Source organism: Coffea arabica, chromosome 1c (genome assembly GCF_036785885.1).
Source record: "Coffea arabica cultivar ET-39 chromosome 1c, Coffea Arabica ET-39 HiFi, whole genome shotgun sequence".
Classification (NCBI taxonomy): domain Eukaryota; kingdom Viridiplantae; phylum Streptophyta; class Magnoliopsida; order Gentianales; family Rubiaceae; genus Coffea; species Coffea arabica.
The window spans coordinates 290199-539728 of record NC_092310.1 but is presented as its reverse complement, the minus strand read 5'-3'; the positions used below and the strand labels follow the sequence as shown (position 1 = coordinate 539728).

At 36.6% G+C, this 249530-nt stretch overlaps 18 protein-coding genes, 6 long non-coding RNA genes, 1 other non-coding gene and 1 pseudogene across 46 annotated transcripts; 15 read left to right on the top strand and 11 right to left on the bottom strand.

Moving 5' to 3' along the window:
* Positions 1-15029: 15029 nt before the first annotated feature.
* Positions 15030-58333, bottom strand: LOC113743241 (uncharacterized). Its single transcript, XR_011820241.1, has 5 exons — positions 58244-58333; positions 17686-17976; positions 17369-17495; positions 15822-15936; positions 15030-15377 (listed from the first exon to the last, which is right to left on the bottom strand). It is a non-coding gene; the product is annotated as an uncharacterized lncRNA (long non-coding RNA).
* Positions 27175-31547, bottom strand: LOC113720008 (uncharacterized). Of its 2 annotated transcripts, XR_011817262.1 has the most exons (5): positions 30801-31547; positions 30645-30712; positions 29169-30466; positions 27768-27835; positions 27175-27395 (listed from the first exon to the last, which is right to left on the bottom strand). It is a non-coding gene; the product is annotated as an uncharacterized lncRNA (long non-coding RNA). The 2 variants fall into 2 exon arrangements; XR_011817254.1 differs by lacking the exons at positions 30645-30712; positions 30801-31547 and having other exon boundaries at positions 29169-30623.
* On the top strand, positions 31756-49119 carry LOC113733027 (uncharacterized). Its single transcript, XR_011817408.1, has 2 exons — positions 31756-31897; positions 48816-49119. It is a non-coding gene; the product is annotated as an uncharacterized lncRNA (long non-coding RNA).
* Positions 45436-45542, top strand: LOC140006761 (small nucleolar RNA R71). Its single transcript, XR_011814595.1, has one exon. It is a non-coding gene; the product is annotated as a small nucleolar RNA R71 (small nucleolar RNA).
* Positions 57060-58183, bottom strand: LOC113743081 (uncharacterized). Its single transcript, XR_011813657.1, has 3 exons — positions 57551-58183; positions 57220-57312; positions 57060-57126 (listed from the first exon to the last, which is right to left on the bottom strand). It is a non-coding gene; the product is annotated as an uncharacterized lncRNA (long non-coding RNA).
* A 2112-nt stretch (positions 58334-60445) lies between the features above and the next one.
* On the top strand, positions 60446-62110 carry LOC140009659 (uncharacterized). Its single transcript, XR_011817224.1, has 2 exons — positions 60446-60658; positions 61423-62110. It is a non-coding gene; the product is annotated as an uncharacterized lncRNA (long non-coding RNA).
* A 448-nt stretch (positions 62111-62558) lies between these two features.
* Positions 62559-73133, bottom strand: LOC113742604 (putative disease resistance protein At3g14460). Its single transcript, XM_072054609.1, has 5 exons — positions 71240-73133; positions 63834-64260; positions 63318-63350; positions 63053-63166; positions 62559-62881 (listed from the first exon to the last, which is right to left on the bottom strand). Exons 1-2 carry the CDS (start codon positions 72989-72991, stop codon positions 64129-64131), a joined length of 1884 nt encoding a protein of 627 aa, XP_071910710.1. The 5' UTR covers positions 72992-73133; the 3' UTR covers positions 62559-62881; positions 63053-63166; positions 63318-63350; positions 63834-64128.
* On the bottom strand, positions 72940-75436 carry LOC140009449 (putative disease resistance protein RGA1). 2 transcript variants are annotated; one of them, XM_072055201.1, is made up of 2 exons: positions 74999-75436; positions 72940-74900 (listed from the first exon to the last, which is right to left on the bottom strand). In XM_072055201.1, exon 2 carries the CDS (start codon positions 74833-74835, stop codon positions 73027-73029), a length of 1809 nt encoding a protein of 602 aa, XP_071911302.1. In that variant the 5' UTR covers positions 74836-74900; positions 74999-75436; the 3' UTR covers positions 72940-73026. The 2 variants fall into 2 exon arrangements, with proteins under 2 accessions (XP_071911302.1, XP_071911585.1); XM_072055484.1 differs by having other exon boundaries at positions 75007-75436.
* Positions 75437-79948: 4512 nt separating this feature from the next.
* On the top strand, positions 79949-80669 carry LOC113732815 (putative F-box/LRR-repeat protein At5g02930). The gene is made up of 3 exons (XM_027258838.1): positions 79949-80182; positions 80312-80362; positions 80478-80669. Exons 1-3 carry the CDS (start codon positions 79949-79951, stop codon positions 80667-80669), a joined length of 477 nt encoding a protein of 158 aa, XP_027114639.1.
* Positions 80670-80920: 251 nt separating this feature from the next.
* LOC113742935 (uncharacterized) lies at positions 80921-89055 on the bottom strand. Of its 2 annotated transcripts, XR_011816648.1 has the most exons (12): positions 88563-89055; positions 87285-87315; positions 87169-87182; positions 87009-87059; positions 85913-85982; positions 84868-84934; positions 84712-84779; positions 84410-84533; positions 83237-83276; positions 81837-81904; positions 81353-81455; positions 80921-81212 (listed from the first exon to the last, which is right to left on the bottom strand). XR_011816648.1 is itself a non-coding variant. In XM_027270995.2 (11 exons), exons 1-11 carry the CDS (start codon positions 88836-88838, stop codon positions 81449-81451), a joined length of 816 nt encoding a protein of 271 aa, XP_027126796.2. In that variant the 5' UTR covers positions 88839-89054; the 3' UTR covers positions 80921-81448. The 2 variants fall into 2 exon arrangements, 1 of the variants encoding a protein (XP_027126796.2); XM_027270995.2 differs by having other exon boundaries at positions 80921-81455; positions 88563-89054.
* A 713-nt stretch (positions 89056-89768) lies between these two features.
* LOC113742529 (mediator of RNA polymerase II transcription subunit 13-like) lies at positions 89769-110210 on the top strand. Of its 3 annotated transcripts, none has more exons than XM_072053329.1 (23): positions 89769-89939; positions 90323-90424; positions 91645-91718; positions 91806-91945; positions 92060-92146; positions 92526-92613; positions 92792-92875; positions 93592-93669; positions 93768-93847; positions 94458-94536; positions 94670-94987; positions 95319-95378; positions 95488-95731; positions 97408-97656; positions 98423-99790; positions 100542-100740; positions 100857-100989; positions 101618-101705; positions 101880-101958; positions 102114-102409; positions 103264-104365; positions 106812-107174; positions 109287-110210. In XM_072053329.1, exons 2-23 carry the CDS (start codon positions 90401-90403, stop codon positions 109895-109897), a joined length of 5844 nt encoding a protein of 1947 aa, XP_071909430.1. In that variant the 5' UTR covers positions 89769-89939; positions 90323-90400; the 3' UTR covers positions 109898-110210. The 3 variants fall into 3 exon arrangements, with proteins under 3 accessions (XP_071909430.1, XP_071909149.1, XP_071909703.1); XM_072053048.1 differs by having other exon boundaries at positions 89791-89939; positions 103261-104365; XM_072053602.1 differs by having other exon boundaries at positions 89793-89939; positions 95491-95731.
* A 4055-nt stretch (positions 110211-114265) lies between these two features.
* LOC113742438 (benzyl alcohol O-benzoyltransferase-like) lies at positions 114266-116657 on the top strand. The gene is made up of 3 exons (XM_072052548.1): positions 114266-114365; positions 114478-115000; positions 115491-116657. The coding sequence occupies exons 1-3, from the start codon at positions 114304-114306 to the stop codon at positions 116424-116426; spliced, it is 1521 nt and encodes a 506-aa protein (XP_071908649.1). The 5' UTR covers positions 114266-114303; the 3' UTR covers positions 116427-116657.
* A 9818-nt stretch (positions 116658-126475) lies between these two features.
* Positions 126476-138051, top strand: LOC140007613 (replication protein A 70 kDa DNA-binding subunit B-like). 5 transcript variants are annotated; one of them, XM_072050952.1, is made up of 16 exons: positions 126477-126619; positions 127053-127101; positions 133651-133796; positions 133889-134159; positions 134240-134345; positions 134441-134565; positions 134662-134740; positions 134837-134966; positions 135048-135199; positions 135304-135424; positions 135501-135729; positions 135814-136791; positions 136894-137011; positions 137104-137395; positions 137477-137601; positions 137709-138051. In XM_072050952.1, exons 3-12 carry the CDS (start codon positions 133749-133751, stop codon positions 135939-135941), a joined length of 1389 nt encoding a protein of 462 aa, XP_071907053.1. In that variant the 5' UTR covers positions 126477-126619; positions 127053-127101; positions 133651-133748; the 3' UTR covers positions 135942-136791; positions 136894-137011; positions 137104-137395; positions 137477-137601; positions 137709-138051. The 5 variants fall into 5 exon arrangements, with proteins under 5 accessions (XP_071907979.1, XP_071907053.1, XP_071906681.1 ...); XM_072051878.1 differs by having other exon boundaries at positions 126476-126619; positions 133990-134159; positions 135814-137011; XM_072050580.1 differs by having other exon boundaries at positions 135814-137011.
* Positions 127510-133536, top strand: LOC140038128 (uncharacterized). Its single transcript, XM_072083245.1, has 6 exons — positions 127510-127903; positions 128048-128707; positions 128814-129002; positions 129117-130028; positions 130119-132744; positions 132825-133536. The coding sequence occupies exons 1-6, from the start codon at positions 127510-127512 to the stop codon at positions 133534-133536; spliced, it is 5493 nt and encodes a 1830-aa protein (XP_071939346.1).
* Positions 138052-139114: 1063 nt separating the features above from the next.
* LOC113742192 (benzyl alcohol O-benzoyltransferase-like) lies at positions 139115-141901 on the top strand. The gene is made up of 3 exons (XM_027269987.2): positions 139115-139380; positions 139495-140017; positions 140837-141901. Exons 1-3 carry the CDS (start codon positions 139241-139243, stop codon positions 141770-141772), a joined length of 1599 nt encoding a protein of 532 aa, XP_027125788.2. The 5' UTR covers positions 139115-139240; the 3' UTR covers positions 141773-141901.
* Positions 141902-143283: 1382 nt separating this feature from the next.
* LOC140006066 (uncharacterized) lies at positions 143284-145823 on the bottom strand. The gene is made up of 3 exons (XR_011813652.1): positions 145662-145823; positions 144221-144298; positions 143284-143483 (listed from the first exon to the last, which is right to left on the bottom strand). It is a non-coding gene; the product is annotated as an uncharacterized lncRNA (long non-coding RNA).
* Positions 145824-149261: 3438 nt separating this feature from the next.
* On the top strand, positions 149262-152958 carry LOC113732529 (benzyl alcohol O-benzoyltransferase-like). The gene is made up of 2 exons (XM_072047693.1): positions 149262-149745; positions 151853-152958. Exons 1-2 carry the CDS (start codon positions 149299-149301, stop codon positions 152786-152788), a joined length of 1383 nt encoding a protein of 460 aa, XP_071903794.1. The 5' UTR covers positions 149262-149298; the 3' UTR covers positions 152789-152958.
* A 12136-nt stretch (positions 152959-165094) lies between these two features.
* Positions 165095-166371, bottom strand: LOC113742264 (G-type lectin S-receptor-like serine/threonine-protein kinase SD2-5). Its single transcript, XM_072047692.1, has one exon. It carries the CDS (start codon positions 166268-166270, stop codon positions 165110-165112), a length of 1161 nt encoding a protein of 386 aa, XP_071903793.1. The 5' UTR covers positions 166271-166371; the 3' UTR covers positions 165095-165109.
* Positions 166372-169551: 3180 nt separating this feature from the next.
* On the top strand, positions 169552-172414 carry LOC113732466 (benzyl alcohol O-benzoyltransferase-like). The gene is made up of 2 exons (XM_072050067.1): positions 169552-170150; positions 171285-172414. Exons 1-2 carry the CDS (start codon positions 169716-169718, stop codon positions 172218-172220), a joined length of 1371 nt encoding a protein of 456 aa, XP_071906168.1. The 5' UTR covers positions 169552-169715; the 3' UTR covers positions 172221-172414.
* Positions 172415-179063: 6649 nt separating this feature from the next.
* Positions 179064-179710, bottom strand: LOC113742115 (uncharacterized). Its single transcript, XM_027269867.2, has one exon. It carries the CDS (start codon positions 179577-179579, stop codon positions 179391-179393), a length of 189 nt encoding a protein of 62 aa, XP_027125668.1. The 5' UTR covers positions 179580-179710; the 3' UTR covers positions 179064-179390.
* A 6737-nt stretch (positions 179711-186447) lies between these two features.
* Positions 186448-188965, top strand: LOC140003899 (uncharacterized). 5 transcript variants are annotated; one of them, XM_072048393.1, is made up of 6 exons: positions 186448-186599; positions 186672-186767; positions 186928-187262; positions 187903-188188; positions 188323-188400; positions 188517-188795. In XM_072048393.1, exons 3-6 carry the CDS (start codon positions 187024-187026, stop codon positions 188565-188567), a joined length of 654 nt encoding a protein of 217 aa, XP_071904494.1. In that variant the 5' UTR covers positions 186448-186599; positions 186672-186767; positions 186928-187023; the 3' UTR covers positions 188568-188795. The 5 variants fall into 5 exon arrangements, with proteins under 5 accessions (XP_071904494.1, XP_071904850.1, XP_071904199.1 ...); XM_072048749.1 differs by having other exon boundaries at positions 186463-186599; positions 186695-186767; positions 188517-188965; XM_072048098.1 differs by having other exon boundaries at positions 186464-186599; positions 186707-186767.
* A 633-nt stretch (positions 188966-189598) lies between these two features.
* On the bottom strand, positions 189599-209348 carry LOC113732400 (calpain-type cysteine protease DEK1-like). 2 transcript variants are annotated; one of them, XM_072047605.1, is made up of 33 exons: positions 209114-209251; positions 208929-209012; positions 208619-208776; positions 206085-206335; positions 204179-204361; positions 203941-204076; positions 203551-203681; positions 203283-203397; positions 202214-203195; positions 201987-202097; positions 201586-201644; positions 199674-199836; positions 198543-198816; positions 198279-198429; positions 198029-198140; positions 197763-197928; positions 197581-197651; positions 197322-197413; positions 197034-197196; positions 196849-196920; positions 195064-195441; positions 194857-194972; positions 194412-194709; positions 193827-194146; positions 193278-193629; positions 192798-193118; positions 192610-192714; positions 192341-192469; positions 191731-192111; positions 191502-191639; positions 191130-191366; positions 190589-191033; positions 189599-190016 (listed from the first exon to the last, which is right to left on the bottom strand). In XM_072047605.1, exons 3-32 carry the CDS (start codon positions 208735-208737, stop codon positions 190728-190730), a joined length of 6432 nt encoding a protein of 2143 aa, XP_071903706.1. In that variant the 5' UTR covers positions 208738-208776; positions 208929-209012; positions 209114-209251; the 3' UTR covers positions 189599-190016; positions 190589-190727. The 2 variants fall into 2 exon arrangements, with proteins under 2 accessions (XP_071903706.1, XP_071903420.1); XM_072047319.1 differs by lacking the exon at positions 208929-209012 and having other exon boundaries at positions 209114-209348.
* Positions 209349-212603: 3255 nt separating this feature from the next.
* On the bottom strand, positions 212604-216441 carry LOC113742031 (protein neprosin-like). Its single transcript, XM_027269755.2, has 6 exons — positions 215770-216441; positions 214758-215105; positions 214403-214567; positions 214190-214243; positions 213938-214084; positions 212604-213456 (listed from the first exon to the last, which is right to left on the bottom strand). Exons 1-6 carry the CDS (start codon positions 216010-216012, stop codon positions 213079-213081), a joined length of 1335 nt encoding a protein of 444 aa, XP_027125556.1. The 5' UTR covers positions 216013-216441; the 3' UTR covers positions 212604-213078.
* Positions 216442-234560: 18119 nt separating this feature from the next.
* Positions 234561-242923, top strand: LOC113741860 (pentatricopeptide repeat-containing protein At1g56690, mitochondrial-like). Of its 8 annotated transcripts, none has more exons than XR_011812659.1 (6): positions 234561-235700; positions 237845-237918; positions 238379-241003; positions 241740-241883; positions 242098-242160; positions 242427-242923. XR_011812659.1 is itself a non-coding variant. In XM_072045020.1 (3 exons), exon 3 carries the CDS (start codon positions 238473-238475, stop codon positions 240588-240590), a length of 2118 nt encoding a protein of 705 aa, XP_071901121.1. In that variant the 5' UTR covers positions 234734-235700; positions 237845-237918; positions 238382-238472; the 3' UTR covers positions 240591-240638. The 8 variants fall into 8 exon arrangements, 4 of the variants coding, with proteins under 4 accessions (XP_071901121.1, XP_071901377.1, XP_071901774.1 ...); XR_011842453.1 differs by lacking the exon at positions 234561-235700 and adding an exon at positions 237233-237372 and having other exon boundaries at positions 238363-241003; XR_011812694.1 differs by lacking the exons at positions 234561-235700; positions 242427-242923 and adding an exon at positions 237233-237372 and having other exon boundaries at positions 238382-240963; positions 242098-242334.
* Positions 235766-237214, top strand: LOC140005383 (uncharacterized). Its single transcript, XM_072046443.1, has one exon. The coding sequence runs from the start codon at positions 235766-235768 to the stop codon at positions 237212-237214; it is 1449 nt and encodes a 482-aa protein (XP_071902544.1).
* A 6206-nt stretch (positions 242924-249129) lies between the features above and the next one.
* The window catches only part of LOC113741776 (lysine--tRNA ligase, chloroplastic/mitochondrial-like), a 12526-nt pseudogene continuing 12125 nt past the window's right edge, over positions 249130-249530 (top strand).

The window sequence follows — 249530 nt, the reverse complement described above, 5'->3', positions numbered from 1 at the left end:
CAAAAACACACATCTTTTTTGCAGACTATCTATTTTGCTTCTTTGTTCAAAATAGAGACACACAGTGAAGTCAAGTTGATTGAAATTTTATTTTTTGAAGGAGATAATAATCAATGAAATCTTGAAACTTCTATTAATTAACTTTATTTAATTTGTAATATCATTGAGAATCGAGACCTTAAAAAAAATTCTAGTATGTTTAAAAAAAATTGTGATGAATAAACGTTGGCTAAGAATAGCTTGAACAATGCATTTTTTTTAATCTGATCACAAAAGGGAATTAATACAAATTCCTTGTTTCTGTCGCATCGTTTGACCAATGAAGCTGAAATGGAGTAACTTGAACGGATTTAAAAGGTCTCAATTATTATTTGGCCGAATTGCTTGAGACTATTTATGGTAAAAATTAACCTTGACATCCATTACAACACGAGCTCATGCTGAAATTGTACAATGATTGTATCGAAAGTGTACATGAATTACCCCATGCATGACTCACAATCCGCGCATTTCACTTTAATATTCTTGGTCCTGGGTTTTTTATATATCGATAAATTTAAATGCATGCTGTATTATCTCAATTTGAATTTTAGAACTAAATTTTTGTCTATATGATATGTATCTAAATCAGTTAGTACATATATCGTCAGTGCATGAAAATCTTAAATCTCTCTGTTCTTTTTTCACTTCTTAAATCTTATACTTCTCTTGCTTGGCAAAAAACCAAAAACTTTACCTAAAACATAAATGGTTAATTACACTAAACCAAAATAAAGTAAAGAGCTAATAAGATAAACTTCCACTCCACAAAGACAAGCTTCTACCCAAAAATGTTTCCTATAATACTGTATCCTATAACATTGAATTGTCTATGTACCTTCTTTTAGATGAAATAAGTCTAGCAATGTGCAAGGTGCCGTAGGGATTAGATTTGTTAATTGCATAAGTGATTTCCAAATTAGTACTTGCAAAAATTGGCCAATAAAACTAAGATTTTTTTTAACGGGTGTCCAATGGGCACTCATTAATACACCTAAATTTCACCTATCTACCTTGTACATAAGTACACTAATAATTATTACCCTCGCTTGTATTTATATACTATTCCTAATTAATCTTATCTTTCTAAAAATTTAATACCGATATTACATCTTTGGTTAGATAGACCCTAAAACTAATAAGTAATAATCATTTGCAATACAAAAAATATTAAAATGTTCATCTTAGTAATTAGATCATCTATGTCTACTCAAAATTTTAAATGTTTGAGGTATATTACCGAATTTTTTGCCCACCTCGTAATCCAGTAATTAATTTTTGTATAACAAAGTCATATTTTTCTGTTTCATTTCAAAGTTAATCATAAGATATAAAACAAAAGAAATTTCCTAAATATTAATACAAATCTCCATCACAATTAAAAATAGTTGTTTGACCTTTACAATTTTAGATTTATAGACTTGTTGCCAATGTTTTATTGAAAATTGCAACTTAGTTTTTGTTTATGTTACATAAGATTTATTATTAGAGTTAAAACTTAGGCTTTTTTTTATTCATATTTGATGTAGAAATTTGCTAAGACTCGTTATTTTGATTTATTTTTTCCCATTTCTATTTGGACTCCCACATTAGTTGTGCAAGAGACGGGTGTTAGATTATAAGGGTGAGAAAAAGTACAGGTGCAAGTGAAAATACTATGCTTGAGTACTCGTCAAGCCTAATCAAATCTTACAAATTATTTAATTTTTTTTTGTAAATATTTTACTTATTATTCAATTTTTATTTTTAAATATTATACTTATTATTTAATATTTATTTTGAAATTTTCAAAATGATGGGTAACTGAAAATTTTTTGTTAGATTTTAGGAAAAAAAAAAGATCATTGATATCAATGAGTTTGTTTGGATAAATGATTTTATCTGTTACATTTGGCTTTAAAGAAGTTATCTTGAATAGTGTTTGGATGTGAATACATGATCTGTAATTCGTATCACGAGTTAAATCCCCGTTTACCATTCATTTTTTAAGGGCCAACCCACTTTATTTAGATTCCTTACCTGTTCCACTAACAAATGCACCGGTAACTGTTAACGTTTTATGAGAATGAAAAGCAAAAAAGCGCTATGGAGACAATGGTGATTAATTGATCGCAAATATTGGCCATAAGAAAATACATTTGCTTATGGAGACACTATTTATGAGACATTCAGTGGGTTCTAGCCCTCAATAATTTTTAGAAGATTGCAACACATGAATACTTTGAAAAGGCAACACAATATGTCGAAACTATTCATAGTTTCCTAATAGAGCTTAATCAAGCCATTTATTCTTTGAGGCTCTGATTTTGCATCTATAAATGAATGCAACAACTAGCAGGATGAAAATTATGATGTATTTGCTAGTTTTATTGAAATAAAAAATACATAGGATAGAAAAAAAAAAAAAGAAAATTGGAGTTATCTTTTACATGGAGTTCATGTTGTTTTACCACGCATTTAAAAATCTTATTTGAAATCTTGAAACTTGTGTTTACTTTGTTTAATTTGTAATATCATTGAGAGTTGAGAGTTGAGACCTTAAACTTTAATTACGCTTTACTTGTCGGTTCGTTGTTTGAGGCTCCAATTTCGCATTTATAAATTAACCAACAACTGGCAAGACGAAAGCTTTTTGGTTGTTTTCCCTAGAACAGTGCTTACCATCTCATCAAGCAACCAACTTCGTGTTGGAGAAACCTACATTCTGGGAGCAGTGACACTTATAATAACCATTGGAATCGCTAAACATTCCCAACAACATCAAAGCTTCTGTTTGGAGGGCATACAAAGACATTCTACCAACAAATTCCAATCTTAAAAGTTGTGGTTTCTCTGTTTATCCCATGTGTTCATTTTGTGTAGCACCTGAAGATAATATGAATCATATTTTCTTGAACTGTATTATTGCGATCTAGGTTTGGACACTGTCTTGTTTGGATTGCATTTTCTTGGATTTTTTGTAAAAAAATTACTGTAGCGATTTGATGTATGTGAGGAAAAAAGGTAATAGAAAAATAGGCTCACGAAAAACGATGCAATTTTTCAGCAAAAAATGACTGTCCAAAATCCCGGTTAATTGTGATGAATATGACTCTTTGGAACAATCGAAATTGTGTGGTCTTTGAGAGTTCTTTTAAGGACCCTATTAGTCTTGCTACCCAGCCCTCTAAAGTACTTCAGCAATTTCAGGAAGCTTTCTCAATCTCTACAAACTTAGCACCTTCATCAACAAGGTTGTCAAAATCACCTAGTGGCAAAAACGTCCATAGAATTTCTGTGAGACAAATTTTGATGGGGCAATTTCCTTGCAAAATCATTGTTCTGGGATAGGTGTGGCACCATGGAATGATCATGGTCAATTTATTGCTGGTTTTTCACATAAGAATATTGGGGTTTTGACAACTGATGTTTTTGCACCGAGTTGTAATTGAAGGTGATGTGCTGAAGATAACCAACAGCTTTGGAGTCTTAATTGATACTCCCTCCTTTTTTTTATAACTGACGTTTAAGGTTTTGCACACCAATTAAGAAAAGTTTTTCATTGTTTAAATCTATACATTACTTTCCTTTTATACCCTCATTAATTGTCCAATTCACCCATATTTTCTCTCACTAGAGTATTAAATGGTGCTGTTTTACTAGGCCAAAAGCATGCAAACTAACTCCCACCAAATTAAGAACCCTGTATTGGAAAAGAGAGATAAAAGGGTAAAATTGTGAAAAAATAATTAATGCTGCATGGGAATAATACAACGACAGATAAAAGTACTTAAGAGTAAGTTTCTTAAACGTCAGTTGTAAAAAAAGCTATGTTTTCAGAACCGGACCGGATAGCGACTCGGCCGAGGTCAGGGGTCAGGGGTCAATGGGTTCGACCGGGGGTCGATAGGGGTCGAACCGGATGACGTCATAAATAAAAATTATTTAAAAATTAAAATATTATATATATAATATCTAATAATATATTGATATTAATAAAGGTATATTCATATATATTTGATGTTTCAAATATATTTAACAAAAAAATACAAAGAAATTAGAACAATCAAGTAGCAATTTATATTATTTAATAAATATTAACAAGTTTAGAATTAAAATTATGAATTTAATTGAAAAATAACATCAAATTTTAGGACAATATTTATAAAGTATCAAATATTTGAGGTATATCAATAAGTTTTAACAATTTAGGGGGTCAAAACATAATATTAAAAAGTTTGAATTTTTTTTTTAAAAAAATTACTGTTGAACCGGAAAAACCGGTTTTTACCCGGTCAAACCCGGTTTTTGACCGGCTTTGACCGGGTTTTTAATTTTCCGGTTTTTAAATTTGACTCGGACCGGCTACCTGGCCGGTTCCCGGTTCAACCGGTTCGACCGGCCGGTCCGGTCCGAGTTTCAAAACAGAGAAAAAAAGGGAGGGAGTAATATTTTGACTCTTAAACGAGGTTTTACAAATTGGAATGTTTGCTGGATTCCTAGACGTCTTACTTTGGCTGCTCATCTCCTTGCTAAAAGTACTATGTCACTTGAATATGATTCAAGTACATGGTTTAGTGTACCCCCAAGTTTTAGGGACAACGGGATAATTTCACAAACCTTCCTTGAGGTTTTTGACAATTATAGAGAGCTCCCCTTACATTTTAAAAATTATATATATGTCCTCTCCTTTTAATGTTTTGTAACAATGCAGGTCCAACAAGATAGATTTTCTCACAAAAATCCTAAATGACCCTTTTGTACAAAACTAAGAAAGAAAAATATAGTATACTCAATTATTTTCTTCCACACTTTGCGTAAATTAATAAGTCTAATCCCTAACAATCATTCAAACATAATTTCTAAAACCAAATAGCCATCCAAAAAATTTTAAATTGCATATATAGTATCAATGCTTGCCACAAAAAAAGAAGAAGAAGAAGAAAACACACACACAAACACCATTGACAACCAATTGCATACCAAAGTTAAATATCAATGCTCAAATATCTTTTTAATACAAGTTAGTCTGACCTAGAACAGCCATTGTAACTCTCCTATGGTCTTAAAAAGGGAGAACTGCACAAATAGTCCCTCACATATTGCAAATGTGAAAATTTAGTCCCTCAGATCGAAAATGATTGATTTTAGTCCTTAATAAATAAAAAAGGATCAATTTAACTCCCTTTTCACTATTCCGAGCAAATTTTGCTCAGAATGTCTCACGCGCACATCACGTGCCTTACTTTTAAAGGGTAAAAATGCCAAACCACTTATCTGTTGACCAAAATGGAAGGGACTAAAGTTGCAATGTTGAGTGCAAACCTCCATTTGCAAGCGTTATCTTCCTTCTGCGATTCCTCTCAACCCAAGATCTGCAATTTAAATATATCTTCAGGGATTTCTCCTGACAAAAAGTTATCACTTAGATCAAGCGGTATTAAACTTTTTAGCCCGAAAATGGATTTGGGAATTGGTCCAGTGAGTTTATTGAGGTAGAGAAAGAGGTATTGAAGATTGATGAGGTTACCCAAAGATGATGGAATTTCACCTGTGAGATTGCTGTTGACAAGATCCAGATGATGTAAAAAGGTTAATTCACCAAATTTTGTTGGAATTCCACCAGAGAAATTGTTGTACCCCAAATACATCCATGTCAAATTCTCCATGAGGCCTAATTCTGGTGGAATTTCCCCAACCAATTGGTTAGAGGCCAAGGTCAAGACTTGACAGCTTGTCAAATTTGTGATGGACTTTGGAATTCTTTCTTCCGAAACATTCCCACCAAAATCAAGTTCTCTTATCTTGATAGAAGTCCGATGTTTTCTGGGATTGCCCGTGAACGCATATTGTTTGATAGATCGTAGGTCTCAAGAAACGGAATTGAGCCTTTGGGAAGTGGCCCTGTAAAGTTATTGTTGCTTAAATTGAGATGTTTAAGCGACAAACAAGAAGACAAATTGCCTGGAATTGAACCAGAGAACTGATTATTTGAAAGATTGATGGTTTCAACATGTTGCAACTGGAAAACAGCCTTTGGAACACTTCCAGATAAATTCTTCCCTGAGAGCTCTATTTTGTTGATGCGAGACAAGCTATCGCAAGAAACTCCATGCCGTTGACAAAAGGATAGAGAAGAATTCCAATTGGAGAAAGACCTTAGTGGATCCTTGAACCATGCTTTGATGGTGTGAAGCAGCTGAAGCTCAGAACTTTGGCATGTCCACCATAGAACCTCTTTCCTAGATTTTCAGTTGTCCACGATGTCTTCATTCTCTCCGGTGCACCGCAATTACAGGTTGGTGGTTCCGCCATGGAGATGAAGCTTAGATTTTGGGTTTGGTTGAAATGAAGGAGAAGAAGAATTTTGGGAACCCTTGTCTCTTACATTTTGGTTAACAGATAAGTGATTTGGCCTTTTTACCCTTTAAAAGTTGGGCACGTAATGTGCGCGTGAGACATTCCGGGCAAAATTTGCTCGGAACAGTGAAAAGGGATTTAAATTGATCTTTTTTTATTTATTAAGGACTAAAATCGATCATTTTCGATCTGAGGGACTAAATTTTCACATTTGCAATATGTGAGGGACTATTTATGTAGTTCTCCCTCTTAAAAAAATTAATATTTCAAAAATAGAGAATAAACTCTATCTTTATACTAAAAATATAATAAAAAATTTCTAATCCAATGAAAGAAACCTTATGTAATTATTGGCATTTTATAAAAGATTTTCTTGACAACAAACAAAATATGACAAATTTACATCTTTAGTTCTTCTAATTTCATCAATTTCATTATTTATTTTTGTATCACTACGAGTCTCTTTATCTCCTTCTAATTTGACACATACTCTGCTCTCTCTCTCTCTCTCTCTCTCTGTGATTTTGTGATTTCAATTTGCTAATATCCATAAAATTGAAGATAATAAAAAGCGGTTATATTAATTAGAAAAAAGAGGAGCGAAAATAGATAAGAGATAGAAAAATGGATTTTTTAAAATTTATTGCCTTAAATTTAAAATTGTCTACCAAGTGGAGGGCATCAATGATATTTGACTATGCCAAGAGGGGTAAGTATAATTTTTAAACCTGAGAAGAGTCGAGTGAAATTGTCAGAAACCTCAAGGAAAGATTCGAAAATTATCCCCAAGTTTTATTCTGCCTACTCTCAGAAAGATTTATATTTACTTTAGTAACTTCATTTACATTTTCTATTTAAAAAAGAAAAAAAAAGTTCTTTTGTGTAATAATTGGAGTTATTGTATCCCAATTGTGATATTAATTAAGTAAATGATTCATTTCCCATCAATTCAATAATCTCGGTAATAAAAATGAAAAACTCCCATATTTAAGCCTGCCGCATTTAAATTCAATATATCTATAACGAATATGCCATTCATAAGATTAATAGGGAAGAAAACCCTCATTGGTTAGGCTTTGTGTTGCATTATATTCAATCAAAACATTAATAACAATAATAAATACTGCAAAGAAAGAACCATATCATTTTCACCAACGAATTTTGAATTGTTGAAAATAAATAGCTAGCCAGAAATAAAAAATGTGTTGGATCTTTAGAAGAAAATAACACTCAAAAGAATGCAACAAGTTCATATAAATTTAGAGCTGTAAACGAACTAAATTGAGTCGAAATTTTGGTGTTCAAACTTGGCTCATTAAATAATCGAGCTAAGCTAGGTTCGACTTAGCTCGTGTATGTAATGGGCCAAATTTTGTGTTCAAACTCAGCTCATTAGAATTATTCCAAATTCGAACTTGAGTCTAAACTTGAACTTGACTTATATGACATAAATGAGTAACTTCAAACTAAAAAAATTTTAAATGTGTTTAAATATCATATACAACTTTGCAATTCAAAAAATATAACCAATTTCATTTGCCTATTGAATAAAAAATTTTCACCAAATATAAGAAGATTCCCAATATTTAAATAAAACCAAATCTTAAAAAATCATGGCAAGGCAAATCTACATAATTACTAAGAAAAATTAGTAATACTAGCTTGAATAAATTTGCAAACGAGCCTAGACGAACTTAAACGACCTATTTAAAAAATGAGTTTGGATTGGCTTATTTAAAAAACGTGTCTAATTTGATGTTTGAGGTCAACTCATTTAATTGAACAAATGAACTGAACTCGAGCTTGTATCAGTATGATCCGAGCTGAACTAGGCTCACAAGCCGCCCATTCGTTTTACAGCTCTATATACATTGTATATATATTTATTCAAGCTAGAAATACATACAGCTCACTTCACATGGAACAACTGCATAAACACTAACAAATTCAATTCAAATAACATGAAAAATCATAGTGATCTACCATGCAAAGAACATCTATTCAAAGCATTAGGTTTGTATTTGGGATGAAAGTTGAAGACATCTAAGTCCAAAGAAACAGAACGCTGTTGACATACTTTGTTAGGAAATAGTCCACCCATTCTCATTGTACGATTACAATTTGTTTGTTGTAGCAAAAATGGAAAAACAAAAAAGAAAATGGGGGTATCAATATTGTAATTACCATACAAAAAATTGATATACGAAAGTGTTTAGTATTTTGTACAAAATTTGTTGTTCAATTGTTAAAATTCAATGATTTCACTGGGATCTATCATGAATATGAATTTCAATTTGAAGAAGACACATTTGGACTCGTGGCTAATAATTCCGGGGCACACGGGAGCATGGCGAATGCCCAGAAAATAAGTCACCAAGAATGGAAGAAATAGAAAAACTAGTTCTATTAGACAACTCATCGTAATTCTATTTCGAATAATAAGCTCTTTTATTAGTTAAATCTTCTTACTTATGACCATCATTAGTTGAAAAGCTTGTAATCCACGTTCAATAACTTCCAAGAATTTATGACCATAAATTGTGACACTAATTACAGAAGTGAATTATATAACTTTGAATTTCATCACATGTAAATTCTTTTTACCATTGATTAGTTAGTAATTAATCCGTGGTCATCAATTCTGGATTGTCTCTTAGCATTAGTTAAATCCTACTAATTTTGCTTCTCTATTAATAGACTTTAACTTCACTCAAGCTAATTAAGTTTCCTTTGTGAGTTCATCTCAGCATTTCGCAGACGTCTTTTATTGAACTTTCTTAATAACGTAACTTCCAAGCTTAATGATTATTAGGCACAAAAGAGATTATTACCTTTTTATGTGCTATTTTCTACTTTTTATGTGCTATCAATTTCCCATATATTTTATTTACTTTCATTTCCCTAATAACCAATATAAGTGTAGTTAATTAGTACTTATTAGAATGGTATTCACTTCTTGCTAAAAAATTCTTTTGTTTATTTCATTCTTATAACTTAATGTAAGAACCTTCTTAACGACTTAGCGTATCAGTTACAAAATAGGAGTACTCTTCGAGAGAGCTAGAGCAGCAGGCATTAGTTAAAATTTGAGCCTTGAATCCTCCATAAGGACTCGAATATGAAAATGACAAAATTTTTGTATCTAATAAAGATAAATGGAAATTTTAAATTGACTGACCTGAAAAGAAAACGATAATCTTGCTATGAGATGAGGGTAATAGCTATAATTCTGGTGCCATAGCTTTGACTTAAGCCCTTAAGTTGATGTAAAGTGAACTAGCATTCTCGTTATATAATTTACATGGTAACGGAACTCATTGAGAGACCTAATGAGACAAATGCCTCAAATTTATCTAGTCTTAATTTACTTAGTAACATAACTCATAGTTTCAGTACTTAATTTATACTTTTCATATTACTAGTTAGTATTATTTCTCATTGCCAATTAATTCTTAAAATTTTTTTTGGCTTCCTTTATGACTAATTATGTTACGGTTACATTACTTTTATTGTAAATTCTGGAAGACCTATCTTAAATAATGCACAAAAATTCTATGGTGCCGAACCTGTGCAATAATAAATACCTGCTCAAACAAAAATATAATTTCTGTAGATAGTGATAAGCAGGGTCGAATCCACAGGGACTAGGGATAATTTATTTCTTTTAGAGTCCGAAGTATGGAGGGTTTTTGGAGAATATAAATAACTAATTAACTAACTAATAAAACAACTAATAGAAATTAATTAATAACCAATATGACTCTAGCCAAAGGTACAACTTTTCAGACACGATCCATGCAACTGATCATCGATGCAAGAATAATTCAATTATTCATTAATAGATTGGTTATAGTTGTCATGCACGCGATGAACAACCAGTCTTTCCTTAATTTCTCGATAGTTAAGGTACGACCGTTAACTATTTCCCTAACCAAGAAATAACCCTAGGTACGACCATAGAAGTTCAATTCCCTAATTGCATGAATAATTAGAAGAGGCTAATTCTAACCAATCAACACGCTACGAGGGTCTCTTTAAGTTAGCCTGCCTATCTCCCTGACACAAACCCAATCATGCCAGTTGCCACCAGTTTAGAATAATTAAACAATTACGGATTTAACTACCCTAATTGGCTTCAGGTTATTGAATTAATCTAGAATCCGGGCCCTGGATAATCGAATAATAAAACAACCATATGAACATAAAGCAGAAGATAGACGAATACCAGTGAATAATGGAAATAAATAAAAACTAATTCGATCTCACAAATTTAGTAGAACCAAGTCCTCCGTTGTTCCTCGACTAGACGAAGGGATTTAATTCATCTTCATGGAGGAAATCCCATGCAAAAGTGCAGAAGTAATTATTGAAAACAAGCTATGTCTTCGTCCTCCTCCTAGAAGAGACGGCAAAGAAGAAAAAAAAGACAAACTAAACTATGCTAAAAAGCTAACTCCCTAAAACTAGTGATAAGAGCTTCTGTGTACGTTTGTTGCTCTTTTAAAGCCAAATGACTAATTCCTTCCCTATTCTCCGTGGTCCCCGCCGCATAAGTCAACAAAGGGTACCAAAGGGCAAGGCCCTACTCAATGTTTCCTCTCTTCCCATTTGCTATTGCTAGTAGAGCCCTTAGTACCAATTAATTCTTCATCAGCCATTCCGTTTCTTCCTCTCCTTGTGGGCCAGGTCTATTGAGCTTTTAGGAGTCTCAATTTTCTACAAAAAAGTCTCTCATTTTTTATAGTTTTCTGCTTCACTTCCTGAAATTGGGTCCAATACCAAATATGAGTAAATATTAATAATTAAAATAATATTTGACAAGAATAAAAGGGAAATTAACAAGTGTCAATTTAACAGAAGAGGAGTCCACATAATAGAACTTATCCCAGGGCATTTTTGAAACAAGGGAGATGCAAGTCCTTTTTGGTAATTTGCGGAGGACAACAAAAGAAAAAGAACGAAGGGCTAGTCTTCGTGGGTCTCTTCAGGCTGGATGCCGCTGCAAAGTAGTAATGTAGTATTAGATAGGAATTGGAATTGCGGAGGATTAGGACTACTTAGCTTAGTTTTCTTTGACTTTTCCATCTTCGTCATCTAGTGGGGACTTTTCCTTCTTAGCTTTTGATAGTGGAGTTCTCCTGCCGATGTCAGGAGCCTTACGAGGAATTGAATCATTGTTTGTAGTTGCTGGTTTCTCCTTATTCAATCGAACAAATTGAGTTCTCACGAACGAGGCCAATGGCCGCTAATGTTGCTTTAATTTCTCGTGGATTTTGTTCATCAAACATGAGCTAATTTTCTCACTCTAGTCAAGGGACAACGGAGGCTTTAGTTTATCTAAAAATTGTGAGATCGATTTAATTTTATTTTTTTCTGTTATTTATTGGTATTCGCATATTTCCTGGCTACAGAGTTTATAATTGTTCAATTAATTGATTATCTTGGATCCGGATAATTAGTTAATTTGGTAATCGATTGTCAATTAGGGTATTTAAATCCGTAATTGTTTAATTGCCTTGAAATAGTGACAACTGGCACGATTATGTTCGTGTCAGGGGGATACGCAGGCTAATCTAAAATAACATGGTAGTGTGTTATTTGGTTAGAATAGGGCTCCTCTAATATGTAAGGCAATTGGGGAATTAAATCTTACGGATTTACCGAAGATTATTTCTCAATTAGAGTAGTGGTTAACAGACGTACCTTAATCACCGACACAGTAAGGAGGGTTGACTGTCATCGCTTGTTTGGCAGTTATGACCTATTTATTAGTAAATAATTGGAATTGGCTTTGTATCGATGATCAATTAGGTGAACCATTGCTGAAGTTATTTCTTGACTAGATCCTTAATTATCACTCATTTGATTTTAGTAAATTGTTATTTAATTTTTAGTTGGCTATTTAATTTTTACTATTTTACTTTTAGTTGAATTGCTTTAATTGTCACCCCTTGATACAAAAACACCCCCCGTATTACTGTGAATTTGAAAAGAAACAGTTACACCCAGTCCATGTGGATTTGACCCTGCTCACCACTATCTACAGAAATTACTTTTAGTTTGAATAGGTTTTATTATTGCACAACCTTGACAACCTGTCAACTTATAACTATGATGATCAATTTATTCTTCTTTCTGGTTTTGTGTGATAGGAAATGCTAATCACTTGTTAAAATGTAAAAATGAATTCCTGGCCATGGAATTTTTCTTACATTCAAATTTTACCTCTTCAATTATGAGGGCCAATATGGATTAAACTATGAACTTTTCCTCTAAATGCTTTGAATTTGAACTCAATGTCAAAACAATAAACTCAGTGCTTTACCCAATTTTTAAATTGTATTTTAATGTAGGGATTTAGTTTCAAATTTCTATTTACATATGAAATCTGCTTTAATAATATTTTGATAATAAATATTTTTGTTTATATGAGATTCAGGATGAATATGGCTATAATGTAATTGTTTTTACTAAAATTCTTTTAGAATAAATTACATTTACCCCTTGTGGTTTACCTCTTTTCCACATAATTTTCCTATGGTTTAAAAAATTTTACATAATCCCCTTATAATTTGGATTAAAGTGTCCAAGTGGTAGAAATAGTCCTCTGTAATGGAATCCATGAAAGTATTGAGATTATCCTTGTCTAGAAATTAACATGACTAAAGTGACTAAAATGTAAATATAATATGCATGACACTTTAACCTCTTATTGTTTTAGTGATTTATTACATAACTTCCTTATGGTTTTCAATAAATAAATAAATAAATATATATATATATATATAACTCCCCTATAATTAATAATTAGTTTTCAACTTTACATAAGGGTACTTTTGACATTTTAGTCAACTCTATTTATGGAATGCAAAGTTATATATAACTTTTGTAATCATTAGAGGGTTATATAGAAAAGTATTAAACCATAGAAGGGTAAAATGTAATTTAAGAATTTTTTTTATTTTTTATTGGTACCAGATGAGATGCTGATTGTATGTAGGCATGTTTAGAATTGAAACATTTCATAATAGTAAAATTAATTAGATTCATCTTATGCTGGCAAAGGTAAATTAATAAGGTTTCATTTTTATTTTTAACATGTTCTTAACAAATGACACGCTCCTGAACTTTTTACCTTTTGCTTTTCATGTAAATTCTTTAACTGTTTCCTTCATAATATAAACTCGTCATGTGCACGGGTCAAGGAAATATTATACTATACTATAAGAATTATCAAAACTCAGTGGGTTTCGTTTCAAATTAAGAAGAAAGCAACGCTTTTGAGATTAGGGAAATCCTGATTAAAATTGAATTATATTGTCCTAGTAATCCTTGACGTTTAAGCAACGTTCCATAATCCTCCGTTTGCAGATAATAATGTTGCAAATGAGCAAGTTTTGAGTTATATGATGTTTAATAAGTATATATTTTACCTGTTTTAAATGTGTTTTATTTACTTTTATAGCTGATGAATTAAGTTTCTAGTGAAAATATGCCTTTTTAAGGTTTAAGTGGTAAAAATTGCATTTCTATAGATTTTAATGGTAAAAACTTGATATTTTTATAGGTTTAAAAATTCAATTATCAAATGGCATGAATTAAGAAGATATTTGGATGTTTAATGATGATTTGAAGTGATTTAAAATAGACATGAAGTGCAAAATACTTAAAGAGAAAAATGCAAGTGAAAATAGCTTTGACACCTTATGGTATTTTGGCAATATCTTGAGTTACAAGCAACGGATTAAGGTGATCTGTATATCATTTTGAAGCTAAGATATATATATATATATATATATATATATATATATATATATATAATTGATATGAGAATCGAAGTCCAGTTCAGTTGTTTTACTAGTCAAAAAGTCTAAATATAGAAGTGCATTTTCATGGTTGAAATCTGAAATAGAGGTCTGACCAGTCCAAGATATTTTGGTCATTTATTGGTCCACAGAACTCCATATTGGATGATTCTTGAGGTATTGGAAAACTAACTCGAAGGGCTACAACTGTTATATTTTCTACAAGAGCTAGTTCGGCCTCTATCATTATAAAAATATCAGTTGAATTGGTACTAAATACACAGAAGTGAAAATGCGAGCTGTGAATACGTGACCGTAAGTCGTGTATTCCCGAGGTTATGTATTCTCTTCTGTTTTCTACAACTTGCTCTGCAACTTCTTCTAGTTTCACACTACTTTCCAACTCTATGGTAGATAAGAATTTCGGCCACAGCTATAAAAGAGATGCAAGGAACTTGTGGGAACATTATTTGGGAATTTCAAGGAACATTTCACATCGACTTTAACAACACTTTTTGACCTTGAATTCGTCTATAAATAGTATCCTTTGGAAATGTTTTTACAACTTTGAAAGGTTAGAGAAACTCTACAAAAAATGTAATCTTCAATAGAATTTCCTTAGTTTATTAGTTAGAGTAGTATAATATAGGTAGTATAGTTTATCCACAAAAGCTTTTTATTTTCTTATTCATTTTCACTTTTTTAAAATTATTTTTCACCCTCCCAACCACTCCCCACATCCTGCCTACCCCTTACAAATAAAGGGACAAGCTCTTTTCATTTTCTCAAGTATCTGTTGCAATGTTCTTTCTCTCGGTAACCCAAGCTAAAGTAATACATGCACTCTAGCCAGCCATGTGTACGACACTTTTAATATAGTTAAACTGAAGTTTTGGGATACGGTACTATAGAGCAAAACTTTAGTATAGCAACAAATAATAGAAATGTGAATTGAAGGACTTTTTCACGCCTACAATCCAGCAACTAGCTTCCAATGTTCTTGCCTTCTCATCCTCTCACTTTCAATGCTTCCAATGATATGAGATCTATGTTCATGCGATTGACAAGTAGAGGAATCCAGAGAGCTTATAATGGAATGGAACCGAGATCAACCAAATTGGCTACTAGTCTCAGCGGCAAATTGGTTCCTTGATATGCTTTCCTCTGTCTGAAGCAAATCAAATTAGAAGAAACCTGCAAAATACATGAAAACTTCTCAGGCACTTCCATGTGTATGTGAAAGACATGCCAACTTCAAGAGAAGCAAGCTTTTAATCAATCGAAACTACATTCATACACTACAGCTCGGAAACTGTTGCATTGTACGTGTTCCAACATAGCCTGTTAGACACTGATTGCCTTAAATATTGACATAGATATCCGATTAACAGTTCACAATAAGCAAAGATCTCTCTATAAGCAACTAGTAGCGGAAAGATGAAGTCTGCTTCCCAAACAGATTCAGGAAAAAAAAAATCACCATGTTACATTGCAGTAATATTAAGGGTAAAATTAGGCATGTCAAACCTTCAATACTTATGAAGAATGTATTACAAAAATTCCTAAACAGCAAAAATGCATCGATTAAGACATCAAAAACACAAAGTAGTAGACCTTTAATCCACTGAGACTACATACCTCTTCATTTACTCCGTCGCACATTGCTTTCTAGAAGACTGATCATCACTCCTTAAGTGAGCAATTGCCTACCACATCACCATCCATTACATTTTTGCTTGGAAGCCACTGCTTCCTACATGTTACAACATAGCCCATAAGACATTTCTTGAAAATGCTCAAATGGATATTTCTATAAATATTTTACCACGAGCCAAAAAAGTCCTTATGCAAGTTGGAATGGAAAAATCACCCGTCTACTAGACAACCAAAAATGAAGGGCTAAAAAGCGAAAAAAAAAAGTAATGGTAGCAAAAGTCAATCAAATTTGCATAAATTGTCCTTGTGATTCTTTCTGAAAAGAAAGTCATGATCAAAGCAAAATGTTTAACTAAAAGTTAAAGGAGGAGTAAGATGATAATCTTTCCTCTCTTTCTAAAATGATAACCCAAACTAGCTAGTTTGGCAAAATAATCAGAAGAAAGAATACAGAATTTATATTTATGTACTAGCATTCATAAATTCTCTGATTAACTTCTTTTGGCCGACTGATTTCACCCAACAGACTAAACTCTTTGGGCCAAACAAAAATAAAAAATGGATAACTATTATCAGAAAGAAGCAGGAAATGGATGTCAATATCCTTTCAGTATTGGTCAGTAATTTCCTTCTTCTTTCAATTCTTAAGAGTTACTTATCACCTTCCATTGAATGAGCGTGCTGAAACATGCTCATCTAGCCTAACAAGCAGATGCTTGAGGCAGAGTACCTCCAATTAGGTGAAACCATATTGGAGAACTTCATGTGAAACATTTATCATTGATCCCCCACCGTCATTAGTCTTCTGAAATGTTACATATTCCAAGGGAGTTTCTTAATAATTATAATTTATTTTTAGGTTTGCTAGTCTTTCTTAGCTAAAACATAACAAATAGAATGCTACAATAACAAAACCTGTTTATTGGTCATTCAAACTGCAATTTTTTGGATTGTGACTATTTATCTTGAAGTAGACATGTCAAAATAATTAAGTTAGTTAAGAACCACGAAGGTATTCATTTTACTAAAACAAATTCAATGCTGGGCTTGATACCTGGAATGACTAACTGTTGGCACAGTTGTACCATGAGTCCCTTTAAATGAGGTTCTTGCACCAAATCCTTTAACTGTTTCCACCCAAATGAATGATTGACACTGCAATCACATGCTTCATTTATGTCGTCCAAATGATCGTCAATGTTGTCTACAATGTCTAACTTCTTTCCATCAAATCTTCTCACCTCTGGAACTAAGTATCAGTAAGTCCAGTTTTCTTCAAGCAAGTCTTGCACGTTGATAGCTCTCCAGTACTTTCTACAAGCCTGTCACAAGCCACTCTGTTTTCAGCATGCTACAAGGAGAAAAGGTTCAATATTTGATTTATTTTGTTAAATACTTCCAGAAAATAGATATATAAAAAAAAAAGCCATTGAAATAGGCCAACAGACATGCAGTCAGCATTTTTTACCTTCATTTCCACATTCTGAGCAATTTATGGCATTTTGGTGGGCAAACTCACAGATAACTACCTTCCATCTTCAAAACCTGACTGATAAGCGAAAATAACTCCTCCCTCTTGACATTCTCATAAGAACAACATGGGAACGTTGGTGTTCTTTGTCCAAAAAAACATGTACTCTGCTTCCTAAACAAATTCTGGAAAAAAAATAACAATATTACATCACAGTTCTGCTTCAGTTATGACATTAAGTAGAAATATGAGCCATAGAAAGGTTTGGTCAGGTAACTCGTGCAACAATTTATCACTCAAAATCCTAAAGAGCAAAAATCAAGTTATATTCCATTGATTAAGCCATAAAGAACACTTACTAGCGCAGATACCAACCTGCATTTAGGCACAATTCCATGTCTCAAACATACTTGCAAACTTGGACCAATTCCCTTGTACTACAAGTAAGTTGGGTGGAGAAATTTCCAAACCACATACCTCCTCATCTTTCTTCAAAAATGATTGGAAACCACAGCCTTAGATGCTTTAGATGTTGCAGTTGGAGAATGCGAAAAGTGCAATAAGATGCTCTAGAGGTTCCAGGCTGACTCTGCCTTAAGCACACTTTTGAGCCTTTCACAATGTTTCGGCACTATCACTGCTTGCTGCTTCACTGACACTTGTGGCCTACAACGAGATAATATTATCAATCCAATTCACAAAACAGAAAAGTAGCAGCCTAGTTCCTCTGCAAACAATTTCAACTTGATCGACATTGATCTAATTTAATGGCAATCATAATGCGGAGTCTTACAGAGAGATAACAGTGAATATTAAGAACATATCCATCTATTAAATACCAGCGGTAAAAACAAAAATTGTAACGTTTTCCCCAAATTGCTATTTCATTGGTTTTAATGTTGTTTGGAAATATCTATGACAAAAATATAAGAACATACCCATTGAAGCTGAATGTTTACGCTTGCAATGTTAGTGAATTTTGTGGGCAAACAGTCAGCAAGTTCACATGTAGTAGTGAATTTTACCTTGCTCATTAATCCTTTTGATGATTCAGAAAAGCAGATGAAATCCATAATTTTATTGTCTTTCAATTTGCTTGTAACTCTAATTTGTTAATGACAAGAATTAGTTTACAAATTGAAAGAGAAAGTAATATTCACCATAAGAAATAGAGAAACAGATATATATATATATATATATATATATATATAGAGAAAAAGAGTGAGGGACAAATGTGGATAAAATAAGATGGTGAAGAACAACGATATCCAATGAGAAGCAGTTAATTAAAATTTTGAGGTGAATTCTTACAGATAATCCAATAATACCAGATAATATCTTAAGAATTCTTACAACGATATCCAATAATACCAGATAATATCTTAATTTGTGATCCTAATTGATGCTAATATTACACTAACATAGGAAATTATTTTACAGGAGAAAGTGTTATATAAACGGTACTACAAGGTTATGTAAGTACAAAATTGATGATTCCTTAAGAAGAAAAAAAAAATCTGGGCTTTGTTCTAACATTGTCATAGAGAGTCAACAAGAAGAAGAAGACGGTGTCATGCTTATGCTTTCTGACAGGTGCCGAACCTGTGCAATAATAAATACCTACTCGAGAAAAATACAGATTTTTGTATATAGCGGTGAGTAGGGTCGAATCCACAGGGACTGGGGATAATTCGTTTCTTCTAGAGTTCAGAGTATGTGGGTTTTTGATGGGAGGAAAATAAAAATAAAAATAAAACAAACAAAATTCAAAACTAACTCACAAAGCACAATTTACTAAAAATAGCAATTAATAAAAGTTCTACCCAAATGATCAACTGTTCAGACACGGTCCAATTAAATGATCATCGATGCACAGATATTTCATCCATTCGTCACTAGGTTGGTTATAGTTATCAATAAGCTCTGACAACCAGTTCTTCCTTACCTTTTCGACAGTCAAGGTACGACCATTGACTGCTTCCCTAACCAGATAACAACCCTAGGTACGACCGTAGGAATTTAATTATCCAATTGCATTAAAGCTAGAAGAACCCAACCCTAACCAATAAACACGCTAAAAGTGTTTATTTAAATTAGATCTTGCATTTCCCCATCATAAAGCCAATTATGGTGGTCGCCACGGGGTGTCAACTAAATGAACAATTACGGATTCTATTTAATTAACGTGGCAGTAGGCTATTAAATTAAATCAAATACCCGGCCGTTGATATTCAATTAATCAAATACCCATGAACAATTAATTCAGGAAACGCACGAATAGCAATAACTTGGAAGAAATAATGAAGATTCGATTAGATCTCACAGATTTTATGGACCGCGCCCTCGCGTCGACCTTTGGGTAGAGGACTAAATTAGCCGCTCCTCATCGTGTCAATTTTGCGTGGGTTGGTTGATTTCATCCGCACAGTCATCAGCGAAATTGGAACGATGGAGTAATGACGAAAGAAAGAAAAGAAAACGTCTTCCTTGTCTCTGCGTTAATGTTCGTACTGAAGCCGAAGTACAATGCAAAGGCCAACGAAAATTGTACAGAGCCAAAGCCAAAGCAAAAGAATAAAAAACGTGAAAGCCAAAAAGCAAAAGCAGAGTCTACAACGTCTGACGGCTAGGGAAAAAGAAAACTAAAGCTATCTAATTCCTAATTTAAAAACGTGAATCCCCTTTTCTTTTGGTCTCTTTCGCCTTTTGTAGCTGCCGGTAGTCTTCAAAGGGTTAGGAGGCCCACAACTTTTGTTTCAAGGTTCCAATCCCGTGCTTCGGGTTCACATGGACCATGGTCCGTCTTTCGGTTTCGTCCACCTTCTAAGGCGTGGCCACGCCCTGAAATGAGAAGTCTTCTGGAAATTCACCTCAAGATATCATTTTTAATGCTAACCACCTACAATTCACACAAATATCAAATATGAGTGAAATTTCCTTTCTTAGCACCATGAATAGCCAAAATTAGAACAAGACGCCAATGCAAAATGTGCCAAATAACTGCTCTATCAAATCCCCCCACACCTAGACAATGCTTGCCCTCAAGCATTTCGGAGCTCAGAAGTACAACCAAGAGAGCAGAGGTTATGGAGTTGTCTATACTAACACAAGCATCTAAGGTCCCTGACAATGTCACCAAGATTAGAACATACTGGATAGGTAGGAGTCCAAAAAGAATATGATCAGTAATACTCGTTACCTCCAAGAAAGTGTATGAATACTAGAAACGCTCAAATCAATATCATGGAATGACATTACTATAAGTTTGCACATTTATCACATCTCCACCACTCGAAAGTGAACTAAATACACAAATCAAAGGGACTTTAATAGGGTTGTAATGAGATTTAGGTAAAAGGCGGGATAAGAAGGTAAAAATAGGGTGTAATGTGTCAAGAGAATGTCCGATATCCACTACATAACCACAATGCTTTATCGGGGTAGGTTCTCAAGTAGGGCGTTTCCATTTGCTGTTTTCATTGTGCAAGTGTCGAAACTCGTTCCTCTTTTTCCTTCTCCTTTTTTTTTTTTTTTTTTTTTTGGAGAGGACGTCTAGCAAGGCGTGGGCACGCCCTGGAAGACAGAGTCTTCTGCTCACCAGCTTTTTGCCGATTTCTCTCCTTTTTTTTTCCTTCTTTTCTTTCTTTTCTTTTTTTTTCTTGGCTTTTCTTTCGATCTCAGATATACAGAAACAGCACCATCCAGCATCTTTTTTACAACACTTGCCACCACAGATTTATTTACCTTGCACAAGTAATGAATTTCAGACATCGCTTAATGACACAAGGTTGGACAAAAGAGTCTAAAAAGGGTCATGGATTATCCAATACGGCTAACAAACAAAGAGAGAGATAAAAGCTCAAATTGGTTCACTATTGGGAGATAAGATGAGGGCTTGGTTTTTTAGATAGCTAAAGAGGATTAAATCCTAAATGCCCTTATCATTTCAAATGCATCCAATTCAACAAAAATGTGGTCTCGACATGTATAAATTAGCAAGTTCTAGAATGCCAATACCATGTGTGATACCCACTCAATCAAACAAAAATAGAGCAAACAAGAATAATGTGCTCATATAAGGCTCAAAAGCTCCCAAAAGTTTCAAAAATGGGTCAAGTCCAGCGTATTCAACACTCAACAACACTGCCAAGGGAAAACGAAATGCATAGCTAGTATATTTACCCACATACCCACGCATCTTGATTGTGTCATTTATCACAGCAACATGCTCCAATATTAACAAGCATAGAAATAAACAAAAAGCCGACTAACTACAATGTTTTCTTTTCATTTTTTCCATTTTGTTTCATTTTTTTTTCATTTTTTTTTGAGTAACAAAGCAAAAAGAAATAATGGAAGCCACTCCCCCACGCCTAAAACCTACATTGTCCTCAATGTAGAAAAGACAAATGAAGTATTAGGAGAAAAGAAAAGAAACTTCCCTGACCACTGGGGAGGGAAAGTGAGACACTAAGGCGGAGGAGGGGAGACGGCTGCGTGCACAATGTGGAGTGGCGGCGATGGACGCAACACCAACAGGAAGGAGAAGACTGAAGTTTCGTTTTCGGAAGGGTTGGAAGGCGTGGGCATGCCTTGGAAGCTAGAGTCTTCTGACCATCAATTCCAAAGCTTCATTCCTTAGGCATGATCAACTAGAGTGGGTATGTCCAACTGCCAGCTTCCTGCCACAAAACAACAATCCACTAAATGACACTAACACTTAATAAAAATTCCAAAAATATAAGAAAACTAAAACAAAAGAATCCTTGGGTTGCCTCCCAAGCAGCGCCTTTCTTTAATGTCTTTGGCTAGACATCGTCATGTTTATTCACGGAGGATAAAATCGTGTAGCTCGTTTCAGTGCTTCATCTCCTATGTAATCCTGATAGCCCTCGTAGATAGAGTAATTCTTGACTCCACGAGCTACGGTCTTCCATGGATTAGTAGTTGGCGCCAAACAAATAAGTGATGACCTTAAATCTTCACTCATTCCTCCATCACGAGCACTTATTGGTTCGAGATATTTTGCCATCGTGACTCTTAACTCATTCCTGTCATGAAACTCAAAATTTTCTGATATAATAAAATCAATCTCACTAACAGGAATTAAAGAATAAGAGTCAGGAGAATATTGATTAAGGAATGGGGGAGGTGTCACCGCATTTGGAGATTGTTCACTGGATTCATCCACTTGAACAATTTGATATTGGGGTTCCTTTTCTTGTATTTGAATTCCCTTTTCAACTGCATCTTTAGATTTTTCTTCATGAGACTCTTGCAGTTCCATGTCATTTGTCAGGATAATTATACTCTCATCTTCTTCATGGTCGATAATAATCGCTGAGGGCAATTCTTCACAAAATGGAGAAATCAATTTGCTCATTGTAGATGCCGATTCACGCCTTCCATCTTCCATCTCTTTAATCAACCTTTGTGTCTCCTGTTGAAATTGACGTGTCTCCCGTTGAATTTGATTTGTCTCCTGTTGAATTTGATATGTCTCCTGTTGAATTTGATATGTGTTAGTAGCTATTAATTCAACTATTTCTTCAAGAGACATACCTGACATGGATGACGGTCCTTGAGACTCTAGCTGTTGAAAATCTATTGGCCTTTGTTCATAATTAAAAGTGGAATCATCCCACCATCCTTGCTCATACCCGTTTGAATAAGGGTCATACCACGTTTGATATTGAGGTGGAAAATCTCCAAAAGTATCGATTGGAGTACTTCGACCATCTTGAAATGCAGGGCATATGTTGGGTGAATAATTCGAAGCAAAATAAGCTCCACAATTTGCAACAGCCCATTGATCATTAGAAAAAGTATGAGTCTCATAACCCCTTGTAAAATTAAAATCCAGTCTATCACCAAAATACGGAATGTTAGCAGCCATAAAATATATACAAAAAAAAAATAAGAGAAAAATAAAAAAAATGAACTCAAAAAGAAACAAATTAATCAGGCACCAGTCCCCGGCAGCGGCGCCAAAAATTGACAGGTGCCGAACCTGTACAATAATAAATACCTACTCGAGAAAAATACAGATTTTTGTATATAGCGGTGAGTAGGGTCGAATCCACAGGGACTGGGGATAATTCGTTTCTTCTAGAGTTCAGAGTATGTGGGGTTTTTGATGGGAGGAAAATAAAAATAAAAATAAAACAAACAAAATTCAAAACTAACTCACAAAGCACAATTTACTAAAAATAGCAATTAATAAAAGTTCTACCCAAATGATCAACTGTTCAGACACGGTCCAATTAAATGATCATCGATGCACAGATATTTCATCCATTCGTCACTAGGTTGGTTATAGTTATCAATAAGCTCTGACAACCAGTTCTTCCTTACCTTTTCGACAGTCAAGGTACGACCATTGACTGCTTCCCTAACCAGATAACAACCCTAGGTACGACCGTAGGAATTTAATTATCCAATTGCATTAAAGCTAGAAGAACCCAACCCTAACCAATAAACACGCTAAGAGTGTTTATTTAAATTTGATCTTGCATTTTCCCATCATAAAGCCAATTATGGTGGTCGCCACGGGGTGTCAACTAAATGAACAATTACGGATTCTATTTAATTAACGTGGCAGTAGGCTATTAAATTAAATCAAATACCCGACCGTTGATATTCAATTAATCAAATACCCATGAACAATTAATTCAGGAAACGCACGAATAGCAATAACTTGGAAGAAATAATGAAGATTCGATTAGATCTCACAGATTTTATGGACCGCGCCCTCGCGTCGACCTTTGGGTAGAGGACTAAATTAGCCGCTCCTCATCGTGTCAATTTTGCGTGGGTTGGTTAATTTCATCCGCACAGTCATCAGCGAAATTGGAACGATGGAGTAATGACGAAAGAAAGAAAAGAAAACGTCTTCCTTGTCTCTGCGTTAATGTTCGTACTGAAGCCGAAGTACAACGCAAAGGCCAACGAAAATTGTACAGAGCCAAAGCCAAAGCAAAAGAATAAAAAACGTGAAAGCCAAAAAGCAAAAGCAGAGTCTACAACGTCTGACGGCTAGGGAAAAAGAAAACTAAAGCTATCTAATTCCTAATTTAAAAATGTGAATCCCCTTTTCTTTTGGTCTCTTTCGCCTTTTGTAGCCGCCAGTAGTCTTCAAAGGGTTAGGAGGCCCACAACTTTTGTTTCAAGGTTCCAATCCCGTGCTTCGGGTTCACATGGATCATGGTCCGTCTTTCGGTTTCGTCCACCTTCTAAGGCGTGGCCACGCCCTAAAATGAGAAGTCTTCTGGAAATTCACCTCAAGATATCATTTTTAATGCTAACCACCTACAATTCACACAAATATCAAATATGAGTGAAATTTCCTTTCTTAGCACCATGAATAGCCAAAATTAGAACAAGATGACAATGCAAAATGTGCCAAATAACTGCTGTATCACTTTCCATGTTGTCCATTCATGGGGCGAAAGACCAAGAACAAGAAGCAGCAGGAAACTGACAAAGCCGGTGGTGGTGGCTGCTGTGGACAGGGATGTGATTGTATTTGTGATTGCAGTTGCTGTTTTGGTTATGACTGTTTTGGTACTGGTTACTGTTGTGACACTGGGTGTTGCTGAGGACGTTGTGATTGTGACTTTTGCCACTGCTGTTGTTCTGATTAAACCCTTAAGTTTTAAACAATTAGTCTAAATATTAACGCAGAGCTTTTCAATCCATTTTTGTTAATCACCAAGAAATTGCTTATTGAGGGAATTGGTAGCTCGGGGTGACATTCTGTGTTCTTTTTTCTTTTTCTTTTTCTTTGACGAAGATATTCTGTTCTTTATCTTTTTCGTGTCTCAGTAGATTTCTCCTTTTCTAAGGCTTCTCCACGTCTATAATTAGTACTACAAGTCTACAACGTAACTGTTGTTGTTAAAGTACAATTCTAGAGACGCATGCATCTGTAATCCTGGGAAAAACCGAAAGGCTAATTAAGTGTGCCATGCATCAGGTAAATTACTATTAACGAAGCAAATCTCCATTTCCTCAGATGGAAGATAAAGGGATTCCAAGAGATCTAGTAAAGATTTTGGAAGAAAAATAGTAGTAGTAGCATTTATGATTGGCATCTCAGTTCTCAACTAAACTCAACGCAACCGGCTAATTCATCAAAGGCATTTCACTCAGTTCCCACATTATTGTCTGTATAAGAGAGTTGGTTGAGAGTCCGAAGACAATCAAGAATGGTTGATAGGATTAGTGGTCTTCCTGATGCTGTTCTCTGCCACATTTTGTCATATCGCCCCACAAAATTAGCGGCCACCTCAGTTCTATCCACCAGATGGCGGTACATTTTTGCTTCAGTTCCTAATATCGACCTTCAGTACCGGGGATCTTTACCCGCGTTTCACGATGAATGTGACCAAGAGTACTCCGACGCTTCTCTTGAACATGTGCGCTTCACCAAGTTTATAAACTTTGGCCTGAGAGTTATTCTCCTCAGAGTCAGAAATGGGGAATTCTCGACTCGACGCTTCTCTCTTTCTTGGAGTGTTTGGGTTGGAAATTGAGTCGTTGATAATTGCAGGACTTGAATGTGGAGTCCAGAAGCTTGACATTTCTCTCATGGGCGCAGTTGGTAACCGTTTTTCTCCCCAAAGAATAAGAATATTCTCTTCCAACACCATAGTTGATCTCAAAGTTAACCGGCCGCTTCGATCTGGACTTGAATCTTCCAACTTTGGATTATTCCTTGCCAAAACTCAAAGGTGCTACGCTTGATGGGATGGAGATTAGGAGACAACGGCAATTATTTTGTCCTGCTTTGTAGATTAGGAGACGACAGAAACACTTGGCATGTTTGCTAGTAGTATGGTAGCTTTAGATTAGTCCAACTGGTAATTATTTTATCCTGCTTTGTAAGGAAGTTAAATAAAAAACTGAACAATTTCACCGGAAAATTTAGTGTAAACTAAAACTTGCTGTACTAATGCCATCTTGAGCTATATATTATTGTGTTCATGCAGAATGTCTATTTCCACGGATACAAACTTCTTTATTTGGATAAGATTTTGTCTAGTGGGATCCCATTCTTCTTCATAAAATAAAATGGGGATTACTCGATATTATTGCTGGCTTATTCCCATTGTATAGTATAGGACCATATTTCCATCTAAAGCCAAAAGATAACAGGCTTTCCGCGACCTTCTCTTTCAGAGGTCAAGTAATATGTTTTACTAAAAAAAAATGCAACATTAGCGAGGTTTGTCAAATCTGCGGCACATGCATGTACCGTCAACACCATCATACCGTCAACAACATCATCTAAAAGATGGCAAAATAAAGTATATGTATGTCGAAATGCTGCACTATACTATACATGCATTTTTTTTTTCGACACGGGGGTGTCCTGGAATCTCCCAATCCGATCTTAAAACCTTTGAGCTCTTGAAGAGGAGAAATGGGATAATGCTGAATGTTTCCTAGTCTTCTACAAGCTTGGTCTTCATCTCTTTTTTTAACTTTAAAGTACTGTTTTGCTAATGGAGTTAAGAGCTTCTCTGGTCTCAGATGATGTGGCCTATCATGTACTTTATTCTTTTTTCCCCCTGAAATAGTCTGTGAATGATGGAAGGAAATTAACTGTCTGAAGAGGTTGGTTGTGGATTTATATCATCTGCCACATTTAAGACCTCGTTTATCATCTGCAATTGTTATTTGCAGTAGAGCAGCACATTGAAGATGGTAGTCCATGGGGCATGGTTGTCCCTGTCCTGAATGGCCTGTCCAATTTTGCAGCTACCCTTAGGCCTTGGTAGATGGGTTACATTACAAGTAGATGCTTCCTTTTCTATTCTTGTCACTGCTGAATTCTTTTCCCAAAACCACTGGGCAAATATATGCAAAATGTGGGATTCTCATAAATATGCAAAATGTAAAACATTCTCACTGAAAAGAAATATTGCATATGCAGTAACCCCGAAATGAACACTTGTTTCTCATCAACCCATTCATAACCTATAGTGACAAAATTTGGACTAATCCTATATAATGAGTGTCTGCAGAAAAGGTACATCCTGAACGATAAACTCCAGAGCATTCAAAAGGGCCCAGATTAAGCCCTGCGAAACAACACGAAAATGTGCTGTCAGACGTACATTTTGGATATTTGCAAAGTCAAAATTCTGTAATGCACAAAATAAAAGACACCACACGATATTAAGATCCTGAAATAGAATGGATTAACATATAGCCACAAAAAGCAGGAAAAATGAAACCAATGAGGCAGCTTGAGTTGGAAAGCATCTGAATTGAACCCAATCTATTAGGTATTTACCAAAAGGTGACAAGAATAGAGATGTCAACGTGCACTAAGCTTAACAGGAAATAAGAAATTCCTAAAACCATGTATTGGGATGCCAAGACGACCAGGAAATGTAGCGAATGACGTATGTTTCAATTTCTCATGGAAAAGAATCACACATTACACTCACCTGCTTATGAAAGAATTGTCGGCAGTATTGATAATTATCTTCTCCCCAGCTAACACGTAAGATGGTACCTACAGAAACGGGGGTACATAAAAAGAGTAAGAAAACAATCTATTCATTTACTTTGACAGTGCCACCACATGCTAAGTTTTATCAAAACAATTCTGGGTTGCAAGTGGCAACATAAAAAATATGAACAATTACGGAAATCCTTGTCAAATTTATTTGTGTAGAACACTAAGAAAATAATACAATGCTTCCCCTTCACCAATCCCTAGAATATGCCAAGTCACGGACAAGATTCTTCTTATAAATCAGCCCAATTACATGTATTAGGCAAAACTCCAAGTAAACCAACACCAAGTGTCAGTATTACCAAAACAAACAATGCAATAAGCATGCGATAACTGAGTAAAAATGCAGAGGAAAAAAAACAGGAACTGCTTGAAGCAACTCTGTACTTTTCCTTTTGCTAGGGCGGCTTTTTGCCTTCACATCTCCTCCAAAAGAGCATAGAGTTTCCAAGATCTTGGCCCCAGAGTTCTTGCCCACCCCTTTTCTACTATAACTGTTTTAGCTATGACTATCTCAGTAGTTCCTTACCAAATGTAATCCTAGGATCCTAAGGACGACCCCCAGAAGTTTCTTTCACGAGTACATCCTTTCTCTCTTCTTTTCACAGGTATTGTCAATCAGGTTTAAACATAAATAAATTTGAGGAGACTAAACTCTTCCTTGCCAAACACAAGTCTCTCTAGGATATTTCGTCTTTTAGGCAGAACACTCCAGTAAAACAATAGCACAATTACGTTCCAAATATTTCATTCTAAGCAAGTATTCTACATATTTTCTCTCACTTGTTACCTCCTCCCCAAAACCAAAAAAGGGACCATCTATAGTGGACATGATTATATGCAAACCTTCACTATACCTTTTTAAGGATGCAATCTATAAGAAAAGCTCTAAATACCAACTTCAATTACTTTCCATCAATTTTTCAACATTGTCCAAAATGCTTGCTTGGTTCCATTATTGGGCCGAAGTCATGACGAATGTGGTGTCCATCACATTCACACGAATGTAGTCACTCACAAGTAAAAAGCCAAGATCCACAGATTATTACTTGTCAACACATTTCTTCACCTCATTCTTTCACATGGTTTCCCCGGTTCTGGTCCAGTAATCTCATTCAGAAATTGTTTAACAGGAAAATCGGTCTCAAATTGCAATTTACAACAGTGCATCCATCCATTTAAACATCACAAGACAAATTTGTTTATTGTTGGTTCTGCATCACGTTTGCTAGGTTAACATAATGGCAATTTATCACATCTGGTAGCGGCTACAGAGTAATAATGTCTAGAAAAGAATCATGAATCATAGGTGAGAACACGATCAACTCACCTGAACTGTGAGACCATTGTCCAGCTTAACCTTCTTATACCTGTAAAAGTGAAAAATTATGAGAAACTAGGAACTCAGAATTAGAGAAGGAAGAAGCAGAACTAGGAGATTAGCAAGCTTGACTTTCTGAACAAATCTCATAGTGCCAAAGACTTAGTTGTTGGTCTAAAACTTTCATTCCTTTGGTAGTACTTAAAAGAAGATTTATATCCACCAAAGTCATTTCATATTCAGAGGACATATTAGTCACTGCAACCAATTCAACAAAAGAGACTCTCCCTGACTGTATCTCTTGCTCTCATGTGTTACTGATTTTGCTGATTCAACATACCAGCGCCGTACCCTCTCAGCAACAAAATCACAAATTTAGTTTCATAAATAATAAACATACCAATTGCATGTAAACCAACCGGCCATCTCCTATAAGTAATACATGGTCTTAACAAGAGGAACCCTTTCCAATTATGCAAAGCCTTTACCAGACTATACAGGTAGAAATTTCTTTTCCAGTTCTCAACTTACGCCCTTTTCATTTCCTAATTTTAGCATTTAAGAGAAATCCAAAGATATTGATACCTCACACTCTTAGAAGTCGTCTTTACTGATACAAAACATGCTGGCATTAAACCACTGGAAGATCAATTGTAGTCCGACAAACATGAACACACTATGGACGGGAGCATATTCATGCAACAGAAAATTTTGCTGAAGTACAGAAATGCAAAGAAACACCAGCAAAATTTTGCTTTTGGCTGAAAAATTGTGTGAGAAATTTTAAACTATGCAAGAGCTATACATTTGTTTAAATATGTACACCAACTTCAAACACGAAAAACTTGAGGTAAACTAAAATTCTTGAGGGATACTAGATTTTGTGTCAAAGCATTCAGAAGTCTTACAGATGAGACAAAATCCTTACAAGTATCAAGCAAGCACAACCACTTGAAGACACAGCTGCAAGCTATTTAAGTTGCAATGCAATGACAGAAAAATGACAACCAAAGGAGGACCAGAGATATTGCATAGCAACTTAATCTGAACAAGATAGATGAGATGTAAAGAGCATTAGAGCAGGAGCACCTATACAAACTATGCCTGGTTAGGTTCTGGACAAATATGAATACTACATGTTGAGGTTCTTTTCGGCCTACAATCTAAAAAGTGATAAACATATTGAGGAGTTGCTGTAGACCCGTTTATTGGAACTTGTGCCTCAGCAACAGTACATGTCACTTTCGGAGGAATTGACACAGACATCGGCTTCTCATCGTAAAGTTGCAGCTTAACTTTCATATCATCTGCATTCCATGAGGTCCATGAAGTGTATTTTCTAATCATTAAGCATGTCAATCAAATAAGTTAGCTGCCATTTCATCCAAAATTTAAACATTCCTTTGGCACACACAAATTTCTACAATATCTGCAATGTAGAACAGGAAAAAGGAACTAAATAAATAAAACATGTGACATTTTTACCCTGGAGGTATGGAAGAGATTCACCAAACAAGTGCTTTGGAACATTAATTTGTGCATATGTCTCAGGCCTGCATAATTACAAATAATCATCAAGCCTTCGAATAAATTCAGAAGATGATCAACAGCTCAGAATCAAGACCATAAGTTAGGACTTACTCCTTAAGAACAACAATGTCATCCTCATTATAAAGGTAACTGAAAGATTTTTCTTCGACATAAACTTCTGCAAACACAAGCTATTAATTTAAAACTTCTCATACAAATGAATATTAAAAAGCAATTAACTTTAGCAATTTCCACATCAGGCCCATAGCCTGGGAATTTGAAGATCTTGTACATAATTTCGCATATGGCAGATAAATGTAGTACATTTTCTGAACATTTCTTATACAACAATAGGCTCTAGCCATAAAAAACACACATGTGGTGAAAAAGAAGACAGCAGTTGTAACAAATGAATACATAGAACCTCTGCTTTGTTCATGCTGCATCGTCTCACTCTGCTGTTCCATATCTTTAAGATTTGAAACAATTAATTTGACTATTCTTACAAAGAAAAAGAGCAGTAAAACTAAGGAGAATGGCAAGCATGTTTATTTATTGGACATGTAAACAGGAACAAGCTTCATTGGATTATCAGATTACCAAAATAGTCAAATCGTATAAAATACTGGAGCAAACTTTCTAATAATATTAGGAAAGTATATCCACACGGGCAAATGTTATAATCAAAATAAATTTCAATTTAGACAGTGTCAGTCTCTTAAAAAGACAAATTGAAGAAGACACAGTTTTTCTTCGTTTGGAATTGCACTCTCTTTAATCCTCAAATCCAAAAGTAGTATGAATAATTGTTTTATTAGGATTAGTTAAGAGATTTTAAATACATGCAGTCGCTTTCATTCTGTATGGAGCTGTTGTTCCATTGTCCATAGGCACTATTGAGTAGGCTTACAGGCTCTCATATGTTATACAAGATTCATTTTGAGCTTTCATTTTTTTTTTTTGGGTAAATATTTGGCTTGATCCTTGCTAATGATTCTTCCCCAAACTCTCTGTTTTGTCAGTTCAAAATGTGGCTGCTCTTTTTTTTTTTTCTGGACTGTTACGCATGTCTTTTGTGCTTCCATCAAGGAACTTTTTTGGGAACTTATGCATCACTTATTCATGTCATCCTGAAATTCTGAGCAGGGTTTGAGTGCTGGGTTGCTTAGACAAGCCACATACACAAATGCCAGACTTGGATCTTTCAGGTGAGTATTGTTGTGAAGAGGGATCATTTTATCTTTGATGAATGATTTTTTAAAGACCAAACTTGGTCAATGTCGATTTTATTCTTATTATGTTGCGTGTATTCAATTTTTTGTTCCGGCTTTTGATGGCTTTAGTACTTGCTTGCTTTGAGTGCGTTTGTACTGGCCTCTTTCTTTGTCCATGTCATTTATCATTTATTGTGGTTGCAATGTCAAGTACGTAAATCAGGATTCTTGACAGGTGCCGAACCTGTGCAATAATAATTACTAAAAAGTTCTAATTACCACCTCAATTAAATAATTATAGAACAAATCCAATTACTGGAGCAGGGACCCTAGGTGTGCAATGGGTTACTTGATTCATCCTGTTCCCGAAGAGTTTGCTTAATCCGATATACCGGATTTGTCTATAAAAATATTAATTTCGCGTACAATGGCAAGTAGGGTCGATTCTACAGGGAGCGGGTAGGAAATTATTTCTTTCCAAATTAGTAGAACAAAATTGGGGGATTTTCAATGGGAGATAAATAAATAAAATAAAAGTAAAATAAAAAAAATAAAGCGAACTAAATTCAGAACTAACTCACAAAGCACAATTCACTAAAAATAGCAATTAATAAGATTCCACCCAAAGGATCAACTGCTCAGGCACGGTCCAATTAAATGATCATCGATGCAAAGATATTTCACCCATTCATCACTAGGTTGGTTATAGTTATCAATAATCTCTGACAACCAGTTCTTCCTTACCTTTTCGACAGTCAAGGTACGACCATTGATTGCTTCCCTAACCAGATAACAACCCTAGGTACGACCATAGGAATTTAATTACCCAATTGCATTAAAGCTAGAAGAACCCAACCCTAACCAATAACACACGCTAAGAGGGTTTATTTAAGCTAGATCCTGCGTTTCCCCATCATAAAACCAATTATGGTGGTTGCCACGGGGTGTTAACTAAATGAACAATTACGGATTCTATTTAATTAACGTGGCAGTAGGCTATTAAATTAAATCAAATACCCGGCCGTTGATATTCGATTAATCAAATACCCATGAACAATTAATTCAGAAAACGCACGAATAATAACGAATTGGAAGAAATAATGAAAGCTTGATTAGATCTCACAGATATTATGGACCGCGCCCTCACGTCACCCTTTGGGTAGAGGAGAAAATTAGCTGCTCCTCATCATGCCAAGCTCACGCGATTTAATTGATTTCATCCACGCAAACATCCAAACAATTAATTCCAAGGAGCGGAGCGATGTGAATTAACTAAGGAACAAATGGGAAATTCCCTTGGTTCATTTCCTTATATTCCGTCGCTCCTGGAGCAGAGTCAAGAAAAAGGATAAAAGCGATGGAAAATTGTAGCAAATCAAAAGCGAACGTCAAAGGCGTCTACAGCAAAAGATTGAAAAGGTGAACTCCTAAACTAGTCTAAGTTGCGGCTGAAGAATGCCAAAAGCCCCCAGTCAAAAGCGGCTGACTGCTGACAAACCTAGGAAAAGAAAACTAAGCCTCAAAAATAGATGCCCCTTGAATCTTCCTTGTTTCGCTTTTTATATCCGCCGCACAAGAGACGTAGAAAAGAAAAAGACGTCTGGAACAAAGGCCTGGAGCAAAGCTTTGTCTCCAGAGTTCTGATCCCACGCTTCGGGTTCACGTGGACCGCAGTCCGGCTTTCGGTTTCATCCTCCTTTTAAGGCGTGGCCACGCTCTGAAATGAAAAGTCTTCTGAAAATTTACCCCGCGATATCATTTTAATGCTAACCACCTACAATTCACACAAATATCAAATATGAGTGAAATTCCCTTTCTTAGCACCATGAATAGCCAAAATTAGAACAAGATGACAATGCAAAACGTGCCAAATAACGGCTCTATCAAATCCCCCCACACCTAGACAATGCTTGCCCTCAAGCATTTCGGAGCTCAGAAGTACAACCAAGAGAGCAGAGGTCATGTAGTAGTCTATACTAACACAAGCATCTAGGGTCCCTGACAATATCACCAAAGGTAGAACACACCGGACATGTTGTAATTCAAAGAATATATATGAATACTAGGAACGCTCAATTCAACATCACGGAATGCCATTACCATAGGCTTGCACATTTATCACATCTCCACCACTTAAAAGTGAACTAAACACATAAATCAAAGGGACTTTAATAGGGTTGTAATGGGGCTCAAGTGAAAGGCGAGTTAAGAAGGTATAGATAGGGGGTAAAGTGTCAAGAGAATGTCCGAAACCCACCCATAACCACAGTGCTTTACCGGGGAAATTTCACAAGCAGGGCAGTTTCCATTTGCTGTACACCCTGTACAAGTGCCCCAAATTTTTTGTTTTTTTGTTTTTTTTTTTTGCGGCTGCTCGCAAGGCGTGGGCACGCCTTGTAGCCCATAGTCCTCTGGTCATGAGGTCTCTTCAGGTTTTTTTTTTTTTCCTTTTTTTTTTAAGGGGCAAAAGTCCTGTAAAGCGTGGGCACGCCTCGTGATCCAAAGTCCTCTGGTCAGTGGCCTTTTTCCAATTTCCCCTCCTTTATACAAGGATAGCATCATATAGCTCCGAATCTAATAGTACTTGCAACCCCAATTTTGTTTGCTTTGCTGATAGGGTGTTAATTGTTGGTTATTTTATTGCTAATTTTCCCCTTTATCCTTGCCAAATATTGTTTTAATTATTAATATTTACTTATATTTGGTATTGGACTCAATTTCAGGGAATAGAGCAGAAAACTACAAAAAAGGAGGTACTTTTTGGAGAATATGGAGACTTCTAAATACTCCACAGACTTGGCCCACATTGCTAAGAAGGACCGGGTTTCCATTTACCTTTTTGCTGACTAGGAGTCCTACCAAGAGTAAACATGATACAAGGAATGGCGCAGGACCTTCTTTGGAGCATTTGGACTCTCAATTTTGGTGGGACCAGCGAGATAAGAAGCCTTAGTCATTAGGAACGTACAGAGGCTTAAAATCAAGAAGCAATTCGGATGGGCCCCACCTTGTGGAAGAGTTTCCTTTTTGGACTTTAACTCTCAATTCGTGCGGGGACCACGGAAAAGGGGGAAAGCATTAGACTTTCTTTTGGCTTTAAAAAGGGAGAAACGTGCAGAAGGTTGGGGGATTGAATAGTTTTTTAGTTTAGGTTTTTAGTATAGTTTTAGTTTTCTTTTCTTAGCTCTTTCGCATGGTTGTTCTCCATTAATGGAGAACTAACCTCTTAATTCAAGTCAAGGGGACAACTGAAGATTTGGTTCAACAATTACTATGAGATCTAATTTATTTTAATTGCTTCCTTAATTTATTGGTATTTATATGTTTCCTGCTTTTAATTGCTATAGCTCGTGTGAGTGATTGAATAGATGCGCAATATTTAATTATTCACATAGGCTATTTTGCTAAATAGGGATAATTGAATCCGTAATTGTTCGTTATCTTTATCTCAGTAGCAACTGGCGTAATTGGGTTTATGTCAGGAGAGCATATGATCTAACTTAAACAAACCCTCGTAGCGTGTTTGTTAGTTAGAATTGGGCCTTTCTAATTATTAATGCAATCTAGAAATTAAATCCTACGGTCGTACCTAGGGTTGTTTTTTTGTTAGAGAAATAGTTAACGGTCGTACCTTAACTATCGAGAAATTAAGGAAAGGTTGGTTGTTTATCGCGTGCATGACAACTATAACTGGTCTATTAATAAATGTGGAATTATCTGTGAATCAATGATCAGTGCCTGAACCACTTCTGAAGTGTACCCTTGGCTAGAGTTTTCCCTTAATTATTTCTCTTAATCAATTATTTTCTGCAGTTAATTTATTTAGTTAGCATTTAATCCAAAACCCCCCATACCTTGGACTCTAGAAGAAACGAATTATCCCCAGTCCCTGTGGATTCGACCCTGCTCACCGCTATATACAAAATCTATATTTTTCTCGAGTAGGTATTTATTATTGCACAGGTTCGGCACCTGTCAATTTTTGGCGCCGTTGCCGGGGACTGGTGCCAGATTAATTTGTTTCTTTTTAAGTTCATTTTTTTAAATTTTTTTAATTTATTTTTCTCTTATTTTTTTTATATATAGTTTATGGCTTCTAACACTCCGTATTTTGGTGATAGACTGGATTTTGTTTCCGGGGAAGGCGATGAAACTAGTTTTTTTTCTAAGTTTGCACATGCAGAGGCAGTAAACTCTATTAGAAAAAGAATGGCTGCTGCAACCTGTAAAATTTGTTATGCCAGGGATCATTCAACCAGTATGTGCCCCGAATATCAAGATAATCTGAGTGTCCCACTCAATAATTATGGAGATTTTTCACCCTGGTCTCAAACGTGGTATAACCCTAATCCATACGGGTATGATCAAGGAGGGTGGGATAACTCCAATTATAATTATACAACGGGGCCAATGAATTTTCAGCAGTATGAGTCTCAAGAATCGTCATCTATGTCAGGTATGTCTCTTGAAGAGATAGTTGAACCAATAACTACTAATACATACCAATTCCAACAGGAGACACAAATGAGGAATGGGATGATGAAGGATGCAATGAATTATCTGGCAGATCAACTATGTCTATTGACATCCAGAATAAATCGATTGGTTTCTCAAAGTGAAGAATTGCCCTCACAAACTATTATCGACCATGAGGAAGATGAGAGTGCAATTATCCTGACGAATGACATGGTGCTGCGAGAATCTCAAAAAGAAGGATCTAAAATTACAGTTGAAAAGGAAGTTGAAGTGCAAGACATGAGACCCCAACATCAAATGGTTCAAGTGAATGAATCCAGTGAACAATCTCCAAATGCGGTGACATCTCCTCCATTTCTTGATCAATATTTTCCTGACTCATATTCTTTAATTCCTGTTAGTGAGATTGATTTTATCATACCAGACGATTTTGAGTTTCATGACAGGAATAAGTTAAGAGCTACGATGGTCAAATATCTTGAACCGATAAAGGCGTGTGATGGAGGAGAGAGTGGAGAATGCAAATTATCGTTGACTTGTTTGGCGCCATTTACTAGTCCATAGAAGCCCGTATCTCGTGTGCTCAAGAATTACTCTATTTACGAGGGCTATCAGGATTATATAGAGGATGAAGCACTGAAACGAGTCACAAGATTTTATTCTCCGTGAATAAATATGGCAATGTCTAGCCAAAGACATTAAAGAAAGGCGCTGCTTGGGAGGCAACCCAAGACTCTTTATTTTAGTTTTCTTATGCTTTTTGGAATTTTTGTTAAGTGTTAGTTGCATTTAGTGATTTGTTGCTTTTGTGGCAGGAAGCTAACAGTTAGACGTGCCCTCGCCAGGTGGTCACGCCTGAGGGGAAGAAATTTTCGTGCAGGTTCTGCGGACTCTATAGCAGTTAGACCTGCCCACGCCAGGTAGTCACGCCTGAGGGAAAGGAATTTTTGTTCAGGATCTGCGGACTCTATAGCAGTTAGACGCGCCCACACCAGGTGGTCACGCTTGAGGGAAAGGAATTTTCATTCAGGATCTATGGACTCTATAGCAGTTAGACGTGCCCACGCCTAGGCCAGAGGCTCCTTATTCTAAAAAAAAAAAAAAAAAAAAGAGAAAAAATTTTTTTTACAAAAGCAATTTCAATTTTTGGAGAATTTCAGTAAGACTAGTTAAAAAAAAAAACATTTTATTTTCTTTTTCTTCTTTTCTTCTTTCTTTTCTTTTCTTTCTTTCTTTCTTTCTTCTTTTTCTTTCTTCCTTCTTCCTCGCTGCTTTCCCTTTCCCCCTGTCCTTTTCTACTTCAGCCGCAGCCTCCATGCTCCATGCCATCAGATCGCACGCCATCAGCTCGCGGCCAAGCCGCGTCTCTCCTCCACTCTCACCTTCCAGGAGCGCCGCCCCCTCAGCTTAGCTCGCCGCACCCCACCCACGGCCTGCTCCATCACCGTGCGCCTCCTCCAGCTTCGTCCGCCGCACGCCGCGGCTCCCTTCCCCATCACGCGCAGCTCCTCCTGAGCTCGCGCGCCTCCACCGCCACCAGGAGCTCGCTGCGCCTCTCTTCACTGACCAGCTGCGCCTCACCACCAGCTCTTCAGCCCTTCACCTGCGCGAGAAGCCGCCGCCTCAGCTCGCCACTCTGCCGCTGCCATCGCGACAGCCCACGAGCCCCGCCTATTTCTCCCTCTCTCTGCCGCACGTCACCTCAACCCCAGCTCATCCGCCTCACGTGCACCTCCTCCGTCGCGCCCCAGCTTCAACCCGCGCCGCCCTCCAGCCAGCTCCACCTCTGCACCTCCAAGCTCCACCGCCAGTCCACACAGCGCAAGCCACCTGTCAAATTTCTTTGACAGGTGGAGGTATTGAATTCTTCCCCAAATTAGTTTCACTCTCTGAAAGTTGTGGTAGAATTTCTTGATGGATAAACGAAGGTGATAATTTGGGCATTTTCTAGGGTAAATTTTGAACAGAGTTGGGTTTAATTGCTGACATAGTAGGGATATTTTCTGCTATTATTTGAATTTTTGGCCGGTTGATTAATTTTTCCCTGTGACTCACCAGTGGTACTGGTTGATTAATTTTAAAGTTTAAGTTCTTGCGGTTGTGTTACTGCCATTGAATTTAATTCTTTCCTGTCTGTGCACCAGTGGTACTGGTTGCAGTGTTGCTTTCCATTTCTTAATCCTCTGTGCTGGACTGCCTATTCGATTCTTGAGTTTTGGTGCCTGAACTGTCTCTCGATTCTTACCATTAGTTGCTGGAATTGCTGGTTTCTTGGGTCATTTGCTAATTTTGGTGGGTTTAACTGGGTATTTAACTGTCCAATTGGAGACAGTTGTTGAGATTTTGGGTGGGTTTGTGTCCAATTGCTGAAATTTGTTGCGTTGTTTAGTCACTCGCACTGCTCCTAGTTGGTTCGAGTAAAACTGGTTGGACGTCCCTAGCCCGTAGAGTTTAACTGTTACATTGTTTGGGGTGATTTTCTGGTATTGATCGAATTGTTGGGCATTATTTGGGGGTTTTGGCTGCTTGAGACCTCTATTGCACCCTTAGTTGAGTAATTTTCTGGGTTGGTTTGTTGAATTAGTATTGCCATTGGTTGACTCTAAGTACCTTGTTTGGGGAGTATTCAGTTTTGTGATTTCAATTGCTAAGCTCATTGGAGCACTTGCCGAGATTTTGAGTTGCGTGATTTCTGCATTGACTAATATTCGGACCACCATTGCTTATTGTTTGTAATAGCTGCTTTGTTGAGATTTTCGCCTAGTCCTTAGGTGCCTGAAGTTTCCATTTTCTTGATTGGGGTGGCCGTTTATGTTGCTTCATTATCTGAGGGATGCACCAGTGGTACTGGTTGGGGTATTATAACTACATTTGTTGCCACTTGGTTCTAGTTGGTGGGCTACTTGATCGAAAACTGCCAAACATTTTGATTTAGTTGTAGTCCAAAATTTGAACTACTATTGCTGGTTTTGATGGTTTCTTGGCTCATTTGCTAATTTCGGTTGGTTGAATTGTGTAATTTCTTATCCAATTGGAGCCATTTGGACAGATTTTGGGTGGGCAAGTTTTGTCGCTCTCTGTTGATCTTTGGGAGGCATTTCTGACCGTATTCTACGTATTCAAATTGGTTGAATTCACTGCTTTGTCGAGGTTATTTTTGGTATCACTTGAGTTCTACTTTGCTGATTTCTGTCTTGCGTCCCTTGAAGTGCCTTTGGTTGGGTATTTTCTTCATTTGTTTGTTGAATTGGAAGGCTACTGTGCCACTTCCATTGCTTATTGCTGTTGGTGGCGTCTAATTGACTTGCTGGGAGTATTTTACCTATTGATTTCAATTGCTAAATCTTTAGAGCATTTGTTGCGAGTTTGGACTACATTGTTCCTGCATTTGACCCAACTGGGGCCACCAGTGAGTATTGATTGAAATTGCTGTATTGTTGGGATATTTGTATAGTCTCTAGGTGCCTGGGTTGTGCATTTTGTTGATTGGGTTGTCTACGAGGGAGGCACCACTGGCTATTAAATTGTTATTGTTTTGAATTTGCTAAGTGGCCTCTCCCACCGATGGCTGCTGATGCCCAGTGGATGAGCGAGTAATGCATATCGCCAACCAGGTGGCTCCAATCCCTAAGAACCTGGCCGCGTATTTCCACCTGAACCGCCCCTATTTTGATGACTTCAGGGAAGTACCGTTGCCCCTCTCCTTCCTTCTGCTTTTACATTATCACATTGAGGGCAATGTGTCATTTAGGTGTGGGGGGGGAGATCAGTTGGGATGCTAGTATTTTTTTGTTTGTAGTTTCTAGGGGCTTGTCCTTTATTTTTAGTTAGTTTTTGCCTATCTTTCATTTATTTTCTTTTCTTTTTCTTTCTAGTGGTCAGTTCTTATTTGAATACCAAGTTTGATGTTGGATCGTTGTTTCTAATTCTGCTATTGCCAAGTTTATTGATAAAAAGGTATTGAGTTAAGGTGGTTGAGTTCAGGAACATCTTTTTGGTGAATATCAATAATTACTTGACTTTTCTAATTTTTAGTTAACTTTTCTAGGTATAGGGAATGATTATTGGCATTTTTCTTGTGAATTGGTCCAATTATTAATTCTAGTTCTTCATGTTTGGAAATTTGAGACTGGCTGCTGTTATTCATGTGTTGTTTTTAGATATTGTGTTATTTGGTTATAAATAAGAGTTGACTGTACTCCGCTAGTAGTTACTACTGAGTAACCGGGGATCTTCACCTAAAAGTGTTGATTCTCGCGTCAAAAAGTAGTAATTGCTATGAGTACGTGGTCACGTGGCGATAGAAGCTGAGTAACCGGGCTCCTTCATCTGGCCAATGTTGGAGTTCGCGTCAAAAAGCTCAAATGGCTAGCGACTAAGTCTTTTGCTACAAAAAAAAAATGAAAAAAAGGGAAGGTTGTGTTAGTGTGTAATAAAAGTCAGCTTGCCGAATTATGGACTTAATGTTGAGATTTTGGTTAATAGTTGGACCATTTACTGATAAATGTGAGCAACCATTCCTTTTTCTTAGATTAGTTTGCTTTAAATTGGAGGAGTTGGTGGTTGAGAAGCTAACCGGAGTGGTTTTTCTTGGATCTTAACTGTGATGCTTGATATATGTTTTTCTGGGTATCTTGGCAATATGATAGTTAGAGCAATAGCCATAGTCAAATTTTGGTGTTCAATTGCTATTCTTATGCTTGAGGACAAGCATGATTTAGGTGTGGGGGGAATTGATAGGGTGTTAATTGTTGGTTATTTTATTGCTAATTTTCCCCTTTATCCTTGCCAAATATTGTTTTAATTATTAATATTTACTTATATTTGGTATTGGACTCAATTTCAGGGAATAGAGCAGAAAACTACAAAAAAGAAGGTACTTTTTGGAGAATATGGAGACTTCTAAATACTCCACAGACTTGGCCCACATTGCTAAGAAGGACCGGATTTCCATTTACCTTTTTGCTGACTAGGAGTCCTACCAAGAGTAAACATGATACAAGGAATGGCGCAGGACCTTCTTTGGAGCATTTGGACTCTCAATTTTGGTGGGACCAGCGAGATAAGAAGCCTTAGTCATTAGGAACGTACAGAGGCTTAAAATCAAGAAGCAATTCGGATGGGTCCCACCTTGTGGAAGAGTTTCCTTCTTGGACTTTAACTCTCAATTCGTGCGGGGACCACGGAAAAGGAGGAAAGCATTAGACTTTCTTTTGGCTTTAAAAAGGGAGAAACGTGCAGAAGGTTGGGGGATTGAATAGTTTTTTAGTTTAGGTTTTTAGCATAGTTTTAGTTTTCTTTTCTTAGCTCTTTCGCATGGTTGTTCTCCATTAATGGAGAACTAACCTCTTAATTCAAGTCAAGGGGACAACTGAAGATTTGGTTCAACAATTACTGTGAGATCTAATTTATTTTAATTGCTTCCTTAATTTATTGGTATTTATATGTTTCCTGCTTTTAATTGCTATAGCTCGTGTGAGTGATTGAATAGATGCGCAATATTTAATTATTCACATAGGCTATTTTGCTAAATAGGGATAATTGAATCCGTAATTGTTCGTTATCTTTATCTCAGTAGCAACTGGCGTAATTGGGTTTATGTCAGGGGAGCATACGATCTAACTTAAACAAACCCTCGTAGCGAGTTTGTTAGTTAGGATTGGGCCTTTCTAATTATTAATGCAATCTAGAAATTAAATCCTACGGTCGTACCTAGGGTTGTTTTTGGGTTAGAGAAATAGTTAACGGTCGTACCTTAACTATCGAGAAATTAAGGAAAGGTTGGTTGTTTATCGCGTGCATGACAACTATAACTGGTCTATTAATAAATGTGGAATTATCTGTGAATCAATGATCAGTGCCTGAACCACTTCTGAAGTGTACCCTTGGCTAGAGTTTTCCCTTAATTATTTCTCTTAATCAATTATTTTCTGCAGTTAATTTATTTAGTTAGCATTTAATCCAAAACCCCCCATACCTTGGACTCTAGAAGAAACGAATTATCCCCAGTCCCTGTGGATTCGACCCTGCTCACCGCTATATACAAAATCTATATTTTTCTCGAGTAGGTATTTATTATTGCACAGGTTCGGCACCTGTCATTTGCACAAATGATGGAATTCAGGCATCTCTTGACAACACAGGGGTAAACAAGAAAGTTTAAAGAGGTTTTGGGTTAATAAACACGGATATCAACCAGAAACGAAGGACTAAATCTCAAATTGGTTCACTATTGGGAGATAAGATGAGGGTTTGATTTTTTTTTTAGATAGCTAAAGAGGGTTAAATCCTAAATGCCCTTATCATTTCAAATGCATCTAATTCAACAAAAATGTGGCCTTGACATGTATAAACTAGCAAGTTCTAGAATGCCAATACCATGTGTGATACCCACTCAATCAAACAAAAATAGAGCAAACAAGAATAATGTGCTCATATAAGGCTCAAAAGCTCCCCCAAAAGTTACAAGAATGGGTCAATTCCAGCATATTCAACATTCAACGACACTGCCAAGGGAAACAAAATGCACAGCTAGTATATTCGACCACATACCCACTCACTTTGATTGTGTCATTCATCACAGCAACATGCCCTAATACTAACAAGCATAGAAATAGCCAAAAAGCCGCCTAACTACATTGTTTTCATTCATTTTTTTTTTCATTTTTTTTTGTTTTTTTTGTTTTTGTTTTTTGTTTTTTTTTTGTTTGAGTAACAAAGAAAAAGGAAATAATGGAAGCCACTAATCCCCCCACACCTAAAACCTACATTGTCCTCAATGTAGAAAAGACAAATGAAATATTAGGGGAAAGAAAAGAAACTTCCCTGATCACCGGGGAGAGAAAGTGAGACACTAAGGCGGAGGAGGTAAGACGGCTGCGTGCACAAGGTGGTGTGGTGGCGACGGACGCAACACCAACAGGAAGGAGAAGACTGAAGTTTCTTTTTCGGATGGATTGGAAGGCGTGGGCACGCCTTAGAAGTTATAGTCGTCTGACCGTCAATTCGAAAACTCCATTCCTTAGGTGTGATGACCTAGCGTGGGCATGCCTAGCTGCCAACTTCCTGTCACAAAATAACAACCCACTAAATGACACTAACACTTAACAAAAACTTCAAAAATATAAGAAAACTAAAACAAAAGAAGCCTTGGGTTGCCTCCCAAGCAGCGCCTTTCTTTAATGTCTTTGGCTAGACATAGCACCACTCTTTAGTCTGGATGTAATTGAATTTTCCTTGTAATTGGTGGCCCTCCTCCAGGATCCACATGGCCATTGAGTGCAATTTTTTTCCTAAATTTTCTCTCCATTTTTACCTCATGAATTGCTTTCATCCTATAGGACTTGTTCGCAGCAACCTTGAATTTACCCCTACAAGCAAACTTAGAGAATTCTTGCACAGAGGGATCAGTGGTATATATAGCAAACACAGAATGAGAGTTAACAGGATGTTTCATTGTATCAAAAATATTAAAATGGACTATTTCTCCATCAAATTCCATCGTGAGAGTACCCTTACTAATATCAATTTTAGTCTGGGCAGTACTCAAAAATGGTCTTCCTAATATAATGGGTGATGGATTTGGGGCACTTCTATCATCCATGTAAAGCACATAAAAATCAGTAGGAAAAATTAATCCATCTACTTGCACTAAAACATCCTCAACTATCCCATCCGGATAAGCACATGTACGATCAGCCAATTGAATTATTATCCCCGTTTCTTTTAAAGGTCCTAAATTTAGGGAATCATAGATTGACTTAGGCATCACATTAATAGAAGCCCCTAAATCTATCATGGCATTTTTGATACTAGAATGACCAATCTTACAGGGGATAGCAAACATACCTGGATCTCCGCATTTGGGTGGGAGTTTCCTTTGAAGTACAGCTGATACATTCTCTCCTACCATCACTCTTTCATCACCCCTTAGCTTTCTTTTGTTAACGCACAAGTCTTTCAAGAACTTTGCGTACTTGGGTACCTGCTTGATCGCGTCCAATAGGGGGATGTTTACTTGAACTTTGCGGAACACATCCAGGATTTCTTTTTCCTTTTCTGCCCTCTTTGTCTTTTCCAACCTGCAAGGAAAAGGAGCTATATTAGATTTAATAGGGATCGAAGGAATAGATGTTACCTTAGGCTCTTCGCGAATGCGCCCTTCCTCTTCAATTCCCTTTTCTATCTGCTCCTCACTTTTGCTTTTCGAAATCGTCAACTTAGATCCCTCCACCTTCTTGCCACTCCTTAATGTCATGGCACTTACATTTCTGGGGTTTAGCTCAGGTTGCGATGGCAATTTCCCAAAGACGTGGGACTCCAGGCGATTAATGGCAGTTGCCATTTGACTCATGCGAGTCTCCATATCTTTCATGCCTGCTTTGGTGTCCTGTTGAAACTGAGTAGTACTTGCAACTAAGGACCTAGTCTCCTGCTGGAGCCGAGTGGTGGTCGTGACGAGTTGAGTGGTAGTCGTGGCCAAACTCTTGACAATTTCTTCCAAAGAACTCCCTGAGCTTGAGGACGAGGGTTGAGAATTATGTTGCCAAGGTTGCTGAAATCCTGGAAGCCGATTGGAGAATGCATTTTGTGGCCTACTACCATAGCTGAGATTGGGGTGATCTCTCCAACCCGGATTGTACGTGTTGGAGTATGGATCGTACTGCCTACGAGGCGCGGGCACGCCTCCAGCCATGTTCACTTGTTCGGCCCCATCCTCTTGCAACATAGGGCATGAGTCAGTATGGTGACCCATATTTGTGCAGATTCCACAGGCCTTTACTTGGGGCATATTTCCCACCACTAATTGTCGAACAACGGATGTTAGTTCCGACAATTGTTGCTGAATAGATGACGTCTCCACCTCGTTGACCCTACGGGTAGGGTTAGTCTCACGGAAGCCAAACTGTTGAGAATTCTCCGCCATCGACTCAATGAGCAGCCATGCTTCCCTCGGGGTCTTATTTGCCAACGCTCCCCCGCTTGCAGCATCTATGATACTCCTATCAGTTGATTTGAGTCCTTCATAGAAGTATTGGATTAACAGTTGTTCACTAATTTGATGCTGCGGGCATCTAGTGCACAACTTGTTAAACCTTTCCCAATAGTCATACAAGGATTCCCCGGGATACTGTTTAATGTTACAGATTTCCTTCCTCAAACTCGCAGCCCGGGATGCAGGGAAGAATTTTTCCAAAAAGCTTCTTTTTCAACTGCGCCCATGTGGTAATACTACCTGCTGGAAGGTAGTACAGCCAATCTTTAGCTGCATCCTTGAGAGAGAAGGGGAAAGCTCTAAGTCTTATCTGCTCTTCAGTGACCCCAGGAGGTTTCATGCTAGAGCAAACTACCTCGAACTCCTTGACATGTTTGTGGGGTTCTTCGCCAGAGAGACCATGGAAAGAAGGTAGGAGGTGAATCAACCCTGACTTCAGTTCGAAAGCAGTATTCTCAGCCAAAATAGGGAATGTGATGCATAAGGGCTGGTGAGTCAGCTCCGGGGCGGCCAGCTCCCTCAATGTTTGGGTGTTGGCCATGCTTACTTCGTCTTCCGATGACTCGTTTGCAGCAAGTAAGTGCCCTTCTTTTTGCCTCTTGGTCTCTTGCCTCCGCCTACGCGCTGCCTTCTCAACCTCAGGGTCGTATACTAGTTCACCTGTGCGAGAAGAACGGGGCATAAACTAGCAAAAATACCAAGAAGAATAGAATAAAATAAAAATAAAACAAAAACTGAATTTGAAAAGAAACAAATAATCCAAACGCCAGCTCCCCGGCAACGGCGCCAAAAATTGACAGGTGCCGAACCTGTGCAATAATAATTACTAAAAAGTCCTAATTACCATCCCAATTAAATAATTATAGAACAAATCCAAATACTGGAGCAGGGACCCTAGGTGTGCAATGGGTTACTTGATTCACCCTGTTCCCGAAGAGTTTGCTTAATCCGATATACCGGATTTGTCTATAAAAATATTAATTTCGCGTACAATGGCAAGTAGGGTCGATTCCACAGGGAGCGGGTAGGAAATTATTTCTTTCTAAATTAGTAGAACAAAATTGGGGGATTTTCAATGGGAGATAAATAAATAAAATAAAAGTAAAATAAAAAAAAATAAAGCGAGCTAAATTCAGAACTAACTCACAAAGCACAATTCACTAAAAATAGCAATTAATAAGATTCCACCCAAAGGATCAACTGCTCAGGCACGGTCCAATTAACTGATCATCGATGCAAAGATATTTCACCCATTCATCACTAGGTTGGTTATAGTTATCAATAAGCTCTGACAACCAGTTCTTCCTTACCTTTTCGACAGTTAAGGTACGACCATTGACTGTTTCCCTAACCAAATAACAACCCTAGGTACGACCATAGGAATTTAATTACCCAATTGCATTAAAACTAGAAGAACCCAACCCTAACCAATAAACACGCTAAGAGGGTTTATTTAAGCTAGATCCTGCGTTTCCCCATCATAAAACCAATTATGGTGGTTGCCACGGGGTGTTAACTAAATGAACAATTACGGATTCTATTTAATTAACGTGGCAGTAGGCTATTAAATTAAATCAAATACCCGGCCGTTGATATTCGATTAATCAAATACCCATGAACAATTAATTCAGAAAACGCACGAATAATAACGAATTGGAAGAAATAATGAAAGCTTGATTAGATCTCACAGATATTATGGACCGCGCCCTCGCGTCACCCTTTGGGTAGAGGAGAAAATTAGCCGCTCCTCATCATGCCAAGCTCACGCGATTTAATTGATTTCATCCACGCAAACATCCAAACAATTAATTCCAAGGAGCGGAGCGATGTGAATTAACTAAGGAACAAATGGGAAATTCCCTTGGTTCATTTCCTTATATTCCGTCGCTCCTGGAGCAGAGTCAAGAAAAAGGATAAAAGAGATGGAAAATTGTAGCAAATCAAAAGCGAACGTCAAAGGCGTCTACAGCAAAAGATTGAAAAGGTGAACTCCTAAACTAGTCTAAGTTGCGGCTGAAGAATGCCAAAAGCCCCCAGTCAAAAGCGGCTGACTGCTGACAAACCTAGGAAAAGAAAACTAAGCCTCAAAAATAGATGCCCCTTGAATCTTCCTTGTTTCGCTTTTTATATCTGCCGCACAAGAGACGTAGAAAAGAAAAAGACGTCTGGAACAAAGGCCTGGAGCAAAGCTTTGTCTCCAGAGTTCTGATCCCACGCTTCGGGTTCACGTGGACCGCAGTTCGGTTTTGGTTTCGTCCTCCTTTTAAGGCGTGGCCACGCTCTGAAATGAAAAGTCTTCTGAAAATTTACCCCGCGATATCATTTTAATGCTAACCACCTACAATTCACACAAATATCAAATATGAGTGAAATTTCCTTTCTTAGCACCATGAATAGCCAAAATTAGAACAAGATGACAATGCAAAACGTGCCAAATAACGGCTCTATCAATGCTTCCTTGAGATTAAAGAGGTCTGATAAACATCACAGAATATTGAATTTTCTGGCCTTGTAACTGTTTTTTAACCACATTTTGTTATCATTTTATTGTTAATCCTAAAATTTTCCTGCATCAGTTATGCGTTAGTGAATGCTACTATTCTTGTTTGAGCGGCTGTTTTGGTACATGTTAATGGAAGAGGAAAAGATAGCATTATTAGTGAAATTTTAATAAGAACATTCTCTTTTTACCTATACCCTTTAGCTTTCTGGGTTATTTTATACTAAATATATTTTGATCACTTGCTATTAACTCGGTTAAAAGTGCTGGGATAGCTTCCCGGAAGAAGTTTCCATTCAAAACGAATGAGCATGTTGGTGGGTGGGGGAATTGGATATTAGGGTCCAGGCAGCACTTACAGTTTGCAGTAATGATAATTGTGATGGCTTGAAACCTCAACAATGCCACTTCCTCTGTCCTATTGTTAAACATCCTTTCCTTTTTCTGTTCACTTGTAATGACCTAAAGTAGCAGAAAAAACTGTTATTCATTTCTTTCCCATGCCCTTGTGTAAAAAGTCGGCCTCGTTTTTCACAGGGATGATGTAAACACAAATATTTTAGTGTGTGGCTGAAGTCATGCAGTCACGGACCTGCATTGCATTCTAGGGTCGTAGCCCATGCATTGTCTTAGTTTCTATGTAATCAGGGCTGAATTTGGATTTTGCAGTTTTGCCTGTCAATTTCTTTCTCTGTTGTTAATTGCATTCCTGATATGTAACTGAAATTCTGGGATGAAGAAGCACTTTCTTGTCTTTCTTCAGTTTATTTGCTATTTTCACTATTGCATGGTTTGGATGGGGAACTTGGAAACTGAAAACTAAGCTATGCCCTTACATTTTGCTTCAGAACAAGATTCTTTTGGATAGGTGATGCGTTAATGCTTGGAAAGCTTACTTGATTTGCAATGCTTATTTGTCACCCTTTCCTTTTATATAACAGGATTTTGACTAACAAAGCACTTGAGGCAAATGATGGCAAGCCTTTACCTCTTTATCAGAAAGCTTTGTGCGGACAGCCGGAGCAATTGGAGCATGTGTTGGCAGTCCTGCAGACTTGTCACTCATTCGTATGCAAGCTGACGCTACGTTGCCTGCAGCCCAGAGGCGCAATTACAAAAATGCATTTCATGCACTTTATCGTATTACTGCCGATGAAGGAGTTTTGGCACTCTGGAAAGGTGCTGGCCCTACTGTTGTGAGGACTATGGCACTTAACATGGGAATGCTTGCCTCGTACGATCAAAGTGTTGAGTTCTTTAGGGATTCCCTTGGTTTTGGCGAGGCTGCTACTGTTGTAGGTATGAAATGATCCATATGAATTTTGATGTGCCCCGGCTTTGTCATTAGATTCCTTAAACTTTAAACCTAGTGATGCTGTATAATTTACTGTCAGCTGACCATGGGAAACATAAGTGTTTATAGAACAGGGGCGGATTTAAAGGGGGGCACTGGGGGCACGGGCCCCTACTGCCCCCCTTAAATTCCTATAATAGTTCTATAATTTTGATATAATTTTAAAAGTGCTCCCAGAAATTTTTTTAGAAAAAATGTGAAAGAATGGGTTACAAAATTTATATCATTTACTTTCTTTTTCTGGTCCCCATTTTCCCCCTAATAGGGCCAAGTACCAATTTTATCGGTCATTACTTTTGGTCCCCACTCCTCAAGTTCCATTTACTCCTCTGGTCCCCCATTTCCTTTCACAACCGATGACCCCTCTTCTTTCACACCCCAACTAACAACTCTTTTTATTTATCACTTCATCCAATCATCATTAATCATTTACTTCCTTTGTTCCCACTCCCTAATTTCTTTTTCCTCCTCTGGCTCTTGGTTGTCCCCACTCGCCAACATACGAGAGCCACTTTTTCTTCCACAACCAAAGCTTGTTACTCTTTCTCTTGATCACTTCACTGATTTAGAGATTGCACCAGAATCAAGAAACTATTTTTGAAAAGCAGCAGACTGACATAATTGTTGTACCAAGCTGGATCACAAACTTTAGAATTAGGCATTTGATGATGATGGGGTTTCAAACATCTTGCTCAGCGCATATATATTGAGGTTCACTTTATTTGAGATGCTGGAAATATTGTTTCAAATAATCCATGTACTATGACTAAAGACTGCCACATCATAACCGGCTTCTTTTTGCTCTTGCTTAAATTTTTGCAAGTTCATCTTCTTCAGTGCGCTTGGGGTTGTTTTCTTTTTCTTTTGCACTGCAATTATTTATCATGTGAAAGATGAAAGCAGGCCTGTTTATTGGATCAGAACTAGCAATTGCAGTTGGGATTAACCAAGAAAGCAAGGAGGCATGGCACGGTGTTTTTATTTTTTTGGAACAGGAAAGGGATGCCTGCCCCTTCTGACATGGCTTGGGATCATCATATGATTCTTTCAGCTCAAATCTCATTTGTATGGAAAAAGTTTAGAAACAGCGTGGACTATGGTTCACGGTCAGATCCCTTGGATAGATGGTTATAAGTAATTTTTTTTTTCGACAGTCGGCAAAAGTTTACCCTACACCTACTTCTACCTTTATTTTAAGTGAGGTTCAATTGAGTCAATGAGGGGAACTGACAGGTGATGATCCACCATTGAATCAGACGTGTATACTACACATCCGTCTAAATTTTTTAAAGAGTCACGTAATGTGACAATTGGTGGGAGAGGCAAAGTTTGAATCCTTATCTCCCACCCTACCAAGCCTTAAGGGCTTCTGGTGGTTGGATGGTTATAAGTAACATGATTGAGCAGTAATGCTTCATTTGGATTTTGTTGCCCCTTTCACGAAGCAGTAATGCTCGGAAAATAAACATAATCAAGGAATTATTTGGTGAAGTTATAATTGCTTTATGGCATGATTAGGTAGTCTGAACAAGGAGAAATAGGGGTGGCAAATTTTAATGATTAATCTATCATGTTTTATGGTATACCACAAGAAGATGAAACTAAATATTACCGAAAAGTTAGAAAATTGGATATTAGAATCATAACACTTGTATATGCCCATTGATTCAAGAGAGGTATGAATTGCTATGGCAAAATGATGATGTAATTCAGACTACCTCTGCAAAGTCCCTGAAAACAAAATAAGAAAACAGAGTGAAAACAGGAGGAGGAAGAATTTGCCAGCTGCATATCTTCACCTCAATTAACATCCCCAGAAGGCAGAACAAGAATTTACCCACACAATCAGTGAGAAGGAAGAGCTAAGTAAGAATCAGATGATGATGACGATAAATGGAGGATGCTGATGATTTCCCCAACTACAACAACGCTCAAAAAACTTTGGCTTCTCTGAAATCAAACTTCACAACTTGGATCATCAGGGCATTTGCCCAAGTGGGTAAATGTTTGAATTCTTTACCGCAAAAGTCCCTTTCAGCCCTTCTTTAATCCAGCTACCTTTCTTTATACTGGCACTTAGTTCATCTGGAATTTCTTGATCAAAGATCGCTGTTGTAATAGTATTAAACTTACAACTTCAATTTGAATGGTTCCTCACCAGACTTACTTAAGGGTTGTCCCGTTCTTGAAGAACTAGAGCTAGATTCTGTCCATAGGACCTGTTTTACGCGCGTAACACTAATATCTCTGAAACTAGACTTGCCAGACGTGCATTTATTAGTCTCCGGTTCAGTTTGTTTAGCAAATCTTTGAGGTACTGCATTTTATAGGACTCAGGTTAGCAGATAATGGCTCCTTTGCCTGACTTATTAATGGTTGTCCTGTTCTTGAAGAACTAGAGCTAGATTGCGCTTTTGGAGGTTTGTGACAGTTTGAACCCTGATGGTAGGAGCATGCAGATTGAAATTGTTGAAGTTTTAATCCTTGCATGAAAAAACAGGTACTGAAGTTTTTCGGAATTCTGGGTACCAATGTTCTTCTGGAGTCCAACAAGCTGGAGAGTTGGACTATCAAGTTTGGAGAGGTGACAAAAATCATCAAGTTACTACAAATGCCACAAACCTTAAACATCTGGTTTGTTGCTGCCATGCCCCAAACCTTAAACTTTAATCAGGAGTTGGAATCTCTTGTAGCCGAAATATTAAGTGGCTCGGTCCATCCAGCATCAAAAAGTCGGGATTTTTTCGAGCTTTTGGATAGGGTGCGCAGAGTGGAATGGCCCTGTGTAAAAGAACCGATGTTGGAGGTACTTTTTCTTTTTCCAACTTTGGCTAGAATAAATGGACATTCAAATACTCAAATACAAGTAGTACATTATTCTGATTACTACGTTCTCATGTGCCTGGAGGCTCTGTATAATTCCAGCTGTTCTTTGCCAACTTTCAACAATTTGATCATCTTGGACTGAAAGCCGTCAGCAATAGGAACATTGACCGCATCCAATCCTGGAAAGTGATGCCAAGATTCATTGAGAGCATGGTTAGCCATCTTGGCCGAGTCACCGGAACGGAAGAGACTGGTATGGTACTGATTCCAGAATCGTGGATAATTTCATATTCGCAGCGACTCGCTCTGACTCGGCTGATTCAAATCTGCAATGCATGGAATCAGCCAAATTATCGGAGTCTTGTCTCAACTCTAACCTCAAAATATCCCCGAACCATATTTGAGAGTGCCCCTAACCTCAAAAAGCTTGTCTTAACTCTAGTGAATTATGCTGATGAATAGTTTTATCGTTAGAATTCCTTAAATTATATCTGTCAGCTTAATTTTCCTTCAACGACAGCTGTGTTGGCATGACGTCCTTCAACAACAGCTGTGTTGTCTAGGAAACATAACTCGTAGAATTTGATTAGAAGGCATATGAATGTACGCTTGTTGAGTATCTTCTGCAGAATAGAGGAGCATTAAAGAAGATGAAGCTTTGACAAAGCCTTCAACTTGCAAAGAGAATAATGTCATATAAAAGAAGCTATGCGGATTGCAAAATTCTGGTAGAAGAATGCTGTTCTGATTAGATGCTCATAAATTCATCCACCTGGAATTGCAATCTCTTTCAGCATCCCAGAAGCAGTTGCTACATTAAAGATCAGAATATACTCATGCTTAAATTTGCATTCAAACAGATTCCATCATAATTAATGTTGTTCTCACCTTTTTGCTGATTGAATTGATTTTTGATTGTTATTTCTTCCCCAAAAAAAAAAAAAGTTTGCTCCGTCCATCCTGAGTATATGTATGAGTTCTCAAATCTGCATTTTTACTTGCTGTTGAGAAGAAATTGTCAAGTTGGAGAGGGACCTTTGCCTTTCGTCTAGGTTATTTTTATCTGTTTGAAGGTCTCACAGTTATTAGGAGCAAGTAGGGCTGAAGATGTTACTGGGACTTCATTTTGATGCCTAATCAACTAATATACATTTTCATCTCTTTCTTACTTGGCCTTCTTGATTTACGTGGCTTCCTTTTACCATTGGTTTTATTTTACCAATAAATGATGCGGCTACAGTTCTGCTATATATGCACACAACAACAAAAAGCCAAAAAGGTTTCTTGGCATGCTCTGTCCTGCAAGAATAACTGTACTAGATTTGAGACAAAGATGGTGCATATGGAAATTGAGTTTAACTTATTTTGTACACTATTAGAAGCCAATCATGCTTAAATTGAAGCATAAGAACATGAATTATCCGCAGCTCTGATGTTTTCTATCTGCTTATAGTTAAAAACAATCTAGATGTTATTTTTATCTTTTCTTTTAGTCATACTAGTAATAGTTCACGTGCTTTACACGTGATTGTAATATTTTAAAATATATTATTCTTTGGATACTAAACATTTTTTTATAAAATTTTGATCATCAACGTCATAATATAATATTTTTGTGTTATTTTTTTTAAACTAGTTACTTTTAAAAATTTTATTAAATGAAAAGAGATAGAAAACATTTCAATGTAGTTGACATGTCCCTTAGGATTGAATTTGGAATTATGAAGCAAACACTTTTTGATTTATAGCTTGAATTCTAACATATCAAATATTGATAATATTATGTTTTATCAAAATTATTGTATATTCATGGTTCTATTGCATATAAACCACAATCATCACAATTTTTTATATACAAAGAATATAATTAAGTTAGAAAAATAAACATACATGTAATTTGAATTTTTTGTATTATGTTAGTTCTATTTTTGTCAAAAATGGAGTATAAATGATCTACCATGTAAAGTTTTTTTTGTTTGTACGCTCTGACAATTAAAATTTTATAGATAGAGATAGTTGGAGCTTTTCTACTTTCTTTTCTTTTATTCATATTTTTAGCAAAACATCCAATGCGAAGCAAGAGCAAAAAGTCTACTTTTTTCATATGAGCACAATAGTTTTGGTTCTAGTATCAGTTTTTTTGATGATCATGGAATTGGAATGAGAATTGTGGCTAATTAACAATTTTAATATTAGTTTTTTTTGGTATATTGTAGTGTTTTATTTTTTAATTGCCAATATTTAATCCATAACCGCTATCATTATTATCAATTATTGGAATGCACTAAATCTGTCTAATTACAATTGTCACCATAAATGAAATTTACTTAATTTTAAATCTTTTTATTTCATAATAGTGGTTTGTATGGTGCTCTTTCAGATTTCTTTTTTCTAGTTTAATACTGCTATTTCAGTTGTAAAGATATCGTCATTTTTTGTATATTGAAATTCCATTGGGTGCAACATGAAAAATTCTTCATATTGTTAAAAAGTGCATAATTGTAAATACTCGTGATATTTGTATGAAGATATACATATGAATAGGGGTTCTCTTCTCCTTGTATATTTCTCTATTTTTAAGAGAGTATCTATTTTTTTAAATTGGTTTTTTTTAACAATCTCAACTACTTACTAATGAGAAATTTTTCGTGCTCCAATTAAGAAATTTTGATACGTATAATAATTGGAGATGGAGTCCAAGAATAGGTAAATAGTTTTTAATGGGCAATTTTTAATTATAATTATCAATACTATTAAGATGTAATCAATTGAAGTGTTTTATTTCTTTTAATTAATGCCACATTAAAATGCAATAATTCTAATTAAAAGGCATAAGGGTAATTTAGAGATAACAAAAACTAAAATTAAAAAGTATTTACACTTACACTCCCTAATATTAAGATTCATACTTTATATACAATAATGATATTTGTTATAGACTATCAGTAGCACTAACATTTAGTAGTGGTAATATTGCTAAACTGAGGGTGAGTGGCATTGAAGTTAAACTATTAGTATTAGTAATAGAAGCAGTACTAGTAAATTGAACTGTTGGATTCAAGTAATTAAACATACTTTCACCCATGAGGGGAGTGGTGTAGGGTGACGGAACCAGAGCATAGAAAAATTGTCTTGCTGCCATTTCTAGGGTACTCTGGTGCATGCAAGTGAAATATCATGTTACACATTTTAATGTGTTGACACGCATCTTTTTTAAACTATCACAATAACAATCCTAATTAAATTTAACTCTTGAGTTACCTCTCTTTTATATAGATATAGATATAGATATATATATATATATATATATATATATATACACATATAAAAAGCGCAAAGATTTCATTAATTGAAGCAGTCTGCCATTAAGGCAGGATACAAAAAATGAGAAGGAAAATTCCAATTAGAATTTCCTACCAATCTAGCTTGTTTTATTAAAAACATGACTTGATTGATTGCAAGTTCTATGTATCAACAGCAATTTCAATTCTTGAAATTGAATAATCAGTAATCTAACTTCGTCCAAAATCACACTAGTAGAAGAAAGGTCCTTGGAATCAGATTATACTCAGATAATACTGCTTGAATAATTGAGCTACAGTCACCTCCAAAAGGTACTCGAGAACTCCTAATACCAACAACAAATGAAAAGGCTTCTTCACATGCAAGTGCCTTTGCGATAACTGGAAGAACCCGCAAGAAATACACCCAAGTGATCATGAATGACAATATCCAAACCTACAGCATTCAACTCTTTGAAAACTGCTCCATCAAAATTAACTTTGATGAAGCCCTCTGAAGGAGGTTGCCAATGTGCTAGAAAACTACGAGTATGGGATTCTTGAGTTAACCTAATCAGTCATAGCTAAAAGGAAACACCGTTTCTCCTCCTCTTCACATATCAAGTTCTTAAGAACAGCATAAAGGAAGGCAATGGCTTTCTATTGAGAATAGCAGTCCAAGTGGAGTCAAACTCGTCAAGTAAGGCCATAAGAAAACAAAATAACGCAATGAGAATCACGGTAGGTATAGAATTTTTTTGCTTTATTGGGGTAGTTCCAGCAGGGTTCTGATTCAGCAATCTCATCCCTAAAACAGATCATGTCGGAGTAGAAATTCTAAACAGATTGACTAAACTGTTGTTTCATGGCATGCAATCGAAGGAAAAGTTGGTACTGTCAAGAGAGATCGATAGCAGTGTAACGATCAGTTAAGAAGTCCCAAACTCCCTTTGCAATATCAAATCGCTTAAAAAGACAATTAATGGCAGGCACAGAGGTATTGGTAAGTCAAATTTATCACTGTCCCATTCTTTGAAACGAGTGTTAAATTTTTCAGAAGATTCTCCTTCAACAGCAACAAGGATAGTGATAAAATTTTGGAATGCTTGGACCCAATGAGAATAGTTAGTGCCATCAAGAATAATATAAATAGGTTTGAGAAACATCATCTTGAGCCATTGGAGATGACAAATAACCAAAAATATACACAAAGGAGTGGACAAATAACAGTATAGTACTGATGAACTAGATAAAGCGAACTAGATTTGGTCAAATGACGATGCCGTCAAGCACTATACTGATTAGAGAACTAAATTGACTTCAAAAGCAAAACATGAACATGCTTGGCATATGATAGAGATTGACAGACTGTGCATGCAAGATTGAAAAACCGACTAGAAATTGACTAATTGAAACACCAACAGAAATTTTTTTTTTGAGGGAATGAGAAACGAAGAACTATGGAGAGTTTAAGCAAAAGACTCTTGATATCTTGTTGGAAGAAATATTTGGCAGAGAAAAGTTTCCATAATTTCTACAACAATATAGTGCCTATCTATATAGGCATACAGAAAAGTTTGTTTTCCAATTTCGTGGACAATATTCAATGAGATTGTTACATAGTCATATTGCGGCTTTGACTTGGGGTGGCTCCCATGAATATTAACTAATGTGTGTGATACCTAAGCTTTTGGAAGCTTAGTATGTCAGAACTATTGTACAAGTTTAGCCAAATCATTACCTTCATTTCTGCATTCCGAGCACTACAGAACCATAACACTTTCAGTTTTTCTGCATGATGTTTGAGAGGCCTCCATCAATGCTAGTGCAAATTAATGAGCAAAATAACTATAATTGATGACCATCTTCATCTGCGAAACTTGCCTGCCGAGTGACAGTAATTTCTTCCTTTTGACATTCTCACAAAAACGACAGGGAACCATGTTGTTCTTTTTCCAACGAGATGATGTCTGCTTCCTAAATAGATTCAGGAAAAAAACACCACCATGTTAGCCACGTTGAACCATCAAAACTTATGAAGAATGTATTACAAAAATTTCTAAAGAGCAAATATTAAGCAGAATTACATCGGTTCAGCCATAAAAAACGCATACTAAATTCAGAGCATAGCTTTTGTATGTGATTCATTTGAAGTTAAGGCAACAGCAACAGAAACATCGTAGGCCTTCAAATTTAATTCATTGAGACTACATACCTCTTCATCTACTCTGTCACCTATTGCTTCCTAGAAGATTGATCTTCACTCCTTAAGAGAACAATTGTCTACCACATCACCATCCATACATTTTTGCTTGGAAATCACTGCTTTGTACATGTGCCAACATAGCCCATGAGACATTTGTCTAAAATGCTAAAATAGATATTTCTATAAATATTTTATCATGAGCAAGTCCTTATGCAAATAGGATGGAAAAATCACCAATCTACTAGATAACCAAAAATGAAAGGCTAAAAAACAGAGCATTAACAAACCCAGAAGGAAGTAATGGTAGCAAAAGTCAATCGAATTTGCATAAATTGTCCTTGTGATTCTTTCTGAAAATAAAGTGATTATCAAAGCTAAATGTTTAACCAAATGTTAAAGGAAGAGTAAGATGATACTCTTTCGTCTCTTTATACAATGATGTTCTAAACTAGAGTTTGGCAAACTAATCTGAAGAAAAAAATACAAAATTTATATTCATGTACTAGCATTCATAAATTCTCTTATTAACTTCTTTTAGCCGACTGATTTCTCCTGACTGACTAAAATCTTTGGACCAAACAAAAATCAGAAAAGGATAACCGTTTGTAGAAAGAAATAGGTAATGGATGTCAATAGCTTTTCAGTGTTATAGTATCTGAATTTTAAAAATTTTAAAAGATGATAAGAATTTATAGTTTTAACAGCAGCCTAGTTCCTCTGCAAACAATTTCAACTGAATGGACATTGAGCTAATTTTACGGCAATCATAATTCAGAGTCTTACAGAGAGATAACAGTGAATATTAAGAACATATCCACCCGTTAAATGCTAGCGGTAAAAATCACATGGTTTTTAAAGATATCAATTCGACATCCAAATTCTATGGGCTTTCAACGAATCAATTCAACTTTTGAATGTGTTTCTTTCCGACACTACTTTGGTTCGGCCGAAACCTCAGAAGTACATATTGGCTATTTCAGAAAAGATTTGTTAATTTATTTGTATGAATTTCTTTATTTATTTGTAATTGCTAATGATTTTAGTTCTAATTTATGATTTTTTTCTAGATTTAGAATAGAGTATATTAGTCATGTGATTTGCAAATTTATTTTACATATTCTTAACAATATAAGTAGTTGTATCAGATTGATAATTATTTGTTGTATGTATAATGTTAGTTGTTTTTATCTAAGTTTTAATTTAGAAAGTATGTTACAATTATTTGGATAAGTTAATGTATGTTAAAATGAATTTTAGGAATATAATTGAAAATAAGCGAAAAAAGAAAATTAACTGTTGAAATTTAGGTATAACAGCAAAACACTACTACTTCTTTCGTGTATTGGGATTCTTACTGTGTTATATGATGGTTTTGATCTTATACTTAAGTTTTAATGTCAATAAAATAGGAATGGAAGGTATACTCGATGCTAAAATCATTTACTATCAATGCTACAGGTGTATGGTTATAGCAGCATTACTGTATTTAAATAATTAGTGACTATATATGATTACGGACAATGCTACAGTGCCTATAGTTATGATAACGATATTAGGGAAACCTACTATTATAGGTTTCTATTACCTTTAGTGACAGATTAAGTTTTTTAGCGACTCTTTAAATATTATAGGGCAAATTACATTTTACCCCCTTGTGGTTTTCGCAAAAACCACATAACCCCCCTATGATTGTAAAAGCTATACATAAACCCTCTATGATTTGGGTTAAAGTGTCAAATAGACGGAAAACATCCATCGTGACGATTCGTGTCTTACACGCGCTTGTACTACTGGTAACAGTAAGAAACGTTCCCATATTACCCTTGATCACTTTAACAGATCCAATAAAGCCTAGATCTGTGCTCCTTATCTCTTTCAATGACGGCAATGGATATGGCTCTGTAGATGGTAATGGTGGTGGTTATGGGGCTGGAAGCGGAGGCAGCAGTGACGGCAGTAGATTTGGCTCTGTAGGTGGTAATGGTGGTGGGTCGGATAGGGTGGAGGTGGTGGTCCAGGCGGTAAATATGGTCCAGATGGCGGCAGTAATGGTGATGGATGGAATGGTGGTAGCTATGGTCCTGGTGCAAGCAGCAGGCAAGGGAGTTGGGGCAGCAGCTATGGCTACGGTAGGGGCTGGTGCAGGGGCCCTGGCTTAAGATATGGCAGCAGTAGTACTGGTCATGGCAGCGGAGGTAACAATGGAGAAAGGCAGTATGGAATCACTGGTGGGGGCCTAGACAGGGACAATCAGCAGCTCCCATACAGCATGAAACCATGACTAGAGCTCTGGTTTCAGAAATCGTTTTTTTTGGTAGTTGACCAACGAAAAAGCATGGGAGAAAGAAAGATGCGGAAACCGGAATCCTATCTCTTGAAGAGAGGTGCAGAAAGCTCTGCCTTTGACTCTGGTGGGCCTTCCACCACTTTGACTGTTGCGGACGCGAAGAAAGAAGTAATGAAAGGAAAGGAAAGCCCAGGCCGTGTTCGTTGTTGCCTTTTTTGTATTTATATTAGGGTAATTTAGACATTTCGCCCACAAATCGTCACGATAGGTAGTTTCCGTCTATTTGACACTTTAACCCAAATCATAGAGGGTTTATGTATAGCTTTTACAATCATAGGGGGGTTATGTGGCTTTTGCGAAAACCACGGGAGGGTAAAATGTAATTTACCCAATATTATATTAAACTAATTAATATTAACTTTAGTAAGTTTTTAATTAAAACTAGTAAGTATGTGCCTAAAAGATAAGTTTTAGTCAGAAATACAAATTTACACTTTGAGTAATTTAATTTACTTATTATTTGACAAAATTTACTTTTGTTTAAATTAAACTTACTAATACTAAAAGTAAAAAATTTCCATACTTAAGTAAAAAACACCGATTTCTGAAACGGTTTTGCCTCTCCAAAGTTGGTTGCCTTCTTTTTATTTTCTCACCTCAGGACATGATGGAATAGAAATTTTTTCCTTGCAAAATTTTTCAGTCCACACTTTCCATCTCTATTTCCTGATCGATCGGGCATATGCAGACCCAGCAAAAAGGTTGAGAATTTTATTAAGGTTGGGTGGTGGTATCAAGCAAGAGAGCGGATAAAAAATAACCGCCAAAAGGTTAGACTATCATGTTTCTTGAAAATCGCTTCATTATATTGCTTTAATTTGTTTATCTTTCATTTGATTTGATTGTCAACTTGAAAAATGTATGGGAAATGACTTAGACCCTGTATGTGAAACATAGTAGGGTGTCGGCATTTATGGGAAAAGCAGTTAATTCTGGAATGCATATAAGCTGTTTGCTAAAATGTCAAAAAGAAATTTGTATTATATGATTGATGCCTGTACGGGGTTAAAAGCACAAAGCAACAAGCCTTTTAACTTCCAAATCCACCAAATCCATTCAACTGAATGCTTTATTGAATTCAAATCCACCGACCCAAATAGAGTAATTTATTTGTCAAATGCAACAAGCCTTTTAACTTCTAACTATGTAGTGTTTCATTAGGCATACAAAAGTTCGATCTTATGCATAATTTAAGAGGACAAGTTGACTGCACAAATTTGTTCGGTAATTTCTATTTCTTCAAGACTAAAAGAAAAATCAGATGAAAAAACTATTAAATAAATCATTTAAATCCGTGGTTTATTAATTTTAAACTTTTACATATGAAACAGGGATGCAATTTGAGATAACTTTCAGCAATCTTTGGGTATGGGTTGCGTAGGATTGCAATCTTTAGGTATGATCAGCTTGAGTATGGATTGCGTAGGAGTCCAAAGTTGCAATATTTCATATGTACTACAAAGAATTTAAGTTAAAATCTCAGAAAGCATACAGCAACACATATGTTGACATGATAGCTTTTTTGATATGATAGCTTCTAGCATCATGCTGAAAATGGAAGAAATGACAGTTCATGTAGATGAGCTAGTACAGTTATCTAACAAATCGCCCAAGCATGGTGGTGGTATAAGTTGGAGAACCATTATTGATCGGCTTGACAAATTATCTTCTGATGAAATTCAACTATTATGCATACAAGAAGACACTCGATCTGAATTCCATAGCAATAAGCTTTCGGGATACACTTTCGGTCAAATGGGGATACAATGTGTTCGGCTAATAAATGCAGTGTCTGTTCTAGATGCTTCTTTGGTGAAGTTGTAGTTAAGAAAGCCTTAATGGGACGCTTTTAAGCATATATGTATATATATATATATATATATATATTTATATATATATATATATATCCTGGTTTCAGAAAAAGTCAAAGCATGTGGCTTTGTATTACTGGTGATCAATATACGTTCAAAGAAGGCTTCCTAAGTCTTCAAAAGTCAGAGCGTACTCTTCCAAGCAGATGCCAAACAAACTGATCTACTTAGTCGAGCTTGTTTTGGCCGCCCGGTAGTCACAGCTGAGAAGGATAAGCAGTGGTTCCAATTAGGTCTGGAGGAAGCTTTTTACCTCTTCTATGTCCTAAAATGCATCAAAATTGTCAACGAAAATAATTGTGAAATTGATAGTGAAGAGTTGTGGATGTACATGATGTCCAAAAAGGAAAATGTTACGAATTTATTCAAATCTTATTCTCATCTTCCACTACAACAAAAATGGCTTTTAACGACATTTAAAAATGTCAGTATAGATAATTTAACTTGACACTTTATCTATCCTCACACCTAGGGCGAGTGTTGTCCCTTCCAATGTGGGGATAGACTCATACTATTCAACATGTCAAGAAAACTATGCTGTTATAACATTCCATCTGCCAACAAAAATCCCTTTTCTTGATAATTGAAAGTGTCAGGATAGGTATAATACAATATTAAAATATCGAATTCTATGCTGACACTTTTAATTGTCAGGAGTTTTTTTTTTTTTTTTAAGATAGAAGCAACCTGCAGGTAGTGCTCCCTGCTATACATTCTGTCAATCAGAAACCCAAAGGACTTTTAAAATTATCCCAAAGAACAGAATGCATATAAGATAATATGCTATGATGCAAAAATCTAGAAACATCAAACTTGAGCAGTATCGTGATTATGAGAACTGAAAATGCCAACTCCCATAAGCAAGAGGAGATTTGTCATCATGTTTCATACATCAAAAGCAAAATGCAAATGAGACTAAATGATATACAAGCCAACACACAGTGGAAAATCTCAGAATAAATGCAAGCGCACTTTGTTTATAGCAATAACAATTCGCACTCCAGCTGCTTTGGCATGAGCAATGGCCTCTTCTGTTTGAGGTCGAATTCCATCATCAGTAGCAACTACAATAACAGCAATGTTTGTTACTCTGGCTCCACAAGCTCTCATTGCTCCAAATGCCTATCCAACCATTTTTACAGTTATGTTAGATAATTCATCTTGACAAAGGCCTTTTAAGATATGTCTGCAAAATCTCCAAGAAGAGCATTTGACATAAAAATTTTAAAAAAAGAAAAAAACTTGCATGAATAAGCAGTTAAAAGTTAGAACCAGTGCTACATCATTAATTACCTCATGTCCAGGGGTGTCAAGGAAAACACCAGTCTGTGGCTTGCCATCAAAAGGTACTTGTACCTTGTATGCCCCCATGCCTTGAGTAATTCCACCTGCTTCAGATGCTGTCACCTACAGTAGGTTGTCTAAGATTTAGTTCCCAGCTATTCAAGTATCATAACATAAGACAGAATAAGGTACTTCTTCTAAAGTCATCAAATGATAATGGCATTACAAATAATGTACCTCAACGTGAACATCAATAAAAATAATCGATTCATACCTTGCTTTTCCTGATGTAATCCAAAAGTGTGGTCTGCCAACCCAAAAGAAAACCAGTAATATATTAGCTAAAGATTGTTATGGGACAATAAATCTAGAATGACTCTCCTAAAGATCAATTAACTGGAAGCACACAAAATGTTCATAGGCAACAATCAAATAACAAAGAAAGGTAAAATTATTTCATGCGATGAGATCATAATGACTTCAAAAAAGGTCCATTAACTGGCCATTCTAGTTGACGATTTGCAATAAATCATTATTCATGTTCTTTAAGGTACAAATATCACTTTCCGTTCCTTGAAATTAATGGCATTGTAGCTGTGGATGATAACCGTGTGGGGCCACTTTACAAGCATATTTTTCCTCCAGCTTTAACGCCATGGCTTTCATTCGTTGGGTTGCCGTGGAAGGTCTTTTGTAAATATTCCATGTTCTCAGTTTATGAACTGTTCTGGTTGATAATGCATTTAATTGATAAAAGCGATTTTTTTTCCCTTTGACTGCTAGGTTGTACCTTTCCCCTTGTTTGAATTTCAGAGCAAGTGGATAGCTAGTACTCTGTGTGGTCGGCTTTCACTTCCTTCTCCCAAGGAGATGATGGCTGATATTCAAGCTTTCTACTCATCAATGGAAGCATCTGGCACTCCAAAGCGGTATACTCATAACATGGCTGGTTATCAAGTAGAAAATGCTCACCTCCTGCTGATTTGATTTCGCTGCAGCTCTTCATTGTCATCTTTCACCAGTGTGACCCTCTTTGCACTTGCTTTTCCATGGACCTAGTCTAGAGTTTTTAATTTCTGCCCAACTCAACTGATGCGTTGTTTTATATCGCCAGTTCGAATATGACGATTGGTTGGCTGCTCAGTGTGGTTGTCTGCCGACTGAATAATGGAGAAAGCAGATGTATGTTGAAACTTCCATGAGAAAGAGGTCTCAGCCTGAGACATACAGAGACCAGTGGGAAGATGAACACTTGGTCAGACAGGCACAAGCTGATTTTTCACAGTACTTTTCAAAAGTTCCCAGTAGCTAGATATCAAAATCACCCTTCTAATTGGTTGATTTGTTGATGGGGTTTGTTTATTGTTTAATCCTTGATTTTCTCAAAATCATATAGACTGGTGAATAGTGGCAACGCAGTGTCATGAGTCTGTAATTCTCATGAACGTAACACTTGCAACCCAATAAGCTGAATAAGAGGACTAGATGTTACATTTTTTGTCCAGCTAATGAGAATAATACTTTGAACTTTATTTATATTTTCATCTTAAACTCATTAGCTAAATGGGATATATTGTAAAGAACAGTATCAGTTAAAAGACTACAAAAAGATTAGCATCAGTTAAAGGAAGAAAAAGCCATCTACCACAGCTTGTTCTTGCACCACAGAACAAGATATTGTCCACAGAATGCTGCTTTTGGTAGCTAGGCTTAAACCGGTAATGTACTGTACAAAAAGGTGTGCACCAGCCATAAGTAATCGTCAACTACATGATCACTGACCCATAAGTAATTTACCAAAATCACAATGCCGAACAAAATAAGAATGACTTAGCACAAAGCCCCATTATACAACTATTAGAACTCAAAGCATCATACACCATTTTTTATTTTCGCCACACAACAGAAACCTCAAACTATAAAACAGGAAAAAAAATCAAATTTAATTCATAAATCAGCTCTTTAAAAAATCCAAATAGCAAATTTTAACTGACACCCAACTAGATTTTCAACAAAGATTATCGAGGCATTTCATCAAACATGTCGAAGGCTATTACTAATTCTACACAAACAACTCCATTTCCTCTTTCCCTGTCCTCTTTTAGCTTATAAACTTCTGAAGCGCTATAATTTATAACCATCACATGCCTATAATAGCACAAACTTGGTCAAAATTTTGAGCCAAAAATAACTATAAAACAACGTTCCGCGTACAATTTCAACAAATAGGGGGAAAAACACACACACACACACAAAGATGCACTGCATATCTGTGCAACTACAGGAACGCAAAAACCACGAATTTGAAGTAGTAAGTGGGCTTTTGGCTTACCTAGACACCTTCGGAAGCTGTAGAGACGGGGGAAGAGGTGAAATCGGAGTCAAGGGTAAGAAAAAGGAAAATGGCGAGACCGAAAAACGAGATTGCCATTAGTAAAAGTAAGCCAATGAACCAGGAAGTTTGCCAAAAGGGCAAATTGAGATTGGACTTGAAAGACAATTCTCGATAAACTATTCAAGTCGGGGGAGAAATTTGTTGAGCCGAATTTGAAGAAGAAGATGATGATGACCTGAAAGTGGGTTTCCTTCGAGAGAGATTTTGTTGCTGATGCTGCTGTTAGCTGCCTGAGGGAGCCACGGTTGAAGCTTTATGGAAACTGCTGCTTGGCTGCTACCCATTTTTCCCACCAACTACATCGGAATCTGACAACAGAGAGATAGAGAGACAGAGAGAGGGGGGCTGGAAATGGTGAAGCTGGAAAATGAAAATTTTGAGCAAGTGTTTTGAGTAAGTGTTTTGGCCGGCAGAATGAAAATTTTGAGTGTTTTAGAGCGAATGAATCTTCCGCCAAAATCAAACGATGCCGTTTAGTGTCTTTCTTTTTTTTTGGTATATCTCACATTTTCTCAAGTGTCATGTTAGATAGTCTAAAGGCACATTATTATTTTTATATCTAATAAAATAAAAAAAATTAGACTATATATTATTGAATTGCTAATAAGTGTCATGATAGGAGTGTTATAATGACACAAACCAACAAGTGTCCTTACAGATATGTCAGGAAAAGCCATTTTTGTTGTAGTGGATGAAGAATTGGGTGGTTAGATCATGATCACAGTATGGTGTGGACTTTATCGCCTACCAGCATCATCCATCTTTGGTGCATTCAGAGTATGCTGTGATTGTTTTGTCTGATAACAATGGTGAAACAAATGGGCGTTTGATGGTTTGGTCTGATTATCATTGCACACTTGACTTTGTGGCAGTGTTGCAAAGACATTGTTGCTTGTTAATATTGATAAATGTGGAGAGAATGTAACATTGTTACATTGTTGAAGAAAGGACAATCACTAGGTGGAGCCCACAACAATGCCGTGAGAACCAAACAATTGCAACTGGGGAATCTTGACACCAAGAATTTGCGGCAGCAGTTGTCAACAAGGATTAATGACAAATCAGACCATGGAATATTTTGATGAATTGTAATGCAGGCTTTGATGGTTTTAGAAGGGATTGTCCCTTCTGTACAATTTAGAAAGATTCAAGTCCCTGTGGATTGTTTAAGCTCAAAATGTAATTGATATCAACGTTGCATGTTCCTGTTAAAAAAAAAAAAAGTCTTCAGCCTTTCCAGTTTAAAATGGAAATGCAGAATCAAACTTCAATACCCTCTGGTTTTCGAGCTACTCATTTATTAATCCTGAAGGTTATCATTTACTCATTTGTTCCACTTCAGATGACTTCATGAAATTAATAAATGATAACTAAACAAATGAAATATGAGCTCAATTGATCGTGTTCAAACTATATATTCTATTAATGGTTAGTATATATGAAATTGTATTTTTCATATGTAGCATTTTATATCTACTAACAAATAAATTACTAATGTTTTGAACAAATCAAACCTAAACTCATGGTGTGATATGTATATTGTTGTTTACATTTATACTTATGCCATCGTCATTTCTTCCCATTTGCTTTTTAAGAGTGCAAATTTCTTTTGATTGTATTGGTAAAAAAAATAACATGTTTTACAAACTATTCCAATTTATTTAGAAAATGTTACTAATTTCATTAGAAATTATGAAATGTAATCATGGTATATTAATTTTTTACTAAACATAAATATTGCATATAAAAAGAAATAGATTTTTTATTTTGTTTTACTTTGAATAGAAAAACTTGTGGTAGTAATAACGAAATAGTGACAAGGGTACAACTTTCAAATCAACAACCAACGTGCACTTAATTAAGTTAATATTTTTTAATTGATCAGACTGATATATGCCATAAAGTAGTATGATTTACTCATTTATAAATTGACAATTTTAGCAGTTTATAGACCATTCACCTATAAATTTATGATTATTATAAAATGACATTTTATAATAATTTACATACTATTTGCGAATTAAAAATAATTTTGATAAAAATGTGCATATAAATCCATATTGTAAATGATACAAAATATATTTGAAACTCACAAAACTTAATATATGGGTAAATTTACTATAATTTTCAAAGATTATGCTACATTAGTACAACTTTAACTTTTATACTTGTGACCTAGAAAATAAATTTATTAAAACACATAACATTTATAAATGATACATACATTTATTAAAATGCTTAAAACACATAACATTTATGAATGATACATACAATCATGTATTATACATTTACGTTACCAACAATTACTAACTATAATATTAAGTTTCAATTATTAATAAAAAAATCTTAGCATTATTTTAAATAAACTTCCTAATACTTGTTTCATATAAGTTTCTTTAAGTAAAATAGTAAATTTATGCCACAAACTAGTAAGTTTTGATGATTAACCAAATTTACTATTCTATCAACAAGATTTACTATTAATCTATAAAAACTTACTATTACTTGAACTAAACTTACTCTCTAAAAAATAAGTTTCGAATATAGAGTAGTAATTTATTTTTTAAACAAAGTAACTTTCATTTTTATTTCGATTTACTTTTTGAGACGTAAATAGGATAACACTTATATGACCATTTTCGATTTATTTTGATTTACTTTTAGCGACCATTTGATTATTTGATAGACCTATCACCTAAATAGGATAACACTTAAAAATAAAAAAGTAAGTTTCCCATCTGAAATAGTAAGTTAACAGTAATAAATTGGTAACTTTTATACTACAAAAGGTAAATTGGAATAAATATTAAACTTACTTTTTAAATAAATAAATTACTATTTTATATCCCAAAGTTACTTTTTAGAGAGTAAGTTTAATTCAAGTAATAGTAAGTTTTTATACATAAATAGTAATTCTTACTGATAACATGGTAAAATTGATTAATAATCAAAACTTACTGATTTATGGGACACATGTACTATTTTACTTTAAAACATATTTCAAACTAGTATTAGAAAATTTATTTGAAATAACGATAAGATGTTTTATTAATGATTAATTCTTAGTGCCTTAGTTAGTAAGTACTCATAATATACCTGTATAATACATGATTATAGGTATAATTTTAAAAAAATTTATTTATATATTTTAAAATACTATGAAAAATAGTTTGACTTTTCACATAATCTTGTAAAATATGTAATAAAATTTTGTCGTATTATAAGTTTTTAATCATTTTCAATTTTTGAAAAGTTTGAAAGTTTGGATAACAATAACAACAAATCTTCCTAGTTATATATAGAATATTACTTGTTTATATATCAAAATTTTTATAATTTAACACCTATGACTATAATAAGATGATAAAATTTTAATAAATTTACATCTAAGACATAAGAAATAATAAGAGTAAGAGTCTAAACAAAATGAGAAATAATATAATAATAATAATGACAAAATTAGTATAACAATTAATATAAGGAAATCAGTATGATCTGCATTTTTTTTTCCTTTGGAGATTGTTCATAAGAATAGGATCCAATAATTATAAATGAAAATCACATGCATATATAATCTATTGTATAATTTAAACTAAATTTAGTTCACGTATAAAATGGTCCTAAAATAATTAGTACACTATGATATAATGTTATTTTAAGAACAAATTTTTTTTTCCTAAAAGTCTGAAATATCCATGACATACGTATGAGGGATATTTTACCATATTTGTATCTCACATCTAATCATGAAAGTTAATTTGAGAAAAAATATTTTTGACAATAGAATTATTTTGAATTTAGTCAACAAGTTGAGATTTTTTAAACAATAAAAGTGAAATATTTTGGGAACTTAGTTGTTTATTTTCCCATAATTAAAAATTGCTATATTTTAGCAATTGTTGCCATTGACTTTTCATTCTGTAGACTAATTTTTATCAATGCAAAATTAGTTTTATTAACAATAATTGAAGTTCCATTGATCCAAGGATTGGCATTTTATTGCTATTATTTTATATGTAAATATTTAATCTAAGTAATAAAATAAATAATAGCTACTTAAAAAAAAAAGAAAAATTGGTGCTCAATTGATTGTGGTGTAAAATATTAGTATACAATTAACTAGAGTTTGAAATGGAATTAAATTTATTTAGTATTTTATTGCTAACAACTTTGGCCCCATTTAATAGTTAAAGAAAAAAAAATAAAAGAGACGTAGAGATTGGGATTGGTTCCTTAGTGTGAAAAAGGAAAGTTCTTCTAAACTAATGCTGCGTGAAATTCTAGATGCACATGAAATTAGAAATGTGATAACTTTGTAATTCATTCTTGTTCATGATGAATTTCTTCGATTCTATATAGAATCGCAATTTTTTTTGTTCAGCATGAAAACATTCTTTTTTTGTCATATTGATGGCTTTTGCTTTTAAGATTATCTACATATCGGTGGTTAGTATTATTGACAAGGTTAGAGGTCATGGAAAATGTTACTAATTTTAGGAGAAATTATGTATTGTAAAAATGTTTTTATAATTTTCTATTAAACATAACTACTGCAAACAATAGGAAAAGATGTTTTATTTTATTTTGCTTTGATTAGAATAACTTGTACTAGTAATAAAGGAAATTTCAATTCAACAATCAACGTGCACATGATTACAGTAATTTTTTAGTCTTTTAGACTAATATATGCCATAAAGTAGTCAGATTTAGTCGTTCATGAATTCATAATTTTAACAGTTTACATAAAATTCATCTATAGAAAATATGGTGATGTACAGATAAGTGCAATTCTATATATAACTCGAAAGATTTGTTGTTACTGTCATCCAATCTTTCTAACTTTTCACAAATTCAAAAATAATTCAAAATTTATAATATGACAAATTATTCTTACATATTTTATAAGGTCATATGCAAAAAAAAAAAAAAAGTTTTCATAGTATATTTAAAAAGCTTAAAACATATAACATTTATAAATGATACATATAATTGTGTATCATATATTTACATTACGAGTAATTACTAACTATAATACTAAGTTTCAATTATTAATAAAAAAATCTTAGCATTATTTCAAATAAACTTCCTAATACTTGTTTCATATAAGTTTCTTTAAGTAAAATAGTAAATTTCTGTCACAAACTAGTAAGTTTTGATGATTAACCAAATTTACTATTCTATCAATAATATTTACTATTAATCTATAAAAACTTACTATTACTTGAACTAAACTTACTCTCCAAAAGCTAATTTTCAGATATAGAGTAGTAATTTACTTTAAAAAAAAGTAAGTTCCATATTTATTCAAATTTACTTTTTGAGGCATAAAAGTTACTAATTTATTGAGTTAACTTACTATTTTTTATGTAAAACTTACTAACCAAAATTTGAGGTACTATTTTATTTAAATGACCAGTACAACAGGTAATCAAATGGTCGCTAAAAGTATTTTTATCTGTTATATCAGGTAAAAACAGTTTCGTTACCATAACTATCGTTACTTCAGACTTTTCCATATGATTACAGGTGTAGGTATTCAACAATACTAATTCCACAATACTAATGTATGGTTATGGTGTTTTCCTATTTTTAGTAATTTTTCAAATTTTTTGGAAACTCTTATATGCATGTTATAATGACATGAATTAGCTTAAAAATTGAAAGAGAGAGTAATCTTTTGCCAGAAGAAGTAGAGGAATAGATATTTACAGAGAAAAAGAGTGAGGGACAAATACGGGTAGAATAAGATGATCCAATAAGAATGAGAAGCAATTAATTAAAATTTTGAGATGAGATCTTACCGGAACAATAATATCACGCTCCGGAATATTAGAGATCTTGGGCCACTCGGAGCCGCTTTCAGGAGTGCATCTTTGGGCTAATAGAGGACAAAGACTAATTTCCAGACGTCTTAATTTGAGGCGTTCCATGGCATCTACGGAGGGTAAATATTCAAGCTTTTTGCAACCCCACAGGCGTAGGACTTCAAGAGACGCAAGGTTCCCAAGCCAATCTGGTAAGGCTTCGATTGCTCTGAAGTCATTTAGAGACAGTGATGTGATGGTAGTCAAGTCTTGAAGCTGATGTGGCAGAGATTTCGTGTCAGGCATTCCATTCAAAGACACGTGTTGGAGTGATGATGAAGATGCTAATCCAGCCCAATCAAATTCGATTACTGAGTCATCTGAGAAGGGACCAATCTTCACTTCCCTTAAGCTGGTAAGATAGCCAAATCCACTAGGCATCTCAGCAATCAAGTTGGGACAGTCGAATAATTTGAAGCTCTCGAGAGAAGGGGTTCGTCGCAAATCAAGGGGAAAGGAGACCAGACTGCGGCAATCGGACAACTTCAGCTTTCGGAGAGACGTACACGACTCGAACATCTCCGCTGGTAACCTTGTCAATGCATCGCACTCAACGACAGTAAATCGCTCAAGAGACTTAAGGAGGCCTTTCTGTCCAAATGAATTTTTAGGATTTGGATATCCAAATGAATCAATTCTCGAGCAACCCCGTATCTCCAAGTGCTCTAAAGCTTGAAATTGATAAAGAGCTTCTGGCAACTCCCGTAAATTCTTACAAGCATAGACTGCCAATCTCTCAAGACAAGCGGCGCAACTCATTCCTCTTAATGTTGTTATATTATTGGCAGACACCAATTCTACACGCTGAAGAGTTGGAAAAAGACAGAGTCGCTCAAGCGTGTCAGTGAGTAGACTGTTACAGCCATCAATACTCAAGCTGCTCTCTGGTCGTCTCACTAATTCTAGAGACTCTATGGGTTGACTAAGACCACCCCTTAATTGAAGGGACGAGAGATTGGCTATATTGCTCAAAACCTTTTCTGCCAGCAAAACGTGGCAATTCCCTCTGATTTCCAATACATCAAGACTTGGGAAACAACTTGGAGTTAGCTGGGGGCAATCACTAATAGACAACGTTTCCAGCACGGGAAACACATCCATGACATTTACTTCACCTGCGGTTGACATCATTTCGTGTGCGTCCTTCCACTCTTCCAAATTTTTCATGCTTTCAAGGGAGAGATTTTTTAGGAATGACAGCTGTCCTAGTGCTGGGAGCTTTCTGCATCTTGTGCAATCCTCCACCCGCAACTCCACCAGTGATGTCAATGTCAAATTCATGAACCATTGTGGAAACTGATCACCCATGAACTTCAAAATTTGTAACTCTTTTAAATTTGGGTGAGGTTGGAGGCCTTCCAACACATCTTCATCACAATTATCACTTTCTCGATCCCTATTGCCCCACTCAAATACCAACCGATGCAGATTTGGCTTTTTAGATAGGTTCGCCAGTTCAGCATCATCTTTGCCATTTACTAATTCAAGATTTCTGATCTCCAAGGAGCCTTTAAGATCTTCCAAGGTTCCAAGCTCTTGGATACCACGACCTTCCTCTTGACGACCGGTGTTAAAGAACTCCAGCGTTTGAAGACAAGTCCATCGTCTAATCCCGGATGGCATTTGGATTTCGCGTCTTGTATAATAATCATCACAGTGAAGATGTCTCATGCTAATCAAACTGCTCATCTCCTTTGGAAAACCATCTTCAAGCCTGTCAATTCTTAGTGTTTGCAAGCTATAAAGTTTGCAAAGAGATTCTGGCAAAGTTCTAATCCAAGAACCTGAAATGTCAAGTGTAAATGTATTAGTTTGCCAATGGAGGTCGGCAACTCTTTGACATCTGCTCCAAACAATTTTAGGACATGCAAGTATTTGAACTTAGATAACTTTTCATCAGCTATGCCACCCTCCAGAAATAATGTGCGAAGTGATGCTGATTTGTTTTCGTTCATGTTTTCTAACATTCTTTCAGATGCCGCAAGGTAACGCTCCTGATTGCTGCTGTTATGATTCAAAATTGATTTTGCAAAATCGTGCACAAGGTCATGCATTTTATACCAGGTTCCCCTCCAATCTCTTACTTCTTCCAATAAGGAAGTTTGCAGCAAAATTCTCAAATACTCACATCCTATTTTCTCCATCATTCTTTCATTTTGGGAATCCGGTTGAAGAAAGCCTTCAGCCATCCAAAGCTCAACTAGTAGATCTTGTTCCAATTCAGTATCTTGATCAAATATTGAGCAATATGCAAAACATTTCTTAACCGGTGCAGGTGACAGATGATCAAAACTCACCTTAATTATTTGCTCAGTCCCACCCTTCAAGAGACTCTCCTTCAAAATAGATAGCCACTCCTCTTTTGTCTTTTTATTATATAACAAACCTCCGATTAACTTTGCTGCTAGAGGTAGACCGTCACATCTTCCTAAAACTTGCTCCCTTATGTCTTCCAATCCTCTTGGTACTTCTTCCCCTACATTTGCCCAATTTTTCACGATAGACCAGCAAACATCATCGCATAGCCTTCCCAGCTCATGGCGAGTAAAATTGATCTGCGGATGTCTAGACAGAATAGTTTCCACTTCTTGCAGCCGAGAAGTAACAAGACACCAGCTCCCTTTCTTCGCATTGAGTCCCGCCAAAGTGTTGAAAAAGTCATCCAACAATCCATCTTGATTATTATTCCACAAATCATCAAGGACAAGCAAATATCTTTTCTCCTTGAGTTCATCTTGAATTTTTTGAACTATTACTTGCCTATTATCCCCTTCAACCTTTCCTCCTGTTAACGATTCAAGAATCATTTTGAAGACCTTCTCGATTCTATCTACTTCTTCAGCCACACAAACCCAAATTTTTTTGTCAAAATCATTATCAAATTGTGGAGTGTTGAAAACGGCTTTAGCTAGAGTTGTTTTGCCTAAACCACCCATGCCAGTTATGGAAATAACTGAAACACGATCACTTTCAGATTCGGTCAACAACTTCTCAACTATTTCTGATTCATTCTCGTCTCTTCCTAGGACATCTCTTCGAACAATAGTAGCGTCGGTCTGTCGGTTTGTTGTGGCTTCAACTTGGAGCTTGGAGGGCAGTCTCAAACGTTCGGCATCCCGATGGATCCTTTCAAGGTTCGCGTTGACCCCCCTGATCATTGAGCCCAACCTCCAACGAAAACCAATTTTATTAAAGAATGAAAAGCAGAAGAGTACCTTCTTTTTCATGGGTTGATCTTGATACTTCACCTGCCGACGAAGATTTTCATAGTTGAGCTCGTCCAGCACATTGTCAGCTTTGAAAACCTCTTCTTCCAGCTGCTCGAGCCACTTTTGCACCCCAAGAAGCCTCGGATCATGGCTATGTTTTACCTCGTCAGCACCGGCCAAGAAGCCTCGGATCATTTCAGCAGATTTGTTGAGTCTCTCCAGCTCCGTTGGGAATTCACGAGCCAGATTAACATGATCAGCAGCAAGGGAAACAACCGCCTGCAATGCGACCTTAATAGTAGCACTAACAGCGGCATCAGCCATTTTTTTCTCGCTTGGGATTGGAATTAGGATGAAAGTGTTCTGCAATGGTGATGGGGGGATGCTTTCTGCGATGAGACAAGGAAGGATATGGTTCAACTTTGGCAACTAAGGGCAGCAAAATCTGTGGAGGCTAAAACTTGCGGGAATGAAAATTTTCTTTTACCGCTTTACCGTGACTTCCTGGAAGTTGCCGACAATTCGTAGCCACACCTTCTTGCCGACAAGTCGTCGCATCTGCAGCATATAGCCAACCTTCAACTTGCAGCTAAAACTCATCATCTCTTTCTTACTGGCTTAACGATGGCTAATTACTTAGAATATAGGTAAGAAAAAAAAAATTCGGACACTTATTGATCTGACAGATGGTGGATATAAATCTATTGTTGCCGGGCTGACAAAGCCCGGCACCTGACACCAAATTTTTTTTTTTAAAAAGATGTCAGGTGCCGGGCTGACATAGCCCGTCACCTGACCCAATTTTTTTTTAAAACATGGCAGGTACCGGGCTGTGTCGGCCCGGCACTTGACACCAATTTTTTTTTTTAAAAAGATGTCAGGTGCTAGGCTGACACACCATCACCTGACCGATTGAAGAAACAGTTCCATGCATTTGTACTAAAGCATGTATAGAAGGTAAGTTCTAGGCCTAATCTCCAAAATGCGTCTATTGAGCTAAAGACACCGAATTAAAGAGCAAGAGAACTAGGAAACATCCTTTAATTGAACAGTAGTATGAGAATGGCTGGAAAGAAGAAATCAAATCCTGCATGTAGATCTAATAATTAATCTAATTAAATATTAGTTAAGATATATTTCAGATATCATATTTTTTAAAATATAAGATTATTTAGAAAAGGTAAATAAATACAAGAGAAAGTATGTAAGATTAAATAGAAAAAATATATAAATGCAAGAGAAGCTAATAATTATTAGTATGTATATATATACATGGCAAATGTGTAACATTGAATTCATCCCTCTCCCGCGGTATCTTTCTTAGTATTTAAGTACACTCAAAACATTTTTGGGGAATCTACACATTGTTCGGCACATGCATTGCAAAAGTGGTCTTTCCTTAATATTTGGTCCAAATAATACATCAATTATAAAATACTTGGTAAAATAAAGCAACACTAACCAATCCGTTTGGATTAGCTGTTTTTGGGGTTGTTTTTCAAAAACAACATTGTAGCATTTTATTTTTGAAATACAAGTCCGTTTTGATTAGTTGTTTTTGGGGTTGTTTTTCAAAAACTATATGAAAAACTTTTACTGTAGATGTTTTTTGGATTATTTTTAGAAGTATCTTTAAAACATATTTTTGAGTATTTTTATAATTCATAATTTTTATATTTTTATATTTTTATATATTTATGCATTTATAATACATTTATAAATAAATATATTTATATATTTATATAAAAATATATAAATGTATTATAAATGTATTATATTATATATATACATAATGTATATACAAATGTATAAATGTATATTATTATAAATGTATAAATTATAAATGAATATTATACAAATGCATAAATTATAAATTATAAAATTTATATTTTTATATAAATATACATTTAAGCATTTGTAATACATTTATAAATAAATATATTTATATATTTATATAAAAATATATAAATGTATTATATATAATATATAAATATTTAATATATATAATATACATTAATATTAATTATAAATATTATAATATTATAAATATGGTGTTTATATAATATTTCAATTTGTAATATTTATTGTATATTTCATTATATAAATATTTATATAATATATAAATATATAATTTTCAATTTGTATATTTTAATTTGTATATTTCAATTTGTATTAATATAATATATATAATATACATAATTGAAATATACAAATTGAAATATACATATGGAGTTGTTTTTTATATAATGTTTGGAAATGGTGTTTTTGGAGTTGTTTTGGAAATACACATTTACTGTAGCATTTGGAATGTGAAAAACAGTTTTTCAAAACAGAAGCAAAAATAAGGAATCCAAACGGACCTGACTCCAATAAAACACCTAGAAATTAAATAGGAATCTGCTTTATTTATCCACTCAAAAAGTTGAGATACTGCGTTAAGCCACCGCTAATGTTCTTTAATTACATCTCCCCAAATTCTTGATGCTGATTTTCAAACCATTGGGGAAAGCACACGTAAGTGCACTCGGCGGCATCTTCCACTTTCCAAGATGTGCCATGTAATGGTTTGTAAAGATCAAAGGATAATTAAACTATCTGGACGAGATGCCATATATTTTTGCAAAACATTTCTCCATTACTTTGCCAGATCCTAGTTTTTTTCTAATTAGCAAAAAAAAAAAAAAAATTCCATAATAGTTGTTACAAGGTCTGACACGGGCAGGAATTCTTGGCTTTAGGAATTATGTAGCTCTGCCAGCTTTTTTAATAAGGTCAAAAATTTGGTCCCGGCACCTGCCATGTTTTAAAAAAAAAAATTCGGTCAGGTGATGGGCTGTGTCAGCCCAGCACCTGACATCTTTTTTAAAAAAAATTTGGTATAGGTGCCGGGCTGTGTCAGCCCGGTAACAATAGATTTATACCTGATTTCTGTCAGATCAATAAGTGTCCGACTCTTTTTTTTCTGACCTATATTCTAAGTAATTAGCCCTTAAGGATATTGTAAGCTGACTCAGAGGCCCACTTTTTTTTTTAAAATCAGCCTGTCCCCAGCCGTGCTGACTGGGCACGGCTGGGGACAGACGGTAAACAAAAAAAGAGGGAACTAAGCATGAATTACAAGAAGATAACCTGACAGTACAAATATTTAGAAAGTTTAATCAAATGAAAATTTTCAACTAGTCCATGACAATAGAGATGCCGTTTTTGAAGGATAATGGATACCGTTTATGACATAAGTTATTTAAAACATTGTTTTGTATTAAGAAGATATAACATTCTCTTTTAATAATTGTATTGTCCACTACTATAATTTTATAATTTTTTTGGAGTTCTAATCAGATTTTTCCTTTTTCATCTTTGGTGTCTAACTTGTAGTAATTTTTATGTAGATTTCGCTTAGGAGAAGCATCAATGGAAGCTAATTTGGATTACGTTTCTTTTTCCTTTTTCTATTCTGAAATCATTCGCCTTTTTGGTTTCCGAGACTTATTTGGCATAGTCTCTTTGCTTACTAATAAGGTGTGACCTTCAAAGAATCTTTTGAATGAATGTTCATATTTCATTATTTACCTTTCGATGACAAAGGAAAATATAACGCAAACTTGAAATTTGAAATTAAAATCATATGCGATATTGTAAGATGATTTAGTTTGAACAATTAAATTTATATTTTTGTAATAAACTTTTAACTTTTTCAGGTTAAATTGATGAAGTTGTGAAGGTGGTGCCGTTGCTTTGTGATGCTAATGATGGAAGTTTGTTATTCAAATTGTTTGTCTTTGGACTCTTTTATGGACTTTTTTAAAATTGTGAAAGAATGTCAACATTTATTTTATTTATTTTTGTGTTTTTGTTTGTGATAATTGGTGAATATTTGGACTATATCTATTTATGTTTGTAATGAATTTATGAAAACTTGCGGTAAATTATGATATTTTAGTTATGTTTATCATTTTAGGTTTCATGTATAACTTTTAGGCAATTTATTATTATCTCAACTTAAATTTAGTTTTAATTATGTTAATGAATGCATTTTAGGGACTTAAAGTTATCAATAACCATGTTAGATTGTGCTCAGCCACCAAGTTCAAATGTAGAGTGAAGACTTGTGAAGTACTTAACACTAAAATTGCAAAAAAGAAAAAAAAGAAAAGAAAAAAAGAAAAAAAAACAGAGAACAGGTGAATCGGCTGATAGGACCGGTCAAACTGTGAATCGACCCCTTTTTCGATTCACTGGCCGGTCCGAGTTTAAAAACATTGATGTAGGCATACAGAATAAATCTAGATTAATATTATACAAGGTAAGCCCCTAATTGAGATCCTAATTGATCCTAATTATCATCCCAATTGATGATTCTAATTGATACTAATAATACCAGATAATATCTTAATTTGTGATCCTAATTGATGCTAATATTACATTAACATAGGAAATTATTTTACAGGAGAAAGTGTTATATAAACGGTACTACAAGGTTTTGTAAGTACAAAATTGATGATTCCTTAAGAAGAAAAAAAAAATCTGGGCTTTGTTCTAACATTGTCATAGTGAGTCAACAAGAAGAAGAAGATGGTGTCATGCTTATGCTTTCCATGTTGTCCATTCATGCGGCGAAAGACCAAGAACAAGAAGCAGCAGCAGCAGCAGGAAACTGACAAAGCCGGTGGTGGTGGCTTCTGTGGACAGGGATGTGATTGGATTTGTGATTGCAGTTGCTGTGTTTGGTTGTGATTGTTTTGGTACTGGTTACTGTTGTGACACTGGGTGTTGCTGAGGACGTTGTGAATGTGACTTTTGCCACTGCTGTTGTTATGATTAAACACTCAAGTTTTAAACAATTAGTCTAAGCTGTTGTTCTGATTAAACCCTTAAGTTTTAAACAATTAGTCTAAATATTAACGCAGAGCTTTTCAATCCATTTTTGTTAATCACCAAGAAATTGGTTATTGAAGGAATTGGTAACTAGGGTGACATTCTGTGTTCTTTTTTCTTTTTCTTTTTCTTTGACGAAGATATTCTGTTCTTTATCTTTTTCGTGTCTCAGTAGATTTCTCCTTTTCTAAGGCTTCTCCACGTCTATAATTAGTACTACAAGTCTACAACGTAACTGTTGTTGTTAAAGTACAATTCTAGAGACGCGTGCATCTGTAATCCTGGGAAAAACCGAAAGGCTAATTAAGAAGTGTGCCATGCATCAGGTAAATTACTGGTAATTAACGAAGCAAATCTCCACTTCCTCAGATGGAAGATGAAGGGATTCCAAGAGATCTAGTCAAGATTTTGGAAGAAAAATAGTACATATAACATATATGATTGGCTTCTCAGTTCTCAACTAAACTCCACCGAACCGGCTAATTCATCAAAGGCATTTCTTTCAGTCCCCACATTATTGTCTATATAAAAGAGTTGGTTGAAAGTCCGAAGACATTCAAGAATGGTTGATAGGATTAGTGGTCTTCCTGATGCTGTTCTCTGCCACATTTTGTCGCATCTCCCCACAAAATTAGCAGCGGCCACCTCAGTTCTACTTATATCCACCAGATGGCGGTACATTTTCGCTTCAGTTCCTAATATCGACCTTCAGTACCGGGGATCCTTACCCGCGTTTCACGATGAATGTGACCAAGAGTACTTCGACGCTTCTCTTGAACATGTTCGCTTCACCAAGGTTATAAGCTTGGCCGAAGAGTTATTCTCCTCAGACTCAGAAATGAGGCTCCAACCAGGAGTTCTCGACTCGACGTCTCTCTCTTTCTTGGAGGGTTTGGGTTGGAAATTGAGTCCTTGATAATTGCAGGACTTGAACGTGGAGTCCAGAAGCTTGACATTTCTCTCATGGGCGCAGCTGGTAACCGTTTTTCTCCCCAAAGAATATTAATATTCTCTTCCAACACCATAGTTGATCCCATTATACATTAGATCGAACGACAAGTCCCCTAATAATCTTCAGTACGTGTTAACAGTTCAATTTTGAGAGGGAAGATCATGAGAAATTCGAGCCTCTCTTCCCGGACGCTCTTCCTATGTGCTTCGCCCTACATCTTGAGTTCAAAAACTTTGATGACACAGAATACGAGTACCAGCTAATAGAGCAATTTCTGCGATGTGGAAGAGCCTTACAGAGGCTGACTGACCATCCGTGGAGTTTTTGGTAGTGGGGAATATCCATCAGAAAGCCGCAGCAGAATTTTGTCATTCAATAAATGCTCTGAGAAGTGCCAAGTTTTGTTCAAACGTTATGACAGAAGTGCTGTTGAGTTGATTATGAGTTCTGTAGGATGGTTTTAAGACCATGGTAGCTTTAGATTAGTCCAACTGGTAATTATTTTGTCCTGCTTTGTAAGGAAGTCAAATCAAAAGCTGAACAATTTCACCCAGTAAACTAAAACTTGCTAGATTGGCATCATGCATGGTGATTCACGTTGATTCTTTATTGAAAAAAGATAAACGTTTTATGTACAAGATTAGGTAAGAAGCACAAATCAATTGAAGAGATCAATAATACCCGTGATAATACAACACCAATGATTTGTGGGAAGTCATTTTTGCACATTGCTGGGGCATTTGGCTTCCATGCAATGCTGCTGATCCAAATATGAATACCTGTGTCAAAAATCCATTCTAATGGTCCCATCTCCATCCATGAGTTCTTTTCCAAAACCACTGGACAAAGCTGTAGCCTCATCACCTCCCTCCCACTGGGGGAATATACGGATCGACAAGTCGAAAAGTGGGATTCTCATAAATATGCAAAATGTAAAACATTCTCATTGAAAAGAAATACTGCATACGCAATAACCCCGAAATGAACACTTGTTTCTCATCAACCCATCATTACCTACAGTGACAAAATTTGAAGTAATCCTATATAACGAGTGCCTGCAGAAAAGGTCCATCCTGAACGATAACTCCAGAGCATTCAAAAGGGCCCAGATTAAGCCCTGCGAAACAACGCGAAAATGTGCTGTCAGACGTACATAGGAAATATGCAAAGTGGCACGTAAAATACTTTGGATATCCAAAGTCAACAGTCTGTAATGCGCAAAATAAAAGACACCACACGATATTAAGATCCTGAAATATAATGGATTAACATATCAGCCACAAAAAGCAGGAAAAATGAATGGAAAACATCTGAATTGAACCTAATCTATTAGGTATTTATCAAAAGGTGACAAGAATAGAGATGTCAAAGTGCACTAAGCTTAACAGGAAATAAGAAATTCCTAAAACTATGTATTGGGATGCCAAGACGACCAGGAAATGTAGCAAATGACGTATGTTTCAATTTCTCATGGAAAAGAATCACACATTACACTCACCTGCTTATGAAAGAATTATCGGCAGTATTGATAATTATCTTCTCGCCAGCTAACACGTAAGATGGTACCTACAGAAACGGGGGTACATAAAAAGAGTAAGAAAACAATCTATTCATTTACTTTGACAGTGCCACCACATGCTAAGTTTTATCAAAACAATTCTGGGTTGCAAGTGGCAACATAACAAAATATGAACAATTACGGAAATCCTTGTCAAATTTATTTGTGTAGAACACTAAGAAAATAATACAATGCTTCCCCTTCACCAATCCCTAGAATAGGCCAAGTCACGGACAAGATTCTTCTTATAAATCAGCCCAATTACATGTATTAGGCAAAACTCCAAGTAAACCAACACCAAGTGTCAGTATTACCAAAACAAAGCATGCAATAAGCATGCGATAACTGAGAAAAAATGCAGAGCAAAAAAAAAACAGGAACTGCTTGAAGCAACTCTGTACTTTTCCTTTTGCTAGGGCGGCTTTTTGCCTTCACATCTCCTCCAAAAGAGCATAGAGTTTCCAAGATCTTGGCCCCAGAGTTCTTGCCCACCCCTTTTCTACTATAACTGTTTTAGCTATGACTATCTCAGTAGTTCCTTACCAAATGTAATCCTAGGATCCTAAGGACGACCCCCAGAAGTTTCACGAGCACATCCTTTCTCTCTTCTTTTCACAGGTATTGTCAATCAGGTTTAAACATAAATAAATTTCAGGAGACTAAACTCTTCCTTGCCAAACACAAGTCTCTCTAGGATATTTCATCTTTTAGGCAGAACACTCCAGTAAAACAATAGCACAATTACGTTCCAAATATTTCATTCTAAGCAAGTATTCTACATATTTTCTCTCACTTGTTACCTCCTCCCCAAAACCAAAAAAGGGACCATCTATAGTGGACATGATTATATGCAAACCTTCACTATACCTTTTTAAGTATGCAATCTATAAGAAAAGCTCTAAATACCAACTTCAATTACTTTCCATCAATTTTTCAACATTGTCCAAAATGCTTGCTTGGTTCCATTATTGGGCCGAAGTCATGACGAATGTGGTGTCCATCACATTCACACAAATGTAGTCACTCACAAGTAAAAAGCCAAGATCCACAGATTATTATTTGTCAACACATTTCTTCACCTCATTCTTTCACATGGTTTCCCCATTTCTGGTCCAGTAATCTCATTCAGAAATTGGTTAACAGGAAAATCGGTCTCAAATTGCAATTTACAACAGTGCATCCATCCATTTAAACATCACAAGACAAATTTGTTTATTGTTGGTTCTGCATCACGTTTGCTAGGTTAACATAGTGGCAATTTATCACATCTGGTAGCGGCTACAGAGTAATAATGTCCAGAAAAGAATCATGAATCATAGGTGAGAACACGATCAACTCACCTGAACTGTGAGACCATTGTCCAGCTTAACCTTCTTATACCTGTAAAAGTGAAAAATTATGAGAAACTAGGAACTCAGAATTAGAGAAGGAAGAAGCAGAACTAGGAGATTAGCAAGCTTGACTTTCTCAACAAATCTCATAGTGCCAAAGACTTACTTGTTGGTCTAAAACTTTCATTCCTTTGGTAGTACTTAAAAGAAGATTTATATCCACCAAAGTCATTTCATATTCAGAGGACATATTAGTCACTGCTACCAATTCAACAAAAGAGACTCTCCCTGACTGTATCTCTTGCTCTCATGTGTTACTGATTTTGCTGATTCAACATACCAGCGCCGTACCCTCTCAGCAACAAAATCACAAATTTAGTTTCATAAATAATAAACATACCAATTGCATGTAAACCAACCGGCCATCTCCTGTAAGTAATACATGGTCTTAACAAGAGGAACCCTTTCCAATTATGCAAAGCCTTTACCAGACTATACAGGTAGAAATTTCTTTTCCAGTTCTCAACTTACGCCCTTTTCATTTCCTAATTTTAGCATTTAAGAGAAATCCAAAGATATGGATACCTCACACTCTTAGAAGTCGTCTTTACTGATACAAAACATGCCAGCATTAAACCACTGGAAGATCAATTGTAGTCCGACAAACATGAACACACTATGGACGGGAGCATATTCATGCAACACAAAAATTTGCTGAAGTACAGAAATGCAAAGAAACACCAGCAAAATTTTGCTTTTGGCTGAAAAATTGTGTGAGAAATTTTAAACTATGCAAGAGCTATACATTTGTTTAAATATGTACACCAACTTCAAACACGAAAAACTTGAGGTAAACTAAATTCTTGAGGGATACTAGATTTTGTGTCAAAGCATTCAGAAGTCTTACAGATGAGACAAAATCCTTACAAGTATCAAGCAAGCACAACCACTTGAAGACACAGCTGCAAGCTATTTAAGTTGCAATGCAATGACAGAAAAATGACAACCAAAGGAGGACCAGAGATATTGCATAGCAACTTAATCTGAACAAGATAGATGAGATGTAAAGAGCATCAGAGCAGGAGCATCTATATAAACTATGCCTGGTTAGGTTCTGGACAAATATGAATACTACATGTTGAGGTTCTTTTCGGCCTACAATCTAAAAAGTGATAAACATACTGAGGAGTTGCTGTAGACCCCTTTATTGGAACTTGTGCCTCAGCAACAGTACATGTCACTTTCGGAGGAATTGACACAGACATCGGCTTCTCATCGTAAAGTTGCAGCTTAACTTTCATATCATCTGCATTCCATGAGGTCCATGAAGTGTATTTTCTAATCATTAAGCATGTCAATCAAATAAGTTAGCTGCCATTTCATCCAAAATTTAAACATTCCTTTGGCACACACAAATTTCTACAATATCTGCAATGTAGAACAGGAAAAGGGAACTAAATAAATAAAACATGTGACATTTTTACCTTGGAGGTATGGAAGAGATTCACCAAACAAGTGCTTTGGAACATTAATTTGTGCATATGTCTCAGGCCTGCATAATTACAAATAATCATCAAGCCTTCGAATAAATTCAGAAGATGATCAACAGCTCAAAATCAAGACCATAAGTTAGGACTTACTCCATAAGAACAACAATGTCATCCTCATTATAAAGGTAACTGAAAGATTTTTCTTCAACATAAACTTCTGCAAACACAAGCTATTAATTTAAAACTTCTCATACAAATGAATATTAAAAAGCAATAAACTTTAGCAATTTCCACATCAGACCCATAGCCTGGGAATTTGAAGATCTTGTACATAATTGATTTCGCATATGGCAGATAAATGTAGTACATTTTCTGAACATTTCTTAGACAACAATAGGCTCTAGCCATAAAAAACACACATGTGGTGAAAAAGAAGACAGCAGTTGTAACAAATGAATACATAGAACCTCTGCTTTGTTCATGCTGCATGGTCTCACTCTGCTGTTCCATATCTTTAAGATTTGAAACAATTAATTTGACTATTCTTACAAAGAAAAAGAGCAGTAAAACTAAGGAGAATGGCAAGCATGTTTATTTATTGGACATGTAAACAGGAACAAGCTTCATTGGATTATCAGATCACCAAAATAATCAAATCGTATAAAATACTGGAGCAAACTTTCTAATAATATTAGGAAAGTATATCCACACGGGCAAATGTTATAATCAAAATAAATTTCAAATTAGACAGTGTCAGTCTCTTAAAAAGACAAATTGAAGAAGACACAGTTTTTAGTCACAAACCGTAGAATGACTGGAAGTCAAAAGGATCACTAGCTCTTGTTATTGTATTACTTCAACTCTTGCCCATGCACCATCTACTTTGTGCTTGTAAAGGACGCATCCAACACTTTTATATTTAACTTCAATAAACGATTTAGCCACTAACATGTAGGTCAATTATAAGGGAAAAACATTTTTCCTCCCCTCATAAAACTGATGGACAATATTTTTATGGTACACAGGAAAGTAGAACGACTGAATATTGCCACCCATGATGAAACAATAATGTAGGACTGGGCTTCAGTCCACTACATACGAGTAAGCTTAAGACTTCAAAGTATTACAAGCATTCAACACGAAAATCTCAAGCATGAGTTTAAAGCAACAAGAATCAAGTAGTTGAAATTCATACTTTCAATAGACTCGTCAGTACGGAACCTTTCATTTACTTTACTTCCACTATCAACATCACGCAGTTCCACCTGTAATATTCTCAAAAAAAAAAAAAGGAAAAGGCATGAGTACAACTGACAGATATTTAATAATATTCAAGAGTGAAGACAAGATCATATACATTGCAGCAGTTCAGGGAAATGATAAACAAATAAGCTGCTCTAAGAAGATAGTACCTTAAAATCTGCAGATTATATCTTTTACAATGCTAAATCCAATTAAGCTGTTCGTAGAATATTTGTAAGCTGAAAAGGCTGTTTCTTCGACACAATGTCGAGGCGCCACTCACAACAATTTTTGGCTTTTCAAAAATTTTCAAGCAATAATTTTCAATATTGTCAAACAGCGTTTTCAACAGTCAATAAACTTAAATTACAGGAACAAGTTAGAACTAAACAAGAACAGAGCCATATCCTATGTCAACCATCCAAGGCACAAAAGTATTTCAAAATTCACAAACCAAAGGACTCGATGAAACAGTATAAAATGAAAAGTCCTAATACGCAAACAGGATTCTCTAAAATATATCATTATGTCTGGTAAATCATAATCATGGTTTGTATGATTTACTGCCAAAACCATGTCACAGGGTGCAGGGATAAGAAAATGTGTGTCACTAACATGACAAGCCAGAAGATTTTGTTAACAGAAAGTGTTGGTAAAACTTCCAGAAATAATACTAAATAAAAGTCAGCAATAAGATGGCATTCTTAGCAACCAACCAGTGAGTCATAGATAACACATTATGACGGGGACAGTGCACAACATTCTCAAGAGAGTAGGACAAATCTACCATGTTTTACCTTCCAAGAAATAGTTGAGAAAAAAAATATCACAAGTCCCATAAGGATGTCTTTAGAACTAAAATGCACTTGAGCTTGAAGATTATAGGAATTAAAATGCGTGAAACTGCACTGAAAGAGCAAAGCTAGAAATAGTTGAGAAAAAAAATATCACAAGTCCCATAAGGATGTCTTTAGAACTAAAATGCACTTGAGCTTGAAGATTATAGGAATTAAAATGCGTGAAACTGCACCGAAAGAGCAAAGCTAGACCTGTATTATTGCTCCTCCTCTTCCTTGAGTTGTATGCTGGGCCTTTACTACCTGAACCAAATTAAACTTCATCAAGGACCATTTCATGTAAAATAGTATATGGAAACAAGTAATGACATCACAATGTATTGAAAAATAAAAAATTGGCACACTTAATTACCTGATAAATCTTTCCTGAATACCACCAAAACCATCCGAAAACAACATTGGAATGCTCAATTAGTGGCATGCATATTATGTCATAATCGCTTTAATTCAATGTATTAAAAATCTAACCTTTTCTCTCGATGACATTCCCAGGTCTCACCTGCACCAATGTTAGACAAGCAATTAACCATATGAGTAACACAAGACTGAGGAGAAGATAATTACTCAAATCATGACAAATAATGCAGTAACAACAGTTTGCAATAGAAGGCAACAATGGAGAAATACATGCAGACTCATACACAAAAAGCTGAAAGCTAAAAGAATTTTACCATTTCTATCTTTCCTGTGTAACAAACACAGAACCTTTAATTTGTCAAACACAGAAATAAGTCAAAACAGAACCTTCAAGTCAAAGAAGCTCTTGTGGTATACAACTTGAGATTACAATTTGTCTCCTAATTATACGTACCTTTAGTATGCAATGAAAAAGCTACTGAGAATCCGGTGTTCTAAGTAGGAATATTTAAAAAAAAAACAGATTAAGTAAAAAAAAATGTTCCTGTTCCCTTTGCTTTTCAGTCTTTCTATTAGCAGCTTTGAAATAGCGATTCTGCAAAACCTGTTTAAAACTTCAAAGTACATCTTTTCCCATTTATATATTTTTCTTAAAAAAAATGTTATTATCAGAAAGCATCTATTATAACTTGTTGCTTTTCAGAAAGCAGATATTTTGCAGAAGCAAAATTTATTCTTATCCATCACTGCACAAGAAGCAAAATGGAGACGTATCCTCAATTTTGAAATGGTTACTAAGCTAAGCGCATTTAGGATTTATGTGTACCACCATTTACAACCCTGTTGCAGGTCAAAGTCATAGCATCTAGACACCCTGAAAATTTTTAAGCCAGCAACCCACCATATATGCAACACTTTCGAGAACTGAAGACTAAATCATGATGCCATTACACTGTCAATATTGGTATACACATTTTCCAGTTGAATTGCTTAGTTTCATTACTATGTCTGACCTTAAAATGTCTGAAGTTCATTAGGAAACAAGCTACATTTTGCCATCTACATCTTAAACAGTCAATTAAACGATAATTTCATTAATTCTCTACCTAATAATACTCTCAAAAGTATACAAGTAAACTCCTAATTCTGAAGCATCTCTTTTCCACGTAATGATATCATAAAGAGAAAAAAAGTTACGTAAAAAGAAAAAAAGAAACCTTCAATCTATTTTCAGTTCGGAGGAATGAGTAGAAGATTACCGTGAAGAATCAATAATGATAACATCAATATATGATGCATAAGCAAGTATTCCAGCAAGTGTAATCAACACAGCTATTAACTAATGATCAAGTTTTGATTTTTTCCAGCAAAAGGCGAGAAATAACATACATCCGCGCCGGAAAATCTGGCGTGACGGAGCTGAGTAATAGACCACGGGGAAGCGAGCAGAGCTCCTGCTCCAGTGTGAACTTTGTAGGAGGAATGAGATTGAGTGGTCCAGCATATAGAGGCGAGAGTTCTTACAATTAACCAATCATGGCCAGGGTGTTTTAATGGATTTCTAGAAACAGCAGCAGCAGAAGTCGCCGATGCCGTTCCCGCCGCCGCCGCCGCCGCCACCGAATACAGAGCTCTGCCGACTTTGCTTCTCACTACTCCTCGCATTTTCACTTTTTCCTTTTTGTTTCTTTTTTTTTTTCTGCCCTACCATTCTTTTTCTTGTTTAAATAGGTTGTGGAAATGTAGAATTTCTCATTTTCATCATACGATGGGCTGGCAAGTTTCTCGGAGGGGGCTACAAAATATATTTCTTAATTTCTGAATTATTTCATATTTTTCATCTCCTTTTTCATTTCCCCAAAAAAAAAAATTTATGGTTCCATTTGAATGACAATTTTTCAAACATTCTTTAAAAAAATATACTATAAATGTTATAATTTGATATACATAAGATGAAAATATAATTAAAAAATATGATAAAAAAATATATTAATTTTTCTTTAGAAAACTTCAAGCCCAACTTCAATTAAATTTTTGTTTTTGCAATAAACAACAAAAAATTACACCGTTCCCAAGATATTTCATATATTGCAATTAATAATGATATACTATTGTTTTGTAAATTTTTCAATAGAATAGAATGGTGAATACATTCTATTTATTAAAAGTTTATTTCTTTATTTAGAAAAAAATTAAAAAAGAAAATATGAAAGGAAATATTTATTTAGTAATTGATATTTTTGAAAAAATTATTTGTACTAAATTTAAAACAACTGAGCTGTTCTTTTATGAATGTAAAAATTTTTAATTAGGAACTAAATAGTGATATAAGTTATTTTTTTTAAAAAAATAAATTGCAACAAATGTGCTTAAATTATTTCATTCCTAGGTCTAAAAGATGTTGATTAATTGCTTAGGTGCAATTTGAATCATATGCTATAATAGTAGCATTATGTAAATAAGATCTTCCTACAAATAAATATTGCAAGAAGTTTAAATTTTTGTTCAAAAAAAATGTAAAATACTTTCCACTAAATTATCTTCTGGCCTTTTGGGTCCAAAATTTATAGTACGGTAATAATGATTTATTAATGGAGCATTCCAAGCTAGCGTCAAAGGTTTCCTCCTCCCCAAAAGTTAGGAGCCCCAGGGAGCTGACTCCGAACCCCACCCACCCGACCCGAATACCATTTCCTGACGGCAAAATCCCGAGCTGATCATCACTCAGCTTAGATTATCCGAATCTCTTTCTCTGCAAAACCTCCGGTATGCCGGTAGAATTTTTTTTTGTTTTGTTTAAGATGATATTAATACTATTTGTATTGGGGAATAATTATAAGCCCTAAGCCACCCAAATTTTGCAACTTTTTTTTTTTTTAAATTCGGGTTTTATGATTTTTTTTGCTGCTAAATGAAGCTCAAAGCATTAGGGTTTATGGAGTAATTATACTAGGTAGTTATCAATAACTTCAAATTCAGCTACTTCTCTCTTTCTACTCACTACCCTTTGTTTTTTTTCCCTATTTGATTTTTATTACTTAAAAAATTCTCCAAAGCTTGAATTCATATTTGCATCTTCTTAGCTGCAATTCGGATGAAATTGCAAATCTTTGTTGGGTTGGAACTCATCTATTGTTTGATTTGTGCAGTTGCTATTTATTCTATAGAGCTCAGGATCCAGACTGCTGAGCTTGAATTGTTAAATTTTTCTGGTCCGTTTGCAGCTGATGTGGACAAATGTATTTAAGATTGTATGTTTCCCACTTTCTTACCTTCCTTCATTTTATTTTCTTTGTTCATTATCCTCTGTTCATTTTGGTTGTGTCTATCCCATGTTGTGATTTTCTTTTTTTTTCGTGTGCGATAATGAATACGAGGTCTGGATAACATTTTGAGTGCATAAAAATTACTTCTTATTTTCTTGGAGATACAATCTGAAGTAGGAACATCACGAGGCCAGAATAGCCTACAAATTGTTTTGTCAGTATCTTTGTAGACCTAAGGACCCCAAGGATGAAGTTTTCACTCTTCTTTAATTCTATAATAATAGTAGATAATAGTAGAAAACAATGGAGCAGGTGATTGAAGTTATTCTGAATTACGGTTGTCACCAGAAGCATATCTCACCAGGAAAAGGAAGATGAATTAGTATAAGTGTATAGCATGTGTTAGGGTGAAAAGAACTGTCAAGTCTATCCAAAAATTTAAAATTGTTTTTATAAGAAAACTAATGTATGCTATCAATTTTTTTTTTCTGTATTTCTTTTCGCTACAACGTTTATCTCATGCATATCGGGATTGTGAATCTATGCTGATTCAAAAGCTATACAACCGAAAAACTATCAGTCAGGCAGAATTTACTCTTATCTGGGATTTGATTTGGAGCTACTAATTTGCACATTTTTAGTTGAAACTAGATCATTTAACCTGTCCATTGCATCAACTTCTCTCTTTTAACCTAAAACACAAGAAAGAGGGCCATAAGCCAGTTTCTACATATCTAATTACTCCTGTGCCATCCAAGAAAAAGAGAAGAGAACAACGGAAAATTGAGGAACCTATGTAAAATTGTAACTTTATGTTATACATAGCTATTTTGACATGCTTCGTCTTTCCATTCTCTTGGAACCACAATATTGTTGTCGCTGCCATCTCAAAGTCCATTATAAGTATCAGAATTGGTGAGCAGTTCAGGGAGTCGATGTTGGAAACAGACTTTTCAATAGGTGCAATGTGGCTTCAAAGAACTCTGTTATTTTGTTCATTCGTAGATGTAATTTCAGAGGCTAGCTTATGATCCTCATGCTGTTGCCCCTTTGGCAACCTCCTTCCTATGAAAGGAAGGAAATCAATAGTGGTCATACCTTTTAAAATGATATATTTTCTTACCCAGTGTGTTTTGTCCTTAAGGACCTTAACTACGGTTCCACATTACCTTTTTTTGCCCTCTTTTGGTTTGCCATTTTTGCAGGGAGGTTTACATCAGATATCGTGGTTTCAGTTTCTGCCAAATGAATTTGATCCTAGCTCCTTGTCTGACAAAAGGTTTGATTTTTTAGTAGCTTTATGGATGATCCTTGTGCTGTTCTTCTGGAATTTATGTCAAGATTGGTTTTGAATCATCATATTCAGTGTGAAGGTCGACGCCAGAGATGCTGCAACATCTGTGGTGCTGTCATCACACCTACAGTTGCAGAAGGAGGGATTTCTTAGTACATGGACCAATTCTTTTGTTGGACCATGGGATCCGTCCCAGGGTTTGCACAATCCTGGTAAGCAAGCAATAAATTGGGATCTCTTGTATTATATGCTGGGAAGTGATAGAACTGTTTTTCCCACCTTTGTTCGCTAATTTGCCTTGCTGCTTGCTATTTAAAATTGCATAGATGAGAAGATCAAGCTGTGGCTTTTCCTCCCCGGGAATCATTCATCTGTTGTTGAGAAGGCTCAACCTACTGTATCCAAATTGAGAGGTTTGTTTCTTCCGGAGCTTTGGGTGCCAGAATTGTGTGCTTGTGCACCAGTTCTTTACCTCAAATGAATGCCTGATTCTTTTTCCTCCTCTTAAACTAGACAACTAAGCTGCTCTAGGTCATTCTACTTTATGTTGGCATTGCACTTTGGCTTTAATTTTTGTTTTATATTAGCGTGTTTGGATAGTAGATTATTTGGGATAAATTTTTTGAAAAAAATATTGTAGCACCTTTTTTTATGTGATGAATGTGAGATAAAAAGGTGGTTGAAAAATGTGTTGATGATTCAAGCAAATAAAATTTGGTAAATAATCTACTATCCAAACAATTAAAATGCTGATTGCTTGGAGTGTACTTATTATGAGCCTTTGGATTGTAGTGCTTGCATCAGGACTTTGGGTGGCTCCTGGGGACTCAGAAGAGGTTGCAGCTGCATTGTCTCAAGCCTTAAGGAACTGTGTAGAAAGGTTTTATTCTTGAATTACTAAGTCTTCTTTAACTCTTCTTGCTTGTCAATATTTCTTTATTTGTTTCTGTGAGTGGATTGCTACGAGCAATTGTCTGCATATAAGAAGTTTTTTTTTATTGGTACGAGAAAATTTACATTTTTGTTCTTCCTTGTTTTTCCCACCATTAAATTGACAGGGCACTTAAAGGATTTTCCTTCATGAGATTTGGGGATGTATTCTCGAGATATCATCCATCTTCACAGAGTGAAGAACTTTACAGGTATACTCTTGCGAAATGTCTCTCCATTAAAGTTGGAGTAACGACTATTTTGGGTTAAGTTGTCTGGAACCTTTATGATGGCTTGCTATTAGTTTTGTTGAATGAGAATTCTGTCTAGCTTGAAAGTTACAATTATTGCTACTGATCTATTATAATTAGCACGCCTGATAAGTTTGCTTCACTGGACCCCCTCCCCCTCCCCCTCCCCTGCTGGTTGCGCGACCAGACTTGGGATTATTAAACAGACACGGGAAACATCCATTTATTGTAAATATTATAGCAATCAGAAGAAAAGCATTAGTAGGTAGGATATGAATGCTGAATGATACAAGGATTTGAATATTAAATATTGACATTGTCTTAAAGAATTAGGTTTCGAACTTGCCATATAAACTGATAGAACAACTACTTACTCTATAGTTGTTAGGATATCATGGATAGTGATAGGTGTTACTTTCTGCATCCATGCCCGACTTTAAAGGGTAGCAGCTTTTGGGATTTTATACTTAACTAAACCAGTCTGGCTCAGTATATGTTTCTAAATAAGTTGGATTGGTTAGGTAAAATCTGCTTTTAATCTGTCTCTTCTCAAATTTTGTTGACTGTTAGGATGTTGCTGATGAACTTGTGAGCTTTTCTGTGCTTTTAAGTGTGATTACAAGAACTTTGATTATATGAAGCCTGAGTTGAATAATTTGTGATTTCTGTTATTGTAGGAAAGGTCAGCCAGTGGTTGAATTCATCTTTGCTGCCACAGAGGAAGCAATTTTTGTGCATGCTGTAATATCTGCAAAGTTCGTTTTTTAGGCCTACTTGTAGATTGTGGCTGCATTTCAAACTTTTGACTAAAAGATTATTTGAGTGATCTGTTCACTGTCTTTACTGTTTACAGACATATACGGGCACTTTCAAGTGGTGATATTGAAATGACATTGAAGCATTCCACTGATCATTTTAGCAATAGGCTTCCAGGTTTGTTTTGTCAGTTTTACATGTGTATGTAGAAGTGCTTTTGGGATGAATGCAATAGCCAAGCTTGCTGTTTAAAAGCATTTGGTTTCTTGTTTAATGGAGATACATGAGCAAGATGGCACTAAATTTGTGTATCTAGGATCTTAGGGCAGGGTGAAATTGAACTTAGCTGACTAGTACAGTTTGACGCTGTAGCTCAACTTATTACAAATTACTTGGGCTTCTTGAACTCGATATTTCTGGTCCACAAATGGTGAGTATAGGAAAGTTGATTAGGTTCGGACTTAATCTTGTTTGTTTGCATATGATGGCGCCATTTGGATTTTTCCTTGTTTCTTTGGTTATTCATGGTTAGTTTGTGATGTGTTTAATCTTTATGGTCTTGTTGTAGGGATTATGTTTGTGAAATTGGTTCTGTTTTACCCATGTTTGAACCTGGAATCCTTTGTGTAAATGGAATCTGATAAACATTCAAGCCCATGGCTATGCACTCAGTTACAAACCTCACATGGTCATTGATATAGTAATAGAGCACTTTATCTGCTCAATTAACTGTAAAGTAGAATACCTTTCCTTGCATCTCTTATGATTTTATTTCACTACTTTTCAGTTGTGATCTCCCCTCATGGAATGCTTGGGAGGCTCACTGGGTGTTGTCCAAGTGATCTTGTGAAGCAAGTCTATTTCAGGTCAACCAACTTTCTTTTAATTCATTTACTCATTTTTTACTTTATCATCGTCATCTGCGAATTGCTTTTTGTCTTTAACATGAAAAGTACTACTTTTTGTTTCCCCTTATATTTTATTGACTTCCTTAAACAGTTCTGTCAAGCTTAAAGCATCAAATGAAGTTGTAGGTCTTCCATATCATGCTTTGCATGGCTCTGGTTGTCATCTGAGAGGTCAAAATTGCTATGCTGAAATTACCCTTGGTGGTCCTATTGGTGGAAATGACAAGATACTGGCACAAAATTCAGGCTTGCATAAGAATTTGTCTAGGCATAATTTGACAGAATCCATGCCAGAGACGAAGGTCAATCAAAAAGGGCCACTAGAGCCTTCAAGAGTATTTATATATCCTGCTGAAGCTGTACTTGTTCCGGTGATGCAAACATCATTAGCGAGGTCTTGTCTTAAGAGGTATGAACTATTTTGTAACAGTTAGTTGAGTTGAGCAATTTCATAATTTGTGGTTCATAGGTAATATGCTAGAATCTACGATGAACTCCCTAGTGATAATTTGGTATTAATCTGTTGAAAATGATGTGAGAGGTTTGCTTTGCTTTAAGAAAGACCAAGTTTATTTTGAGGATTATGAACCTCAGAAAAAGTGGACTTTTGATCTGGTATACTGGAACCTCTATATAATGTCTTCAAGGGTTAAAGTTCATCTCAACTGTTGAAACTCTTTCTGCATGATGTGGTTCCTAATTATTAATGTGTATGTGATACTAAATCTCTGTACTAGCAGATTCTGGCTACAAAACTGGATAGGGCCATCATTGTTTGCCTCATCCTTCTTTATGCACAGGTTAGTGCACATCATTCGTTAATTTTTATTGTTTTGCCTGTCTCTTTTGTTTTCTTGGCTCTTTTTTGAGATCCACAACTAGAAGTTTATGCTGTAGTTTTTATTTCAGTAGTGATTGTAAAGCTGATTCAAAAGATGGTTCTCGGCTGGAGTCAAACAGCCTTCGCTCTCAGCATGGTTATCACAGTAGCAGCAGCAGTAACAATAGCAGTATCAGCAGTATTAGTAGTTCATCCAGTGATAGTGATTACCGAACTTCTGGAGCTGGCGATCTTGAGGCTGATGCTGATTCTTTGACATGTAGACAGTCTGGTTTATCTTCCATTGACCAGTCACATGACATTCTCAAGCTGGTACTTTCCTTGCATACATGTGTTGAAGAAAATTCTCAGTGGCAAGAATCTGTCTTTTGTTAACTATTTGTGTTTGTTATCATCTTTTCTCCTATGTATGCAGATAGAAAGAAGAGCACAATATGGCATCTACTTGGGGCTTTGTTTTTTTGCTACTATATGGCTTGGTTTTCCTCTTTTATTTTTTGTCTGCTTTGGCTCTAATACTTTAGGAGAAGCCTTTTATAGTTTTTTTGGTCTATGATAGGTATTCAAGTTAGTGAGGGTCTTAGGGGTGATAAAATGGTTATTAGTGTGTTCATCATTCCCATATGTAAGCTTTTGGTTAAGAAAAAATATTCTACAGATGATGTATGTTTTGTCCTACTCTTTTGTAGGTTAATGAGTTTATATGTAAGACTTCAGATGCTTTTACAATTACATTCCCAAAAGCTTACTGTAAAGTTCTTTGTTGCGTATACATAATTACTTCTGGCATTTTAGTTTTTCAAATAAATCTAAAGTTTGGGTATCTGTGTCATTTTGGTTAACAAAAAGCAAGAGAGTTCCTAAAGTTAATGGTGGAGTGCCAAAATCATTAGCCAAGACTACACTTGGCACTGATGAGCAGAGTTATAGGAATAATAATGATGGAACTCTATGGGCTTCTCATCTTTGGTGGTTGATGGGAAAAATTCCAGTTACATGCTGCATGTTTATTTCAGCCAATTAATTGACATTGACTAGGACTGGGATTTTCATTCCTTCCCTTTTACTGTCTGCTTGGGTAGGTCTAGTAGCTTTACTTAGTTTTGCTTCACTGATTGGGACAATTGATGGTGTGTGAATTAAAAACTGATGAACTAGTTGTTGTGTCTTGACATTGATTAGATAAGATATCTTTTATTTGTATCAGGTTGTTTGACTTGTTTTAATATGATTGGGCTAAAATAGTGGCTGGTCCATTTAACCATTGCTGAATTGTATTCTGTTTCAGATGGCCACTGCTTTAAAAAGCCTAAGCTATATATCTTTCGTCCACTATAGAAAATTTTAGTATTCTTTTTAAAGCCAGCCACCTAAACCTCCTTTAGACTGTCTCTTCTCTTCTTTGCAATAAGTCTGATTCTGCTCATTTTCCTCATCTTCCTCTTCTCATCCTTCGCTTCCAAACTTGATTGAGAAATATAAAGCAATTGTAAAATTACAGAAAATTTTGCAGACAACACAATGCTCAAACCATACAGACAACACAATGCTCAAACCATACAGAGAACAGAGATGGAAAAAGTTGTTTAGGGTTGTGGGTAAGATTTGGTGGATGTGTTGCTGTAAGAGATTAAAAATGGAGGAATGGTGGCCACTTGTGGGACTGTTTCAGGTTATTAGTGCAGTTGATGGCCAATTTGAACTAGAAATAATTTAGTGCCTAAACCTTTTTGGTTCAAAATCATTTTGCAGGCTGCACTTGGTTCAATTTGAACTAGAAATAATTTAGTGCCTAAAACTTTTTGGTTCAAAATCATTTTGTGGGCTGCACTTGGTGTTTTGTGGAATTTAATGTCATTTCGAAGTTTAGGAACTCTTTACTTCAAATAGCAATTTCCAGTTAAGGTTTGAAGATTGAGTTCTTTATTGGGTATCCTATACGTGGGAGTTTTGATTTGATCACTGACGATTTGTCTTGTCTTGTACAGGGCTCTAAGCGAGTGCATTCTGGGATGTCTGAGTCATTTAATCAAGCAGGTGCAGTTATAAACCCATCTACAAGTGATTATGGCTCAATAGAAGTTAATAACTCGGCCATTATTGGAGGTTCAAATCATCCTGTTGGATGGGGTTGGGATGATGATGACAGAGGTATGGGCATGGATATTCAAGCACTTCTGTCAGAGTTTGGAGATTTTGGTGACTTATTTGAGGATGATGTCTTACCTTTTGGGGAGGTAATTCTTGTCCTTAAGCAACAACGTAAATTGGTCTTGACTTTTAAAATCATAAGCACAAACAGAAAGCATATTCAGGATTTAGATTCTGCATTGATCTTTTCAGTTCCAGTTTATGATGTATAATTGCAGAATTTCTTGGAACTATTTCAACCAACTTGAAAAGAACAAATTTGTAACTGCATGACACGCTATTACTAATCATAAAATTCTCCTCCATCTATCTGACTGCAGTAGTTTTAGCTAATTGACCTTGTCTTTATGCGAAGGATAATGCATGACTTCTTTCTGGCTTTGGATAGTGTTGGTATGTTATGTACAAAGATCATGAAAGACATTGGATCAGATGTTGGGGTTGCTCTGATTTTACAGAGAAAGGCAAATTAACCTACCTCTTTTTAGTTTGCTTCACATTCTACATATCAGTTGGAAAATTACATGAAATTTTCTAGGCAAGTTGAGTCTGAAGAAAAACATATGTTTATTCTGCATGATTCAGGTTTTCCATAAATTGAGAATATTTTAGGACAGCAACCACTATAATCATCAAATCATTATCTATCTCATTTGAAATGAATCTATGTTAATGTTTTTGGCGGCCCTATGGTCTGGTAGATTATCTAGTCTAGTAGCTTATACACATTTAGTTGATGGCCATGTGAGGACACTTAATAAAAATGGTTTACTGCATGTCTTTCTTATATCTTCTATGCTAATAGCTTCAGTTGATTTTTGTTGAACCTAATATATAGTCTTATTTGTGAAGCCTCCGGGAACTGCAGAGTCACAAGCTGTTGTAATTTCAGCACAAGATTGTGGAGATTTTGGCAGTAGCCCTAGTACATCAATGATGGATGTCTCAGACCAGATGCTTTTGCCAGTAGGTTTTCCCTCATTTGAAAGTTTTCACTCACCACCAGCTCCCGTTGCCATGGATGATTCTCTGACCCAAAATCAGGATCTAACAAAGACTGTCAGTGTTCCGGGTAAAGTTAACTGTCCTCCAGCATCTACAAGTGGTGAATTTGACCATGTAGTAAAAGCTGAAGCCTTAATGACATTTGCTCCAGAATATGGAGCAGTTGAAACCCCTTCTGTTGAGGTCACTTCATCAATCTTCAGAAGCCCATACCTTCCCAAATCACGGAAAACAGAGACTGAGAATTCATGCTCAAACAAATATGTATACTCAGCAACACCTCCTTCTCCTTGTGTTGATGACTCTGATGAGAAGTCTGGTATCACTGTAAACATGAAAATATGTTCTGGGAGACAAGACAAGATTGCGGTTCCCCAATCAAAGAAATATTACACTCATATTGATGGTGGAATTCACAAATCTAATGGCATGTCATCAACTTGTGATGATGGCACAGCAGCGCATGAACCTGTAACAATGTCATCCTCTTTGGGGCTCAATTCCCTAAATGCTGTTAAATCCGTCTCAAGCAAAGGAAGTGATGGTTCATTAAGAGTGGAGAGTTTTGTTCCATCTTTGAAGCCTATGCTTGCAACAGAATTAGAATGTCTCATGTGTCAGGCTTTTATGTGCAGGATAAGACATACACTATTATCTTCTAGGTGTCACTTGCCAGTCGGCTTGAATAGGCTGTCTGCGGTTAATATTCTGAATCAGCCACATGTTGATTCAAGCATACTGTCAGACAATCTTTCAAGTAAATCTGAGGTGAAGAAGAAAGAGACTATACCAGTAAGAATTGCTGGTGACATGGATGCAGTATTGCTAGATGGGAATCTTAGTGCACCTGTTGGTGTTTGGCGCCCTGTTACTAAAGGTGCAAAATCTACCACCCATCCTATGGAGCTCTGCCCATCTATTCCTCAAAATTCATTTGTTGAGGAAAACCTTCTATCTTATGGACTGAGGCAACCACTTCAAGAACTTCTTGATGGCTTGGCCTTACTAGTTCAACAAGCTACTTCATTTGTTGATGTGGCACTTGATTCTGATTGTGGAGATGGTGTTCATGGTTGGCTTGCCTTGCAAGAGCAGTTGAGGCGCGGATTTTCTTGTGGACCGTCTATGGTTCATGCAGGTTGTGGGGGAGTTTTATCTTCGTGCCATTCAGTGGATATTGCGGGAGTGGAGCTAGTCGATCCACTTTCAGTTGATGTAAGTTTCTTCAGGTGAAAATCTTCTTTCAGCTGAATATGTGGTAATGGTGATGAAATGTCTTAGAAAATTATTTGATACCTTAATGTGCACTTTGTTACTCTTACTGATTTTAACATCATCATGGGAGGATGAATCAATTTGCCCTTTTTATTAATCATGTTGCTAGAAAGGAGCTTTGCTGTCTTTTGCCTTCTAGGCAGGGCTGTCATGGTGTTCTATATGGTAATCATATAGGATTTACTCATGTAACTTCAAAATTGTTTGCGTACCCAAAGCTTCAGAAGACTGCTCTTGCTTTTGCTCAAGCAATTGATAAATTGTGATGTACAACTTGTAGATGCTGGTGATGTAGACAATATCTATTCTAAATTTCCCTATACACATGGTCTTGAGGATATGTATCCATCAGTTAAATAATATACCTGTGCACATTTTGCTTCAATAGAATTTAATGTTTCAAGATCGTAAAATTGTACACCATCTTATACACCATGGATAATAAAGGAGTGAGACGTTAATTGTGTCCCATACTCATCTAATGTGCTCATTCGAGCAGTCATGTTGAAATCAATTACCCACTTGCACTATAGTGTTCACCATTGAAGGAGTGAGGTGTTAAATGTGCTTCACTCTCATCCAATGGCCTCATTGAAATTGTCATGTTGAATTATAGCTATTCTCCATTTTTCTTAATGGTGATATTTAATCTTTTGATGGATTTGTTTTACATGGAAGTACTTTGTTTCAGGTTCAGCCATCTTTTACGATTAGTCTGCTGCAATCAGACATAAAAGCGGCTCTCAAAACTGCTTTTGGCACTTTGGACGGTCCACTATTTGTATCTGACTGGTGCAAAGGTCGCAGTCTGTCCTGTGAAGCCGGATCAATGTGTGATGAATTCTATGCCGAATCAACAGCTAGTGCCAGTGAATGTCAAGATTCTTCAAGTAATGTAACTCTCTCTATCGGGAAGGCTATAAGCACTTTGCAGTCTTCTGTCAAGTGCACGAACAGCTGGGATACTGACACTTCAATTGATTTATTTATTTATTTATTTTAACAGATGGGGCTAGAGCAGAGGAGGCAAGCGATAGGAAATCACTCCAAGAAGCTTGTTTATCAGAGTCAGAGCAGCAAGCAGGCTCAAAGCTCAGGCCAACATTGGCTGTAGTTCCATTTCCTGCTATACTTGTTGGGTATATATTGTTCCAAAAGCTTTTCCCTGTATTTCTGGCATCTGCTGCTTTATTTAACCATTAGTTGACAACTTCTGTGAAGTAAATGATGATTTTGAACATTGCATGGATGTAGGTGACGTGAACTTTCTTGTCAGTTTGGTGAAACTTGTCATGTTCTTTTTTACTGAAGTGGCATAACTTTTTATGATACTGTTTGCTGTTAAATGATTTCCTTTCCTAAGTCAATCTGCAGCTACTACTTGGTTGAAATCAGATTAATTTGACAATTAAATGAGTTTTTGTCTAACCGCTCGTGCTGCTTGCTCACTCAGTTTGTTGTTATGCATCTCTCTAGTAAAGCTTTCATGCAACTCTGCTTGAATAAGCAGCATAGCATAAAACTACATTCATCAACCATTACAGTAAGAATTATTACATTAACCATGATTTAATTATCATTTCACCAACCAATTGCTTGGAATATATTTGTAGTAGCTATTTGCAGGCTTAACTTTTCTGGATATTTCATGTAGAATAGGTACTATGATACCCTCAATATGCTAGATGTAACTTGGGAATGATTTTCTATTTCTGGAGTGTCAAGTGTTCTCATATAATAAGTTATTAAAATCATTATTTGCACTAGGTACCAAGACGATTGGCTTAAGACATCTGCCAGCTCTCTGCAACTCTGGGAAAAGGCGCCGCTTGAACCATATGCTACACAGAAACATGTAAGCCGTATAATAGTTGTGGTGGCTTAACATTTCATTTGCTAAAGTTTATGACCAGACTTCCAAAAATTAAAATCAAGTCTTCAATTGGCTTGGAACCAACCCCCATCTGCAAGTAGGAAAAGGGGATAGATCTTGTGGATGAGTGATTCTAGTTGTTGATTGATTCTGCAGATGACATACCATGTTGTATGTCCAGATATTGAACCCCTCACCACAGCAGCTGCTGATTTCTTTCAACAACTTGGAACTGGTTAGTACAGACAGTCAATTTTATCTACTCTCCTCTAAATATCTGAAATGCTTTCTATATAGAATAAACAAAGTATCTTTACTGTACGGTTGTTTTTGTGTGGATACATAATTTTTTATATGTTCTACTAAGTTTATGTTTTTTGTTTTCTCCAGTGTATGAAACCTGCAATTTGGGAACTCATTCACCTCAAAATTTCGGAAGTGAAATGGATCTAGATTCTGGGAAGTCTTCATGTTCTGGTTTTGTTCTACTTGATTGTCCTCAATCAATGAAGATTGATAGCAGTAGTGCATCTATTCTGGGTTCGATCAGTGACTATTTCCTCTCCCTGTCAAATGGTTGGGATTTGGCGAGCTATTTGAAGTCTCTTTCAAAAGTTCTTAAAACTTTAAATCTCAGTTCATGCATGACCACAAGCACAAAAGAAGGGAATAGTGGTCCATACACAGTAAGTCCCAAGTTTCATAATCTCCCAGCAGTTGTCACACTGAAGAATGTTTTATCATTCATTAAACAGAAGTATCCACTCTTTATTGTTGATTATTAGCACAGAACACAAGTATGTACATGTGAGGTGGGACAGTCTTCACATCCCAACATGGCTTTTTAAGGAAAGTAGGATGCACTAAATAATATGTTAGGTATTAGCCACATATTGTGAGAATTTTGCCTATCGTGGCATTTGGAAGTCAAAATTTACATGCGTAAGTATGTTGATGTAAAGTCACATGGGTAAAGAGATAGCAAATGGTTACATGAAGAATTAATGAGACAACTTATTTCCAGAGGCAGTGAAGTATAAAAATGGCATAATTTAGATCCCTACTTATAAAAGTTAACTCTCATCATGATAAAAGTTACATCTTAGTTTTTTGACTTGTTAACTCTACTTAAAAGTTATCTTTTATGAAGATTTTTGTTTTGAATATGTCTGAGGTTTAATTTGAAGAAAATAAAATAAATGGCTTAAAATTTCCAAATTTGGCTCCATAAAATAATTTACTTTGGGAAATCTTTTCTGTTAAAAATTGCAGCATTGTGGTATATCATCCATATTCTTTGCATATACTCTCATATCTCATTATACTTTTTAAAATACTATACACCATTCCACTGCATATTAAAACACCTTGTAGCTGATAAGTATTGCAGAATATGTACTACACATAAGTATAGCTTACTAGAATGGGCATTTTGGTTTCCTTAGCCACTAAATAGATTATAGTTTTAAATTGAAAAATGTCCATGAAATGTGGGTTGCTCATTCTTTAAAAAATTTATGCTGTGAATTTGTTCTAGCAGGTAGTCTATGTAGTCTGTCCCTTCCCAGAGCCTCTTGCAATTCTACGGACTGTAGTTGAATCTTCAATTGCAGTTGGCGCTTCTGTTCTTTCTTCAGATAAGGAGAAAAGATCGATGATGCACAATCAAGTTGGAAAGGCCTTAAATCATTCAGCAGCTGTGGACGAAACACTATCCAATGTCTTGACTATTTCAGGATTTAGTATTCCTAAATTGGTGTTGCAGATTGTAACAGTGGATGCCATTTTTAGGGTAACAAATCCTCCTCTTAATGAGCTTGTTGTTCTGAAGGAAATTGCTTTTACAGTTTACAATAAGGCCCGAAGGGTTTTACGAGGAAGCAATTGTGATGTGGTTCCATCTAGTACATCCTTGTCTGGTAGATCTCATTCAGTCTTAATGCAAATGGCTTCACCATTAACTGGGATGTGGAAAGATTGTGTTGGTCCTCGACTAGCAGCATCTTCCCTCCAGAGAGAAAGTGATCTTGATGCTAGCTTGAGGTCCAGTACTTGGGAAAATTCCTGGCAAACGAGGTCTGGGGCACTCGGATGTGATCCAAGTAGAGGTGGCGATTTTCTTATTCAAGATGAGAGCCGTTGCATGTTTGAGCCACTTTTTATTCTTGCTGACCCGGGATCTTTAGAACGTGGAGTGACTCCTCCTGTTTTTGGGAATCCAGCTTCAGAATCTTCAAAGGTTTTGGCAGATGATGGTACAAGTGGAAGCTTAATGCAAAGTTCTGCTTCTTCGGGAAGTGGAGATACTGGACCAAGCTCTCAGCACGATTCATCAGAGTCAGATGGATTTGGATCTGGCAACCAAAAGACACTCCCGAGCTTGCATTGCTGCTATGGCTGGACTGAAGATTGGCGTTGGTTGGTGTGTATATGGACAGACTCTAGGGGGGAATTGCTTGACAGCTACATATATCCCTTTGGAGGAATCAGTAGCAGGCAGGATACAAAGGGTCTGCAGTCTCTTTTTATCCAAATTCTGCAACAAGGTTGTCAAATACTTCAGTCTTGTTCTGCAGATGCTGGCAAACCAAGAGATTTTGTTATTGCACGTATTGGATGCTTCTTTGAGCTTGAATGCCAAGGTATGTTGCTTCCTTTCCAATACTTCCTTTCCAATATAAATATAGGGATGTATTTATTATCTGGTTTTCGGCACGTGATATTGCATGTGACTGCAATCTTTTGATTTAGGTCCTATTGCCTGCAATCATTTAATTTAGGTTCCATGTCCATCTATGAATCACGTCTTAAATGGTTTTCAGCATTTGGTATTTGATCGTGGCTGCTGCACTATTTAGATCTCATGATCCTTTGAACTTTTTAAACTTCTTCACAAAGTGTTGCAGATCAGTTCTATTTTGATACTAATAATTTCCTGTGCATAGTTATGGATGGACTTAACTAACTGTTGCAGGTGCATTCATTAGAGCATTATGTTTGCACTGTAGATTGACTCTTTTGTCCTGGTTTTGAGATTTTTTAACAGTTTAGAATAAGCCAATACCTGTGTGCAAATTGGCAAATCAGCAAATAGTTAAAGATACAATATATCATAAAACATCAAATGATTATATAAGTTCTAAGGTTTTAGAATTTAATTATATATACATATATAATTGATAGTAGAAGTACTTAGATGTTGATGAGATGGACTTCTATTCTCATGATTGAGATGGTGGTGCAACTAAGGATGTATTACATGAGAGTATAGTGTAAAATATTGAGGGAATAATGAGTGCAAAGCACAAAAGAATGAGGACTTAATGCGCAAACTGCAGCTGAGTGGATTGTTCCATGATTAAGAATTTGACTTTAATTATTGCCTTCTCTGGTATGGGGCAGCCTTGTACAACCTTTTTTTTTTTTTTTGGGGCATCACCAAGGTATGCCATTTTGGATAAAAACTAAAATCATCACCTAACATTGACAGTTAAGAGCTATGGCTTGCAGGGTTTATCCTTATGGTTCTGTGCAGTGTCAGTTGTGGTTTTTGTTAACTATTAAACAGGCACTAAATATTTTCCGATTTGAACAGTTAAAACAAACATGTGTAGATATTTCTACCATAAAAAGAAAGAAAACATCTTTTGGATTGTAAGCACTGTCATCTCAAATAGGAAATATGAAGGCCACTGAACTGTAGGTTGATACTGATTTATAGCAATTTTCAAAAGTATACATAATTCAATTAATTAATATGTTATTCTAACTTGTAGAAAAATTAGCAAATTCTGAGAAGGCTTCATTTGGAAAGGCAGAAGCTGAATTACAAGGATGAATAAAAAGTGATTCTTATGATTATGCCGAACAGCCCACTTCACTAATTTAGCGTTCTTCCATTGATTCCTTTGAAAATAGGAATCATATTTCTCATTCACAAATTCATCTCCATTTATGCTGATCTAGTGGACCTAATATTTAGATGTAATTTTCAAAAAGTGATCATTAAGATTATGTAAAGAATCTTAAAATACTTGTACTTATAGACTGCCATTGTTTTACCCCATCTTGTGCATTTGTCTTCTTGTATCACACACATTTTTTGAAGATTAAAGTACACTGAACCATGGGGTTTTGTGCATGATTTTCAAACCAACTACTCCCTCCGTCCCATAATTTGAGCCTTTTTTTTTTTTACCAATTTTTTGAGGGAATATGTGATCTTTGTGATTGGATGAGCTGGATTTGGGTGATTTTACAATATTATCCTCAAATTCAAAATTTGAAAGTATGAGGAATGCATTGGGAGGTGGGAAAGCTACTTTTTCAAGTGGCAAGGTGGGAAATTGTGTTGACTTTTAAAGAGTGACTCTTTTTTGGGACATCCAAAAAATTAAAACATGACATTAACATGACTCTTATTGTGCTATGGTTTGGGTGGTATGGGTGGTTTTACAAGTTTGTTAAAGTGCCCTACTTTTTGATACTAACTAGATCCCCCTCATTTTGAGTCCTAGAAAGCCATTAGGAAAAGTTGGTCTGGTTCCCTGCAATTCAAAATGTTATCAGGACCAGGTAACAGAAGGTGTGGTTGGTTTTTCTTCTGTTTCCATTACATCTAAGTCCTAGTTATTATGGTAGCTTTTACATATTCTCCAATTGGAATTTCTTGTGCTAATCGTACCAGCAGAAATTCACATGCATGTTTTTAGCCCTGTTCACTGGCTGACTGACTTGCTTGATTATATCTAGATGATGCTAGAAATATGGTCCTTAAATTATCGAGTACCACAATGATTCAAACCATCACATGGTAGTTATCACAGATGGTATCTTTTGAAGTTCTGCATCAATCTTGAGGAAAGTGTGGAAACAGGATCGATTTTATTGTGCTGCAAATAATATGATAATCTCACCTCTTGAGTGCTTCACAATTTCAGCTACTGCTTGTTTCTTTGATTCCTTCACAATATTCAATATTATATTGAGGGAAGCTTCTGAATATTGCTGTATATATACTACCATTTTCTGATATCCTGGTTGTTCATTCAAGTTTTTAAATTTTATCATTGATATGGCTAAAACCAGAGTGGCAGAAAGCTCTATATGCAATTGGTGGTTCAGAGGTGAAGAAGTGGTCTCTGCAGCTTAGACGTTCTGTTCCTGACGGGATGCCTACCAATAGTAATGGAACTTCAATGCAGCAACAAGAAATGACTTTATTACAAGAGAGAACACTTCCATCTTCGCCTGGTCCTCTGTACAGTCCTCACTCAAAGTCTTCGACATTCATGAAAAGTGGTTTGGGACAACCTTCAAACAGAAAGCAACTGATGGGAGGAGTGGATAGCTCGAGAGGTTTGCTTCAGTGGGTGCAAAGTATCAGTTTTATCTCACTATCAGTTGACCATTCTCTACAGCTGGTCTTCCAGGCAGATTCATTAGCTTCTGGTAGTCATCTCATATTCTTCTTCTTAATTTTTTTTTAACATTTGCATTAAATTTGACAATCGTAAGTTGATTGATTGACTTAACTTTCGGTTTTAGTTAATGCATACCTCATTAATATGCTAAAACCCATATATTAGATTATTAACTTCTCTTATGTTTTACTGGAAGCTCTAAACCCCTTCATGTGACCAAATTGTACCTTCTTGAATGTCCCAAGCTTGCAAGTAGTTCACTATTATAATGACTCAACAGCAGAGTTTAAGTAACAGTTTTTGTTTGATTTGGTATGAAGGTGAATTATGAGGTCATATAATAATAAATATTAGGCATGAGAGGGGAATATTTTCCTTGAAGAATTATTGAGGTGATTGAATTACATGTGAACCATTCATATCGTTTTACTAATTCATGATTGACTGCATTTGTAGTTTGCTTTACTTACTAATGAGTTCGAGCTTTGTAGTGCCTAAATATGTGAACTAGGAGGCAGTGAATGTGTAAATCCATCGCTAACATTTGAGATCTCTTCCTTGAAATGTATGGTTGCTAGCCTGACAGGGTTAACTCTTACACCTCAGTTGGACTCGAAATTTTAAATTTGGTTGTGTGGCCTTAATGATAAATCTGCTGTGCTTGCAGTTTGCCAAATTGACCATACATGTTCATTAGGAAACGAAAGAATGGGATTGGGGTTTGTTTGGCTCTTATACTATTTTTGGTGGGGGGAGGAAACTGAGGTGCCAGCTTTAGTTGGTTACATAGTTCCATGGGCAAGAATGGGAAAAGTCCATTTTGATAACTTGCTATGAAGTTTTAATGTTAAGACCTCAGGAATGGCAGCTAAATCGCTCCTCAGAAAACTAGTACTTCATGCTACGCCTGAAGCTTTATTGTTATTTCTGCCATAAATTTCTCCTTTCATGGTAAAGAGAGGTATACATGTTATATGGCCACTAGTTGATTTTACTCCGGTGTGAAGCAGTTGCCTAGGGTATATCAGTGTGGTGAATTAATAGAAAGGGCTTCACTCTTAGAATTTGATTAGAAGGGTCCTAGTCTCTAGTCTCACAAGGAACCGGCTGCAAAACAAAGCTAGAAGTGGACAATTCATACTAGTAACATAAAATAAAAAGGAAATAAGGAAGCTCAGGCTTCGTAGTTCCTTTGGTCTGGAACTGAAAGAGCCCTGGTTCAACTAAATTTAGACCTTGTAGTGTATAGGATCTGAGAAATTAAAATGAAAATTAAACGTCTCCAGTCTGCATTTAAGAAGCTCTGTCTCACGCGCAATTTTCATGCATTGAAGGGTGTTGTTTATGTAAAGATTCAAGGCTAGTAAAAAGTGTCAAATTGACAAATTGTCAGGTTTTTCTTTTTTAATCTCGGATTGTAGTGTGCTTTGGTGATGCTGCAAGAATGTAGCAATTGGTAGCTTCTAAGGTTTTGACGTGTCTTTACATATTTGATTAACACCCTGAATAACTGTAGTGACCTCACATTTGGTTAGCTTTGTCGTGAAACCTGTTACATTGATTATGAGGAAGTGACCTCTCCAAGAGAAGTATATGTATATGGTGGTGAATTAAGATCCTCTATGCATGTACTTTGTTTAGTAATATTTGCCAAGCTCAACATAGCTGTATTGCATACTGAATTTCCATGTTTGGACTGGAGTCTTCAACTCCTGGAAGCATAGTTTTCCAGTTTTTAATGCTTTAGTCAAAATGTAGAAACAGTACAAGTGCTTTATTTGAACTGCAGAAGTACAACTTCACTAGAAACCAAGCATTTTTGTACTTGTGGGGTTTGAATGGAGACGTTGCTTTGTATTCTTTTCTGCTGCCATAGCCTGTATGGATGATAACATTACTTCACTTGCTCCCAAAAAACATACGAGCTAGAAAGAGAATGTAAAGTATTATATTGCAATATATTTTGATTGGAGGAAACTTTTCAATTTTAATTATCCCCTTGTCCTGCTCATGTAAATTGTTTTCAGTCCGAAAGCAATTCAATTCAATTGATGGTTTACATCCTCCATCCCATCAAAATGGCATGACTTAAGAAGTAGTTTTGGTTTTGCCATCTGATACACCTGTTGCATGCATGCAGGGTCAACTCAGAGCAATGGTTTTCTAAACCAGCCAAGTTATCTTGAAGGATATACTCCCGTAAGATCCCTTGGTTTGACATCTGCTTCCTATGTTCTAATTCCGTCACCCAGCATACGTTTTCTCCCTCCTGCACCTCTTCAGCTCCCCACATGCCTTACCGCTGAGTCCCCACCCCTAGCTCACCTTCTACACAGTAAAGGCTCTGCTATTCCCCTTTGTACTGGTTTTGTGGTTTCAAAAGCTGTTCCGTCAATGAGGAAAGATTCTAGGAGCATCTCGAAAGAAGAATGGCCTTCTATACTTTCCGTGAGTCTTGTTGATTATTATGGAGGTAATAACATGGCCCAAGATAAAATTGTGAAGGGCATGGGGAAATTGGGAGGAAGGGGCTTAAGTTCAGAAGCTAGGGAATTTGAATTAGAGACTCATCTAGTTCTCGAGTCTGTGGCAGCAGAACTTCATGCTTTATCATGGATGACCGTAAGTCCTGCATACTTGGAAAGGAGATCTGCATTGCCATTTCACTGCGACATGGTTCTGAGACTTAGAAGGCTTCTTCACTTTGCTGATAAGGAGTTATCTCGACAGCCAGAGGAGTCACCGTCATAGAATCGAAGAGTTTTGGATTACTGAGGTATTTCCCATGGTAACATTCGGTTGTTTTCTATTTGCTTGTGTCAAACTCAGAATCCATTTAGTGTTAAGATGTGGCTTTTGCACATATGTTTGAAGCCTGTTAAGTAGTAGGTTTATTCTTTTGCATTTCTGATGGTAGAGCAGCAGACGGTCGGGTTAGAAAAATTAGCTTTCAGTGTAATACTAGGAGAGCAGATGACAAACTTTGTATATAGTATTTGGGACGACTGCATTAGAATTGTTCTTTTTGGTAGATTTTATATTGAATGTATAATGTCATTGTGAATTGTTTTCCTGCGTTCGAGCAAGATTGTCTTCATTTTAGCTGTTATACAATGCTCTTCAGAGAGGAGTATCAGATATTCTGTTGTACATGGATAACTATCCAGTAAGAAAACAAAGAAAAAATCTAAATAATATAATGATTCATCTCATTTTTTAGTGTTTTTGTCTTGCGGGTTTTGCTCATTTCATATTGGTTATACGCTTAGCCAGTCTTAGCAGATGAATCGTTTTATCAATCAGGTTATATTTTATTGTTCATTTGAATGAATGACTTGAATCCATGATCTAACGATGAATCATCTTACCAATTAGGTTATAGTTCATTGTCCACTTGAATGAGATTTAACAATCACTTCTATAAAATTTTGTTCACAAAAAAAAGATTACACTTTGGTGTTCACTTGAACGAGACTCGACCACTCTTATAAAATTTTAGTCACGGGAAATCGACGGAGATTAAACTATCACTGTCATATGGAAGCAATAAACACTCGTATGGATCTATGAAAAGTCACATTAAGTGACACCATGACGGGAGACAAGGTTTGAAACTACTCTAGAAATGGTTATAAAATTTTGGCTTCTGCTATGCAGAACTCATTAATCGGACATGAGGGTGTGTGGTTGCCTTATTTGCTCAGGACTCTCTCCCCAGTAGTTTCCCATCCTTCAACGACCACCTTCCACGTTTTCTTGCTTTTGAATGATTCTAGTAAAAAAAAAAAGCGTGTATATGCAGGAACAGAAAGACACTAAGAAGAACAAGAAAGAAGAATAAAAATCTACAATGCTTTTCCTTAGTATATCCAATTGAAAAACTATATGTCTAGTTTACACCATACTGCAAAGAAAGCCAGAGCTAATAACTTGAATAGCATCCATGTCTGTCAAATTTCTAGAAGCACAACCATTTTAGCAAATTGCAATCATGCTTGTTAGTTCAAAAAAGATGGAAACCAACCATCTTATAACTACAACACGGACTCTTATAATCCCATCAACAAATGTAGAACTAAAATGCAGATAGGGGGGGGGGGAAAGAAGCATTTACAAAGAATAAGACAAAAAAAAAAGGAATTTAAAGTCTTTTCTGGGTTTTTATGCTATTAGCTACATCATTGCTTATTTTCCAAAGAATTAAATAATAACTTATGGTCATTATCCTTATTTTGTGAATAAACCTTCTTCTTGTAGTACAATGGCCTATTCCATAAATCAATAGGCAATCATTTTCTTCTTACGGTGCAAGGATCCTTGGACAAATCATAGCAGGGTAACAAGCAACAAAAGAAAAACCTAAATGTCTTTCATCTACAGGACCATAGCTGTTACAATGCGCCCGCCTAGGTCTCACAAATTTTCCATTGATCATGTCCTGACATGCTGCAACAATAAAATTATACATGTAAGCACATCAATTTGTCAAAGTTCTGAGGACCCATTACTAAGTTTGAAAAAAATAAAAGGCTTCGAACCATACTCGCTATTTGAGAGGTGACAAAAGAGCTAAAATAGAAAAAAACAGAAGCATCAAAAAGCTGTAACTTATAGCAAAGTTACAGTCTGCTTTGCAACACAATGGCATACGAAGTAAAACCCACCATTCCTAATTAGCAGTAATTTCTACAGTCACCTAAAAGCAAAACAAGTGTCAGAAATGAAGCAACTGGTGGTCTTTAAGAAAATTGATGCAATGAATTTGGCCATTAACTTGGCAAGGAAAGCAAATAATAGCAAGGAACTAGCCATAGTTCAGAGATACTAATTCTACTTGAGCCATTGCTGCACCAAAAGTAGCTATCCAATCTCCGAATATTGTTGGGTGGGATTTTTTTTTTTTTTTTTTACATCTATAACCTAAGTACAAAACTAATTAAACCTGCAAAAAAGGAGACAAAAGAGCAATGCTTAACAAGGGCAAATAAGTATCAGAAAACAGATGACCCGTCACATTCAGTCCAATGACTACTCCAATTTTCATCACAATTCATTACCAAAAGCCTGGCACTAGGTAAGGTGGAAAAGAAGGGAAAAATGCCAACCACAAACTGCTTGAAGAGAAGAAAAAGGACAATCACTATTATTAGTACTCTCTTTAATGGGTTGCATGGAAGCAAAAACAGCCGGTGGCTCACGAACACAATTCACAGCCCAATTTGCAAGCATCAGGTCACGTGAACGGCGCATGGAGGACGACAACCTTTCAGCAAATTACCAATCAACACGTCAGCAAAAACACACACCTTCGGACAAGTTCCTAAGCTCTTAGTCTATATATGTTTGGGGAAAAAAAAAGGAAGGAAAGAGTATCAATAGTAATTTTTTACTTTTCCTCTTTGATGTCTTTTTTTTTTTTTTTAAGGAGTGTCCCGCAGTAAGTAGATCCTGCAGACTAAATCTCCTGCTCCCATAACTTGCTGGCTGCGAGACTTGAACCAGAGACCAAGCCCCATCTTCAGCAATCCCATGCCACCAAACCAAGCCCCGAGGGGCTCCTCTCGGATGTCTTGAATTCACAACTAGGTGGTGAATAGTGTTATCAATTAGGTTATTTTTTATTATCCATTTGAATGAATGGCTTGAAAGAATCCATGATCTGACGATGAATCATCTTTACCAATTAGGTTATAGTTCATTGTCCACTCGAATGAGATTTAACAATCACTTCTATAAAATTTTGGCCACGAAAAAAGATAACATCTCGTTGTCTGTTGGATTTGAGTTTTATTCTATCAACCATACTGTGTTGAATTTGGGATAAAATAAAACCCAAATTCAATATTGTCCAGTTGGATAAGACATGCGGTGACCAACTGCTTCAAGAGATGGTTATAAAAGTTTGGCTTCTGCTGTATAGACCTCATTAATCGGAAATCAGGGTGTGCTTGCCTTGTCTGACCATATTGCAAAAATAATCAAATAGCTTTTGCTCAGGACCATTTCCGTAGTTTTCCATCCTTCACCGACCACCTTCCCACGTTTTCTTGTTTTAAAATGATTCTAGCCAAAAAAAAATGTGTATCACGCAGCCCATTTGTATCATTATAGTACTCAATCTTTACGTTTCTTTAAACGTCAAAATCAATTGCTTTGAGGTCGTCAACTTAGTTACGTTGCTCGAGCAAATTGGTTTGGAGGAAAAATAAAATAGTAAAAAAAAAAAAAAGAAGAAGACAGAAATTAACTGGTGTCTAAATGAATCTGAACATGTACTATATAAGTTTCTGTTCCTTGCTTTAGAACGATAATTTGATTTTTTGAGCTTCTCACTGGTGCCCTTCCGGCATATGTTGGAAGTAAAAATAGATTAATATTTTTTGGTTAGTAAATTTTAAATCAAAGAGTAATATTAATTTTTTACTTGCATAGATGCTCTGTCCTATATTTGCACCCATGAAGGTCTAGGATTATTTTGCACTAACATAATCAGATTTTAGTTCTTTCAAAAAAAAATTTAAAATTCTAATATATATTGCGTAATGAATGATAAAAGCTGAAACGGAATTTGTTTTCTATTTGCAGGAGGAGGAAGTCCACATCACATAGAAGTACTGAGAAACTCGAGGGAAAATTAAAGTATGCTACTGGTACAATAATGTGTTGAGAGAAATAGCCCAGAAATTTTAGGAACAGAAAAATTCATTTGAAAGTGTTGATCCAAGTTCTTTTTTTTTTTTTTTTTATCAATCGTCAATCCTACACCATTCTAATCTAAAGGGAAAATTCAACTGAGTCTAGGAAAGTCGATGAAAAGTGAATCACTATCAGACCAAATAGATGTACTACGCATCCATCTAAATTTTTTAAAGAAATTACTTAACGTGACAATTGGTGGATTCACTACGCACCCTTACCTTCCACCCGCCAAACCTTAAATAACTGGCGGTTACGTGTTGATCCAAGTTACAAGAAGCATCTTTTTGTTGTTCGACAGTGGGAAGGCCTGAAAGTGAGAACTGAGAAGAAGACTAGACCAAAATAGCAGGTCGGTCAATTGACAAAAGAAGTGGGAAAAGATGAGGAAAATGCACATGCAAGTAGAAACAATTAAGTGCACTAGACGTGGTGTGTTTTTACTTCAACTCCTCTTGCGTATGAGTTATGGCTACTGTTGCAATCAGTGGTACTGTATAAATCCCATGCTGTGGGAAGGAAGGTAGGCATCCTCAAAACTACCAAATCTTCTTTCTTTCTTCTCCTGTGTCAAACTATCTATTTGTATACACACAATTAAAGCATTCTCATTACTAGTGTTCTCATTTACTAAGCCTGAGCCTGAGCAAATATATTCGTTGGTGGTGGTCAAATCACTGCGCGCGTAGCAGTTTGTTTGTGGGCAACAAAATGGGATCAAAGTCTCTGACATTCAGGGTGACCAGACAAAAGCCTGAGCTGGTCCGTCCGGCGAAGTCCACTCCTCGGGAATGCAAGCTCCTCTCTGACATCGACGATCAAGAGGGTCTTCGCTTTCAAGTCCCTGTCATCCAATTTTACCGCAGCGATGATGATCATCTTCATAGCAGGAGAGACCCCGTGAAGGTGATCAGGGAGGCTATTGCCAAGGCTCTGGTGTTCTACTACCCCTTCGCGGGGCGTCTCAGAGAATGCGCCGGGAGGAAGCTGGTGGTGGACTGCACGGGGGAGGGTGTCATGTTCATTGAAGCGGATGCAGAGGTGACGCTGGAGCAGTTTGGGGAAGAACTTCAGCCTCCATTCCCCTGCCTGGAGGAGCTCCTCTATGATGTTCCTGAGTCTGCAGGAGTCCTTCACTGTCCTTTACTGCTTATACAGGTCTAAACCAACTTTACTGTTGCGTTTTTTATCTCTCTCTCTCTCTCTCTCTCTCTCTTTTTGACTTGATTTGTCCCTGAGGTGAGGCTGGAGCTGTCTATTTTCGTCTTGGTTGTTTCTCCAAGGATTTAGGGGGTGAATTTAGAGTTGAATACTTGAGTGTACAAATTAAGAAGTTGTTTTTATTTAAATCGTATGAATTTTTTTTTGGCAAAAAAAAATATATAAAATAGAAGTTACTGAATTTAGGCAGTTATCTTTAGTAGTAAAATTTTACTCTTATGACAATAAAATTGAAAAAATATCAAAAGATGACAAATTTCTTGGGTTGACTGTTCTGATCGATTGCATTGGTCTGGTCTGATTAACTGCTTTGTCACGTGTACTGCTAATTTCATAAATTAATTCCAGTCGCAATTACTGCATGAAAACAACTACTAGTACTGCTGTATATCTACTTACTGATCATAATTGAGTACTTGTATTGTAGGTGACTCGTTTGAGATGCGGGGGTTTCATCTTCGCAGTGCGCCTGAATCACACCATGGCCGACGTTACCGGACTCGTTCAGTTCATGAATGCAGTCGGCGAAATCGCACGGGGAGCTTCCGCCCCATCTGTACTGCCAGTATGGCAGAGAGAGCGCCTGAACGCCAGAGACCCGCCAAGGGTGACGTGCATCCATCATGCATACGATGAGGTACCCGATACCAAAGGAACCATAATTCCCCTGGACGACATGGTCCACCGCTCTTTCTTCTTTGGCCCGGCGGAGGTGTCAGCTTTGAGAAAATCCATCCCGCTCGACATCAGTCGCAAGTGTTCGACATTTGAGGTTTTGACAGCCTGTCTCTGGCTTTGCCGAACCATCGCCCTCCAGCCCGAACCCAATGAGGAAGTCCGCGTGATCTACGTCGTCAATGCTCGCTCCAAGTTCGATCCACCCTTGCCACAAGGATACTACGGCAATGCCTTTGGATTTCCGGTGGCCCTGACGACTGCCGGAGAGCTGTGCAAGAGGCCTCTCAGATATGCGTTGGAGCTGGTGACCAAGGCCAAAGGTGATGTGACTGAAGATTACATGAAATCGGTGGCTGATTTAATGGTTATCAAAGGGAGGCCTCATTTCACCGTGGTGAGGACTTATCTCGTGTCGGATGTTACTCGGATTGGGTTCAATGAGGTGGACTTTGGTTGGGGAAGGCCAGAGTTCGGAGGCCCGGCCAAGGGCGGGGTTAGTGCCATCCCCGGCGTGGCGAGCTTTTACATACCTGTCACGAACAAGAACGGGGAGAAAGGAAGAGTGGTTCCTATTTGCCTCCCGGGCTTTGCGATGGACAGATTTGTGAGAGAGCTAGAGAAGTTGTTGAGCAACAACCATCACAGTATTATTGATGGCTCCACTTTTGTCAGATCAGCCCTGTGAACAACTTTCTTAATTTCATTCATTCCCCTGATCTCGTGTCCGCCTCCTATCTTTATATACTGTACTATTTCTTTTGTCATTGGAATTCCTGGAAAGTTATGAGAATAATGCGAGAGGATCAGTGCCTAATATGTGTGTGTGTGTGTGTGTGTGTGTGTTGTGAGAATAGTTTCTTAGAATCTTGACAGAAACTATTTCCTGAGAAAATCTTTTAGAATTAAATGTGTAGTTTCTACCATTTGTGCTAGAGTGAGTGGCACAATCATTACAGACTAGGGCTGCTTACGAATCGAACCGATCAAGCTCGGTCAACATCGAGCTCGAGTCGAGATCGAACTCAAAAATATTAAGCTAGTTGGTTCGCAAGCTCAATTATATATAAATTTTTTATTTTTTTCTTTTAATAGTAAAATTACATATGTATAGCCCTACTATTTTATTGTTTTTAAAAAATTATTATTTTATTCATTTTAAAAAATAAAATAAGTATATTTTATTTTTTAAAAATAAAATAATAATTTTTTTTTATTTTTTAAGCTCGACTCGAATTTGAGTCGAGCTCGAGAATGAGGTTGATATTTTGAACTCGTCGAATTCGAGTTCGAGTTCGAATTCAAGAATCATAAAATTAACTAGAGACTCGGCTTGATTAGGCCAAAGTTCAACTCGACTCAACTCGTTTACATGTGTTTAGACTATTGTTTAGACGCAATTGTCTAAACTTTTAAACACTATTGTTTAGACTATTGTTTAGACACAAGTTCAACTCGATTCAACTCGACACAATTGTTTAGACTATTGTGGACTCATGGACATGGGTTTCTCCGGCCTAAAGTTCACTTGGACTGGAAAAAGAATCAATGGAAAAATCGTCCACGAAAGACTTGATAAAGCTTTTTGCAATCACTCGTGGTACATTCTTTATGATAACGCCAATGTGCTGCACCTCCTTCGTACTAGATCTGATCACTACCCTATCCTAGTTAACCTCAAACCCCAACACTCTTGCCCTTCTCCAAAAATCTTTAGACTTGAAAGATTCTGGCTTAAACACCCTTCTTTTGCCTCCCTGGTTGATCGAGTCTGGAATAACCCTAACAAACCCTTCCGTGATACCACTAAACAAGTTTTCTGAGTTGGTGTCTTCTTGGAGTTCTGAGACCTTTGAGAACATATTCAAGAAAATAAGGAAAATTCTCAACGGGCTAAAGGGAATTCAATCATCGCTTCAAAATCATCACTCAACCTTTCTGGACCAGCTGGAAATTTCTCTTCAAGCTGAATATAATCATGTCCTGAATCAAGAAAAAGATCTTTAGGCAATGAAATCTAGAATGGACTGTCTCTGCTGGGACAACCTCAGTTCCAAATTCCTTCAAACCACTGCTGTGTGTAGGAGAAAAGAAAACAAAATCTCCTATCTTAAAGATGAACTTGGTAATTGGGTCACTGATCCTTCTCTTATCAAACACATCTTTAAATCCTACTTTGCCAATCTCTTCACCACAGACTTTACCTCAAATTACCTAGAACCTGAGCCTTTTCCCATACCCCTTGCAAACCAAAAGCTTGAGCCCCTAAGATCTCTTGCACTTAAGCCTACTCCTCAAGAAATAAAAAAAGCCCTCTTTGAACTTAAACCTTTCAAATCCCCGAGACCAGATGGGCTACACCCCTATTTCTTTCAAAAATTTTGGATAAAACCTCACCTTCCCTCGTTAAACTGATCTCTGATTGCTTTGAGCTCAAACCTTTCCCTCATGGTGTCAATGATACTCTCCTCTGTCTTATCCCGAAAGTGGAAGACCCAGAAACCCCGAAACATTTAAGACCCATAGGCTTAATTAACTCTGCCTATAAGGTACTAGCAAAAATCTTAGTCAACCGACTAAGACCTATCCTCTCTGATATCATCTCTCCGCCACAAGCAAGTTTCCTTCTTAACAGAAGCTGTTCAGACAATATTCTGCTTGTGCAAGAAGCTCTTTTTAGATTGAAAAAAAAAAGTGGGAAAACTGGCCTTTGTGCAATCAAGCTCGACCTTAAAAAGGCTTTTGACAAATTGGAATTGGGTTTTATTAGGGAAGCCCTTTACCATTTCCAGCTCCCTTCTATTTTCATCAATCTTATCTTGCAATGCATCTCTTCTTCTAGGCTGGGCCTAATCATAAATAGCCAAATCACAGAATTTTTTACCCCATCTAGAGGTATTAGACAGGGAGATCCTATCTCCCCATACCTTTTCATTCGCTGCATGGAGTACCTATCTCAAAAAATAGAACTCCTATGTGAAGAAAAGCTGTGGAAACCAATTAAATTTGGTAGACAGGGCCCCACCTTCTCCCACTGTTTTTATGCAGATGATGTAATTTTCTTCAGCACTGCTGAATCTTCCTCCATTTAGGCAGTAACAACTACCTTAAATGATTTTTGCCTCAAATCTAGACTTATCGTTAACTTTGAGAAATCAAAAGTCCTTTTCTCCCTCAATACCCCTTCTACGCAAAAAACACTCCTTTCTCAGATGCTCAACATCAACACCACTGAAGACCTTGTGACAGGTGCCAAACCTGTGCAATAATAATTACCTACTCAAGAAAATACAAATTTGTATATAGCGGTGAGTAGGGTCGAATCCACAGAGACTAGGGGTAATTCATTTCTTTTCAAGTTCGGGACACGGTGGAGTTTTATCTAAATGAAACTAAAAACAATTAAGCAATTCAACCAAAAGTAAACGATTAACTAACATGAATATAGACAGGAATTAAATAAATAATAGACAAACTCTAGCCAAGGATACAACTATTCAGACATAGTTCATACATCCGATCATTGATGCAAAGAAGGTTCACTTAATTTTATTAACAGGTTAATTATAGTCACCGAGACACTCTGACGACCAGCTTTTCCTTAATTTATTGATAACCAAGGTACGACCATTGATTACCCCTAACCAGGAAATACCCCTAGGTACGACCGTAGAAATTAATTTTTCAATTGCATTAAGAACTAGAAAAACCTAACCCCAATTAATAACACGCTACGAGGGTTATTTAAATCAGAATGCACGTTCCCCTAGTGTGTAGAAATGCTAGTTGCCACTGATATTAATCGATTAAACAATTACGGATTTAATTGATTACTTTAGCAAGAGATTAATAAGTCACATTGAACATCGGGCCCTTGACATCCAATTAACCAAATAATCCCATGAAAATTCAAGTAGACTGCGTGCAAATATTAACAAATTAAGGAACACATGAAAACTAATTCGATCTCACAGATGTTCGGTACTGCGTCGTCACGTTGGTCCTTGACTAGATGGGAAGCTTAGCCACGCCTCATGAGAATATTTCCATGCGATTCCATTAATTCAAAGGCATTTGCTTGTTCAAATAATCAAGAAGAAAAACTCCCATTGTCTCCAGTCGAGAATACCCAAGAAAACTAGAAGGGACAAAGGAAAGTGAGTATGCGGCTGTTCTTCCTCCAATTCTGCAGAAAACAAAAATAAAACCACTACTTAATGTTCCTTCTTTTACGTTTCCTAGTTCTAGTAGTATTCCTAGTACAAGCCAACTACCTATTACTAGTTAACTACCAATCAGCAAAAGGAAAGACCATCTGCTTGTGGTCCAATGTAGAGCCCGGTTTGTAGAGCTTTTAGAAACATCCCATTTGTGGAGTATTTGTCTCAAGAAAGTCTCCTTTTAAGCACTTGTTTGCTCCACTTCCTGTAATTAGGGCCAAATACCAAATATAAGTATATGTTAATAATTAAAACAATATTTGGCAAGAACAAAGAGGGAAATTAACCATAAAATTGCTAACAATTAACATCATATCACCTTGGTGCTTATTTGGGTATCCCCCTCACCATCTCCAGGCTTTCGATGAGAAACTACTCTTTTATTCTTGACAAAGTCAAAAATAAACTTCAAGGCTGGAAATCCAAACTCTTGTCCCTAGCAGGCAGGAAAACCATTGCTCAACAATCCATCTCTGCTATCCCAGCTTATTACACTCAATGTCTTCCTCTACCACAAAAAATCTGTCATGAGATTGACAAAGAGTAGAGAAGATTCCTCTGGGGTTCTTCAGAAGATAAACAAAAAATTCATTTGGTTAGCTGGGGTAATATCACCAAAGACAAACACCTCGGGGGACTTGGACTCAAACAGACTGCCTTGCTTAACAAGGCTGCAAAAGTCAAACTCTGTTGGAATATCACCCAAGAGAGTAACAAACCTTGGGTGAAAATCCTCAGGCACTATTACGTGGATAAATATAATTCCATTAACACCCATATGCTCCATCTCAAAAATGTAAATGGCTCCATAAATAAAAAAAAGCCTAAACATTGGGATCAAAACCTTCAACGAAGGTATAATTTGGTCTATCAGAGATGGGCATATAGTCAGATTCTGGGGAAATAAATGGCTACATTCCGGTTCTATCAGAAGCCAAATCCAAGCGCCTCTAACTTAGGGGGAAGAGGACTTAAGAGTCTTTCAACTCTTTCACTCCCCTACCAGCTGGAACCTAGATAGAATCTCCTTCCAGCTTTCCCTTCAGCTGTTGAAGGAAATCAAAGGTACACCAAGACAAGAACTCATTCCATCTCATGACTTCCTTAGGTGGAATCACTCCAACAATGGGGTTTTCAACTCTAAATCACCTTCAATTTGTGCAAAAATCCTTCCTTATGTCAGGTAGATATTAGAGCTCCATCCCTCTTCCGCTGGATCTGGAATGTTAATACCTCTTCAAAAGTCAAGCATTTTCTTTGGCTAGCCGCCGAGGATAGACTTCCGACAAAAAGTCTTCTCACCCATCGTACAATTCTATCCGAAGCCCTTTGCCCTTTTTGTGCAGCTCCTTCTGAGGATTCGGACCACGTACTAAGGCTTTGTCAGCAAGCAACCACCTTTTGGCTTAAACTTACCCAAAGCTCTCAAATCTGTCCCCAAACCAACTCGGATTTTTATTCTTGGATCAAGGATGGATGCTCCTTTCACTTTTAACCTTATTCCCTGGGGAACCATCTTTAGCTTTGGTTGTTGGAGCCTTTGGCAAGCTCGCAATGCTAAGATCTTTCAAAAAACTGCTCTTGATCCTATCAAGTTTTGCCTTCACCATGCCCATGAATTTTTCCTATTAGGACCTGGTTCTCATATCACCAGATCCCCTAGATAGGAAAAATTCATTAGATGGATCCCCCCGGCTATAGGTTTTGCCTAACTCAACACTGACGGTTCGGTCTCTGGATCATTAAACCAGGCAGGAGCTGGTGGCATAATTCGTGACTCAAATGGGTTATGGATTGCTGGTTTTGCAAGAAATTTAGGCTCCTGTTCCGTTCCTTTCGCAGAATGCTGGGCTCTTAGAGATGGTTTACAACTTGCAAAAAACCTCAACATCCACTCTCTCGAAGTGGAGATGGACTCTTCTAGTGTCATCTCCTTGTGTAAGTCAAATAATCTCATTTCTCATGAACTTTTGCCTATTATTGTTGACTGCAGGGAGTTGTTGACTACATTCCAGCAAATATGTTTCTACCATAACTATCGCGAAGCAAACAAATGTGCAGACATCCTAGCAAACTAGGGAAAAAGCAGCACTCAAGACTTCACTTTTTTTGAATTATGTCCTAATTTTGTCCTTCCCTTACTTTTGCAAGACTTAAAGGGTGTTACTACACCACGGATGATTGTACTTTAATTTCCACTCTGTAGACTTGACTTTTACTTTAATGCATCTTTATTTACCAAAAAAAAAGACCAAAACATGTCTATTCCTCTATTATCAATCCACCCAAGTATACCTTGCAGAAGGAAGTCAACCCACATGAAGTACTAAGAAGGGAAAGTAAGGTAGGCAATTTTGGCTACATAGAGAATCTATCACCACGATGAGAAGAGAAAGTATTACACATTCTATATGCACAACATGACATGCCGCGTAACGTACTAAAATCAACCATTGACTATGATGATTGGACATATTTTGTTTACTAATTAGAAAACAATATATAGCTCCCGGCGGGCAATTCGAATGGTGCCTCCCTTAGGTCTTTGCCCTTAAAATTATGAGGTAGACTCCTGCTGGCTATCGTGTGATGCATTTTTGGAGCAGGCTCTGCATCATCACAGGAGAATTAGTCTGGCATAAATTAGGATACACCCTTTGTGAGAAAAAAATTAGAAAATAATATATGACTCACCATTTTCTACTTGGTGATATGTTATGGGTCATAGTACATCACACGACAATAATGTCAAGCAGTGCATAGAGAGCATTGAAGATTTTTTACATCCACCGCCTCTCCTTGTATCTCAGCAGCCGGCAGCCCGTGACAACCTATGTCATTTTGCACCATTAGTCAATGGGAAAAAATTTTTTTAAGTAAACTTCTTTCTTTTCTTTTCTTTTCTATTCTTTTTTACTTTATATTTCATTATTCATCCCACTAATTTCTCATAGACTTCTTGTATAGCTGGTCTCAGATTTAGCATAATATATGTATGTATTGTTTTGCAGTATGAAGAATTAATTGATCATGAATTGTATTATCTTTCACTTGTATTGATAATTAAGCACTCAATTAAGTATCCCTTTAAAATTGAAAGAATATGTACTATCTATAAATTAGATTGTTCATCTATTTTATTTTCAATTTCAATAGGTTATCAATTGAGTTTGAGATAAAATTGATATTTTATAGAATTATTTGTCATTGAATAAAATTATTATGGTAAAAAATAGGAAAATAAATACTTATAAACATTACTATTGGAACGTTGGATTTAATGGGTCGAAAAACAATAAAAATAAAGAAGGTTTTTTTTTCTCAAAAATTCCTAAGTAATTACCTTCAATAGTTTTTAGAGTCACAAATCACAATTTCTAACTACAACCATTTGCAGCCTAGTCTATTAATCATGCAAGAATTTGTATAGTAGTAACTAATAAAGTGATATATATTAAACTATGTTCTTTTTGTTGTATATATCAAATGTGTATTATTATCCAATTTTAACTTATTTAATAAAGAGATGCATTTTAGGTTAAACATCATTGTTTTGCCTACATGATGTGTTTTATGACATTCTATAGAGAGTTAGCAACACATGTATTATATATTTAATCAATTTACATCTCGTTTCATCTTCAAACGCTAATTATAATTATTTAAAACCTAAGGAACCATAATAATACAAATTTAAAACATTGGGACCAAAATGTAAAGGTAAAGTTCTTGAATAACGATAATTTGATATTGACTATTAATCATTGTTGACTTTCCATCAATTGACCTAAATGATTAAAAAATGCAAAACTTTGAGAACTAAATTTACTTTGGTTAAAAGATTAGAAACAAATTTAGAACATAGATCAAACATTAGGGATCAAAAACTCATTTCTACCTTAATACAAATCTTAAGGTAGAAATAGTGCTGGGTCACGTGAACGGCGCATGGAGGACGAAAACCTTTTAGCAAATTACCAATCAACACGTCAGCAAAAGCACACACCTTCTAAGCTCTTGGTCTATATATGTTTGGGAAAAAAAAAGGAAGGAAAGAGTATCAATAGTATTTTTTTTACTTTTTCCCTCTGATGACTTGAATTCTCATGTAATCAATTAGGTTATTTTTTATTGTCCATTTGAATGAATAACTTGAAAGAATCCATGATCTAACGATGAATCATCTTTACCAATTAGGTTATAGTTCATTGTCCACTTGAATGAGATTTAACAATTACTTCTATAAAATTTTGGCCACGAAAAAAGATAACGTCTCGTTGTCTGTTGGATTTGAGTTTTATTCTATCTACCATACTGTGTTGAATTTGGGATAAAATAAAACCCAAATTCAATATTGTCCAGTTGGATAAGACATGCGGTGGCCAACTGCTTCAAGAGATGGTTATAAAAGTTTGGCTTCTGCTGTATAGAACTCATTAATCGGAAATCAGGGTGTGCTTGCCTTGTCTGACCATATTGCAAAAATAATCAAATAGCTTTTGCTCAGGACTCTGCCCAGTAGTTTTCCATCCTTCACCGACCACCTTCCCACGTTTTCTTGTCAACATATCTAGTCTATGCGGGAATGGGGAGCTTTTCAATCGAGTTCTAATTGCTGACGTGGCGAGCTTCCATTGGCCGATTGGTGGTCGTCTGCCTCGTGTGTATTCGCTCGCGTGAATTGGTCCGTCCAGCCGATTGTTTCTTTCTTTTCTTTGTTTGCTTGGATGTCTACATTGGAGCCTGCCGCAAAATTGTGGTCCCACGTCCTTTGGTTTTTTTCCCCTTTTCTTTTTTTAAAATTGGATGGAAGTGCTTGTTAATAACCTTTTTTTGGATGCTACAGCCCCTCTCATTCCCTTGTTGGTTTAGAATTATCCCGGCAGAATTATCCAATAATTCCCTTATTGAATTGGAATTATCCCTCTTTTTAAACTATCTAATTAGCATTTTCCCCAATTGTTAGCTAAAGAATGCCTTTTGTGGTTCCTCAAAAAAACGCATATAATTATCAAATTCTTTCCAATTAATTGTTTGTTAACTGATTAATAAACTCGATTTTTACTTATTACGTAACAAGTCGCATTTAGCTATCCCCCTCTTACAGTTATTAACATATTTGGACTTTCCAAATAAATCGCAATTACTTATCGATTTCTTGTAATTGGCTTATATTAATTATTGGCACATGCTTTTTTTTTTTTTAGAATGAGAGGGGATGGCATTCGACTATTATTATCAAATTTTTATTACAATTTTATTTGGTATCGATTTTACATAAACAATCAGCAATGTGGTGCGCTTCCGTTGGTGTCATTTATCGTTTGTCCACGCCGCGCACCGCATTTGATTATCGATTCTCCGTTCTTAATTGTTATAACTATTTATTTATCTCTTTTTATTTGGATTCCCTTTTTTTAACCAATAAATCACGTTTAATTACCAATTATTTATTCTTAATTGTTAATGACTTATTAATGATGCCATTTTTTCCCTTTCTCAACAATAGATTGTGTTGCCAAAAAACTTTATATCCCGGTTCTTTACAATTATTACTACTTTCCCTTTGTTTCCAAATTAACTGCAATTATTAATAATTATTTTTTTTTGCAATAATTGCTTATATATTATCTTTTTTTATATTGCTTTTGTTATCCTTCAATTGTGAAAATTTTACACTTCAATTGATTTTACCTGGTCACGCCACACACCATGCTTAATTATTGATTCCCGGCTATTAATTGTTATAATTATTTACTTATCTATTTTTATTTGTGTTTTTTTTTTGTTAGCAAACAAATCATATTTGATTACCAACTTTTTAGAATACATTGTTAATAACTGATAAATAATACCATTTTTTTGTTATCGCCATTTTTTGTTACCCAACAACTGCCATTTAATTCATAACTTTTTGCCAATTATTAGCAACATTTCTTTTCTTGTCAGAAATATCACATCTAATTTCCTTTTTTCCAGATTTCATTAAGAAAATGTCCTCTTTTGTTTTGGGTTGCCCAACAAATGGAGTTTAATTATCAGTTTTTTTCAATTACTCTTTTATTAATTCGGTTCTGATTTGGCAGTTTTATTGCTACAAAAATCACATTTAATTGCTGGCCTTTTTAATTATTAATATTTTTGTTACCCAAAAAAATCGCATTTAATTACCAATTCTATGTAGTTATTAGCCAAGAAACATGCTTGTCTTATTCTTTTCTTTCGTTACTTTTCCTGTCGTAACCCAACTCCTTATTGCTAATCTGATTGACTCATTTTTACAAACAAGCCTGCATCTTGTTTGTTTAGTTCCAGAGCAAGCTTTCTCGAGTTCCTCATCAGGCACTACTTGTCACCAGCCTGTTTCTGCCGACAAGTGACTGTACTTGACCTGATTAATTGCTACCTTAATTTTCTATATTACCCATCCCTTGTGGCTATATTTACGATTCCACTCCATGGACCTTGTCGCCTTTTGCCCTTTACTTGAGGTTATGTTTGTAAATCTATAAAAAACCGTCACTTTTCGCCATTGCCTACCATCAGCTCCCTTTTGCTGAGATTGATTGACATTGTTTGGTGTTTTGCATTTGCACAATGGTTACACAGTTTCTCTGGTTTTCCGCGGCGGATTTTCTACTGAGCATCATCATGGACAATGGTAATTGTGCACCCACTGCATTCTTTTCTCTATTCTAAAACTCTTGTTTCTTTGTTAGGCAGAGGGAACTACCTCATACGATTGTTCTTCGTTTTCTTTGTCTATTTTGAACCTTCATTTTCCCTAATTTATCAGTCTGGTTTTAATTTGCACTCTTGCTGTCGTTTTTGCTTCCTGGTGAGCATGTTGGTTTTATAGTTCGGCTTAATTTGTTGTTCTTTAACTGTTTATATATTTCAAAGATTGCTATCAGGCTGCTTTGCTTTTTATTTCTTCCTTGCTTCTCGGCTTTCTAATGCACTGGTTCAACTATTTTTTCCCTTTTTTTGTCTGCCCCTTCTAAATTATTATCACCAAATTAGCTTCTATTTTTGTCTCCCATTTTTTTCACCTTTTCTTATTACCTCTTACATGATTGCCATTTCTTTGATAGTTTCTGCTGTTATTCACTTCTGCGGTGTTGAGCTTCTTCGTGTTCATAGGTTAGTTCTTCTGATTTTGTTCTCGTTTTGCTCTTTTCTCTATATTTTGTCCTTAATTTGTGCATCTTTGGGATATATTTTCTGATGCATCAGCACTTATGGCCTGCTCCAGCTTTTCCTTTTTTAACTTTGGGACTTTTTTTACTTCCTGTACCTTTTGTGATCCTTGTTCTTGCATATACGAGTTATTCTATTGTTTCTGCTGCTATATTTACATGCCTGATTATTTTTTATGTAAGCATTTGTTCTTTGCTCGGCTGCCGCTATTAACTCCTTCATCTCTTTGTGTTCGCTTGTTTTTTGCCTGCTCTGCTTTCTGCCAGTTTTCGATTTACATTCTTTTTTGCTAAGTTAGACATTCCTCTCTTTATATAGTCCTTCGACATTTTTTGCTCTTACTAAAAAACGATGGATGGAAATGCTACTCGCCGCAAAAAATACGCAGAAATGCCACCTTCGAAAAAAATGCAACTTCTGCAGCGCCGGAAAGAAAATAGAGCTGCCAAGAAAAAGAATGCGCATTTACTCCCACGTATTCGTAAGGTTCCACTGGGTTATATGGAATCGGGTGTTTCTTTCCCTGATTCACATCATGAAAAGCTTGATGGTGCGAATTACTCTTCTATGCATAGTGAAATCTTAGGAACCGAGGCCTTGAAGAGCGGTAATGACAATGCTGCTATCATTACTGAGGCATTACAATATATGTCCTCTCATGAATCCGCTCCTTTTATTCCTCGCGTCCATTCTGCTCCCTCTTCTCAGGCTGCAAACGACATGCCAAATGCAAGTATTCTTGCAGGTATAGTAGGAGATGTCCTTCTTTTGCTGCTTTCTTCCTATCCAGTTCTTGGTGTTTAGATCGTCTTTGCTTCCCTACCTGCTGGTTGCTGATTCAACATTTCGATTCTTTGCGAATGAATCCATCTTCATTTGCAATCTGCAGAGTTTCCACTTACTGTTAAGGCTGATCCTAGGAGCTGCAAAGGAAAATTCCTTCCAGAAAAAAGAAAAAATTTTAACCTTCCTTCTTCCACTATTGAGCCTGATTTCTGTTTGCCTAGGAGAAAAATTAGGAACTCTATACCTGTAGCATTGCATGATGGACTAGGCGATTGCTTTAATCGTTCTGATAGCGTCATCCAAGCTCTCAACTTTGACAAAGAGGATTTGCCTATGAACAATCTTTTTGAAAATCCAGTTGAGTATTGTTCTTCGGTCCATGTTTCTGTGAACTCTGAAGAGCTTTATCCTCTCACAACTACAAGTGAGACAGCTCAATTCCTCCAACAAAAAGATGCATCCTTTAAGGAGCAGGATTCTATTATTAGACCTGCTTGCTTTGTTCCTGTGCTGCCAGTTGATAGGCACAATAGCTCTTCTAGAGTTTCTGAGAACATCCTGCAGCCTTCTTGCATAGGCAAAGATCCTCTACTTGCTCCTGAACTTTTTGAAAATGTTGTTGCATACTCTTCTTTGCCCAAGGTTCATATGAAATCTGGTCAACTGCAATCTCTCTTCAATGGTAGCCACCAAATATTTCATTTTGGAAAAAATATGCCACCCTCTGAGAACCACACTTGTGAAACAGCTTCTGCTTCTCAAGGTACATTTCTTAAACATCAGCTATTCTCAACACAACCCTGCTAAGTATTCTTTAATTCCGATTGCATATTGATTGTGTTCACTGAAATGCCATTGGCCCCTTTTAGTTAGCTTATTTCTTAATACGGTTACAGAAACCTCCTCTATTCCGGAGAGACAATCTACCCATTCTATTGAAAGAAATGCTCCTGTGAGGAAAGCAACGGCAATTTCCCACTGTTCTGGTTCCTCATATAGAGTTCAACCTTCGACCCGAAACCGCTGTTCTCGTCGTCGTGTAAAGAAGCAAACTCCGGGTTGGCATTTTATTCTTCAATAGCTATTTGGGGTATTTTTGATGCCATTGCTAATTAGCCTAATAGAGGCACAGCTTAGTTTGCTTCTCAGCTATAGTTTCGAAATAAATGCAGCTACACCTAAAAGAGGGAGGCAGCGGCAAATTTTTCCGATCAATGAAATCCCCCACGAAGCTTTAACTCTTCCAGATGCTCCTGATTGTGAGCACTGTGGAGCCAAGAGGTTCCATTTGGAACCTCCTAACTTTTGTTGCTCTGGAGGAGATATTTCTATCGTGGCTCCATCGATGCCTTATGATCTTAAGCGTCTATTTATCGAAAATGATGAGGAAAGTGCTCATTTCAGAAACAATGTTCGGACCTATAATAACAACTTGGGATTCACATCCTTTACTGCAAAATATGACCCTGAACTGACCAAGAACACGAAAGGTGTTTATACTTTCCGTGTTCAAGGTCAGGTCTACCATTTCCTTAATAGCTTGGTACAGTCATATGAAAAACCTTCTGGAATTCAGTTTTACTTTTTTGATTCTGATGAAGAATTAGCAAAGAGAATTGGAAGTTCTGATAAGTTGCGTGAAAGCACTTTAAAATTGCTTATGCGTATCCTTTCGAACAACCCTTATGCTAAATTCTTTAAGAATCTCAGAAATGTTCCGAACATTGACACCTATAAAATTGTTTTGAATTGTTATCCCGGTTTGGACCAGCGAGTCTATAATCTGCCTACAGCCTCTCAAGTTGCTGCCATATGGACTGAGGATGAGGATGAATCGGCAGATAGAAATATTCATTTTCAAGTTTATACCCACTCTAATACCAGCCATAGAATTAAGCATTACTATGGCTGCTATGATCCTTTGCAGTACCCTATTCTCTTTCCTCAAGGTGAATGTGGATGGCACCATGGTGTTAAAAAACTTCGCAAGAGGAAGAGAAAGGCAGATTCTTGTGAGGATGATTTAAATGTTGATCCTTCCTCTGTTAACAGCCCTTCACATTTACTCGATTTGGAACGCAGAGGCAAGTATATTTCTTGCTATTTGAGGCTGTTAGGGTGAGCATCATAATCTTTTCATCATTAGTTTGATATTTTTTACTTTTTCTTTATAGCCGTTGAACATGGAAAGAACGAAGAGGACACTGTATCAGCAAGAGAATATTATTGTTATAGGTTTCAAATGAGAGACAGCGATGAGTCGATGTTGCTGCACTGTCTTAGACTTCTACAACAATTTTCAGTTGATTCCTATGTGAAGATAGAAACTTCTAGGCTGGACTTTCATAGACATCGACAAAATGTTGTCAGATCAGAAATTCTTCAAGGGGTATTGGATAGTGTCTCTCTAGGCCAAACTGAAGGTTCTAAAGTTGGTCGTAGGATAGTGCTGCCTGCTTCCTTTATAGGTGGTCCCAGAGACATGAGGCGCCGCTATCTTGATGCAATGTCACTTGTACAAAAATATGGAAAATCAGACATTTTTCTTACCATGACCTGCAATCCGGCATGGAAAGAAATTCAATGCAATCTGAAGTATCATGAGAAGCCGCAAGATAGGCCTGATCTTTTAGCTAGAGTATTTAGAGCTAAATTTGAAATGCTTAAACACGAACTCTTGAATAAGCAGATTTTTGGTGAGGTGGCAGCATGCGTCTATGTTATCGAATTTCAAAAACGAGGATTTCCACATGCTCATTTGTTACTCATTTTAAAGCCTCAGTTTAAGCTGCTCAATCCAGATTCATACGACAAGGTAGTCTGTGCTGAATTACCTGATCGCCTTCAGTATCCTCACCTCTACTCTCTTGTTGTAAAGCATATGATCCATGGTCCTTGTGGAGACATAGATAAAAGTTGCCCATGTATGAAAGACGGTTCCTGCAAAAATCACTATCCAAAAAATTTTTGCCCTCATACAACCCACAGTGAAGATAGTTACCTATATTATAGAAGAAGGGATGATGGCAAGAAGGTGAAAGTTCGCAGATTCACCCTTGATAATAGGTGGGTTGTGCCTTACAACCCCTATCTTCTTGCTTTGTTCGATTGCCACATGAATGTGGAGATTTGTTCTACCATTAAACTGGTCAAGTACCTGTATAAGTATGTGTTCAAGGGACATGATCAAGTCTCTTTTAGGATTATGACGGATGATAGTGCTACTGATACTGACGAGATTAAAGAGTTCCAAAAAGGTAGATACATTTCACCTCCGGAAGCATTTTGGCGCATCTATGAGTTCCGTTTAAATGAGATGACCCCATCTGTTTATACTCTCCAAGTTCACCTTCCAAATCAGCAGCTTGTTTCTTTTCAGAAAAGCTCAGATCTGTTGCAGTTGTTAGCAAAAGTTGATTTTTCTAAGACCATGCTAACTGAGTTTTTCAAGATGAATGCAACCAATGCAACCGCTGAAAACCTGAAATGCTTTTATAAAGATTTCCCTCAACATTTCGTTTGGTCTTCCAAGTATAAACAGTGGACGGAAAGGAAGCGTCGAAAGGTGATAGGTAGACTTGTCAGTGTTAATCCAAGAGAAGGAGAGAGGTACTATCTAAGGCTTCTCTTAAATCATATTCCTGGACCGATATCATTTGATTATCTCTTGACTGTTAATGATAAAAAAATGAACTCGTTTAGAGAGGCTGCTCTAGCGCTTGGGTTGTTGCAATCTGATACATATATAGAAGAAACACTTGAGGAAGCCGCTGCATTTCAAATGCCATCTTCGCTCAGATTATTGTTTGCTACTCTCCTGGTCTATTGTTCTCCAACTGATCCCGCGATGCTGTGGAAAAAATTTGAATTGGACTTTTCTAGAGATTATCAGCGGCACAACCAATCTCATGACCACTCTCCTGCTGAAATTAGGGGATTAGTTCTTGCTGATATTAACAAATCTCTTCGCCAGATGGGTACAAACATTGCTGCGTATCAGTTACCATTAGATGACCTTGTTAGTGGGGATCAAGTCCACCTAACAAAAGAGATTGAAGCTGAAAGAAACATAGATATACCACCGGAAGATCTGCTAATGTCTTTAAAATTAAATTCACAGCAAAAGTATGCTTATAACATGATCCTAGAAGCATGCTTTGCTTTCCAAGGACATTCTTTTTTTATTGATGGTCCTGGAGGTACCGGTAAAACATTTTTATACCGGTCACTACTTGCTACTCTGAGATCGCAAGGTTATATAGCCATTGCAGTAGCAACCTCTGGAATTGCAGCGTCTATCCTACCTGGAGGAAGAACTGCACACTCAAGGTTTAAGATACCTCTCGATTTCTCAAAGAACAGAGCCTGTCAGCTTAGCAAGCAAGGCAGTGTTGCAAAACTGCTGTCGGACGCTAAACTGATCTTGTGGGATGAAGCTTCCATGGCAAAACGAGAAACCATTGAGGCATTTGATGATTTGCTTAGAGACATAATGGAATCTGAACTGCCTTTTGGAGGTAAAGTTATTGTATTTGATGGGGATTTTCGGCAGACACTACCTGTTATTGAACAAGCAACAAAGGAAGGCCTTTTGCAATCTTGCTTTCTCAATTCTCCATTGTGGTATAAGCTTCATAAACTGAAGTTAACAGAAAACATGCGAGCTATATTAGATCCTCAATTTTCTGAATTCCTGTTAAGAGTTGGCGAAGGGCGCGAACCTGTGGACTTGAACAGCGAAATAACTTTGTCCAGAGACTTAGTCATTCCTTATTATGATAAAGAAGAATCCTTAAACAGGTTAATGACTTATTATTGGCCTGTTTTATCCATCTACTCTTTAATGTATACACGTTCTAATTTATTTTCTTTATTAACAGGTTGCTACGCTCCGTATTTCCAGATTTAACTCTCTATTCCCAGGATCCATATAGCATGATTAATAGATGTATTCTTACCCCTAAAAATAACTCGGTTGATGAGTTAAATGATATAATGATTAGGAGGTTTCCTGGAGAGCTTCATACTTACATTAGTTCTGACAAAGCTGTTGATCAGCGACACCAGGGTGATTACGAGGATTTCCTTAATTCTCAGAATCCAAAAGGCCTTCCTCCTCACAGGTTAATGTTAAAAGAAAACTGCCCGATTATACTAATAAGGAATCTAAATCCTGTTGAAGGCCTATGCAATGGCACAAGGCTTATATGTAGAGAGCTTGGGCGACATACTATCTCTGCTGAAATTGTCTTCGGCCAGCATAGAGGAAAGCGAGTTCTCATTCCAAAGATACCCTTACAAACTTCTGACAACCAAAAGAATTCCATTGCATTCATAAGAACTCAGTTTCCTGTCCGACTTTGTTTTGCATTGACCATTAATAAATCTCAAGGACAAACTCTTGATTATGTTGGAATTTATTTGCGGGAACCTGTCTTTTCTCATGGACAGCTATATGTAGCCTTGTCCAGAGCTAGAGCTTCAAGTGAGTTGAAAATACTTATTATACCAGGAACTTTTGATGGTGTAAAAACAGACTGCAAAACTAGAAATGTTGTGTTCAATGAAATTTTTGAATTGAGCCAGCAGTAGAATGTTCTTATATTCAGGTATACTTGTACCAGTTTATAGCTGTGTTTACTTACTGTTAAGGTCTTATCTATACCCAAACCTATACATTATGATCATTTTCCCCTTTTTTTACAGGAATGTCTAACCTCTTGCTGATTGGGGACATCATACCTGATATGAAAAACTGGTCTTGTATCGTCACAGTCTAGGAGAAACAACAGGTGACAGATTCTATGGGAACACCAACCAAGAAGCAAAAGTTTGTCTTTTATGATTCAGAGGTTGCATTCTAGAACCTGAAACGACTATCAGTTATTTCTTCTTTTATTTATTTGTTAATCGTATTTGGTATGTATTTTTTTTTTCCTAATAGAGCTCTAAAGTCGAAGGGATAATCTTCAATGCTGATATTGCGAGAATGAGTCCTATGCTACAAGTTTATAAAAAATATAAGATTTCAAATGCTGATGTCAGGACTATTCCGCCAAAGTTTCAGACTCTTGGATTAACCAAACAATGGGTGATCACTTCAAAAACTGTCATTGAAGAAGTCAATGGCAGTGAAGACATTATGCCTGTTAAATTTAGTTTTACTCAATTTGCTGATTTAGCTGAATACATGGATGATAGAAGCAAGTCCGTCGGTGAGTATGCAAACAGTCTATCATTCATGTTTTTATTACAAACTGAAAATATTCTCAGCCTGCTTTCTTTCCCTTTGCAGATGTGCTTGGAGTAGTGATCAGTTCATTGGCTAAGAAAACGATCACTAAAAACTCCAAACAGTCAAATGTTCAAAAATTTGTCCTCCTTAATGAAGAGTGCGAAATGTCTTTTTATCATGCTACAAACCTTTTTACTGTCTCTGTCTCGTTTTTCCTATAGCTTTGAATCATTTTCATCCTGAATTTTATGTCAATGTTAGGTCCCAAACTGTCCTGCTTTCTCTATGGGATGATTTTCTGAACAATGAAGGTCAAGTTTTGTTGAATAACATGCAAAGCTATCCCGTTATCATTGGTCGAAGGCTGAAAGTTACCAACTACAATGGTTTGTTGAACTGCTGTTTTTCTGTATTATGACCTTTATTTGTATGTCAAGCTTCTTAATCATAATTTAATATTCATTCTATTGTTTATTATTTAGGTGTTGCTCTCTCTACTTGGTTCGATTCTGCACTCCTTGTTGATCCACCAATACAGGAAGCAAGGCAGCTCAAGAATTGGTGCAATGACTTCAGCTAACATGTTTTTATGCAGCATTATATGAGCTGTATCATTTTTTCCCAGTATTTTCCTTACATGTCCTTTTTTTTTTGTAGGGCAATGAGAAATGCTAAGTTGATTGCTGAAATCATTGATGCAAAGAGTTATATTAAGTACAATCCTGCGCTTTGTTTCAAACCAGATCAGAAAACTACTCTGATTTGCAATGTTATCCCATCACAGAAGGTGATTAAATAATAAATTGTTATGTAATTTTATGGTTTCATATCTATCTAGCATTTCGTCTGATACTTGTCTATCTTTTAGACTGTCTGGGTGAAGGCAAAGCTCTCTTTTGAACATATCTTCCAAAAATATTGGTATATGAGCTGTGCAAAGTGTTGCCGAGCTACTGCAGCAGACTATGGAATTGAGTTTACTTGTAACTTATGCAAAGAGAAGGGCCCTGCTATGCCTAGGTCCTATATTACTACATCATTAACTTTAATTTAGATACAAAGAGTTCCTGTTATTGTTAATATTATACAGTATATCGCCTAAGCACTTTATACTTATGTTTTAGGTGCCGCTTTGACGTTGATTTGAGCGACGACAGTGGAGTTATACCTGCTTCTATCTTTGGAGATCTAGCAGAAAATATTCTCACCTTTACTGCCCTTGAAGCAATGGATCATTTTAATCAGGTTACTTTAACTGCTCAAATTTAATATTCAGTGCGCTATTTGCTTGTCACCCTTATATCTTCTGTACTTCTTGCAGAATCTTGAACTACCACTTGAGTTTGTTCATGCTCGGCTTAAAACGAAGACATTTTTGGTTCACGTTAAACCAGTCCAAACACAGCTCGCTGATGCTAGACAGCGTTATACAATTCTATATTGCTCTGAAGTTGAACCAGAATTTGGTCATGCTCAGTTAACAGGTGAACCAGAATCTGTCTCGGTTTCAGCTCACCAACAAACTGAAAATGAACACTTACTGATGACAGGTTGATAAATATACCTAGACTTGTAACACATAACCATGTCTTCTTTAGATGAACTGTTAACTTTATTACTCCTTGTGCTTACAGGAGATGGTGGTTCAGGCTCAAAAGTACGTCTTCGACTCAGTCAGAAGTTTGATGAAGCAGAAACAGTCGACAACAATGACTTTGAAAGTTCAGATGCCAACTCCAAAAAGAAAGCAAAATTAGGCTGAACTGCCCTCGTTTCCTTTTGGACTGCTTCAAACATTAATATTTTTTGCTTTCTGTCATCTGCACTTCTATACTTAGGCAGATTGTTTATAACTTTTGGAAATGCTGCTCACCTGTTCACAATTCCTTCACTTTTGTACCTGGTTATCTGCTAACCAGCTTTTGTCATGATCAATGAACTTTGATAATAGCACCTGCATCAAAGTTCTTGCCAGGCTTTCAAAGATTGACTGAAATCCTCCATCTTGGACAGCATGAGGATTTTCACAGATATCTTTTAATCCCTGACGATGAACTCCCTTTTTGAACCAGAACTAGCAGCTTTATAATCTATATAATTTGGGATTCATTTCCGTTTCTATATATTTTCTGCAATGCAATTATTATTATCCGTTTGGAACCTCCAGCTTTGTATGCACACTTATTCATTTATTACAAATGACAGCATTTTTTACAAATAAAACTTATATATTCAGGTCCTGCTACTTCTATGCCAGCCTACCTACTACAACAAACATGGCAAGTATAGGGTGAATTATGATCTTGCCTTCAGGCCATTAAAGCATTACAGATGCATTACTTTACATGCAGCCGGTTGACAACTCACACTTAATGTTTCACATTGAATTGTCTTTTCTATTCATTGTCCCTTACCTTCTTCTGCACCTAATAAATCTTTACAATTGTGGTAGGAAGAAGCTTGCACTTGGCATTAAAAGCAATGAAAAATATACTCTTTTTACATTGATCTTTTCTTTATATATATGCTCTTTCCGTTTACAAGATCATCCATAACAACTATTAGCCATACATTTGCACTACCGCTTTTTCTGCATAAGAACTTGTCAGCAGGTGAGTTTCTCTACAGTGTATTTCTAATCCTTATCACATGATGTAGCCTTAAACTCACATTTTTCATTAATAGACCACTTTTCTGATTTTCCAATTTTACAGATTTCCTCTTGATAGTTCAATGGCAGAAACAATCTTAGAATCTCCAACAAATTTTCAACCGACAAATAGCTGCTTATCAGCATGCTGTTTTCTGCTCAAATGCATCCACAGAGGACAGGTTAACCTTTAGCTCGTTCACCTACATTGCAGCATTTAGAGTTAAATAGTATGGTATTCTTTGACAATATTTTACTGCTTCATTTTTTTAAGGTATTACCTGCTCAGTTTGAATCATTACTCCATCAACACCACTGCAATAGAATTATTCTAAGGTTTGGACTGCGGCAATGGCCTATCACAGTCACGGATCATAGATTCGCACAAGGATGGGATGTTTTTTGTGAACAAAACATTGTTAAAAGGCATGACACACTATTACTTCGACATAGCGGGAATCTGATATTTGATGTTATTCACTTTTGTGAACTACAAAAACAAGTTCTTCTGCCTTGGACCGTCCCCCTACCAGATCTATTGCACATGAATGCCATTGCATCAAGAGGTCAAAATACCGCTGTACCTATCTCATATCCTCATCTATATAGTATATTATTTTTAATGTAACACAGTCGTTTGATGACAGATGATATCCACATGGCCGCTACACACCAGCAAGTTACTTTCTCACTAAGACCAGATTTCTGTCAAGATCTATCTGATTCAGTGTGCTTTTATCAAATCTTTAACTCCGCAACTCCAAACAGCTTGGTAAGCTATTCTATGTTTACCTGCATTCTCTTTTTTCATCTCAACTTTCTCGCAAGCAATTTCCTTTTGTTTCTGCATATCTTCTAATCTGCACCTTTTGATGATAGCAAATTCCGCGCTTTATTGATCACTTCATCAATGATATCAAGACTCCCATGTTACTTATCAACACTGGACAAAAAACTACTCAAATTGGTGTAAAGCATAAACGCCTTCACCGAAACTGGAGAGATTTCGTTCTTCAACATCAATTGCAACACAATGAAACTCTGGTCTTTGTTCCGGAATCTGAAAATATATTTACAGTTTTAATCTTCGATGATACCGGAGTTGAAAAATATTTTCCTTGGTATCACACATTCAATATTTATTCGGATGCTTAATGAATTTAGCTGAACCGTACAGTGTAATTTACCTATAGATTGAATACATTACTGGTAGTTTCCACTTCTTCTTAGCTGAACCAAGCAACCACTACCCCACGATCAGTGTTAATGCATTGATTCTTCTTTGAATTAACTAATTTTACAAAATTAATTATTCAACTGGGCATTACTGGGCATCACTGCTTTCACCCACCGCGCATAGCGCGGTGATCCCCTCCTAGTTTTAAAAAAATGTGTATCACGCAGCCCATTTGTACAGTACTCAATCTTTACGTTTCTTTAAACGTCAAAATCAATTGCTTTGAGGTCGTCAACTTAGTTACGTATAAAGAAGAAGAAGAAGACAGAAAAATAAAATAGTAAACGCAAATTGCTTTGGAGGAAAAATAAAATAGTAAAAAAAAAAAAAAGAAGAAGAAGAAGACAAAAATTAACTGGTGTCTAAATGAATCTGAACATGTACCATATAAGTTTCTGTTCCTTGCTTTAGAACGATAATTTGATTTTTTGAGCTTCTCACTGGTGCCCTTCCGGCATATGTTGGAAGTAAAAATAGATTAATATTTTTTGCTTAGTAAATTTTAAATCAAAGAGTAATATTAATTTTTTACTTGCATAGATGCTCTGTCCTATATTTGCACCCATGAAGGTCTAGGATTATTTTGCACTAACATAACCGGATTCTAGTTCCTTCAAAAAAAAAATTTAATTCTAATATATATTGCGTAATGAATGATAAGCTGAAACGGGATTTGTTTTCTATTTGCAGGAGGAGGAGGTCCACATCACATAGAAGTACTGAGAAACTCGAGGGAAAATTAAAGCATGCTACTGGTACAATAATGTGTTGAGAGAAATAGCCCAGAAATTTTAGGCATAGAAAAATTCATTTGAGAGTGTTGATCCAAGTTCCTTTTTTTTTTTTTTATCAATCGTCAATCGTACACCATTCTAATCTAAAGGGAAAATTCAACTGAGTCTAGAAAAGTCGATGAGGAGTGAATCACCAACGAATAAGACGGATGTACTACACATTCATCTAAATTTTTTAAAGAAATTATTTAATGTGACGATTGATGGATGCACTAATAACCCTTACCTTCCACCAGCCAAACCTTAAATGGCTGGCGGTTACATGTTGATCCAAGTTACAACAAGCATCTTTTTGTTGTTTTATAGTGGGAAGGCCTGAAAGTGAGAAGAAGGCTAGACAAAATAGCAGGTCGGTCAATTGACAAAAGAAGTGGGAAAAGATGAGAAAAATGTACTTGCAAGCAAAAACAATTAAGTGCACTAGACGTGGTGTGTTTTTACTTCAACTCCTCTTGCGTATGAGTTATGGCTACTGTTGCAATCAGTGGTACTGTATAAATCCCATGCTGTGGGAAGGAAGGTAGGCATCCTCAAAACTACCAAATCTTCTTTCTTTCTTCTCCTGTGTCAAACTATCTATATTTGTATACACACAATTAAAGCATTCTCATTACTAGTGTTTTCATTTACTAAGCCTGAGCCTGAGCAAATATATTCGTTGGTGGTGGTCAAATCACTGTGCGCGTAGCAGTTTGTTTGTGGACAACAAAATGGGATCAAAGTCTCTGACATTCAGGGTGACCCGACAAAAGCCTGAGCTGGTCCGTCCGGCGAAGTCCACTCCTCGGGAATGCAAGCTCCTCTCTGACATCGACGATCAAGAGGGTCTTCGCTTTCAAGTCCCTGTCATCCAATTTTACCGCAGCGATGACGATCATCTTCATAGCAGGAGAGACCCCGTGAAGGTGATCAGGGAGGCTATTGCCAAGGCTCTGGTGTTCTACTACCCCTTCGCAGGGCGTCTCAGAGAATGCGCCGGGAGGAAGCTGGTGGTGGACTGCACGGGGGAGGGTGTCATGTTCATTGAAGCGGATGCAGAGGTGACGCTGGAGCAGTTTGGGGAAGAACTTCAGCCTCCATTCCCCTGCCTGGAGGAGCTCCTCTATGATGTTCCTGAGTCTGCAGGAGTCCTTCACTGTCCTTTACTGCTTATACAGGTCTAAACCAACTTTACTGTTGCGTTTTTTATCTCTCTCTCTCTCTCTCTTTTTTTTGACTTGATTTGTCCCTGAGGTGAGGCTGGAGCTGTCTATTTTCGTCTTGGTTGTTTCTCCAAGGATTTAGGGGGTGAATTTAGAGTTGAATACTTGAGTGTACAAATTAAGAAGTTGTTTTTATTTAAATCGTACGGATTTTTTTTTGGGAAAAAAAATATATAAAATAGAAGTTATTAGAAGTTACTGAATTTAAGCAGTTATCTTTAGTAGTAAAATTTTACTCTTATGACAATAAAATTGAAAAAATATCAAAAGATGACAAAAAATTTTGACGTCAAATCCTCTTCTCATGCTTTACATTCAGAGAGTTCCTAAACTTAAAGTAGGCATCTTTGTAAATTTTTCCTTTTGTGAGGATAAAATTGAAAAAACAAAAATATGACACAAAATTTTAATTTTAATGTTGAATTTCCTTCTCATGCTTTATGAATAGGAAAGCTTAGCACAAACCCCACCCCCACCCCCCCAACCACCACCAAACACAATCCAAAAAAAAAGGAAAAAACGATGAAGAGTCTAAGACTTTGGATTGTGATTTTTTATGAAAAAATTTTAGACACCCTCCCTTCAAAAATCTAACCAATTTCTTGGGTTGACTGTTCTGATCGATTGCATTGGTCTGGTCTGGTCTCGTCAACTGCTTTGTCACGTATACTGCTAATTTCATAAATTAATTCCAGTCGCAATTACTGCATGAAAACAACTACTACTACTGCTGTATATCTACTTACTGATCATAATTGAGTACTTGTATTGTAGGTGACTCGTTTGAGATGCGGGGGTTTCATCTTCGCAGTGCGCCTGAATCACACCATGGCAGACGGTACCGGACTCGTTCAGTTCATGAATGCAGTCGGCGAAATCGCACGGGGAGCTTCCACCCCATCTGTACTGCCAGTATGGCAGAGAGAGCGCTTGAACGCTAGAGACCCACCAAGGGTGGCGTGCATCCATCATGAATACGATGAGGTACCCGATACCAAAGGAACCATAATTCCCCTGGACGACATGGTCCACCGCTCTTTCTTCTTTGGCCCGGCGGAGGTGTCAGCTTTGAGAAAATCCATCCCGCTCGACATCAGTCGCAAGTGTACGACATTTGAGGTTTTGACGGCCTATCTCTGGCGTTGCCGGACCATCGCCCTCCAGCCCGAACCCAATGAGGAAGTCCGCATGATCTGCGTCATCAATGCTCGCTCCAAGTTCGATCCTCCCTTGCCACAAGGATACTACGGCAATGGCTTTGCATTGCCGGCGGCCCTGACGACTGCTGGAGAGCTGTGCAAGAGGCCTCTCGGATATGCGTTGGAGTTGGTGACCAAGGCCAAAGGTGATGTGACTGAAGATTACATGAATTCGGTGGCTGATTTAATGGTTATCAAAGGGAGGCCTCATTTCACCGTGGTGAGGACCTACCTCGTGTCGGATGTTACTCGGATTGGGTTCAATGAGGTGGATTTCGGTTGGGGAAGGCCAGAGTACGGAGGCCCGGCCAAGGGCGGGGTTGGTGCCATCCCCGGCTTGTTGAGCTTTTACATAACTGTCACGAACAAGAACGGGGAGAAAGGAATAGTGGTTCCTATTTGCCTGCCGGGCTTTGCGATGGACAGATTTGTGAGAGAGCTGGAGAAGTTGTTGAGCAACAACCATCACAGTATTATTGATGGCTCCACTTTTGTCAGATCAGCCCTGTGAACAACTTCCTTAATTTCATTCATTCCCCAGATCTCGTGTCCGCCTCCTATGTTTATATACTGTACTATTTCTCATGTCATTGGAATTCCTGGAAAGTTATGAGAATAATGCGAGAGGATCAGTGCCTAATATGTGTGTGTGTGTGTGTGTGTGTGTTGTGAGAATAGTTTCTTAGAATCTTGACAGAAACTATTTCCTGAGAAAATCTTTTAGAATTAAATGTGTAGTTTCTACCATTTGTGCTAGAGTGAGTGGCACAATCATTCTAGACTAGGGCTGCTCACGAATCGAGTCGATCAAGCTTGGTCAACATCGAGCTCGACTCGAGCTCGAACTCAAAAATATTAAGCTAGTTGGTTCGCAAGCTCAATTATATATAAATTTTTTATTTTTTTCTTTTAATAGTAAAATTACATATGTATATCCCTAATATTTTATTGTTTTTAAAAAATTATTATTTTATTCATTTTAAAAAATAAAATAAGTATATTTTTATTTTAGAAAAATAAAATAATAATATTTTTTTATTTTTTAAGTTGGACTCAAATTTGAGTCGAGCTCAAGATCAAACTTGATATTTTGAACTCGTCGAATTCAAGTTCGAGTTCGAGATTCATAAATTAACTAGAGACTCGACTTGATTAGGTCAAAGTTGAACTCGTTTACATTCCTATTCTAGACCAAAACATGCCTATTCCTCTATTATCAATCCACCCAAGTATACCTTGCAAAGGAAGTCAACCCACATGAAGTACTAAGAAGGGAAAGTAAGGCCAGCAATTTTGGCTGCGTTGAGCATCTATCACCACGATGAGAAGAGAAAGTATTACACATTCTATATGTACTACGTGACATGCCACGTAATGTACTAAAATCAACTATTGACTGTGATGATTAGACATCTTTTGTTTACTAATTAGAAAACAATATACTGCTCTCAGCGGATAGTTGAAATGGTATTTCTGTTAGGCCTTTACCCTTAAAATTATGAGGTCGACTCCTGCTGGCTATCATATGACGTATTTTTGGAGCGGGCTCTGCATCATCACAGGGGAATTAGTCTGGCATAAATTAGGATACGCCCTTTGCAGAAAAAAAATTAAAAAATAATATATGACTCACCATTTTCTACTTTGTGATATGTTATGGGTCATAGTACATTACACGACAATAAGATCAAGCAGTGCATAGAGAGCGTTGAAGATTTTTCACATCCACCGCCTCTCCCTGTATCTCAGCAGCCGGCAGCCCATGCCAATCTATGTTATTTTGCACCATTAGTCAATGGGAAAAAAATTTAAGTAAACTTCTTTCTTTTCTTTTCTTTTTTACTTTATATTTCATTATTCATCCCACTGATTTCTCATAGACTTCTTGTATAGCTGGTCTTGTGACGACCCCACCTCCCCCTAAGGCTTACCAAAGGATTCGGCGGACCGCCTGCCCAGCTCTCGCCAGGACTCACTCACTCACTCACTCGAATCACATGCATACATCCATGGACCATAATTAACATCGCAATTCAAGTTTAGAATTTACATTGATGAAAATCAAGGTACAAAACCTCAATATACCCAAACTGGTTCAAAGCGGATACAATCCAAATACAAAACATTCTATTCGAGGAATAGCGCGAGTACAAGACAAAAGTCAAAAGTCAAACAATTAGACTACGCTAGTCTTTACACATCTCACGCTTTGCTCGTACCCCCTGTAAGGAAAACAAATAGCGTGGAATGAGCTAAAAGCCCAGTGAGGTTCCAAATAACAAATTGATCATATTCAAAGTACACGTATCAACGTAGCAAAAGATAGCGAGCTTAACAAGTTCATGAAGGGGAACACCAACACTTCAAGTAGCAAATTTCCAAATGAACGAGTATAAAGTGCTTTTGGTTTTCAAAAGGAACAACAATCTGATAAGCAATAATCATTTTCAAGTATAAGGATACAGAAGGCTCTCAGGAGCCAAATGCCCATTGCATCTCCAGAGCTTGATCAAGTAACAGTTGACACTCCGTCAACTTTCAAGTAAGTAACCAATCCAGTAGAACACCACTTAAACGACTCTCCATCCACCGTTCAAACCCCCAGCTGGGCCCAAAATCTTCAAGAAACACGGGTGGTAATACTCGAGTATACCGATTAGTCGAGAAGATATCACTCCACTCGACAAAACAAGAGACCCAGAGTTCGTTACCCAATCGACCAAGCCTTTGCCGGCTCGACTTAAGTAACTCGCCGCAGGGTTTCTGGAATTCCAGGAAGTGCGCGCATCATAAACAAGTATATCAAGTCAATTGCAACAATAAACAAGTATATATCACATAAGGGCAAGTGCGATAAAGTACACTCTTGCCCTACCAATTCACGTATATAACATGTAATCATATTGGTCACGTATCAAGTTCAAGTATCTAGTGCAATTCGGTATTTGAAAGCACTCACCAAAAACAGCTAATCCAAATGGAGCCATAGTGCTTCTAGTATTCACGTTCAGTTATACTCCAGGTTTGGAGTCCAGATCTGCGATAAAAATTCAATTTGAGAACTTTGAAACATGACTAAGATTCGAAATTTAAACGTTTCGTTCAATAAAAATCAGGAAATTGGAATTCACTTGGAGAGTAGTCGTGAAACACTTGCTCGCTTTTTAAACGATAAAACTTTGTAACATTTATACTTGAAAATGCCATGCGAGTCGAAAGTACAAGGAAAACATACTCCGAGCAATCATTATTTCATTTCTCAAGAGTACAAGTTCGGCCAAGTCCTTACTTATATACCTCGGAACAAGAAGACTCAAGTACCCTAGATGGTTCAAGTGATATTCATATCAACTCTACCCAAGTCGCAAGTGTATTTCTATAGTCCTCGAGCGTAAATTTGGGCAGCACGCCCTTTGTGTTTACCTAATTTTCCAGCCATTTATGGCTTCATTCTTTTACTCAACCAAACCCAAGGTTACACATAACACAATTTCATTTCAATAGCCATTCCATAGGCTCAAAACAATACAAGAACAAGAAATCAAGCTAATAACGAGTGCGGAAACGGCGTTTACAAAAGACAGTTTTGACGGGTTTTTGCGGAATGGGAACATCCGAGGCTACGCTTATCGAATTGAGGTGCAACTTATACCAATTCGAAGCTAAGACGAAGGCCTACAATTTCCATGAAGAGCACTTAGTCTAATTTCCAGTGTAACCTAATCAAATTCCCAATTCATATAACCTGGTTCCAACTATTCGGCTAATCAACCGTACTGCATTCAAATGACCATATCTCAGTCTACCGAGGTCCGTTTAAGACGTTCTTGGTGGCGTTGAAAAGCTAAGACAGGGTACTAAAACTTTAATGTTTTGTAAAATGGCTAAATATGAACGGATTATAGTGAATAAACACAACCAAATAGACTAGACTGTCCACGCGGAACTCTGGAATGTAACCTAGAACAGCGAGGGTATTTTGGTCTTTTCACAGGTTACGTTGCTCCGATTGAGCTGAAATTTTGTAGGAAACTATAAAATACCATTCTATACAACTTTCATGTTTTAACCTAAGGCTAATTCGGCCTCTAACATAATACAATAAAACCGGACAGAAAGAGGGGAAATTTTTCCAGAAATCTGGAATTTTTGTTTTCAATGCAACCTTTCTTGATTTCTTGCTCTAATCATCACCAAAACCACTTATATAAGCTTAGATACCACATATATCATCCATATAGCAAGTATAGGCAGCAAGTACCTCAAACCCTAACTCACATATATCCAAAAGGAAAACAACACCCAAGACATGATAACAACCATTATTCACCACAATTTTGAGTTGCTCAGCTAATTTAAACAAGATTGAGAGTAAGAATTGGGAAAATCATCATCCTTACCTTGCTTAGTGTCTACCAAGAGCAACCCTAGCTTTCCCCTTCAAAATTTCACCAACACTTCACTAAACAAACACTCAAAGGTGAGTTTAATCGGTTTATTTTCTTGGTTTCCTCACTTTGTGGTTAGATTCAAGAAGAAATGGAGAAATTCTCTCTTGGTGTTTTTCCCCTCTCTTGTCTCAGCTACGGAGCAGCAAAATGAAGAAGAAAGAGGTCTCCAAGGTGATAAGAAGGTAGACAAGGTATCTTGGTCAATGGCCCGTAGATGGCCGACAAGTGGCGCCACTACCACCACTCATTTTTCTCTTTCTTTTCCTTGCTATTTGGTCCACATTTTCGGTCAAGCTAGCTGGCAATGAGGGGGGGATATTTTGCTCAAGTATTAATGCTCATGTGATAAGAAAGTGGTGGTCAAGTGGTGCGTCCAATCGGTAGTGCGCGGTACCCGTCGGTTCGCGCCGTTTTTCTTTAAAACACTCGTACTAGGGTTTTTACTTCCTATTCACTAACCTTATATCATTGCCCCTAATCACATATTATTTCCCACCTAAAAGTCACTTTTAATCACCAAATTTGATCCTTGCTCCGTACCGAAAAATCATCCGGCGAAAAATCGCGAAAACCCTAATTTGCTCCAATCTTGAAAACGAAGATTAAAACCCTACTTTCTAGGTTTATTTGCACTTATTGTGGAACGATTGGGTAGTAGGGTTTTAATAAATAATGAATTTCCAAATAAGAGGAAATTTTTAAGAAAAACGTGAGGGTTTTACAATTTCAGTGATTAAAATTAGGGTTTTTATTAAAATATGAGACATTTAAGAAAACCGGTTAGTCACAAGTAAACTAGGGTTTTTGATTAAAATTTTAGGGTTTCTAGTCTTTTAAAACAAAATAAGGTTTTAAATCAAACCCAAAGAAATGCACTTTAATATCTTCTTTACAACCAACCTCCTAATATTCGGGGTATCACAGGTCTCAGATTTAGCATAATATATGTATGTATTGTTTTGCAGTATGAAGAATTAATTAATCATGAATTGTATTATCTTTCACTTGTATTGATAATTAAGCACTCAATTAGGTATCCCTTTAAAATTGAAAGAATATGTACTATATATAAATTAGATTGGTCGTCTATTTTTTTTCAATTTCAATAGGTTATCAATTGAGTTTGAGATAAAATTGATATTTTATAGAATTATTTGTCATTGAATAAAATTATTATGGTAAAAAAATAGGAAAATAAATACTTATAAACATTACTATTGGAATGTAGTACAATGGCCTATTCCATAAATCAATAGGCAATTATTTTCATCTTACGGTGCAAGGATCCTTGGACAAATCATAGCAGGGTAACAAGCAACAAAAGAAAAACCTAAATGTCTTTCATCTACAGGACCATAGCTGTTACAATGCGCCCGCCTAGGTCTCACCAATTTTCCATTGATCATGTCCTGACATGCTGCAACAATAAAATTATACATGTAAGCACATCAATTTGTCAAAGTTTTGGGGACCCATGACTAAGTTTGAAAAAATAAAAGGCTTCGAACCATACTCGCTATTTGAGAGGTGACAAAAGAGCTAAAATAGAAAAAAAAAACAGAAAACAGAATATTGTTGGGTGGGATTTTATTTTATTTTTTTTTACATCTATAACCTAAGTACAAAACTAATTAAACCTGCAAAAAGGAGACAAAAGAGCAATGCTTAACAAGGGCAAATAAGTATCAGAAAACAGATGACCCGTCACATTCGGTCCAATGACTACTCCAATTTTCATCACAATTCTCTTCAAGCTCAGGACTCTCCCCAGTAGTTTTCCATCCTTCCCACGTTTTCTTGTTTTAAAAAAATGTGTATCACGCAGCCCATTTGTACAGTACTCAATCTTTACGTTTCTTTAAACGTCAAAATCAATTGCTTTGAGGACGTCAACTTAGTTACGTTGCTCGAGCAAATTGCTTTGGAGGAAAAATAAAATAGTAAAAAAAAAAAAGAAGAAGACAGAAATTAACTGGTGTCTAAATGAATCTGAACATGTACTATATAAGTTTCTGTTCCTTGCTTTAGAACGATAATTTGATTTTTTGAGCTTCTCACTGGTGCCCTTCCGGCATATGTTGGAAGTAAAAATAGATTAATATTTTTTGGTTAGTAAATTTTAAATCAAAGAGTAAAATTAATTTTTTACTTGCATAGATGTTCTGTCCTATATTTGCACCCATGAAGGTCTAGGATTATTTTGCACTAACATAATCAGATTCTAGTTCTTTCAAAAAAAATTTTAATTCTAATATATATTGCGTAATGAATGATAAAAGCTGAAACGGAATTTGTTCTCTATTTGCAGGAGGAGGAAGTCCACATCACATAGGAGTACCGAGAAACTCAAGGGAAAATTAAAGTATGCTACTGGTACTATAATGTGTTGAGAGAAATTGCCCAGACATTTTAGGAATAGAAAAATTCATTTGAAAGTGTTGATCCAAGTTCCTTTTTTTTTTTTGTCAATCGTCAATCCTACACTATTCTAATCTAAAGGGAAATTTAACTAAGTCTAGGAAAATCGGTGAGAAGTGAATCACTATCAGACCAAATAGATGTACTACGCATCCATCTAAATTTTTTAAAGAAATTACTTAATGTGACAATTGGTGGATTCACTACGCACCCTTACCTTCCACCCGCCAAACCTTAAATGACTGGCGGTTACGTGTTGATCCAAGTTACAAGAAGCATCTTTTTGTTGTTCGACAGTGGGAAGGCCTGAAAGTGAGAAGAAGGCTAGACCAAAATAGCAGGTCAGTCAATTGACAAAAGAAGTGGGAAAAGATGAGGAAAATGTACATGCAAGTAGAAACAATTAAGTGCACTAGACGTGGTGTGTTTTTACTTCAACTCCTCTTGCGTACGAGATATGACTATTGTTGCAATCAGTGGTACTGTATAAATCCCATGCTGGGAACGAAGGAAGGTATCCTCAAAACTACCAAATCTTCTTTCTTTCTTCTCCTGTGTTAGACTATCTATATTTGTATACACACAATTAAAGCATTCTCATTACTAGTGTTTTCATTTACTAAACCTGAGCCTGAACAAATATATTCGTTGGTGGTGGTTGAAGAAGCGCAGAGCTTCCCCGGACCGAGCTGTTCTGGTGAGCTCGGCGTGCTGACGGATAGGGCTCGCTCCAAGCCTGCAAAACAGACGAGCGGGTGATCTCACAAGGGGGGCCCCGAGGTGGTTCCCGAGAGCACTCCGACGGTCAAGTTAGTTTTCCAATGAGTGAAGTTCACGGGAAGTAAAGTAGTCGGAAGTAATTTGCCAATAGTGAGCGTACCTTGTACAGTGGGCGTGCGTTACCATTTATACCTGTAAGAGAGTCCGACCTCCGTACGATTCGGGACCTGCCCTCCATAGTCTCAATCCCGCACTGAGGGGGATTCTCCCCGCCCTTTGCGGAATAGCTCTCCGGAGCCCTAGCAGCTGCGCACCCCAGGCTGGTCCATGGGCCCGGGGTCCAAGCCCAGCTCGGCTTGCCCTGGGCCGCCACGTGTCTAGGCCCAGGACGGGGCCTCTGCAGTGGTCAAATCACTGCGCGCGTAGCAGTTTGTTTGTGGGCAACAAAATGGGATCAAAGTCTCTGACCTTCAGGGTGACCAGACAAAAGCCTGAGCTGGTCCGTCCGGCGAAGTCCACTCCTCGGGAATGCAAGCTCCTCTCTGACATCGACGATCAAGAGGGTCTTCGCTTTCAAGTCCCTGTCACCCAATTTTACCGCAGCGATGATGATCATCTTCATAGCAGGAGAGACACCGTGAAGGTGATCAGGGAGGCTATTGCCAAGGCTCTGGTGTTCTACTACCCATTCGCGGGGCGTCTCAGAGAATGCGCCGGGAGGAAGCTGGTGGTGGACTGCACGGGGGAGGGTGTTATGTTCATTGAAGCGGATGCAGAGGTGACGCTGGAGCAGTTTGGGGATGAACTTCAGCCTCCATTCCCCTGCTTGGAGGAGCTCCTCTATGATGTTCCTGAGTCTGCAGGAGTCCTTCACTGTCCTGTACTGCTTATACAGGTACACAACCAAAACCAACTTTACTGTTTTTTCATCTCTCTCTCTCTCTCTCTCTCTCTCTCTCTCTCTCTCTCTTTTGACTTGATTTGTCCCTGAGGTGAGGCTGGAGCTGTCTATTTTCGTCTTGGTTGTTTCTCCAAGGATTTAGGGGGTGAATTTAGAGTTGAATACTTGAGTGTACAAATTAAGAAGTTGTTTTTATTTAAATCGTATGGATTTTTTTTGGCAAAAAATATATATAAAATAGAAGTTATTAGAAGTTACTGAATTTAAGCAGTTATCTTTAGTAGTAAAATTTTACTCTTATGACAACAAAATTGAAAAAATATCAAAAGATGACAAAAAAATTTTAACGTCAAATCCTCTTCTCATGATTTACATTTAGAGAGTTACTAAACTTAAAGTAGGCATCTTTGTAAATTTTTCTTTTTGTGAGGATAAAATTGAAAAAACAAAAATATGACACAAAATTTTAATTTTAATGTTGAATTTCCTTCTCATGCTTTATGAATAGGAAAGCTTAGCACACACCCCCAACCACCACCAAACACAATCCCAAAAAAAAAACGATGAAGAGTCTAAGACTTTGATTGTGATTTTTTATGAAAAAATTTTAGAATATTCCCTCCCTTGAAGAGTCTAACTAGGGTTGCAAACGAATCGAGCCGCTCGCGAGCGGCTCGAGTCAAGCTCGAGTCGAGCTCGAGATTAATCGAGCTCGAGTCGAGCTCGAGCCAGCTCGAGTCAAACTCGAGCTCGAACTCGAGCTCAGAATATTAAGCTCGTTAGCTCGCGAGCCCGCTCGCGAGCGGGAGTATATATATATATATTTTTTTTATTTTTATTTAATAATAATATTACTTATATTATATATAAATATATTTTAATTTTTTATTTTCATAGTGAAATTACGTATATATCCTTAATATTTTATTATTTATTCAGAAAAAAAAATTATTTTATTTATTTTTTTAAAAAATAAAATATTTTTTTTTATTTTTTTCGAGCTCGAGCTCGAGCTCGGCTCGACTTGATTCGAGTCGAGCTTGAGCTCAAAAATTGCCAGCTCGTCGAGCTCGAGCTCGAGCTTGGTAAAATTTAATCGAGGCTCGGCTCGATTAGCTCAAAGCTCGACTCGGCTCGGCTCGTTTGCAGCCCTAAGTCTAACCGATTTCTTGGGTTGACTGTTCTGACCAATTGCATTGGTCTGGTCTGGTCATCCAATGTTTTAATAGTATTTTTTTTAAAAAAAATGATTTTCTTTAAATGTTTGAAGGTAAAAAGACATTTCGAAAAAAGAACCATTAATCTTGTATGGTAGCATATGGTAATGAATGGATGACCGATCATTAGCTGTGGCAGTAGTATTAGTGCCCTTTCGTCAGTATTGAGTGGATTGTGTCCCAAATACAAATATTTGCAGCATCTTCCACTTTATTATGTCTGAAATGCCATTTACTCTCTCTGAAATTCTCAGCTTCATTGATGAATGCCACACATAGCCTTTCTTGGTTCCATTCTCCACCACCAGAGCCACCAACTCAACTGTTTTGGCCGTGGTGGTGGGCTCTACATATTTTTTGTTCTTACACTCGCAATTATTGAGTGCTAATATAATGGGAATAATATGATGCAAAATAATAAAGGGTAAAAAATCTTAACGGCCATTAAATTATTGATCGAATCATGTTTTGACCATCAAATTATTTTTCATCAATAATTGGCTACTAAATAATATGATCAGTAAATCCGTGATCATTTGATCGATAATTGCTCTTAATCTATGAAATTAACAATTAATGTGTGAAATAGGATTGCGTAGTTGTTGGATAAAACTACCTCTACGCTTTTTCAATTAATTGACTACTAAATAATATGATCAGTAAATTCGTGACTATTTAGTCGATAATTGTTTTTAATCTATGAAATTATCAATTAATCTGTGAAATAGGATCGGGTAATTGTTGGACAAAACTATGCATGCGCTTTGTCACGTGTGCTGCTAATTTCATAAATTAATTCCACTCGCAGTTACTGCATGAAAACAACTACTAGTACTGCTGTATATCTACTTACTGATCATAATTGAGTACTTGTATTGTTGTAGGTGACTCGTTTGAGATGCGGGGGTTTCATCTTCGCACTGCGCATGAATCACACCATGTCCGACGGTGCCGGAATCGTTCAGTTCATGAATGCAGTCGGCGAAATCGCACGGGGAGCTTCCGCCCCATCTGTACTGCCAGTATGGCAGAGAGAGCTCCTGAATGCTAGAGACCCGCCAAGGGTGACGTGCATCCATCACGAATACGATGAGGTACCCGATACCAAAGGAACCATAATTCCCCTGGACGACATGGTCCACCGCTCTTTCTTCTTCGGCCCGGCGGAGGTGTCAGCTCTGAGAAAATCCATCCCGCTCGACATCAGTCGCAAGTGTTCGACATTTGAGGTTTTGACGGCCTGTCTCTGGCGTTGCCGGACCATCGCCCTCCAGCCCGAACCCAATGAGGAAGTCCGCATGATCTGCGTCGTCAATGCTCGCTCCAAGTTCGATCCTCCCTTGCCACAAGGATACTATGGCAATGGCTTTGCATTTCCGGTGGCCCTGACGACTGCCGGAGAGCTGTGCAAGAGGCCTCTCGGATATGCGTTGGAGCTGGTGACCAAGGCCAAAGGTGATGTGACTGAAGATTACATGAAATCGGTGGCTGATTTAATGGTTATCAAAGGGAGGCCTCATTTCACCGTGGTGAGGACTTATGTCGTGTCGGATGTTACTCGGATTGGGTTCAATGAGGTGGACTACGGTTGGGGAAGGCCAGAGTTCGGAGGCCCGGCCAAGGGCGGGGTTGGTGCCATCCCCGGCTTGTTGAGCTTTTACATAACTGTCACGAACAAGAACGGGGAGAAAGGAATAGTGGTTCCTATTTGCCTGCCGGGCTTTGCAATGGACAGATTTGTGAGAGAGCTGGAGAAGTTGTTGAGCAACAACCATCATAGTATTATTGATGGCTCCACTTTTGTCAGATCAGCCCTGTGAACAACTTTCTTAATTTCATTCATTCCCCTGATCTCGTGTCCGCCTCCTATGTTTATATACTGTACTATTTCTCATGTCATTGGAATTCCTGGAAAGTTATGAGAATAATGCGAGGATCAGTGCCTAATATGTGTGTGTGTGTGTTATGAGAATAGTTTCTTAGAATCTTGACAGAAACTATTTCCTGAGAAAATCTTTTAGAATTAAATGTGTACTTTCTACCATTTGTGCTAGAGTGAGTGGCACAATCATTCTAGAGTAGGGCTATTCACCACTCGAGCAGCTCAAGCTCGGTCAACATCGAGTTCGAGTCGAGCTCTAACTCAAAAACATTAAACTCATTGGTTCGCGAGCTCGATTATATATTTTTTTAAAAAATTTTTCTTTTAATAGTAAAATTACATATATATATATATCCCTAATATTTTATTGTTTGTTAAAAAATTATTATTTTATTCAATTTAAAAATAAAATAATTATTTTTATTTTTTATTTTTTAAGCTGGACTCGAATTTGAGTCGAGCTCGAGATCGAGTTTGATATTTTGAACTCGTCGAATTCAAGTTCAAGTTCGAGATTCATAAAATTAACTAGAGACTCGATTTGATTAGGCCAAAGTTCAACTCGACTCAATTCGTTTACACTCCTATTCTGGACCAAAACATGTCTATTCCTCTGTTATCAATCCACCCAAGTATACCTTGCAAAGGAAGTCAACCCACATGAAGTACTAAGAAGGGAAAGTAAGGCCGGCAATTTTGGCTGCGTTGAGCATCTATCACCACGATGAGAAGAGAAGAGTTTTTTGCCAAAATAGCACTCTATCTAAAAAATATTCCCAATGTGATTCACTTTCAAATTTTATTCCCATAATGATGTTATTTTTTCCACCTAATTACCCTGATTGCCATGTAGGATAACAAGAAAGGAAAGCTTTAATCTCGTCTATAGTTTCCAACATGAACTAAAAATTTGAATTTTTTATTATAAAAGCACAGAAGATTGCGTAACTTTGATAATTTCCTTATAATTATTTAAAATAAATTCTACCATTATTGACCTTGCTATTATTGGTCTCTGCACTTTTTTAAAAATGTATCAAATCGATTTCATATATTTTTTCAAAAATAAATTTGAAAAATACAAAAATTGCAACGAAAATTGTAAGTAATAACAAGGAAAAGTTACAAAAATTTCAAAGTTATCAGATTTGTTTATGTTATGCTTCCTACTCCTTGAAAAGAACTTTTACAAAAAGTAATCATACTGAAATTTTCAAGTCTACCAAATTACTATATAAGCAATCAAGTAGTATAAAAAGGTAAATGGCATCCTACTACTGGAAAAAGTCATGTTGTAAGGGAAAAAATGACAAAAATAAGATTTTTTTAATTAAATTTTAAAAATGCAATAAAGTTCTCAACATCTATATCTTATGCAAAGAACTAAAAAACAAGATATTCTGAACTGAAAAAACTATCATGGTATAATTACAATAAATTTGCAATCAATAAATGTCTCATAATCATTGCCAATTGGAAGCAAATTTGAAATATTTGAACCCAAACTCTTGAAACTTCCTTAAGTGTTAGCAAATAGGAAATGAATACAAGAATGTCATTAGGCAATCCACTAATCCTATGTTCAGGCAATTTAATAATGCTAAATTCGAGCACTTCATTGATCCTATCTCCAAAATGGGTAAGTTCTATTTGATCACTGCAAATCATATATAGGGAATGAGGAAAACAAAGAGCTATCACAAGGTAGAAGTTTTTTTATTGCAACTTGACATTTTTCATAGCTAGTGATAACATATATCTTGTCCATGAGTTCATGGTATTTCATCTGATAACTTACTCGAATGGCTTTTGGAGTAACACCCTCGTAACTAAGACCATGATGCCAGTTGTCATCCTACCATTACAATAAAAAAAATATATAGTAACATTTCTACCAGCCATTGCTACAAAATTCAGCAGCACCACCTACACAAAATTAAAAAAATCATTAATTAAGCAAATATTGTTATGCTATCTAAGACAAGAACTACCAGTATTTGTCAATAATTAGCAAGGTCATCATTTACATGTTATTTATAATAACACTAGATACAAGAACTACCAGTAGATTAAATCGAAATTGAGACTAGTAAATTTCATGCAATGCAAAAGAAATCTACTAATGCAATTAAGATAATGTTCAAGTTGCTCAAAAGTAACACAAACCATCAATTGATGTTGAATAAATGTGCAAAAATATATTAAGTATATGAGATTATTTGGTCATGTGATATAGAAGCACTACAAATGAACATGCTCGTATATGTGGTAGAAATTAAACATATTGAGCATGAATCTATGTTGTTATGTAGTTTTCCTCTTGGACATTTTATCAAACACACGGTATGAGAAATCATTTCTTAAATAATTAGTATTCAAAATTTTTTTGAAAGCTATAGGAATATTTCAAAAACTATACAATAGAAAAGATAAGGGAATAATCTTCATTTACCTTAAGATTATCAATTCGGGAAGAATATTTTCATCCACAAATACAATATCAGGAATGATAGTGAAGTTTTAGATTCTATTAATATAAATATTGGCCTTTTAGAATTACTTTTGACAAGAAAAAAATAACTAAAGGAAATAGTTCAGAGAGAGAATCAAGAAAGATATTAGATAAAAAAGAAAAATAGAGTGTGCCTCTATTTCTATTCTGCCATATATGCAACCTACGTGGCAAAAAAAGAATCATAAAGATAATAATTTTTAAAATTAGATTACTTTGGATATATGTTTTAGAAGAAGAGTTACAATAAACTCAGTTAACGTCCCTATCAGTTAAATCTGGTCTTGCGGACTTCTTGTTGATAATTTCTTGCATATTCTGTCTTAATTAGGGATGGCAACGGGGCGGGGTTGGGGCGGGGTTGCCTATTAGTTCCCCCCGTCCCCCGCCCCGTCCCCCTCCCCGCCCCGCCTTGCCCCGCTTCCCCCGCGGGGTTAATAAAATTTTATTATATAATTTTATTATAATTAAATTTTAATAAATAATCAAGTACTAAAATATCAACACATCACCAAATTATTATTCATTGTAATTTTATAATTGAAACTCATAAAAACAATCAAACAGAAGTTATTTGAATACAATCCAATATGATGAAATAAATATAACTAAAATAGTCAAGTTTTCACTTTTAGTACAAATGCAATCACTAATTCATTATTGTGTTTGTGCTTTTTTTTAGAAAAAAGTGTTATTCTATTAAGTGTAATTAGAAATTTAGTATAAATGTATTAGTAAATTTAGTATAACTAATTAATAAATTCTATTAGTAGACATGTATAATTATTCATATAATTGATAATATCAATTATATTACATAAACTAATATACATTATATAATACATCTAACTAATAATATCATTATCATAAGTTTATAACTAATTAACTTACATATTATATATAATTATATATATTTATATATATATATATATTTTGCGGGTGGCGGGGCGGGGGATGAGGCGGGGGTATACTCCCCCGCCCCCCGCCCCGCCCCGAGAGCCCGCCGCGCGGGCACCCGCCCCCATTGTCATCCCTAGTCTTAATTGAAGAAGGGGAAAAAAGAAATCATCTTGTCGTCAAATGAGCCTAGCCCAATTTTAACTTGGGCTATTGAGCTTGTAGTCCATGGGGTAAAGCTACAACTCAAGTCTTTTCACCCGCTCTGTACATCACCGACGATGTTACCAGTTTTCATCGCACCGGATCTTCTGTCCCACATCTTGTGCCACTCTCTGTCCCACTTTTTATTATATTATTATTTCTCCTTCACAAACATCATGTTTTAATTCTTTTTTATTTTCTTATGATCCAACTAGACCAAGAGATAAGGAGATTTTAGTAAGCAGCAATCCGCATTCTAGTTATTAGTGTGGTCTTATTCCCTAAATCCTTGAAAATTCAAGCAAAATACACACAAACCCCCCTCTGTAGATCCCAGAGAGTATCCAAATGGCGCAACTTCTGATTTTAAAATGGAAAGAAAGGCAAAAGGTAGAGATACCTGTAAATTTTGGAAAAGAAGTGAAGGTTATGTTTTAATCCAGGATGTGTGTAAAATACTGCCTCTGCCGTGCTATAGACTTTCATCCAACAAGTAAACTACTGATCCGCCAGAAATCTAGAACGAAAATGCTATTTGGTTTACTATGAGCAGTTAATCTTGAGCTATATTTGATTAAGAAACGTGATGAAACAAGCAAGGTATTATGATAAACTGACAGTAATTTTTATATTCATCTTCATTGTCTATGTCTGGAGTCGATAAAGCTTCTAGAAAGAGCTGAATGAGAATCCCACAAAGTAGGTTTCTTGAAGGCCAACTTTCCCCATTTAGAAAATGTTGCTGGAGAGCATTTGGTCTTATAATATCACTTAGGTTCATGAGAACAGGACTTTGTTTAGTAACTTAACTAGAAGAAGCTCTGCAAATTCTGCACGAATTCCAGTAATAGTAGGTTATTCAAGAAACAGAGGAGGACTAAACATTGTCACATTAATCAATAAAGACTAAGAATAACAAGAAATTAGTAATCACACACCAACACATAGAATTCAAGTTACTAAAGAAGAGCAAAAGTTACAGTAAATCCTGTTGTAAACTCTACCTTGGTCCTCATCCTGAAAGAGTTTATGGGAATACCGGTGCTGTGGTGATTAACTCATGCTCTCGTTTGATTGCTGTGAGATATGTGAAATGAAGGACACTAATTTCAGTCTAGCTTCAATACCTCATTACCCTTTTATCAGTTTAATCACTGTCGACGTAGACGCCCTCCTCAAGGTAAAATCACTTTGTAAGCACCATACTGCAAGCCTCATCATGTGGAGGATATCTGGGACATTTTCCTTGTACCATCGCAGTAACTGTAAATCATGTCAACCAATCGATCCCCCTCAGATTGTTTTCATGAAATCATTGAGCAAATGTACAAATTTGTTGGATTCAGTCCTATCCAAATTTTTCCTTCCACAGACAATTTCCATCACCACAATTCCAAACCTGTACACATCAGCCTTTTCTGTTATACATGAGCTCAACCTTTCAGGAGCCATGTATCCAGGTGTGCCTCTTTGCAGTCAAATTTGGATCTCATCTCTATTAATCAGCTTAGACAAGACAAAATCAGAAACCTTCACAAAAAAGTTTGCATCTAGCAGAATATTTTGAGGTTATATATCTAAGCCGACATTGGTCTATCCGCATTCTTCATGAAGATAAGCCAAGCCTTTAGCTATACATGTATGATCTTTCTTCTCATTTGCCAACAGGGTTGGTCAGGGCTTTTCGTATAGATCCATTTATCTAAAGATCCATTGCTCTTTAACTTGTAAACTAGATATCTGCACTGCTTCTCAATGCAAAACCCGATCAGTGTAACCAGATTGACTTGATGAATGCTTCCTATGGTCTTGACCTCTGCTAGGAATTCCTTCTTTCCCTGACCTAAGCTGTCAGGGCATATATTTCACCACAATTTTCTTCCCATTGCTGAGAGATCCCTCAATATACGGATCCAAAACCTCTGATCTTCCAGCTGAAATCATCTGCTATAACCTACAACTCATCATGGGAAAATCTCATAGGTAATCAAGTTGATCCAAGTTTTCATCAAAATCTTCCTTCATCAGGGTTCTTCTCTTTCTAACTAAAATCAACAAACCAACTGCTGCTGCTAATACAGCAAAACACCTGCAGAAGATCCCACTATGCTCCTGATAGGTTTTGCAGGTGCAGCAAATTTTGTTGTTGATGTAGTAGATATTGTTGCATTTAACTTGCCATTGGATACTTTAATAAATGCAAATGAAATTATATCTTCCACTTTCAATGTACATGAGTGTCACAACTCACAACTGGAGCTGGAAAGACTCAATAACCTGTTGATAATCACTAGAAAACCGAACTAGAGCTACTTCACGAGAGCGGTTTTTCAAGCATGCTTCTTTGCAGCTCTCCACCTCAGTTTCACATTGAGCTGAAACATCAAGACCAACATACTCAAAGTGATACACGCGTTTTAGCTCTTCAAGTCAATGGGAATTGGGATCCTTACACTTTGTTGAACTGCTCTCCAATACTCACCGAAACTATTAACATAGCCACCTCCTTGAAAACCTTCTGGACGAAAATAACTTTCATTTGAGCAAATCTCAGAATTAGAGGAAATTGTGGGTTAATCAGGCAATCCAAGATTCCAGTCCTAAGATCAACTGAAGCATTCAACCAACTGTACAAATAGAAAGCTACCATTTGTTACCCGCAGCCGCTACCGAGAGTACACTAGGTAAATAGGTTTCGTTCTTATTTATTTATAAAAGAGACAGTATCTATATATTACATATAAGAGGAGAGGGATTTTAGGGTAAACAATCATTGTTAATGTATAAACTCTCAACTTTACCCTTGTATAGATTACTTGCCATTTTGCTATCTAAACATATATTTTCAAAATAACCATGTATACCTATTTTTAGAACTATTAAATGGAACGAGCAACTCAAAAGCTCAATTGAGCTCAACTCGATAAGGCTCGAAAGGCTCGAGCTCGGCTCGTTAATTGTGGTAAACGAGTCGAGTTCGAGCTCGAGATATGCTCGTTTAATTAACAAGCCGAGTAATCTCGATTCGTTTGTTATCCGAGTAGCTCGATTAGGCTTGATAAGGAAGGGTACATACGTCATTTCACAATTCAAAAATATAAAAATTGAAAATTATAGATTTTTATTGGGGTCAATTTGCACGAGCTCAAGCTCGAGCTCGAGCCACATATCTCATTTGGCAAGTCGAGTCCGAACACATTTCAAAGCTCGTCCACCTAATCGAGCGAGCTCGAGTCGAGTTCGACAGCCAAATATTCCGCTCGATTAACAGCATTACCTATTTTTAACCTTAATTTTCTAAACACATGTTGACAACTTAACTAAAAGTATTGTAACAACTAACATAACAATCATTTGATAGGAAAAAAACAGGGTTAAAACACTAAAAATTTCTTTAAAATGAGATTTTTTGTGTAAAATCAATTTGCAAAAAACATTTAAGTAATTCTAAATTGCATAGATATCGTGTGTGCCTTTAGCACTAGTGTGAATAATGTTTATGGAAGTAACATCTATACAATATATAATGCCTGAATAATAGCAATTGGTATAGACATTTTTGTTATCTTTTGAATTTTCAAATTTTAAATTATAAAAATTAATTTTACCCTAATCACATTTTACCAATATAACCACCTTAAGTATTGTATCTACCAAATTACTACAATCATATAAACCAAAGTTCTTTCTTGAAAACTTTATATAAATATTTTATAAGTAAAAAATAAAATTTATACAAAATTAATTCATTTTAATTATTTCTTGATTGCACACACATTGAATGTGTACTTAACACTAGTGAAAATAATGCTAATGGAAGTAACGCCTCAAGGGCATGTTCTCAAACAAGTTCTTTCTTCCCGATGCGATGGTTAGGTGGGCTAGAAGCTCAAGTGAAATCTTACATTTCCTTTAATTTAACCCTGAGATGAGGGAGAAGGCCTGATACAAAGTTCAAAACTCTGGGCTTGGCCCAAAATATAGCGAGTACTGGAATCTATTTTATTTATGTGTTTTATAATTTCTCTTTTTTATTTATGTAAAGTTTTAAAGATATCATTTTTTTAATGAGAAAGCATTTAAGGACTTGAATTCTTGGAGCCCCAAAAGATATAAAAGTTCCAAGTCCCTTTAAATAATTTCACCAACTCTTTTTTTTCAATTCACTATGGGATGGAAATTTTCAACTTACATGACTTTATTATATTACATTTGTGAATGAGAATCATTATGTTAATGATATGTATGTCCAAATATTTTATCTTTACATTATTTAAGGGTTTTTTTTTAAAAATTTTTTTGTTTTTCTTACATTATTTTATAGTGTAAGTGGGAGGGTTCGATTCCAAAACCTATCATTTACACTCGCTCCTCCAAATCATCCAACTAATTCCTCCCCCATCCAAGGGCTTTTGTGAACTCCTTTGAGGACACCTTTTCTTTTTATTATTATTTTTGCGATGTGAGTACACTTATTAGTTACTACTAGATATAAAATAGTAAACAAAATTTGGACAGAAGGTCAAAGTGGAAGATGATTTCTTGTGTGCAGGACAATTTTGAAAGTTCATCACTTTTAGTGGCAAGATTGAACTTTTAAGTATGCTTCAAAGGCTAAAATGAAATTAATTCTATAAATGAGCAGAGGAAACGCTATATACCCTTAAGATTTTACTTTATTGTTATTTCAATTGATCAAATGTCCTTAAGATTTTGCTTTTTTGTTATTTCAATCGATCCAAAACAAAAAGCATCCACATAATTTTTGCACTTGACTAGCTTCTCAAAGCCAACCATCTTGTAACATGTCGCTTTGTAACTTAAAATGCCCCATACGACAATCAAATTGCTCAAAATGAAATAATAACCAAAGAAAGGACAACTATTGTACCTTGATCTGATAGCCTTCAAGTATTTTAAAATGTAAACTCAACTTCATTTATTATTCATTGAGATGGAAGGTTAGGATCTACAATCAAAAAATGTAAAAGTAATAGTTGTACATGAAGAATACAGGCAAATTGCATGTGCGTTGTCTCCTTGGCACGGACAACTAGAAAAGAATCTCAATGGATGATTAAATTTGTGGTGATTGATCAAAATCTCGTTAAGGCAACAACTAAATGAGCAAACCAAAATAACCAGCGTTACTCTTTATGTAGGTGGCATCATCTGAATACTAATCCAATAACTTGAAAAAACTTGAACAATCTTGTCTTCAAATATAGGCAAAATCAAGTAATTATTACTTTGTCAAGATTACAAATTCAGCATTTCTCTCATCTGGTCACTCCATTGCATGCATGGTCATTGTGCATTTTAATCTTTTTAAAGGCTCTTGAAGTCAAGAAGGTTCACTTAGGCTAAAGACGGTGTTGCATTTGAACTACAAATGGAAGGCAAAAAAAGAAAGGCAATTGATGATACTGGCGGTGATAATGGCGGTGATAATGGCGATGGAGGAGGAGCTAGTGGCTATGGTGGTAACACTAGGGATATCGGTCAATTACCGAGGAGACCAAGAACAGGGTCAATTCTACCTCATTTTCTGAGGAAGACATTCGACATGGTTGAAGATCCAGAAACTAACTCCATCATATCTTGGAGTCCAAACAATAGAAGTTTCACAATTTGGGACCATATCAAGTTCAGTGTAGAGCTCCTTCCCAAGAACTTTAAGCATAGCAATCTCGCAAGTTTTGTTTCTCAGCTCAACAATTACGTGAGTACATCATGTTAATTCATCTTTATGTTGTTTAAACACCTCACCATTAATTGGACAAGTAACATAAATTTAATCTCTTTACCAAGTTTAATGCTCAATGCGGTAGTCTTAATATGTCAAAGTACAGCATTGTCTTGCTTATTACCTAATAGCAATTTTGATAGTGAAACTCTATTTGGAATTCATAATATAATTGACTTAACGATTTTACATTTGTTTATTTGAAAAGTTCAACATTTTCTTTTTAAAATGTTATAGGGGTTCAGAAAGATCTGTACGGAGAAATATGAATATGAAAACCCATGGTTTCAAGCAGGAAAGAGGCATTGGCTCAAGCATATAAAGCGAAGGAACCGACAGTGTGAGCATGATTCCGTGATCCAGTCTTCATGTGGATCTACAGATAATTTGTTGAAGGGTAGATTGGAGGACCAGCTAGAAACTCTAATGATTGAGCACCATGGTTTGAAAGTTAAAGTTGAGAAACTTAGTGAAAAACTGGGGAATCACTTCAACAAAATAAAAGAGATCCAGAAGCTAATAGAGAAAAGAAAAATGAGTAAATATGAAGCCAATAAGAATCAAGAGTTGGACAACTCTACGAGCGAGGAAATCTCATTGGAGCTTGTCGCGGAAGGGAATTGTTCTAGACATACTAACAAGGACGAACAAGTGCAAGAAGAAGTGATGGTAATCCAAAAAGAAGGAAAAAATTTCTGCTCCCCTGATAACACAGGAGGTTCAAACCAAGAAAAGAAAGCTACTGCAACTTCAGAAACTTTTGAAAATCGTGACTTCAGGAAGAAAATGATAGAGGATGATTCAGAGCATGAAAATGGAGGACATGAAGAGCTAGAAGAGTCTCATCCAGAAGCCATTCTGAAGCTGCTGGACCTCAACGCCTGCAATACCCTTGTTCAGGACCTCAACGCCCAGGTTCAAACCAAGAAAAGAAAGGTACTGCAACTTCAGAAACTTTTGAAGATCTTGACTTCAGGAAGAAAATGATAGAGGAACGTCTCCCCAAAACTGGTTTGGCAAGACAATCATGAGGGTCATTTAAATCTTTGCATTTTATTTAAGACTGCCTATTCTGTTTCCTCCCTGCTCTTCTTCTTCATCTCATTTGTATTGGACTTGGTAATGTCATGATTAGCTACAAGAACTCTAATTATCTCACCCTGGAGTGGTTGTGCATCTTTTTCTTACTATTTACTTCAACAATCTATGTGCATATGACATTTGTTTCATGTTCAATTTTACTGTTGGCATCTGAATTTTCTATCTGTGGTTCTTATTGTGAAGAACTTGCGATAACGTTTCTGATGAATTTGATATCAGACAATTAGCATAGACTCAGAGGAAGGATATACATCTCCATAAATAATAAGTTGCATCTTGTCTCTTCTAATCTATAGTTCTTATTCTTGTTTCTGTGTCATGTTCAGTCATTAATTGCATGGAATACTTCTTTCTGAAGGAAGGCCATCTACCCCCTTTTGAAATTCTGGTAGTGCTAATTAACTCTTCTCCACTTCCCCTCCCCCCCGGTCCCCCGGCAGAAATTAAATAAAGTAAAAAATCCTTTTCTTTCATGATTGCAGAGAATCCTTGGTGAGCAAACAAAATTTTTGATACTTCAGGAAGATGGTGCTATTATTCTTTCTTGTATAAACATCAGTTCGATAATTTCTACCTAGAGCTGTATTCATGAAAAGTTTTCAGTTGCAAGAAAAAATCTTCTCACTGACAAACCTATCAGTGAAATTGAGACAGAATATAAGACTGCCTAAGGTACTTGCAACAATAAACGACTGAAACTCAGAAAAAGTTTGCTAATGTTGGATTTTTGGTTTGGGGTTTACCTAAATTGAAGACGCTTTTGGTTGAACCATGAGAAAGCTGAATCGAAAATATTTAAGAATCTGAAAAGCACTATTTGAAGTCTTTCTGTCTGTTCCTGTTTTCGAAATTATTGAATGGAACATAGCCATTCAATGAAATTTTTGCAAGTGATACATTTGTAGGAGTGAAAAGAAGTTAAACGTATTATCTATGTAATTGTAGTTCAGAATCTATTTATTAAAAAATGAACATAAATGAAGCAAAACCTTACAGATAGGGAGAGATTATTAGCAGGAGATTGATGATCTGAAAATACAGGAAGACTCGCTAGTCACCACCTCTTCAAACGAGGAAGGCCTAGAAAGTTGGCGAGCATTCTTCCGGTGAGATTGTTTTGTGACAGATTATTGCAGATTTCGAGTATAAATTAGTTTCTGAAGTCAACCATCATTACTATGAAGAAGGACTGGAGTTTTCAGATTTTACTTTCTGATAGCAGAATCTGACTGCTTAAACAGGAGTCCTATACTCACCTTATCTAATGATGTCAAGGAGCTAATACAAAAAACTAATGTATTCTTATAGCATCCCCTAATGTACGTAGCTGGTCACAAGATGTGGAAAAACCTACTAATAACTACGTATTATTAATGGGGTCATGTTGAAAGCAAATGACAATTCTAAAAGAAATATGAGAACGAACGGACAGAATGAATACTGGCAAGAATTTTGAGCGTTAGGAAGATTAAGCATAAGAAGATGGAAACAAATGGAAACCTTTCCATGTTCCTTTGTAGGTGGTAAGCATAATACAGAAAGACATTATTTTTTTCCTGTTACACAGTTATAGAACTGTACATACCATCCATTGTGAATGATGCATATAAATTCATGCCAAGAAATGATGCAGGTATATGTAATATTGTTGCGTACGTGATTACATTACTCTGACAAGTTGTACTTTACCTCAATTAACACAATATAAACCATCAATGACATGGTAAGGAGAACAAAGAAATAGACGTTTATGAACTAACATGAAAAGAAAGGCAACCGAGTGAAGCAACATTTTTGGTTCACCTTAGTCCTGATAGTACTGATGGTGAAACTGATACTGTTGTTTCAAATTCAAACTTTCTTCTGATGGCTGCAAGTGGATTAAAGTCCAAGGTTTGATGTTCCAAGTTACTTTCAGGGTGCAGTGTACCCTCTATGACCTTAACTACAGCAGACATAGATGGCCTCCGGGTAAAATCACTTCGTAAACACCACAGTGCAAGCTTCAGCGTTCTAATCATGTCTGAAATATTTAGTCGAGTATCTTCATCATTACTTTCGATTATATCAATCAGCCTATCTTCCTCGTCCTTTCTCCTAAACAGGTCAAGCAAATGTACACGATCCTCAGATTCTGACATAGCAAAATTCTTCCTTAAACATATGGTCTCCATTACAACAATTCCAAAACTATAGACATCTGCCTTTTCTGTGATAAATGAGCTTAACCATTCTGGTGCCAGATAACCAGGAGTTCCCCTCAATGTAGTCACAATTTGATTCTGATCCTTATCAAAGGACTTGGACAAGCCAAAATCAGAAACCTTTGTGCATAAATTTTCATCTAACAGGATGTTCTGAGGTTTGATATCTAGATGGACTATTTTTTGTCTGCATTCTTCATGAAGGTAAGCCAGACCTTTTGCTATATCACGGATGATATTCCTTCTTGTCAGCCAGTCAAGAGTAAGTTGAACAGAATCCTTGCTAAAACTCCATTTGTCAAGTGATCCACTGTTCATAAATTCATAGACTAAAAGTCTATGATGGTTTTCAACACAAAATCCAATCAGTCTCACAAGATTGATATGATGAATGCTTCCAATTGTCTGGACTTCAGCCAGGAACTCCTTCTTCCCTTGCCCTAAACTGTTGACTTGCTTCACGGCAATTTTCTCTTCATTTTTCAAAACTCCTTCAAAAACTGAGCCAAATCCTCCTTCTCCCAGCAATTTTGAGAAATTTCCAGTTGCATCCTGTAGCTCCTGAAAAGAAAATCTCACGGGCATTCCCGATAGCTGTTCCCAGTAAGTGTCAACGTCTTCCTCAGTACTTTGCTTCTTCCTACGCACAATGCAGATGCCAAGGATTACTACTGACAAACAGAAAATTCCTGCAGTCAATCCAGCTATAATTCCTTTTCGTTTGGACGATGCAGAAGATCCCGATGTATTTGACATGTCATTGGAAATTTTGATGAATGCTGATGATTCAAAATCATTTCTTTGCTTTCCATCACTTATTAGTGAAAGAACAGGGGAGGGTAAGAAGCAGTTTCCCTTGAAAAGTTACTGAAAAATGCCGAAAGAGAACTGCTTTGCATGATCAGTCTCTCAAGCATAACCATCTGCAGCTCTCAATATCTGTCGCTTTCAAGACTGCAGCATCGGAATCAACATAAAGTAATATACATCTGTAAGATGTAGTAGTCCATGAGAACGGGGACCATCACATTTTGTGGGATTTTTCTCCACACAACCACCGCTGTTTTCGTTGTCACTTCTTTCAACGCCTGACGGACAAGAGCACTGCCCCTCCGAGCATAGAGACAAACTGCCACAAACCGTTGGATAATCACATTCGCTCAGAAAATCTGCCAAGAGATCAACTGGCCCGTTTTCCTCTTTATCAACTGGCCCTTTTTTTGAAGGCCATAGGAATGTTCCAAAAACTGCACAACAGAAAAGATAAGAGAATAATTTTCATTTATCTTGAGATTATTAATTTGAGGAGAATATTTTCATCTACAGATACAATATCAGGAATGATAATGAAATTTTAGATGTTGTCAATATATATATTGGTTTCTCACAATTACATTTGACAAGGAAAAATAATGAAATAAAAAAAATAATGAAAGGGAAAAAAATTGGGAAGATTCAAAGAGAGAATCATGGAAGATATTAGTTGGGAACGAGAAATGGAATGTCCCTCTATCTCTATCCTGCCACATATGCAATCTATGTGGCCAAAAAAGAATTATAATGGTAATAAAATTTAAAATTAGGTTACTTTAGGCATATGTTTCAAAAGAAGGATTATTTTGACAATAAACTTGAGAAGAGAAAGTATTACACATTCTATATGTACTACGTGGCATGCCGCGTAACGTACTAAAATCAACTATTGGCTATGATGATTGGACATAGTTTGTTTACTAATTAGAAAACAACATATCGCTCCTGGCGGACAGTTCGAATGGTGCCTTCCTTAGGTGTTTACCCTTAAAATTAGGAGGTCGACTCCTGCTGGCTATGGTGTGACGTATTTTTGGAGCGGGCTCTGCATCATCACAGGGGAATTAGTCTGGCATAAATTAGGATTCGCCCTTTGTGAAAAAAAATTAAAAAATAATCTATGACTCATCATTTTCTACTTGGTGATATGTTATGGGTCATAGTACATCACACGACAATAAGGTCAAGCAGTGCATAGAGAGCATTGAAGATTTTTCACATCCACGGATCCACCGCCTCTCCCTGTGTCTCAGCGGCCGGTTGGCCGTGCCAATCTATGTCATTTTGCACCATTAGTCAATGGGAAAAAAAATTTAAGTAAACTTCTTTCTTTTCTTTTCTTTTCTTTTTTACTTTATATTTCATTATTCATCCCACTAATTTCTCATAGACTTCTTGTATAGCTGGTCTCAGATTTAGCATAATATATGTATGTATTGTTTTACAGTATGAAGAATTAATTGATCATGAATTGTATTATCTTTCACTTGTATTGATAATTAAGCACTCAATTAAGTATCCCTTTAAAATTGAAAGAATATGTACTATATATAAATTAGATTGTTCGTCTATTTTATATTCAATTTCATTAGGTTATCAATTGAGTTTGAGATAAAATTGATATTTTATAGAATTATTTGTCATTCAATCAAATTATTATGGTAAAAAAATAGGAAAATAAATACTTATAAACATTACTATTGGAACGTTGGATTTAACAGGTCGAAAAACATTAAAATTAAAGAAGGTTTTTTTTCTCAAAAATTCCTAAGTAATTACCTTCAATAGTTTTTAGAGTCACAAATCACAATTCCTAACTACAACCATTTGCAGCCTATGTCTATTAATCATGCAAGAATTTGTATAGTAGTAACTAATAAAGTGATATATATATTAAACTATGTTCTTTTTGTTGTATATATCAAATGTGTATTATTATCCAATTTTAACTTATTTAATAAAGAGATGCATTTTAGGTTAAACATCATTGTTTTGCCTACATGATGTGTTTTATGACATTCTATAGAGAGTTAGCAACACATCTATTGTGTATTTAATCAATTTACATCTCGTTTCATCTTCAAACGCTAATTATAATTATTTAAAACCTAAGGAACCATAATAATGCAAATTTAAAACATTGGGACCAAAATGTAAAGGTAAAGTTCTTGAATAACGATAATTTGATATTGACTATTAATCGTTGGTTGATTTTCCATCAATTGTCCTAAATGATTACAAAATGCAAAACTTTGAGAACTAAATTTACTTTTGGTTAAAAGATTAGAAACCAATTTAGTACATAGATCAAACATTAGGGATCAAAAACTCATTTCTACCTTAATACAAGTCTTAAGGTAGAAATAGTGCTGGGTCCAACCCATGCACTCCACGTCAACTGATTTTGTCAACTTTAACTGGGTTTGACCGGCTTTGAAGTCACCTTTGGCTTTGCACCAAACCAAGCAAGACATATTCATTTCAGACAAAATTGGCTGCACTAGCTTGTCCAACCCAATCTGAAACACTGAAGAGCCCAACAAATACATCAGAAAATTGATGTCCCATGATAGATGTTCTGTCCAATATTTGCACCCATGAAGGTCTAGGATTACATTGCACTAACATGGTCTGATTCTAGTTCTTTCAAAAAAAAAAATTTTTATTTGTAGTAATATATATGGCGTAATGAATGATAAAAGAAAACTACCTAACATTATCTTGGAAGGTCAGTAATGAAATTGAATTGAAGCATCATCACTTTTGGTACTATTGACCAAAAGCTGAAACGGGAATTTGTTTTCTATTTGCAGGTGGGCTTCCACATCACATAGAAGTACCGAGAAACTCAAGGGAAAATTAAAGGATGCTACTGGTACAATAATGTGTTGAGAGAAGTAGCCCAGAAATTCTAGGAATAGAAAAATTCATTTGAGAGTTTTGATCCAAGTTTTAACAACCATCTTTTTGTTGTATTGTAGTGTGAAGGCCTCAAAGTGAGAACTGAGAAGAAGACTAGACCAAATAACAGGTCAGTCAATTGACAAAAGAAGTGGGAAAAGATGAGGAAAATGTACATGCAAATAAGATCCAATTAAGTGGTAAGTGCACTAGACATGTTGTGTGTTTTTCCTTCAACTCCTGTATGACTACTGTTACACTCAGTGGTACTATATAAATCCCATGCTGGAAAGGAAGGAAGGCATCCTCAGAACTACCAAACCTTCTTTCTTTCTTCTCCTGTGTCAGACTATCTATATCTGTATACGCACAATTAAAGCATTCTCATTACTAGTGCTTTCATTTCCTAAGCCTGAGCCTGAGCAAATATATTCGTTGGTGGTGGTCAAATCACTGCGTGCGTAGCAGTTTGTTTGTGGACAACAAAATGGGATCAAAGTCTCTGACATTCAGGGTGACCAGACAAAAGCCTGAGCTGGTCCGTCCGGCGAAGTCCACTCCTCGGGAATGCAAGCTCCTCTCTGACATCGACGATCAAGAGGGTCTTCGCTTTCAAATCCCTGTCATCCAGTTTTACCGCAGCGATGATGGCAGTAGAGACCCCGTGAAGGTGATCAGGGAGGCTATTGCCAAGGCTCTGGTGTTCTACTACCCCTTCGCGGGGCGTCTCAGAGAATGCGCCGGGAGGAAGCTGGTGGTGGACTGCACGGGGGAGGGTGTCATGTTCATTGAAGCGGATGCAGAGGTGACGCTGGAGCAGTTTGGGGAAGAACTTCAGCCTCCATTCCCCTGCTTGGAGGAGCTCCTCTATGATGTTCCTGAGTCTGCAGGAGTCCTTCACTGTCCTGTACTGCTTATACAGGTACACAACCTAAACCAACTTTACTGTTTTCTATCTCTCTCTTTTTTCTTTTTTTTTTTTTGACTTGATTTGTCCCTGAGGTGAGGCTGGAGCTGTCTATTTTCGTCTAGGTTGTTTCTCCAAGTATTTAGGGGGTGAATTTAGAGTTGAATACTTGACTCTTTTGTCACTGCTACAAAAGAAACAAAAGAGTGTTGGTTAGGAAATTGCACACCACAAACAATCCTTTCTAAAACCTTGCTATTATACTACTCTCTTAGGTTGTTAGATGCCGCAGTCAATACCTTTGACTTTAAAGTATTAAATTAGTGAGAAAAGCACATCCTATATATGAGTGTGCAAATTAAGAAAAAATAAAGTTGTTTTTATTTAAATCGTATGGAGTTTTTTTTTTTTTTTTTTTTGGGCAAGCAAGCAAACAAAAATATAAAATAGAAGTTATTAGAAGTCACTAAATTTAAGTAGTTATCTTTACTAAAATTTTACTCTTACGACAATAAAATTGAAAAAAAAAATCAAAAGATGACAAAAAATTTTGTAAATTTTTCCTTCTGTGAGGATAAAATTGAAAAAACTAAACGATGACACAAAATTTTAATTTTAATCTTGAATTTCCTTCTCATGCTTTATGAATAGGAAAGATTAGCCCCCCCCCCCCGGGCGGCCCCGGGCCCCAAAAGGAAAAGGAAAAAAACGATGAAGAGCCTAAGAGTTTGGATTGTGAGAATTTTTTTTTTTTTTTTGAAAATTTTTTTATTATTGTTGTCCTTTCGTCAGTCATGTTCCCTTCCCTGATTGTGGCTCAAATACAAATATTTGCAGCAGCATATTTGTCTGAAATGTCTATATCACAAGCCAGACCAGCAGCTGCCACTTTCTTATGTCTGAAATGCCATTTACTCTCTCTGAAATTCTCAACTTCAATGATGAATGCCCCGCCCCTCACATGGCACATACCACATAGCCTTTCTTGGTTCTATTCTCCACCACCAGAGCCACCAACTCAACTGTTTAGGCTGTGGTGGTGGGCTCTATATATATTTTGTTCTTACACTTGCAATTATTGAGTGCTAATAATGGTATGGTATTATTAGTGCATAATGCATATTATATACAACACTTGTATTTTTGTAGGTAACTCGTTTGAGATGCGGGGGTTTCATCTTCGCACTGCGCCTGAATCACGCTATGTCCGATGCTGCCGGACTAGTTCAGTTCATGAATGCGGTCGGCGAAATCGCACGGGGAGCTTCCGCCCCATCTGTACTGCCAGTATGGCAGAGAGAGCTCCTGAATGCTAGAGACCCGCCAAGGGTGACGTGCACCCATCACGAATACGATGAGGTAGCCGATACCAAAGGAACCATCATTCCCCTGGACGATATGGTCCACCGCTCCTTCTTCTTCGGCCCGACGGAGGTATCAGCTCTGAGAAAATCCATCCCGCTCGACATCAGTCGCAAGTGTTCGACATTTGAGATTTTGACGGCCTGTCTCTGGCGCTGCCGGACCATCGCCCTCCAGCCCGAACCCAATGAGGAAGTCCGCGTGCTCTGCATCGTCAATGCTCGCTCCAAGTTCGATCCTCCCTTGCCACAAGGGTACTACGGCAATGCCTTTGCATTTCCAGTGGCCCTGACGACTGCCGGAGAGCTGTGCAAGAGGGCTCTGGGATGTGCGTTGGAGCTGGTGAATAAGGCCAAATGTGATGTGACTGAAGACTACATGAAATCGGTGGCTGATTTAATGGTTATCAAAGGGAGGCCTCATTTCACCGTGGTGAGGACTTATCTCGTGTCGGACGTTACTCGGGCTGGGTTCAATGAGGTGGACTTCGGTTGGGGAAAGCCAGCGTACGGAGGGCCGGCCAAGGGCGGAGTTGGTGCCATCCCCGGCGTGGCGAGCTTTTACATACCTTTCAAGAACAAGAACGGGGAGAAAGGAATAGTGGTTCCTATTTGCCTGCCGGGCTTTGCAATGGATGCATTTGTGAGAGAGCTGGAGAACTTGTTGAGCAAGAACCATCATAGTATTGATGATCACTCCGCTTTTGTCAGATCAGCCTTGTGAAGAACTTTCTTAATTTCATTCATTCCCCTGATCGAGTCCTCCTCCTGTGTTTACATACTGTACTATTTCTCATGTCATTGGAATTCCTGACGGAAAGTTAAGAGAATAATGAGAGGATCGGTGATGCGTGTGTGTGTGTGTGTGTGTGCAGTGCACAATTTCTTAGAATCTTAGCAGAAACTACCTTGAGAAAATCTTGCTGGTGATTGGCTCCTGTACTATAGAATTTTCCTATACGAATTGATGGTCTAGGTGTGTGATGTAATAAGATTTGACGTAATTGATATGAAACGGTCATGGTCGTTGGATGAATCACGACAAGGATGAGACCAAGTTAATGATAACATATAACCACCCAAGTATACCTTGCAGAAGGAAGTCAACCCACATGAAGTACAAAGAAGGTTAAGGCCGTCATTTTTGGCTGCGTTGAGCATCTATCACGAGGTTGAGAAGAGAAGGTAATCTGACCAGGGAGGTATCTAATATTTTGCAAATTTCAGGGAGGTGAGTGAGACTGTCAGAAATCTTAGGGAAGGTTTCTGAAATTATCCCTATTCTATATGTACTACGTGATATGCCGCGTAATGTACTAAAATCAACTATTGACTATGATGGTTGTACATATTTTGTTTACTAATTAGAAAATAATATATCGCTCCTATCGGGCAATTTGAATGGTACCTCCCTTAAATCATCAGGTCGACCCCGCTGGTTATCACGTGGTGCATTTTTGAAGCGGGTTCTGCATTATCACAGCAGGACTAGTTTGACGTAAGTCAAAATATCCCTGTATCAGAAAAAAAAATTAGGAAACAATATATGACTCACCATTTTCTACTTGGTGATATTTTATGGGTGATAGTACATCGCATGACAATGTCAAGTAGTGCATAGAGAGCATTGAAGATTTTTCACATCCACCACCTCTCGCTGTGTCTCAGCAGCCGGCAGGCCGTGCCAATCTATGTCATTTTGCACCATTAGTCAATGGGAAAAATTTTTTTTAAGTAAACTTCTTTCTTTTCTTTTCTTTTCTTTTTTACTTTATAATTCATTATTCATCCCACTAATTTCTCATAGACTTCTTGTATAGCTGGTCTCAGAGTTAGCATAATATATGTATGTATTGTTTTGGAGTACGAAGAATTAATTGATCATGAATCGTATTATCTTTCACTTGTGTTGATAATTAAGCACTCAATTAAGTATCCCTTTAAAATATGAAGAATATGTACTATATATAAATTACATTGTTCATCTATTTTATATTCAATTTCATTAGGTTATCAATTGAGTTTGAGATAAAATTGATATTTTATAGAATTATTTGTCATTCAATCAAATTATTATGGTAAACAAATAGCAAAATAAATAATTATAAACGTTACTATTGGAAGATGTAATAGGTCCAAAAACAATAAAAATAAAGAAGGTTTTTTTTTTCTCAAAAATTCCTAAGTACTTACCTTCAATAGTTTTTATAGTCACAAATCACAATTCCTAACTACAACCATTAGCAGCCTATGTCTATTAATCATGCAAGAATTTTTATAGTAGTAACTAGTAAAGTTATATATTAAACTATGATCTTTTTGTTGTATATATCAAATGTGTATTATTATCCAATTTTAACTTATTTAATATAGAGATGCATTTTAGGTTAAACAACATTGTTGTTGCCTACATGAAGTGTTTTATGACATTCTACAGAGACTTGGCAACACATCTATTGTATATTTAATCAATTTACATCTCGTTTCATCTTCAAACGCTAATTATAATTATTTAAAACCTAAGGAACCATAATAATACAAATTTAAAACATTGGGACCAAAATGTAAAGGTAAAGTTCTTGAATAACGATAATTTGATATTGACTATTAATCGTTGTTGATTTTCCATCAATTGTCCTAAATGATTCAAAAATGCAAAACTTTGAGAACTAAATTTACTTTGGTTAAAAGATTAGAAACCAATTTAGTACATAGATCAAACATTAGGGATCAAAAACTCATTTCTACCTTAATACAAATCTTAATGGTCATAGTGCTGGGTCCAACCCATCCACTCCACGTCAACTGATTTCGTCATCTTTAGGTGGGTTTGACCGGCTTTGAGGTCATCTTTGGTTTGGCACCAAACCTAGCAAGATATACTCATTTCAGAGTCAATTGACTGCACTAGCTTGTCCAACCCAATTTGAAACACTGAAGAGCCCAACAAATACATCAGAAAATGGATGTGCTGGGATAGTTTCTTTGCATGTTCTTTGGGTAACTTTTGCCAAAATTTCCTTAAGATTATGTTCTTCTAATTGAGAACCATATTAGTACTTGCCATTGTCCTCTGAAGCTTCTTGGTTGAAGAGGACCAACAAACAAACTAAAGGAAGGAATGAGGGAAAAAAATACAAGTGTTTGACTAAGTAACTAGTGTCTAATGTTTTGAAGTATATAGTAAGAGCATAACCTTTTGAAGTATTTAATGATTCCCTTAAAAACACTAAAGATAACTCGTCTTAAATGTGAAGGGTTTCTCCTTTGCAATGCATGCGCCTAAATCACCAAGTCAGTGGCTGATTTAATGGCCACCACACCAGAGGGAGGCCTCAGCTCACAGTTGTGGGCAGGGCAGTTGTATGGTCTCGAACGTTACCAGGGCTGGGTTTAATCATTGATGAGGTGGAGTTTGATTTGGGGAAGGATGCCCACAGTGGATTTGCAACTTTGTTAGATCTGCCTCTGCCTTGTGAATTTGCAACTTTTATAGTTTCCCCTTATCTATGTATCACGTACTGCAAATGATTTTTAAGTTTGAAGAATAAGTTACTCCATCCACTAAACATATGTACACAACTACTGTAACTAGGGGTGTAATCGAGTCGAATCGAATTCGACCTCGACTCGAATTAAAAAATCGAACTCGAACTCGAACTTGTTGAGCTCTTAAAAGTTAAGCTCAAGCTCGAACTCGATTTTATTTTGCATTACTCGACCTCATGTTTATCGAGCCCAATCATTCTAATCGAGCCTAATCGAGGTTAAGAAACATAAATTTATAATTTTAAATAAGGGAAAAACTAGACATTTCATACTAATAAATTAAAAAATTAAAAAAACATATATGTGTGTGTGTGTGTGAAGCTCGATTAAGTTAGACTAACTTTTGAGTTTCACATATTAAGCTCAAACTTGACTCGTTAAATAGCTCGAGCTGTTCAAACCGGGTCAATGTGAGTTCAAGCTCGAGTTTTAACCGAACAAACTCGCGAGTTACTCGATTAAGTTCGATTTATTTGCACCTCTAACTGTAACAACTAGGGGAAGAAACAAATTTTTTTGGCTATATTAATAAGGTAAATTATATCGACTGTTTGTAAATATAGCTTAGTTAATGAGGTGATTTTGGTTCTTGTGAATGTTTACAACTCCAATTCCAACTAATTCTCTGTGTATGTCATATTTCATATTTTAATGAGAATGTAGCACCTAATTGGTGGCATTGTTTTGTCTTTTTCAATATTAGTATTTTTTTTTTCCCTGCAATGATAGATCCTACATTTATTTTATTCTATTCTATACTATAGGGGGAACCAGAAAAGACTCAGAGAAAAATCGGAGAGGACTGAACCACCTACCGAACTCGTCCGATAACCACTCAAAGTGACCTGCCACATTTAGTGGCAAGTGATGGGTGGCAAAATTTGAATCCACCAAGCCTTAAGGCTTTGGTGGTGGCCACTGACGTTTTTTTCAGTATCAGTACTTACCATCTGCTTTGTGGCTCTTAGCCTTGGAATAATGAATGGTTATGCTTTGTTCGACCGGCGGCACCATAAGGTGGCCGGAAGGGGCAGCTGCCTCCCAAGATTTGAGAAATCTTTTATATTTCCTTCAGAAATTAAAATCTTTTGCTTGTATCCCTGTACAAATTAAACTTTGGCCCTCCCTTCACCCAAAATTTTTAAAGTCATTATATATATCCACTTTGAATGCTAGCGTGGAGGAAGATACTTCATACCCAGGAGAATCTGGATTCCAGCCTAGATTGAAACCAAGATCAGGACATTTTTACAGTCTGATATGTATAGTTTTAGATAGAGGCTTATTGAGTTCTGCTAGCTGTACGCTCTAATCAGTCTATTGTATATACTCGAAGTATAGATTATTGTACTGCTGCTGCATAATTTCCTTGTGAGTATTTCACTCTTATCAATAGAAGGTTTCCTTAGAAAAAAAAAACTTAAACTATAAAAGCATAATTACTCTTAGTTCAGCATAAATTATGCTTTGTATTCTAGACTCAGAAAAGTTTTATTTCAGATCAGTCAGCTTTGAAAATTTGATCGATGGAGGAAAACTAGAGTTGCAATCGAGTTGAGTGAATCTCGAGTAGTACTCGAACTCTATTCGAGTATGATTTTAAATAAAAGAATTTAGAATTATACATATGTATTTGAATCTCGATTAAGCTTGACAAGCTTTCATGCCTTGCATATATATTACACTCCAGCTTAAGTTTTGAACAAACAAACTCGTCAATAGCTCGATTGAACTCGACTAAATTTGCATCCCTAATATTTCGTCTGTCTCGATTAATTTTGACGATTTTCGTTGCTGTTTCAAATTAGTTCAAATCATGAGGGGTCGAAATAAATTATTTGAAATCATCAGGGATTTTTTCATAGATTAGCTTAACCATAGGGAACTTTTTTATATTTTAATCTATACTTTTATACATATATATATACATATATATATATGAGTGAGACGTAAAAAAATCTAAGTCCTAAGAACCAGCTTAACCGGTCCTCAAGACTTTTCTTGCTAAAAAAAAAATCTAAGTCATAAGAACCAGCTCGATCCAGTCCTCAAGACTTTTCTTGCTAAAGCTGTGTTGAGTTTTTAATCGTTCAATCATCCAACCTCAATCATGTTTTGCTTGTTTAAAGCCATAATACAGAAGCTTCTTCATGAATTTCTGAACTGAATCAATTACGTGCTAAGAAGTTTAAACCATATCATAATACTACAGAAGCTTCCTTATGGATTTCTGAGCTGAATCAATTATGTGCTACAAGACTTTTTAACAGTAGCACCAGCTAATAGCACATAAATTGATACTTAGTCGGTAAGATTAATAATAATAATGATGATGATGATGATCAAAAGGAGTGCTGAACAAGAGTTCAATTAAACTAGAGGCTATATACTTCTAATAATACGGCAAGTGAGATATTTGTTGATAGGAAGGGCCCTCCACGCATGAGGAAGAAGGTAGCTTCAAGACAAAGTTCCACCCAAGAAACACCAACCACCTTTTCCCATTGGTGTATTTGTGGGCATATCACACATGCATGCTGATGATTCAAGAACACTTTTTATAAAAAAAAAAATAATAATAATAAATTTGGTTTGCCTTGCCTTTTCAATAGAGGAGACCATGTGCCATAGCCCATCATGCATGTTCATTCCAAGCCATCTTCGGCCATCTTTGCCAATTTGTCTACAGTAGTAATAGCAAGGACCTCTGAAATAGAATAGCAATGAATATGAAAGCTGATGGTTTAATTAGCTGCATAAACATTTTGTTGCTAGCACCATCTTTCTTTCTTTCTTTCTTTCTTTCCTTCCTTCTTTCTTGGCGTGCATGTCATATGTTTTCAAGCACTTCTGTGGTTGGGTTCAATAATATGTCACTGATGAACTGTTTCACATCTCAGTAGGTGCATCAAAAATATGCTGAAATTATAAATGTAGGCATGCAATGTTTAGGATGATGATGATACGTACAATTTACTTGGAAATTGCGAACAAGAAGTCCCAATCCACGGGATCAAATTCTCGGTCGCATAAATATGGTGCTGACCAGTTTGGGACCATCCAGTACCAATTCCCTTTCCCCCAAAAATCCTTGTTCCCACGTCGGTGGTGATAAGTGCGTGTGTGTAGGATTTAAGTTCCTCAAATTTACTCACAAGTCAGCAATTGCCTTTTGAGTAAACTTGTGGAGTTATCTTAGATTCTGGCAATTCGCTTAATTAAATGCTAGTACCATTTTAATCACTACTTTTAAATGTAGCCATTTTACCAATTTGAAATGGTAAACTCACCTAGTAGAAATGTAGTGGGAATAGTGAAAAGTCATCACCATTCCAAATGCCAAAATTGTACTACTAAATTATTTTCTTTTTTTTTTTTTTTGGAATGCAACTACTAATAAATTCTTTTCTTAACTTTGAAAGATTATCTATAACTTGTATTATTTAGTGATGGAACCACCATCAATTATGAAAATGGAATGAAGAGGGTAGTTTTCAATTAGTACTAGTTTCTTTCAATTGATATTTGATAGATAGAAGCTCATTGATGGATGGATTAAAAACAACAAATGATCTCCCTTTCCTTAGCTAGCTGTCCTCGTGAGTTGTGTCCCCACTTCATTTGGAATTCCATGGGACAACTCAACTCAATAAACCATTGTAGACTTCATTTTACTCTTTCATTAAAGGGTTCTTCTTGCCCTTAGCCACATTAGTAATGTTTAAAATTTGAAATGAGTCCATCTTTTATATCTTGTATACTTATCCTACGCCTTAAGGGCAGAGAATATGAATGGGTCCTAATCAACTCATTGAAAACGTTAATCAATTATCATTAGAACTTAAGAACCGACAATAATGTACACAACAAAACTAAGGAAAGTATTCAGACTCTGAACTAATGCAGCAGAACAAATCAAGACCTCTGCTGCTGCTGCTGCTTCTTACACAAAATAGTAAATAGTACAATACACACATGGTACAAAAAAAAAAAACAAACAAGAAGAAGAAAAAGAATATGTAGTACAAAGATAAAATCATATTATGCTCCATCCATCAACTCAAATTCCAAATAAAACATTATTCCAATCCCATCCCACCATAAATTCACATCAAACCAAACTAAAGAAAAAGCAGGGATCATAAATAGCAGAACTAGTACTATTTATTAACAGCACTCCATAAACCCAAAAAAAAAAAAATGAAGGAAGGAAGGAAGAAAGGAATCAAAGGTAAAGAAGCAGCACGGCTGCCTGTCTGTCCGGTGACTGCATGCTCACATCTGGTGTAAAGTGAATCTACTTGCATGAACAAAGTAAGGTGGATAAGATTAATGACTAATCAATTCAGAAGAGGAAACCAAAAGCCAGTGCAGCAATAGAAGCAAACAAGGTAGGCACGAAGATGGTTGCGTCAGAGGCGGGGGCCGGCGCCGGAGCATCGGCTGCGGCGACGCCCTTCATTCCGGAGAGTGACATCATCATGATCACCAACATTGCGGCTACCAGCATCTTCATCTTCATTGCCGCCTCCATTTGTGATGAGAGAATCAAGAAAAAAAAGATGGCTCTGCTGCTCTATGAATTAATTTCCTCTGCGAAGAATGAGTGGTAGGCCTGGTGGGGAGATTACAGAGGAAATGGCAGAGGAGGATGACTATGATGGGTCATGCTGCTGCTGTTTATATAGTTGCTCTCATCCACTACGGGCAGGCAGCTGCCCCATTTGAATGTTGAGATGTCCTAACTCCAAAACACTCCACTACTAGTATCTTATTTCCTTTATAACTTTTTCTCTTTTCTAGCCTTTTTTTTTTTTGGAGTTTGAGTAGACAAGAAAAGTGTCAAAGTTTATTATTATTATTATTATTATTATGTTTCTTTGTTGTAATATTCTTTTTAAATATCTATTAGATTTATGAGTAGAGAATTGTATCTGATATTAATTTGAGAGACAAAAAAAAAGTTCTTAATATGTAAATAAGGGTTTAGGCCCTTTAATAGTTTAAACCTTTGAATCAATGTTGGATACTTAGACTTACATATTTAGCCTTTTTGATGGGTTTTCTTGAGCGTTTCTCCCTAACAATACTTGTTTATTGACAAAATTAACGATTAGAATTACCAACCCACTAAATTAAGCACTAAAGAACGATTCCGCAAAGCAAGAGAAAAAGCTGAAAAGGTTCTAAAAAGAATCCATTTCGACATCTTATGCATCCAAGGCACACTTTATTTTGTCTAAAAGGCTTTGATTCCTCCCAAAGTGAAAGTTAATGGTAGAGTGTTAGTACGTAATAATTGATGATTAAAGTAGTAGTTTAACAAATAAGTTAGTAGGTGGCTGCCCGCTGCCCGGAAAATTGACAGAGTGTGTATAGGTAAGCAATGTGAAAAAAGTACAGTTGGCGTGGGGCACAACCTTGCGCAGTTGTGCTGTATTCTTAACTACTACTGCTTTGTTCCTTCCATTCTGTTCTTCTCTTAGGACTTTTTTTTCACTCTTTGATTTAGACCTCATTTTTGTCAATACCTAATCTTATGGCCTTTGTTGCCTAAAACCCTCCTATAAACTGCTCTGTTTAGGAGCCTAATCATTACTAATTGTTCAGTGACTACTAGAGACCTCAGCTTAGCATGTGATGTGATGCATTCATTGTTAAGAATGTTTTCTTTTCTTTCTTTTCTTTAGACTGGTGTAAATTACTGTAGGAGTAAGAGCTTTGATAAATTTTCAGAATGAATTTAGACGCATAGAATCCCTGATGCTGAAAACTCTGAGATATTTTCAGGAGTTATAATTAGAACAGGTTATCTAGATGTTCTAGTAGATGGTGACTGAATTTGTTATGAATATGGATCAGTAAGGCAAAAAGGTATTACGTCTTCTCCAATTACTAGGAAAGGATGTACTGTAAAAGCTACTTCCACTTTACTAGCTTCATGATATCGTGCATAGAATCCCTATACATGGGAAGTAAAAAATGAGAAAAAACAAAAGGAAATTAAGGTCATTGGCAAGAAGCAGAAGCAGGATCACGAGCAGAATTTGTTTAGTGAATCGGGAAAGGAGTATTCATAGCTGATACCAAATCACGAGCTGATGATCATCAATGTTGATCTGGGCCAATATACATTTTGCGGGACAGACAAAAAAAATTCTTCAGTATCAGTCAGACTCAGATGATACGTGAAGTAAAATACATGCATAGAATTGCAGCAGCTTTTTTCCTACCTTATGGATTATGATATTTTACCAAACTCAGATCGCTCGAGATCAGTTGAATCCCAGATGAGGTTAATTAGCTTACACAAGTCTTGTTACTATCCTACAGGAGAGCACATATAAAGCCCTGAATGGTCCTGATTTTGAAGATGGAGTAGTTGACATGGAATTGGAAGCATCGTGCATGGCACCATCAATACAGCCAATTAGTGCATTTTGGGTTATAAGAAGTCGATGTCAAAGGATCAAAGTATTTAAAGAAACACCAGAGACTTGCGAAAATTGCATTCATTGTACTACTACTAGTAGTAGTTCTGCCACTAAGTTAGAGGCGTACAATTATCAACTGCTTAGACTTACCCAAGATTGGTAACCATTATCCTTATCTTATGGTAGAATAGATGTTAGTTAATTTGACTCTTGTAATTGATGGAAAAACTATAAAACGTGCTTTTATCATAAAACGTTAGGGATAAGGTTTGTGAACATCCGTCAGATTTTAAAAATTACACCTACCTCTCTCTTGATCTGCTAAGGCTAGTAGTACTGTCAATATTTGGTAAGCAAAATTAATTTTACTTTTTATTCATTGAAATTCAAAGGCATGGTTCTTGTGGATAAGCAATGTCCTAATTAATGCAAATTGGAGTTGACAGACAACCCGTACCTGCTGCTTATTATTGAGCACAAGAAATCAGAAGGCAATTAATGACATGATTACGAACGCCATTTATGGACCATGGATGGAGGGTTGATATATAGCTTAATTAATTAAAGCACTTGGTGCATGAAAGAAAATAGTAGTAATGAAAACACAGGAGGAACTATATTGATTATAAATTAATCAGCTCAACGTAAAATCCCCTTGCCTACATTCTAAAAATCTATGCTTTCCTGAAAATATCGTCAGCGGGTGCGTAGACACCTGTCTGATCCAGTGATGGTCCAATCCTCTCCCCGAGTAAGTGTAGATATATTGAAGAAAGAAAAAAAGAGCATATGTAATTTGATGATTTTGGAAAGAAGCATACGTAGTCTTTTCTTTTAGACTACAGCCTAGTTTGCTACTCTTTTGGACAATGGTAGTTACCTTTTCTTTTTCATTGAAGTGACACAATAAAGATAAAGTAGTTGCCCCAAATTAAGTACGTAGTGGTAATTTGATATAACAAAAGCAGCCCTTAATGAGCATTTTCAAAGAAGAATACATATAAAGTAATTAATTACTAGTAGCTAGTAGTAGTAGAGTACATGTTTTTGCCTTCGCTTTCAACTTTTGGTGGCGTGCGTACACTTTTCTTGTAGTAGTAGAGACGTGGAAATACAGAAGCTGGCACAAATCTTTTCAAGTGCGGAATTGGTTTACCTACTACTGATAGGGTTTAGTATTTGATAATCAAGAAGACCAAAAGTACTTAAGTTGGGCTTTCTGCCTTTCCAATTTGAATTATTTATTTGTTTATGAAAAGCATCATTACCTTTGTTTGTAGTATTTGGTCGGTCGGTTGGGAAGTTAATACACACTAGGGGTGTTCACGAATCGATCGGCTCGAGTACGAGCTCGAGTTGAGCTCGGTCAATATCGAGTTTAAGTTAATTAAGTCGAACTCGATCTCGAGCTCGAGGTCAAAAACATTAAACTCGTGCTCGTGAGCTCAATTATACATATTTTTTTTATTTTTTATTTTAATAGTAAAATTACACATATATTCATAATATTTTATTATTTGTTAAAAAATTATTATTTTATTTATTTTTATTTTTTAAAAATAATTTTATTATTATTTTTTTATTTTTTAAGCTCGAGCTTGACGTTTTGAACTCGTCGAGTTCGAGTTCGAGCTTCACAAAATTAACTAGAGACTCTGTTCGATTAGGCCAAAACTCGGCTTGACTCGGCTAGTTTGCACTCCTAATACACTCCCACACACACCCAAAAAATATTCATCTATTTTCTTTATTTTTCTTTTATTTTTGTTAATAAACTACAGACTCCTGGACTTAAAACGTAGTATTACTACTAGTAAATTCCATAAAAGGTATCATGAGAAAGTAGCAGTATACTGCATACATTCTCTGAGGTTGAGTGGTATTAAGAGAGGGAGTGTAAATGAGATGTTCCGATTCGAGGTTTCCATTTTCATTAAATATTAAAAAAAAGATTTTTATTTTTTTTTTGTTAATTATGGATTAAACAGGGGGTTGTTTAGTAGTCAACTAAGTAGTCATATATCTCAGAACAGGCTGGGAGGGGGGCAGCTGCATGGTTCATTATGATGTTAGATCTATATGGGCTTTGGATATGAATACATCATGGGTCAGTTAGGGCCGGTAAATACTGACGTCTATAAGAAAGGGCTATACATTTCATTGCTTCTTGGAATGGATCGTAATCAATAATCATTATCAACAACTCAGAGTCCAGACTCCTGAAAAAATCCAAAGGTTTCGCAGTTTTGCTCCTAAAAACTAAATAGCTTGCAGGTACATGTGGTAAATAAATTCATTTAACTAAATTTACCTATATTCATTCATAAATAGCTGAAGATATGGGTAACTCATTGAACTCAATTAATTCATTTAAAATTGTTTTTTCCACACCTCCTCTCCTTACCTACCCATTTAGAAGAAATTTGAGACCCGCGTTTGATTATTGAACTCGTTGTTAGAGACTTTCATGTATTAATATTGCTGATACCTTGTATATAGTGGAATGTTTTATTTTTCAGCGTTAGCAAATATTTGATGCATTTTTTACGCAGATAGATACCCTACTTGATTTTTTTTTTTCAGATTCTTCATTTCGTCATTATGTTAACTACTTTTGTTTCATTTAATATTATTATTTTGTTGATTTTATCTTATCGTTTTATTTGCTTGTAGCTTGTTAACGTGCTCATTTTCTCGTAGCTTGTTAACTTGTGACAAGGAGCATGGATGAAAAAAAATTGATAACTAGACTTATTGAACATTATAAGTAAATATTTAAAACTAATGATAGGTATAAAGGATGGTATAAATTAATAATTTAGTTCACAAAAATGAATTTAAATGAGTTTACAAAACGTTAAAATGAATGGATTATAAATGGGTAATTGAGTTATCCAACTCATTTTTTTTACTTGCCCATTTATACCCATCTAATTAAATGAATATAAATGAATTGATTCACTTATATCCACTACTCATTTCAACCCGTCCAAATCACCCATTTTGACACTTCTGATTGCAGGCAAGCTGCAGACTCAAGTTTGTCTACCCATTGCGCACTCTCAAGTAGTAGCGTCTGCGAGTTCTCTTGTTGCATACTTCAAATTCTGCCGTCTGTGTAGTAGTTCTTTTGCAATGGATTTGGTTACGTTTGCATACTCTCTCTCAAATAGCTTCACACCCCAATGCAAGAGCACGATGTTGAAAAAGAAGGAATACAACCAGCAACAAGAAAATTTGCTCATTTAACACATCATACCACATGAATCTTTTGCTTGGGTCCCTATGATGAATCTTTTACCCTTTTTCTGCAGATCATCAAACTCCTGGGCAGAGGACGTGGAGGCATCTAATGGGCTTTCAAATCCTCTGAACATGAATCCAACACTAAGTAGCCGTAGTAACTTTTGTCAGCAGACGCGTCAAGTGGCTTTCTGTAGCAGTACGTACTACTTGGCGGTGGTGACATTCTTTTGCCTTGGACTCTCGTGATTGTCAAGACCTTTTCTTTTTAAGGAAAGCAAAGACTAATATTAAAGACCAGTCAATTTTTGCACTGGACTTTTATTACTCCTACATCTATTACTATTATTAAATCAATAATTATTTCAAAAACAATAATGTTAGTTACGCCCCATTTTTTGTTATCTGCACTCTCATCATTTGTTTTATCTTACGGTCTAATAAATGAAAATTATATGATTAAAATAATAGTGAAATTGTGATTAACAAAAATCCCCCCCTATAGGCTGCTTTTTCTTTTCATTTGTGTGTGTGTGTGTGTGTGTGTTTTGTTTTTTTTTGGAAACCATCTATAGTAAATAATAATACGAATACACAAATTTTGGGCCCAAAAAAAATTGAAGGAAAGAGTCAAAGGAAAAGATAAATGGGGGCGGCACGCAGTTGGAGGGAAATCGCATCCAACCCTTAATTAAACCCTCCAACGTCTGTCCAGATTTACTCCTTCTCCGTCCCCAAAAAAAAAAAAGAATAAAAAAAAGGGATCGAATCTTTCTTACCCCTATTTTGAAAGACAAACACCAATAATCTTTTTTTTTTCTTGGATTAATTTTCAATACACTAACAGTATATACACTTTTATCATCAGATGCATAACACATAATTTAAATTTGAATTTGAAACTCAAATTTTGCATATGTATCGTATATTTAATCGTGATAGTGCGTATACACCATCAGTGTATATAAGATTTATTCTTTTTTTTTTTTCACACCCAAAACAAAAAACCACATGGTATATAGAGTACTATAGACAAACATTATTATTATTATATAAGAAAAATGATGGAGAGTGTGACTTAGTAGAAGTTATTACTACTACTTGCTAGTTGCTAGTGCCACTACTTTCTCCTCTTCTCATCAGGCAGACCACCAATATGAATATGGAGCACATGTCAAAGGAAGAAAAATACCACACCCCAATTGACACAAATCATAACTCCACCACTCTGTCTCTGGGGATAACACCCACAACCAACAAAACAAAAAAAAAAAAAAAAAAGGAGGAGAAAAGAGGCAGAGAAGATTGATTGGGCCTAAAAGACTAAAAGGAATAGCTTTGGAGTTCTGCTTTGTGTATAATTCATTGATGTAGTAGTAGTCAGTAGGGTAGAGAATTAGTAGTAAAAAGAAAGAAAAGAGGAGAAAAAAAGGCAGAGTGAGAGTGGTGGCTGTGGGGTTTCTTAGCAGCGGGGCACCCCTGTGGGGTTTCTATCCCACATCGGTTCGGGGGGGGTTTGGGGTTTGGGTTTATTAAGGTCTGCGGGAGCCTTCAAAAGTTGCCGGCTTTTGAAGGTTTCTCGCAGGTCAACTTTAGTAACGAAAAAGTCTGAGTTTCTCAGTCATCGGAAAAAGAGAGTGGTGGCTGGTGAGAGTAACTTCCAAGTTTCAAACAAAGCCAGCAGTTAAAACTTAAAAAGTCTTAGAATACAAAAACAAGCCAAGAAACCTCAAAACACATCTTTTGTTTCTCTCTTAGCTATTCCACAAAAGCAACACTTAAAAACACCACAGCCACCACCACCTGGTATCTATATGCAATTTGTTGCAACTTCCCACGACCAAAATCCCATCTTTCTCAGTTTCTCTTCCTTGTATGTGAGTATCCTCCTGCTTCCTCAAATTTATTTTTTCTTTACTTTTTGTGCTCTGAGATTGTATTTTTTGCAGTCTGATTGTATCTCTAATGGAAGACTCCAATGCAGGAGGGGGCCTTCATTTTGGCTGTGCGGGACATCGTTTGCAAGTGTATTTACAGATCCTGAGGTGGGTGCTGTATTTTAATTCTACCTTACATCTTTATGCTCTCGGTTTTGGTCCTGTATTTTCATGGGTCCTCCTCTCTCTCTCTCCCTATGCAAATATATGCCAATATTGGCTTTTAAACTTCTCATGGTAGATTGGTGGTGGGTTCTGTTTCTTGCAGGTGCTGCTAGTGCAGATACATCTATCCATTATTAGAAAGGGGCAAAAGGGATTGCTGCTGAGAAGAAAATAAAATACCACGAATACAGAGAGAGAGATGGATAGATTGCAGTGGGGAAATAGGAAGAGGCTGAGATGTGTGAAGGTCAAAGACAAGAACAACTCATCATCAGCAGCGTCAACTTCCATCAATGGAAAATCAGATGGTGCTGTTGTGGTCAAGAAGAAAATCACATCTCGCTTTGCTGATAGCTGTAACAACAACAACAAAGAAGCACAACCTCAGCATAATGCTTCTCTTCCTCCTCTTCCTTCTCCCCATCGCATCAACAACAGGTAACAACTGTGTGTATCAGATTTCGAGTCTTTAATTACATCCTATTAGGATAAACATTGTTTGTTGTCCTATACTAAGGTTGAGTTCTCCCTGAAGGGGGAACAAAAAAAAAAGTCGAGATCTTGATCGAACATTATTTTGTGTGCTGTGGCACTGTATTTTCAGAACTTATTTTAGATTTTTTGTCATGTGTGTGTTTTATGTGGTGTTAATCAATTATAGAGGGAAATTTCTGGTTTTGATATGATATGGTTCATGGGAAAGGAATGAATCTAGAAATGCTGCAGTGCTCAAATTGATTAGGAATTTGGTTGCTAAACTTTAGTAGATCAGTGTTTTGGTTGTTGGATGACATCCTAATTTCTAAAGCAGCGTTGCAATAAAGATAAAGTGAGGACATCCAATTAGGTTTTGTTGAGTGCAAACTCTCTTTGGGAATTATGCTCATGATTGGTGAGGTAAAGTGACATGATAAAAAGGAGAAGTTGCTTCAGATGGTAACCAACTTGAGTGCAAATGTAAGGTCTCGTCTTCCCTCACCAACCAAAATCATTTTGAGGAATCTGTCTGGAAACTAAAATTCTTTTCAGTCACAAAACAAGGAAGGGCTTAGTTTTGGGTGGTTTTCTGTTGACACAGGGATTTAGGAATGAGTAGATCCAATGGCAACGAGAATCGCAAGGCATCAATGTCATTGTCTCCTGAGAAAGAAGACCGGTATTACACGACGAGGGGATCAGTTGGTTTGGATGAGAATCATAAGATGTTTGTGGATGCTAAGGAGGAGAAGACAAAGTTTGTTTGGCCAAAACTACTAGTAACACTCTCAAATAAAGAGAAAGAGGAAGATTTTATGGCTATGAAAGGGTGTAAACTGCCTCAAAGACCTAAGAAAAGGGCCAAGCTAATACAGAAAACTTTGCTCGTAAGTTCCTTTTATGCATTCATGGTAAATTCTGAATTCAACAAAATTTAGTTGTATGTTCTTGTCTGGGATTCTCTTGATTTTGCTAGCATTGCTTTTTTCTAACTGGAAAGATCTCCCTCGTGACTGCGCAGTTGGTGAGTCCTGGTACGTGGTTGTCAGAACTGTGCCAAGAGCGGTATGAAGTCAGAGAGAAGAAGACTTCTAAAAAGGTGGGTACTAGTATTTGCATTTTCCCTATTCTTCCATCTTTCTTCCAGTAAAGTATTACTAACTTGTTTTCGAAAAAGCTTAATTGACTTCCTGTGTCTGCATTCATTTTGAGCAGAAACCTAGGGGACTGAAGGCCATGGGAAGCATGGAAAGCGATTCCGAATGATTCTTGAAATTCTTGTTTCAACTTTGAATTTTAAATTGTGAAAGTGCTACTACACTAGCAGCAGCAGGAGTGAGGGTGACCCAAAGAGAACAATCAATGAATTGTTTCAAGGCTGTAAAAGAAATTGGCAGAGCAGAGGTGGCGGATTGCATTGTATTAATGGGAAATGAAAACTTTGATGCTCTTTTGTTGAACCTTTGATGATGGTAGAATGCTGTTTCTTCTTCATTTCGAGGCGGGTGAATCATGAATGGTTGTGGATCTTCCCTTCCTCATCCCTGTACAAAAACAGCCAGCACCTTTTTTTTTTTCTCTTCAATATGCTGAAGGGTCATCTCCTCAGCTGTTGACCTCTTCCCAACATCTTTCACAGCAATCAAAACTTGTCTGTTGCTACATTCTACTAGGTGCTTAATTACTACCCTAATTACTGATCAATGGGAAGGATAAGAAGTTAGGTTTTGACTTGATCCAATGTGGTGGGTGGGGACTGGGGTGGGGCTTGCTCTCTTCAGGATGGATCTTGGAAAAACAAAAGTTATGACAAAGAGGAGACTGCAATAATAAAGAGCTCTTTAAATGTTGGGAGGCAGTTTCTGGTGCCATCCCTCATAGGCCACAGACAGCACCTATCAGGCAACATATATACGTACTTTTATTATATTCCAAGACCCTTAAAACATGCCTTCAATTCTTTTCCCTCGGGTACTGACTCCTGATGGAGATAAGGAGAATTCTGCAAAATAACCATTTTTTTTTCTCTTTTGCTTGGAATCTAAAAATCATATCTTGTTTCCATCCGGAGAGGTAGATGACACAGAGATACAAGTCTAGAAGACTAGAACCCCCATCAGCACCCAAATTTTCTTGTCCACCCAATGTGACAAGATGAGATAGAGAGAGTGCAACAATATTAGCTAAAGGAAGAATGCAACAAGATTAGCTAAAGGAAGAATGCAATTTCCACTCCACACAAACAAACAAATAGTATGACTGCCATTGATTTCTACCAATAAAAGGACCCTTATAGATAAAAGAATATAAATGGGGAGGTTCCATTTCCATAGCAAGGAAAAAAGATTTATGTACAATTCATGTTACCTATCAAGCAATTTCCAAAATTGCAGCAGAATCCCCAAACTGAATTCGGCCACGTTGCTCCTCAGCAGTTATCCTTTAACAACATATACCTAATTCCCCTATCTCTTTTGGCAATTCTTCCACTAAACCTCATTTACATGATTAGATTCTATATTCTTACAACATCTACCCATTTACATTTCCTGATCCCCGAGGACCCTCCCCTCACTCAATTCAGCAGATCAAATCTCAAGCAGAAAAGCAGAGCTGATAGTATTAATCCAACAAATTGCAGCCCAAGCAGAATCCACAAGTTGAAAGCAAGCTTTAACAATCCAAAGACTGAATCACAAGCCGCTGCCGATCCAGCTGAAATCAGAATCACACGGAAATTTCAGATAAACTTTAAAGACATAATAAATGTCCACAAAACAATTTCACTATGCTGCCACAATGCTTTATATGGTTTAGCTTATGTATGCTGAATAATGTAGAAAGACAAGTAAGCTTTGGTGAAACTCGCTACTGTTTCTTACATCAATACAGGCCAAAGAGAAGGACAAATCAAAAGATAAATGAGCACAAATTTTGCAAAGAAACAAACTACAAATATTAAAACAACAGCAAAGGAGACACAAGCATGGGAACCTGAAAGTCCTCAACCTATTCTAATCAACCAAATCCTTCTTTTTCTGTTCCCCCAAAACCATTTATGTCAGTTTCTGATACTTTAGGAGTAGAAAAGGAACAAACAAGACGGCTATAGAATTATAACAATCAGGATAGCAAATAATCAGTGAAGCTGAGAAAACAAGAACTACTAGTGCAACCTGGGGCTCCCTCAAGGGCAGTAGCAACCAGTAAAAAGGAAGAAGTATCTGTTTACCAAAAATCTGAGGAGAAAGGACAAAGGACATATATGTTCATTGTAAGAAAATTACCATATGCAATCCACCACCATTTTTGACTTCATTCTGCCAGCTCACAATTGTGGACATTCTCAAAGCCAGAATGCCAATCATTTCACATGAGCTCTGAACCCAAAAGTATACAAAAACACCCAAGGGTAGTCATTGCATGCTATAAGGCTTCAAGGGTGATTGAGGCTTTCGTGAACACTGAAAGGACAAAAGGTGCCTCTTCTCCTGGATGAATTGTTGTCGGCACTATAGTGTAACCCTTTGGATCAGGATCAAGAACCATTTCACAAGAAATTTCCCGGGAATTTACATAATCTGTACCACCGACTGATTCATGCAAGTAAATATTATAAGCAGCACGACGACCACGAGTCTTCAGTATCCTCATCCCAATATAGAACATCATCGAATCATGGCTAGACTGATAATTCCTGAAGCCAGCTGTTGTTCTTGAGAAGCTCACACCCTAAAGATAGCCATGCAGAAGGTCAGTTTGCCTTCAGCCAACAAAAGACAACTTATCATGACCTCCAAAAATCAAAAAGGAAAATATAAACTGCACCTGAGTTAAGGTGATGAATACATGTATGGGAAATGATGCATCAGGCCCAGTGGCCCTTAATCGGAATTGTGGGTTTTGATGCCACGTATCATAATCCTGGCAGCCACCAGCACTATAACCTCGCCACTGGCCATGGACAGAATAACGCATCTCTGGCGGGTAGACACGACAAACATATATTGATCTAAAGTGTATCTGAAAGTCTTGCCAAGACATCCAGAATATACCATCTTTTGCCTGTTTGAAGGAAAATGACATGACCAATTTTCATCGAAAAAAATCTAAGGCTTTCGTATGTATGCAGCAACATATGTGCAAACCAACCAAAAATCTCGTGACAAACTGATAATGTTAAATAGAGTAAGGGCTCACCTGTGGGACGTGCTTGAGTTTGTGCTTCATCCTATCAGTCCACTCTGATGATGAATCAGACCAAGGGCCATTCCATTCAACCTCACTTGCCCATGGATTCCGGATCTGAACAAGCTTGTGGCCATCTACTTCTCGTACCTGAGGAATAAGTTAAATAGAACGAACTACATTACAATTGGCTTTGACTGGTACCAAAAGAATCTTCATCTACAAGGTAGTTGACTAATACCTGCAATATTGAGTAAGCATGCCCTTGAACAATTCCACTTGAAGACACATGCACATCTGACCCTGAAGGGCTACCAGCACCTAATAAGAAGCCCTCTTGTTTGAAGCGTAACAATTGTGACCATAGCCTTCCACTTGCAAGATCAATCTGAGCTTCAGCACTTCTCATGTCAATCTCTTCGCCAGCACCTCCAGTGAGGTCCACAAGAGCATCCTGAACAAGCCCTCCTTCTAATGCTTCATATGAACCATGAAGCTTTGCATATGCCTTTTCCAATATAGATACCCATAACTCATTCAGCTTCCTGCTGGTGGCAAATGCAGGTTTACCTGGTGATTCACATGGAATCCAGTCATCCACCACAACAGGAACCCATTCCCCCTGAAATTAAAGAAACAAGAAAAAAGAAACATTCATGGTTAATAAAGGTCGGGAATTGAAAAGTGACAGACATGTAACAAGTGGTCAGGTGGACGATTGGAGTATCACCATTCTGTGCATGATAAAGATACTTGCTATAAGTTTTATGTCCCATGAAATAATCACCAAGGTTTTATCACAAAAGGTAGCAAAAAGGCCAAACTAGATCAACAACAAAAAGTGACATTACCTGAATACAGAAGCGAACTGTATAGATTCCTTCATCATTGTACTCTGGTGTAATTATAACTTTTGACACCTGCGAAACCTCGGCTAACACAGCAACAGCACTCAAAAACCAACAATCACCCAGTCGGCCCTGTCCAAACAAACTTAGTCATACGGCATGGAGACTAAGAGCTAAACACGTTCAATAAACAAGATGCACATGTTTGTGTGTTTTCCTTGAAAGGGGAGGGATATAGAAGGATTACTTGCACTCACAAATTTCCTTCATACCTGACAAACATCTGAGGGATTCGCAGCACCTGAGAATAGGCATGGTCGAGAGTCCAGCTGCTTCTCCCTCACAATATCAGTGGGCCTCATCCACTCAGACACAACCTAAAGAACAAAGTTTGGTAATTTAAAAGAGAGAGAGAGAGAAAGAAGAAGCTGCGCATGAGAGAGAGAGAGAGAGAAGTTGCCTGCAACTTCAAAAGGGGATTATCAGGATCGACAAACAAGGAACGATCATTAGGAGGAAACTCTTGATCTGTAAATTGTGACTCTCCCCTTGCCAAGAGAGCTTCTTTGACAGCTAACTCAACTGAAAGCATCCGCTGATTGATTTCCTCATGGGTCTCCGTCCTATGTTTCCTCAATCTCCTAGTAAAGGAATCCACATCCACTACAACCCCATCACGGTCTGACCTCCTCTTCCTCCCACTTGAGTATTGCCCATCCCAATCTACGTCATCCCTATCATAAAGATCCACATCTGCAGGATCACTCTCCCATTCATCAACCTGAGACAAGAACATCAAGAGAGAACTCAGCAGAGTGGTTAAAATCATTAATTAACAAATTAACAAAGATAAAACACAGAGAATGGTGTTACATTAGAAAATATTAGGAATAGAAAATTTGAATAGACAAGTATGAAGCAATATAACAAAATATCAGACCCTGGAAGGAGAATCAGCCCATTGCCAATTATCATCAGGAAGATCAATTGTGTTGTAGTCAGCGGAACCCATAGCAGTAGCAAGCGCAGCAATCTCATCTTCAGTCAAACACCTTCCCCAGAGGAAAACATCCATTATGTGCATTTTGGATTCAGCTCCTTCACTATCTGACCTCCCAAAAGCATCCATGTCTATGGGTGGTCTAATGCCCACCCAAACTTCTGTTCCATCCTCCCATGTACCATTTCCCACAGAGAGCGGTAGTCCTGCCTGGTAGCCATCAAAATTACCATCTAAAAAGCAATTCACTTCACCTAAATCAGCGTCAATGGTGATTGTTACAATGTGCCACCTGCAACACAATGTTTCATAGTAAGAAGGAAAGTCCAGGCAAAGCAGAAAAGCATTTGTAATGATGTAAACTTCAGTTTCAAAAGTCAATTCAAAGCCCCTCCTTCCCTCCCCCCCAAAAAAACCACCCCAAGAAAAGGGCGCCCAAAAGAATAAAAAAAAAACAATGGAAACAGAGCCATTTGCAGAGATACATACCTTCCATCTGCAATACTTGCAGCACCTATATTCCACTCCTTTGCCACAGTACTTTGTCTATCACCTTTAGTAATCAATCTAAGCCCAACTTGACCAGCTTCAATGCCTTGTTCTGAACCAGCCACAAGAATTTCCCAGCACAGTTTCTTCTGAAATTCAGTTCCCAAGAGACATATTGGCCCAGACTCAGGCTGTATCATCACAGTAACAGAAAAGCTAACTTTTTGACTCTGACAAAGGGTAAGATCAATCTGGCCGCAGTGTCTGCCACTTGTTGTGGGTTCATCATCAAGAACGCAAACAGCACCAGTAATTTTCGTCTGTTATACCACAATATACAGAAAAAAAATTAAAAACCATATGCAATCAGTAATTTCTATTCAGTAGTATCAGCAAAATAATCAAAGACCAGGCCGCTTTACCAAAGCATTCAATACATATAACAAGCACACAGATAAAACAAAGGAACAAAATCCTCTTCAACTTATCAACGACAAAAAGGATGAGGATTATTGTAGACACCAAAGATATAACTGATATTGTCTAAACAACAAGATACTAGTACATGTAGAAAAAAATGACAACCTGAAGTGCCCGACGGGATAATTGAGCTGCCCGTATGCGACGTGCAATGCTTGAGACTCTTTCACGTGCAAAAGAATCATCAAGGACAGAATCACCTCCTACAGCACGCACAGCAACTGCCATGGCAGCTGCCTCCCTATTCCCAGCGTTAGGAATTGATGACAAAAGAGTAGCCTCTATCTCCTTCCATTTCCGTTCTTCCTTTTCCAGAAGAGCTTTCCTCCTTTCTTTACCCCTCCCTTCCTCTTCACGTCTCTGCATTAACATTTCCTCTTCCATCTCCTTCTCTCTTATATAACTGCACATGTCAAAACAAGGTATATTTAGAAAATTACTAGGATTATTATGGCTTTATGTATAAATCAGGCCTTGAAGAGATAATACTGGATATAACTCTGCTGGAAAGATTAGAAGAATTTAACCTGCTGAAAAAGGAAGGATTTACCTCTCCTGTATGATTTCAAATTGTCTACGGTCTTCTGGAAGCCATTTCTTAATCTTCTTTGCAGTTAAATCTGAAAAACCTATGCTGTCAAGGAAAAGTCTTAGGCGAACTTCATCCTGAAAGACAAGGGAAAAGACAGGATTTAGAAAAGCAAAAATAAGCATATAACCTTGAAAATTAAGCATTCTAGCCACTTATAAAAATCACCTGCACTCGCTCAGCCTTGGCAGTCAAACCAAGCAAAAGAAGCAAATAACCACCAAACTTGTCCCACATATAGACCCACTCAGTATCAATTGCCTCTTCCAAAGCTAGAATTCGGGCATGCGCACACATTTCTCTTCTGTGTCCTATATCACTGGCTGAATCATGCCTCAGTATCCTCCTGTTTCTTAGCCTACGGAAGAATGATCCTGCAATCAGCTCTTCATTTCTCAAACGGTCTCTCAATTTCATGACATCGGCTCTAGGAAGCACAAAATTGCCAGCCCTATCCCGTGTTGCAGTAGGATCTCCTACCAAAAGGGCAGCTGAACTGGCAGACCTCTGTGGAGCAGAGTAAGTTCCAGATAACGCATTTCTGGTCTGCATAAAGAATGCAAGTATCTCAGATCACGACTAGTGCAAGAACAAGCTATACAACAAACACTTTTTGCCTATTACGCCACAAAAAACAACTCAAACTTCATATGGTTAAAATGCCATGAGAAAAAGTCGTGCAAAAGTTTTGCACAATTAGAAATTACAAAAGTCTTGCCATGAGTTAAACAACTTCAACTTTGAAACAGCAAATTTCTAGCAAAAGTCTTGCACAATTAAAAATTACAAAATTATTTTAACCAGAAAAAACATGACTGCATAGGAAAAGTAATGATCCATACTCCTGCCAAATAAGAATATCACTGCAATTAAGAAAAATGACTCCATAATTATTATCCAAAATACACTCTGTGCTCTAGATAACACAAGGAAAATTTATTCCAAAAATTTAAACAATGTTACATTGACTGCCTAAAGGGATGACCCTAAAACTTTTTCTACTTCTTCCACATGCAGGATAAACCCAAGGGGTTGACTGCCTAAAGGGATGACCCTAAAACTTTTGCCAGAGAGTACAAGTTGTAATCCACTCAAGTGAAGATAAGCCTATTTAACAATCTCTTGTGCATATCAATGTCCAAACGATATTTAAGATCATACAGCCTCTCCTGCCTTTTGGCCACCATAAATTAGAATGAAGGTACTCCTAGTCTTAACACTGTTAGTAATCACATGGTCTGATCCCTTACCAACTATGACACACACACTGTACTAGCTCAACAATAGAAGCACACCAGACAACTAGCACTCATGATTACCATTCAAGCAATCCCAACAAACACAATCCAGATCAATATCTTGCAAGTGTCACATCTCTTACCAATCTAGAGGAGGATAATTAGATAGAATCTTAAAATGCAACAAAAAGTATCAAGATTTATTATCCATGCTTTAGCATCAATAACTGTAAACAAATACTGATGATATAGCCTGAATTGCATTAAAGATCCACATTTCCAAACCCATTAATGTGGACACACTGTGTGTGTCTGTGTGTTTTCCTGTCTAAAAAGACAAGGCTTAGCAGACACGGAGTAGTTTGGGTAGCAAAATAATTGATGAAAACTTCAGTGCATGTTTATCATAAGTTTGCCGAAGTAGGTGATTTTCCATATCCTATAAAATCTAATCCAACCACCCTTCTTTAAGATCAGTCCCCACATTATGCAATTTGTGACAAAACAGAATAACTGCATTTTAGAATGTTCAGAAAGTATAACCAAGTGAAATACTGCAGCTCCTTAATCCAAAAAGGGTATGAAAACTGTAGAGCGCAGAATCAGAAGGAAGACCAAGGAGATAATGGTGAGTAGCATTTGACCACTAGAGTTACACATTCCCAGGATTCTGTATGGATTTGCAACAAAATGGGCCTGAAGAGAAGCAAAGCACCTTAGTAGCAGATCGAGCAATTGCCTGCACTACAGTTTCCTTGCTGAGGAAGTGAACAGCATCTTCCACCATCTGATTATAAAGGTTGTGTCAGACAATGAATAGGGAAGAGCACATTGAAAGAAATCCAATACAAAGATAAAATTAGTTGGATGCATATCAGATTTGTGATTTAATGCGCAAACCTCAAGAGTTAAACATGGTCGAGAGACAGCAAATCCAAAAGCCACAACAAGTGTAATAGCCGAAACCGCAGCACCAGCAAAGGGAGGATAGATTTTCAAACTAGCAACAACGCCCCAGCCCTCAATAGCCAGTGCAATTCCATAAAGCAGAAGAAATGCAGCACTGTGAATTTAGCCACAACACCGCCACATGTAAAATACAAAACAGGCCAATTTTTGGGAGAAATATGAAGGAAATCAAATTATTAGTGGCCAATTGATGTCAAAAATGAAGATACTTTATCATACCTGACATTTTTCCCAGAATCTGCATGCGCATCATAAATATACACAGGTAATACCCTTGGCGAGTAAACGACTATAGGAGGTGAAAGCAGCACCTTTAAACAAAAGGAAAAAGAAATTAGTACCAGAATAATTAATTCGGAAAAATATCTAGAAGTGAAGAGTAAATGCATTTCAGCATAGATAAAGCCCTGATTTGCAAGAGAAAATGAAATTGAATAGCATGCGTCAAGCTGGAATTCCATAATGAGAATTTACTCACGGTCAACGCCCTTCCAGCCAGAAGGAAAAGAAATGAGAAGTAACCAACAGAGGCACCTACAAAAGCTTTCTCTGAAATAATGAAACAAAGATAAAAAGGAAGAGCCCAAAGTCAGGATAAAAGATTAAACAGTAGTAATAAAGCCTGATCTTCCTCAGGGATAAATGGAAATGAGTCTTTACCTTGAAACCATCCAACTATAAATGCTGCCAGGGCCAAAAGGAATGCAAGGAAACATACAAATAACATCTGCGCCCTTGTCAAATAAAAATTATTTGTAGCCCAATAGTGTATAACACCAATAGCCAACACAAGGAGAAGGAGAACTAGAAGAAATGCCGCCCCTATCTGTAGCAATACCCGAAAGTAACCAAAAAAAAAAAGGATGTTATGAACATGCAAGAAGGTGAAAACCTGCAAGAAACAATACCATGTTATGCTCACTTACCGTCCATGGTTTAACTGTTACAATAATGGCTGAAATTGCACCAAGCAATAGAAGAAGACCAATGAAGATAAATGCATAAGCACCTCGTGAGAGTTTCCAATTATCATCTTTCCTGCAAATGAGGTTTGTAGCAGATACCAGTTTATTCAAATCTTAACTTTCACTTACTCGTGTAGATGCCAATATCAGGGAATGCTATAACAAATCAAGCTTAGTAAGGTCTGTTGCTCAGAGTTAAAGAATTACATACCACTTGAGTAAACCAGAACAAAGTGACAACAGTGCAGGAATACAAATTAATGGAAGCAGGGCAGCAAGGAAATCAGCCTTTGTTGGAACATGGTCATCGCTGGAACTTACAACCTCCAAGTAGGATGCACCACAAAAAGCCACAAGCACAGCTATAAACATAAGAACAGAAACAAACATGTTAACAAGAAATAGATAGCAATATAGAGTGGGAGAAAAAAACATATTGAGAACAAAGAGTCATAGAGGACAATGAAGACATTACCAGCAAATGTACCAATGCATATAGCAGATGAGAGCGAGAACTGGTAAGTTGCAAACCATGAAACAATTGGCAATGTACCAGTAATCAGCAAAGCAATCGCCGAAGCCATTGCCCAGCCAAGGTATACAGATGAAGTATAAGGTGTTGTGCCGCTGTTCTCTCCACCAGTCCACCCAGTGTAGCCTAAAACATCCAATGGCTTTGCAGATACTATAGCACCCAGAGCTAGTACAGACCCAGCAAACAAGGCAATGCAGATCAAAAGAACAACGCCCTGCAAAAGCATAATTAAGTTGTTACTCTAAATTTAGACCTACAAAGCCAGAAGAACAACAAAAAAGTAAAATTACAACTCTAGGACATTGTTCCTGTTGAAATATAGTAGTCCAAGTCAAATGACTTGAGGATTGCTGTAATACATTTTTCCAGCCTCAACAGAAAAAATCAATGATTGTATCACTATACAACAAATTTTTAGGATTAGGATTAAAGTTAATGTCTATAGCACCATAAAAGCTAATAGCACGTCCCACTTTCAATGTGTAAACTTGCAATTTCAAAATAGCTAGGGCACCCTAACAAGGACAAATATCAGTAAGAAGCCATGAAGCATGCAGTTTGAACCATCTATCAACAAATAATCATCTCTTCATTTGAAATGAGCTCTCACTCCTATTGGATTTCCATGGCACTAAAGGTAACTACAGGAAGCATGGATAACAGTACCAATTTGTGGAGTTTCAGTACTACCACTCTTTTGTAAGACCAGAAAATAGTGGTAAGCTTTCGTTCTTGCACAGGACGGCAACTACTTTGGACAACACAGTACACGGGTTTCCTACCACAACAACCTAGATGAATCAAAATGAAATAGAAAATAGAGCAGACAAACTCCAATAAAGCCATTTTCAACAAATGATACCAACTTCCATCATTGCATGTATGTGTATTATCATTCAAAAAAGTAGAACATAAGAGTAAAGTCAAGTCTCACATCAAGATGCTACACAATAGGCAGGAAACAACCATTACTTACGCTTCTGTAATGATTAAGCAAATTCTTCTTCTTCTTATTTGACAACAAATTGCTGGAAAACATAAACAGAAATTCAAATAGGCAAAAGGCTAGACCTCTTTCATTCCCAAAATCTGATGAGTGCCAGTATGACCAGCATTATCAACTCTGGAGACCCAAAACTGGTAACCATTGCGAACCCATATAGGAAAGGCAATAGACAGGCATGCCACCATGAGAGGTACCGTCAAAGACAATCCAAGAAGAACCGACGACTTGCTGAAGAACAGACGTTAATGAAATGTTCAAATAACATTCATGATTGGAATTACAACTGCATCACCACAAAGGAAAAGGAACAAAAGAAAGAAGCCAGAGTTCCATTTGAACAATTTAGATAATTCTAAATTCAGATTTGATCCAAGTACAAATAGATTAACATTCTATAAGTACGACAAAAGAAATCTTTCTAGTCAAAGACATTCAATAGGCATGAAAGATAAATTTTAACAAATGCAAATCAAATATTAACTTTTAGCAACGCGAGATGAAACAAAAATAGATCCTTTTAAGTTTGCTTTCATTAACCCAAAATTTACAACAATCTACTGAGATTATAACTTTTTACCTATTTTACAACTCTACCTTGAGCAAATCAGAGATATGTGCTAGAATCATGAACAGCAGTTCAGTAACATCTTGTATAAAGTCCATAAATCATTTCAAAGATACATTCCCCATAAAAAATGATGCTTTGACTTCATTATGCCCTTGGGTCCTAAGGCTGATACAAAGAAGAGGGGGGGGGGAGGAGATGTTTGTGAAATATTTTCTACTATACTGCCATCCCAATCATTATCTCAAGAGATTGGTTGAGTCAATTATAGGCCAGAGACCTGTCACTCAACTTTTATTCTGCAGTTTACTCGATATACAAGTAGATATAAATAGATGATTATATTAGGTGGTCTAATCCATTACTAAATTATGGAAAGGAGAAGATCACCCAGGCATGATTAAGACAAGCAAAGCAGTTGACAAGAGTTTCCCACTTTTATTATAATTAAGCTTTCTGGAATTTTGTTTCTTTTTATTTAGCTTTCCTCAACTACATTCCGACTCAATTTACACTTTTTGGTGCTTCAATATTCGGTTGTGCATGAAATATGCGAAGAAAGCTTGAGAAAAACCTTTCAAATTCTTTTTCAAAAAATATTACATTTTTCATATTCTTTGGTTCCTAATGATATACAAGAATCTCTACTTTCAAACAACTACAGAATAAGAATCAGCCAACCCAAATGAGTTGGTCAGGCTTACTAGGGGACTACTCAGCTAATTAGTCAAAGTTTATAACATTGCTCAAGTCATAAATAAACATTGTAACTGCTTTGTATCATTTTTGAGGTCAAGCCACTTCTCACTTCTCTAAATTGTCTTTCTTTTAGCAAATTCAGGTGTTCTCTTATAGTCAGAGTTGCCATGTTAACTGGCTAGTGAAACAAATTTGAATATGTTACAGATTCTCAGAGTCCAACACCTGGTACCCATTTCAAATCCTGCAGTGCAGAATCACACTAATACTACATTTTTTGTTACTGCCCAGCGACGCTTCCTAAGTACAATGCAGTAAAATAATTAAAAATCTCCTCAGAATCTTTAGACCCAAAACATACCTCAGTAAGGGTCAAAAGCTGTATTAGGAAACGTCTTGATGCAACATGTAATGAGCAACTTTGTTACATTTTGTGCTCTGACTAAAGTACAATTAGCCATATATATGAAATTTAGAACCACAAAGAGCAGCTCCATTTTAACATCAGGACACAGAAAAACGGAGAGAAGACAATCTCATAAACACAATTGTCTGACCAAAATTAATCATGTGAAAATCAGAAACTCATCAAGTTTGAAGAGGAAAAAATTAAATATGCAACTCATGATTCATAAAAAATTATGCAATATCAAATATGCAATACTCATTCAATTTAAAAAACAGTACCATACTGCAACATAGTGGGTTTATACCTCAAGAAGGAAAGCAGCAAACCAACACAAGTACTCAGCATCCAAGCAATAAAGCCATACTGCAGAGAAAAGAGGAAAAATACTATTCCTTAAAACAGTCTGGGAAAACATTTAAAACCTCAGTGCGGAAGAAACAGCAAACTTATTGATTGCTCAAATGAAAATGTATATGCTGCCAAAGCTATGCAACAGAAAGCGAGCAGAAGAAATATAGATGCAGGCACAATTTTTTTTATCACTATCATTAGATTGAAAAGGCAAGCATAGTTACAAAGATGCATATTTTAATTCGCTAGGAAATAGGCACAAAAAGGTCTGCACTAGATATGATACTATCCAGCAATGCAATGCCCTAAATGGTAAGAAAACCCCTTGAAACAACAAAATTAAATCATATGCACCTTCCGTGGTTTTGATGTCATGACCAACTCTTCAGCTTGAAGTGACCGAAGAAATGCCATGATTGCACAGACAACAGGAGACAAAAGCAGCACCGCACAGCCAAATTCAAACTATAGTTGTCAACCAAACTCGTAATTGATTAGTATGTCCAGAAACATGTCATCAACATATAGGTAAAGATAGCACTGATAATAAAGCAAGCTCTTGGAAGTAGCAGCAATCTAACCTGTTGATGATTGGCATTTATGAGTCTAACTGGCTTTGGGCGAAAGACGGCCACAATGACAGTCTCAAGGATGAATACTAAGCTGAAGAGGACCCATGCTCGTTCTGGTGTACCTGCAATGTGGTGCAGAATTAGTCTGCAGAATTGAAGCCACTTCTCCAATCCTCTGAGTCTGAGTTCTTCTGAAAATGAAATTTGATTTGGCAGCACGTTGCCAGCACTGTTTGTCTCAATTATTGTCACATCGGTATTGTCACGATGGTCTCTATCTGCATCCAAACTACTCCTCTGAAGCAGTGCAAGGATCATTGGGTCCAACCCATTTTCCTTTAGCATCATAGCAAAATTAGGATCAAGTCCTTTATTTTGCAATAAGCTAGTAATTTCATGTTCCCCTTGTCTTACTCTCTTTTTCAACATAGAGGCAATTCTTGGGTCACAAAGCTTCTCCTGGAAAGAGAGATCCAAATTCAACTCCAGGGCTTGCTGATTGATAGAAGTTGATGCACTAGACTCGCAAACTTGGCTTTCCAGGCCACTGCTAGAACACACTACCAAAGAGTTATTGTATTCATAATTTCTATCAGCATTCATTAAGCCTACTTCAGGTTCTTGAACTACCGAACGACACGAACTACTATGTAACACTAAACTGGGTCGTCCACTATCTATGCTCTTATCACTATTGATCCCCTCAACATTATTCCAACCACTAGTATCACCAGGGCAAGGGCCTGCACTGTTACCAAGGTGGCCAGCATCGGCACTACTGCTTCGTTTGACACTTGAACCGCAGCCATCAGAAGAGCTAGATGAACTGTTTTGTTCTTTTTTCCGAAAACCCTCTCGGAGGCGAATTACAGTACTCTGCAATGCATCTCTTCTAGCAGCTAATGGATTTGTGACTGAAAAATGCCGTGAAACAGCAGCACCAAGTAGAACAGATGCTACAACTGCATAGCTCACACAGTGTCCTAGATACCTGTAAAAAAATGTGTACAAAACATTGAAACCACAAAGCGGATTGTGTTTTCTATGAGATTTGCCAAGCAACAAATGTTATACAAACCAGTAATGAACCCCAAAGCATATCAGGAAGACACGAGCAGTGCCAGCAACAAAAAGTACTGCAACACGGCTTTTAAGAAGCTGAAAACCATATAAGCATGCCCCCATGTTCCAATCTGACAGGAGTTAAAAAGTAATAGTAAGAGATGACATACAGCTGAGCAATTTAACATTTATTACCTGCAACTTGCCAAAGAAACCAGCAGACAAATACAGAGAGAGAGTCAAAAGAAGAAGAAGCAACAGCAAGATTCAGAAAGCTGATGTACCAAGAATGATCACAGCAGCTGACGTAATAGCTCCAAGCCAGTGTGACTGCTTAGCAGTTAGACCATATAAGACAGAATATACAAAAAGCACAAGAAGTGAGCCAACATATAGAAGCCCAAGATGCAAGGCCCTGCATAGACAAGAAAACACAAAAATATGGGTTACTCTAAGACTTCTAACAGGTAAAGATAACACAACATAGAAAAAGAATCTGATAATCACCAGTTAACGCATTAAAGACCTCAATGCAAATTCAAAACACCATGCATCCATTTGAATTATTTAACGAATATATAGAAGGACATCATTCTTTAAGCCAAGATATAAACTTAAATGAACTGAAATGTAATCAACAGAATCTCTACAGTGCATAAAATATTTGAACTTGCCTCCTAGATTGCCGAGGATATAACTCATTGGGATCTGGTGGTTCCTGTAAGCAAGCCACAGGGCCGACTTCAATACAATCTGAGTAAGCAAATTTATATGCCTTCCGCACATATTCATCCACATTCAAGCCATTGCCTGTCAAAGTCAATCGTATAAGAATCTATAAGTAGCAGGACAGAGGAATTAAAGAGTTAGGAAGAAATATATCAAACTATTCAGACACGTGGCAAAACACACCATTGAAGACCATTCTACATATAAACAGCATATTGATAGCCAGGGCAATTGCTGAGACACCAAAGAAAAAGCCTGAAGGTGAATAGCGTTCTGATGCTCTAGCACCGGCAGTAACATACACTGCACAGAGTTCATATGCACAAAGCAAACCAACCGCTAGAAGAAGAAAAGCAGCAACTGCTCCTGCAAAAATAGGCATCAATTCCAGTATGTCAGCCAATCCCTTTTTCACAAGGACGAAGTTTAATGATTAGCACATATCATTGCTAAATTACAAAGATAAAACATAAACATAAAGCAACGAATGCCATTTTGTTGACAAGAACAAGAAGGAAAACCCTGCATTACCATTTCCTGAAATCAAGAAAAAGTTCCATTCTAAAAAGGATGATAAGCTCCATGATCTAAAATGAGTATTTAGAGCACTGTAAAAAACTTCACAGGCAACTGAAAGTGGTTATAATGTAAGTCAGAAGACATGAGACTCTTATGACACGTATTTTACATAAAAAATCACAGTTCAAATGCACAGCAGCCTGTGGAGGCCTTAAGTCAACAAACTAGAAGAGCTATAACAACTGGAAAGCTATTTTTTGGACTCTGGACATCAGAAGGATATATTCTTTACTAAAAGATGTGTTTAGAGATAACATGGTTCCACGGAGAACCATTACAAGAATATTTTGTACTGAAATCATCCAATTAAATGCATAAATGCTGCAGAATTTGGATGAAAAAGTCAAACTTAAAACATAAAAAATGACATATCTGGAGGAAAAGATGACAGACTCCTTTACTTGGTATTCAAAGTGATTATCAGCTTGGTACCACCAACCATACATAATAATAAGACTATTGGTTTTACATGCCCCTCATTTCCTATATTTTCATTTTTTTTAACCCTTCCTTTATCCAATTTGTCTCATGATATATGCTCTTGACCCCTAGCTTCATCACTTGCAAGGTAAAGAAGACTGTGCTTCCGAGGTAGTCAACCTAACGTAACTTGCATCACTCACAGAAGCTCTATTCAACAGTGTAGGAATTTGTTAAGTGGAAGATGAAGTATGGCCTTCAAAAAAGAAAGACCGTGTCTGATAGCTGCCCCACACCCCTATTGGATGGCTTATACCTTCAAATAATGTCCAGTAAAATCAAATGTATTCACCCTGTTGATGCTACTTATAACCATATGTACTCATATGTCAAGAGAAAAAAGTTGTCTGATTCTGCAAATGCACGTGGAAGGTTTAAAGCTAACTCAGCCAACTTTTTCAATGAAATTCTGACATTTAAAAAAATAATAATAATAAAATAAAAAAAGGTGTGCACTACTATAACAATTCCCCAACAACCCTTTAACAAAACGGAAGACCTTTCCCAGTAAAACACATATCAGTTAAACAGAGAACTTCTCCAGAATCTAGTTGTAAAATCTCATTCCTTATACCACTTTTTGGGGGACAAGGACTTACACATGACATCCAATTTACAAGTAACCAGATGAATTCATAAATAAAAGAAGTTCAAGCAATGTTGTATTCTACACATTTTAAATAGCCTTGATTTAAAAGCAAACCATTATTTTGGACGGATCAGCAAAACTGAACGTGCAGAAGTCTGCATGATTGTGTTGTCAGCATGTAAAGTGTAAATCATGCTGATAAGATTAAAAAGCTATAGAATTATAGTCAACTAACTTGAGAAAAAAAAATGCATGAGTCTGCCAAAAAATAATTAGTTTTTTTGTTTCTTCGTAATGCGCTTCATCAATTAGAAAGTTTCAACCTGATTATTCTTTAAAACTTGTACACATACAAAAATTTGTAAGTTGTCTTGTATTAAATAATACAATCAAGGTTATAATTTTTCACGAAATAAATAATTAAACCAACATATTACATACTTGAGCTTTGCCATTGTGTCCTCCACCAAAGCATTATTGCGTAGAAAGCTAACAGAAGAGCAATACCAGCCATTATTACAGCCAAACCAATTATATCTCGACCAAGTATCAAAATCAACCAGCATCCCCACAAAATGAGCACTGCAACTGGAGAAACGACAATTATCCATGCAGAGAAGAATAGAAAACCACATAATACTCCCAACTGAGGCCCTTGCAAGAATCCAGGCCATTTTCTAGCGAAGATCCAACTGAAATTGCAAAATATTAACAAGTATATAAAATTAAATCACTCATGAAACTCATTTTCATTTCAACAACTTGTGAAAGATTGAACCAGTACACAACTTCTGACTAATCTATGGCGCCTATGCACAAAAGAATCAACATAAGGCGCTTTTAAAACAGAAATCCTAAGGATATCACGCAGTTTCTACTCCTTAGGAGTTCAAGTAAATCTGGGAATAGATCAAGCTGGATGCTAATAACTTGAACATAATCCATTATAAATGCTAGTAAAACACCTATTGCTTGCATTCTGTCAGAGATCATCGGAAACACAGTATTTTTACCTACAAAATCTCAAGAGATGGTATCTTACTCCAACTTTAAAATATTTCAAAAATAAGTTGTCAGATTAACAGAAAGTTGCATTTCTGACACAAACGTGCAAGCAGATAGGTACAGACAAATCTTTTCTACTGCATTGATTTGGACCAAATGTTCCTTCTATGTGAACCTAAAGAGAGAATTTCTTAGCAATTGTATGACCTGATTTCCTTTTAGGAAAGCAAAATAATATTCTGTTGTCAGCCACACAATGTAGACAGAAAAGAATATTGGAATAGCAAAAGCTATAAAAAGACAAATTAAAACCAAAGAAAAGAAAAATGGCCAATGGCAGAAGACCAATGACATTAGTCAGCCTCTACATTAGATTTTTGGTGCTTTCACTCTTTGATACCGTGAAAAATACAAGAGGCTAAGCATCTTCAACATGGGCTGTAGAAACCTGAGAGATATATTCATCTGAAAATTTGAAACTCTACACAGACAGGGCAGAGGAGCAATGCCAGCATCAAAATGTATTAAAACCCCATCTAACTACAGCCTTTTTCAATAGGAATAAAACCTATATTATTAAAAAGCTTAAGCAGCAATGGATAGAGTGGCTTTGAGAATTCAGAAAGGGCATAAATTTAAAAGACCCCTGCTATTATCGTTGAGTTCAGCCAAACAATTGCCCACAGTGCCTTTCCTTTGCCACAAGATGTTAAGTCACAACGCGATACAATCAATCTTATCCTTTTGCTTCTTAAGTGACTAAACAAAATTAACCACTATCCACATGATTATCACACCACTTCTAAAAAGCTATCAGCATCCTGTTGAATATGTCCTTGTGAACCAATCGCAGTCTGTGAATCCAAAATTCTCCGAGTCTAGCCAGATAGACAAACTGGATTATGATCTACGATTATATAGACAATTGATATAAGAAGGTAACTAGGAAAAACAACCTCAAATCCTTTTACAATGAACTGATAACCAACTGGACTGCTGTTAAATTCTTAATATAAATGTCCTTCCTGGTGAGATGAACAAACATTCTACAATAAAAACATCTCCTTTTTCATTCCAATTGCTTCAATAGGTGCGTTTGAAATATAAAAACCAACTAGACTTTGAAGAAGAAAGTCATGACTAAAGGAGAATAAGCAATAATTAACTACCGCTAGACAATGCAATATAACTAATTTCTGACCCTCGAACTCTCCAGTGTGTATACAGCAAGAAAACTATAGCACTTATATTCACCATTTTGCAAAGGTAGCCAAGTTCTTTATAAGCAAGTGAGAAACACAAACATCTTTATCCAATGCCTCATTGGAAAAGCATTTACAAATGCTGCTTAAATGAATATGAAGTATTAGAAGTGAATCTTACTTCCAGATAGTGGACTTCCAGGCTCCCTGATTAGACAGACAACCAATTTTGAACGTGCAAGATATAAGTTTCTTCTGTTCATAGTTTTGGTATTCGAATCTTTACCGAACACAAGATTGATACATTTGTAGCGATTGAATAGCAACATTATATTAGAATGTCTACTACCTCTATCTATTTGCATTTCCTGTTCTAACCTCCACACCTTTTCTGTTCACTCAACGATCTGTTATTTTTTCTTTGCCTATTAGAGAATCAAGCTGGTATTTATTACAGCGTAATAAACAACTTCCAAAAGACCACATTTACTAAAATATAACTCAACTGAGCGCAACCGTAAGTGGCAGCAATTCAAGTTTCACTTGTATTTCTTAGGCACAATGTAGCAAAAAACCGGTCTTCCGCTAACTTTAACACGTGGCGAGCTATATCTCACAAACAATAATTGTACATTTAGTTTTACATACTCACAGTAGCAAATGAAAAGGGAACAATAATAAATACTTGATCACAAAGAATCAAGAACGCAATTACTAGAGTAAAAATTTGAAGAGAAAATGCCAAACTTAAGCTAGATCAATTATTACCTATAAATACGCCATGGACGCCAATTGACTGCCCAGAGTATAGCAAAAGAAGCTGAACTGAGAACAGAGAAAAGTGTCCCGGACAGTACACAAGCCAACATCAACCCATTCCTCTCCATTCCCTCCTTCCACAATCCACACACCCTTTCCTCTCTCAACTGCCAATAACAGGGAAAAAAAAACATATGAAGCTATTTTAATGACAAAAATTCAACATTCACATGAAAATTCAAACTTCTATTAAAGGGGGAAAAAATTGATCAAAAGCTTCCTTAAAAAGGGATAAGTATAAAAATGCTAAATTGGCTACTTGTTGCTCATCCCATAGACATCAAGATCAAAACTTTTTAGCACCAGAAAGGACTAAAAGCCTTCATCACCAACTGCCCAAAAGCTAAAGAAACATAGCCAAATTAACACAGACAATTCTAATTCAACAAAAAGAAAGAAAGGGGAGAAAAAAAAAAGATGAAAACTTGAGAGCCATTTACTTACTTCAGTGGAGTGGGCTCAAATGAGCAGGTCATGGCCAAAATTCTCGGTGGGCAGGCACAATTTGGAGCATTATTTGGTAAATCCCAGCTCCAAAAGTTAGGACTTTTAAGCTAATAATTCCAAAACCATAATTGAGCCTAAAAAGAAAAGCAAAAAAAAAAAAACTGAAGCTAGGGTTTTCTCCAGTGGGCTCCAAAGAATTTAGGCAGAGAAAGTCTAGAGAGAGGAAGGGGAGCAAGTAAAAAACAAGTCTTGGAAGTCTAAATTATGCGGGCTTGTTTCATTTCAGGTCAAGAATCAATGGAGAAATTAAACCCTTCTCCCACCTTATGTGTGTGTAAATGTGCGTGTGTTCACACAGTAAAGTAAAAACAAAAAAGAAAAAAAGAAAAGTTAGGGGCTTGGAGAAGACAATAGAAAAGAGTAAAGGTAAGAAAAATTGAGGCTCAATGGATAATAGTAAGAAGATCTGTGAGACCTCCTGTCCTGTCCTGTCCTGCCCTGGAGGACTGCTGATGTAATTATCCTCACTTATGTTACTACCACTGAAATAAAATATTGTAACAGCCAGGGCTATTGTGTCTGGTGCCGAACATTTCGTCCAAACGAGATGCTGGAGCGTGATGGTACGCTCAAGTAAGAATCGAGCATCAACGGCAAGGATTTAATTATGGGAAAGAATGGAGAGGCTGGGAGGGAGAGTGTGACCAATCTCCCAAATTGAGCGTAGGACCACAAAGGTTTTCAGACAAGAATGAGAATTTTGAGGTAAATTACCAAAGTACCCGGAAACATGATTATTGGGCTAGGACATTGCTAATTATTAACTTACCACACACACCCACAAAATAATAATAATAATAAAGAGAGTAAATAAATAAAATACTCATGAGAGAGATTCTCACACCATTAACGGACTCGATTTTGTGGATGAAACTACGAAAGTTTAATCAATACTTACTATAGTATAATTTCCTCATCCAAATAATTGCAAGAATATGTGATTTACCTATTTACTATCATTTATCTCTTACGGGAGTATATTCTCCAGTGTAATATAAGGCATTTTATCCTAACCATGTTAATAGAATTTTTTGAACTGCAGTTAGGGTGAGCGCGGGTCAGATACCGGCCCCATTCACCATTTAGCTGACTCGACCCGTACCTTGCGGGTCAGCATGATCCTTACCCGCCTCGCATATCAACGGGCACCCGTCCCGCCCCATTTATCATTAAATTTTAAAAAAATGATTTATACAAATTTAATTTTATATTTTACACATTCATCTAAGATTTAATAATTTTTTTTCTAAAAAAAGGTTTCCCAACAAGAAACAAGCATATGAAGAAAATAAAAGATAAAGGAAAAAAATTAAAAGAATTTGAAATCAATAAAAATTTGAAATAAGTAGCATAATTTTTAATATATATGTTCCACATTAATTAAATTTTTTTCTATAAAATATAAGATCATGATCTCTACAAATGAATCTTGTAAATAAACTATAGTCTCTCATATTTGTAATGCAATTTGTTCAATAAAATTACTTATTTAGTTCTTATTATTTTATAGTGTGTGTATAAAAATAAAAATAAAAATAAAAAATATATATATACGGGACGGATCGGGTACCCGCGATTTTTTAATTATGTGACCCTAACTCGCCCCGCATCTTAGCGGGTACCCCGACCCTCTTTTGATCCGATCAAATAATAAAAATCAGATATTCTAATTTTCGGATTGGAGGAGAGGGATCGGATATGACAGGTTTTCGAATTAACGGATAATTTTGCCCACCCCTAACTGCAGCAGGTTAACTAGCACACTTCATTTAGATTGAAATTAAACATTTCATTTTTTTTTTCAAACAAAAAAAGAAGAAGAAAAAATTAAGACTTAGTTTCATTCATTTTAATGAACATCCACTGGATATCAAAATTAAACAAATGCTAATTTAAATTGCAATATAAATCTATTTTACTTATGCTCCACGACTTATAGTTAGATGTGTTCATTGGTCGGATATAAAAATGTCGACCCAAACTATAAAATAGGATCAGTCATTTTGTGATCCGTATTCGGGCCTGCTAAAAATGCTCCACGTTTTTTTGTTGCAATATAAAGCAACTTTTATATTTTTTTTTTCTTATGTTGATTCAAACAAATAAGATTCAATATTTCATCTACAATTTTTTTGAGTTTGTGTCTGCATGGAGAGATCTTGAAGTTGGAGTACGCAGGCAGTACCCCAATAAATACTCCTGAACCCTAATTCCCACTCCCTATCAAGTTTAATGCATGCAACTCCTACCCACTCTTTTGATTCTTGGATGAAAAAGAGAATCAATGTGGATCCAGAGAGCCCTTTGTTTTCTTTGGAAGAAGGAAATCATCATCAAAGCCAAGGGCTAGCTGAACATGCAATGTGGCAGTATTTCGATATGTACCATTATTATTTGTGTTTCATAGTAGAATATTATTTGGTATGTAGTGGTTGTCTTTGCTAATAGAATAGTTGCTGTCCGGAATCCTCTAATTAGTTTTGGGGGCCGGACGCTGAATCAGAACCTTCTTCTTCAACAACAATCCCATTCATTCCTTCCTTCCATACGGTAAAGAAGAACCAAAACTTTGATGAAGAAGGTGGGTAGGGTAGGGTTTAATTGCCCCGGAGAATTTGGCTCGAAGAATGTGCATTATACATAGTTAAAACAGTTTGTGCCTTCCCACTCCCCCTCCACCCCCGCCCGCCCGCCCTTAATTGTTGCCTACTGCCTGATTCCTTTTTATAAAAAAAGATATTATAACGATTTAATGTATGTGAGTTAAGAAATTGTTGCAGACAAGTTGTCTGCACTCAAAACACCTCTTAGGCACTCTGCTTCTCTTTCGTATATTGCCTTGACAAGGTGATTCGTTTCAAGTGATTTATTTACGCGCACCACCAACACAAAATGAGAGATTTTTTTGGCTGTCGAGAAATCCACCAATTTTTATTGCCTGCTAAGCTGCTGCAGGGAGTGGAACTCGGTACATTCAATTACTAATAACATTGAAAGCTTTAATAAATGCTTGTTTGAGCAATATCCCATGAATGAAAATCGATCTGATCAGTGATCAGAAACAATTACATACCCCAAAAACTAAAACCCCATACCACCATAAACGAATCCCACTGAAATTATTTATATGCGTCTGGCAGTATAACTGGGATCCCCCCCCCCCCTTCTGCAGCCGGAAGAAAATATGAGACCCACCAATCAATCACACCATATACTCTTTCCTTCCATCATGAATCCCAGATCGAAAGCCTGGTGATTTTTCAATGGCCATTATCGTTTGCATGAACAGCCATTTGTCGGAGAGGTGGGCATTATCGTTTTCTATATATAGGAGGAATAGGAGTGCCACTTTACGAAAAGGTGATGTTGAATGTTATCGGCTCACATGCAGAGACGAGAAGCATGCATGCATCTCTAGGAGCAATAATTGTAATCAAACCACTCGTATCTATCTACTTGAATCCACATTTAACAAAACAGCTTTTCCACACATACACTCTCTTCTTGTTTTCCTGTACTGCAGAATTAATTTAGGCTGCAATTAGGCTACTACACTCAAACCATTTCTAGTCACAATAGCACTCCCAAGAGCGGAGCATCAAAGAAAGAAACTGCTATAAAGAAACTAACAAAGGCCCCGTTTCTTTTGAGCTTCTGAGAAACTGAGGCCGCTTCCCCCCCAATTTTACTTATCAAGAGGGACAAAACTTCCAACTACTGAAGAGGTGGCATTTTTACTAACTCGACCTAAACCAAAATGGAAAAAAGAGGGGTGGTGGTGGTGTACAATGAGGAGAGAGAGACAGATCTAGAGAGGGGTAAAAGGTAGGAGACTACATCGGATAATACAGAGGAAGTAGTTACTTTTTATTTTTTTTCCTTTGTGGGGTTTGGGTAGTTGTTCAAGGGCAATTGGGATTTCTACCAGGGCCTCCAAAGTAAAAGTAATGGCCCCAATCCCCATTGCTGCCAGTCTGGACATCATAGCAGTTGGACTGCTCAGTAAAGGTGCCAAGACCTTTGGGAGCCTTGAGATTGTTGGAGCTATCAACCACTTGAACATTCCTGAAATAGCTTGATTTGCCAAAGCCCTCTTCAGGGAAATGACCGCTGCCCATTTGGGTTGAGGTGTGCTTCCCATCTGGTTCTGAATTCACCACCTCCCCACCCCACTCAATCATGGAAGCACTGTCTGCCAAGTATGAGAACAAGAAAGATGGCCAGTATCCCAAAACATAGTCACTCCCAAATTGCATCCACCAATTCCCCTCTTTTGGATCCTTCACAACGTTATCAAGATGAAGATATTCAGAACTTGATCGATAAACTGATATAAACACACGAATTCTAATAAATCAAGATACTAGTGTAATAAAGTAATGGTCATGTGCCCACATCAAACTTGGTCAAAGAATTAATCCAGAGGAGCTTCCAGTGAAACTAGTTAAAGCTCTGGTAATAATTGGAACAAGTGGAGCTTAAACTCCTAATCAAGCCCACCACATGAGGCTGGTTGATTGGTCAGAGAGTTCAAATGCCAAGATTCTCTCAGCCTCTCAAGAATAAAATACTCTTCTACTTTCACCAAAATTTATTTTATTGTGTTGTCTACAGTTTACTTTTCCTGCATAATGATGCCCAAATCCAACCTTGACTTGACTGATCACCTTCATTTTTCTCATTAAAAAAACTTCTATGGTAAGTGCTCACCAACCTCTGACCGCACAGAAGGGGAAGGATGGTGCAAGTTTGGGATTTTACCTTCCAGACGAGTATACTGATATCATATTGGGAATTTCTAAAGGCAGAAACAGGGGAGATGCTTGCACCCATTGCTATTTCACTGTTGATTTGAATGAACCCTGAGCAAAGCAGATTGTAGCAACCCGTGGCCTGATATGCATCACTCTGCAAATTTTAAGCCAAGGGATGCATAAGAAGCCATTATTGTCACTCATCAGTAGGATAGTAGATGAAACTCATTTGAGAAGAACAAATCTTTGAGCAACTTACAGTCCAGTAGGTAAAAAGCCTTGTGTTGTTATCACCATAAAGGTCCGGGCTCACCTGTTAGAAATCAATCACATGCATCTTTCAATCAGGCTAAAATAGTGCAAAACGTATATTAAAAGCATCTTGAAGTCTTACATCAATACCACCATCCAAGCGTTTACATCAATACGTGTCATGCAGAAATTGAAATGGTTTTAGTCAAAAGTACCATACCTGCCAGCCAGCTTCAATGCTGTTGAGATCTTCACCAAAAGAACCACCCAATATCCATAGTTGAGACAGGCTGAACTCATTGGCCTGCTGGATTTTGGGTTCCCAAACATTAATGGTTGCTTTTGCTCCATAATACTTGTCCCCTTCAACATATGCTATTGCATGCTGGTCCCCGGAAAACAAATAAAAGCATTTGCTTCAGAATTTTAAAGCAACTTTAAGAGGAAAAAAGAAAATCAATAAACAAGTAAAAAAGAAAGAAAGTCGATTTCTCATTTCTTTCTTTCTTTCTTTCTCTTCTTTTGGTGTTGAAAGAAAGAAGAAAGAAGGAGGCAGCAACGGTAGCTTAGTGTACCTGATGACCACTTTGATTGACGAGGTCAGGGTCAGTAGACCTGGGCTTGGGGATGCTTCTGTGCTTCTTCTTTCCATATCTCTTGACAGAGCTGGCTCTCAAGACATCATCTTGCTTTGTTCTTCTCACGGGTATAGTCTCCTCAGGACACCTCCCATTCATGTGCCACAGCTGAGTGATGGGGTTTGCTCTGCTCTGCTTAGTTCCCTCGGACACCTTGTTCTCGTCATAAAGCCCTTCGGGGTGGTAGCTTGGCCTCATCTGTATCTTGTGGTCCTTGAGGAAAGGGTGATCGAAAGCCGGTTGATGAGAGACGGGTATGCAGTCAATGATATCCCCATCTGGGCTCTGTTCATCATTATCATTATATGAAAAAAAAATCAGATCTTTCATGCTCAAAAATTTGCTTTTGCAGGCCTAAAATCTCCTCCTCTGCCAAGATAATTCAAGGCAATATTGAAATAAAGGACTAGCAAGAAGAAAATCTGCTCAGTCAGTGGGAAAACTAAACATTTAATGTAGAAAAAAACACGAATCAAACCACCAAGAAAATCCACGGAAAGAAAAGAAGAATGGAATCATTGGAGCTAGAGGATAACAGGACCCGGGGGTAGGTGCTTGGAATGATCAGAGTATGATTGCAACTTTACTGGCCAGGAAAACCCAAGAAAGAGAGAAGAAAAACTGAAATCATAAAAGCGGCGTAAATACCCTTCAAGCATTAAATGGAGGCCAAGGAAAATCAGAAAAAGGAGTCGAGATTCAATGCATTAGAATAAAAGAGAGTAGAAATTCATCCCACATTTTTGGAAAATCGTACTAATGCTTGCAGAGAAGATCTAAAAAAACTCAATCTTCTTGCATCCACACACATTCTTTGAAAAATCAACTGCAAACTCACGGGAAGATGGAAAGAAAGTGAAACAAACAAGAAAAAAGAAGTATCCTCCCACCCCCAAAAACAAAACAAATCAAAAAAGAGCTGGTAGTAAAAGAGGCAGCCAGAGGGAACCTGAATGGTTTTGATAGGAGGCTTGTTGAGCCTCTTCAGGTGCTTATGGACCTCTAGTTTCTGCCTTGAAACACCACTCAATCTAGCGGCGCTAGATAGCGAGATGAAGCCACCGCCACCGCCACCAACACCGCACAGGTAAATGAGGAACAAAACGGCCACTCTCACTCCTAAACTAACCCCTCTTCTCCTCCTCCTCCTCTGCTGGCAGCAGCTGGTGCCAAACAGCTCAGCACCCGCCATCTTCTTCACCCCACCAAGCCCAACTAAGCAAAAACTTTAAAGGTTAAAAAATGAGAGTAGGAGAAGGAGGTTTGGCTTTTTCAACTTTCACTACCACACCACACTACACTACACTACAACAAGAGTAATGCGTTTCGTGCACCGAAAAGGCAGCTGAACCATGGACGGATGGATGGATTGATGGACGGACAATGAAGCAGAGTACTAGCACGAGAGTCCTTGGAGCAGCAGCAGCCTCCCTCTAGAACAACCACTACTCTCTAGTACGTGCTCCTAGAATCCTTATCCTGCGCACCCTCTTTCCCCTTTCTCCTCCTTGCGTTCCCAACTCCAAAGTTGGGTTTCAGTCTAAAAGAAAGAAAAGCTAGTAAGTAGAAAAGAAAAAAAAAAGGGTCGATTTCTCCTCCACCCCCCTATCTATCTTTCTTTCTTCCAGCCCAAAAATCCAATAAATCTATTTATATATGCACCTTATACTAGTGGCTCCATCCCCCTCTCCTACCCTGCCTCCTCGCCCTCGCCATAAAGTAGCACTCGCACGTTTGGATTGCATTTTTTTAAATTTTTTATAAAAAAATTACTGTAACAATTTAATATATATAAAATAAAAAATATATTTATAAAAAATATTAATATTTGAATTATAATTTTTTTAAAAAAATTATTTTATTTTCTGTTAACGTATTTTTTTATCTCATATATATTAAATCATTACAGTAACTTTTTACAAACAAAAATTCAAAAAAAATGCAATCCAAACAGCTACATCTAGTTCATGCATGAGTGTGTTTGGACAGCCAATTATTTGGCCAAATATATTTGCTGACATCACCATTACAATTTCTAATATACCTTTTTATCTTCTTAATTATCTTTTTATCTTACATACATCACATTACAAAAAGTGTTACAGTAAAAATATTTCAAATAATTTACAATCCAAACACACTAATTAATATTAATTTGATCTTTCTAATGAATTTTTTTTTTTTTTACTCCTATTGACATTTACGATTGATCCCATTTTTGGTGTGATGTGATAAAAATTTGGGACACGAGGGGTAAAAAAGGAGAGGACGGTGGAAAAGTGAGTGGGTAAGTAGCTAGTATGACGACTGAGCGAGGAGTGGAGAGAGAGAGAGAATAGAAAGGAAAAAGGGGAAATGAGTGTGGACTCGGTTCCCAACTTGGTTTTGCTTTGTCGCTTTGGGACAATGGTCCACACTCACTCCCCCGCTGCTTCCCTACTAATCTGTACTCGACTCGCCCAACTGCTGCATTTCCGTCTTCTACCCATCCTCCCTCCTCCATTTCAAAATATGTTACCGTTTCACTTTTCCAACTTGTTTTCTTCCCATACCTGTCAGCCCATTCAGTTTGGAGCTCAAAAAAACAAAATGAAATTGAAGGTCGAACATTGCCGTATTATATATATATATATATATATATATATATATATATTATATAGACCTATGTTATTTTATATTAGGAGTAGGGCTGCAAACGAACTGAGCCGCTTGCGAGTCAAGCTTGACTCGACCTCGAGTCGAAATCGAGCTCGAACTCGAGTTCAAAATATGAAGTTTGAGCTCGAGTATATATATATATATATTTTTTTTTTATTTTAATAGTAAAATTATATATAGTTTTAATATTTTATTATTTATTAAGGAAAAATATTATTTTATTTATTTTTTAAAAAATAATTTTTTTATTTTTTTTGAGTTCGAGCTTTAAATTATCAATTCGTCGAGTTCAATAAAATTAAGTCAATACTCGGTTCAATAAAGCCAAAACTCGACTCGCTTCGACTCGTTTGCAACCCTAATTAGAGGGAATGGAACCTGAAGAGATGCAGAGGTAACTCGAAGGAAACTGAACCACCATCGGACCATATAAATGCACTACGCATCCGTATGGATTTTTGTTCAACAAGCACACATATTGTTGTAATTAATGGGAGGTAAAGTTTGGACTCTTGACCTTCCACTTCATCAAGACTTAATGCTTTGGTGGTGACCACTAGCCCAAAGTCTGGTGTGGTTATTGCCGTATTATATATACTTGACCAAGAAAGAGCAAGTGTGTGTTTTTAATTGAAGATAACTTAGGAAAACCTTTTGTTTTACTCATTATTGTAACACCTTTTCTTTTCTGACGTGATATATACATGTATACATATAAACGTTTGCTTATGCTCTGTTCTTGATCCCCGCCTGTCCTTGTGTAGTTCCGAAGTAAATGGATGTGGATTACAGACGTTGTGGTTTGCTGTTCTTCTTCTTCAGAAATCGTGGTTCATCATTCATTTTCTTGGAGAATATTATGCACTTTTAGTTCATCGTTCACTTTCAGACGTTGTCTGTCATGCATCATAAAAAAACTCATTTGCTGATGCTGAATTTTGGTTTCTTTACTATACTCAATGCACAGCGAGCGAATCACTAGTCTGCTGCAACATGGAGCTTCGTCCATGATTATTCTCTAGACCAAGATTCTGTGCTTGTAATCCTAATAAAACCATTTGTACCAGCTATACATGCATAAGTATACTTAAAAACAATTAATTAAACTCATACTCGATTCACTCATATGCTGTGGCAGTGGTCAAAGTGTTTATTTTTGTAGTTATCCGCAAGAACACGGTTCCCAATTACTCATTAAATTTAGGACTTTTGTTTTTGGCATGCATATCAAAGTTGGGGAAGACAAAAAAAAAAAAAAAAAAAAATTCTTGCATGTGTTGTTGACAAGAAAATGGAATTAGAACTTAGAAGAAGTACTGCTTGATTAGAGACGTCCAAACACGAACCCTAATCTCCACATAAGTCCAATCCACTACTTGTGTTTGTGTGATTGGATGCTTGCATCTAATTAAGCTAGAAGTCGTGGCCTTACTGAATTCTATTTGTTTTTATTTGTGTCTTGTATCACTATTTACCAGTCTGCTACTTGAATTAGTCAACACCCTCCCTCCACATCAATTGCCTGTACTTTGCGAAATACTAACAAAGGGTGAATCCAGTTCAGGTTAGGGATGATTTATTTGAGATAACAAAGGGCCAAGTTTGTTTGGATAGGAGTTTATTTGGATGATTTATTTGAGATAATTACTGTAGCACTTTTGTGATGCGATGTCTGTGAGATAAATAGGTGATTGAGAAGATAAAAAGTTGATTGAAATTTGTGAAGCAAATTATTTTTTTTCAAATCTTCTCAATCCAAACACACCATCTACTATCACAAGAGCTTGTATAGAAATCTCATCTACATTTGTTTCATTATTTACAACTACTGAGATTTGACTCGGTAACCATCAAACAGGGATTAAATTCCTTTTTGAACTCTAGGTCGAGCGGTTTAAATTTCACTTAATTTAAAAAATTTTAAAAAAGGTGTCGGAGCACCTCTTTGGTATAGTCCGATCTGTATTCTTAATAATCCCTTATACAGTTTCTTTAGTTTCTCCTTCCCAGTAGAATAGGATATTAAGTTATAAGAATGTTATCACTGCAGCAAAAAATAATAATAAAATCGTTTCATTATTTACAAATTAGTAGTGCTTAATTAAGAAGGGTTCATCAAACCAGTGTGCCCCGCAAACTCGTCAATTAGGGACTTACATATTCACTAATATTATTGAAACTAAACAGAGAAATGGTTTAGTAAAAGTTTGGCAGAATAATAATTATGAATTTTTTGTGAGTTTCCTGTATGACGAATGCCTTTGGAACGCTACTGATTAGGGGGGAAAAAGGTTCAAAAAGCATATCATGATGATAATCATTTTGTTTCCGTGTATTGGCGTATTAGGTGTATGTTGCTAACTGGAAAGGTAAATGACTGGTTTTCATTTGGACTTGCAAAGTTGAAATTTTGCCATGGTGAACAAGTTTTTCTTCAAAATGTAGCAAGTAGTACTAATCATAATCACTACCTTGGGGCATGCCTGGACGGCACATTTAAATGTCAAGTAGTACCATTAATTACCCGTATAATAGTCATGCAGGTGTTCCTTAATTTACTCTAGCATTTGATATCAAGTATATTATGGCGGGGTTGGATTGGGTGATTTGAGAGAGGGAACGTAACTGAGAGGTTTCGGGTTCAAATCTTCTCACTTATATTGTATTAAAAACTTGTTTGGATTAGAAAAAATTATTCAACATAATTTTATATCACTTTTTTATATCACATATATTATTATTATTATTTTTTTTTACAAAAAATGCAAAAACTTGCAATCGAAATAGGCTTGCATCTATCTACGTTCTTCAGTTGACGAGGGGCTGACTTGAGGAATTTAGCAGTTCAAAAACGTTTAGTTTTTTCCCCCCGGAGAAACGATACGAGTTTTTATTGATATTTCAAAACTGTACAATATTTGATCAATAGTTCAATCATTTTTACATAAGTGTACCTTGACACTTAAGGAAAGACATGTCTAAATTCTCTCCTCATTCATTAGTATGCCCATTGCATATTCACTAATACATGTACATAAATCCATACTAACGGTATTTACTGCACAAAAGAAGCACCCGTTTGGCAAGTGAGTGTTTTGGGTGTTTGTTTAAAATTTTACTGTAACTTACTGTAGAAGTTTTTAAAAAATTTTTTTAAGTGTGTGTTTTTTTAAATATTTTAAAGTGTATAGTTTAAAAATTTTAAAAATTTTTTGAGGTTACTATAGCTAAAATTTTTAAAAAACTTGTAACAGATAAACTTGACAAAAAAACTCAAGTGCCAAACAGGGCCAAACTAACTAGGCTGTTATTATTGAGTGTGTTTATGATGTCTTTCTCAAGCATCGACATGCTAATGTATTACTACTTTATAGTAAAAAAAATCTTTTCTAAAAATGGAAAAAGGGGGAGTACAGTTAAAACTTAAAAAGGTATAAACAGGAGCATTGACGTGGAGCGGTGGAGTACAGTTAAATGCGGCTAACGGCGTCATGCTGCATGAGTCATCTTCTGCAAATGAACACGTGCAGGTCCGTCAGAGAGAGAGGGGAGGGTAAGTCCATCCGTCCGTGACTGTGAGTTCACCAGCGTGCTTGCCTAACGCGAATCCCGATGGAGTCTAAACCGTACCTGCTGGAGCAGGACCCGGACCCGGACCCAACCACCCCTGCAAAATCCCCAGAATCAGAATCAGAATCCAATGTTGTTTCCCTTGCTTTGGTTTTGTAGGAGTGGTAGACCGCAACATCTCATTGGAATAAAAATCTTTTTAACCGTCCAATGTTGACTCTTCCTTTGTTTCAACTTTCAATTCCATTGCCACTATTAGGGCCTCCATCAATATATATATTATGTATTCTGATTTAAAAAATAAAATCATTTTTTTTTCTATTAGGGTATCGTTGATGTTTAATTTTGGAATAGGTTCAAAATTTTTGTTAGAGATAACCAATTAAAAAATTTACTTTTTTTAGGGGGGGGGGGGGGGGGGGTAAATGCAGAGTAAGGGGACAAGTGGGGAATATATAAAATTTCAAAGGATAATTTAGACGGTGAAAGAAATTTTCTCAAATTTAAGGGAGGCAATACAATTAAAAAAGAGAATTTTGTGCATTTTAGGAGGTGCAAATTTTAAAAAAAAAAATTGAAACTTTTTAAGAGCATTGTATATTTTTATCAAATTTGAATTGCCCACCCACAATCCTACGTGGATCCACCGCTATCCACCATTTGGCATTTTCTTTACCTTGTTTGAATTATGATTTTTCATAGAAAATTTTTATGTTTTTCATGGATAAATTTTTTAATTATTTTTTTATTTCATATATATATACATCAAATCATTATAATATATTTTTTTATAAAACTTTCTAAAAATAACAATCCAAATAGGGCCTAAAAAATGCTGAAGTAGATCCTATGACTACTTTTCAAAGGTATAGACTATCACTATGCATAATTACCAAGGCACCATAGCACCTTGAGAATGTTGCTTCTACAAATTAATAATTATTGATTGTGTTGTGCTACCAGACTACAATTAATTTGATGCTGTATTTAATTAGCTTTGCTATTGCTCCTATGGATCAGAGGTGTATTTCTGTGATGTCTTTGTACACGCGACGGATACGCAGAATTAGAATGAGAAAAGATGTAGAATACTCCAGTAGTAGGCGTCTAGTGTAGTGTAGGGTAGCGTACGGCTATGAGGTTGGTGTCTGGTCTGGTGATTGGTCACACACCACATCGTAAAATGTGAAAAAACACCTGTAGCGAAAAAAATTTAAAAGAAATGTAAGGGCGATCTAGTCAAGTCTATATATCTAATAGCTCCTTATATAGCCTCGTTAGGCTTTCCCCCTCTTAGAGATTTGTATATTTGATAATCTGTTATATAATTTCTTTAGGCCCCTCTCCCCGTAAAATAAGATAAATTAAATTATATAAATATTATTATTGCTAAAAAAAAAAAAAAGGGTAGCAAGACTTCATTGTGCAAGTGACAAGGGAATAACTCAAAAAAATTCAAATGAATTCGATTCAATCACTGTCAGAAATCAAGTCAGGACGTGCTTCCAAAATTTATTAATATAATTTTCACATCGAATAACTAAATTCAAATGCATGATGTTTCGTGAGAAAGTGAACCGTTCTTATCAAACGAGCCAATTTGTGTTGACATGAGAATCTCTGGATCTGGAGCTGGAACGGTTGTCAGAGCAACCGTTTTGGAAGGTGTAACATCATTTACACATTGTGTAATATTATCTGTATAAGGTATAACAATAGAATAACAGCGAGTAATACTAGAACAACATTTTTGTGAGTCTCACACGACGTAAAAATCGAATTATAAGGAGTGATCTGAATCACATAAATTTTTTTAATCTAATCATGACCGTGAACCTTTCGGAACGGTTGTCCAGCCCCTCCTCCGAGAATCTCTACTCTTCTGCAAGAAGCGGCTTGAGCTACGTCCCATATTTGTCAGACTCCCTAACCACTTGGACATTTTTTTTTTTTTTTGACTTTTTAAACCTCTAATAACTACTCTATTCCTGTTACTGTCCCATTACTGTAGTGTAGGGAGTAAAACTTCTAATTACTCCTGCGATGCGACTAAAGTAATCTCTGGAGGTATTTCCCATAAGAGCTGATGGATGGTTGCCCTGGCTTGGGGCGGAAATAAATGGAATGCATGAAATTTGTGCGTTTGCGCCAGCTCGTTGGTACCACTTTGATGATTACGATTTTGTGGCACTTTGTTAGTAAAGTAAAGCAGATTTCCACGACTGATTAGATAGACAAAATCATCCACCCCAAAGCCGATATAAAAGCGGAAGGCATTAAAGTTATGGTAGTGTACATCATGATTGGTTAAGAACCAAATAATACCAGTTAATTAATTCTCTCAAGAGCGTTCATCATCTCCTTCAAGACATATGTGCATGCATGTCCTGCTATTGGTATTGTTCGCCAAAATTCACTCATTGCTGTCTTTTTGGTTTGCAATTCATGATTTGTGTACGTATATGCTTTCCTGTTATTAACTACCTTGATCCTCACTTTGAAGGCATAATCTTTTTAAGTAGAATATCAAGGAATGGATATGGGGGAAAAAAAAAAAAAACCCTATCTACCACCGCCCGCCGGCGGGGCGTGGTGTTTTGATAAAAAAAAAAAGATTTTATTACTAAATTTGCCGTAATCGTTTAGCACCAATTACTGAATTCAAAGAAAATTTGTTACGCCTTCTGTGAATATATTTTTCAATCACCTCTTGATCTTACAAATATCAAATAATTACAGTTAATTTTTTTTAAAAAAAAATTCAAAAAAATACAATCCAAACAAAGTCTAAATAAATTAAAAGGTGATCGAGCAGCTCAGCAGAGTCGCATATTTTAGCAAATTAGAGCACTAATTCATGAACCACTTTGTCAGTTTCCTAATTTACTTCTATAATAAATCTTCTAGATTTCCTTCTAAAAGAACAAATTAGTGGGATTGAATTGGAGAAACATAGGCGTGTTAATTTGTAGAAAGTAGTACATGGTGAAAGGAGACATTGATTAGCGGAGTCATAATCATGGAACTAATAATCAAGGTGGACGAATAATTGCGTCAATCTAGTGGAGGGACCCGGGGTTCCTTTTTACTTTTTAGGCAGAGAAATAGATATCCAGCCAGCTAGTGATGGACCTCTTTTGCGCTCGCACTTTGATTCCTGCGGGTTGCAATTGAATGGAATTGGAGCATTTGCATGCTTTGTCTTTTATTTATTTATTTATTTATTGTCAATATAGGGGTGTCCGGATCAATATTTACGGGACTCGATTAATCTCCTGCGATGTAGATCCGATTCCCCAACTCGACTCGAACGAGATAAGTGCGTGGAGGAACCCAGCGAAACGGAGACTCGAACTTGGGATTTTAAGGATCATCGGTGAGAGGCGCTATCACTGTATCGCTGGACCATTCGCGTGCATGCTTTGTCATTTCCTACAATTCTGGTTTGAAACCTTGTGGGTGCCAATTTTTTTTTCCTCCTCCTGATTTGTTTGAAGAACTGTTTAATTTTTTTTTTCTGCCTAAGTTATGATGATGGCTGTCTGTTTGAAAAGGACGACTGGCTAGTCATCATCACTTGCATGCAAATAGTCGGCAAGAAACGGACCAAGTATTAACCGGGTCAATAAATATTTTTTTTTTTAGTTTTTATGTTATTGGGCCCAAATACTTTTCAAAGTCAAAAGATATTAAAAAGGTATTAAATTGCTATTTTTAGTTTTCTATATTACTGGACTTTGTTTGGATTGATATTTTTAGGAGTTTTTATAGAAAAATATAATATAAAATTTGATGTATGTCAAGTAAAAAATTGATTGAAAAATGTGTTCATGAAAACATAAATTTTTTTTGTTTTTGCGAAAAATCACGATCCATCTCATTATAAAAGGTATTGTCTAAACTGATAATTTTTTTCTTTAAACAAATTTTGCTTTGACCAAAGACTGTGTACATAACTAATTTTGAGCCCAAAAAAAAATAGATATTTCGTGAAAATTTAAATTTGTAACCTGGAAATAAATATTGTAGTAAACTCAAGTGAAAAACATTTTAAGCCCAAAGATATTCTATTGGTAAAAAATGAAGTTTCCTCGTCATAAAAAAGTAGGGATAATTTCAGAAACCCCTCTTAAAGTTTTGATACTTTCACTGTTCTTTCTTGAAATTTTAAAAATTACACTAACATTCGTTGAACTTAAGATTTTAGTAACAAAAACAGTCCAAATCAGAACAAAAGTACTATTAAAAAAGTATTTTGAGGAGTGAGATGATAATAATTTTGTTCCATATATGCCTCTTTTTTATTATTCACAAGTTGTATTAGTAAAGGATGAAACAAATAATAAAAGTTAGGGGTATAACTATCAAACTTCTATATTGTTCAACAAATGCTGTTCAACTAGATTACATAAGGTTATCTGCCCTTCTCATTGTCAAGTGATGCCAATCACAAAAATGGTGCCATTTTAGGGTAGCAATTAGTACCATTTTTTGATTGCTATTTTGGTCCGCTAACTTGAGATGAAACGATTGTTATTCTGATTTAATTAGTCAATTTCATTTTACAGTGCCCTGACTTTTCTTTTTTTTTTTTATCAAATATCCATTTGTATTAAAAGCATAATGTCTCAGGAAAGAGTAATACTTTCACGACATCTCGCGCAAACAATGGGGTCCAAATTTCTAACACTAGAGGTCAGTATAATTTCTGAAATTTTAGGAGAGACTTTTGAAATTATCCCTGAAAAGATTATCTTCTGGAGTGTCTGAACTTATGCACCGTGTATAAGATAATTTTTGCTTAAAACAATTTTTTTTGCTCTGACTAAATGCCGTGTACATAACTAATTTTAAGCCCAAAAAAAAAAAAAAACAGATATTTCGTGAAAAATTAAGTGTTTGTTTGATAACATAAAAAAAGTGCTTAAACTGAATTCATTCAGACATTCAGATGTTTTGGTTGTTTGATAAATAAAAATTTTTCTGCTGAACTTATTAAGTGGTGCTGAATTTGTATGTACTTTTTTCAGCATAAGAATCATAACTGAATGCTTAATTTGATAAGAATCAAGAGATTTACTTCAACTGCTTTATCTTATCTACCAAATCAAGAGAATTCAGATACAGTTTTATCAAACGCAGCCTAAATTTGTAATCTGGAATTATATGTAAAGCAAATTCCCAAGGCATGTGACCATATTAATTACACGACACTGACCTTTTAGTCCCCTTCCTAGAAATTGGATAATGCAAGACAGCACCGGATGAGGTCAGATAGAGAATTTTGATGCGGCGACCTTTTCATCTGTCCATCCAAGGTTGTATTAGTAAATGATGGTAGTAGGTATTCGAGAGCGATGGGCAGGCTTCTTTTTCTTCCGTGCTTTACAAATTAAGTAAATGTATAAATTACACCTTTTTCATGTTGGACAAAAAAAGATGGAACAATTGTTCCACCAAAGTACTAAGTAATAAATTAGAGGGTTAGTTCCGCTTTCCACCCTTTAACTATATTCGAATTTTCACGCTCATCCTTAAACTTCAAAAAGGGAAACTTTAATCCTTAAATTATACTCCCTTCGTTTCACTTTGATAGTTCTGTTTTCCTTTTTCATCTGTCCCAAATTATAGTCCGCTTTCCAATTGAAGAATGTAGTTGTATTTTAATTTTCCTAAAATACCCCTATTCAATATAAATTGTTGTTACTATAAATCTACCACATTTAATGAGAATTGACTCTTTTTTTTATCATCAATTCAAGTTCTCATAAAGTTATACTTTATTTAATGTGAGGATATTTTAGTAAAATAGCAATTTAAACTGTGTGAAAAAAGAAAGACTATCAAAGTGGGATTGAGAGAGTAAAATTTATTTCAATTTAATCCCTACAGTATTGTACAGTATACCCACTTAGGCATAAAATATATCATCTTATTTCCTTGATGATGCTACTTAAGCGAGACAAATTTTATAATTTAGGGACTAAAGTATCCTACTTTTAAGTTTAATGACTAAAGTAGAAATTTAGATATAGTTAATGGGTGTAGAGTGGAATTAATTCTAAATTAGACCAACATGAGACGAGAGAGCAAGGGAGGAGAAAGGAAAAAAAAAAAAAAAAAACAGCTTGCGCCAAACGCTACTTAGTTTAGTGTTGCGCCACCAATCCATGGATTAAGACGTTGGAGATGATCTTCTTTTCCAGAGGGAACATGCTTTTCATTTTCTTTTCCAGAAAATGCTTTGCATGTGTCAATCTTTTAGCTTCGTGCATAAAAAAAAGGTAAGGTGATACACTGGATAAAAAATAATAATTTTGGTGCAAGAGCCATATTGAGGCCATTGGAGCAATCATGCATATGCTTTTTCGCTTATTTAATGCATATTTCTCTCTGGTGGCACCTGTTTAACAATTTGTTTATGCAATGTGATAGTATAAGAAAATGTACCACTTAGTCTATACATATTTTGATGATAAGATCCACACATATTGCGCTCTATCTTCAAACGAATCTAGTCGCTTGCGAGTGGCTTGAGTACGAGTACGAGCTCGACTGCTTGAACTCGGTCAATATCGAGCTCCAGTTGAGATTGAGCTGTTCAAGTCGAATTCGAATTCAAAAATACTAAATTCGTTAGTTTACGAGCGGCTCGCGAGCTCGATTTTATATATATTATTTTTTATTTTAATAATAAAATTATATATATTTCTAATATTTTAATATTTATTAAGAAACATTATTATTTTATTTATTTTTAAAAATAAAATATTTTTATTTTTTTAAACTCGAGTTCGAGATCGAGGTGGAGTTCGAACTTGACATTTTTTGAGCTCGTCAACTTCGAACTCGAGTTCGAGATTAGTAAAATTAAGTTGAAACTTGGATCGATTGGACTAAAATTTGATTCGACTCGATTCGTTTGCACCCCTAACTACGGCTCGATATATGTGACAACATGCAGTTTTACTTGCTGAGCCTGGTAATTGGGGTTTCTTCCTAAAAAATAAGTTCTGAAATAGCTAAGTAGACCCTTTTGTTCATACTTTTAAGTTTTTTCATGAAAAAATTTCAGAAATTTACTGCTACTCCTGTTAATTAAGCCAGCTTTTGTTCAATATAAATTTAGGAACTTTGAAATTGAAACCCACGTGGCCCTTTTCAAAGTTTTCGGCTTTTTTTTTTTTTGTGTGTGCAGGATTATATCATTTGTTAACTTTACACTAGCTGTGTGAGGACCGTCGGTTGCATTGCAAAGTAGTCAGATTTTGAAGTTAGAGGACTATTAGTTATGAGTATACATACTTATTAGTTAGAGGACTAAAAGTGTGCCGTATTAAAAGTTGAAGAACTATTGCGATTTTTTACCCTAAAGAAAAAGAAGAAAAGATGTAGTATATATAGTTTATCTATCCCCTCACCATATCCACTGATAAGTTTGATGCGTCTAGATTTCAGTAGGCTTTGCAATGGATGTGTCCACACATAATTTGTCATCATCGAAGATCGCCGGCTTTGCAATTGATGTTGCATGCATGCATTAAAGCCTTAACTCGAATCTTTAAAACTTTTACGTGTTTGTAGAAAAGTGAAACTGATCGATCGTATATAGATGTCCTGTCTTCATATAAAGAAGCTTATTGATCCAAGCAGCAGATTTTGATTTAACACCACAGTTGGACAGAAGATGTACAATCAATAAGCTAGCTCGTGACACAAAGTTGGCTGTATACATATGACCAGTTTACCGGCAGCAGAGTCGCAGTCATTATATTATATGATCCCTTCTGCTATTCTTGTAGTAATTTGTGGTGCGGGTGGGATATTCTTCAAGCAAGTGTCCAATACTCGACTAATTAGTTTTTCTCCACAAGATGAACAACGGCGCTGATTCCCTACTAACCTTTGAGCAGCGGTAGTCTAAACTAGACTAATTACTGCCTCAACATCTCAGCCCATTGATCCGTGCGAGACAAAACTCAGCTATCATAGGTAGGGTTGTAATCGAGTCGAACTCGAGTATCGTCATACTCGAGCTCGATTCGACATACAAATAGGGTGCTCGACAGTGGCGGAGCTAGGAATTGCAATTAGGGGGGGCGAGTCTCTGTTATTTCAAACATTATTATTTGGGTCCTTAGGAGGGGGCAAAGTGAAAATTTTTATCAATATTTTGGGGGGGCAAAACAATATAAGAAAGTTTTTTTTTACTTAGAAATTTTTTTATAACAATTGGAGGGGGGGCAAAGTGAAATTTTTTATCAATATTTGGGGGGGCAAAACAATATAATAAAAATTTTTTTACTTAGAATTTTTTTTTTAACAATTGGAGGGGGGGCGGTTGCCACCCCAGCCCCCCCTTCCCTCCGCCCCTGGTGCTCGAGTTCAAAGCTTGCTTGCAGTACTCAAACTCGACTCGCATGGGCTCGAGTCCATGCGAGTCTTATCGAGCTCGATCGAGCTCGATTTATTAAATTTCATTTTCTTGATAATTTTTTAGCGAAAAGACATTATTGTCCTTTTAAAATTTTTATATGACTTGAAACATTTCATAAATTCGACAATTCTTTTAGGTACAAGGGTAATTTTATAATAATAATATATTAAATAATTAAAATTAAAATGCTCGATAAGGCTCGTGGAGCCTTCGAACATCGCTTCTGGATGCTCGAACTCGACTCGAACTCGGTTTGATCGAATTCGAGTCAAATTTTTGACCGAGTTGCTCGATTCGATTACAGCCCTAATCACAGGTTTAGGCAGTGTAAATCCCATTCGACTACGTGGATACCATGCAAAAGATAGAAAGAAACCAATATTGTGGGCAGGTTCCAGGAAACTCCCTCCATCAGCCTCCTAATCTTGTCCTTTCTCATAAACATTAATAAAAGTAACCGAATACTCGTAACCAGAGGCAAACGATACTTGGCTTCTTTTGCCTACCGAAACCGATCGAGTGATGATGCCAGTACTAGCACTGCTCCGGTACAAAACGTAAAACAAGCTAGGGGTTAAATCTATTTAAGAAACGATGGCTTCAATGCAAGAACAGAACTGGGATTTGGAGAGTGGAGACTGTATACTGAAAGAGACTAGCAGCAGCAGCCAGACGCCATCCAGCAGCATTTTATCAACTTCTTTTCTGCGGAGATGACCGAATCAAGAAAGGCCTCCCGTAGGGATGTTTAAACAATTCTTGAATAATTTGCGATTGGTTTTTCTTGGAACCAAATTAACTCTGTGTCCTCATTCCAGCCATCCCTTTGGCCATTCTCGGTCAGTGTTATGGTTTCATGACAAGAGTAAGTTGGGATATGTGTAATTACTCTGGTCATCTCCCCATTTTTATGCCATTCCCCCCCGCCTCCCCAGCCCCTTTCCAGTGTCTTTCAACTTCAATTTATGTACAGATATTCATGCATGAAATCTGTTTTTAAAACGGTATAGCAAGAAAAATTGTAATGGCACACCAAGAACAGATCCGTTAAACCATAGAACATAGCCATTGAACATGGTAACAATCACGATTTATCGTTTGCCGTTTGGTGATCCCCATCTTGTCTCACGATTTATATATATATATATATGTGTGTGTGTATGTGTTGGTTTGTGTCTTTAATTATTTGAAGTGGGGAGTGGGGACTGAAACAACTCTGCAAGACATCGTGATGAAATGAAACCCAAGTCATCACATGCATCTGAAACCAATAAATTTGTCGGTGTTTTTTGACATTGGCTTAGATGTTCGAAACTCCGAGCGCGAGTTACGCTCCACCATATTCACTGCCTGCATGCCCTTGACAAAAATGAGTCCATTACATACATTTTGCTGCTAGGCAGAATGCAGAAGAGAAGTTCAATTTTTGGTTGGTATTGTTTGCAGCGCAAGTTGACATAACTAGCCAGCCATTCACATGGAAAAGGGGTACATAGATATAAAAAAAGGAAGAGAGTTGGGGGGACAAGAAATTGTAATTGGAAAAAAACCAAAACTCATATTTGATTCAACATGAGGAGCTAGTGTATGTATATTCTTGTGTTGTTTTTTCGACAAATATTATTGTGAATGGAAAAAGAACTTGCTTGAAAACATCTGTTGAAGGCGATATATATACTTTTGGTTGAGCAGTGAAAAGAAATCTGAGAGTACCATTAAATATGAACAAAGAATTACCACCCCAAGCAATGACAAAAGCTATAGAAAGTTTCAATGAATTCATGAATTCGATACTGCCTAGTAAAAGTTGAGAAGCTACATTGATCGAACCAAAAAAGGCAAAAAACCTTGTGAGGTACTTATACTAGTATAATAAAGTATTCTACAATGACTTAAAAATGAATTGTTGATGGAGAGCTTTCCAAGTCCATATCTTCGAAATGGTATATATGATCCCACTCATATCATCATCCACATGCTTTGGACCAGACAAGAAAGCTACTCCTGTCCAATAGTATAATTTATTGCTTGCTCCACCATTATGGATGATGCAATTAGAGTATTACTATATAGTATGCAGATTGATTGATCTGTATAATGGGAGAGCCGGAGGTGGGGGGGGGGGGTGGGGGGAAGAGAAGAAGCCATCATAATTCGACACTTTTTTTGTAAAGCCCACACCACCCAACACCAGCACCAGCACCAGCACCAGCACCAGCACTCGCACCCCCAAGTGAGAAAGTGGGAATGGATTGAAAGGCCAGCATGTGACTTTGTGAAAAGCTACTACTAATGTTTGATTCCACGTAGGGTAGGCAATCCGGTCCAAATCGGGTTCGCCGGTCGGATTGAGGTTCGAGTATAACAGAAAATTCGTTGACTCGAATATGACCCGTCAATCCGAAACCGGTCAGGATACCAGACATGAACCCAAAAATTTCGGGTTGGCGGGTCGACCCGAAATTTAATTTTAATTTATTAATTTATCACTGTAATTTCTAATAAAACCAATTTCGCACAAGATTAATTAAATAATCAAGTAATAAAATTTTAAATAAATAATTTCAAATCAAATCTAAAATAAATTAAAACACCGTAAAAGTGTTTTATCCCAAATCAAATATAAAATAAATTAAAACAGTATAAAAGTAAAAAATAATATAATACATTATTTGTCCAAATCTAATAATTTCAACTTCACACAAGTTAAATAAATTCATTTAGGGTTAAGTGATTAAGGCCTTTGGGAAAAAAGAATAACTTAGTTTAGTTAGATAAAATAATTTTTATGTTTATTAAATTATTTTTAATTCATAAACAGATTATCAAGTCATATCGGGTCACCCCACGGGTTGACCTGAATTCGACCCGTTTTTTTCGGAATTCATCGAGTTCAACCCGAATCCACGAAATCTCAATCTAAACCCATTAATTTCGTATTAAATTTGTGTCGTATTTTCAAGACGCGTCGGAAATTGCCACCTCTAATTGCACACATCTCTTCTAAGTTCTAACCAACATACATACATACATACGTAGCGGTAGAGCACCACCAAGAAAAGTTGTATTCATCAAAAGCTACCTTTTGCATAGAAAATTACCATTTTTTGAGCTAGAAAGAGTCAAATCTGCATTGGAGATTGATTGATCATCATCATCATCATCTTTTTTACTGTTCTTTTGCTTTCGCCTACTCCTTGCACGATGATCATGATTGTGCCTGCCGTATTTTTCTCACCAAATGCTGCTTAAAGTACCAGTAGATTCTTGACTGTATAGCATATGAACTCAGGCCCACCAACAAATATGTGGAAAGCAAACTCCGTGATTGGTGCATGCATGAGATGAGACTTCTTTATATGCTTTCTCTAATGAAATTAATTGCCATATTTCAATTTTCAGGTTGATCAAGCTTGTATATATGTACGTGTGTTATTCCATTGCAAAGTAGTGTTTATGGTAAATCCAGCTTGTACTACAATGAAAGAAGACTTTGGCATCTTGGCGTTTGTCTTCTCTCTAAGTCAAAAAACAACTGCGCTGAAATATCCGGCCCCTACTTAATATATATATATATTTGATAGTAGTATATGTTTTACATTCCCTTGCATGATCTAAGGAATTTTCATTTTCATTTAGCTAGTCAAACGTTTTTACCCATGATTAATTATAGTATTGTGCATGTATATGGAACTTATTTTGCAGGGTTAAAAATAAAAAAAAAAATCTCCTGTAGTATATCTAATATACAAAAAAAAAATCTCTTGTGATTTCAAAACATATTAAATGTTACCTTATAGTTTGAACTAAATTATAAACTAACAGAATTCATTAAATTTAACAAAAATGACGGTGTCGACTGTTAAACTTACTGAATTTTGTTAAATTTATCGGATTATGTTTGTTTGTAGTATAGTCTATCAAGCTCATATTGGAACTTATTTTGTAGTATAGTCTATCAAGCTCTGAAGCTCCTATTGCATCATCCTTCAAAATGGACAACGCGTGCATGCCCTGGCCTAGGCCCTAGGATTAAATGATGAGGCCCTAAGAAGGCATGTCGGATGAAAGACTCGTCGCATTTGACCGGTGGATGGGCTAGAAAGCGTTTTACTTTTACCTCGCGATTTCATCAAAAGGAGCTAATAATTGGCCCAGAATTCTTATGATTAATTCTAGCAGTTTTTATTATGCTAAATATAACCTTCTTAATTAAGTAACACTACTAGTAGTACTACTACATATTTATGCTAAAACCTTCTGCAGATTTTTGTCTGTCCATTGAAATAAGTCCTTCATATAATCTGGTTTTCAAATTGGGATAATTTCAGAAACTTCCCTTGAGCTTTTTGACAATTTCACAGAGCTCCCATAAGGTTTCAAAAATTACACTTACCTCCCTTGATTTGATAGTTTTAATAACAAAACTTTAAAAAATAATATTGACTTGGTCAATTTTTTAAATGAATACCCAACAATACCCTTGTGCAATGAGTTTTAATTTATTTTCCTATATAATTATAAGGTTATTTAGTATAATTATAAGGCAGAGGTGCCAAATTTTTCATGTCCATATCTACTATTTGATAAACAACTACTATGATATGATACTTTTGATGGTATATTATTATGAATTTAGATTTATAAGATAGAAAAGAAAATGTTGAAATAATCCATTTACAATTTATGAATTTTTTGAATAGTGGGAATTAACTCGTCAAAAAAATTACTAGTTCGATATTTGGTTATAATAAAAATTAGAGACAACAGTGATAGTTCTACAGTTTTATTGATGAAATTTTTTTTAAAAAAAAGGAATAAGAAGGGAACAAAATGAAAAAATAATTTTAAACTCATTCTAAATATAATCATACTAAATAAGGGGATTTTATTAAAATATTTAAGGGTAAAATTGTCATTTTAAATGATAAGGGAGGTATGTGTAATTTTTAAACCTCAGTGGAGCTCAATGGAATTGTCAAAAAACTCGGGAGGGTTTCTGAAATTATCCCTTCCAATTTTCTATCCCATACATGCAACTTCAAATGAGCATTGCTCATTACCTTCTCTGGAGCATTGCTCTTGAGGGAACAGAAGAGGAAGGCATCAGAGAAGTGGGAGCCACAAGGACCAGTCCTCAAATGAGCAATGCAAGGGCATTCCTTCCAGTGCTCTTTGAGCTTTTTCCTCCACTGACGCCAATTCTAAAGACACATGTATAAATTTCAGTCAGTCCCAAGTCTGAAGCACAGTATATTTAAAAAAATCCCCCAAAGCAGAAAATTGAATCAGCATGCTTAATTAGTAATGTTTGGAAACTGAATCCATCCTACCAAATTCTCATCTTCATCGCCAAATGCTGCAGCTTCTGCAACCCGAAAGAAGAAAAAGGACCTAGCAACTTTTGATCAGGGTTTGGGGTGGTTCAAGGCTCGTCTATTCTTCTGTCCAACATCAGATCAAATTACAAGAAGCAACAATCAAGAAAAGAGAGAAAGGAGGAGTATTGGACCAGCAATCAAAGAATCAAGAGACGAATTCGCTGAAGAAGGGTTCTTTTCGTCCTCTGGGGCTGCTGCCTGGCTCTCTACTTGTCCCATATCTTATCAGGATTGGATGCTACGGAGATGAAGAATGGGGAAAAGGCAGCAGCAGCAGCAGCCAAAAAATTGGGATGGACGAGAATTTTGAAGTTGGAGTTATCTGCAACCCATGTAAAGTTGTGGAGTGATTTGCAATTAATCTGTTAAATGTTATTGTGCCAACAGAATTGGAATGGACATCAAAGTCTAGTGTAGGCCGACTACTTCTGCAACAAAACCGCTGAACTTTACAATTCATTCCTCGTTCTTCTCACTCTTTCCTCATCGTCATTTTCACCACTCCCAGCCCCGGTTCCCCTCTTCTTCTCCTCCTCCATTTCCCCATTCCTCCTCTCAATCAGAACTACGGGGAAATTACATTATACATGACCAAACGCGGAAGGTGGCTCATGATTTTGGGATACGGGCAATGCCCATTCTGATGATGGGGGGCTAAGTCTGATTTTCAAAACTACAGGGAAGCACTTCTGAGAACGTCATATTTTGAAGGAGTTCAGTGTAATTAACCCATCGCGAAGTTTTGGCGGAGCAGGAGACCCGCCAAATTGCCACCTTCCGAGCATACCATTGCTAGGGTTCTGCTGCTGCTGATGCGACGGTCCTTCTGATCAGGTCAGTGATTTCCAGTTCGCTGGTCTTCAATTAGGACTCTGTTAGTTTCATTGATTGATCGAAATATGCGTTCCAAACTGACTAAAAATGCAATCTTTGAAGCTGACAACTCACTTGAAGTGTCTCTTAGAGAAGCTTTTCAGCTTCTGGAGCCCCAACTCAGACCCCCTTTTCCTTTAAAACTTCCAACTCAAGAAGACTACTTCAACCTGAACAAAGCAATTCTTTGCGAAATTTTATGTGAACCCCACGTGGCCAGAGTCCACATTAAGCACTTACATGCTATTGTCACTGATGGCTACACTTATTTTATATCCATGCTTATCAAGATTGTTAATGAGTTGTATGCCAAACTCGTTGATTCGGTGAAAACTCAGTTGATTTGGGTGACGCGTGAAATGGTGAATGTGTTGGGAGTTGGATTTGATGGTTTATTGGTGGCCCTTTTGAGGCAAATTGTTGGTGGTGACTTTAGCGGAGGAAATTTGTGGTTGTGTTTTGAGATGGTTAGTCTCTTTAGGGACAAATGGGATTGTTTGTTGGAGGATGAACCTCTAGTTTTGACCAGTGCTTTATACGTGTTTCTTCGTTTATTGGCTGATCATTGTAGGTTGCCAAATGACTCAAAAGTTGAAACCTTGAAGAGGCTTGAAATTGATTTTTGCATTAGGATGTTAAGGGAGAAATTTGGTTTGTGTTTGAAGATTGGAAGAGATCTTGTTCGGCTTTTACAGGACTTGGTTCATGTACCTGAGTTTTGCTCAATTTGGAAAGACTTGTTATTGAACCCTAGTGTGTTTCAGACTGATGCATTCTTAGATATCTCACAGCTCTACCTTTCAAGGACGTCTAGTAGGTATTTTCTGCTGCGGATAACTCCTGAAATGGAGAACCAGTTGAGGTTCTTGCTAACGCATGTTAAATTGGGAAATCAAAAGAGGTACCAAGTTTGGTTTGCAAAGAAGTTTCTTGGTGTCCCCGAGAGGGAGACTCTTCTAACTGACATTGTTAGGTTTATTTGCTGCGGACATCATCCACCTAATGAGATTATCCAGTCAGACATCATTCCTAGGTGGGCTGTCATAGGCTGGTTGCTAAAATCTTCCCAGAGGAATTATGTCGAAGCAAATGTTAAGCTTGCCTTATTCTATGATTGGCTTTTCTTTGATGACAAGGTAGATAATATAATGAACATTGAGCCTGGGATATTGCTAATGATAAATTCCATTCCTAGTTATGTTGACATAACTCGTACTCTTCTAGAATTTCTCTTGATGCTGGTGGAAAACTATGACATTGAAAGAAAAGATGTAATTGTCAAAGGGGTATCTTCAGCTTTCACTTTTCTTGTTCGAAAAGGTGTGGTTCGATCTCTTGATGCTTTGACTTGTTCTGATGTGATCTCTCCTTTTCTCAAGCAATTGTTTGAAAAAATCTTCAAAGACATGTTAGCAAGCCTTTCTGAGAGGGCAGTTGCCAGTCTTCCGCTTAAAACAATTTCTGCGCCTTCTTAACTGAGTCTGTTCTTGTCACCACCTTTTTGGATAGTCTGAGGCTCAAGACATGCTTTTAAGATGCATTTAGTGATGATGGTGGTGATGTTTTTGTTTCATCTTTATGTGAAGAAGATGGAGGTTTGAGCCTGTCAGAAGTGGTTGGTCATGCTTCATAGGTAAAGATCTTGAAACGCCAATCGAAGTTCATAAATAAGGACTCCCATTTTGAGCATGTTATCTAGTCTTGGCATTCGCTGTAACTTTGCAGAATTTTGTTACTGCAGCATTCAAAGCTTTTTGAGCCTATTGTCCCATGGTGATAGTTCATGCGTCTTGTTAGGACAGTTTATGGACCATCTGTGTCTGCTTTTTTATTTTTGTGTTCCACTTCCCAAAAGCGTGACTGTTCTTTGTTTTGCTCTATCCTCAGTGGTGCTTTTCAGCAATAAATGCCCCTTGCTTTTATTTTAACTACAATAACCACTCTTTTCTTCTTTTTAAATTTTTGAAGTTCTTTTTGTCCTTCCCCTGGTATGTAAATAGTTCCCCCTGCAATTCTTTTTCTTGCTTTATTTTTCATTTTGTTTATACCTTTTCAAATGCCGTTGTAAGTTTGAATATGTTCCTATTTCATGTTTCAATTGCAAGGCGAACAAATTGGAATAGGATTATCCAAACTATCGCCACAGAATTGAAGAAGTCAAGTGACATTCTCCTTGAAGGTAATTCATTTGATTAATGTCTTGTATTCTGTTAGACTATACCTTCTTTCTAAGTTCGATCCACATGCAATCTGTGTTGAGTTGTGCAATTTATATTTTCTCCCCAAAATGCTGTCCAGTGTATGTTTTATTGTTCAATGTTTAGTATGATATCATTCCAGCATTCCGCTTCTTCCAGAGTTTTTTCTTTTCACCATGATGCCTTCCTTATTCATCTAAAGGTACCTTTAATAGGGTGTAACATAATTTCAAGGGCAAAAAAAATTGTTTTCAGCCAGAATCATTTTCTAACTTTTGTTCACTCCACAGGACTTTTTTGATCTTAGAAGGCATTTAAAGATTAGAGAATCCTATCTTGGGTTCAGTTTGTTTAGCAAATATTAGGCTACTACTTTTGGTATCATTTCATATTGGTACTTCGTACTGAGTTTGCTTAGAGTCAAGGATAATTTAAATGCAGCAGCTGCTGCTGTTGCACATCACATTGAGGAGTGAAGAAAGAAGAGATAGGGGAGTGAAGAAACCAAAGCTGCTGCTGCTACTTGATTGTACGAATGTGCCGTTGGGTATTAATATTGCGGTGGAGAAAATGTTACTCCACCCTTGCCATCACTGCAAATTCTAAGATTGCGGAATATGCACGGTTGGGCCAAATTGACAATGCCCGAAGGGTTTTTGATCATATGCCCCACAAAGGTGTTGTCTCCTGGAATTCCATTATTGCCGGCTACTTCCAAAACAAACAGCCTAGTGAAGCCCAGAGCCTCTTCGATCAAATGCCTGATAGAAATTTAGTTTCTTGGAATGGACTGATTTCAGGCTATGTAAAGAATGGGATGGTGGACGAAGCCAGAAAGGTTTTTGATGAAATGCCCGAAAGGAATGTTGTCTCGTGGACTGCAATGGTTAGAGGGTATGTGGAGGAGGGGTTGGTATCAGAGGCTGAGGCTCTCTTTTGGCAAATGCCTGAAAAGAATGTGGTTTCGTGGACTGTCATGTTGGGTGGGTTGATACAACAGGGTAAAATGGAGGAGGCACAGAGGCTTTATGATATGATGCCCGCGAAGGATGTGGTGGCAAGAACAAGTATGGTTGGTGGGTTGTGTCAGGAAGGTCGGTTGGGTGAAGCTCGAGAGATTTTTGACAATATGCCCCATAGAAATGTGTTCTCCTGGACTTCGATGATCTCAGGATATGCACAAAATGAGAAGGTGGATTTGGCTAGGAAGCTTTTTGAGGTCATGCCTGAGAAGAATGAGGTGTCATGGACTGCTATGCTGATGGGATACATTCAGAGTGAAAGAATTGAAGAGGCATTGGAGCTCTTCGATGCAATGCCTATTAAATCAATTGTTGCTTGTAATGCAATGATACTTGGGTTAGGCAAGAATGGGAAGGTCACTAGAGCGAGGAGGATATTTGATTCCATGAGGGTGAAGGATGATGCTGCATGGAATGCAATGATTAAGGTTTATGAGAGAAAAGGGTTTGATTTGGAGGCCTTTGATATATTTCGCTGTATGCAAAGACAAGGTCTTAGACTGAACTTCCCATCATTGATAAGTGTGCTTTCTGTGTGTGCTAGTCTTGCAAGTGTCAATCATGGTAGGCAGATTCATGCTCAGTTGCTCAGATCAAAACTCGATGATGATGTATATGTTTCCTCTGTATTGATAACAATGTATGTGAAATGCGGCGACCTTATCAAAGCAAAGCAAGTATTTGACAGATTTTCTCTGAAGGATGTAGTCATGTGGAATTCTATAATAACAGGATATGCCCAACATGGCTTAGCAGATGAAACCCTGCAAGCATTCCGTGAAATGTGTTCTCTAGGCATTGCAGCAGATGCTGTTACTTTTGTTGGAGTTCTCTCAGCTTGCAGTTACACTGGAAAAGTTAAAGAAGGGAAAGAAATTTTTGAGGCTATGAAATCCAAATATTTGGTAGATCCAGGAACTGAACACTATGCTTGTATGGTTGATCTGCTTGGCCGAGCTGGTCATTTGGTTGAGGCTATGGATATGATTAACAAGATGCCAGTAGAAGCAGATGCAATTGCTTGGGGTTCTTTCATGGCAGCATGTAGGAACCACATGAACCTGGACTTGGCAGAAGTGGCAGCAAAGCAACTTCTGCAGCTTGAGCCACAAAATGCCGGACATTATGTTCTGCTTTCCAATATTTTTGCCTCTAAAGGCAAATGGGGGGATGTAGCAAAGCTGAGGAAGCACATGCGGTTGAGGAAGGTTAGCCGCTCGCCTGGTTGTAGCTGGATTGAGGTTGATAAGAAAGTGCATATGTTTACCGGTGGTGAGCACATGCCGCATCCAGAGCATCCAATGATTGTCGAGAAGTTAGAGAGCTTAGCTGCATTGCTAAGGGAAGCTGGATATGTCCCTGATGGCAGCTTTGTCCTGCATGATTTGGATGAAGAAGAGAAGGTACGAAGCCTGGGACATCACAGTGAAAAGTTGGCTATTGCATATGGACTTCTGAAGTTGCCTGGCGGAATGCCCATAAGGGTAATGAAAAACCTCCGAGTTTGTGGAGACTGCCATGTTGCTATAAAGTTAATTTCAAAAGTTACAGGAAGACTAATTATTTTAAGGGATGCAAATAGATTTCATCATTTTGAGGACGGAGTATGCTCTTGCAATGATTACTGGTGAACCTTGAAACCTCATATTGAAAAGTCATTCTGGTAGCTGTGCAGAGAATTGGTTAGAGCATGACCTGTGCCTGTCTAAAGACAGATTTTGTTATATGGATATGCGCAACTGCTTGCCATAATGCTGCTTATATTTGTGATTATATGTCCTTTAGCATGGTCACTGCTGATTTATGCAACTTTGGCTGAAAAATATATTTGAGCAGCAGCTGTGAGCTGCTTGTCTTCTCATGATGACTGAAAACAAACGTCATACTTGATGGAGGGAGGGCTTTTGGAGCTGAAGACCCAAAAAACAATTGAAGTGGTGATGTGGCCACCAAAGATAGGCTGCCTTTCATTCCTTGATGGTGCAACCAAGTTTTACAGTAAAGGTTTGCATATTTCTGAATATTCTGCTCTACATGTGTTCAGGTGTGTTTAGATTTTCAAAATTTGAACTTCACTTCAGTACTAATTGAACATCATTTAGAAAGCACATTATTTTGACACGTTCTTTACATTTAACTGTCTTTTGAGCGTCAGTAAGTTTTCAATAGTATAGTCTTTCTATCTCCTACAAGAGCTGTAGATATTTGGAACCTTTTGCAATCAGCTTGTGTTCAATTTGCTACCAATCTTGTATAACTTAGTATTGCATTTAATACAAATCCAGATGGATAAGTCAACGTATTTTAAGACCATTCTTTCTGATTATACTTTGTGATTCACTCAATCTTCATGATCAATTATGAGAAAGGTTCTCCAATACCTTCTTTAGTTTTTTTTCACGGAAAAATAATTTTTCAGCATTAAAAGGACATGTAGCTATAGCCTGTGCATTACAATGACATGTCATCCTCTGTGCCTTTGTTTTTTAGGTGAAGCATATCTGGTTAAAAAATGTAAATTTTTATTGTTTAATGCTTCTATGTCTCTGTATTCGTTACTACCAAAAAAAAAAAAAAGAAAGAAAGAAAAAGAAAAATCACGATCATCACTTTTTTTCAAAACACAAATTTATTTTAAATCGGTAGTACAAAAATCAGTTAATCCTAATAATTTATTGGAAGATATAAAATATTTACTGGAGGCTGGAAACTAAAACTGCTTTTTAAGAATTTGAAATACGAGTCGAAGTCAATAATGAATATGACTTTTATTCATGTAGGAGAGCTGTTCAAGAAGAGCTTTTGGACATTTTTGGATTCCCAAGTGGAGTGAGCTCTGTCAACGACCACAAGCTGAATTTGAGCTCGTGCACCCAATAAGCAACTAAAGCCATGTATTATCTGTTTGGATCCGCCCTATCAAGGTAGTTAATTTGCTTTAAATGTTCTAGCAGTCCAAATTACCTAGATATAAATTTATACATTTATGTATGTATGTATGTTTGTGTGTATATGTGTATATATATATACACACACACATGCCCACACATTCAAGTGTCCGTAGTTTCACTTCGGTTTTAGTCAAGCTTCCAGAAAATAGTTTTGCCAACCTAATTTGGTCTGTAATGTTATCTCTAGACGTGGATGCAATCAGTAGAAGTTCTCAGAAGCACCAATGGCCAATCTGCATGTCAGATTAGTGTAAGTGAACAATGATGACTATTCCATGGGAGTTATTTGTAATTTACCTTGAGATTTGCTCGGTGATTTTTTTTTTTTGTAACAAATTCTGGCTTAAGAAGAAATTTGTGTCAATGGATACTGATCACAAGCAAGCTATGGTTCTTCCAAAGGAAGCTTGGCTTTCTAACCTAACTGTCATAACAATTTTTTCCTAGTTCTTTTTCAAGTTTCTTTTAGGAGCCTCTTCCTGTTCTGATGTACAAGAAAGCGTGCAAATTCTGCAGATAGGATGGTGTGTGTCTATATGTGTGAATTGGCTCGTGAGGCATGGTATCTTCTTGAGACAGAAAGTGACGTAGGACAAGATGCGGTGGATCTTGCCTACTAGCACTAGCGGAAGAATGGGAGGAATGCTGGGCTGTTTTGAGGCTGTGATCAATCATGTATGGAAAAAGAAGGGAAGACGACGAGAATTTAGGGGTAAGAAGAACAAACGACTACTAAACTATTCATCAATCATATGTTGTATGTTGTAGAGAAGATGTCATCATTCTTTTTACCCCTCAAAGATACTCAGCATCGGGTGTTGCAACTCGTAAAGCTTCTTTGAAACTCGGCAATAGGTATTACGATTTCATCTACAATAACCCGTTTGAAAGACATTGTACCAACTTGATGGGTTAGGAATGTCTTCATTGCGCATAGAAAGTTTTGATGTATCTGGTCCTGATTGTCTTTTAGGTTTACAGAAATAAAAAAGAGATGCTTTTGTTTTGAGCCAGAGGATTCTTCTCAGTTTTCATTAACGTTGTCTCTTTGATCAAGATATGCCACTATAATCTGAAGATTTGGTCGTGTACGTGAAGATCTTGAAGTCTTCCACTTGTGAATATAAAAACAAAAAAAAAAACAAAAGATGCCTGACTTGAGGTGCTAATGGAATGCTTTTGGTAATTGAGTCATACCATGAAGCTTTTGTTATTATAGTATCAATTTGGTAATCTGCTCTATTTAGTCCTTATTTCTTCTTTCAGTGGATTCTGCTAGAAATTGGATATATATCCAAAAGCAATGACAAAGTTGAGACAGAATATTTTTGTTGACAAGGAAAATCGCAGTCACCGGGCAAGGCCTGTGAAATGGACAAATGTCCCAGGAAAGGTTTGAACCCGAATGGGTAGGAAGGCATGATACCAACCCTATCATCTCGGTCAACTCAAGCTAAAACGTCTGCCTGAAAGCAGAATAAAAATTCCAATTGCCTATTCTCACTAACATTAGGTTTCTTTGAGAACCAAAAATGGGTACCAATTAATTAATGGCAACACTGGAGACAGCAGAGAGCAAAGAAGCGCCAAGTACATTTGCTGGTGGATTGGATCATAGCCTTCTAGTAGCATTAGATAAGCATTAGTTCACTGCTTTTGTTTTTTGATCCGAGAGCAAAAGCAAAAGAAACTCTTTAAACAACTTCTAGCGTCTTGATACCGCAAACACGAAACAACGAAGTTTCAAGTTATGGGCACTGGATAACGACAAACACGAAGAAATTAGCTTTTTCAAACTTGTCAAAAGTTCAAAAGCATACGTCCACCGTAGCCCATCTTTCTGGTCTAAATAGGAAAATCTGGGCAATTAATGCACACCTTTCTAGCTTAAGAACAAAAATAAAGGCCAGGAAATCATAAGTTCAAGTGAGACCCAATACTTTTCAGCTGAAGGAATGTGCTTCCAAGGAATGAGCTTCTTGGACACAAATCCACCTTACAACCTTGTCTAAGAAGAAGAAAGAGTATCTGCTCAAATAAAGTAAGCACCTGAAGTTCTCAAGATATCAGAAACTCAATCTTGCATGAAATGCTTAGCTATTGCAATCAATAGTAAGCAAGCAAGCAATAATGTATGTGAGCTGAAGCACTCTGTGTTTGGTAACTGCATATTTCAATTGATGACATTTAGACAAATCAACGTTATAAAGGAGTAGACAAATCAAAATCATGTTGTTGAAAGTGAAAGGCACTATCTTTATAATCATTTGATTATATTGTTCTGAAAAGTCATTGTACCAAAAAGTATGCAACATTACAGCAAGAAATCTTACTTGTACACCCAAAATTTCAATTTGGGATCCATTTTTGAGAATTTTAGAGGAAACTCAGACATGTGCACCATTAATCTTAATTTTGTTGCATGGCTATTTAGATGTTGGTGGTAATTGTTTATGCATAAACCTTCATCATGTGTCAACTTATAGCGCTCAAGATGCCACTTCCAAAAGACGGTGAACTAGTAATCTGTTTATTAAAAAAAAAAAAGATAAAAAAAAAAACTAAGAATCAGTTTGTGAACTGATAATTGCCCAGAGTCAAGTCAAGAGTGCTTTTCTACATCAAAGTCTGTTCCTTCCTTCCTGTCCCTGAGCAGAATCAAGTCAAAATTACATGAAATTTTCTCACTCTCTGTGATAGATGACATCTATGCATATCAGACCATGAACAGGATAATAGCACTGCAACTAGAACTGAATAAGGAGGTTTCACATAAAAGAATGACAAAGTAGGAAATCTTAGTTAAAGGGCAGAAAACAGGCAGCTTACCAGTAGTGGAAATAAAAAATTTCAGCTGAATTCAAGATGTTAAACACCATTATTTGGGTGCCAACATCATTCAGCTGATAAAATGCAACACCATACACAAGTAACTTAATGTAGCAAAACATTCGAGCAAAAGGTACACCTAAATGTTTCATTTGCACTCACATTGCCATTCCTTGAATTCGCTACTTAATTTCTTCATAAAATTAACTAATGCAAAGAATGTTTGAATAAAGCATGGTCAAGAACCAAACCAGGAAGTAGGCAATTCCACAGATTATAGTGCCCATAAAAAAAATGACAGAAATAAAAAAGAGAAACAAGCTCAAGAACCTAACCAGGAAGTAGGCAATTCCACAGATTATAGTGCCCATAAAAAAAATGACAGAATTAAAAAAGAGAAACAAGCTCAAGAACCTTCAATTTCAACAGCAATCCCAAAGCATACGCACTCTAAAAATCTGCTCCTTTTCATTTTTTTTTTCTTTTGTTGCTCTTGATATATTACAGAAAAGATCATCTGTTTGTGGAAGTCACAAACTCATGAATTCCACAAAACCAATTCAAAGAGAAAAATGAAAATCTAATCTGAAAAAGTTAACACAAAGTCAGGAGGAGAAAAGATCAATTATATACAGGAATTAAAAGAAGAACGCTACTATTATTCCAAAGAGAGTAACTTTACAAAAGACAACAGTCAGCCGATCAAATCAATCTGATAGGGAAGAATCATCATCAGCATCTGGACGTTGTTGGTGGTAATAAAAATATCGAGAAGTAGTAGAGGAGGAAGAACCAGCACCAGCACCACCACCATCTTCATCATCATCAGCATCTGGGCGGCGTTGGTGGTAATAAAAATATCGAGAAGTAGTAGGGGAGGAAGAACCAGCACCATCACCATCATCATCATCATCATCAGAACTAGTATCATCATCATCATCATCATCACGGTAATTAGAATAAGTAGGATAGTAATAGGGCTGAGGAGGGACGCAGAGGAAAGTCCAAATGTAAAGAAGCAAGCGGCCAAGCTGTTGAAGAGGGAAACGGATGACCAGATCCACCATTTGCTGGCCGTCTATCCGCTGATGCTCCCCGAAACAGGCCATTTGCTGCCATACCTCTGCCGAGGTTCTGGCAACTGAAACTAACATTACACTGTTAAATACCATTCTCTTTTTGTATGATTTAGAGTTAAAGAAAAGGACCCTTCCCTTTCTCTTTTTTGTATAGACGCTGCTGTATTTTGGATCCTTCAAAACTGTCGCCTGTTTTATCCTCCAAATCGGACTTCTTGCAGAACCGACGAGTGACGCCTGTTGTATCTGGCACTGGCTGGGTGGCTGGCAGTATCTGTCCGCATCTGCTCCGTTTCTTTCTTTCTTCTTTCTTTTTTCACTTTGCCTTTTCTTCTTCTTATTTATTTCTGTGTCTGTCTGTAATTTTCATTCTCGTTCTTGACTTGACGACAGGTGAAACATAACGACCCACATCACATGGGGTTGGGCCGAACTGCTCAACCAGTTAGGATTAGGACAGTCTTTTTCCTGGTATGGATCAACCCATGCTCACCAAAACACTAGTCATTTGTTTTTAAGAGAAAGGGAAAAAAGACTTCTTTTTTTTCTCTTTTGGAGCTCGAAGGAGGGAGGGGGGGGGGGGGGGGGGGGGGGGGGGGGGAAGAGATAAGAGAGGACGAGTTATGACACAAACCAAGGGAAGAGAATAAATATGATATATATATATATATATATATATATATATATATATGTATGTATGTATATATTTTTCTTCCCACGTTGATTGGGAGTTGGGAAGGGAAGGGAAATGATTTTGGCATTATAGGTAGATGAGATTTGGACTCATTTGGTATGATTTTTGAAATGATGTTAGAGTCATATGGTATTATGATTTTTTATTTATAGGGAAAACGTGCTCTGAAGTTTCCTTCCATTTCTCTCTAATTTTGGAGATAAATTTTTTTTTTTTAAATCAATCTATCTTTCCATTTTCTTACTTTTTTTTTTTCACTTAAAATGCCTAAACAAGGGAAAACTCTAAATTTCTCTTATTTTTCTCTCCAACTCTCAACTCCCAAACTCATCTTCCTCACCACTCGTATGCAATTTATAGCTCTCTGACTTCCCTTCCCCCGTAGATTAGGATAGCGTTTCCCTTAGTCCCTTAGTGCTCCCCCCCCCCCCCCCCCAAAACAAAAAAAAAAGAGAGAAGCCATTAACCTTAAAGTATGGACTAGTACGTATAGCGTTTTGAAATGTCAATACAAAATAAGATGGATGTAACAAGAAAATGCTAGTCATTTTTGTGTGTAGAGAGAGAGAGAGAGAGAGGTGGATGGTTGGAGAAATTTTGAGTGCTCTCAATCATTTAACCACATCAATTTTCCGAGCCACCTCCTCATTTTACTCACTACCTCTCTCAAATATTTACCAAAAGGGAAACATAAAATAAAAGAGATGTTAAAAGATGAACACCCTTTTATTGGAGTCAAATGCTTGTGACATTTTTTTCTTTCTTTTATGCAAGTATTTATGCATATCTAGTCGGTCATGTCATGCTTTCTTGATCTAAACTCGAGCTTAACTTGAGCGGCTCTTTTCCCGAAGGTTTGAAAGCAAATAAACAGTCATCCCATCCCCCTCGCGAGTCTTGGAAAAGTTGGTTTCATTAGAAGATCAAATTGGTGGCTTGATATCATATCAGCACGAGATGATGTCTCGCAGAAGATGTAATGCAGCAGTGACCATGATATATACTAGTATGATAGTTTTAGCGACAAGCACAACCCTAAGATTAACAAATGCCGTTGCCTCAAAATCAATGTGCGTAGAGGGTTGCATGCCGATATGTATGGGGTTAGATGAGGCCACAGATGCAGCTTGTGAAAAGGCCTGCGCTTTAGGATGTGAACAATTGAAAGGTAAGGGAAGAAGTTATGCTCTCCCTGCAGAAAACCGCAACAGCTAATTCCGATTCTCATTTGTTCGATCAATTATGTAATTAATTAGCTAGCTTAGTTCAAGTTTTTGAGAACCTCATGTAAACATCAGCATCTTCTGGAACCATTGGTCGAATTTAACATGCATGCATGCTTGTGTGCGTGTACGTATATATAATATATGTGTCGTCGATGAGAATCTTCCTTGATGATTTTCCCAGATCAAATAATTGTTCCACGGTACAATGAATGATCAAATAATTGATGATTACTTCTGTAGTTTGCCAGAGCCCAGTACTTCATAAACGCTTGTCAAATTCCCTCAAAGCTCATCGTCATCTCTTCAAAAGTTCAACAAACAGTGAGTGACATATGACTCGAGAGCCCAGTGCCTGCAAACTTCTCATCAGTCGTTGTTAATTACACCATACATATTACATACGCAAACTACACACATTTTTCTTTCCAGTATGTAGTGTTAATTTGAGTTTAGACGTGAAAGTGATCCCCTAGTGAGGTTGGAACAAGGAAGACCTTATTTGTTGTATGTAGCTCAAATTAAGTCGAATTAGCTTTTACGGGGTTTCAATGTTATATATAAGACTCGAGTTCGTCTAATTATTTGAGTTATTCAAGTTCGTCTAACTATTTGAGTTACTCGGCCTCCAGCTAGGTATGTAATCGAGCCGAGTCGAATTTGAGTATTGCTATACTCGAGCTTGACTCAACCTATAAATAACTTGGCTCGAGCTCGACTCGAGTCGAAAAATCTCAAACTCGAACTTGACTCGATGAAATCTTTAAAAGCTCGAAACTCGACTTGATAAGGCTCGACCTTTAGTCAAAGCCTTATCGAGTCGAGTAATCAAGATTTTTGACTCGATACCTTTCTTGTAAATTCAGTATAAATTATACTCATAACGGTCATTTTATAATTATGATACATATATATTATTTAAATTATATATATTACGAGAGCCACGAGTTGCAAAATTCTGACACGAACTCGACTCGAATGTGTGCTCGAGTAGCTCGAGACTCGGTCAAATCGAGTTCGAGCCAAGCCATTGACTAAGCTACTCGCGAGTAGCTCAGCTCGCTTACATTCCTACCTCCAGCAGGAAACTTAGCTAGTGACCACATGCGGTAGTATCCCGTAGGCCACTAGTTCGAACCCTACCGAGTTAACATTGTTGTGTATTTTTGGGCGCGACTTTGTACAACTATGTGGAATTTGTCCGGCAAATGTTTGGATACATCTTGTGTCGCCAAATTTTTTTTTTTTGAATTATTTAGATTCCGTCAACACAAGTTCGAGCTCAAATTTTGATCGAATAAACTTGGGAATGATTTGATTGAGGTTAGTTCCTTTGCACTCCTCCATGCAAGTAGCCAAAGTGGTTCAACAGTTTAAAAGTTTGAAGGACTAAAATGATTGAAGTCAAAAGCGAAAGAGTCATCTCAAACTTAGCAAAACATTTTAGGGACTCATCAACCAATTTGTCCAAAATTCCACAGATTTTCTGGGATATTCATCCGGGCAGAGAATTGAAGCACGCAGAAAAAGAGGGAAGGGAAATGGCTGTGGAGGCGATGCTGCAGCAGCCATTGAAGTTGAGGCACCTCCTCCATTTTGCTACTACTTCTACTTCTAGAGTGTTATCGGCGAACCCCATTCCTCTTATCTCTTTCAGAAGAACAACCCCTTCTCATCCTATTTGTTCTTCTGCCTTGATTGCCCGTTGCTGCTCTTCTTCTACTGCTGCTGACTCCACCACCGCCGCCCCAAAGGCCGCTGGACGCAGCCGGAGGCCCTCCTCCTCTTCTTCTCC

Excerpts from the sequence above, each read along its gene's own strand:
- LOC113742031 (XM_027269755.2), bottom strand. The coding sequence starts at position 216,012 with ATGGCGGGTGCTGAGCTGTTTGGCACCAGCTGCTGCCAGCAGAGGAGG. Across the intron at positions 215,106-215,769 it reads CTCCTATCAAAACCATTCAG|AGCCCAGATGGGGATATCAT; the intron begins GTTCCCTCTGGC and ends AATGATGAACAG. Across the intron at positions 214,085-214,189 it reads GGCTTTTTACCTACTGGACT|AGTGATGCATATCAGGCCAC; the intron begins GTAAGTTGCTCA and ends TAAAATTTGCAG.
- LOC113742604 (XM_072054609.1), bottom strand. The coding sequence starts at position 72,991 with ATGAGCAGTTTGATTAGCATGAGACATCTTCACTGTGATGATTATTAT. Across the intron at positions 64,261-71,239 it reads AGCGTGATATTATTGTTCCG|GCTGAGACCTCTTTCTCATG; the intron begins GTAAGATCTCAT and ends TGTATGTCTCAG.
- LOC140007613 (XM_072050952.1), top strand. The coding sequence starts at position 133,749 with ATGGGAACACCAACCAAGAAGCAAAAGTTTGTCTTTTATGATTCAGAG. Across the intron at positions 134,967-135,047 it reads ATGTTATCCCATCACAGAAG|ACTGTCTGGGTGAAGGCAAA; the intron begins GTGATTAAATAA and ends TCTATCTTTTAG. Across the intron at positions 135,730-135,813 it reads TGAACACTTACTGATGACAG|GAGATGGTGGTTCAGGCTCA; the intron begins GTTGATAAATAT and ends TTGTGCTTACAG.
- LOC113742115 (XM_027269867.2), bottom strand. The coding sequence starts at position 179,579 with ATGGAGGCGGCAATGAAGATGAAGATGCTGGTAGCCGCAATGTTGGTG.
- LOC140003899 (XM_072048749.1), top strand. The coding sequence starts at position 187,024 with ATGGATAGATTGCAGTGGGGAAATAGGAAGAGGCTGAGATGTGTGAAG. Across the intron at positions 188,189-188,322 it reads TAATACAGAAAACTTTGCTC|TTGGTGAGTCCTGGTACGTG; the intron begins GTAAGTTCCTTT and ends GTGACTGCGCAG. Across the intron at positions 188,401-188,516 it reads AGAAGAAGACTTCTAAAAAG|AAACCTAGGGGACTGAAGGC; the intron begins GTGGGTACTAGT and ends CATTTTGAGCAG.
- LOC113732529 (XM_072047693.1), top strand. The coding sequence starts at position 149,299 with ATGGGATCAAAGTCTCTGACCTTCAGGGTGACCAGACAAAAGCCTGAG. Across the intron at positions 149,746-151,852 it reads GTCCTGTACTGCTTATACAG|GTGACTCGTTTGAGATGCGG; the intron begins GTACACAACCAA and ends GTATTGTTGTAG.
- LOC113742935 (XM_027270995.2), bottom strand. The coding sequence starts at position 88,838 with ATGCGAGGAGTAGTGAGAAGCAAAGTCGGCAGAGCTCTGTATTCGGTG. Across the intron at positions 85,983-87,008 it reads GAGGAGGAGCAATAATACAG|GTGGAACTGCGTGATGTTGA; the intron begins GTCTAGCTTTGC and ends AGAATATTACAG. Across the intron at positions 81,905-83,236 it reads ACAATGGTCTCACAGTTCAG|GTACCATCTTACGTGTTAGC; the intron begins GTGAGTTGATCG and ends CCGTTTCTGTAG.
- LOC113732466 (XM_072050067.1), top strand. The coding sequence starts at position 169,716 with ATGGGATCAAAGTCTCTGACATTCAGGGTGACCAGACAAAAGCCTGAG. Across the intron at positions 170,151-171,284 it reads GTCCTGTACTGCTTATACAG|GTAACTCGTTTGAGATGCGG; the intron begins GTACACAACCTA and ends GTATTTTTGTAG.
- LOC113742529 (XM_072053048.1), top strand. The coding sequence starts at position 90,401 with ATGTGGACAAATGTATTTAAGATT. Across the intron at positions 95,379-95,487 it reads TCATCCTTCTTTATGCACAG|TAGTGATTGTAAAGCTGATT; the intron begins GTTAGTGCACAT and ends TTTTTATTTCAG. Across the intron at positions 104,366-106,811 it reads CTTTGAGCTTGAATGCCAAG|AGTGGCAGAAAGCTCTATAT; the intron begins GTATGTTGCTTC and ends GGCTAAAACCAG.
- LOC113742192 (XM_027269987.2), top strand. The coding sequence starts at position 139,241 with ATGAGAAAAATGTACTTGCAAGCAAAAACAATTAAGTGCACTAGACGT. Across the intron at positions 139,381-139,494 it reads CCCATGCTGTGGGAAGGAAG|CCTGAGCCTGAGCAAATATA; the intron begins GTAGGCATCCTC and ends TCATTTACTAAG. Across the intron at positions 140,018-140,836 it reads GTCCTTTACTGCTTATACAG|GTGACTCGTTTGAGATGCGG; the intron begins GTCTAAACCAAC and ends CTTGTATTGTAG.
- LOC113732400 (XM_072047319.1), bottom strand. The coding sequence starts at position 208,737 with ATGGAGAGGAATGGGTTGATGTTGGCTTGTGTACTGTCCGGGACACTT. Across the intron at positions 206,336-208,618 it reads CGTCCATGGCGTATTTATAG|TTGGATCTTCGCTAGAAAAT; the intron begins GTAATAATTGAT and ends TTGCAATTTCAG. Across the intron at positions 191,640-191,730 it reads ATGCTTACTCAATATTGCAG|GTACGAGAAGTAGATGGCCA; the intron begins GTATTAGTCAAC and ends CTTATTCCTCAG.
- LOC113732815 (XM_027258838.1), top strand. The coding sequence starts at position 79,949 with ATGGTTGATAGGATTAGTGGTCTTCCTGATGCTGTTCTCTGCCACATT. Across the intron at positions 80,183-80,311 it reads AACATGTTCGCTTCACCAAG|GACTTGAACGTGGAGTCCAG; the intron begins GTTATAAGCTTG and ends TGATAATTGCAG. Across the intron at positions 80,363-80,477 it reads TTCTCTCATGGGCGCAGCTG|TTCAATTTTGAGAGGGAAGA; the intron begins GTAACCGTTTTT and ends ACGTGTTAACAG.
- LOC140005383 (XM_072046443.1), top strand. The coding sequence starts at position 235,766 with ATGCGTTCCAAACTGACTAAAAATGCAATCTTTGAAGCTGACAACTCA.
- LOC113742264 (XM_072047692.1), bottom strand. The coding sequence starts at position 166,270 with ATGTCAAATACATCGGGATCTTCTGCATCGTCCAAACGAAAAGGAATT.
- LOC113741860 (XM_072045020.1), top strand. The coding sequence starts at position 238,473 with ATGTGCCGTTGGGTATTAATATTGCGGTGGAGAAAATGTTACTCCACC.
- LOC140009449 (XM_072055201.1), bottom strand. The coding sequence starts at position 74,835 with ATGGCTGATGCCGCTGTTAGTGCTACTATTAAGGTCGCATTGCAGGCG.
- LOC113742438 (XM_072052548.1), top strand. The coding sequence starts at position 114,304 with ATGAGTTATGGCTACTGTTGCAATCAGTGGTACTGTATAAATCCCATG. Across the intron at positions 114,366-114,477 it reads CCCATGCTGTGGGAAGGAAG|CCTGAGCCTGAGCAAATATA; the intron begins GTAGGCATCCTC and ends TCATTTACTAAG. Across the intron at positions 115,001-115,490 it reads GTCCTTTACTGCTTATACAG|GTGACTCGTTTGAGATGCGG; the intron begins GTCTAAACCAAC and ends CTTGTATTGTAG.
- LOC140038128 (XM_072083245.1), top strand. The coding sequence starts at position 127,510 with ATGGATGGAAATGCTACTCGCCGCAAAAAATACGCAGAAATGCCACCT. Across the intron at positions 127,904-128,047 it reads AAATGCAAGTATTCTTGCAG|AGTTTCCACTTACTGTTAAG; the intron begins GTATAGTAGGAG and ends TGCAATCTGCAG. Across the intron at positions 130,029-130,118 it reads ACTCGATTTGGAACGCAGAG|CCGTTGAACATGGAAAGAAC; the intron begins GCAAGTATATTT and ends TTTTCTTTATAG.